The sequence below is a fragment of the Xenopus laevis genome, chromosome 8S (assembly GCF_017654675.1).
Source record: "Xenopus laevis strain J_2021 chromosome 8S, Xenopus_laevis_v10.1, whole genome shotgun sequence".
NCBI classification, from domain to species: domain Eukaryota; kingdom Metazoa; phylum Chordata; class Amphibia; order Anura; family Pipidae; genus Xenopus; species Xenopus laevis.
In genome coordinates, this window is record NC_054386.1 from 51208722 (window position 1) to 51497079 (window position 288358).

Genomic DNA, 288358 nt, shown 5'->3' on the forward strand with positions numbered 1-288358 from the left:
TGTGTACAACAGGTGGGAGATCATTAATTCAGACTCACAACTACCTTTTTTGGATAAAAAGAGACCATTATTAGCATACCGGAGGGGTCAGAATTTAAGTGACTTGTTGGTAGTAAAGGATGTACTGGCAGAACCCAAAGGGGGTAACACATGGCTGGACAGGCCACTTAAGCCAGGTTGTTTTAAGTGTTCAAATTGTCTCACATGCGGTGGTATGCTGCAGGGTACATACATTATACACCCAAGGACTGGTCATAAGCACTCTATTAAATACAGGTTAACATGCACAACAGACCACGTAGTCTATATGGCCTGGTGCCCATGTGGCCTATACTATGTCGGCAAGGCCTCCACCACTGAAGTGCAATACAAATGGCTTAAGCCTCTGGAAAGGTGGATCAACCAGTAGTGAAACACTGGTTGAAGTGTAAACATTGCCCCAATTTAGACATATGCTTATAGACAATGTGCCAGCTCTATGTAGGGGTGTAAATAGGGATCAACTACTATTAAAGAAAGAATCCATGTGGATATACAAACTGGATACCCTTGCCCCCAAAGGTTTGAATGAGACCCTCCCTATGTCCCAGTTTTGGTCTTAGAAGGAAAATGACCAGAGGAAGAGGAGATTAGTGAAGCGACTACATCATTTAGGAAAAGGAAACACTATGTGACAATGTTGCAAAGCAACATATGTTGCAGAAGAGGAGATATTTCTAATTATGTTTCAGCAGTAAACGCTCTGACACAGGCCCCTTGATCTTTGGTTAAAAACGTCCTCAGCTGACCTTTTGAATATTATTGCGTGCTGTTTTGCAGTTTTTTCGTTTTGTTTTTTTGTTTCTTTTGTGTTTTTTGTTCTATTTTTGTGGCCATGGAATTAAGCAAAATTGGATGCATTTAATGCTAATAGCTACAATCTCCCTTAAGAACCTGCCATGTTCAAGTTTCCTTCAGGACCATTGACCTAGATATACACCGTTCTTAGCAAATTGCCGGAAAATGTATATTATATGTGGAGAGTGTTAAGCATAATGTGTTAATTTCTATTTCTCCCCACTCTTTCAGGATAACACTATACCCCATCAAGAGGTGATTTGGCGATGACTGTAGGAAATGGCCCACACAGGGAGATGGGTAATGTGCGGCAAGACCAGTAAGGTACTATAATGGCGATGTTTGAATGTCAGTGACCTTTTATGGGTTCTTCAGGCAGCGGCTCCACATACACTGGCATAATGGCAATATTGTCTAAGCGGGCAAAGACGGTCTCAGTGAACAAAGACTAGATTGAACAACTAGGGTTCCATCTGAACTCTGTAGGGACATGCTGTGAGACAGCGGTGACCGCAAAGCACGGGAGCATGAGTTCCTTAAGCAAGAAGGAGGTTCCAGTTAGTCAGTTGCGCATACACAGATGTGCTTTAATGTGTCTCGATCACGCAACAAGGTTTTGCAGTGTGACAGTATTTGCCGGTGTAAGAGGGAGGAAGTGGCTAGCCAAACTAAGAAATGTATATATGGTTAAGCTGCAGATGTCATTACCACGTACCTGGATTGTGGCTACAAGGGGAACAGGTATGTCACAGCTGAATGACCCGATTGGTGGGGTATACTCCGGTTTGCTCAGAACAGAGAGCCCCGGGGTTTTCTTTTATATCACAAGCACGATTAGATCTTGCTGGCTTATTTTTTAATTTTGATCACTACACTGAGTAATATATATCTAATGGGTTACTGGAGGAATATGTAATGAATTATACGTGAAAGAGATATATGTGTAAACACGCCCACTTTTCACGTCACTGGAGTTTTTGGCGCTTTAAATTGCCTTGTTTGTATGCACTGCCTTCACTTCCTGAAGATGGCTCGCGATGTAGAGCCGAAATGTTGAATGGAAGAGTGCAGTTTGTTTTTCTTGGAAGCTCACACTCACAGGTCTTAAAGTGAAAAAAAGAGGTTTTATTTCAACAAAAATATGACTAAGGTTTTGGCTAGGTCCCTAGCCTTTCTCAAAGTGACCAGAACAAACAACAGCAACCATTTTAGGAGGAATGAAGCCCAATTAGGGCTGACATGGGGTTAGGCGAGGCCCCCCTTCCTCCCAGGTGTAGCCTACTCTCTCATTCCCCAGCCCCCTGGTAAGAACAATGGAGGGGCCTAACAGTGGAGGAGAAAAGAGGGACAGGCTAGGGGAGGAGGCAAGGGGAGGAGTGCTGGTTTAGAAGGGTTTTTAATGGGATGTACAGTAAAATAATTCAGACTTACTTGTGTTTGGTTTTTTTGTTGTTTCAGGTACTGACTGTGGGATGGAGCTAAGCCAGCCTAGAAGGATAGCGGGTCACTCAAAGAAATTTAGGGATGAATCAACATCCCAGCAGCACTACAGAGGATGAAGCGGCATGCAGCATGTTCCAAGCCCTGGTCCCAAGTCTGTTCGCCGGACCCCACTACTTCTAGCCACCCATGCAGCCAGTCAGGATGTCGAGCCACCCACCAGCCAAGTCACCCGACCTCTCCCACCTTTGGGCCAGCAGATCCCTAACCCCAGCCCAGCATTCCTTGTCACAAAGGCAGCCACAAGCAGAAGGACCAGAGTGACCACTTCGGATCCAGATGCCATTTTGGAATGGCCAAACCCTTGAGGGATACAAGATGGAGGCCGAGATGTTGATTGGAGAGGATGCCACCACGAGGCTTCTCGAAGCTTTACTGGAGGAAGGGGCTCCCCTGCATGCTGGCCCAACTACAGCCCGGGAACAAAGGGAAAGGAGGCATGGCAGCAGGATTAGGAGGCACTGGGGCAGCAGACATCACTCCAGGCACTGCTCTGAATCATTTGGCAGCACAGGCTTCGCAGTGGGATCACGGGAGTGCTCCCCCCACGGGCATCAGTACAGTGAGTACAAGAGGTCCAGAGGCAGGAGCCCCAGCAGGGGGGCAGAAGGGGAGCAGCAAGGGAAAACCCACCCTCACACAACTTTAGGGCTAGTGCCAGCATCCCCCATAGTACCAGCAGTATGCACTGTACACACGACTGCTCCCAGACACATAGCCACCCTAGAAGCCCTAGACCACGCAGCCTAGCATAGGGCCCCCAGCAGCCACTTTAGCAGGCCCCATAGCAGAGCCAGGGGCAGGTCACCAGAGGGTTTAGGCAGGATATGGTTAACGGCCCCCAGTATGCTTGTCTAATTGCAGGTGAAGCCGGCAACAGAGAATTGAGATATAAGGACAAGATTTGAACTGCAGCAAAGGCTTGGCACTCTCACAATGGGATCAAGGATGGCAGACGGAGAGAATAAAGGAGATAGCAAGACAAAGGGAGTAATGGAATCAACAATACAGGCCATGTGTGACCAGAGATTGCAAAACTACATCAACAGGATCAGGTGTGGACAGAAAGCAAACAGAGCACAGAGGAGCCAGTTCATAAGGGCAAATGGGATTACCTGATTAACAAGGCAACGATGGCATCATAGCCAGTCACAGCAGAAGCCGAGAGAGGAGTCAGCATCTGAGGTGCATGGCCAAAAGGAGGCAGGGAATACATCAAAGGGTGAGTACATCAAAAATTGCTTTAGATTCTGATACAGATTCACCTGAGTCTGATGGGAATGGTACATACAAATCGCTTAAGAAATACTTGAGGTTGAAAGCTAAAGAATTTAGGAAAGAGCTTAAAGGGATCCTGTCATCGGAAAACATGTTTTTTTCAAAACGCATCAATTAATAGTGCTACTCCAGCACAATTCTGCACTGAAATCCAATTCTCAAAAGAGCAAACCGATTTTTTTATATTCAATTTTGAAATCTGACATGGGGCTAGACATTTTGTCAATTTCCCAGCTGCCCCTAGTCATGTGACTTGTGCCTGCACTTTTGGAGAGAAATGCTTTCTGGCAGGCTGCTGTTTTTCCTTCTCAATGTAACTGAATGTGTCTCAGTGGGACATGGGTTTTTACTATTGAGTGTTGTTCTTAGATCTACCAGGCAGCTGTTATCTTGTGTTAGGGAGCTGTTATCTGGTTACCTTCCCATTGTTCTTTTGTTTGGCTGCTGGGGGAAAAAGGGAGGGGGTGATATCACTCTAACTTGCAGTACAGCAGTAAAGAGTGATTGAAGTTTATCAGAGCACAAGTCACATGACCAGGGGCAGCTAGGAAATTGACAAAATGTCAATTCTCTCTAAATTTTTTTAAGAGAAAATTTAGAGAGAAGCTGGAGGACAACAATTCTTTGAGTTTTGGGCAGAAAGACATGGAGATCTGGATGGAATGGGCAGCAATTAAAATTGGCAAATTAATCCCCTGGTTAAACATTCATCCAGATAGAACAAATTAATCCCCTGGTTAAACATTCATCCAGATAGAACAAAGTCTGAATGTATTAAAAAAAATTTATTTAAAAAATGTAAGTGCGGATTAGGGGTGGGAAGGGGAAAACATTTTTTTACTTCCTTGTTTTCTGACAAAAAGTCATGCATTTCCCTTCCCGCCCCTGGTTTGCATGTGCGGGTTGGAATTCGGATTCGGTTCGGCCGGGCAGAAGGATTAGGCCAAATCGGAATCCTGCTGAAAAAGTCAGAATCATGACTTGGGGCAGCTAGGAAGTTGACAATATGTCTAGCACCGATGTCAGATTTCAAAATTGAATATAAAAAAAATCTGTTTGCTCTTTTGAGAAATGGATTTCAGTGCAGAATTCTTGACAGTATCCCTTTAAGAAAAGCAAAGCAACCACATCATAAGATAAGATTAACAAAAGCAGCTGAGGCAGAGTTGGCATCAGACTCACCCCTGGTTAAAGGTATTTAGTGTTAATCTGCATGAGACATATCTCATTCAAAGCCCATCATGTCCCAGATGTGGAGAGCAACATAACAAATGCCTTGTCTAGGGAGAGAAGGGAGCTTTCTTTAAGCTTGTGCCTAATGAATCAAACAACAGCTCATACATGTCCTGATAATTTATGGTAGCTGGTGAACCCCTCTCAGAAGAACTGTACAAAAGGTCTGTATTTCAAGAAAAAAACAAAAAACTTTCCATCTACAAAAGGACGTGGAAAAGATGGCAGCTATTTTGCGAGTAACGGCAACATAAAAGATTTGTTGTCATTTTGACAGTACTTTACGAGGAGGGTAAATTAAAAGCGGGAGTTAGTGCCACATTAGCGGCTATTTTACATTTCTCCATAGCAGAGGGAAAACCAGATTTAACACACAACCCAGTAATTAAAATTTAATAAGAGGATGCGATAGAGTTTGAGGGCCCCAAAGTGCTTAAAAGAGAACCAATAGTGAAAGATAGGGTACAGTTGATATTAGGGGCATTAAAAAGGTATGTTTGACCATTTTGAATGTCTACTGTTTAGAGCAGTTTCCGCACCCCATCTAATAAGAAAGTAGGAAAAGGTTTAATAGCCAAACACGGGCAGGTACAAGATAGGAAAGTGTTACTTTAGGTTAGCAAATTAAAAAAAAAAAAAGGAAAGGGGTTATGGTACAAACATGTGTTGATACAAGAAGGGAAATTGTTGATTTATATTAGTAGTTCTAAAATGGATCAGATAGGTAAAGGGAAATGGGTAAATATACGGGAAACAGGGGAGTGTCATGCCCCGTTAGGTTAGTAAGGGAATATATGATGGTGTGTCCATCTGGAGGGCTGCTATTGTTATTGCATGAAGATGGAACCCATCTTGCATTCAGCCTTTCAGTTTAGGCAGGTACTGAACAAGGAGGGGATAGATAATGAGGGGGATCCAGAGAGGTTTGGATCACATTCTTTCAGAATAGGTGAGGCAACTGAGGTAGCAATGGGTGGGGAAAGTAGCGAAAGGATAAAATCACTGGGAAGAGGGAAGTCAAAGGTATACGGGAGATAAATAAGGCCCATAATTGATGTAGGAGAGGAATCAACTCATGTTCTGTCTTTATCACAGCAGGAGGTGCAACAAATTGCAACATTTTGATATTAGGGCATTTATTTATTCTCTGGGTGATGAAGCATGCAGGGGCTGCAGGTCAGCAGATGGGTTTGCTGAAGGAACACATGAATATCTCTTGGCGGGGTAAAAGAGGTATGAGATGGGAACAGCAGAGGTATGTTTTTTGAGGCATTATGCTGGAATCCCATAAATTTGAATAACCTTACGTCACATAAGAAGACCCCAGCACTTTATTGAGGCCATAGGGGCCAACTTACCAGATATGTTAAGGAGCGGAAGAGTCAGGTGTATAGCATCGACAAATATAATACAAAGGAGCAATTGGCGGGGGGCCATTTCCGCCTAGGGCATAGAGAAGGCCAGGAAGAAAGTTAACAGGGCCATGCAGAAATTCATGTGTTCCTCTGGTGTGGGTGTGATAAAGCATAACATATAAAATGTAAGTAGACACAGCTGTATAGGGAAGTCGGAGTGCATTTATCAGAGGGAGGTTTGGGTTTGTTCATTGGGAACATCAAGGTGTTCTTTAAAGATTTGTGGAGGTCACGGGCCAGGTAGATGGGCCATTGGAAAAGGATAGGTGTCTCCCTCCCTTTTTCCATTGGGTGGCGTCAGTGTGGCTCTAGGAGTACGAGTTGGTCATGGTGCAGGCCTACCTTTATGGGGACAGGGGGAGGACAGGCTAGGGGAGGAGGCAAGGGGAGGAGTGCTGGTTTGGAAGGGTTTTTAAGGGGATGTACAGTAAAATAATTCAGACTTACTTGTGCTCCAGGGTGTTTTACGACCGATAGCCTGGATGGGGTCAGGAAGGAATTTTTCTTGTAGCGCTAATTGGCTGAAAAGCGCTAGAGTTTTTGCCATCCTCTGGAGTACCATTATCTGTGGTGGTCAACAGTACTTGCTTGGGGCAGCTGCGGCTCAAGGAAGGTCAAAGAGGTATTGAGCCATTGTGCTTCAGTGCGGCTCTAGGAGTACGAGTTGGTCATGGTGCAGGCCTACCTTTATGGAGTCGCAAGTGTGCATCAGATTTGGACTGCAAGGTCTTGTCTGATGCATGCAAGAGACTGGGTTAGCACCATTTATGAACAATGAGGGAGCAGGGGGATGGGCTAAAAAGCTTTCACGGAGGCCGCTCGGCCCCCATGATCCCTGCTTCATGTTTGACCAACTTTTGGGCAGTGAGTCCACGTTTTTTGAGAATAAAATTTTTTGGGCAGTGAGCCAACGTTTGGAGAATAAGAGCCGCAGCTGGGGTCAGGGTGTACCTAATCCTTGATGCTTAAACTGTTAAATAAAGCCTGTGACCACCACAGATTTTTGCCAAAATACATCTCTGTGTTTTAATTGAATGGTAGGGTTACATCCTGGGGGTATAGGGGGTTACTTAGCCTAAAGCTTTTATGTCTCCTGTCTCACTGCTTACTACACCATACTTTTCTTACTTTACCCTTTTCTACAACGATCTCCACGGACCATACACTGTGGCTGGCATTACCAACACCACGGGGCCATTTAACTTTTCACCTCTATTCTTTATTCTGTAACGTGGGATAGCCCATATACTTGCCATAACATGGCTGATAACCACACTGACGGGTCCAACTAAAATATATACAATTTTTTTTATTGTTTAGACTGATGTGCATGTTTTTGGACTGGTGGATATTTGATTTGTTGCTGTATATGATCTACAGACCTATAACTCTTGTCCCCTATATAGAGCTGGACACTGTCACACAACACCCACACTCAATTGGATGGACCTAGTGCAAATATTACCCTTACCATTTGCAGGTGGTTTGCCTAGTCTAGTATCCAGTGCGGCCACCCTCTAAGGGTCTCCTCCAACACCTCTGGCCAGGGGCGGATTAATGCCTAGGCTACCCTAGGCTATAGCCTAGGGGCCCATTGGTGGTAGGGGCCCATGGGTTTTTCACTAAAAAAAATCTTTTTTTTTAAATTTTAAAAATTCACTGGGTCCGGGTCCAGGTCGGGCCCCCCCCGGGCCCCCCTGCTTGCTGCCTGCCTGGGACTGGGAGAGTAGAAGAAGGTGTGCAGCGTGTGTGCGTGATGATGACAGTGCGTCTCTGCGTGTGATGCAACCAATCCTTGAGCCTGTATGGAAGGCGCTCACCAGTGACGTCACTGGTGTGCGCCGAAGGCTTAAAAGAGTTGAGCGTGGCGCACTTTTGCACACACGCGGTCAGAGACTCAGGCAGAGCAGACACGTAGTCTGACTCTGTCGGCCTTCTTCATCGTTGAAGAGTTGCTTTTGATTAGCTGCCTGCCTGTTTGCAGCTTACTTACTCTGAACTCCTTTACATATAATATTAATCTCCAAATTTGTCTTAGACAGTCAGTCAGACTCACTCAGTCCCAGGCCAGGCAGCTAGCTAGAGCAAGGCACGGGGGCCCAACGGGCCACGGGGCCAGGCCAGCCAGCGTAGTAGACTAGTAGTGGACTGTGGACAGACTAGCAGCTGCAGTAGCAGTAGCACCAGGTCCTGCAAGACTCAGTGGCACTGTGCAGTGGGCAGAGCCGAATTTTGTGTTTTTTTTTAATTAAAAACTTCAGGTGAGCCTGGGGTTGGGTCAGCCAACAGCAGGGAGGGTGCAGGGGGGCACCCGGCTGGGCCCAGTAACATTTCTGCAGACACATTGAAATAATTTTTGTAGCCTGCAAACAGTGAAATAATTTCTGCAGACACAGTCAAATATTTTTTGTAGCCTGCAGACAGTGAAATAATTTCTGCAGACAGTTAAATAATTTTTGTAGCCTGCAGAACGTGAAATAATTTCTGTAGACAGTAAAATAATTTTTGTAGCCTGCAAACAGTGAAATAATTTCTGCAAACACAGTGAAATAATTTTTGTAGCCTGCAAACAGTGAAATCATTTCTGCAGACAGTGAAATAATTTCTACAGACAGTAAACTAATTTTTGTAGCCTGCAGACAGTGAAATTATTTCTGCAGACAGTAAAATAATTTTTGTAGCCTGCAGACAGTGAAATAATTTCTGCAGACACAGTGAAATAATTTTTGTAGCCTGCAGACAGTGAAATAATTTCTGCAGACAGTTAAAAAAATTTTGTAGCCTGCAGAACGTGAAATAATTTCTGCAGACAGTAAAATAATTTTTGTAACCTGCAGACAGAAAAATAATTTTTGTAGCCTGCAAATAGTGAAATAATTTCTGCAGACACAGTAAAATAATTTTTGTAGCCTGCAAACAGTGAAATCATTTCTGCAGACACAGTGAAATAATTTTTGTAGCCTGCAAACAGTGAAATCATTTCTGCAGACAGTGAAATCATTTTTGTAGCCTGCAAACAGTGAAATCATTTCTGCAGACAGTGAAATCATTTCTACAGACAGTAAACTAATTTTTGTAGCCTGCAGACAGTGAAATTATATCTGAAGACAGTTAAATAATTTCTGCAGACAGTAAAATACTTTTTGTAGCCTGCAGACAGTTAAATAATTTCTGTAGACTGTTAATATACACGGCGGGTGGTGTTTTTCCTTAAAAAAGAGTGGCGCATACCGCGACGATATAAAGCCCTGCCCTAGAAGGGGGCCCTGTTGAAAGTGTAGCCTAGGGGCCTCACATGTCCTTAATCCGCCACTGCCTCTGGCTAGTATTTCTGAGGTCTTACATCTGGCACATTGGACCTTCTTCTAGTACGGGCGTTTTTTATTTTACCAGCCCTGAGGGGTGTCTTGATATTGTCGGACACACACTAACCCTCTACACTGTAGCCTCTTTTGTGAGAGGTCTCAACGGTTTCGATTTCACATACCCTATCAAAAGTGGTTTTATTTTTTTTTTATTCTATTATACTACTGGCCAAATGTAAGCCCAGACACAGTTGGTCATATTCCCATCTCCTCTCCACTTCTAGATCCTATCTTTTACCCCTACACATGCAGCCTGCTCTACTCTATACTTGCCTCTCTTCTCTGGGTCGTCTGTAACTGTTCTATACCTCTGATTGCCAGTTACCATCGCTTACCAGTTGCCTTGTCCAGTTCCCCTAGTTACCTGCCTGCTCCCTGCACATGCACTCTATGGCGCCCTCTATTGGCCTTACCAACACCACGGGGCCATTTAACTTTTCACCTCTATTCTTTATTCTGTAACGTGGGATAGCCCATATAGTTGCCATAACATGGCTGATAACCATCTAAAATATATACAATTTTTTTATTGTTTAGACTGATGTGCATGTTTTTGGACTGGTGGATATTTGATTTGTTGTTGTATATGATCTACAGACCTATAACTCTTGTCCCCTATATAGAGCTAGACACTGTCACACAACACCCACACTCAATTGGATGGACCTAGTGCAAATATTACCCTTACCATTTGCAGGTGGTTTGCCTAGTCTAGTATCCAGTGTGGCCACCCTCTAAGGGTCTCCTCCAACACCTCTGGCTAGTATTTCTGAGGTCTTACATCTGGCACATTGGACCTTCTTCTAGTACGGGCGTTTTTTATTTTACCAGCCCTGAGGGGTGTCTTGATATTGTCGGACACACACTTACCCTCCACACTGTAGCCTCTTTTGTGAGAGGTCTCAACGGTTTCGATTTCACATACCCTATCAAAAGTGGTTTTATTTTTTTTTTATTCTATTATACTACTGGCCAAATGTAAGCCCAGACACAGTTGGTCATATTCCCATCTCCTCTCCACCTCCACTTCTAGATCCTATCTTTTACCCCTACACATGCAGCCTGCGCTACTCTATACTTGCCTCTCCTCTCTGGGTCGTCTGTAACTGTTCTATACCTCTGATTGCCAGTTACCATCGCTTACCAGTTGCCTTGTCCAGTTCCCCTAGTTACCTGCCTGCTCCCCGCACATGCACTCTATGGCGCCCTCTATTGGCCTAACAACTGTCTATGGCTGACTGGACTGTGGCCCTATGCTGACATCTCACTACGCCGATTCCCCCAAGCTGAGCAACATCATCATAACTGATACCGGACATTTTGCAACAAGTGGAAGACGCGTCTATCTCCTTCAAGCCACAGGATTTTCTCCCGGTATGTTCGGACTGTCTGCTTCTTATTAACAAGCTCCTTACTAAAAGCATTCCTGTAGTCTATGCTATGATTTATCCCCATATCCTGACGCAAAGTCCTGCGGCTCTCTTTACAACACTGTGTGCCGCATTTTTTCTTACAAGCGTTCCGCATTCATGTTACACAGCACAGATGTTTTATGAACTATAACCACCTCACATTTGAAGCGCTGTATATTATGTTTTGACACATTGTTTGCTCCCAAACTGGACTGACACGTTATATGAGGCTACAAGTGTGTATATATTATCTCCCCATCATTGTTACATTGTAGTCACTTGATTTAATGCATTACTCATGCTATTTGTACAACACTGTTTTTTCGTTATCCTTTTTCTTTTTTTGTAATCCCTTTGCTATTTTTTGTCTGTCATGTTTATGCACATAGCCCTCCCACGACAATGACGCTATTTGACGTCACCCATTCCCGCCACTGGTGCTTTAAAATGGTTGCTATTGTTTGTTCTGGTCACTTTGAGAAAGGCTAGGGACCTAGTAGAAACGTTAGTCGTATTTTTGTTGAAATAAAACCTCTTTTTTTAACTTTAAAGGACCAGTAACATAAAAAAAAAATGTTTAAAAATTCGTTAGTGCACAACAAAAAATAAACACCAAGACAAATAAAACGTTTAAAAAGCAAAGCCTTTATTAAGAAATAACTTACAGAAAATCCACTTCCTGTCCTCTTCAGAAACGGCGAAAAGGCGACCATCCACACTGCAGCAATCGATTTCTCCTTCCTGGCTATTCACTGACAGGCATCCAGCAGCAGCTGTGTCTCTCCTTCCCCGTGGATCGGCTTCCCTCCTTTGATCTCCTCACCTTCCTCTCTGTCTTCCCTCCTCCCCTACTCAGAGATAGAGATGAGGCAAAGACAGCAGCAGCAGCAGCCGCGGGGCACAGAGTGGGTAGTGATTTAGGAGTCGGTGTGAGCGGAGGCAGGGGAAGGAGCACTTGTCTGTGTGTGAAATCCAATCCATCCCTTCACTTCATACAATGGCAGAGCACGGGAGAATGGCAAACAATCCTAGCACTGTGTATTTGATTGTCTGCTTCTTTTGCCCCCTGCAGACCATGGCCGGGCTCTGGGGGTGCAGGCTGCTCCCATTACTGTATAAACCATGCGCCGCTGACCGGGAGCGTTCTGCCCAGGCTGTTCCTGTAGCCGCTGCCGGCGACAAATGGGATTCAGTGTTAGAGTTAGAGGTAGTAATGTAGGAGCCAGTGTGAGCGGAGGCAGGGGACGGAGCTCTATACACATACTGGTAAGTCTTTGCCGGTATTGCTCCCATCCCAGCAGCTCCACGTATCTTTTCCTCACAGCAACGAGCAGGCAACTTAGCTCAGTCTGGGGACTTTGGCAGCCTGTTTTGTATTTCTCTCTGCGGGGAACCTCAATGCGACTAATTGTCCTAGAAGCCCAGGTCTGCAGGGGGCAAAAGAAGCAGACAATCAAATACACAGTGCTAGGATTGTTTGCCGTTCTCCCGTGCTCTGCCATTGTATGAAGCGAAGGGATGGATTGGATTTCACACACAGACAAGTGCTCCGTCCCCTGCCTCCGCTCACACCGACTCCTAAATCACTACCCACTCTGTGCCCCGCGGCTGCTGCTGCTGTCTTTGCCTCATCTCTATCTCTGAGTAGGGGAGGAGGGAAGACAGAGAGGAAGGTGAGGAGATCGAAGGAGGGAAGCCGATCCACGGGGAAGGAGAGACACAGCTGCTGCTGGATGCCTGTCAGTGAATAGCCAGGAAGGAGAAATCGATTGCTGCAGTGTGGATGGTCGCCTTTTCGCCGTTTCTGAAGAGGACAGGAAGTGGATTTTCTGTAAGTTATTTCTTAATAAAGGCTTTGCTTTTTAAAAGTTTTATTTGTCTTGGTGTTTATTTTTCGTTGTGCACTAACGAATTTTTATATATATATATTGTGACAAAGAGCTATGTCCCAATAGGCTGCCTGTATATGATGGGAGGTATATTGCACCCAGCCTGAGGTATTGGCTCCTTTAAATCCTTTGACTGCAACTCAAAAAGAGTGACTGTTTGTAACCACAGCAAGGAATTTTCCTGTCTACTGTAACACTGCAAACCGGTGAGGTTTTCCTTATTATTGACTGTTATAGCACTGAACTTATGCCTGTTTAAGTTGTCCAGTTTGAACAATAAAACCCTAGGCAGGAGCCTGTTTCATTTTTGTTGCAAACCTAAGCCTCCTGTCTCCTCTGTAAGAACTGTTTTACCTGAGCCCTACCCGCTGTTTTTAGCTATTCCTCCACAAATGGTGTTTCAGATGCGGGTAGCAGAGAGACAGTGAGCAAAAAAGGACAGCCATTGTTAAAAGGGCAGTGCTGTCTGCTGCAGACTGTGGGAGTTGTAGTTCAACAACATGGAGGAACTTGTGTTGCAGCTGGCCAAAGTCAATGCTAGTCAGCAGGAGTCAAATGCTGCCCAGCAAGAGACCAATGCCATCCAGAGGCAGAGTATGGCCACCCAGCAAAAGACTAATCGTTTGCTTGCAGCTCAACTGGCAGCATTAGCAAAGGCGGTTGAGGCTGATCGACAACTCCTGACGGATGTGGTACAGCAGATGGCTGCACTGGGGTCCAATGTGTCAAGTGTGGCCCCTAGCACAGATAGCTCCATTAAGGCCAGTCATTTTCTGCAAAAGATGACGCCACATGATGATGTTGAGGCATATCTGCATACCTTTGAAAGGACTGCTGAGAGGGAGTCTTGGCCCAAGTCCCAGTGGGCAGGTCTGGTAGCGCCTTTTCTAACTGGAGATTCCCAAAAGGCATACTTTGATTTGACCATAGCCGATGCCAAAGACTATGACAGGTTAAAAACGGAGATACTCTGCCGTTTGGGTGTCACATCAGCTGTGCGAGCTCAACGGGTGCACAAGTGGTCATACCAGCAGGAGAGGTCTCCCCGTGCCCAGATGTATGACTTAATTCATCTTGTGAAAAAGTGGCTGCAGCCAGAATCCCTGTCAGCTCCTCAAATCATGGAAAGGGTCACTGTGGATCGCTTTCTGAGAGCTCTTCCGCCATCCTTGAGGAGATGGGTGAGTCATGCAGATCCTCAGATAGCCGATCACCTGATGGAAATGATGGAACGATATATTGCCGCTGAGGACAACTTAGGATAGTTTCCGCGCAAGCCAGCCACAAAACATCCCTCCGCAAGGTCCCGAGGAAAAGCCAGTAAGTCATTGTCTCATTATACCGGTGCTGACCAAAAGGCTATAGAATGGTCTAAAGGAGCTGACAAAACCCAGCTGTCCCCTCCAACCAAGGGTCGAGTCCAAGTGCAATGCTGGCAATGTAATGAGTGGGGTCATGTTGCTGGCAGATGCCCACTACCTGCAGAGCCCATGGATTGTCACTCGGCTCAGCAGGTGTCGATGTTTGCTTACCCTGTGAGCACGCAGACACTGACTTGCATATGGCGATGATAAAGGTGGGTGGAAAGTCTGTTCAAGCTCTGTTGGTGACAATGGTGCACGCCAGTTTGGTAAGCCCAGACCAAGGTAATGAACGTAGTCTTGGGGTGCTCTGTATTCATGGAGAGTCTAAAAGTTATCCCACTGCTATAGTGACATTTGAAACGGTTACTGGTACTGTCTGTCATGAAGTGGCTGTTTTCTCTGTTTTGATGCATAGTGTAATTTTGGGATGAGACTTTCCCCTCTTTTGGAAGCTCTGTGGAAAGGAGGGTTCTCCCCAGGGGTCTGAGAAAGGGATTCCTAAGGATGCACCAGGGGTTTGTGAACTTAACTCAGAGGTAGTTACTGAAGGGGAGACCATGCTTGAAGCAGATCATTTTCCCCTAGAGGTACTAGCAGGTGAAACAGAGTTTCCCTTGGAGTCCTCCGAAGCATCTGATATGCCAGATTTGGAGGTCTCTCGGGTTAACTTTGGAACAGCCCAAATGAGGGACCCTACACTGAACAGGGCCTGGGAAAATGTTAAGGTAATTAATGGTGAACCCCAGGAACCTGGTGCTGAGAGTGTCTTCCCTCATTTTTCTGTCTGTCAAGATTTACTGTATCGGGTTGACAAAGTCCAAGGGGGAGTGGTAGAGCAGTTGTTAGTGCCCCAGTCCTATAGGCGAATGGTCTTGAACCTGGTCCACACTCACCCCCTGGGTGGTCACCTACGTCAGAAGAAAACCCAACAGCGAATTTTACAAAGGTTTTATTGGCCCGGTATATTTGCTGAGGTGAAGGGGTATTGTGACTCTTGCCCGGAATGCCAACTGTCTGCCCCGGTACCTCACTTCCGTAGCCCTCTGGTGCTCAATGCCTATCATTGAGGTCCAGCAGAAAATTTGTAGGCCGCGCACTCCTGAACACCAACACGAATCGCTCGTCTCCAAATATTTTAAAAAGGTAAATTCTTTATTAGGACATACGATCAATTAAACAAACAAAAGCGTCTGAGGTCTGACGCGTTTCGTGATGATACACTTCCTCAGAGACCTCACTTCCCGTCACATTACACCGAACTTAAATCCCCCCCAGCACACCTGTACATTAATTAAAACATGAAAAAAGCTTTCTTGATTCGATAAAAAAATCACGTCAGTTATACACAAGAGGAGTACTGGAAATATGAATAATTCCATACATTGACTTTTCAATTGATACAATATGTAAATATTAACATATAATTTATATCATATAGCTTAAAGAATTGCAAAATTTCATTTATGTGACATTCAGTTTGCTTTTGTCATCAGTTCATTATTAAAATGTAATTCAATTTAATATTTGATATTTGGAGACCCATGCATAAAGTATAATAACCATTTTATCTTAACTTATTAACATAGCGATCGTGCAACAATGTATAAATAAATAAGAAATATCCACAGATATACAATGTTGTTATCTAAAATACTTTTCGGATGTTAAAAATAACAACTAATATCAAAGACTGAATTTAACCCTTCCGGTTGTCTAGTATGTAATTGAAATATCCATTTAATTTCTGTTTTCAAAACTTTAGCTTGTAAATCACCACCTCTGGGACCCAAATTCACGCTTTCTATTCCCTGCACCGACAACCATTTTATATTTCCACCACTGCATTCCCTAAAATGTTTCGCCACGGGAGTATTTGCTTTTTCTGATTTAATATCATTGATGTGCTCACGTATTCTATTTTTTAAATTTCTGATTGTGCAGCCGACATACTGTTTGTGGCATTTTGAACAGGTTATTAGATACACTACCGATTTGGTGTTACAATTGATATAGCTCCTAATTTGATATGTTTCCTTTGTTATACTACAGGTAAAAACCTCTGATACTTGAACCACTCCACAGGTGACACATCTTTTCGCTCCACATCTGAACATTCCAACATTATCCAGCCATGTATTTGATCTAATTTCCTTATTAAACATGCTAGGTGCTAGTTTCATTCCCAGTGTCGGAGCTCTCCTTGCCACTACCTGAATACCTGGCTCCAGCAATTGCCTGAACACCGGATCCCCAAATAATATCGGGAGATGTCTATTTATTATGTGTTTAATTCTGTCAAATTGCGTACTATATCTTGTACTTAAGACTATTTTGTTCTTCCCCTCCTTCTTCTGTTTCTTATTTCTCATTTCCTTTCCTTCTTTTTCAGATTGACCCTCTGCAGAGACAGTGTTTAACACTGGACTATATTGATTTATTCTATCCTTACTTTTTATCAGGTCCTTCCTATTCAGTTCAAGTGCCGAAAGGAAGGCCTTCTGTAAGTCCTCATATCTATATCCCTTGCAGAGAAATTTATCTCTTAATATACAAGACTCCTCTATGTACTTCTCCACCGTACTACAGTTTCTGCGTAAACGCAGAAACTGCCCCCTAGGGATTCCATTGTTAAGATGTCGTGGATGACAGGAGTCTGCCCTCAGTAGAGAATTCCCTGCAAAGGATTTGGTATAGACAGTTGTCACAATCCTACCATTTTCCTCACTAATCAGAAGATCAAGATAAGCAATGCTCTTCTTGCTAAATTCGTGCGTAAATTTTAAATTAAGAGTTTCATTATTAAGACTACTAATGAACTCCTTGAACAGGATATCATCCCCTGCCCACACGAACAGTAGGTCGTCTATATAGCGACGATAAGTTACAACATGTCGGAGGAGGGAATCTTCACCTCCAAGGACGTGGGTTTCTTCCCACCAACCCATGTACAGGTTGGCATAAGTCGGTGCGAAACGTGCCCCCATGGCTGTCCCATGTCCCTGGAGGTAAAACACCCCTCCAAACATGAAATAATTGTGTGTAAGAAGGTACCAGAGGGCCTCCAAAATGAAGTGTTTAACCTCCTCTGAGTAATTACTATATTTATTAAGATGGTATTCTATTGCTGCCATGCCCTTTTCATGTGGAATGCTGGAGTACAGGGATTCCTACCCCAGCCATAGGAATGATCCCATTCCAAATTCTCCAGTAATGTAAGTACATCCCTCGTGTCTTTAAGATAGGAATGCAATCGTCTCACCAAGGGCTGGAGCAGTAGATCCAACAACTCAGACAGACCTTCATTAAGTGACGAGACTCCCGATATAATGGGCCTGCCCTTAGGTGGTAATTCGCCTTTGTGCACCTTTGGTAAATGATAGAAGATGGGAATCTGCGGTGTTTTGGGCACCACAGTGTCCCATGTCCCATCTGTGACCAAACCCAATTGTTTTCCAAAATCCGCAATTTTCTCCAATTCTTTTTTGAATTTATTGACTGGATTAAAATTTAAAGGTTGGTACGTGTCAATTTCACTCAACTGTCTTTTTCATAATCAGTTGTATTTAAAACTACAATGAGTCCCCCTTTATCCGCCTGCTTTATGGTAATAGTTTTGTTAGAGCTCAGTTCATTAAGTGCCCTCTTTTGTTCTATTGTGAGGTTCCCTGATATGTTTCCTTGCCTTTTGCTGTTCATACTCAGATTAATAAGTTCCTTCTCTATCACATCCTGAAAGATATCAACCAAATTTCCACGACTATTGACAGGATAAAATTCTGATTTTTTCCCCATTTTCTTATTAATCACCTGTGTGTTTGTTCCCACTAAATCATATGGCACTTCACCACTTTCACGCATCAAGGCCTCAAGATCATAGGCAGCGCGTTGTTCAAAAAATAGTGGCGATTTGTCATAGTCCAATTTGTCTTGATCCACCAAGTGTTCACCTGACTGATTTTCTCTCCCCGTGTGTATTACCTCCTCACTAGTCTCACTCCCCTCCGAGTGTTCTCTCACTTCCCCTGTATTTGATTCCAATTGTAAAAAATATTTACGTAAGACCAATTTCCTTATAAATTTACTTACATCCAATAATGTGTCTAAAATCTCGTAATGTCCGATAGATTTAATACATTACAGTCCGTTTCGCACGTTTCGCACCGACTTATGCCAACCTGTACATGGGTTGGTGGGAAGAAACCCACGTCCTTGGAGGTGAAGATTCCCTCCTCCGACATGTTGTAACTTATCGTCGCTATATAGACGACCTACTGTTCTTGTGGGCAGGGGATGATATCCTGTTCAAGGAGTTCATTAGTAGTCTTAATAATGAAACTCTTAATTTAAAATTTACGCACGAATTTAGCAAGAAGAGCATTGCTTATCTTGATCTTCTGATTAGTGAGGAAAATGGTAGGATTGTGACAACTGTCTATACCAAATCCTTTGCAGGGAATTCTCTACTGAGGGCAGACTCCTGTCATCCACGACATCTTAACAATGGAATCCCTAGGGGGCAGTTTCTGCGTTTACGCAGAAACTGTAGTACGGTGGAGAAGTACATAGAGGAGTCTTGTATATTAAGAGATAAATTTCTCTGCAAGGGATATAGAGATATGAGGACTTACAGAAGGCCTTCCTTTCGGCACTTGAACTGAATAGGATGGACCTGATAAAAAGTAAGGATAGAATAAATCAATATAGTCCAGTGTTAAACACTGTCTCTGCAGAGGGTCAATCTGAAAAAGAAGGAAAGGAAATGAGAAATAAGAAACAGAAGAAGGAGGGGAAGAACAAAATAGTCTTAAGTACAAGATATAGTACGCAATTTGACAGAATTAAACACATAATAAATAGACATCTCCCGATATTATTTGGGGATCCGGTGTTCAGGCAATTGTTGGAGCCAGGTATTCAGGTAGTGGCAAGGAGAGCTCCGACACTGGGTATGAAACTAGCACCCAGGGCCGCCATCAGGGGGGGACAGGGGGGACAAGCGTACCGGGCCCGGGCATGAAGGGGGGCCCCGGCAGCGCTGCATTTTTTTGAAGATCCGGGCCCCCCTTACGAGCGCCCGAGCCGTACGTCTTGCCTCTTCAGTGCCGAATGCGGAAGTGCCGAAAAGCCGAAGCCGATGCGACGAAAAGACCCGAAGTCACGGAAAAAGCCGAAGTCCCGAAGTCACGAAGCGCCGAAAAGACCCGAAGTCACGAAAACAGCCGAAGCCGAAGTCCTGAAGCAGCGCAAAGACCCGAAGTCACGAAAACAGCCGAAGTCCTGAAGCGGTGAAAAGACCCGAAGTCACGAAAGGAGGCGAAGTTGAAGTACTGAAGCCATGAGTTCAATTCTACTGAACACCAGTTTGTGTTTTTTTTTTTTTAATCCCCTGGCCACCAATGTATTATTTTAATATTCTATAGGCCCCTGCCACCAATCTTTTTTTTAAAACTTTTGTTTTTGGGGCCCCAATTTTTTTTTTAACTCGTAAGGGGCCCCTTGCCACCATTGTTTTTTTTTGGGTTTTTTTTTTAAAAAAAATTAATTTTCTTTTTGGTGGCCCCAAATTTTTTTAACTTGTAAGGGGGCCCCTGCCACCAGTTTTTTTTTTTTCAAAAAAAAATTTTTTTTTTTTTAAATTTTTTTTTGGGGCCCCAATTTGTTTTTAACTTGTAAGGGGGCCCCTGCCACCATTTTTTTTTTCAAAAAAATTTTTTTTTCAAAAAATTTTTTTTTTTGGGGCCCCAATTTGTTTTTAACTTATAAGGGGGCCCCTGCCGCCAGTTTTTTTTTTTTCAAAAAAAAATTAATTTTTTTTCAAATTTTTTTTTGGGGCCCCAATTTGTTTTTAATTTATAAGGGGGCCCCTGACGCCAATGTTTTTTTTTTTTCAAAAAAAAATTAATTTTTTTTCAAATTTTTTTTTGGGGCCCCAATTTGTTTTTAACTTAGAAGGGGGGCCCCTGCCACCAATGTTTGTTTATTTTTTTGTTTTTTTTACATTTTTTTTTGTTGGGGCCCCACATTTTTTTTTGGGGCCCCAATTTGTTTTTAACTTAGAAGGGGGCCCCTGCCACCAATGTTTTTTAAAAAAAAAAATTTTAATTTTTTTTTTTTTGGGGCCCCAATTTTTTTATAAGGGGGCCCTGACCATCAATAGCTTTTTACAACTTGTGTGGGGGGGGGTTACTTTTTTAGCGCTGATGTCTGTGTGGTCTTTTAACTGCGATGTGGGCGGGATATGGGGCGGAGCTTGGTCGTCAGTGTGGGCGGGGCCCAGGGGGCCCCAAAAATTTTGTTGTACTGGGCCCCGTGATTTCTAATGGCGGCCCTGCTAGCACCTAGCATGTTTAATAAGGAAATTAGATCAAATACATAGCTGGATAATGTTGGAATGTTCAGATGTGGAGCGAAAAGATGTGTCACCTGTTGAGTGGTTCAAGTATCAGAGGTTTTTACCTGTAGTATAACAAAGGAAACATATCAAATTAGGAGCTATATCAATTGTAACACCAAATCGGTAGTGTATCTAATAACCTGTTCAAAATGCCACAAACAGTATGTCGGCTGCACAATCAGAAATTTACAAAATAGAATACGTGAGCACATTGATGTGCTCACGTATTCTATTTTTTAAATTTCTGATTGTGCAGCCGACATACTGTTTGTTATTAAATCAGATATTAAATCAGAAAAAGCAAATACTCCCGTGGCGAAACATTTTAGGGAATGCAGTGGTGGAAATATAAAATGGTTGTCGGTGCAGGGAATAGAAAGAGTGAATTTAGGTCCCAGAGGTGGTGATTTACAAGCTAAAGTTTTGAAAACAGAAATTAAATGGATATTTCAATTACATACTAGACAACCGGAAGGGTTAAATTCAGTCTTTGATATTAGTTGTTATTTTTAACATCCGAAAAGTATTTTAGATAACAACATTGTATATCTGTGGATATTACTTATTTATTTATACATTGTTGCACGATCGCTATGTTAATAAGTTAAGATAAAATGGTTATTATACTTTATGCATGGGTCTCCAAATATCAAATATTAAATTGAATTACATTTTAATAATGAACTGATGACAAAAGCAAACTGAATGTCACATAAATGAAATTTTGCAATTCTTTAAGCTATATGATATAAATTATATGTTAATATTTACATATTGTATCAATTGAAAAGTCAATGTATGGAATTATTCATATTTCCAGTACTCCTCTTGTGTATAACTGACGTGATTTTTTTAGCGAATCAAGAAAGCTTTTTTCATGTTTTAATTAATGTACAGGTTTGCTGGGGGGATTTAAGTTCGGTGTAATGTGACGGGAAGTGAGGTCTCTGAGGAAGTGTATCATCACGAAACGCGTCAGACCTCAGACGCTTTTGTTTGTTTAATTGATCGTATGTCCTAATAAAGAATTTACCTTTTTAAAATATTTGGAGACGAGCGATTCGTGTTGGTGTTCAGGAGTGCGCGGCCTACAAATTTTCTGCTTGACCTTTGGCGTCCCTTCCTAGTGACGGACTCGGGGCTGGCTGCACCCGGGTCACCTTTCCAGCGGGGTAAGATTCGTAACTTTACGTTTACTGTTCAACTATTTGAATAGCGGAACTGGAAAACCCGACGTTTATATTTAAGAGTGGGGTCCGGGGCATTACGCACCCGGACCAACCTATTTTTACGGTGAGCTGGGTCCAGTCAGCTTTAAGCTAATTAATTAGAATCTATACCCGCATCATTGCTGCTTTTTATTAAGATTAAACAAAGTTACGGAGCCGGATTTGTTTTTCTGTGTATAGCTATTATCATTGAGGTCCCATTTGAAAGAATTGCAATGGACTTGGTAGGGCCACTGGTAAAGTCAGCTCGGGGCCATCAGTATATATGGATTATGCTATGCGGTACCCTAAGGTGGTCCCTTTAAGAAACACAACCTCCAAAAATATTGCTAAAGAGCTGTTCTATATGTTTACCCACACTGGCATTCCTAAAGAAATCCTCACAGACCAGGGTACATCCTTTATGTCTTGAGTTATGAAGGAACTGTGTAAGTTGTTGAAAATTTAACAGTTAAGAACTTCTGTTTATCACCCCCAGACTGATGGGTTGGTAAAGAGCCTTAACATAACCCTGAAAAACATGTTAAAGAAGGTGGTAGATAAGGATGGGAGGGATTGGGACTGTCTCCTGCCATACCTTATGTTCGCCTTTAGAGAGGTGCCCCAGTCATCCACAGGCTTTTCGCCCTTTGAGCTATTGTATGGTCATCACCCCACGGGTCTCTTGGATGTAGCAAAAGAGATCTGGGAGCAAGAGATAACGCCACATAAGAGTCTGGTGGAACATGTTAGCCTCATGCAGGATAGAATTGCTGCAGTCATGCCCATAGTCAGGGAACACATGCAGCAAGCACAGGAGGCCCAGAGTCGGGTATACAACTGTTTTTCTAAGGTTCGAACTTTCAACCCTGGGGACCGAGTGTTGGTTCTTGTCCCAACGGTTGAGAGCAAGTTCCCGGCTAAGTGGCAGGGCCCATATGAAATAATCGAGAAAATAGGTGAGGTGAACTATAAAGTTTACCAACCAAATAAAAGGAAGAAAGAACAGCTTTACCTCCTCACGGCTATAGTTCGACCCCTTCCTCCTACCCAGGAGGGTATACAAAAGGCGGAAATATCTGAAACCTTGTCAGAGCCACAAAAGCAAGAAGTCCTACCACGTTGTACGAATCTGATAAAGCATGATGTCATTACTGATCCTCGGGTTCGGGCCCGCCTTAAATCCTATCAGATCCCAGAGACACATAGACAGGCAATGGACGAGGAAGTGCAAAGGATGCTGGATTTGGGGGTAATTGAGAAGTCTGTAAGTGAGTAGCATAGTCCCATTGTGCTTGTTCCTAAACCGGGTGGGTCTATACGATTTTGCAATGACTTCAGGAACGTAAATGAAGTCTCAAAGTTTGATGCTTACCCTATGCCAAGGGTTGATGAGTTGATAATGACTAGGTCCTATAAGGTACATAACAACTCTTGACCTAACTAGAGGGTATTGGCAGGTACCAATGTCAGAAACAGCTAGGGAGAAAACAGCCTTTTCTACCCCACAATGGCTCTTCCAGTATGTACATATGCCATTCGTGCTCCAGGGAGCCCCAGCCACATTTCAAAGAATGATGGACCAAATTCTTAGACCTCATCAACATTTTGCCTCTGCTTATTTGGATGACGTGGTCATTTTTAGCAGGGGTTGGCAAAGTCCCCTCCCCAGAGTACAGGCCATCCTAAATTCCATTAGAGAGGCAGGCCTGATGGCAAATCCCAAGAATTGTGCCCTAGGTTTGGAAGAAGCCTGTTATCTTGGGTACACTATAGGGAGAGGTGTTATCAAGCCTCAAGTGAACAAGGTGGAGGCAATTAAAGACTGGCCCAGCCGCTCACTAAGAAGCAGGTCCGTACTTTTCTTGGTATGGTGGGCTATTATCGCAGATTCATTCCAAATTTTGCAAGTAGGGCTGCTCCTTTGACCGACCTGACCAAAGGGAAAGGGTCCACAATGGTTAAGTGGGGTCCTGAGGCAGAGGAGGCATTCCAAGATTTGAAAGTGGTTTTATGCCAAGATCCAATGTTGGTCGCACCAGATTTCAAAGAGAAATTTGTTGTGCAAACTGATGCCTCTGGTGTTGGATTAGGTGCTGTACTGTCACAGTTAGTTGGGGGAGAAGAGCATCCAGTGGTCTACTTGAGCAGGAAGTTGATAGTATTGTTGAGCGGGAGTGCTTAGCAATTAAATGGGCACTGGAAGCTTTGCGGTACTATCTTCTGGGCCGCCAGTTTCTGCTCATTACGGACCACTCTCCCTTAACCTGGATGTCACAGGCAAAAGAAAGAAATGCAAGTGTCACATGTTGGTTCCTTTCCTTTCAGAATTTCAATTTTACAATGGAACACAGAGCAGGCAAACTGCAGGGTAATGCAGATGCGTTGTCAAGGGTCCACTGTATGGTGGCTAATGGTGTCAAAATACCTCCCCCCTCGAACAGAGGGGGGAGGTATGTGACAAAGAGCTATGTCCCAATAGGCTGCCTGTATATGATGGGAGGTATATATCACCCAGCCTGAGTTATTGGCTCCTTTAAATCTCCAGGGTAAGACAGGCTAGGACCCTGGAGCAAGGATAGTTCAGTATGCTGCCCAATTAGTCAACAGGTGGGGCTGTTTAAGAGAGCCTGGCGTGGCAGTGGGGGTGTGTTGTACTGGGAGTCAGGGAGAGAATCTCTGAACACAAACTGTGAAGTTATTTGAACAAACTGTGTGTATTTGACTGCAACTCAAAAAGAGTGACCGTTTGTGACCGCAGCAAGGAATTTTCCTGTGTACTGTAACACTGCAAACTGGTGAGAGAGAGAGAGAGATTTTACAACATAAATCGACCAATAATGTTGCAGATATTTCCTTTAAACTTTACCTTCATGTGTTATGATGGTAAAAGGATTCGGGCAAGTGATACTGTTTTTTGAGGGGCAAAAAGAGAATAAGCCACAGTCCCATAAGCCAGCTATGGAACGACAGACAAGCATCTAAATGCAAGAATGTTTCACTCCCCTGTATATCCACAGAAGGAAAATAAGCTAACAGGTATCATATGGGTCTGTTGCAGATAAAAAAGCACAATAAAATAAGTAGATTAGCCAAAATGTATATTATATTACTTGAAGCTTACATAAAATATTAACTTTGTACTGTTATAAGTTTCAAAATAAAAACCCTGTTTTCTATTGAGAGGCCAACCTCAATTTAGCAGGGGGATGCCAACAACCCCTAGATTAAGGCTTTCTACTTAAGGGCAGATTGGATTTAATAGTAAGGCTATGGGCACACAGGCTGTTGTCTCTAGCTGTTTTCAGCCTGTATTTTTGCAAGATGAGAAAACAGATCACCTTAGACTCCGCGAACTGATCAGGTGAAGCTACATCCTTCTCAATTTTATGTCAGTGACATCATATCCTGACTGCCGGAAAGTCATACAAGTTATAAAAAACACTGGCGTTTTTTCATATTTTAAAGTGGGATTGTCTTTAAAAGTCCTAACTATTAAAACATTTAATTTGAAGATTTTTTACCATTTGAGGGGCATGTCTAGGGCATTAGAGGATCTTTTTTGTCTTTATTTTGCTTCTTTGGCCATTTTTAATAAGTGACCACTTCAAGCATTTTGCACCAACATCACTAATAAATACATATATATGACCTATATGGACCTGTCCTATTCAAATTTACCTAAGTCTAAGTGTACTAACGAAGTTTCACTAGGCAGGAAAAAAACATTAGCAAAACAAACAATTTGCTATGAAATGCTTGCCCTGACAAATTTACACTAGCGTAACTTTGCCAGTGTTCTGCTGCAGAGAAGCAACTTCGCATTTGAGTGAATTATTTTAGTAGTTGCGAATTTGAGGCTGACAAAATGGTGTGAAGTGTGGCAAAGCCTTCACAGGCGAAAATCCGCCCTTTAGTGAATTTGCCCAAATCTATAAACTGTGCCTGTACAGTAGTATTAGAGCGGAGAAAAACAGGGGTTAAATGTACATTCATGGTTCTTTACACACTAAAGATGACCACACACTGGCTATCCCTTCGTGGTATATTTGACTGATCAGCCAATGGAATAATAAAAATAGAGAAAGGGTCTCCAAACAGTGGAATGATAACTCACCACATAAGGGAAGAGGCCCAGGTGCACCGCCAATGGGCCAAATGAAAAGATACTGTATACAGATGCACTTCTATTGTTCCTTTTAATTGGGACAACAGCACAAACAATAGGCGCTGCTGCTCTTTACTTGCAGATGCCCCATGCACTCACATCGGCAGATCATCATTTGGCATGCATACCCAGACAGTGGGGCTGTATGGTCAAACTGCCTAATAACAATTGTGTCATGATTTACTCTATTTGCTGATACTGAAAAAACATATAGACCTTAAAGGTAAATAAGAAAAAAATCACTTTTATGTACATAAAGAATATTCACTTTATGGGTCTAACATTAAAACAGACCTATCTGTGCATCAACAAGGCCCCTGGATGAGCATTTGCATTCCTGCAATTGTATTGCTTCATTGCTATGAGAGCCCTGGGCAACATAAATATGTCATTCAACTGATTGTTTCCCAGTCTGCATTCCAGGTTCCTCGATATGCATGTTCTGGGGCAAAAGAGCTGATGCACCCTCAGCCAAAAAGTAGAATGTTGGCTAATGAAAGAAAATGTCATTCCAAGTGACTTCTCAATATACAATGCATTACACATTTTCCATGGTCTGAAGGGTTTTGTAAATGTAATTAGGATTGAAAGCAGTAGCTGTCTGAGCCTTTCTTTTCTCTGCCCTGGTGCAGCTTATTTATACAAACAATAGTAGTGTTTCTAAACCAAATACATCAATTTTACAAGTAGCAGCCAAAACCATAAACACTGGTTTTCTGCCCAACTCCATAAGGGCTCATATGGAGAAGTGCTGTAAGCACTGAACACAGGTTTTTAATGCAGCATGTTGCATTTGGTGCTTACTGTACATGTGCCTGTGTCAGTAAGCGCCCCTTTAAATAAATAAGATGTGTTCCTTCCTGTGATCCCCTGCAGCTAAGCGCTTTCAAACGGAACGCAGGGGGAGCACAGATTTAAGGGCTTGTCAGTACGAACCCTTACCCAATACACTTTATTTTTAAATAAAAATCTTTTCTTGACAATTTTCTGTACAATTTGTTTTTCAGTTACTCACAGTAAAAAGAAATATTCAGTTATGTGATGGCGATAGCTTGGCCAAAGACAAATACTTCCTTTCCTTTCAGGACTGCAGAATACTAAAGCGGAATACAGTGATTAATGCTCTTTCTTTAGTGTATATATGAAGCATGAACAGTAAGGGGGGGGGTGACAGTTCACTGGCTTTAATGTTCTGTGCCAGCCAGCTAGTGCAAGAAAAATCACAATGTCTGTAAGAACACTAGAAGAAAGGACCTGTTTTCAGGGCAGAATATTCGCTGCTGCTTCTTTCAAGGATTTGGGAATCACAGTCTAGCAAAATCAGAACAGAAATCATCACATTCTTCTCCATCAGGTTTATCCCACGGGCAGGATTTCCTTACACACTCCCATTTTTGTTTCACGGGACATAAGGACCAAAGGCCAAATTCCTCAGGTGTTTGGAGAATGGAAAAGCAATCGTTGGGCAGCAAACTTGTGCAGTCATGAATAGGTTCATGGCTGCCCTGCCAACCTTATGCCTCTCCCAAATGGATGGCTCCAAAGAAAGTTGTATGTTTGCTCATATTAATAGATATATCTGCATGCACCATCTTTACTGAGATTTTTTGTTTGGCCTTCAAGAGGCAGACCCCGGCAGTGTAGCAAGTATTGAAGTTAGTCTTTCCAGGCTCAATGCTGCGTGTGCACTGTAGAAAGGGCTTCTCGTCCACTACCACCTCATAACTTGCTAAATCTGTGAAATTTATATAGTAAACCTGTCAAAGAGTGAAAAGAATTACCCTGTTAGTACATCCAAGTGTTTACTTGTAAAAAGAGAGGGAATGTCTATGAAGAATTCCTAACAATCCTAACATTAATCAAGATGGCCCTGAATTTAAAGAAACAGTAACATCAAAAAATTAAAGTGTTTTAAAGAAATTACAATATAATGTACTGTTTCCCTGCACTGGTAAAATGTGTGTGTTTGCTTTAGAACGACTACTATAGTTACTATAAACAAACTGCTGTGTAGCCATAGGGGCAGCCAATCAAGCACAGTATATACAGTAGATAACAGTTAAGTTCTGAAGAATCCAATTAAATACTACAGAGCATACCTGTTATCTGCTGTGTATCCGGTGCATGGCTGACCCCCATGGATAAACAGCAGTTTCTTTACATAAACCATAAAAGAAGCAAACAAACCAGTTGACCCAGTGCGGCATAACAGTATATTATGTTTTTGTTACTTTAAAACACTTTCATTTTTTAATGTTACTCTTCCTGTAAAGATACAATACAAGCAGTTGTCATACTATATGGCAATGGTTATATATGGGGATCATTTTAATTTTCCAGTTGGAGCAATGGAGTATTTACTGTCTAAAGCCAGATTATATGAAGTTACATAAAGAACGCTATTGCTGTGGCCCTAATAATTCATGAGAAGGCTGTATCTGACCAACATGAGTCCTGAATGTTAGGAAGCTGCTGTTTAAGTCCATCTGAGCAGCAGACACATTTCCAACTGGACTGAGTCATCTTATTTCTTTGCCAATATTCTAAGATAACTTTTTCTAACATGAACAAAAGAAAATCCTCATTAAACAGATTACCTGAATGCCAATACTTCATCTAATGAACAAAAATGAACATAAATGGTTATATATGCACCAAAGTTCTAAGTGGACTTTGGCTAAGCAAAAGAAACCTCAATTCTACTCCAACTGCAGGCCCATCTCTTGGTGTTTGTTCAGGGTTAATCGTTGCACAAAGCATGACCCACTGGGTGGCAGGGAGCATTTTTGCACAAGTTTATGCCAGTGCTGCTTGCCATTGCTGGCAATGGGAATTGCCCACCAGTACCCACAGAATGCAAGATATTAAGTAAAACATGCACACATAAATTACCTTGCATGGAGGTGCCTGCTAACAATTGAGTTGCATAAAGATGGAAAATAGGAGGTAGGTCCAAGACCATACTCACTTCTACCTGACTATAGATGAGGTAGGTACCATCCACCAACACCTCCAATTCACCGCTTCTGGCATGCAGCTTAAACACCCTGTGGTTCATGGCAATGCGAGACCAGTCATGAAGGATTCCACCTGAAAGATCTCAGTGTGAGAGAATGGTAGTCACTCAGTACATGTTATCAAAAGCCAGCACAAGCAGCAAAATCAGAGGACATTATACAATTGTACAGTTTGGCTTCAAAGGCTTAAAGGGATCCTGTCATCGGAAAACATGTTTTTTTCAAAACGCATCAGTTAATAGTGCTACTCCAGCAGAATTCTGCACTGAAATCCATTTCTCAAAAGAGCAAAAAGATTTTTTTATATTCAATTTTGAAATCTGACATGGGGCTAGACATTTTGTCAATTTCCCAGCTGCCCCTGGTCATGTGACTTGTGCCTGCACTTTAGGAGAGAAATGCTTTCTGGTAGGCTGCTGTTTTTCCTTCTCAATGTAACTGAATGTGTCTCAGTGAGACATGGGTTTTTACTATTGAGTGCTGTTCTTAGAGCTACCAGGTAGCTGTTATCTTGTGTTAGGGAGCTGTTATCTGGTTACCTTCCCATTGTTCTTTTGTTTGGCTGCTGGGGGGGGAAAGGGAGGGGGTGATATCACTCCAACTTGCAGTACAGCAGTAAAGTTTATCAGAGCACAAGTCACATGACTTGGAGCAGCTGGAAAATTGACAATATGTCTAGCCCCATGTCAGATTTTAAAATTGAATATAAAAAAATCTGTTTGCTCTTTTGAGAAATGATTTTCAGTGCAGAATTCCGGTTGAGCAGCACTATTAACTGATTCATTTTGAAAAAAATGTTTTTTCCCATGACAGTATCCCTTTAAAGTATCGGAAAACAAAAAAGCTCCAATGGCAACAAAATGCAATATATAATACAGCTATATATGCAAAAAAAAAAACAAACAACTGGAAATCATATACAGTAATAATGAATTTTAACATCTATATTTCATCAGTAAAGTAATGGTATGAAGGAAATATGGCTGAAGTTGCCACCATACAAAACATATACAACCCTACCCTGACATTATCAGTATGGGTATGGCTAGCTTTAAAACCAACTGTGCGTGGTTGAGCATCTCCAGTCTGATCAAACACTTCAGAGTAAAAGTAGCTTTGCATGGGCTTTCCAAAACCTGGTTTTATATTTACAGGGATGTTCCACCTTAATATTTAATTTTAGTATATTGACTGCAAGTCATGCACCTGAGATATAAAATATACAAGCCACGTATACTCTTAATGGGACTGCACTATGCAAATCCATTATGGAAAAGGACCTTGGAGTCCTAATGTAGATGATAAACTTGGCTGTAGCAAGCAATGCCAGTCAGCAGCATCAAGGGCAAATAAGGTCTTGAGCTGTATTAAAAGGGGCATTGATTCATGGCAGGAAGCGTTCATTCTTCCACTTTATAGAGCACTGGTAAGGCCACATCTAGAATATGCCATACAGTTTTGGTGTCCATCACTCAAACATGACATTATTGTATTAGAGAGGGTACAGAGAAAGGCAACTAAGCTAGTAAAAGGTATGGAAAATCTTGGCTATGAAGAAAGACTGGCCAAATTGGGGGTGTTCACGGTGGAGAAGGGGTGTTCACGGTGGAGAAGAGGCGTTTAAGGGGTGATATGATAACTATGTTTAAATATGTAAGGGGATCATATAATAATTTCTCTAATGCTTTATTTACCATTAGGTTTTTCCAGCTGACACAAGGTCACCCATTCCGTTTAGAAGAAAAGAGGTTCCGCCTAAATATTCGGAAGGGGTTTTTTATAGTGAGAGCTGTGAAGATGTGGCAAAGTAGCTTTGCATGGGCTTTCCAAAACCTGGTTTTATACTTACAGGGATGTTCCACCTTAATATTGAATTTTAGTGTACTGACTGCAATAATCTAAGGCAACCTGTAATTTGTCTTCTTTTCAAAAAATATTGTAGTAACCATACAGGGTGGTTGTTAATGGTACATTCTGTACTTGGAGTAAGGTTCTTAGTGGGGTCCCTCAAGGCTTGGTATTGGGTCCACTTTTATTTAACTTGTTTATTAATGACTTAGTGGAGTGTATTGTAAGTAATGTATCAGTGTCTGCAGGTGACACAAAAATATCCAGCCCAATAAATTCCATCCAGAATGTGGCATTCTTGCAACAGGATCTTGACAAACTGGCAATCTGGGCAGCTAAATGGCAAATGAGATTCAAAGTTGTTAAATGTGAAGTCATGCACCTGGGAATACAGGGTTATGGAAGATAGCTCATAGTACAAGTTGATCCAATAACTAGTCTGACTAGCCATTTTGGAGTCAGGAAGGATTTTTTCCCCCTCTGAGGCAAATTGGAGAGGCTTCAGATGGGGTTTTTGCCTTCCTCTGGATCAACTGACAGTTGGGTAGGTTAAAAAAGTTAGAAGGTTGAACTTGATGGACGTGTGTCTTTTTTCAACCTAACTTACTATGTTACTATGTAATTCAGAAATCAGTGCACAAGATCAACAGAAGAGGTGTTGCAAAACCTTTCCTATGCAAGTAAGGATGCTGGGAGATAAACTTGTGTTTATAATCAGTGTAACAGTTCTGCCATGAATAGGTATTGAATAAATTTCCACTGAAAACATTGTACCTGAGACTGAAAAGGTAAGTATGTGTTTGGATAAGAGTTAGAATAGATCTGCAAACATATGAAAATATGACATCTGGTTGCAACAACAAATGCATATTTCCCATACAAAAAAACCATTTACTGGATAAAAATAACCAATATGCCAATGCAATTAACAATATTTATAGTTGAAGCCATTAGGAACATCTGTAAGGATGAATTGGATTGCTGACTACATGCCAGGCCTGCTCATCCAACTGTCTGCAAAGAGCCCAGACCTCACCCCAAACGACTGCACACTTCCTCATCATTAATAAGGTACAAATAAGGTTTATTAGCAGTGCTTGAATTGGGTTAGAAAAAGAGGAGGGACGGCGAATGTGCCGCGCGCAGCGCGGCAAAATTTTTGTTAAGGCAACGCCCACAATTAGTGGCCCCACCCCTTTTATTAAGCCCCGCCCACCAACCGTTTTTTGCTGTTTCTATAAATAGATAGAAAGAGATGATAGACAATAGATAGATAATAGACAGCTATAGATAGAAAGAAAGATGATAGATATATAGATAATAGACAAATAGAATCTATCATCTATCTATTTATCTGTCTATTATCTATCATCTCTTTCTCTCTATCTATTTATCTGTCTATAATCTATCTATCATCTATCATCTCTTTCTATCTATTTACCTGTCTATTATCCATCTATCATCTATCTATCTATCTATCTATCTATCTATCTATCTATCTATCTATCTATCTATCTATCTATCTATCTATCTAGTATCTATCTGTGTATCTATCTGTGTATCTATCTAGTATCTCTAGCTATCTATTTATCTATCTAGTATCTTTATCTATCATCTATCTCTTTCTATCTATAGATAGATATCTAGTATACTAGATATCTATAGATAGAAAGAGATAGATGATAGATAAAGATACTAGATAGATAAATAGATAGATATAGATACTAGATAGATAGATAGATAGATAGATACTAGATAGATAAATAGATATATGATAGATGGATAATAGACAGGTAAATAGATAGAAAGAGATGATAGATAGATAAAGGGGCTTGAGGGTTTAAAATCATTGTAACTAGACAGATAAGCATTGGCACTATAACAGTATTAGTAAAGTTCACGGAGAGGACCAGTTGTGTTTGACAGAGCACCAGACCCCGCTGTAGCACTGGGAGAAGCCGCTCCGAGATGCCCCAACCTCCAAATCTCATAATTTTCCCACTCACAGTTCCCTGTAACCTGACAACTGTGCAAGTGCCAGGCTCACCCAGTGCCACTCCCTCAACTACTAAATCGTATCCCCGCGCATAAATGACACATTAGCAAAATAAAAGGGAAGAGCCCTTTGGAAAGGGTTTCAGTGTGCTAGTTATAGAGGCAGACTTTCACTTTACACCTAAATAAAAGAAAATCTGTATGGTGTGATACTTTCAATAGAAATTGGTTATTTGTGGAAAGTAATTTACTCACAAGGGAGACAAGTTATTGTGCCTATATAATCATGGATGGTTCACTGCAGTCTCTTCAACACGATCCCTTGCAGTTCTACTATCTAACGGAGCCCTGCAATTGTTATGCCATTGCAGGCAGCTAAGCAGATTCATGGAAGCAATGGCATGGTGGGATTTGTATAGCAGCCGGTAGCAGTGCACTGCGGTACAAGCTGTATCAGTGAGAGAATCAAGGAGGGGGCACCATTGCACTCGAGAGAGAAATGATTTAAGGGAACTGCCCCCACAGACGGCCTTTGCAGGAGAGAGGATCGGCAGGAAGCTGAGCTCAGCACAACACACGTGCAACTGCCCTACGGCTGTGTGGAACGCCGCAGGCAGGTGAATTGCGCGGAGCTTCTACTGCTATCACCTTGTCAGTGTATTCCCCTCCCTGCCAGACCCCCATTGCAGCATTGCATTCATTGATGGTTCACTGCAGTCTCTTCAACACAATCCTTGTTCCACTATCTATAAATAAAACGGACCCCTGCAATTGTCCCTACTTACAAGACCAAGGATTTGGCGATCTCATCTATTAGGAAATAGTGTTAGCGGTTCACCGGTTCTGCGGCTCTTAGTCCTCACTGTGCACATGGCCGATCTCAACAGGGCTTGAGGTGCAGTTGGCGGTCTTCGTGGATCTCATCTATTAGGAAATAGTGTTAGCGGTTCTCCGGTTCTGCGGCTCTTAGTCCTCACTGTGCACATTGCTGATCTCAACAGGGCTTGAGGTGCAGTTGGCGGTCTTCGTGAACCACGCTAATAGTTGTTACAAATTTGTAAGCATGCTCCACGAAGACCGCCAACTGCACCTCAAGCCCTGTTGAGATCGGCCATGTGCACAGTGAGGACTAAGAGCCGCAGAACCGGAGAACCGCTAACACTATTTCCTAATAGATGAGATCCACGAAGACCGCCAACTGCACCTCAAGCCCTGTTGAGATCGGCCATGTGCACAGTGAGGACTAAGAGCCGTAGAACCGGAGAACCGCTAACACTATTACCTAATAGATGAGATCGCCAAATCCTTGGTCTTGTAAGTAGGGACAATTGCAGGGCTCCGTTTTATTTATAGATAGTGGTAGTGGAACAGGGATCGTGTTGAAGAGACTGCAGTAAACCATCCTTGATTATACACAGTACACACAATAACTTGCCTCCCTTGTGAGTAAACTACTTTCTGCAAATAAATAAATGTTTTGTGCAATTTTCTGAAAGGGAGGTGAAAAATGAAAATAGAAGGAGGGTGTGTCTGCTCCGCGATGAAACAAGTAGTAGCAAGGGCAGCAAAATATAACTTACAGTTATCTTTTCTTCGGCACGCCAGGCCTGCCCAGGTCCAGCCCTCACACTCCATCTGCTGCACACGACTGCCTTCCTACGCACTAACTGAGGCGCTATTTGTTAATATTTAAGACCCGCCCAGCCAATAGGCTGTTGTTTCAGTTGGCACTCTCTAAATAATTGGACAGAGCATGTGTCACTCATTAAAAAGAGCGCAAAAAAAAAAAAAAGGTTCCGGTATTATTAATCTTACCATCCCGCCCAACGGGATGGATACTAGCAATATAAAAAAAGTAACGGGATTCCATCCCGCCGCATCCCGCCCCAATTCAAGCACTGTTTATTAGTTTTCATAATAATGTGCAGTCATATGAAAACGTTTGGGAACCCCTCTTAATTCTTTGGAGTTGTGTTTATCATTGGCTAAGCTTTCAAAGTAGCAACTTCCTTTTAATATATTACATGCCTTATGGAAACAGTAGTATTTCAGCAGTGACATAAAGTTTATTGGATTCACAGAAAATATGCATCATAACAAAATCAGAAAGGTGCATAAATATGGACACCCCAACAGATATATTACATAGATGTATTACATAGTACTTAGTTGAGCCTCCTTTTGCAAATGTAACCTCTAGACGCCTCCTATAGCCTTTGAGTGTCTGGATGTTTTTGACCATTCATCCATATAAAATCTCTCCAGTTCAGTTAAATTTCATGGCTTCCAAGCATGGACAGCCTGCATCAAATCATCCCATACATTTTCAATGATATTCAAGTTGGGCGACTGTGATGGCCATTCGAGAATTTTGTACTTCTCCCTCTGCATAAATGCAGACTGTTTGAGGCGTGAGTGCAGAAAGGGCTTCTTTCTCATCACCCTGTCATACAGATGTTCTTTGTGCAAATTGCGCTGAATTGTAGAACAATGTACAGATAGACCATCTGCAGCAAGATGTTCTTGCAGGTCTTTGGAGGTGATCTTTGGGTTGTCTGTAACCGTTCTCACAATCCTCCGCATATGCCGCTCCTGTATTTTTCTTGGTCTGCCAGACCTGGGTTTTACAGCAACTGTGCCTTCCATTTCCTGATTCAATTCCTTACAGTTGAAACTGTCAGTTTAACCCTTTAAGTGCCACAGATCGTAGAATCTACGTTCTGTGGATCAAAGGACCAAAGTGCTACAGATCGTAGATTCTACGTTCTGCAGCACTTCCGGGTTTGAGAGCAGAGGAGCCGGCTGTTAGAGCCGCTCGCTCCGTTCCTCCTCGATCCCCTGCCACTAGGCAATGAGCAGAGCAGGGGAACGAGTGGCCCCTGGGGCGCGATCGCCCAGGGGCCCCAAAGCAGTAGCAGGCACGTGTTACTTACGTGTCCTGCTGCTGCAGCCTGCACTGCGCCGTCCAGCTCCACCCCCACAGCACAGGAACAGGCAGATCATTGCAGAGCTCTTCCTGGGACCCCTCCACATCGTGTGCAACACTCTTCAGCGACTTTTTCAGGTTAGTGCAACAATTACACACACAAACACACCAACACACACTTATTACAGTTATACACACTTAGATTCACACTTACACACACTTACACATACATTTTTGGGGATCAGGGGGGTCACTCACACTCCCTGCACTCACACACACGTGCACACGCACACACGCGCACATAACATGTAATTTACCAATTGTACACACGCACATACATGGCTTTGTGGCTTTTTTTTTTTTTTTCTTATCGCATCGTCTCTTTTTTGTCTGAAAAAATGTTTTATTGCCATTACGAATAGTGTATTCGCTAACCGTACTGTGCAATGCCTTTTGTATTTTATTTTGGTGATTATACTGCAATTTTGGGAATTTTGGTACATTTTTAGCCATTTTATTGAATTTTTAGCCATTTTATTGCATTTTCAGCTGTGCATATGTTGTGTTCACTTGTTTCTGTCCGTATAACCTATTTGGCCCAGCTAAAATATTCAAACTGTGATTCTGACGGCCGATTACACTAGTCTGGAAAAAAAAACCGTTGATTTTTGTGGTTTTATTGGATTTATTTGCGTTTCACTCTTTTCTGTCTTATTTTGTTTTGCCTTGTAAATTTTATCTACTATATATCCATTTGAGCGTCTCCGTGTGCCACATAGTTTGGTATATCTATGCATATTGGGCATCAAAGTGTTCAGTAGACCCCTGCCGTTCATATTTAGGATGTTTTATGCTGATACGTTACGAAATGTGGGGCATATAATTGGGTAAAATTCAAGCTTTGTGACGATTTTCAGAAATTTAATAAAAACCCTTTACGTTCAGCATTGCTTTGCAGTTTGGCAGTTTGCAGTAGAAACACATATTTACCCATATTGGATTTGTCAGAATGTGTACTTTCTGAAAATATATGGTTTTCTAAGGTCTCTGTACTGTTAGGGGGTCTTATGTCGCGTAATACATATACCAGGTGCTTATATTGCAGCAGCCAGTGCGTCAGTCGTGAAAATGTATATACACTATTGTCTTTTGGGCGTCTCTGTGCGCCACATAGTTTGGTATATCTATGCATATTAGGCATCAAAGTGTTCAGTAGACCCCTGCCGTTCATATTTAGGATGTTTTATGCTGATATGTTACAAACTGTGGGGTATATAATGGGGTAAAATTCAAGCTTTGTGACAATTTTCAGAAATTTGATAAAAACCGTTACATTCAGCATTGCTTAACAGTTTGGCAGTTTGCAGTAGAAACACATATTTACCCATATTTGATTCGTCAGAATGTGTACTTTCTGAAAATATATGGTTTTCTAGGGTCTCTGTACTGTTAGGGGGGTCTAATGTAGCATAATACACATACCAGGTGCTTCTATTGCAGCAGCCAGCGCGTCAGCAGTGAAAATGTATATACACTATTGTCATTTGGGGGTCTCAGTGCGCCACATAGTTTGGTTTATCTATGCATATTGGGCATCAAAGTGTTCAGTAGACCCCTGGCGCTCATATTTAGGATGTTTCATGCTGATACTTTATGAAATGTGGGGAATATAATGCGGTAAATTTCAAGCTTTGTGACAATTTTCAGAAATTTGATAAAAACCGCTACGTTCAGCATTGCTTTACAGTTTGGCAGTTTGCAGTACAAACACATATTTACACATATTGGATTCGTCAGAATGTGTACTTTCTGAAAATATATGGTTTTCTAGGGTCTCTGTACTGTTAGGGGGTCTTATGTCTCATAATACACATACCTGGGTGCTTATATTGCAGCAGCCAGTGCGTCAGTCGTGAAAATGTATATACACGATTGTCATTTGGGCCTCTCCGTGTGCCACATAGTTTGGTATATCTATGCATATTGGTCATCATGGTGTTCAGTAGATCCCTGGCGCTCATATTTAGGATGTTTCATGCTGATACTTTACGAAATGTGGGGAATATAATGGGGTAAAATTCAAGCTTTGTGACAATTTTCAGAAATTTGATAAAAACCGTTACATTCAGCATTGCTTTACAGTTTGGCAGTTTGCAGTACAAACACATATTTACACATATTGGATTCGTCAGAATGTGTACTTTCTGAAAATATATGGTTTTCTAGGGTCTCTGTACTGTTAGGGGGTCTTATGTCACATAATACACATACCAGGTGCTTAAATTGAGGTAGCCAGAGTGACATTCAAGAAAATTCATTTGCACTATTTGTACTTGGGGGTCTCTGTATGCCACCTAGTTTGGTAAATCTATGCATTTTGCGCATCAAACTGTTTAGTAGACTCCCATGCTCCTATTTAGGATGCTTTATGCTGGTAATGATACATGGACATTACGATGCTGGAAAGTTGAAGCTTTGAGGCAATTTTCAAATATTTCACCAAAACCGAAAATTTTGAGAAAGCCTTGCGACTCAGTAGTTTGGAGCAGAAAGGCATGGGTACCCATTTTAGATTCAGTAGAATGTGTACTTTCCAAAAATATTTGGTTTTGGGGGGTAAACCTATATGTTTGCATTTTTACCCCACAAAAAATGCAGTCAATGTGTTGATTTTTCATTCACTGAAGTTACCCACAGGACTATTTGTATGCGCTAACTTCATTTTGGGACCTCTAAATGCCAGATACTTTGGTAAACCTATACACAATGGGCACCGAACTGTTTGGAGGACCCCTGGCAACCATATTTAGGGTGCTTTTTCTTGGTATGTAGTGATACACATGCAATATAATGCTGGAAAGTTAAAGCTTTGAGGCAATTTTCAGATATTTCACCAAAACCGCGAAATTTGAGAAAGCCTTGCGACTCAGTAGTTTGGAGCAGAAAGGTATGGGGACCCATTTTAGATTCGGTAGAATGTGTACTTTCTAAAAATATATGGTTTTGGGGGGGGTAAACCTATATTTCTGTGTTTTTCCCCAGAAAAAATGCAGTCAATGTGTTGATTTTTCATTAGCTGAAGTTACCCACAGGACTATTTGTATGCGCTAACTTCATTTTGGGGCCTCTAAAAGCCAGATTCTTTGGTAAACCTTTGCACAATGGGCACCAAACTATTTGGAGGACCCCTGGCAACCATATTTAGGGTGCTTTTTCTTGGTATGTAGTGATACACATGCGATATAATGCTGGAAAGTTGAAGCTTTGAGGCAATTTTCAGATATTTCACCAAAACCGCCAATTTTGAGAAAGCTTTGCGACTCAGTAGTTTGGAGCAGAAAGGCATGGGTACCCACTTTAGATTCGGTAGGATGTGTACTTTCCAAAATATATGGTTTTGGGGGGTAAACCTATATTTTTGCATTATTACCCCAAAAAAAAAGCAGTCAATGTGTTGATTTTTCATTAGCTGAAGTTACCCACAGGACTATTTGTATGCGCTAACTTCATTTTGGGGCCTCTAAATGCCAGATACTTTGGTAAACCTATACACAGTGGGCACCACACTGTTTGGAGGACCCCTGGCAACCATATTTAGGGTGCTTTGTCTTGGTATGTAGTGATACACATGCAATATACTGCTGGAAAGTTGAAGCTTTGAGGCAATTTTCAGATATTTCACCAAAACTGCCAATTTTGAAAAAGCCTTGCGACTCAGTAGTTTGGAGCAGAAAGGCATGGGTACCCATTTTAGATTCGGTAGAATGTGTACTTTCTAAAAATATATGGTTTTGGGGGGGTAAACCTATATTTCTGTGTTTTACCCCACAAAAAAATGCAGTCAATGTGTTGATTTTTCATTAGCTGAAGTTACCCACAGGACTATTTGTATGCGCTAACTTCATTTTGGGGCCTGTAAATGCCAGATACTTTGGAAAACCTATGCACAATGGGCACCAAACTGTTTGGAGGACCCCTGGCAACCATATTTAGGGTGCTTTTTCTAGGTATGTAGTGATACACGGGCGTATAATGCTGGAAAGTTGAAGCTTTGAGGCAATTTTCATATATTTTTACCAAAACCGCCAATTTTGAGAAAGCCTTGCGACTCAGTAGTTTGGAGCAGAAAGGCATGGGTAACCATTTTAGATTTGGTAGAATGTGTACTTTCTAAAAATATATGGTTTTGGGAGGTAAACCTATATTTCTGTGTTTTTACCCCACAAAAAAAGCAGTCAATGTGTTGATTTTTCATTAGCTGAAGTTACCCACAAGACTATTTGTATGCGCTAACTTCATTTTGGAGCCTCTAAATGCCAGATATTTTGGTAAACCCATGCACAATGGGCATCCAACTGTTCAGTGGACTCCTGGCAATCATATTCAGGGTGCTTTTTCTTGGTACCTCATACAGTGTGGAATATGCGGAGCAGCAAAATAAATCCTTTGAAGTGATTTTTCAAAATTTTTAATTTTTTTTATAAAAACCGCTACATTCAGACAAGCTTTGCTGTTTTATAGTTAGGAGTAGAGAGACATAGTTACCCATTTTGGAATCAGTAGAATGTGTACTTTTCAAAAATATATGGTTTTCTGGGGTCAACCTAATGTTTCAGGATTTTTTGGCCTTGGAATCTAAATTATGCTGTTTTCTGCCTTGTTGCTTTCAAAATTCGGTAATATACTGCCGGGAGTTTTTGCTGTACAGAAGTTCTAAATCTCCCTAAAACTATACATATCTGGTATTGGCTTGTTCGAGAGACATGAGGCTTTCCAAATCAGTTGGATTTTCATGTGTAAAATGAAACATTTTTCTGGTATAAATACATATATTGTGAAAAATAGAAATTTTTCATTTATTTTTGTATTTAGAGCTATAAATCTTTTTGCAGAGGTGGAAATACATGAAAACTCAGGCAGATTTAGAAAGCTCAGTTTCTCCTGAAAAAAACAATGTATAGTTGTAAACTATAGGTTTCCCCTCAGAAAATGCCCCTAAATTGAGAGAGCACAAATGTTTCAAAAACGGCTGGCATTTCGCGTAACCAAAATGTGAAATTCTGCTGGCACTTAAAGGGTTAAACCTTTGAGATAGCTTTTTGTAGCCTTCCCCTAAACCATGATACTGAACAATCTTTGTTTTCAGATCTTTTGAGAGTTGCTTTGAGGATCTCATGCTGTCACTGTTCAGAGGAGAGTCAAACAGAAGCACAACTTGCAATTGGCCACCTTACTGTAAATACTGTACCTTTTCTTATGATTGAACACACCTGCCTGTGAAGTTCAAGGCTTAACAACCAATTTGGTGTTGCCAGTAATCAGTATTGAGCAGTTAGATGCATTCAAATTAACAAAATTACAAGGGTACAGAAATTTTTGCACAAGCAGTTTTCACATTTGATTTAATCTCGTACAGCTGAATACTGCTTCACTACAGTACAAAGTACAAAGTACTCAGATGTTCCTGGGAAATGAAAGATACACCACTGTTATATTTTTTGTTGAAAGTGGAGTAAATTATTATGCAGGCTGAGAGGGGTTCACAAACTTTTTCATATGACTGTAATTACAATAATGTGTTTACTTTGGCCGAGTGTCCAAATATGTGCATCTCTCAGCTACCAGTTAGTCAGGATTCAAAACCTACCAACTTTTATTCTGCCACAAATTGCTAGATGTAATGTCACAACAGTCACTTAGTTTGCACCAGGACTACTGTCCCATAGCAACTAGTCAGTAAGTAACATTTACTGGTCACCTGTTGTTAGACAACAGATAATGTGACCTATCAAAGCATCTTGCAAATTGCTATATATATATATATAGTGGATAATGTACCCCCTACTGTAATTTATAAAGATATTATAAGTCACCGAGGAGTTATGTGACCATATAAAAGCACGAGGCCGCAGGCCGAGTGCTTTTATACAGGTCACATAACTCCAAGGTGACTTCTAATATCTTTATAAATTTAAGTTGGGGGTACATTATGCATTATAATCTACAATTTCTGTGTGCAGTGGTTTATTTCCTAAATAGCTGACTTTACTACATATCTAGCTTAACGTTCTATACAGTTGTAAATTTTAGTCTGTAATTGTTCCCTTTGCTGACTTCAGTTTTTGGTTTACCCTGTTTCCCTTATTTAGGACTAAGTACCTGCATCTGTACTCCTTAGTTAGTTCTTTTGATGTGGCCTGCTATGGGTGACGTCATCCGCTGAGGAGAGGGAAAGGAAGAGAGATTGAAACTGGTACCGTATAGTGGAGGGGAGCGACACTGGAGAGGGGCCTTGTGAGGGGAAGCCAGACAGAGCAGACTGTCACTTGACGTCTGCGAAGCAGAGGAACCGAAACTTGAGATGGTGGGAGGGAGGGGGAGCCAGACTGCAGACGGAGCGTGCGAGGGGGGAGCTGGGAACGTCATCACGTGAGGCACTAGACGGAGCCGACACGGAGGGGCAAGGAGAGAAGAAAGTAAAGACTGGATGACTTGCGAGTATGTTAGCAGGAGCGCGTTAGCTGGTCTAGGAAATTAGACGGAAGGGGGGGCAGAGTGGAGTAACAACTACAGGGAGAGCAGTGGCAAGTGCTCTCTGTCTTATAATCGGCGCGTTCTGACGCAAGAACGCGCCGTTTATAAGGATATAATTTACAGTCTGGTCCCATAGGGAAATGACCAGACTGTAGATTATATATATATATATATATATATATATATATATATATATATATATATATATATATATATATATATATATATATATATATATATATATATATATACAGTAAATATGTTTTACATATTTTCATTTAGCCAATAATCCTCTAACAGGAAGACCTGTAACAGCTTTGTCCATTCATTAGCAAGTATGTGTTTGTGAGCTCATATGAGCCAAAAGAACATACTTTAGTGCAATTAAAATGGAAGTATCAAAATCAGGGCCAGAACAAGGGATATAGTAAGAGGAATGAGCCTAGGGTGCAATTGTTGGGGGGGCACAAGGGACATACCTCTCTCGTCTCGTAACCCTAGTTTGGGCCATTGCCTCCCCCCCCCACTGGTTCTGGCTGTTTAGTGCTCCCCATATTCAGCAGGTGAGCCCTGGCGGGGGGCACATCACAAGACCCTAGCCTGGCCTAGCACTGTTTCATGTATATGTTGTATGACATTGCTTTATTTTAAGAGGTATTTTAAATGTGCACTGTTTTAAGTTATGTTGTAACTACTTCGCCACCTGTTGGTCAGTTTGTATGTTTTGATGTTCTACTCAGGAAAGAGATGGGAAGGTCTTCTGAGGTTGCTTTTCTCCTTCCTGAGGAGAGAAACATCAGAACAGTTCTCTTTCTTCTGAATGTATCTCTCTCAAACTGTACAGTCACAGGAGTTGCTCAGCAGGTGGTCATTATATTGTCAATTATTATAGACTTAAATAGCTCTGAAACAAACAAAAAAAAAACAAGTTTTAAAAGTTCTTAGAAAAAAACCCCAACACAAGTTTTACCTTCCTGCTTAAATGATGGAATGTTATTTTCTGATACCCGTGTACCTAAAAAGCCCCCCTTTTATTTATGGCAGATATTCTAAATATTCACTAACGTTCTGAGCCAGTGTCCCTACATCACTTTTAAGATGTGATATTTTAGAAATAATAGATACACTTAGGAAGGAAATGTGGCCAGAACAGATACACTTAGGAAGGGAAATGTGGCCAGAACAAATAAGGATGTATTACAAAAATCAAAAGGAACATTTTTGGCCAAGCCCAAATCTGGGGGAGAACTGATAACCTACAGTCATATTAAAAAGTTTTGGAACCCCTCTCAGCCTGCATAATAATTTACTCCACTTTCAACAAAAAAGAGAACAGTGTTATTTCTTTCATTTCCCAGGAAATAACCCATACAGGCAGCTTCTTTTAAAAGGAAGCGGTCCATACTATGACCTCAAAGCTGAATTACAACATCCATCACTCTTAAGCTAACCATATACATTTAAGATGACCCTGCCATAAACCCCATCTGAAATGCTGCCATGGATATTGGTTTCCATTGGTTGCAGTTCTGACATTTTCCCCAAGCCTACACATTTTAGTTTGCTTTGCTGGATTATGACATTGAGCAAGAGTATTTAGAAAAGCACTAGCACGAAACGACTCCAGATCAGAACATGAGGAGCCAAGGCTCTGCCAATAGTTTTTTTCTATGCCCCACAAAGACAAAAACTTACAAAAGAATACAGACTATGAGTGATATGCAATACTTAACAGTCCATGGATTCTTACCATTTTTAACTTGTATTGCAGAACCTTGCCCTTGCAGATGCACAACAGCTGGCTGGAAGACACCAAAAAGGAAAAATATACATAAAGACATGATAGAATACAAACAAATATTGTGGTATTTTTGTCTAAGGAAGGGGTACTATGGAGGCTCATATGGCTTTGCAATTCTAAAACAGTCATAGTGGCACAGGTATCTTACTCTTGACACAGGAATAAAGGACATTTGAATCTTGTTTCCTTCAGTCTGGGAATTCAAAATTATAACAAGCAGGCAGCAGCCATTTTGTGGACACTGTTATTAAGACAAGCCTTGCATCATCTCAGAATTTTGTTTGTGCACCAGAATGGGGGACCTGATGTCCATCCCCATGCCCTGGCCACACAGTTATATGGTAAAGAGAACTGGGGAAATGTGTGGGGAGCAGTGACATCTAAGAAGTGCTGAATTGAAAGTGAAAGTAATTGTCTGCCCTGCCTCTATGCCACGGGCATAGAGGAGGGGCAGACAATATTTGATTGACAGCTGAGATTTTTAAATAAGCTTTCAACAGCTATGAATGCTTAAATAAAAAATAGAAATTGGATTTCATGTTTAATTTGAAAAGGACTTTTATTATACAGATTTTTGTGTCTGGGTGACAGGTCCACTTTAAAGGCCAGAATATGATAAATCTTAAAATTCAAATCAAAACCCCAATTGAGTTTGGATAACTTATAGTTCGAATTTAGGAGTTTTGACTAAAAAAAATCTGAAAATTAAAATTAGAATTTTTACTTCGACCCTTAATAAATCTGCCCCTAAATGTGTCAGGATACATCCCCGTTTGCACACTACTTCGAAGATGCGAATCACAAGCTAGAGTGAATGAGCTCTGCTCGCATATGTGACCTATTTATACTTCATACTTGTAGCTTGTTAGTTGAGGGCCCTGTCGGAAAATCTATAAAGAAACATCTTACACACAGTACTGAAGACCGATGCTAAAAAAGTTCATTAAAGCCAGAAGGAACAGTTAAAACTAAGTAAGCCTTATCAGAAAGGCCCACCTAAATATACCAGTAAACCCTCAAAGTAGTGCTTCTCCGAGTCATCTGTCAAAAGAAACACTGCATTTCTTTCCTTCTATTGTGTACACATGGGCTTCTGTATCAGACTTCCTGCATTCAGCTTAAACCTCCTTGCCCCCGGGCGTGAGCATGCTCAGTTTGCTCCTCTTCTCCCCCCCTTCTCTGCTGTAATCTGAGCCCAGAGCTATAAGTGAGCAGGGAGATACTCAGGCAGGAAGTGATCTCACACCAAGCGAATACTGCAGCTGCTATCCTAAACAAACAGAGAGCTTCTAGAGCTTTTTACCCAGGTATGGTAAAACATTCTACAGAATAAATATAACATTCTATCTTGCACTATTGCAGCTCATCTATTGGCATGAAAATCCCTACGTAGCTTTCCTTCTCCCTTAAGGGATACAACAGCTTTATTAGTTCCATGTGTCAGTCATGCCCTATTAAAGGAGAAGGAAAGGTTAAAACTAAGTAAGCCTTATCAGAAAGGTCCATCTAAATATACCAGTAAACCCCCAAAGTAATGTTGCTCTGAGTCCCCTGTCAAAAGAAACACTGCATTTCTTTCCTTCTATTGTGTACACATGGGCTTCTGTATCAGACTTCCTGCCTTCAGCTTAAACCTCATTGCCCTGGGCAAGAGCATGCTCAGTTTGCTCCTCTCCCCCCAACCCTCCCTTCTCTTCTGTAATCTGAGCCCAGAGCAGGGAGAGACTCACGCAGGAAGTGATGTCACACCACATTAATACTGCAGCTCATATTCTAAACAAACAGAGAGTTTCTAGAGCTTTTTACTCAGGCATGGTAAAACATTCTACAGAATAAATATAGCATTCTAGCTTGCACTATTGCAGCTAATCTATTGGCAATAAAATGCCTCCGTAGCTTTCCTTCTCCTTTAAATCCATTTACGGTTATGCAATTGAACATTTTCTTACATTACTTAAACACAGCTTCTGAAATAATTGAAAATCAAAGGCAAGTAAATACATCCCCCCCCCCCCTTTGTTCTTGCATTTCTTCTTAAGATTTAGGGTGATATTATGCTCTTGTTGCTTACAGTTTTCCTTTTTGTGGTCTTGGCTAGTAAAGGTGACATGTTCCCTAGCTACAAATCTGAAACATGCTTCCGAAGGTTTATAGTCACCTGCCAGCACAGGGAATAATTTGTCCCCTACAATAAATTATAGGGATATTAGTTGGTACAGAGACTAAAACCAGCTATAGACCCCTTCAGTCACATAATATAATTTTTAGTGTAGGTACGTCTAGCAGCTCCAGTTTCCCCTGCTAAAGGACTACAACAACAATGCATCCCTTTCAAATATATAAACTGAATATGGAGCAAACATTGTAATTAAGAAATGTGTTTAAAAACACATCCAGGGGGTGTGTGGATGCATCCGATGTGCTTGTTACAGCCAAAGGGGCCAAGGTGCGCGTTATGGCCTAATAGCATCTTCAGACCAGGGGCCGGATATGGAGCAACCTGTGGCAAAGCCCAACTGGAGCTGCAGATCCGTCCAGACCCGACTACAGTGGCAGCAGGGCTGGATTTACATAGTGGGCTCCCATAGGCCCACTGCTGTTCATCACCCCTCAGCTTTTTCATCATCAGGACCAGAGCAAAACATTTTTTAAAAAAATTGTACTTCCCATGCATCCCCAGTGTTTTTGAACCAATGTGGGTGTGGTTGGGCAACATGTCGCCCCTAAAGTCCTGACACCCAGCAGGCTAACTCAGTGCCCACAGACCCACAGACAGCTAATAAATGCCACAGTACTGTCATCAGGTCATACTTCCCCTGCCCAAATCAAACTAAGTGGGGCACCAAGCTGCAGACAGGAAACCTACAGCACTGGGTGGAACCACGAAACACACACACCCCAGACTGTGCTGGCTGACTAGTGATCACCCAGGCAACACAGAGAGCACACAGTGAGGTCAAGCTGCAGCAGCCTTCCCATCAACAACACACTGAATATTTAACCCTGTAACTACTGTGTATCAGTTCTGCACGCAAACACACAACCGAGTTTGAAACCCTCAGACTGTCCTAATTCTTGCAAGACTCATACAACATCTAACTTAAAGGGTCAAGTACAGTAGTCCCCTGTGAAGCTGTTTCCCTGGAAGAAATTGGCAATATATCTGAGTCAACTCCGAATTTAATCCCCAGACAGAACTAAAATCCCCACAGAACCGTTCCCAGTGGGCTATCACGTCAAGCAGGCACTGCAACTGACTCTGCTTGAGAACCCTATAAATTCTAATGTACAATATAACCCCAGGGCACTCAATACCAACGATACCCATTGGCAAATACGGTCCTAAACAAAAGAGAGAGGCTGCGTCCCGCTTGGAACGCTACGCACACAGCTCGCAACAGGTACCAGAAAGAGGCAGCAGCCAAGATTCACCTCCACTCTCAACACAACCCAACTCCGGCAGAACCAACACTAACTGAAACTAATGGGACCAATATTGGAAAATCGCACAACCGCCACTGCTCAATTCAAAGCTCTTAAAGGGATACTGTCATGGGAAAAAAAAATTTTTTCAAAATGAATCAGTTAATAGTGCTGTTCCAGCAGAATTCTGCGCTGAAATCCATTTCTCAAAAGAGCAAAAAGATTTTTTTATATTTAATTTTAAAATCTGACATGGGGCTAGACATTTTGTCAATTTCCCAGCTGCCCCAAGTCATGTGACATGTGCCTGCACTTCAGGAGAGAAATGCTTTCTGGCAGGCTGCTGTTTTTCCTTCTCAATGTAACTGAATGTGTCTCAGTGGGACATGGGTTTTTACTATTGAGTGTTGTTCTTAGATCTACCAGGCAGCTGTTATCTTGTGTTAGGGAGCTGCTATCTGGTTACCTTCCCATTGTTCTTTTGTTTGGCTGCTGGGGGGAAAAAGGGAGGGGGGTGATATCACTCCAACTTGCAGTACAGCAGTAAAGAGTGATTGAAGTTTATCAGAGCACAAGTCATATGACTTGGGGCAGCTGGGAAATTGACAATATGTCTAGCCCCATGTCAGATTTCAAAATTGAATATAAAAAAATCTGTTTACTCTTTTGAGAAATGGATTTCAGTGCAGAATTCTGCTGGATCAGCACTATTAACTGATTAATTTTGAAAAAATTTTCCCATGACAGTATCCCTTTAAAGTGGATATATAATTGTTGTGACAAGATTTACAAAAACGTAATGGAGAGGACAACGGAGGTTGAAAACAGAATCTCCACACTGGAGAATCAAGTGTCCCCCTTACACAACACTATGCAACTTTAATCCGCCCTAGAGAAAATTGATGACCTAGAAAACAGGCAAAATAATATAAGGATTGTCGAGCTGCCAGAAAAAAACTGAGGGACTGTTCGGCACAGACACTTTTTTCAGCTAGCTTTGTTCTGGAAAGGGCTCATAGAGTCCCAGGCAAAGCACCCCCATCAGGGGCACCATCAAGACCCTTCCTGTTTAAGGTCCTCAATTATAGGGATACAGACGCTATTCTTAAAGGAAAACTATACCCCCCAAACAATGTAGGTCTCTATAAAAAGATATTGTATAAAACAGCTCATATGTAAAATCCTGCTTCATGTAAATAAACCATTTTCATAATAATATACTTTTCTAGTAGTATGTGCCATTGGGTAATCATAAATAGAAAATTGCCATTTTACAAAATAAGGGCCGCCCCCTGGGATCGTAGGATTCACTGTACTCACAAACATACCAACAAACCATACATGTTAGGTCACATGAGCTAATTAACAGACAGAGTTGTGTCTTTTGCTTCCACACTTCTTCCTGTTACAGTTAGAGTTGTAGTATTTCTGGTCAGGTGATCTCTGAGACAGCACACAGACCATCACGAAATGGTGGCTCAAGGCAAGAGATGTAAAAGGGCAATATTTACTTAAATATATATTCCAGTTTGGTAAGATTCTTTAATATGCCACTTAATATGATATGAACTATCTGTTGCTTAAGTGTTCATTTTGGGGGTATAGTTTTCCTTTAAAGCAGCCTGGCAAATGGATGAAATACAACACGGCTCAAGGATCTTATTCTACCGAGACTTCTCAGCGGCAGTGCAGAGTCAAAGAGCTAGCTGCCAGGGAGTCAAAAAGCATCTGAGGAATGCACAGCTCCAATATAGTATGCTGTTCCCAGCCAGACTGCGTATTATTGATGGGGGACAGGAGCATATCTTTACACCTCCACCAAAAGCAGCTGCCTGGCTTGATGCAAAGGCACAGGCCCCCAAGACGCCCCCTAGACGTGACTAAATTCACTAGTCACAAGCTTCCTCAAACAAACTATCCTCTCTCCCCACCAACTACATGTGAAGACTAGGGAACCAAGACATTCGTCATATTATAGAAAGACTCACACTGAAGCCTATGGACCATGACACTAACCTGCTGCAAATCCACAAACGTGGACAACGCCAATACCCAAAGTCAGGTATTAGGGATGAGACATCTAATAATGAAACAGGATATCTCATTAACACCTAATTACAGGGAAGCGTGGAAATAGGACAAAGGGCTGGATCAATATCCTTAGAGACCACTAGATCACAGTACTGCTCGGTCGGATGGGGATTTAAAACATATATCTCAAAGTTAATTACTCTCTTATTTTAATGGGCACGCACCCAACTACTGACTAAGTGGTTAAGTGTCTTTTGTTATGGGTACTAGATCCACCCAAGTTGGGGGGGGGGGGGAGTGGGAACAGTGAAAATGTTGGAATGCTTCTCCGACACCATTGTGTCACTGAGTTCACCTACTATACAAGTAACAAGACCCATACTACACTTCCATGAATGCTCCCAATACTGTGGCAGTCCATAACATTATATCATGGAATATTAGGGGTCTCAACTCCAAATTTAAGCACAGTCTTATGCATAACTATATTAAGAAACACAAGCCCTCAATTCTCCTTCTACAAGAAACACTCTTACAGGGCAAAAGGTCCTCTCCCAGGAACGACCCCGGGTCTGGTGGTCTTACCACTCCACCCTCTCTACACATGCACGAGGGGTATCTATATTGATTAAGAAAAACACTTTATTCTCGTTGGTACAGGTCGTGACTGACCACTATGGTCGATATATAATACTACACTGTACCCTCTATAACAAACCTATTACAATAATTAACGTCTACATGCCCCCACCTTACTCGGGATCACTACTAGACTAAATTACTGACAATTATTAGTAGTAGATTAGTAGCAGCTTAACAACCTTCTCAAGAATGGACCCCTGAACAAGACAAAAGTCCCACTAAAAAAAAAGGCCCTTGAGATGGAAGCACCCAGATTGATAGAGTACTCCTGTCACTCGATCACACACAAGGATTGATTTGGCTTTGTAACTACAGACATCCTACACCTCATTGACAAAGTGCAGTTCCTCCCACAAATCCTTTCTGACTACTCCCCATTGCTACTCTCTCTCCATTCCACAACTTCAAGTTTGTGCAGATGAAGCCCCCTTTGGCTGGCCAATGACTTAGTTCAATAAGCCAATTCTGAGGGATATGCCAATTACTGGGAAACGAATACAGAGTTGGCCTCCCAGGCAATCCTATGGGATGCATCTAAAGCTGGCCATAGATGTAAAGATTTTTAAAAGATCCAACTGTGAGACCACAATTATCTCGAAATGATCGTTTAAATATATAATATGTCCATCAACTAAAAAGACCATTTCAGACGATACTGCCAGCAAAACTGAAGAGTAGCTGCCTGCTTGACCCTGCAAACATAGATAGATTGCACTGGGACTGATAAAGATTTTTAAACCTGGCCGATCAATTTTCTGACAGATGTCGGCTGAAAAATCGTAAGATGTACAATTGTTCGAATCCCACTAACCGCACGATAATTTGACGGATTGGTCGAACTGCACTGAAATCGGTCGTTCACCAAAGAAGAATCGTTGCGTCTATGGGGACCTTAAGGCAGTAATGCGGGGGGTTCTAGCTGGAGCAATATGGCTAGCCTGCTGCCAAGCAGGGGAAAAGGTAGAACAAGCAGAAGCCCTGGAGGCAGAAACTGACCACACCTCTAACCCAACACTAGCGTCATAAGATGGCCATAGAGAATTTTTAAAAGATCTTTTCGTTATCGTTATCGTTAGACCAAGCTTATGTTGGAACGATCATTTAAATGTATGATTTCAAGCAATGTTGTCTAGTTGAAGCCAGGAAAACTGAGGGTAGCTGCCTGCTTGGCCCTACAAACACATTGGACAATAGATAGATTTTCACTGTGACCAATGAAAATTTTCTAACCTGGCCGATGTTGGATGAAAAATCGTTCGATTCCCACTAATCTCGATAATTTGAAAATTATAATCAATAGAAAAATCTTTGTGTCTATGGGGGCCTATACACACTCCTACTAGAGAGATGCAGCACCTTGGAATGACATAATACACTTCTAACAAAGAAAGCTCTTTTATACAAATCACAGAGATACTTTGAAATGGGAGACAGGGCGTTAAGTAGCATATTGCGCAAAAATACAGAACTCCACTACTGCAGTACTGCCCATAAATCGGACTGATGGGGAAGTAATTACTGACCCAAAACTTATAGTGGAGGGATTTGCGATCTACTACAGAAGCCTCTACAAATCCACCATACCCCACTACACGCCCCATTTCTGGTCAGTATTCACACCCCGGCTCTCCATCCAGCTGACAAGGCCATTCTTAACCAACCTATAACTGTGGAAGAGGTTAAAACCGCCATAGCTTCTCTCCCATCTAGCAAAACACCAGAGCTAGACTGTTTTCCAGCTAACTGGTATAAGATACTATTTGATCAACTGGCCCCCACCTACTCACAACCCTCCAAGCTTCCTTTGAAGCAGGGTCTCTCCCCCCTTCATTCTGTGAAGCCCTCATCGTAGTGGTGCCAAAACTGGGCAAAGATCCCGATCAGTGCAGCTCATACCGACCAATCTCCCTCATAAATACTGATGCCAAAATACTGACAAAAATTCTAGCCACACGACTCCAACACTACATTATTGATCATTATTGATTCATCCAGACCCAATCAGGATTCATGCCAGGCAGATCCACTGCATACCAATGTATAAAAATAGCACAACCAGGTGGGAACCAGGGTAGTGGCCTTGTTAGACTCCGCCAAAGCCTTTGATTCAATAGAATGGCCCTATCTCTGGGAGACTCTGTGCAGGTTCAATCTAGGGGAACAATTTATCAAATGGCTGCAACTGCTATATCATCGGCCAACTGCAAGGGTCAGAGTTAATGGATTGATATCCGCCCCATTCCATCTAAGATGTGGCACCGCCGGGGTTGTCTGCTATCACCCTTTCTGTTCGCGTTGGCTATTAAACCCCTGGCCATAGCTATACGTGAATCTGAGCAAATTGCTGGGCTGTCTCTTGGCCCACTCACAGAAAAAATCTCTCTGTATGCCGATGATCTGTTAATATACCTAGCAGACACTCAAGACACTCTGACCACTCTCCTCAATATAGTAGAGCAATTCAGATTATTCTCAGGCCTAAAGATAAATTGGAACAAATCCTTGCTATTCCCCATAGATAACCAGGCCCCCCCCCTATCCTCACTAAAGTGGGTCCATGAGTTCAAATACCTTTGGCTCAACATACAAGCAAACCTATCTCAGTTCGTAAAGAACAATCTTAGCCCTATAATTTCAAAACTAGAATCTGTCCTCCAAATTTGGCCCAATCTCCCCCATGCAAGGTGGGGGAGAATTAATCTCATTAAGATGGTGTATATACTATCTGCACTGGTGGTACCACCCTGATCCATATAATCCAAATATGGCACTGCAAGCCAACATAGTAGGATCCTTAGAAGGCCTAAATAACCTTTCCTATCGCAAACTCTCAGATCTAGGCAAAATACCATCTACCATTACTATACCCCATATGGCCTGGTATCAAGGATTGAAAACACTTAAAAAAGGACATATTGGTCTGAACCCCTCCTTGCCACTACCTCCCTCACTTCCTATATTGGCCACAAAAGGGAATCAAATGCTTGGGTGACCTCCTGCAGAACAACACATTCATCTCATAGCCTGTGCTTAAAGCTAAATGTGCTCCGGAAAGTCTCCTGCGGTTTAGATACTTTCAAATCCACCATATTTTCAGGGCCCGGTTTGGTAAACTCTCCCCAGCCTTGACCACACTGGCAATAGTGGACAGCCTACAAAGTTGGTGTCCAAACTTTACCAAAACTTATTAGCCAGTGTTCCCCCTCTATTTAGTACAGCACAAACTAAATGGCAGGAGCAAATCACTGAGCTCACTCACTCAGCATGAGGCTAAGGGTTAAAGAGATGACACCTGTCCTAGGTGTAGAACCCCAACTGCCAATTTTATACACATGATTTGGACCTGCCCAGTAATGAGCAGATATCAGTCTCAGGTAATGGCCTCGCTTGCAACCACCCTTGACTTCTCACAGGTGCTATCTCCCATTGTCTGTCTACTGGGTGTAGTTGAGCACCAAGTGCTACCTCTCTTGCAAGGCTGAGATTCCGAGCACTATTATTCTATGCCAAGAAATGTATAATCATGCATTGGATGGGATCTACCCCCACTAGAGATTCCTGGATCAATTAAGTTAATTCTGTCATACCTTTGATTAAGCTCACATACGAAGCCAGAGGTACCGCCCGCAAAATTGACAAGGTGTGGAGTCGCTGGTGGGAATCGGTCCCTGGCACTCAACCAATAAACCATATTGTGAATGTATGAGGTAGTCTTCGTGTACGGAAATCATAGTATCATAGTAAGTTAGGTTGAAAAAAGACACACGTCCATCGAGTTCAAACTTTGAACTCTATTTTAACCTGCTCCTGGACGCACTAGTTGCCTCTTGTCCCACAGTCTCGGCGTCCTCTCATCCACTTCCTAGTTCAACCAGGGTCAGATCCTCACGGGATCAGTTAGCGGATAAGAGATGCCTTGTACTGGGGAATTGTACAAGCAACAAGAGGGAAACTCAAATATTTGAATGCCTTTTATTCATAAACATAGTAGTTACTTACACTTCAAAATGCTCTGCCTAATGCGTTTCGTGAATCAATCACTTCCTCAGAGGCTAAAGTTCACTTTACTTGGTCACTCCTTTATAGTCTGCCTAATTGGCATAATTGGTTACCTCCTTTCAATCACCAACAATTAACATTCAGAAAGGATGTAAAAAGGGGATAGATGCTTTAACTTAATGCATTTAAAATTGATACATTTTAAATAATTAAAAATACAAATTCTCGAAATTAAACATTTATATGTATTAAATATTAATATAAATATTAAAAACAATTTACTCAGATAAAACAATTTATATCAAGATCTATATTCAAACCCATTGGTTGTAACGTCTTTAGGGATATTATCCATCTGGTTTCTTCTTGTGATATTATTTGGACATTGTTGCCACCCCTCCAGGTTTTTGTTTTGTGTGCAATTCCCATAAACTTTAACTCACTAGGATCACTATTGTGAAATAAGGAGAAGTGTTCTGAAACACTATGGGGCCGATTCACTAAGCTCGAGTGAAGGATTCGAATGAAAAATACTTTGAATTTCGAAGTATTTTTTGGGTACTTCGACCATCGAATGGGCTACTTCGACCTTCGACTACGACCTTCGACTTCGATTCGAACGAAAAATCATTCGACTATTCGACCATTCGATAGTCGAAGTACTTTCCCTTTAAAAAAAACTTCGACCCCCTACTTCGGCAGATAAAACCTACCGAAGTCAATGTTAGCCTATGGGGAAGGTCCCCATAGGCTTGCTAAACATTTTTTGATCGAAGGATTTCGATCGTTCGATCGAACGAACAATCCTTCGATCGATCGAACGAACGTTTAGCGCTAAATCCTTCGACTTCGATGTTCGAAGTCGAAGGATTTCAATTCGAGGGTCGAATTTCGAAGTATTTTTTACTTCGAAATTCGACCCTTAGTGAATCTGCCCCTATGTGTTTTTAGACCTTTTCTGATGTTCCTTATGTGTTCTGCTATTCTCAGTTTTAATTTCCTAGTAGTTCTTCCAACATACTGTTTTTTGCAGGGGCATTCTAATAGATATACTTATCTTAATAATAATTTTATATTGCTTATTTGTCTGATTCGATTTAAAATCACATACATTTCTCGCATTGTTTTTCAGCGTTTTGCAGGCAATACACTGCATACACTTAAAGAAACCTTTATTTTTACCCAACCAAGTGGGATTACCTATCTCCTTCTTCAGGTAGCTAGGAGCCAATGACTGTCGCAATGTGTTTGGGCGAGTAAATACAATCGATGGTTGTTCCCCAATTTCTCCCCGCAAATCCTTATCCATTTGTAGGATGTGCCAATGTTTTTTAAAAATGTTGGCGAGTTATATCCCCCTTTGCTAAATTTAGTAATAAAGGGTACACATTTTGAATCTTTTTCTTTGGTTTTCGTCCCCAATAACGCTGATCTATCAATTTCATCCACCAATTTCCTTGATTCCTCTATAAGTTTTGGGTCATATCCTTTTTCCAGAAAATCAACTTTCATAAGTTCGCAATTTTGCTGGTAATCGACTGGGTTCGAACAATTTCTCTTGATTCTGCCAAATTGTCCCCTAGGGATATTGTTCAACCATTTCCTATGGTGCCCACTATCATACGGTATATACCCATTACAATCCGTTTCTTTTTTAAACAAGCGTGTTTTCAATCCCTCTTTTGTAGTGTAAACATTAAGATCCAAGAAATTGATAGAAACTTTACTATATTCATGGGTGAATCTTAAATTAAAACTATTATTATTTATATCTTGTATAAAGGTTTTAAGAAGTTCCTCACTGCCTTTCCAGATAATAATACAATCATCGATATAGCGCCTCCAGGTGATTAAATTGTTCTTAGTTTGTAAAATTGGTTCTATCACAATTTTCTCCCAGTACCCCATAAAAAGATTGGCATAACTCGGGGCGAACTTACTTCCCATAGCTGTGCCATTACTCTGGAGATAGTATTCCCCTTCGTACCAAAAATAATTATTTTGAAGTATAAACCGAATGCCTTCTATAATAAATTCTCTTTGAGGGGGTAAAATAAGACTGTCATTCAATAGAAAATGTGTAACGGCTTCTATGCCCTGATCATAATTGATACAGGTGTACAGTGATGAAACATCACAGGTTACAAGGAAATAATCTTCACACCATGTTTGCTTCTCTATAAAATTGATGGTGTCCTTTGTATCTTTGATATAGGACGGTAGGGAACTCACATACTCCTGTAAAAAATTATCAATGTATTTAGATAAATTGCTTGTTAATGACCCAATCCCTGATATAATTGGTCTCCCAGGAGGGTTTTGTAAATCTTTGTGGATTTTTGGTAAAATGTAAATAACGGGAATTTTTGGATATAAAATTTTTAGAAATTCTTTTTCTTTATTGTTAATAATGTCCTGAGAGAATGCAGTATCTATTAGTGTGAATAGTCTCTGTTTTGTGCTTGTAGTCGGATCCGCCTTAAGTTTTTTGTACGTTACTGTATCACTTAGTTGTCGCTCTATTTCTGTCGTATACTGAATCCTATCCATTACCACAATCCCTCCTCCTTTATCTGCAGGTTTAATCACAATATCCTTATTTTCACTTAATTCAGTTAGGACTTCCTTCTCAATTTTACTTAGGTTGTTACAGATGCGTTTATCGTTTAAGTTTTCTAAGTCCTTGATTACTAGCTGTTTAAAAGTTTCCATATTGTTTGAAACACAGTGTACAGGGTTAAACTTCGATTTATTACTCAAAGTGGTGTGAGTGTAGATACTAGTCTTCTTCTCTATATCCAAGTTTCTGTTAACAAAAAACTTCTTAATACTCAATCTTCTGATAAATTTGTGGATATCAATATAGGTTTGTATTTTATCTAATCCCTCAGTCGGGGCGAATTTCAAGCCTTTTTGTAATACACTTAGTTGAGATTCACTTAAAGCTGTTGAACTTATGTTAAATATCTTCGTCCCCCCTATTACTTTATTCTTTAGTTTAGACTTCTCCTTTTTTCCTTTTCCTCTATTTCCTCTCTTCGTTTTCTTTTTAACTGTGGACTTTTGAAATTTTCTACTAAATGTGGACTTCTTTCCCGTAATGGATGAAAAGGGATATTCTCTCGAACTGGTGATCTGCTCCTTATAGGACTTGTTCTGTCTCTATTCCCCTCTATCGATAAAGGTGTATATCTGTTTCTAGTTGGTACATAATGATGCGGTTTTTCAATTTGATTCTTGTTATTATAATTGTTTTCCCTCCTCCAATCACTATTATTATTTCTGTAGTCCCTATGTTGATATTTTGCCCGATAGTCCTTCTTGTGTTCACCATAATAATTCCTCTCCTTTCCTAAATTCAAATCCCTCCTTGGTGTATAGTTGTATTCTCTAGTTTTTTCGGTGTACCCTCCTATCTTTATTATTTTATCCGATTTGACGCGATTAATGTTATTATGATCCTTATATTTTGGCACCATCTGTTCCTCACTACTTTTCGATTGACCCAATTTCATATCCCTCCTAAATTTAGATTTCTTTTTTTGCATTACATCCTGTTCTAATTTTTGTAACCTATATCCTATTCCCGTGGAGACTTCCTTATATATTTCACTATCTTTATATGGTTCAAGTGTTTTCTGTAATTCTTTAATCTCAATTTCCATAGATTCCATTTCTTGCCGGTGATCAAAGATAATTAGGCTCATTAGTTCAAAGGACGCTCTCTTTAAAATCTGGTCCCATTTATCCGCATAAGTATTGCAATTCCCTTTAAAACTGGATGTTTTTTCCAGTGTTAGCCCTTTTGGGACCATATCCAATTCTAAATATTTTAACCTTTTAGGGACGGAATCCCTTTGTACTTTGCGCATCCAGTGTTTTATTTTATTTTTGCGCAAGATCTATACTACTGTATATCTTTTTGTTCTTTTCCCTTTATTTCTTGCTGCATTAATAACTTTACCCTTAGACAATCCTCTAAATTGATATATATAATGGAGCTTTTTAATAATTGGAGAAACAGAATTATAGACATACAGGATATTTTCTCCTCAGAATTGAATAATGAAAAGGATGTACCAGAATTTAATTTACAGGCACATATGCTTAAATTGGAGAAGCTGATGAACAAGGAGGTTAGACTATGGTGGGATATTACTACTTTGGAAAAATATTTAGAATTGGATATGGTCCCAAAAGGGCTAACACTGGAAAAAACATCCAGTTTTAAAGGGAATTGCAATACTTATGCGGATAAATGGGACCAGATTTTAAAGAGAGCGTCCTTTGAACTAATGAGCCTAATTATCTTTGATCACCGGCAAGAAATGGAATCTATGGAAATTGAGATTAAAGAATTACAGAAAACACTTGAACCATATAAAGATAGTGAAATATATAAGGAAGTCTCCACGGGAATAGGATATAGGTTACAAAATTAGAACAGGATGTAATGCAAAAAAAGAAATCTAAATTTAGGAGGGATATGAAATTGGGTCAATCGAAAAGTAGTGAGGAACAGATGGTGCCAAAATATAAGGATCATAATAACATTAATCGCGTCAAATCGGATAAAATAATAAAGATAGGAGGGTACACCGAAAAAACTAGAGAATACAACTATACACCAAGGAGGGATTTGAATTTAGGAAAGGAGAGGAATTATTATGGTGAACACAAGAAGGACTATCGGGCAAAATATCAACATAGGGACTACAGAAATAATAATAGTGATTGGAGGAGGGAAAACAATTATAATAAGAATCAAATTGAAAAACCGCATCATTATGTACCAACTAGAAACAGATATACACCTTTATCGATAGAGGGGAATAGAGACAGAACAAGTCCTATAAGGAGCAGATCACCAGTTCGAGAGAATATCCCTTTTCATCCATTACGGGAAAGAAGTCCACATTTAGTAGAAAATTTCAAAAGTCCACAGTTAAAAAGAAAACGAAGAGAGGAAATAGAGGAAAAGGAAAAAAGGAGAAGTCTAAACTAAAGAATAAAGTAATAGGGGGGACGAAGATATTTAACATAAGTTCAACAGCTTTAAGTGAATCTCAACTAAGTGTATTACAAAAAGGCTTGAAATTCGCCCCGACTGAGGGATTAGATAAAATACAAACCTATATTGATATCCACAAATTTATCAGAAGATTGAGTATTAAGAAGTTTTTTGTTAACAGAAACTTGGATATAGAGAAGAAGACTAGTATCTACACTCACACCACTTTGAGTAATAAATCGAAGTTTAACCCTGTACACTGTGTTTCAAACAATATGGAAACTTTTAAACAGCTAGTAATCAAGGACTTAGAAAACTTAAACGATAAACGCATCTGTAACAACCTAAGTAAAATTGAGAAGGAAGTCCTAACTGAATTAAGTGAAAATAAGGATATTGTGATTAAACCTGCAGATAAAGGAGGAGGGATTGTGGTAATGGATAGGATTCAGTATACGACAGAAATAGAGCGACAACTAAGTGATACAGTAACGTACAAAAAACTTAAGGCGGATCCGACTACAAGCACAAAACAGAGACTATTCACACTAATAGATACTACATTCTCTCAGGACATTATTAACAATAAAGAAAAAGAATTTCTAAAAATTTTATATCCAAAAATTCCCGTTATTTACATTTTACCAAAAATCCACAAAGATTTACAAAACCCTCCTGGGAGACCAATTATATCAGGGATTGGGTCATTAACAAGCAATTTATCTAAATACATTGATAATTTTTTACAGGAGTATGTGAGTTCCCTACCGTCCTATATCAAAGATACAAAGGACACCATCAATTTTATAGAGAAGCAAACATGGTGTGAAGATTATTTCCTTGTAACCTGTGATGTTTCATCACTGTACACCTGTATCAATTATGATCAGGGCATAGAAGCCGTTACACATTTTCTATTGAATGACAGTCTTATTTTACCCCCTCAAAGAGAATTTATTATAGAAGGCATTCGGTTTATACTTCAAAATAATTATTTTTGGTACGAAGGGGAATACTATCTCCAGAGTAATGGCACAGCTATGGGAAGTAAGTTCGCCCCGAGTTATGCCAATCTTTTTATGGGGTACTGGGAGAAAATTGTGATAGAACCAATTTTACAAACTAAGAACAATTTAATCACCTGGAGGCGCTATATCGATGATTGTATTATTATCTGGAAAGGCAGTGAGGAACTTCTTAAAACCTTTATACAAGATATAAATAATAATAGTTTTAATTTAAGATTCACCTATGAATATAGTAAAGCTTCTATCAATTTCTTGGATCTTAATGTTTACACTACAAAAGAGGGATTGAAAACACGCTTGTTTAAAAAAGAAACGGATTGTAATGGGTATATACCGTATGATAGTGGGCATCATAGGAAATGGTTGAACAATATCCCTAGGGGACAATTTGGCAGAATCAAGAGAAATTGTTCGAACCCAGTCGATTACCAGCAAAATTGCGAACTTATGAAAGTTGATTTTCTGGAAAAAGGATATGACCCAAAACTTAAAGAGGAATCAAGGAAATTGGTGGATGAAATTGATAGATCAGCGTTATTGGGGACGAAAACCAAAGAAAAAGATTCAAAATGTGTACCCTTTATTACTAAATTTAGCAAAGGGGGATATAAACTCGCCAACATTTTTAAAAAACATTGGCACATCCTACAAATGGATAAGGATTTGCGGGGAGAAATTGGGGAACAACCATCGATTGTATTTACTCGCCCAAACACATTGCGACAGTCATTGGCTCCTAGCTACCTGAAGAAGGAGATAGGTAATCCCACTTGGTTGGGTAAAAATAAAGGTTTCTTTAAGTGTATGCAGTGTATTGCCTGCAAAACGCTGAAAAACAATGCGAGAAATGTATGTGATTTTAAATCGAATCAGACAAATAAGCAATATAAAATTATTATTAAGATAAGTATATCTATTAGAATGCCCCTGCAAAAAACAGTATGTTGGAAGAACTACTAGGAAATTAAAATTGAGAATAGCAGAACACATAAGGAACATCAGAAAAGGTCTAAAAACACATAGTGTTTCAGAACACTTCTCCTTATTTCACAATAGTGATCCTAGTGAGTTAAAGTTTATGGGAATTGCACACAAAACAAAAACCTGGAGGGGTGGCAACAATGTCCAAATAATATCACAAGAAGAAACCAGATGGATAATATCCCTAAAGACGTTACAACCAATGGGTTTGAATATAGATCTTGATATAAATTGTTTTATCTGAGTAAATTGTTTTTAATATTTATATTAATATTTAATACATATAAATGTCTAATTTCGAGAATTTGTATTTTTAATTATTTAAAATGTATCAATTTTAAATGCATTAAGTTAAAGCATCTATCCCCTTTTTACATCCTTTCTGAATGTTAATTGTTGGTGATTGAAAGGAGGTAACCAATTATGCCAATTAGGCAGACTATAAAGGAGTGACCAAGTAAAGTGAACTTTAGCCTCTGAGGAAGTGATTGATTCACGAAACGCATTAGGCAGAGCATTTTGAAGTGTAAGTAACTACTATGTTTATGAATAAAAGGCATTCAAATATTTGAGTTTCCCTCTTGTTGCTTGTACAATTCCCCAGTACAAGGCATCTCTTATCCGCTAACTTATCCCGTGAGGATCTGACCCTGGTTGAACTAGGAAGTGGATGAGAGGACGCCGAGACTGTGGGACACAAGGCAACTAGTGCGTCCAGGAGCGAGATCGCAAAGATATTGAGCGCAACATATTGTGAAGAGAGCAGCAACACCGCTTGGAGGGACGGGTTGAGCCTTGCTACACTGCGGATCGGTTTCTATCTGTAGCCGTGTCTGGGAAATCCTGTGAGTACTAACTAAGCAGGGCCCTGATACCGGCTCTTACGATATTTCACATTGTTGCGTTTTGTCTTTTCTTTTATTTTAAAGACAAGAAGCGATCGCCAGTTGTGAACGCAATATCGGGACAAATCTTTTGGCTCCGGATTCCTGTAGAATACAGGGAACTTTTGAGACATTTGGGGGACACAAAAGTTGGTGTACTTTATTCTATAAACGGAAGCGCATATCAAACCAATTGTTTTAACCTTTTAGGGACGGAATCCCTTTGTACTTTGCGCATCCAGTGTTTTATTTTATTTTTGCGCAAGATCTATACTACTGTATATCTATTTTAACCTGCGTAACATTATGAGCTATCTTCCATAACCCTGTATTCCCTCACTTGCTAAAAAGCCATCCAATCCCTTTTTAAAACTATCTAATGTATCAGCCTGTTTGACTGATTCAGGGACAGAATTCCACATCTTCACAGCTCTCACTGTAAAAAACTCCTTCCGAATATTAAGGCGGAACCTCTTTTCTTCAAATCGGAATGGATGACCTTGTGTCAGCTGGAAAGACCTACTGGTAAATAAAGCACTAAAGAGATTATTACATGATCCCCTTATATATTTATACATAGTTATCATATCACCCCTTAAGCGCCTCTTCTCCAGCGTGAACATCCCCGATTTTGCCAGTCTTTCCTCATAGCTAAGATTTTCCATACCTCTTACCAGCTTAGTTGCCCTTCTCTGGACCCTCACTAATTCAACAATGTCCTGTTTGAGCACTGGAGACCAAAACTGTACGGTATATTCTAGCTGGGGCATTACCAGTGCTCTATAAAGTGGAAGAATGACCCCGTCCTTCTGTGAATCTATGCCCCTTTTAATACAGCTGAAGTCCTTATTTGCCCTTGATGTTGCTGACTGGCATTGCTTGCTACAGCCAAGTTTATTATCTACAAGGACTCCAAGGTCCTTTTCCATAATGGATTTGCCTAGTGCAGTCCCATTAAGGGTATAAATGGCTTGGATAGTTCTACATCCCAGGTGCATGACTTTACATTTATTAATATTGAATCTCATTTGCCACTTAGCTGCCCAGATTGCCAGTTTGTCAAGATCCTGTTGCAAGGATGCCGCATCCTGGATGGAATTAATTGGGCTGGATAGTTTTGTGTCATCTGAAAACACTTTACATTACTTACAATACCCTCCCCTAAGTCATTAATGAACAAGTTAATTAAAAGTGGACCCAATACTGAGCACTGAGGGACCCCACTGAGAACCTTACTCCAAGCAGAGAATGTACCATTAACAACCACCCTCTGTACCCTAACCTGTAGCCAGTTAACTATCCACGTACAAACGACTTCATTAAGCCCAACAGACCTTAGTTTAGAAAGCAGTCGTTTGTGGGGCACGGTATCAAACACTTTTGCAAAATCCAAATAGATCACATCTACTGCCCCCCACTGTCCTGCATCTTACTTACCTCATCAAATTTGTCTGACAACACCTATCCTTCATAAAGCCATGCTGATTGCTGGTCATAATGTCATTCACTAGGACAACATTTTGAATGTGATCCCTTAACAAGCCTTCAAATAATTTGCCCACCACAGATGTCAAATTTACTGGCCTATAATTGGAGGAGATAGGAGGCTGAGATCGTAATCCTTTTTTAAATATTGGAATGAAATCAGCTTTCCTTCATATCCTGAGTCAGCTGCTGACTAGATTGACCTGAGCCATCAGTGCAGCTATTAAGTGAGCCTGGGAACTCTGACTCCTTTATTGTATACACTCAAGAAAATTTAGCACATTTGACTTTTCTGTATCTGTTACAATCATACTGGTACCATTATTTAAAGGAGCAACACTCTCAATCCGCATCTTTTTACTATTAATATACTTAAAAAAAACTTTTTGGGGTTAGTCAGCCTGTGCCACAATGCACTTTTCATTTCCTATCTTTGCCTTCCGGATTGCTGTTTTACAACATTTATTATAGTGTTTATATTCATTAAATGCAGCTTCTGTCCCAGCAGACTTGTCATTTTTAAAAGCATTCTGTTCTTTCCGATTAACTTCTTTACTTCTATATTAAGCCACATAGGGTGATTCTTAGTGCTTCTTAGTGCTTCTACATTTACTCCTTAAGGGAAGAAATTCAGAACAGTAACAATTTAATATCATTTTAAATGACAACCATTTCTGTTCTGTGTTTTAGCTGAAAACATAATGCACAATCAATGCTCTGAAGGGCAGCAACAATTAGCTTTTCTGAAATTCATGGTTTATGCTGCCCTCAATGTATATTTATTTTTGCACCAGACATTAAATGATACAACATTATGGTCACTATTACCCAGGGGTTCAATGACTTGCATATTCGCTATAAGTTCTGGGTCATTTGTGATTACTAGATACAGAATAGCATTTTTTCTGGTTGGCTCCTCAACAAACTGTGCCATAAAATTGTCATGAAACATGTTTATTAACTTGTTCCCATTAACTGATCTGACAGTACTATCAATATCTGGGTAATTAAAATCCCCCATTATAATTACTTTACCCAAACTAGCAGCCTTTTCTATTTACATCAGGAGCTTAGCCTCCTCCTCACTTACATTTGGGAGAGAATATGGCTAAAGGGTTGGAGGTCTATAGCATACTCCTAAAAATAATTTTTACAATTGGCGAAGAACTCCACCCGTAAGACTTCTGCCCCCTCATTTTCTAACATCACCTCTTCCTTCATATAAACTTTTAAATTCTGCCTAACAAAAAGACATACCCCTCCTCCTTTTCTATTGACTCTGTCCCTCCAAAACAAAGTATAGCCGCTGATATTAACTGCCCAGTCATGCGACTCATTCAGCCATACCATTCACAACATATTTTCCCTCCAGCACCAGCACCTCCAGCTGTCCCATTTTTCCAGTTAGACTCCTTGCATTTGCAAACATACATTTAATACTGGTACCATATTGAACATATGACATATGGTCCTCCCTTTCCTTAACAGTACCTCCAACCAAATCTCCACCATAATTTTCCCTTTCTTAGCACACTATGGGGCAAATTCACTAAGCCGTGAAGCACCGAACGCTAGCGTTAATTCGGTAGCGTTTGGCATTTTCGCTACTGCGCAAATTCACTAACGAACGCCGATGTAGTTTCGCTAGTGTTACTTCGCAACCTTACGCCAGACGAAGTTTCGATAGCGACGAAACTACGCAAATTCACTAACTTGCGCAGTGTACTGAACGCTACCTTTTACGCTAGACTTCCTTCGCCACCTCAGACCTGGCGAAGCGCAATAGAGTAGATAGGGATTGTTTAAAAAAAAAGTCAATTTTTTTTCTAAGTCCCAAAAAACGCTGGCGTGTTTTCTACATGATGGCTGATAGGCTGAAAAAGATCGAAAATTTTTTGGGGCTCCCCTTCCTCCCCCTACATTTCCTGACTCATGGCAACTTACCTAGACAGTGGGCACATGTGTAGGGCAAAATTCAATTTTTATTTGCTTATTTGCTGATTTGACGGTTTTCTAGGCATTTGTAGTGCAGATACGTGTTCCTCCATTGAAATTTGAATTTCGCGCCGTATGCAAATTAGCCTTCGCTAGCGTAACTTCGCTTTATATAGCGAATCAACGCTAGCGCAACTCCGCAACCTTACGCTACCCCTGTGCGCAACTTCGGATTTTAGTGAATTTGCGGAGCCCTGGCGAAACTACGCCTGGCGAAGTGCGGCAAAGTGCGGCGAAGTTGCGCCTGGCGCAACTTCGCATCTTAGTGAATTTGCCCCATTATCTCATCTAACCTGTCTTCCACAGAATCCTTTACTGAACCCACCCCTCCCACGACTAGTTTAAAATCTCCTCCAACCCTTTAGCCAAATTCTCTCCCAAAACAGCTGCACCATCATCATTGAGGTGCAGCCCATCCCTAGCAAAGAGCCTGTAGCCGACTGAAAAATCACCCCAGTTCTCCAAAAACCCCAAAAACCTCCTCCCTACACCAATCTGTCAGCCACACATTAATCTCCCTAAGCTCCTGCTGTATTCTTAGCGTTACTCATGGCACCAGTAATATCTCGCCCTCAACTTTACAGCTAGTTTTTTAAAATTGTTCTTGAGGACTTCACCACCTCCTCTAGCTTTGTCATTGGTACTTATGTGCCCCAAGACCGCTGGGTCTTCCACAGCCCAATATTCTGTCCACTCGTTCCACCAGCCAAACCCTAGCACCAGGCAAGCAGCAGACTGTTTGGCATGAAGGGTCCTTACAGCAGATTACCATATCCACCTTTCTAATAATTGAATCCCCTATAAATAAAACCTGCCTTTCCTTCCTTGCACCCGCCCCCCGCCCACCACCTGTATTAGAGCCACTGCCTCCAAGGGTGCTCTGAGAGTCAGTCTGCTTCATACACGTCACTTCAGAGCATTCCTTCCCAGCATCTTCGCCAAAGTGACAAATCTGTTGTTTTGGACCGGCCCCCCCATGCCTTCTGTCCCCTACTTCCCCTCGTAACGGTAACAAACCTGCCTCCCTTAGCCTCCACTGCTCCTTCTCCTCCCCCCCCCACCCCACTGGCCCCTGCCAGTGGTTGCTCTGTGAGCCACCTGGGGTCAACGGGAGAAGGCCTTTCCATAATTTCAAACTTTCTGGATATCGGGTTTCTGATAATGCATCCCATAACTGTACTTCATAAAGGTGGGCTTTCCAAGTTAATTTAAATCCCTTAGGGTCATGTCTTGGACATCACAACTAGAGCAAGCTGATAAAGACATGATTTTGTTAGTGAACACTTAGGAGTATATTTATTATGCTGTATAAAACACAGCAGGGTAATATGCTAGGCTTTGTTGTGTAAAAAATTACATAATTTTTTTCCTCGTTTTTTATTAGGCTTGAGAAAGGGCAAGATATAATAAATTCAAGTTTTCACTTTTTGCAACAAAGAGGTGCTACAGCAGTATTTTTTTCCTGTATGTCTATGCAAACCCCTGGCGAGGGTTTCCGGACTGCTTTGCACCCAACCTACAAGGTAAAATAAGGTGGTTGAAGCACACACAATATTGTCTATTTTGGACATTTTTTATAAGAGTGACTTCCGCCAGAAGCAATGTAAAATAACAGCATTAAGTCTGGTGTTTGCATGGTGTAAAATGACAAACACCTTGATAAATTCACCATTTATTTTACACAGCTTTTTATACTTTTTTTTGGCAAATTTGGTTTTACACAGTATAGTAGATATGCCCCTAGAAAGAAGTATAGCCATGAAGCTTGCTAAAGTGATGCTGGGATGGAAGTCTGGGTGAACTGGCCTCCTTTTCTGCAGGGTGCAGTTTTAATGAGGGAAATTAAGTATTTATAGAGTTTCCACAGGCAGGAGACTTTCACTGGTGAAACTGCAGAGCTGGCATAATGCAAGGCCAGGTTATGATATACAGTAAATCAGCAATGTATCCAGAAATGGAACAATAGATACACCCAGGTGTCTACAACCCCTGATTGTGGTTATCATAGGCACAATTTAGCATAATTGACAGTCTTAGTGTCCACACAGTGCTAGGTCAAAAATGGCATCAAGACACCGCCGATGCATAGCAATAGGGAAAAAGAGTGGGCCAAAAAGATCTGTAACGCATCTACAGTGCCATCAAACATCATTCAGTTTATACATACATTAAATAAGTGTATTGCCTTCATTGAGTATGTTACATACTTGGGTCTCTCTAGGTCCAGCTCTGTCAATAACACCTGAAAAGAACGAACAACAAAGTTCAATAACAAAGAAGACATTTTTAAACTACCAAACAAATGTCGTTGAGGGAAATAGATACCTGTTGGACCTTGAATTCCAGGGGGCCCTTGTGGCCCTGATGGTCCAGGAGGCCCTGGCTGTCTCATCACTGCTGTCCCTGGTATTCCAGGGATACCTGGGATTCCTGGAGGCCCTGGTGGTCCAGGTGGCCCTGTGGGACCTAGTGGACCTATGGGCCCTGGAGGGCCAATCTTCTTACCTGAGAACAACAAAAGTAATCTGGTTTTTAGAATTCAGATTTGTTTTTTTAAAGATGAATGAAGGAATTGGTTTTCTATATATGAATCATTAGCACATTGCATCAATCCTCTAACTGACCAGCTCCTATACAGCCCACCCAGGAGGATAATGGGACTTGCATTTTAACATTTAAAGGAGCAAATCTATTGCTCCTTTGATAATGACCAGGTGTGCAGTAAATGTAGTTGCTGTGATTTCCTTGACATAGTATTTCCCAATGAACATAGAAGCAGAAAGCACATTGTCTCCTCACAAAGTGTTGATTGGACAGGCAGAGGACACAGATATAAATATTTACTAATATATGGCCTATGATGTTACATCGAATTCTATATCAGTTCTACATAACATTATAAAAAGGATGGAAAGCCTGCATGTTACATTCCGAAAAAAAATTAGCCGTGTTATAATTACCCAAAGACCAAGGTAACCTTTTATTCTCATATAGGCAAGGGAAATCAATAGGACAAAGAGTCTTAAAGATATTTCTATGTAAGGATAAAAAAGTGGTCTGTTGGCACCATTGAGAATAGGTACCTTTGGTTGCAGGGAGGGTGCGCATTGCACAGGGATCATTCGAGGTGACAGTATTGCCCATCCCACCAAAGATAGTTCTGGTGTTATCTATCTAATTAAATTTCCATGCGGATTATCATATGTAGGACAGACATCGAGGAGCATAAAGGTCCGATTAAACGAACATAAGAGTAACATGCGGAACTATTCCCCTGAGAAAGAAAAAGACAGGAAGGAAACAGAAACAAAAGAGTACATGATTGAGTTATCAGTGGCTAAACATTTTTATTATGCTAAACATGCAGTATCCCAAGTAAGATGGGCAATACTAGAACAGATTAACTCAGTGAGAGGTGGTAACCTAAATTAACAATTGCTTAAAAAAGAGTCAGTCTGGATTAAAAGAATGGATTCCCTTTCCCCTCAAGGACTAAACGAAGGTTTCAGTTTAAAATGTTTTTATAGCTACAGTAGAACCCCCATTTTACATCCCCTGATTTTAAGTTTCCCCTCATTTTACATTGTTATTTTGTGGTCCCGCCTAAATATTATGCATAATACATTTCTCTGATTTTACATTTTCCTGGATTTTACACCATTTTTCTGGTCTCCTGAAAAATGTAAAATGGGGGTTCTACTGTATTGCAACTGTTGCAGTTATTTAGTGGATACTTTGTATAGATAGGTTTTAACAATGACATTTTTATTCATTGTTACATTCTTTCAGCTAAAGATACACAAAGAGCAGTATGCATGGGATTTTTATACAATTGTTATACAATTGATTAGCATTAAGCCATTTTTGGACTGTGATTAATTAAGCGGCTAAGATGGGGTCACATGCTTGTACCACATGGGTTGTAAGGTATTTAAACTTGATTTGTGTTCACTGTTGTGCATTTTTTTTAAAGGTTTTTATTTTGCATTTTAAACATAACATAAAACAAAACATGATAAGTGAGGTAAAATAGGCAGTTATTACAGTATATATTGGTCTCGCAGGACCACAGCAGCACATTGTAGCAGACAGACTCTCTGTTTATAAGCAGCATCACATTCTGTATTAAACAATTGTACATATGACCAACACAGGCTCTATTCGGCCATGCAAGTTTAGAATTGCAATAGATCATAGTGGATTCTACGTTATGAAAGGCCGTTATGAAGGCCTTTACTAAGTTACACCATGAGATTCTCTTCAGCATGTGCCTCTAACCATGGTCCCCAAATTTTTTAAAATTTTTGGGGGCAGTGCCTGGCTAAATATGTTAACTTTATTACTGGAAGCTGATCATTAACCAGTTTTTGGGCTGGGGGCTCATCCATTGATAGCAATCTGATAGCAATCTGTTTTTTGGCATAGAACAGGAGGGTACGTAGCAGATATCTGGTTTTTATGAGGGGCGCTAGTTTCTCTACTATTCCCAAAAGACACACCTCTGGTATAAGTATCCAAGGAAGCAGGACCTCATAAGTGAGGTGAGATACTACCTTAGCCCAGAACCTGTTTATCAGGGGGCAAGACCACAACAAGTGAAAGAAATCTATATCTGGTCGTCCACTTTTGGGACACAGTTAGCATGGGGGTTCCTACCCATAGCTTTAAGCCTTAGCGGCGTAATATATGTGCAGTGTATTATCCTAAATTGTACCATTTTGTCTTTACTGGAAATTAAAAAACTTATAGACTTCACTTGTTGCCCCTTCCCATGCTTCATCCTCCAAAGTGGGGATGACAGTGTTCCACTTTACTCTGGCTTTTGTAAATGGGCTTCCAAGGGAAGTTATTAATATTTGATATAAATTAGATACTAGCTTCTGGGAGCTCGGATTCCATAACCTCTCTTCATGTGGCTGTGTAACAGTGTGAATAATTAGGGAGCCAAATTGGGCTGTAACAGCGTGCTGGAGTTGGAAGTATCTATGCCAGGCATAATTTTAATGCCCCAAGTTAGTGGTCAGTTGGGCCTGGGTCAGGAGATTATCGTCTACTAAGAGGTCAGACAAATGCCTCACTCCTAATTTTGGCCAGTAGACAAAATCTTGCAGTTGTCACAGGTGGGGAGTTTCTCCATAAAGGTGCGCATGGGGAAGGCAGAGGGGTAGACTTTGCTCCAGTAGCGAGCGCCCATGCTCTTTGTGGGCAGTTTAGCGTGAGTGGCAGCTCCAGAGTGTCTTTGGCTTTCATATATGGAGCATTCCGGATTGCCTCAAGTGAACCTACCAGGGTGGCATGAAGCGTAGTCAGTGGGTTAAACCAATTATGTATGAAAGCTAGCTTGCTCCGGGGCTCTGGGCCATAAGAGTTAATTTATTAATCCTGGGAGGATTATTTGCCGTGGAGGAGAATTGCGTCAATTTGTTTAAAAACCTGCTGGGGAACCCACATCGGGGCGTTCTGCAGGAAATAAAGAAATTTTGGCAAATATATCATTTTAAAGAGAGTAATCACACGCGGCGATTCGTTTTCCGAAGTCGCCCGAAGTTTCCTCGTGAGGGAAGGCGTTAGGGGAGATTGGTCGCCGCAAAAACAAGGCGATTAGTCACCAGGCAACCAAATCTCCCCAAAATGCCCTGTGTGGCCTGACCCTTAATATAAGTACAATTAGTGCCAAATAGAAGGATTGGGGGAGGGAGCACCTGCGAGGAATATAGTTCCTCAAAATAATCAGAGAAGGTATTGGCTATTTCAGCTGGGTCTGTTACATATGTACCTGCAGGGGTTTTAATTCTAGGGATCAACGTAGATGGCTGAGCTGCTTTAGTTAGGTAGGCTAAGGTTTTACCATTCCTATCCCCCTGGTCAAAGGCTCTTTGTGCTACATATAGTAGCTTTTTCCTGATCACAGTGCTAGTTCCAAATTCCTCTGTGCTGTAATTCGTATTTGGTGATTAGTGTAATCATCTAGATCACAATAAGCTTTTTCAGCTGTTTGAACCTCACCCTCTGCTTCAATGATGGCTTGTTTGGCTACAGTTCGCACTCTGGAAATAGCTGAAATAAGCGTGCCTCTGGCTGAAGCCTTAGATACTTCCCTGATCATATTAGAGTTACTAGTGACTGCGTTGACGTATCAGTAAAGGTTATATTCTGAGCTACATGCCTCTGCCACCTCTGCATTTTCAAGCCATATAGGAGACAGCCTCCAAGTAGAATGTCTTTGCTTGGGGGTGATGCAGAGTTCAAGTAATAGGGGAGCATGGTCAGAGAGAGCTCTGGGAAGAAAACTAATATCATGGATCCCTTTTGTGAAATCTGGGGAGACAATAGCCATATCAATCCGGGATAGGGAATGAGTCCCGGCTGAGTGACAGGAGAACTGCCTATCTAGAGGGTGCCTTCATACATCTATTAGCCCTAAGGCTTCCATCCATTGTTTCAAAGGACCAGTTCTATGAGTTGTTGTGGGAATTCTATCCATCTGTGGGTCCGTTACTAAGGCCTTAGTAAATATCAGATCTAGTGTCTCTTTATTGAAGGGGGGAGGGACATACAGATTGACTATTACTATGTCTTGATTGTCTATCCTACAGGAGGAGGACTATATAGCACCTGTAATGGTCGGATAAATTAAGGGGCTCAAAATGCAAGTTCTTGTGGACCAAGATAGACACTCCCCTCGAGTGAGTAGAGTAGGAGGAGTGGTATGTGTGCACTGTTGTGTATTTGCACCTGAGGAAGGGGTTGGTCCCTGAAAGCTTGTGCCACAATGTCTGCAATAAACAAGATGAAGGCTTAAGCCCGTGTGAATTAGTGTGATTCTTCCCCTTACATAGCTTAAGACATTGACATTTTCATCATAACAACTCTTATATGGAGCGGACAATTCTTGTGTGGCACAATTTTTTGCATTAGTGTACATTTTTGTAATTCAGTTCAATACAAAAGATAACATATGCCATGATGTTAACACAACATTAGGTTCATTTTGTTATTGGAACGTGTTTAATAGGATTTGAAGAGATACGGAGAGAATGCTTCTTATGTAGATGGTCTCACTGCTTGGCTTAGTGTTGCGGACACTGTGGTGCAATGATTTCTAGCTTTAAGATATCTGGAAGCATCTAGGTCTCTTATCTGAGCTCTCCTCACATACACTCAGTCTGAGCCCGAACTGGCCATGGTACAAGGGGCAATTTTACTGCCTTGTTAAAAATGTGGCCTCAAAAACCCCCAATTACCCTCCATGAGAATACACCAAAAAATGTAATCACAGGGATTTGTGCCTCATTTGAGTATGTGGCTGTGTGCGTGTTTGAGTGAGAAATTCATAGATCCCATTTAGACTGTAAACTCTACAGGGCAGGGACCTCCATCCACTTGTCTCTAAGCTCTTAAACTTTATTGTAACTGTACTTTGTATCTCTTATTGTATTGACCCCGTTCTCTTAAAGGAGCAGTAACAGCAAAAAATTAAAGTGTTTTAAAGTAATGAAAATATAATGTAGTGTTGAGCTCAACTGGTACAACTTGTGAATTTGCTTCAGAAAGACTACTATAGTTTATGTAAACAAGCTGTTGTGTAGCCAAGGGGGCAGCCATTCAAAGCTGAAAAATGAGAAAAGGCACAGGATACACAGCAGATAACAGATAAGCTCTATAGTATACAACAGGATTGTTCAGAACGTATATATTGTGTATCCTTTGCTTGAATGTCTGCCCCCATGGCTACATAGAAGCTTGTTTATATAAACTATAGTACTGTTTCTGAAGCAAACACACCAGTTTTACCAGTACAGTACTTTATATTGTTATTCCTTTAAAACAATTAAATTTTTTGCTGTTACTGTTCCTGTATTGTTCTGATGTACAGTGCTGTGTACATAAGTAGCATTATATAAATAAAACTATATAGTAAATTCATATAGTTCTTTTGGTGTTTTTCCCTATTTGGTTAGGGAAAAAAATCTCAGTAAGCAAAAACACCAAAAATCACCCCATGTAGTACTGCCGTATGAAGCCTATAGAGACAATCTGCAAAAATATAGGAAAAAAGACACTAAAGATTTTTCATTAATAGATGGAAAAGACCACATCGGGGTATTTTTATGTGGAGCTGGTAGGCAACCATTAGTCAATTTTAGGTATTTGTTTTGTATAATCATGTCCTTAAATGCTATATCCATCTATTTAAAGCATGGCATCTTTCTTGTATTATAGCGTTGGACTCCTTTCCCGATACAAACTAAAATAATTAGTAGCTGGGTCAGAACTCTTATACATCAACGCTAAGAAAATGATTTCCAGATAGGCAACAGGAAAGACTTCAGAAACTGCATCACCGCATGTGCTTTAGCGCAGGCAACTTTTCATTATATCCTATGGGAAAACACGCTGAGGCAGATCGGGGAGGTTGTCGATCAGAAGACGAGGCGATTAGTCGCCAGGCGACTAATTCGCCCCGAATCTCCTCGTGTGAACTATCCCTAAAAATGTAGCATTACAAAATACTTGTTTGACAGCATGAAAGAGTCAGCATTAACACTACAATGTGAGGCATCTGAGACTTCACAGACTACGGAAGACTATACATGTGCAAATCAGACATAAATTGCAACTGTATTATTGGCCAATTGCGTTTGGAACTGCCCATCTACATTAAAACCAAATCAAAGCAAAACTAAAGCAGGAATGCTGGAACCCCTTGTAATGTGATCATTAAAAGGCACCCATCTACATAGCACATAGTAAGTTAGGTTGAAAAAAGACACACGTCTATTTTAACTTGCCTGCTATGTGATCCAGAGGAAGGCAAAAAAAAACCCATCTGAAGCCTCTCCAATTTGCCTCAGAGGCAAATGGCAATCAGACTAGTCACTGGGTCAACTTGTACTATTAGGTATATTACATAACCCTGTTTTCCCTCACTTGCTAAAAAGCCATCCAACCCATTTTTAAAGCTAACTTCTCTAATACAATAATGTCCTGTTTGAGTGATGGAGACCAAAACTATACGGCATATTCTAGATGGGGCCTTACAAGTGCTCTATAAAGTGGAAGAATGACCACTACCGGCCGTGAATCAATGCCCCTTTTAATACAGATAAAGAACTTATTTGCCCTTGATGCTGCTGACTGGCATTCCTTGCTACAGCCAAGTTTATCATCTACAAGGACTCCAAGGTCCTTTTCAATAATGGATTTGCCTAGTGTGGTCCCTTTAAGGGTATACGTGGCTTGGATATTTTTATATCCCAGGTGCATGACTTTACATTTATCAACATTGGAAATCTGGGTGGCTAAGTGGCAAATGATATTTAGTTTGTCAAGATCCTATTGCAAGGATGCCACATCCTGGATTGAATTAATTGGGCTGGATAGTTTTGTGTCATCTTCAAACACTGATACATTATTTACAATACCCTCCCCTAAGTCATTAATAAACAAGTTAAATAAAAATGGACCCGATACCGAGCCCTGAGGGACCCTACTGAGAACCTTACTCCAAGTAGAGAATGTACCATTAACAACCACCCCCTGTTCCCGATCCTGTAGCCAGTTTCCTATCCATGTGCAAATGACTTCATTAAGCCCAATAGACCTTAGTTTAGAAAGCAGTCGTTTGTGGGGCACAGTATCAAATGCTTTGGCAAAATCCAAATAGATCACATCTACTGCCCCCCCCCAGGGGGGCAGTAATTACCTCATCATAAAAAGCAATCAAATTTGTCTGACAACACCTATCCTTCATAAAGCCATCCTGATTGCTGTTCATAATGGCATGCACTAGGACAAAATTTTGTGATGTGATCCCTTAACAAGCCTTCCAATAATCTTTCTTTGAAAGAAGAGAAAGGCATTTAAAAACTACAAGTCTGTGGGGACAGAATCTGCATTTAATGAATATAAACACTATAATAAATGTTGTACAACAGCAATCCAGAAGGCAAAGAAAGGAAATGAAGAATGCATAGTGGCAGAGGCTAAGACTAACCCAAAAAAGTTTTTGAATATATCTATAATAAAAAGATGCGGGTGTAAGTTTCCAACTTCTGCATTTTATAGGCAGATTTTCTCGCCATATGAATGATGATGTCATGTGTCACACGCTGTCGTTGCACGTTGACGCTGGATGTTTTGACGCGCAGGCGTCATTGACGGCACGCACGTTTTGACGCATTGGTGTCAAAACGTGCCACGTGGAACTCCTGGGCGCCGCCATCATGTCCATGGCGTCGGAGCGGCAGTAAGTATCCCTTACACCAGCATCTTTTTATTATCTATGTACTTTTTCAGGTTAGTCTTAGCCCCTGCCGCTATGCACTCTTCATTTCCTTTCTTTGCCTTCCGAATTGCTGTTTTACAACATTTATTACAGTGTTTATATTCATTAAATGCAGATTCTGTCCCCACAGATTTGTAGTTTTTAAATGCCTTTCTCTTCTTTCCTATTAACTTCTTTACTTCTATAATAAGCCACATAGGGTGATTCTTAGTGCTTCTACATTTACTCCTTAAGGGAATAAAATTGAGAACAGTAATGATTTAATAACATTTTAAATGACAGCCATTTCTGTTCTGTTTTAGCTGAAAACTTGATGCCCCAATCAATGATCTGAAGTGCAGCTTTTTTTGTTGCCCCAGTGTATATTTGTTTTTTGCACTAGACATTAAATGATACACCATTATGGCCACTATTACCCAGGGGTTCAACAAATTGCACATTTGCTATAAGTTCTGGGTCATTTGAGATTACTAGATCCAGAATAGCATTTTTTTGTGGTTGGCTCCTCAACAACATGTGCCATAAAATTGTCATGCAACAAGTTTATAAACTTGTTCCCATTAACTGATCTGGCAGTACTGTTGCTCCAGTCAATATCTGGGTAATTAAAAACCCCAATTATCATTACTTTACCCAAACTAGCAGCCTTTTCTATTTGCATCAAGAGCTTAGCCTCCTCCTCCTCAATTACATTAGGGGGCTTATAGCATACTCCTACAATTAATTTGGTGGACTCTTTACAATTGGTGAAGAACTCCACCCATAAGATTTCTGCCCCCTCATTTTCTAAGATAACCTCCTCCTTTATTTAAGCTTTTAAATCCTGTCTAACAAACAGACATACCCCTCCTCCTTTTATATTGCCTTTGTCCCTCCGAAACAAAGTATAGCAACTGATATTAACTGCCCAGTCATTCAATAAATAACAGCCTGTTATATGAACTAACATATATGGTAACAAGTATGGGCAGCAGGTTCGGGCATTTGCTCGAGGGGCCACTCTGTATTTTCTTAAAGTGGGCCGCTCCTGATCTATAATCTTTATTACAAACTGCCTTTTAATGAATCCTGTGGGCTTTAGGACTGCTCCTCCGTCCTAGCTCCCACTGTGGCTCCGCCCCTCCAACTCGTCTCTGTTCTCATGCTATGCTGTGTGCAGGCTGCCGCCATTAGGGGGGCACAGGGAGGATAGTCTCGGGCCAGGCAGGATTTAGGCTTCAAGGGGGGGCCTGCTGTGCTGCTCTTTCAGGATTAGCCCCCCCTTAAGAGCGTGGACATCACTGATGCTGAAGACCGGAAGCACAAAAGGAACTGGTGTGGTAAGAAGGGGACTACATCCCCAGTAGTCACTGTGCTTCTCAGGAATCTCTCTCTGCACTCTGTCTCGCTCGCTCTGCACTTTATCTCACTCTCTCTGCACTCTGTCTCTCTCTCTTTGCACTTTCTGTGAGTCTTTGTCTCTCTCTCTGCCCCTCTCTCTCTCACACTGCACTCTGCCTCTCTCTGTGAGTCTCTGCCTCTCTCCGTGAGTCTCTGCCTCTCTCTGTGAGTCTCTGCCTCTCTCTGTGAGTCTGTCTCTCTCTGCACTCTGTCTCGCTCCCTCTGCACTCTGTCTCGCTCTCTCTGCCTCTTTCTGCACTCTGCCTCTCTCTCTCTCTCAAATCAAATCAAATGAGCTTTATTGGCAGGACCAAATACATTAAGCATTGCCAAAGCAGGTAGAGGGTGAAATGGGTGGGGTTAGAGGGGGCAGTTTATGGGAATAGGGGAAAGTGGGGTCTCTCTCAGTCTATGACAGTCTCTTACATCTCTCTCTCTGCACTCTGTCTCTCTCTGTGTGTCTCTGTCTCTCTCTGTGAGTCTCTGTCTCTCTCTGTGAGTCTCTGTCTCTCTCTGTGAGTCTCTGTCTCTCTCTGTCTCTCTCTGTACTCTCTGTCTCTATCTGTCCACCAATGAAGTTTTTTTTAACTTTTATGGGGGCCCCTAACCACCAATTGTTTTTTTTTTTAACTTGTATGGGGGTCCCTGGCAACCAATGGGTTTTTAGTGTTTGTTTTAGCACCCATGTTTGTGTGGCTTTTTTTTTTGGTGTTGGGTCTGGGACTGTCTAGATTATGTAGGTACCGAGCAGAATGAAATGTAAAAAAGAACATGTGGCTACATTTAGAATAAACAGTAGCAAGTAAGAAAAAAATTAATTTGAAATCCATTAAAACAAAGTCACTTAATGGCTTCATTTAGGTCTGTGTCAATTTAACAGAACAATTTGAGTTCATTCTGGAATACCTTTACAGCACATGATTAGCTACCTGATCACCAGGGTTAGCTAAATTAGTGTTACCAATAAAAATATACTTTCTATAATATTTTTTTATATTTAGATTATATCCTTCAAACCCTACCCATCTCTTCCCACTACTGAAAGCTTTGGTTGAGCTGCAGAAAGCAAGCATTTGTTTATACATACATATTTGCATTTTTACCCCAATATATGAGAGGACGTGTACAAGTCAGACCATCACGTGTTTACATGTGGGCTGCTTTGATTTTTTTTGCCAGGGCTGCTTTTTACCCCCAGTCCGGCCCTGATGGACAGCTTATTTTGTAAACATTTCTATTGTGATCAGAAGTGTATACATTATGCACCATGAAGCATTAACTTTTTCACTGTCAGCCAATTTGGCCAAGTTGATACTTTTATTGCCAGACCATTTTTGAACATATGGTGCTCTTTCACTTTAGGGGCATTTCCTGGGGGGGTCTTTTATTTTACCCAGGAAAACAAGATATAGTTTTTTTTCAGGACAACCTAAGCTTTCAGAATATGCTAGAATTTTGTTGTAATTCCACTCCTGTAATAAGATATGGGCTTCTAAGTGTATAAAAAAACAAACAGGTTCGCATGATACAAATGCAAATATCAGAAACATAATTTATTTTATGTATGAGAACACAGCAGATTTGGAAAGTTCTGTGTCTCCCGAATGCGCCAATACCAAATATATATAATTTTATGGAGATTTCTCAATTCTATAGATCAAAAACTAGAAGCAGCAAACTACCAAATCTCCACAGCACTGCTCCACAAAACTGCATACATCTGATTTCAAGGCCAAACATTCCACTAACAGTAGGTTTACCCTAAAAAACTGCACATTATTGGAAAGAACAGATTCTAACGAGTTCAAAATGGGTAAATATATATTTGTACTCAAAACTACCAAGATGAAAGCCCGGGGTCCGCTGAACAGTTTGATGCACAATATGCATAGGTACTCCTAAGAATGTGGCGATGACACCCAATACGAGTAATCAGTTCTGTAGTTCCAGAGACTGCAAAATTAGCACATTTACAGCATTTTTCAAGGGGCAAAAGTACAAAAATGTATGTTCACCACAGAAAACCATATATTTTTGGAAAGTACACATTCTGACGAATCTAAAATGGGTATGCATGCCTTTCTAATCCAAAATAATAAGCCGCAAAGCTTTCCTAAATTTGTCAATTGTTTTGACATTTCCGAAAATCACATCAATACTCCAAATCTGAAGCATCGTATCTCCTAAATGTCAATACATACCAAGATAAAGCACCCTACATCTGAAAGCAGGGATCCACTGAACAGTTTGATGCCCAATATGCATAGGCACACCTAAGTATGTGGCGTAAATGTAGAAGCTCTAAGAATCATCCTATGTGGCTTAATATAGAAGTAAAGAAGTTAATAGGGAAGAAGAGAAAGGCATTTAAAAACTACAAATCTGTTGGGACAGAAGCTGCATTTAATGAATATAAACACTGTAATAAATGTTGTAAATCGGCAATCCGGAAAGCAAAGAAAGGAAATGAAGAGTTAATTGCGATGGAGGTGAAAACTAACCCTTAAAAGTTTTTTAAATATATTAATAGTAAAAAGAGGCAGGTTGAGAGTGTTGCTCCATTAAATAATGGTACCAGTATGGTTGTAACAGAAAACAGAAAAGGCTTAGTTCAGTTTTAGACCAGCCCCTATTTCTGATTTTCTCAGATTCGCTTTCATCTGGTATGGTGCCTATGGATTGGAGAAAAGATGATTTCATTCCAATATTTAAAAAGGGATTACAATCTCAGCCTGGCAATTATAGGCCAGTAAACTTGACATCTGTGGTGGGCAAATTATTTGAAGGCTTGTTAAGGGATCACATTCATAATTTTGTCCTAGTCTATGGCATTATGAGCAGCAATCAACATGGCTTTATGAAGGATAGGTCATGTCAGACAAATTTGATTGCTTTTTATGATGAGGTATGTAAGATGCTGGGCAGTGGGAGGGCAGTAGATGTGATCTATTTGGATTTTGCCAAAGTGTTTAATACTGTGCCCCACAAACGACTGCTTTGTAAACTAAGGTCTGTTGGGCTTAATGAAGTCGTTTGCACATGGAAAGGAAACTGGCTACAGGATCGGGTACAGAGGGTGGTTGTTAATGGTACATTCTCTACTTGGAGTAAGGTTCTTAGTGCGGTCCCCCATGGCTCGGTATTAGGTCCACTTTTATTTAACTTGTTCATTAATGACTTAGGGGAGGGTGTTGTAAGTAATATATCAGTGTTTGCAGATGACACAAAACTATCCAGCCCAATTAATTCCATCCAAGATGTGGCATCCTTGCAACACGATCTTGACAAACTGGCAATCTGGGCAGTTAAGTGGCAAATGAGATTCAATGTTGATAAATGTAAAATCCTGCATGTAAAAATATCCAAGCCACTTATACCCTTAATGGTACTGCACTCGGCAAATCCATTATGGAAAAGGACCTTGGAGTCCTTGTAGATGATAAACTTGGCTGTAGCAAGCAATGCCAGTCAGCAGCATCAAGGGCAAATAAGGTCTTGAGCTGTATTAAAAGGGGCATAGAGTCACGGGAGGTGGGGGTCATCCTTCCACTGTATAGAGCACTTGTAAGGCCCCATTTAGAATATGCCGTACAGTTTTGGTCTCCATCACTCAAACAGGACATTATTGTATTAGAGAGGGTACAGAGAAGGGCAACTAAGCTGGTGAAAGGTATGGAAAATCTTAGCTATGAGGAAAGACTGGCAAAATTGGGGATGTTCACGCTGGAGAAGAGGCGCTTAAGGGGTGATATGATAACTATGTATAAATATATTAGGGGATCATATAATAATCTCTCTAATACTTTATTTACCAGTAGGTCTTTCCAGCTGACACGAGGTCACCTATTGCGATTAGAAGAAAAGAGGTTCCGCCTAAATATTCGGAAGGGGTTTTTTACAGTAAGAGCTGTGAAGATGTGGAATTCTCTCTCCCTGAATCAGTTGTACAGGCTGATACATTAGATAGCTTTAAGAAGGGTTTGGATGGCTTTTTAGCAAGTGAGGGAATACAGGGTTATGGGAGATAGCTCATAGTACAAGTTGATCCAGGGACTAGTCCGATTGCTATTTTGTCAAGTCAGGAAGGAATTTTTTCCCCCTCTGAGACAAATTGTTGAGGCTTCAGATTGTTTTTTTTTGCCTTCCTCTGGATCAACTGGCAGTTAGGCAGATATAATAAATGAAAAAATTAAAAAAAAACTTGATGGACGTGTGTCTTTTTTCAACCTTACTTACTATGTTACTATGTATAGGGGCCCCAGAACAAAGATACCCCAAACAAGTTATCAGTTCTGTAATCAATACATACCAAAATAAAACACCCTAAATCTGAAAGCCCGGGGTCCGCTGAACAGTTTGATGCCCAATATGCATATGTACACCTAAGTATGTAACATATAGTGCCCCCAAAATGATTCCAAATACTGCAAAACTGGCACATTTACAACATTTTTCAAGGGGCAAAAGTACAAAAATGTATGTTCACCCCATAAAACCATATATTTTTGGAAAGTACACATTCTGATGAATCCAAAATAGGTAATTATGTCTTTCTACGCAAAACTACCATACTGCAAAGCAACGCTAAAGGCAGTGGTTTTTATGACATTTCTGAAAATTGTCTAAAATATTGCAATTGGCCGCAACAACCTAAATATTGATGCCAAGGGTCTACTGAACAGTTTGATGCCCAATATGCATAGATATAACAACATATCTGGCATGTGAGGACCCCAAAAAAATGAGTGTATTTGAATTTTCTCTGCTGTCTTTTTGCCTTCTGTGAAAATAGACCAGTGACTGTGTATTGCACCACATAACCCCCTAACAGCACAAATACCCCCCAAAACCATATATTTTTGGAAAGTACACATTCTGATGAATCCAAAATAGGTAATTATGTCTTTCTACGCAAAACTACCATACTGCAAAGCAACGCTAAAGGCAGTGGTTTTTATGACATTTCTGAAAATTGACTAAAATATTGCAATTGGCCGCATTTTTCTCACCCAATTTCATACATACAAATGTAAAACACCCTAAATATTGATGCCAAGGGTCTACTGAACAGTTTGATGCCCAATATGCATAGATATACCAACGTATCTGGCATGTGAGGACCCCAAAAAAATTAGTGTATTTGAATTTTCTCTGCTGTCTTTTTGCCTTCTGTGAAAATAGACCAGTGACTGTGTATTGCACCACATAACCCCCTAACAGCACAAATACCCCCTAAAACCATATATTTGTGGAAATTACATATTCTGATGAATCCAAAATAGGTAATTATGTCTTTCTACGCAAAACTACCATACTGCAAAGCAACGCTAAAGGCAGCGGTTTTTATGACATTTCTGAAAATTGTCTACAAATATTGCAATTGGACACATTTATCTCACCTAATTTCGTACATACAATTGTAAAACACCCTAAATATTGATGCCAAGGGTCTATTGAACAGTTTGATGCCCAATATGCATAGATATACCAACGTATCTGGCATGTGAGAACCCCAAAAAAAATTGAGTGTATTTGATTTTTTTCTGTTGTCTTTTTCGCCTTCTGTGAAAATAGACCATTGACTGCGTATTGCACCACAAGACCCCCTAACAGCACACGCCAAACTACCATACTGCAAAGCAATGCTAAAGGCAGCGATTTTTGACATTTCTGAAAGTTGTCAAAAAATATTGCAATTGGCCGCATTTATCTCACCCAATTTCTTACATACAATTGTAAAACACCCTAAATATTGATGCCACGGGTCTACGGAACAGTTTGATGCCCAATATGCATAGATATACCAAAGCATCTGGCATGTGCGGACCCCAAATAAAAATAGTGCATATGAATTTTCTCCGCTGCCGATTCACCTTCTGTGAAAATAGACCCTGGACTAACAGCAGAAAGACCCTCCAAAACCATATATTTTTGTAAAGTACACATTGTGACGAATCCAAAATTGCTAAAAATTTGTTTGTACTCCAAATGATCAAAGTGTAAACGACGCTAGAAAAAACAACAATGCAAATAACGCATAAAATAATAAAAAATCAAAAACAATTAGGCAAATCAATAACATAACAAAATAACTGATCTGACAGTGTGGCTAGCAGTCAGAATGCTTGATCCAATAGTCACGCTGTGAAATAAACAGTTTTTGTTTGTACTCGAAATGATCAAAGTGCAAACGACGCTAGAAAAAACAACAGTGCAAATAACAATGCAAGCATAAAATCATAAAAAATCAAAAACAATTAGGCAAATCAATGACATAACAAAATAACTGATCCGACAGCATGGCTAGCAGTCAGAATGCTTGATCCAATAGTCACGCTGTGAAATAAACAGTTTTTAGCGAAATAACAAGAGGAAAACTGATAAAATGAACAACTAAAAAATATATATATGTGTGTGCTTGTGTATGCATGTGTATACAGCTCTAAAAAGTGTGTAAATGTGTCTATATTTGTATGTAAGTTTGTAAATATGTGCAAAAGTAGGTAAGTGTACAAAAGACAAAAAAATCCAGAAAAGCAAAAAAAAACACCACCTACCTTTAGTTACATGTGTAGTTTGTGTGTACATACTGTACATGTGAGTGTGTAAATGTGTGTAAATCAGTTAAGAAATGCCACTTACCGTTTCTGTGGCTGGGGGAGACCTTGGCAGCATTGGAGGGCCCAGGATCGCTCACAGGAAGTGAGTGGGCGGCGATGGATCGTGTCCCATGAGGTCTGCAACGTGCCTGCGACTCTGCATAATAAGGTAAGAGCCTGAAGTCGGGCCCTGCAATGATCGCGTCGCAGGACCGATGTGGGAACCCCCTTAGCTCGTTGCCTAAGGGGTTGGGGACACCGCAGACTCGCCTACACGGTGGCTAAAGCCGCCAGTGCAGCGAGAGACCCTGAACTGCACAGCACGTAGGTACTACGTGCTTGGCAGTCAGAGCATTTTCCTGCCAGAACGTAGCAGTTGGCAGGTAAAAGGTTAAAGGAGAAAGAAAGAAAGGTTAAAACTAAGTAAGTCTGATCAGAAAGATCCACCTAGATATACCAGTAAACCCTCAAAGTAGTGCAGCTCTGAGTCCTCTGTCAAAAGAAACACTGCATTTCCTTCCTTCTATTGTGTACACACGGGCTTCTGTATCAGACTTCCTGCTTTCAGCTTAACCGCTTAAGTGCCAGCAGAATTGACCATTTTGGTTACGCAAAATGCCAGACGTTTTTGAAACATTCTGTGCTCTCTCACTTTAGGGGCATTTTCTGAGGGGAAACCTATAGTTCATCTAGGAAAACTATACATTGTTTTTTTCGGGAGAAACTGAGCTTTCTAAATCTGCCTGAGTTTTCATGTATTTCCACCTCTGCAAAAAGATTTATAGTGCTAAATACAAAAAAAATGAAAAATTCCTATTTTCCACAATATATGAACTTATACCTGAAAAAATATTTCATTTTACGCATGAAAATCCAACTGATTTGGAAAGCCTCATGTCTCTCAAACGTGCCAATACCAAATATGTATAGTTTTAGGCAGATTTAGGACATCTGTACAGCAAAAACTCCCAGCAATATATTACCGAATTTTGAAAGCAGAAGGCAGAAAACGGCATACTTTTGATTCCAAGGCCACAAAATCCTGAAACAGTATGTTTACCCCAGAAAACCATATATTTTTGGAAAGTACACATTCTCCAAAATGGGTAACTGTGTCTCTCTACTCCTAACTACCAAACATCAAAGCTTGTCTGAAAGTAGCATTTTTTATCAAAATTTAACAAAATGTTGAAAAATCACTTCAAAGGTTTTATTTTGCTGCTCCGCATATCACACACTATATTAGATACCAAGAAAAAGCACCCTGAATATGATTACCAGGGGTCCACTGAACAGTTTGATCCCCATTGTGCATAGGATTACCAAAGTACCTGGCATTTAGAGACCCCAATATGAAGTTAGCACATCCAAATTGTCCAGGACTTTACTTCAGCTACTGAAAAATCAACACATTGACTGCATTTTTTGTGGGGTAAAAACACAGAAATATACGTTTACCCCCCAAAACCATATATTTTTGGAAAGTACACGTTCTACCGAATCTAAAATGGGTACCCATACCTTTCTGCTCCAAACTACTGAGTCGCAAGGCCTTCCCAAAATTGTCGGTTTTGGTAAAATATTTGAAAATTGCCTCAAAGCTTCAAATTCCCAGCACCATATCACCCATGTATCCTTACGCATCAAGGAAAAGCACCCTAAATATGATTGCCAGGGTTCCTACAAACAGTTTGGTGGCCATTGTTCATAGGTTTACCAAAGAATCTGGCATTTAGAGGCCCCAAAATGAAGTTAGCGCATATAAATAGTCCTGTGGGTAACTTCAGCTAATGAAAATTCAACACATTGACAGCATTTTTTGTGGGGTAAAAACACAGAAATATATGTTTACCCCCCAAAACCATATATTTTTGGAAAGGACACATTCTACCGAATCTAAAATGGGTACCCATGCCTTTCTGCTCCAAACTACTGAGTCGCAAGGCCTTCCCAAAATTGACGGTTTTGGTGAAATATCTGGAAATTTCCTAAAAGCTTCAACTTCCTATCACCATATCACCCATGTATCATTACGTACCAAGAAAAAGCACCCTAAATATGATTGCCAGGGTTCCTCCAAACAGTTTGGTGGCCATTGTTCATAGGTTTACCAAAGTATCTGGCATTTAGAGGCCCCAAAATGAAGTTAGCGCATACAAATAGTCCTGTAGGTAACTTCAGCTAATGAAAAATCAACACATTGACTGCATTTTTGTGGGGTAAAAACACAGAAATATATGTTTACCTCCCAAAACCATATATTTTTGGAAAGGACACGTTCTACCGAATCTAAAATGAGTATCCATGTCTTTCTGCTCCAAACTACTGAGTCGCAAGGCCTTCCCAAAATTGACGGTTTTGGTGAAATATCTGAAAATTGCCTCAAAGCTTCAACTTTCCAGCATTGTATCGTTCAAGTATCATTACCAGCATAAAGCATCCTAAATATGAATGCCAGGGGTCTACTAAACAGTTTGATACCCAATAAACATAGATTTACCAAACTATGTGGCATACAGAGACCCCCAAATCCAAATAGGGCATATGAATTTTCAAGTATGACACTGGCTACTACAACAAAAGCACCCAATGAGACCCCCTAACAGTATGGAGACCCTAGAAAACTATATAGTTTCTGAAATAACACATTCAGGCGAATCTAAAGCAGGTAATTACTGCAAACTACCAAACCGCAAAGCTATGCTAAGCATAAGGCTTTTTTCAATTTTCTGAAAATAGTCACAAAGCTTGCATTTTACCCCATTATATACCCCACATTTTGTAACGTACCAACAAAAGTCATCCTAAATATGAACACCAGGGGTGTACTGAACAGTTTGATGCCTGATATGAAAAGATTTACCGAACTAGGTGGCATACAGAGACGCCCAAATGAAAATAGTACATATGAAATTTCACATTTGACACTCTGACTGCTACAATACAAGCACCTGGTATGTGCATTATGCACCATAAGACCCCCTAACAGTATGGACACCCTAGAAAACCATATAGTTTCTGAAAGTACATATTCAGACGAATCTAAAGCAGGTAATTACATCTTTCTACTGCAAACTACTAAACCGCAAAGCTATGCTAAACACAAGTCTTTTTTTTTTAAGTTTCTGAAAATAGTCACAAAGCTTGCATTTTACCCCATTATATACCCCACATTTTGTAACGTACCAGCAAAAGTCATCCTAAATATGAAAGCCAGGAGTGTACTGAACAGTTTGATGACTGATATGAAAAGATTTACCAAACTAGGTGGCAAACAGACACCCCAATGAAAATAGTACATATGAATTTTCACATATGACACTCTGACTGCTACAACACAAGCACCTGGTATGTGCATTATGCACCATAAAGCCCCCTAACAGTATGGAGACCCTAGAAACCCATATATTTTTCAAAAGTACACATTTAGACAAATCTAAAGCAGGGAATTACAATTTTCTACTGCAAACTACCAAACTGCAAAGCAATGCTAAACATAACGATTTTTATGGAAATTCTGAAAATAGTCACAAAGCTTGCATTTTACCCCATTATATACCCCACATTTTGTAATGTACCAGCAAAAGTCATCCTAAATATGAACACCAGGGGTGTACTGAACAGTTTGATGCCTGATATGAAAAGATTTACCAAACTATTTTGTACACAGAGACCTCCAAATGGTTATATAGCAGACAAAATTTCCAAGGTCAAAATGAAGTAACAAAAATCACTAAAATCCAACAAAACCGCAAAATTCAATGCTTTTTTTTTTCCGCCTACTGTAATCAGCAGTCAGAATCAATTTTTGATTATTTTAGCATGGCCAAATAGGTTTTACAGACAGAAAAAAGGAAACAACACCTTTGCAAAGCTGAAAATGTAATAAAATGGCAAAACATGCAATAAAATGTCTAAAAATGCACCAAAATCACCAAAATTGCAGTATAATCACCAAAATAACATACAAAAGGTATTGCGCAGTGCAATTAGCGAATACGCTATTCGCAATGGCAATAAAACAGTTTTTTCAGGCAAAAAAAACAGACGATGCGATAAGAAAAAAAAAAGTAACTAAAATATAATTCTTATTGGAGGCAAACCAATCCTATTGGGTTTAATTCATTTTTAAATAGAATACAAAAACAAACAAGTCATGTCAGTAAATCAGTGATGCCCACAGCTCCTTGCCTGTGCAGTGGGTAAGGGAATAATTGTGTCTAAAGCACTGTGTACTGCAATACAGATCGTTTGCTATGATGAAAAATGACAGATAGCAATCTATAATATTCCTTTCAGTAGGCGTCACGTATGGAAGTCTATTGAAAACTAAATTATTAGAACTTACCTTTTTTCTTATTTTTGGCTGGACCCAGACCTGGAAAATGAAGGGAAATGCATTAATTATGAAATTATGCAAGCTAAATATTTAATTTGTTAAAAGGAATCTCTGATTCTCTGCTAAATCTGCCCCTATAAAAGACGGGGCTTACTGAAAATGGTCTTTTCTAATGTGAGAATCTAAAACAAATCTGCATGGCTTTAATGAGAACCCCCCCCCCCCCACATACTTCAATAGGTCTTAAAATGTCCCTAAAATATTTCTCACCTAACAGTGCAGAGTAAGCACAGCTGAGCTTGTGGGCACCGTTTTCCAGATCGCCAGTCTTCATCTGTAATAGAGCACCACACTGGTGCATGTGCAGTTGGAGCGGTCTTTCAGTTCACAGTGTCTGCACATGCGCCAAAGTGCCAGAAATTGCTGAAGAGGACCCGAAGAAATCTGAAAATCTGGAAGATGTTGCCCGCAAGTTCCGCTGTGCTTACTCTGCACTGTTAGGTGAGAAATATTTTAGGGACATTTTCAGACCTATTGAAGTATGCAGAGAGGAGGGGCTATCTTGCTTATTACGTAGGGACTTTACTTAATTGTGCGGTTGAATTTTCCTTTAAGTTACTTAAATTTAGCTGGAAGTGCCAATTAAATACTGGAAGAAGTTGCCCTTTCCCAAAGGCAAGATGATGTGCAAATCATTTAAACCTTATATTTAACTGCAGATATTTAATTGCAAAGACATGTCAAATGTTGAAACTGAAAAATATTTTCTTAAAAATATATGCTCATTTTGGATTGGATGCCAGCTACATGTTTCAAAAACGTTGCCCAAGGGGCATGTTTCCTATTGTGCTGCATCAACTCTTCTTTTAACAACACTCTGTAACCACTTGGGAATAGTAGTTTTGAATGAGAAATGTTGTCCCATTCTTGTCTGGTATAGAATTTCAGCAGCTCAACATTTCGGGGTATTTATCCTTTCATAATACAAATGTTTTAAATGGGCAACAGGTCAGGACTGCAGTTAGGCACCCTGACTCTTTTACGATGGAGTCATGCTGTGGCAATATGGTTAGTATGGGGTTTGCGGTTGTCTTGCTGAAATAAGAAAAGCTTTTCCTTGATACAGATGTCTGGATAGCATATATTGCTCCAAATCCTGTATCACAGATGCTGGCTTTAGAACAGTGATAAGTAGACTTTCCTCTTTAGCCTGGATGAAGTCTATGATTTCCAAAAATAATTAAAAGTTTTGTCTGACCACAGCACAGTTTTCAACTTTGCTTAATTTTTAACGAGCTTGGGCCCATGGTGTTTCTGGATCTTGTTTATATATAGTTTCTTTTTCATATGGTTTTTAGAAAACAGTAACATTTCTCAGTTTTAACATTTGATATGGTGTCTTTACAAAGATGGGTTTAAAAGTCTTGCAGGCCATCCCAATCTCTTTTTATTTACACTTTACACAGTGTCCCAAATTTTCTTTGAGACCAGGGTTTTAATTCCTACGTGTTAATGTTATTAGTATGATGTATCTTATCTGTTAATTACTCAATGTATGCTGCCCTAAACCAGTCTTTTGTGGTGACCCCTTCTATTGCTGATGTGTTAACATATGGCCCCAAATCCTGTCTCTATATGCTTTACAGAATTTAGCTAATAATGCCCACCTCAGCTGTATGTTACTAATAATAACTGTATAACCCATGTGGTGCACCCACTGTAGAACCTACAGTGCCATAATAGAGGTACCACAGTGCCAACCACGTAGATTCTGCAGTTGCACATGCCACTCTAAATACTTACTGGCAAAATGTAGCATTGTAATATCAAAGAATACTGGCACATAAAGCACTAGATCAATGCATGGAATAACAATAATTATAGCACTTGTTTAAGAGTAAAACAACCCTAGTTTCAGACCTATATTTATAGTGCAGACTTTAATCCCACTTTGAGGTCCAGCATTTGGTACAGGTCCCCCTTGCTTCATAACAAGGTTAAAGATATATGAAAATACTGCTGTTTTGGCAATTTGGCCATAGCTCCATATCTTACTACTAGGGTAGTAAATAGGCCAAGCCAACAGTTAAAGAACTAGTGGCTTAAGGTATGACACTTGTGGATCAGAGGTATGAGATGGTCTCCAAAGTCTATTCCTGATTTATACAAACACCACATTATGCCAGGTACAACCATTAAGATGATTACTTTGACCAGAGAATACTACCTGCGGAATGACTGCTATGAGTTTCTACACCTGGGCAAACTTTGTACCTTTTTTTGTACCTTTTTTTGTACCTTTTATTACATTCCCCCCTTAGCCACATGTTGTTTAGACCTTTCTCTCCAATTTACAGACTTTTTTTTTTGAAAAGTAAATTTTAATTTATTTTCAAAACAAACAAAATTATATTAATAACAAAAAACAATTAAAACAAAACAACATACTCAAAGCAGTTATCGAAAGAAGGTCACATGTGCAAATAAGCTATTACCCCTTAGCCACATGTTGTTTAGACCTTTCTCTCCAATTTACAGACTTTTTTTTTTGAAAAGTAAATTTTAATTTATTTTCAAAACAAACAAAATTATATTAATAACAAAAAACAATTAAAACAAAACAACATACTCAAAGCAGTTATCGAAAGAAGGTCACATGTGCAAATAAGCTATTACCTAACTCAGTTTTTACTTCTAGGGGCTGATTCATTAAGGGTCGAATATCGAGGGTTAATTAACCCTCGATATTCGACTAGGAATTGAAATCCTTCGACTTCGAATATCGAAGTCGAAGGATTTAGCGCAAATTCTGCGATCGTACGATCGAAGGATTATTCCTTCGATCGAACGATAAAATCCTTCGAATCGAACGATTCGAAGGATTTTAATCCAACGATCGAAGGAATATCCTTCGATCAAAAAAACTTAGGAAAGCCTATGGGGAAGGTCCCCATAGGCTAACATTGACTTCGGTAGCTTTTAGCTGCTGAACTAGGGGGTCGAAGTTTTTTTTAAAGAGACAGTACTTCGACTATCGAATGGTCGAATAGTCGAACGATTTTTAGTTCGAATCCTTCGATTAGAAGTCATAGTCGAAGGTCGAAGTAGCCCATTCGATGGTCGAAGTAGCCCAAAAAATACTTCGAAATTCAAAGTTTTTTTACTTCGAATCCTTCACTCGAATTTAGTGAATCGGCCCCCTAATGTTATATAGTATCAAGTCATCTGCTTGCTTCTTTCCCGTGTTGGGAAATGAAAATGTGGTGTATCGCATAGGAATTTGCTGTGCCCTATCTTAAATTATTATTATTATTATTAAACTATTCAGTATGGGGTGGAAAGTGTAGGCGGTAGTAAGGGAACATCCTTGGCATGTCGGTAGGGAAAGTTACGTAGGTCCTCCAAGTATGCTAGAATTGATGCCTGGAGGGGGGTATTGGGGTTATAGGCATCCGGAACAAAGAACCAGCGTAAATAGTGTATTTGCGAAGCCAAATAGTAGAGCTGGAGGAGAGGAAGTGCTACGCCCCCTTCGGACAGAGGGGCAGTGGGTTTTTTCCAGGCTACCCTCTGTGGTTTGTTGTTCCATATAAAGGGGATTAAACTTTCATTAATCTGTTTAAAAAGGTAGTTGGGGGCGTGGCCTAGATGCGTGTGGCAGGCCTACGGAGTGAATGCCATGTTCCACACAAAATGGCACTAAGACACCAAGAGATGACCGGGAGGCCTCACCGGAGCCAGGTACCAATTCACAGTTGGCACACTCTGAGTATTATGACACAGCAACGCTTAAGCAAATTTGCCAGAGACCCTGTGGCACAGGCTGCCAATAGTCCCCATGTACCAGACATGCAGGAGGCAAAACAAATCACTAACGCTGAAACACCAAGTGTACCAGACCCCACCCTGCGAGAAATATTGTGGTTACTGCCGCAGAACCATACCACTGTACTGGATGAGATGAGTTAAAGATTGACTTTAATCCAGATAATGTTCACATAATTGGTTTACCAGAAAGAGCAGAGGGAAGACAAGTGGAAACATTCTGAGAGCACTGGCTGCACAAACTCTTTCAACCAAACATGTTCTCAGTCAACGTTGTTATAGTGTGGGCACATAAGAGTCCCTGGTAAGCCACCTCCACCGGGTGCGCTACCACAGCCTATCATTGCTCGCTTGCTAAACTACAGATATATAGACAAAATTATCCAAGAAGCAAGGAAACTGGGAAACATTATGTTCTAGAACCAAAGAATATCCTTCTACCCGGATTTTTCCGTAGAGGTCCAGAAACAAAGAACAAAATTCACCTTGGTTAAGGAGACCCTGCGCAAATGCCACATCCCTTATTCTATGATATTCCCGGCCCGTGTTAGAGTCATGGCAACCAACCGCACTTATTTTTGCGCTATACCAGAGGAGGCACATTCTTGGATGGAGAATATTTAAGAGAATAGCACAAAGCCATGTATGTTGCAGGTGGGGAGCTTACCCCTTTAATTTAAAGTGACCACCTGTGCATCAACTTTTCAGGGGGGGATTAATCCTCCCCTGACTAAGGGAGGGCTAATCCCCCAGAAATGTTGATGCACAGGTGGTCACTTTAAATAAAAGGGGTAAGCTCCCCTCCTGCAACATACATGGCGTTGTGCTATTCTCTTAAATATTCTACATTGTACTGACACGTGCTGACCGTCTAGAGAGATCTGCACCACCAGGGCAGGAAACATTGTGGGAAGGGTGAGAGGTGCGGTTCATCTACACACAGAATATTCTTGGATGGAGGCACTACCGGCAGATACAGCACGGCAACCGCCTCAACCACCACGCTCTCCACGACAAAAACTAATACCAGACTGATCTACGAAGACAAGGGGTTATCTGACCCATTTTGCCAATTGGTAAGTGGAGCTACACTACATGCTTTATCTTCCACTTCGAGGTTTATTTCAGAGAACTGAATTGAAAGCCTTTGGATTCCACCCCCACTTGATATTCAGAGCAACTACAGCCCATCAGTTTGGGAGATTGACTCTTTCTCAGGTTGGGGGTAGAGCGAGCAGGGAGGGAAAGTTGATTGGGGTTTTTATGTTGCTGTCTTTCCTTATCCCCTTTGTTAGGGACTATGTACAAGCTGTGGAAAGTACTCGAAAGATATTTTGTGAACTTACTCTGCTCATATACCCTACAGGCCTACTTGGTCGGCCTCTAAGACCTACATCATCAAAGCAGCTGGAGCCACTAATTACAGAGCCACTGTGTCACTGGAACAGATAGTTGGGCCACTCAGCCCCCACACTTTTTCCCATTTACAATAAACATTATATCCTGGAACGTTAGTGTTCAGGGTAGCCCAATCAAGAGAGGGCTGGTATTTCAAATGCGTAAAAATGCCAAACCCCACATAATTTTTTTTTACAGAAAACCCATCCGGATGGCTTAAAACTGCTTTCCCTGAGAATTGGATAGCTTCAATATATCATTCCACATATTCTAGCTATGCTAGAGGGTTTTTTTATATTGGTATCAAAATTGTATATTTTTACGCTGCATAGATTAATAACTGATAGGGAGGGCAGATATATTGTTATGTATTGTTCTTTATTCTACAAACCATATCTGATAATTAACATATATGCTCCCCCATCATTTAAGGAGGAATGGATGTCTCACATTATGGGAAGGGTGGCTACTTTTCCAGTACTACCATTGCTGTTAATGGGGGATTTTAATACAGTGTTGTCAGAAAAGGCCACAGCCCTTGGCTGCTTGGGCCTCCACCTTTCAATTAAATGATCTCTGGAGACAAACACCTGGAATAAAAATCACATGTTATTCGGCATCTCACAATACTACTGTATGTCTAGGATTAATCAGGCACTAGGTTCACCTGAGATAGTCAAAAGCTTGGTGTCTGCAGTAATACTGCCTAAAGTCATTTTGGATCATTGCCCATTATCGATCTAGCAACAAATGTTAACCCATCGGATTCCATCTGGAGGCTTAGCAGCTTTTGGGTCAAATTTGACTCCATATCAGAACCTATAGAGGCAGAATTAGACTCCTATATTAAAATTATCTCTCCTCAGACGGAATGGGATGCCCTCAAAGCTTACTCCAGGGGTCTCTATAGACTTAACATGCATATTCACACTCTTATATTCCCAGATCAAACAGGATTCATTCCAGGCCGCTCCACAGACATTAATCTAAGAAGGCTTTTCACGAATATTTCAATAAAGCATGAGACCCCATGCCTAAGAAATGTGATTACCCTTGATAAAGAAAAGGCCTTTGACTCTGTGGAGTGGAACTTTCTTAAAGCAGTACTGGATGTAATGGGACTTGGGAAAAATATCAAGAAATGGATTAACGCACTATATAACCAACCTAAAGCCAGAGTTAGAATCAATCACAACACCACCAAACCCTTTGATCTCTCTTATGGTACCTGACATGATTGCCCCCTCTCGCTGTTGCCGTTTGCTTTGGCCGTGGAGCCTTTGGAAATGCTTCTGAAAGGGATACTGTCATGGGAAAAAACTTTTTTTTCAAAATGAATCAGTTAATAGTGCTACTCTAGCAGAATTCTGCACTGAAATCCATTTCTCAAAAGAGCAAACAGATTTTTTAATATTCAATTTTGAAATCTGACATGGGGCTAGACATATAGTCAATTTCCCAGCTGCCCCAAGTCATGTGACTTGTACTCTGATAAACTTCAATCATTCTTTACTGCTGTACTGCAAGTTGGAGTGATATCACCCCCTCCCTTTTTCCCCCCAGCAGCCAAACAAAAGAACAATGGGAAGGTAACCAGATAGCAGCTCCCTAACACAAGCTGCCTGGTAGATCTAATAACAACACTCAATAGTAAAAACCCATGTCCCACTGGGACACATTCAGTTACATTGAGAAGGAAAAACAGCAGCCTGCCAGAAAGCATTTCTCTCCTAAAGTGCAGGCACAAGTCACATGACCAGGGGCAGCTGGGAAATTGACAAAATGTCTAGCCCCATGTCAGATTTCAAAATTAAATATAAAAAAATCTGTTTGCTCTTTTGAGAAATGGATTTCAGTGCAGAATTCTGCTGGAGCAGCACTATTAACTGATTGATTTTGAAAAAAAAATTTTTTTCCCATGACAGTATCCCTTTAAGGAAAACCCAGAAAGCACAGAAAAAGTTGCAATGTATGCAGACGATACACTATTGTTTTTAAAAAATCCATATGAAGCATTTGGGTCTGCGCTTGAACTAATAAACCGTCACACTCTATTCACGGGACTGATAATAAACTGGAGCAAGTCAGCAATGTTTCTCATAGATGACTTCATAGTAGATCTACAGAAACTTCAATTCAATACAGGTAGCCTCATTCAAATATTTAGGAATAGTGGTGCACAAAGATTTAGAAAAATTCCAAGAACTCAACTTAAATCCTCATATGTAATCTGGAATTTAAAATTTCCAATTTGGGCCACACTCCCGTTGACCGTTTAGGGTGCATTAATCTGTCTAACTACCTCTAACATTACCATCTACTTTTTTTTCGGAACTCTCTGTATTGGGCTGACAAAACACCTAGAGTTGCCCTATCTACACAACACCTACCCATTGACACAGGAGGTCTGGCTGCCCCAAATCTAAACTTATATTATCTTGCAGCTAAGGTGGTGCACAGGCTTGGTGGGCAACCCTGTCACAGGGTAATGCTGCTACTAACTTAAAGGCTCCTTGGTAGGCTCTAATGAGGCTTTAAAAAAACTTGTTATACAGAGGTATTGAGCAAAATACTGGGGTTGCCACTCTCAAAAGCCCGTCTCTTCTTGGAGGTAGGCTCTCAATAGATTTCCCAAGAACCACAGTCAGTGCTCCCAACATACGCCATTATGGTTTTACCCAAATATTAGGGATGCACCGAATCCAAGATTCGGTTCTGAATTCTGCCTTTTACAGCAGGATTCGGATTCGGGTGAATCCTTCTGTCCGGCCGAACCGAATCCTAATTTGCATATGCAATTTAGGGGTTAAGAGGGAAATCGCATGACTTTTTGTCACAAAACAAGGAAGTAAAAAATGTTTTCCCCTTCCTACCCTTTATTTGCATATGCAAATTAGGATTCATTTCGGTATTCGGCCGAATCCTTCCTGAAGGATTGGGGGGGTTCGGCCTAATCCAAAATAGTGGATTTGGTGCATCACTACCAAATATACCTCAATTGAAAAGTATACCCGATCCTAAGATATGGGCCTCCTGGGGAATCAAATATTTAGGAGATGTCATAGATCAGGGTAGGCTTCTTGCCTTCACAGCTTTGCAATATAAATTCACTCTTCCACATAATATGTTCTTCAGGTACCTGCAACTGAGGCATGCCAACCAAACACAATTCGGTGATGCAGTGATAGACACTATGCCTAACCAAATAGGAAAAAAAATGTTACACCGACCCACCTTAGACAGTTATCGCTCTTTTATGGTATACTTCTTAAAGCAAATGTTAGTAAGACAAAACAGAGGCGCCAAAAAGGATAAAAATAGCTAAAAGCACTTAAAAACCCAATGGGTGATTCAGAGGTCTGGAACCAAGATGCTGCTCAATTTCTGATGGATTTGGGGTCTTTGTCTTGTTGAAACACCCATTTCAAGGGCATTTGCTCTTCGGCATAAGGCAACATGACCTCTTCAAGTATTTTGATGTATTGAAAATGATCCATGGTAGGCCCAACCCCATAGTATGAGAAACATCCCCATATGATGATGCTTGTGCCACCATGCTTCACTGTCTTCACAGTGTACTGTGGCTTGAATTTAGTGTTTGGGTCATCTGAAAAACAGTCATTTCTCTTTAGGCCAATCCATGTGTTCTTTGGCAAATTGTAACCTCTTCAGCACGTCTTTTTGTTCAACAATTGGACTTTGCGGGGAATTCTTGCAGATAGCTTGGCTTCACATAGGCATCTTCTAATTGTAACAGTACTAACAGGTAACTTTACAACTTCTTTTCCATTTTTCCCCATGTCTTTTAGGATTTGATTGCCATTTTAAAGCATTTGAGATCATTTTAGCTGAGCAACCTATCATTTTCTGCACGTCTTTATATGTTTTTCCCTCTCCAATCAACTTTTAAATCAAAGTAAGCTGTTCTGAAAAATGTCTGGAATGACCCATTATACTCTGACAGAAATGCACTATAACCAGCAAGCACAACATTAGCTGCCTTCCTACCTTAAATAAGGGCTGTAATTGACACCTGTTGTTTCACAGAATGAATGACCTCACTAATTGAACTCCACAATGCAATAACAAGCTATTATATTGAACACTTTTAACAAACCTTAATTCATGATTCAATTACACAGAATCAGCAACATGCTATCAGTAAATTTTCCCTGTAGAAATAGAATTTCAATCAAAAACACTGACATCAGGTTAGTGATGTCGGACTGCTATTATTCTGAACACAACTGTATGTTATGTTTTTTTGCAGTGAGCCAGGCTAAATCTTTAGAAGAAAATGGTAAATTATAATGCACAGGACAGATTTTGGATGCCAACTTGGTCAGTCCTGTTCTGATAGGACTTTAGCCTATGGGCTCTGAACTGTCCAGTGTCTGTAAGCAGCGACATGAGCAGTGAGATGTTTAACAGGCATATAGTATTTTTTGAAGTAATATATTATAAAAATGGAGCAAAAAATAGAAAAGCTGAAAAATGCATATATTTGGGTAGAATACATACGAAAACAATTTGCTTAAAAGGTGAACCACCCCTTCAACCGTCTCCCTAAGGGCTCTTACACACAGGCGGGTTTTTCCTGCGCTACCCTGCTTTGTGCTTTCTTCTGTTCAGCCGCAGGGGAGCACAGGAGTAGACACACTCAATTATTGTGAAGGGGGCTGTACTCACACAGATGTATGTATGCACCAAACACAGGTGAAAAGATAAAATGCAACATGCTGCCTCCCACCTGCTTTTGGCATTCGTTGCGTCTGCATGCGTCTGCATGCGTCTGTGTGAGTACAGCCTCCTTCACAATAATTGATGTAACACCTTTTTAAGTCCTCTCTTGGGGCTGCGAGTTGAAGGAGGCACAGTGCTGTACTCCTTTCATCATGCTATACATTGCCCGAAATATGACTGCATCTTTTAAAAGGCACCTATAAATACTGCTTGTAAAAGATGAAATAATATCAGCATCTTGCCTTAATTTGTGATGTCAACTGGTATTTTACCCCAAAGCATCTGACTTTACTCTGTCCCCAAAAAAAGCTTCATTTCCAATCTTCAGAACAAAGAGAACGTCAGAATTAATGTTGCACACTTCCCATCAAGCCATGCGCCTTTCATTATTAGAGCGTTCTGCTATGCCTGTTTAAGGTTGGCCACTGAAAACATACATGGGATTTTCTTTTGCTTTTAGTAATTATTTGCCACATACTGCATGAGAAATCATTTTCACAACAATGTCCCCTACATGAGCAATAAGGAATACTATATTCAATATATTTAGCAACAAAGAGCACATCTAAAGCCTAAGCTACCCGACAAGGGAATTGCAAGATTTGTAGTTACATTTACATATCCATTTCTCCCTGAAATTTAGCATTTCATGCATGTCACAAATTATTCAGGAAATGGCTCAATTTTATTTTTAAACAGATAAAGAGTATAGTATAGAGTATAAGTATATGTGTGTATGAAATGTATTACCTGGAATAGAAGATTTTTCCTATAAGAGATCTTTCCATAATTTAAAGCAACTTAAAGTAACAGTAACACCAAAAAATTTAAAGTGATTAAAATATAAAAGTGCTGTTGCCCTGCACTGGAAAAATTAAAGTGTTTGCCTCAGAAACACAACTTTTTATATAACTAGTTTATATAAACAATCTGTTGTGTAGCCATGGGGCAGCTATTCAAGCACAGGATACACAGTAGATAACATAAGTTCTGAAGAATCCCATTGTATACTACAGATCTTATCGATTATCTGCATTTCTAAAGCAAACACACCCGTTATACCAGTGCAAAGCAACGGTACATTATTATATTTTCCTTACTTTAAAAGACTTTCATTTTTTGGTATTACTGTTCCTTTAAGGTTGTTAAAAGCACTGAAACGTTAAAAGACATAACAAGTAAAAGTTTCTGTTTTATTATTTCAGTGAAAGTCAAATTTGTCAAACCACATTCTTAAATATGCTATGGAAATGGCATTGTATTTTGTGTTTTGCAGCTTTCAGTATGATAGGTTTCCAGATAATAGATCCAATACCTGCTTATTATGTATTCAGTTGTGGGATGGCATGGACTGTGGTGCATGGGCAATATTAACATTTTTACTTATCTATATGGTTATTTACTTATCCCTGGGGCGCAAGTGCAGGAGCGCTTTGCATATTAAGTGGGGCATTGTAAAATAACCCCTTTTAAATTATTTTAATAAGGCCTAGCATGGTGAAGGCAGGACAGTTTATTTGCAGTTAAAAGTGAATTAATTCCATGTGACCTTTGGGAAGTCTTAATTCTCTGTACCTTATACATCAAACTTGCCTTGTAAGCGCCTTGTATATAATATACTTTATATAATACACAGCAGTCATTCTGGGTTCAGTCAGTAGCATGCCTCTCTATACAGAGAAGGTTGTCATGTCCAAGAGGATTATTCAAAAATGCTCTTCTAACAAGGAAAAATGGTATTTAAATAAACAAAAAATTTTGGTAGGGAATTATACGATACCAGTATCATATAATATGACTAGGAAAAAAAGACATACTTTCATTTGGAAAAGCTCCCCATCCTATTCACATCATTTTCTTGAATAGGCTGCCAAAACTTTGATTAAAAATATCCTCAAATATTGTGTCTATTTGATTATGAATTAATTTTCTTGTATTGTATTTCTTGTATTGTCTTGTGTTGTATGAAAAAATCTCAGTTAACTTGAGACAGCTTGACTATTGACTATAGGAAGTGTTCTAGTAATCATTTTAGTTGACTGCAAAATTTTGGTGCAATTACTATTTTCAATTACCTGAAATGAAATAAAGTGTTCATTAGCTTCATGTTTGTCAATTATGTGTGCTGCAATAGCTGAAGATGTATCCTTCCTATTGATACATGCTAGATGTTCTAGAATTATGGGATAGATTCCTAGTGAGAGGATATGATACTAATACGATCAAGAGAGCATGTGATAAAGCGGTGTTGAGCAAGAGAGAGGATATAGACAAAAAAAAGGTACTCAAAAGAAACAAACAGATAATAATAAAATTAGATTTATTACTACACACACTTTGGAAACTGAAAAGATACAGCGAATAATTAATGACCACTGGCAGATTTTGAGGTCGTACCCGGTGCTTTCGCAACTTAACCTTGGGAAGCCACAGTTTGTCTACAGGCGAGGTTACAATCTGAGGGACAGAGTGTCACCAAGTATGTTAACTGATAAAAGAGAGAATAGAAATTGGTTACGTACCACTGGGACTTACATATATGGTGCCAACTGAACCTATGCCAACTGTCAGACTCTGAATGTCATTTATCTCGCTACTTGTCGATGTAATGCACAATATGTTGGTAAAACAACTAGGAAACTTAAAGACAGAGTCTAGCATGTATCAATATGAAGGATACATCTTCAGCTATTGCAGCACACATAATTGACAAACATGAAGCTAATGAACACTTTGTTTCACTTCAGGTAATTGAAACTGTGAGATTGGGAAAGAGGAAAGGAGACATTGATAAGTTATTATCTAAAAAAAAGAGGTCAAGTGGATGTCCTTATTGGAGACAGTTACACCACAGGGGCTAAATAAGGAATGTGATATAAAATTTTACATGGATTAAATAAGTATCCAACTATGACAAGAAATAGATTTAATCATAGAAACATATGTGTACAGCAAAATAACTGTGATATACTGAATAAAATAAATTGAGAATATTATACTTATAAATCAATTACAGAACAATTATAATCTATACCCCTTTAAATATTTATTTAAATAACTATTCGAGCAACGTGTAAAAGGATACGGTGCTAATTTTTGGTGTCATTTAAAAACTGATCCAGGTTATATATACAGAGAAAATTATTTTATATTAAATTTCTGATGGTTTTTACATTTTATCTATATATTAAATATACTTTAATATTGACACAATTAATTTATGGTTCACCTAATCACGTTTTTAGATGTATTTTCCTCTCTACACTTGTGGTCTAAAATAAGTAAACACAAATATGATGTTTTATTTTTATCAGAAGCATCTTATAAATTAATTGATTCTGCTTGTAATTCAATGATTTAATCTAAATGCCTTTATCACTACGGTTTGTTTATTTATTGTTAAAATGACACTTTGATAATAATGATTGACACTTTGATAATAATGATTGACACGTGTATGCCACTCTATTTAAACATGTCTACACGTAATGCCCATTGAACTCTAAAGGAAGTGCCCGGTCACGAGGGCACGAAATGCGTTAGTTTGCACACCCACCACTGTTTGTATCACCACTGAGTATGTTGAAATAAAGCCGCATTGATATTATCTCCATTGCCTCCCGTGGATATGTTGGACTGCGCTGCAGGCAGGTAATGTTTAATGTTTCTATCTATTATGCTGTATAAAATTAAATTCACCATAAAAACAGTGTAAAAAGCTGGGTAAAATAAATGGCAAACTAAATAAGGTGTGTGATCTTTTACGCCATGTGAAGGCCAGATTTTCTGCCTTTATTTTACACTGATTCAGACCTTTGTAAGTAAGTTCTGGTGGAAGTTGCTTAAAGAGATTCTGTCATTTTTATGGTGTTGTTTTTATTTCTAAATTACACTGTTTACATTGAAAAAACATCACCCTACCAAAATTTCATTCCTAACCCAACAAGTGTTTTTTTTTTTAGTTGTAATTTTGGTGTGTAGGCAGCCATCTCAGGTCATTTTGCCTGGTCATGTGCATTCAGAAAGAGCCAGCGCTTCAGGATAGAATTGCTTTCAGGAAGGTTATTGTTTCTCCTACTCAATGTAACTGAAGGAGTCACAGTGGGACAAGGATTTTTGCTATTCTTATATCTACCGGGGAGCCCTTATCTGGTTACCTCCCCACTGTTCTATTGTTAGACTGCTGGGGGGTGGGGGGGGTTGTGATATCACTCCAGTGATATCACAGTGCAGCAGTAAAGAGAAGAAATTCCAGTGGCACACTGAATGCTGAAAAAAGTGTTAAGTTTATTCACCCAAATACATACAGACAAGGGCTTGTCTGTATGTATTTGGGTGAATAAACTTAACACTTTTTTCAGCATTCAGTGTGCCACTGGAATTTCTTCTATGTACCTACATGACCCGCATGGCAGGAGTGGGTTCTCCGGTGTAGCACCTGGTAACACAAAGGGTACATGATCAGGGGTGGAAGCACTCTACCATACTGTAGTGCAGCAGTAAAGAGTGACCAAAGTTTATCAGAGCACAAGTCACATGACTGGTGGAACCTGGGAAACTGACACTGTATCTAGTCCCATGTCAGATTTCATGCAAGACTCTTGTAGGAGGGGTCCTTCAGACCGGTTCTCTATCTCAAAGCATTAAACAAGTTTCTGGTCATACCCAACTTCAAGATGGAATCTCTCAGATCAGTGATAGCCAATGTTCAAAGGGAGATTTTTTAACTAGCGTCGATCTGCGAGACGCTTACTTACATGTAGCCATTCACAAGGAGCATCAGAAGTTTCTCAGGTTTGCATCAGCGGGTCAACAATATTAGTTCCAAGCCCTACCTTTCAGCCTAGCCACAGCGCCTCGGGTGTTCACAAAACTGAGGTCGGTCTTGATGGCTTACATCCGGCAACAAGAAATATTCATCCTCCCTTATCTGGACGACCTACTCTTAAGATCCCCTACCTACGATCTGGCAGTAGCTCATACCAGTTCTTGTTTAGCGATCCTGGAGTCTCATGGCTGGAAGTTTTACCACACAAAGAGCTCTTTGGTACCCGCGCAATCTATAATTTTCTTGGGAGTCAAATTAGACTCCACGCAACACAAGATGAGTAAAACAAAGAAAGCTCACAAGCGCAGCCACAAAGGCCGCTGCTATCAAACACATGACTACCAGATTCTGCATGCATCTTTTAGGCCTCATGAACATGGCCATAGAGGTAGTTCCCTTTGCCCAAGTCCACATGCGCCCCCTGCAATTGGAATTTCTTCACAAGTGGGCCAAGGTTCACCACAGTCCCGCAGCCCACATCACAATCTCCCACCATACAGCAGAGTCGTTGAGATTGTGGCAACAACCACACAATCTGCTCAAAGGCGAAAATTGTTCCATGACCGATTGGGCCATAGTCACAACAGACACCAGTTTCCAAGGCTGGGGAGGAGTGTTTGATCACAGCTCAGTTCAGGGCATAAGGCACCACCAGAAACAAAACTACATATAAACATTCTAGAACTTCTAACAGTCTATTTATCCAATTTAATTCCTCCAGGGCCGTCCAGTAAAGGTGCAATCCAACAACGCCACCACAGTAGCATACATAAATCACCAAGGCGGCACCCAGAGCAAAATGGCCTGGAGAGAAGTATCAGCCGCTGGGGTTTTCCCCCGATCATAACTGCCACAATGCTCCAAGCCCGCAAGGGCGTCACAGCAAACTCTTATCACCGTATATGGAAAAACTTATCTTAATTGATGTAAGGAAAGCCACAAAGATTCATCCACTCTACACATACCAACTCTGCTAGTTTTCTTACAGAATGGACTGGACAAAGGCTTGGCGATCAGTTCTTTGAAGGTTCAAATCTCAGCTCTCAGTTTTTCCAACACCAGTTGGCCCTCCATCCAGATATTAAAACATTTATCCAAGCAGCAGCACACATAAGACCACCGTATAAACACCCAGTTCCCCCATGGGATCTGAATTTTGAGGGCCCTCCAAATGACACCATTTTAGCTTCCATCAACATTAAAGGGGACCCGTCACCCAAAGAAATTATTCAAAATCCTATTTTATCACATTAGTCAAGCAAAATGAACTTTAATTACACTGTATAAATGATTTGAATCTTGTTTCCTTCAGTCTGGGATTTCAAAATTATAGCAAGCAGGCAGCAGCCATTTTGTGGACACTGTTATTAAGACAAGCCTTGTGTCATCTCAGAATCTTGTTTGTGCACCAGAATGGGGGACCCAATGTCCATTTCCATGCCCTGGTTACACAATTAAATGGTTAAGAGAATGGGGGAATGTGGGGAGAGCAGTGACATCTAGGAAGTGCTGAATGGAAAGTGAAAGTAATTGTTTGCCCCGCCTCTATGCCACTGGCATAGAGGAGGGGCAGACAATATTTGATTGACAGCTGAGATTTTTAAATGAGCTTACAACAGCTATAAATGCTTTAATAAAAAATAGAAATTGGATTTCATGTTTACTTTGAAAAGGACTTTCATTATACAGATTTTTGTGTCTGGGTGACAGGTCCACTTTAAGTTACTTACCTCGAAAGGTGGTCTTCATAGTTGCCATTTTCTCTGCACGACGAGTATCTGAATTGGAGGCTCTAAGCCATACGTGCCCCTTTAAAGCAGTACATAAGGTATACTGCATATATACAGTAAAGCAATTTCTCTGTTTTGTGATCCTGGGTTCATTAATGTTCAAAACCAAACTTTGGAAATGAACAATCAGTTTATGTGCAAGAAGTGAATTAAACATTCAGCCATTCGATGGGTGTCTGAGACCACAATGATTCAGCTCAATGGCAGCATACCTCCTGGTGGCCTCGATCCATGAACCAGATTGCTTAACAATCAGGCCAGCAACCTGACCGCCATATGAAGCTGCACAACATGGAATCGGCCTCTTCTCTTTCATTTACCTTTGTCAGAAACGTAACTAGATGTGGACAGGCCCTGGCACAGGACGCGCAGCCGGGCCCCCGCCCCCCTCCGTACACCCAGAACTGGCCGGGAATATGACTGTCGGGGGGCCCTGAGGGGTGCGGGCCCTGGCCCGCTCACACCCCCTGCTCCCCTGGTAGTTCCGCCACTGACCTTTGTGATGAACAGCATATTGATGAACATCAAAAAGTGGGAAATTCCACTTCCAACTGAAGCTTAATTGAACCACCCACAGTATTTGATAAAAATTTTTTTTTACTGCTGCGGGCTAGAAATCAATCAGTTTAGTCAGGCCTGGAAAAAGATATTTAGGCATTTCAGACATTTGCTAGGTATATTGTGGCTTGTACATGAGTGGGCTTTGAGGCAGAAACATTTGGAGGACAAGTGTAAAAAAAACACCAATATAGTATACTGCATTTAATTTATGATAATAATAAAGCATATCACACAGAAGACATAACAAAACTCTGCTTCTCTGTCGGCCCCATATGCACCAACTTGAGGCATTTCCAAAGAATCTTTATAAAGGCCAGATCATCCTCTTATCATCATATATTAAAGGGATCCTGTCATCGGAAAACATGTTTTTTTCAAAATGCACCAGTTAATAGTGTTACTCCAGCAGACTTCTGCACTGAAATCCATTTCTCAAAAGAGCAAACAGATTTTTTTTATTCAATTTTGAAATCTGACATGGGGCTAGACATTTTGTCAATTTCCCAGCTGCCCCTGGTCATGTGACTTGTGCCTGAACTTTAGGAGAGAAATGCTTTCTGGCAGGCTGCTGTTTTGTCTTCTCAATGTAACTGAAGGAGTCTCAGTGGGACATGGGTTTTTACTATTGGGTGTTGTTCTTAGATCTGCCAGGCATCTGTTATCTTGTGTTAGGGAGCTGTTATCTAGTTACCTAGTGGGGGGGGGGAGGGGGTGATATCACTCCAACTTGCAGTACAGCAGTAAAGAGTGATTGAAGTTTATCAGAGCACAAGTCACATGACTTGGGTCAGTTGGGAAATTGACAATATGTCTAGCCCCATGTCAGATTTCAAAACTGAATATAAAAAAAATCTGTTTGCTCTTTTGAGAGATGGATTTCAGTGCAGAATACTGCTGGAGCAGCACTATTAACTGATTCATTTTGGGAAAAAAAAATTTCCCATGACAATATCCCTTTAACCTAAAAGAATCCAGTCATCTAACTGGCAAAAGAAAAATAAAAAGGGGTTGTTCACCTTTAGTTGAAATGTATACATTTAGTTGATACATTTCTTTTCTTTGTCCCTGCTGAGCAGATTCTCTGGGTTTCATTACAGGCAGCTGTTAGAATTGATACAATAGTTGCTAATACTTCACAGATACTGCTGAGAAATCTATCAACTAAATGCTGCAAAATTGTAACAGTTTAGAACCTGAATTTCCTATTCTTAACCTCCCGTTATTGTTAAAGCACTGAGATGTACAAAAATTGGACCAAATTTTAAGCAACTTTATTTGGCATAGTAAAAAACCTAAAATATCTTTATCTAAACTTAGGAAATCCAAATTTTTAGGTGGTCTTAATGCTCCGGATTTTAGGAAATTTAATGTAGCTGCTAACACAAGATACATTGTTGAGTGGATATCTGGTAAAGAGAAATTTACTAATCTAGATCTTGAAGTATTTTTTACTTCTAAGGAACATATTATTTCCGCTTTACATAAAAATTGGTCTGAGCAGCATATTGATATTAAAAGAAACCCAATTTATAGGGACACAATTAGTACTTGGAAGATTGTATGCAAACAAAACCATCTAAACTTTAATATTTCACCGTTCCTTTCTCCATTCTATTTGGGAGGTTTCCCTAAGAAACAGAGGATTACATTTTCTTATAAGTGGAGAAAATTTGGTATATATCAGGTCAGTCATATTATTGATCAGAATTCGGGAGATCCCTTTCCATGGAATGTAATAAAGGAAAAATATGGTCTTTCAGAAAAAGAGAGATTGAGTTATTTGCAGATCAGACATGATTTTCAACTAATTGGTAATGAAACAAAGTCACAACTAAAACATCATCAGTTTTATAATTCAATATTACAATTAGTTGAAGATCCTCAGCTAAATTGTATTTCATGGATTTCATCTCATCTATTTTATTCATTGTTTAATGATTTCGATCCACTTGAGAATCCAAGTAAAAAATGGTCTTTATTCTTAGGGGTTAATATCTCTTCCAAGGATCTCCTAAATTCTTTTCTAAAGTTTAAAACTAATATAGTTTCTGAGAGTTGGAGAGATCAACAATTTCGATTTATTCATTTGGGTTATGGATTACTATTCCAGAGTACTATAGATTCTAAGAATGTTTCTTTCTGTCCAAAGTATAAAGAACAGCATATTGATTTTTTCCACTATATTTGGGAGTGCCCATTTATTAAAAATTTATGGGAAAAAATTATTGGTTTTATCAAAAAAAAATCCATTTGGATTTAAAATTGAACCCACAGTTTGCATTGCTAGATATGAAAGGTTACTTTCAACAGTCCTATATTAGACCTTCGATAGTTGTCACTGATGAAATATTGTCTTTTTGTTGGTTAGTTATGGCAGCTACTAGAAAATCAATATTTTTTTGCTGGATTAGGGAGAATCCCCCAACTCTTAAAGATGTGCTTTCATATTTATTTAATTTATGCACTCAGGAGGTAATTAGATTTAGAATGGAAAACCTACTTCAAAGGAATAGAATTAAATGTAGATGGTCCCTTTATATTTCATCCTTGGAGACTAATAAAAAGGAGTTTATTCTTAAACTTATGGGGTAAAATGAGATTATGAATGAATAAGGTAACCTTGTAAAGTCTAAGTCATTCACACATGTCACTGTTTTGGCCACATTGTATTTATTTTGAAACGAGAATAACAGGTCAATTTGTTTATAATTTGTTTTGTTTTTATTATTTTCATGAAGAAATCTTTGGAATTTCATCATTTGTAAAAAAAAATTTCATTTGGAAACATATGTATTTTATCTTGTTAAGTCATTGTATTTTATTGAAAATTTAATAAAAAGAATTTTAAAAGAAAAGAAAAGAACCTGAATTACTAAGCAGCCAGACTGAAACACCAGAGATAGGAACATTCAACTTTTGGAAAAACTGTAAAAAATAAATAATGGAAAGTAATTGAAAAAAGTCTTTACTGGGGAACAATCTGAAAACAACTGAACTGAAAAAAGTGTTTGGAAGGTGAACAACCCCTTTAAGATAATCTTACCTGAAGCAAAAAGCATCCTTAAAGGGGTGGTTCATTATTTTTTTTTATAGTTTTACAGTTATTTGCCTTTTTCTGCTGACTCTTTGTAGCTTTCAAATGGGTCTCTGACTCGCTTTTAAAAAAAATGCTCTGTAAGGCTACAAATGTATTGTTATTGCTACTTTTTATAACTGATACTTCTATTCAGGCCCTCACCAATTCATATTCCAGTCTATTCAAATCAATGCATGGTTTCTAGGGTAATTTGGACCCTAGTTACCAAATTGCTTAAGATGCAAATTGGAGAGCTGCTGAATAAAAAGCTAAATAACTCAAAAAACACAAATAAAAACCAACTGCAAATTGTCTCAGAATATCACTCTCTACATCATACTAAACGTTATCTCAAAGGTGAACAACCCCTTTAAAATCATGCACTTTCCTTTTTATCCCTTAAACACATAAAACTAAAGAAGATCAAGTCACATGTACCCAGTTGAATGAACTGGGATTATAAATGCCCTGGAGTAAAAGCAACACTTACTCTCAGAGAGTTCGCTGCCTTTGTTCCTTTTTGTCCTCCGTAAATGCCTGCTTTCTTCTTCTTTCAGATCTGATTTCACATCAGCTCTCAAGCTATTTAGTAGCGCTACCTGCAAGGGAAAAGGTTAAGGACCATAGTTTAATGTGGACCAGAGACAAAAGGGAAAAAAAGGCAAAAGTACAATGATGGCACCAATGGTAGGGCATATAGCTATTGCTATTATAAACACTAACTAAAGCTGTGCATACACATATATACAGTCATATGAAAAATTTTGGGAACCCCTCTCAGCCTACATAATAATTTACTGCACTTTCGCCAAAAAAGATAACAGTGGTATGTCTTTCATTTCCCAGGAACATCTGAGTACTGGGGTGTTTTAAACAAACAAAGATTTTTAGTGAAGCAGTATTCAGTTGTATGAAATTAAATCAAATGTGAAAAACTGTCAAAAATATGGGTACCCTTGTAATTTTGCTAATTTCAATGCATGTAACTGCTCAATACTGATTACTGGCAATATCAAATTGGTTGAATTAGCTCGTTATGCCTTGAACTTCATAGGCAGGTGTGTCCAATCATGAGAAAAGGTATAGTATTTAAGGTGGCCAATTGCAAGTTGTACTTCTGTTTGACTCTCCTCTGAAGAGTGACAGCATGAGTTCTTCAAAGCAACTCTCAAAAGATCTGAAAACAAAGATTGTTCAGTATCATGGTTTAGGGGAAGGCTACAAAAAGCTATCTCAAAGGTTTAAACTGTCAGTGTCAACTGTAAGGAATGTAATCTGGAAATGGAAGGCCACAGGCACAGTTGCTGTAAAACCCAGGTATGGCAGGCCAAGAAAAATACAGGAGCGGCATATGTGAGAATGGTTAAAGACAACCCAAAGACCTGCAAGAACTTCTTGCTGCAGATGGTGTTTCTGTACATCGTTCTACAACTCAGTGCAATTTGTGCAAAGAACATCTGTATGGCAGGGTGATGAGAAAGAAGCCCTTTCTGCACTCACTCCACAAACAGAGTCGCTTGTATGCAAAAGCTCATTTAGACAAGCCACAGTCATTTTGAAACAAAGTGCTTTGGACTGACGAGACAAAAATTTAGTAATTAGGTCATAACAAAAAGAGCTTTGCATGGCGGAAGAAGAACACTGCATTCCAAGAAAAACACCTGCTACCTACTGTCAACTTTGGTGGAGGTTCCATCGTGCTGTGGGGCTGTGTGGCTAACAAGGGCCCCAGTCCCTGAACTAAATTTTAGGGCCTGATAAATTCAATCCAATGTCAACTAATTCTTCAAGATAATGTTCATGCATCAGTCACAAAGTTGAAGTTACGCAGGGGTTGGATATTCCAACAAGACAATGACCCTAAACACACTTCGAAATCTACAAAGGCATTTATGCAGAGGGAGAAGTACAATATTCTGGAATGGCCATTACAGTCCCCCAACTTGAATATCATCGAAAATCTATGGGATGATTTGAAGCAGGCTGTCTATGCTCGGCAGCCATGAAATTTAACTGAACTGGAGAGATTTTGTACGGACAAATGGTCAGGAATACCGCCATCCAGACACTCATCAAAGGCTATATGAGGCATCTAGAGGCTGTTACTTTTGCAAAAGGAAGCTCAACTAATTATTGATGTAATATCTCTGTTGGGGTGCCCAAATTTATGCACCTGTTTAATTTTGTTGTGATGCATATTGCATATTTTCTGTTAATCCAATAAACTTTATGTCACTGCTGAAATACTACTGTTTCCATAAGGCATGTTATATTTTAAAAGGAAGTTGCTATTTGAAAGCTCAGCCAATGATAAACAAAACTCCAAAGAATTAAGAGAGGTTCCCAAACTTTTTCATATGACTGTATGGTACATTCATAAAGTTCTGTTGCTATTTTTATACACAAATGAATGCAAAATGTGATAACAGAAATAATCCATTTCCACTACATTTGATTTTTTTTTTACTCCATTCTCCTTCTGTATTGATCAACCACCTTACAGTTTCCCTTACTTCCTTCTTTTCATAACCCTCTTTTCTGCCTCTCTTTGTGCTTGTTAGCAACATGGACTGAGGTCAAATCCCTTTTTGAGGGATAATTGTGAAGTCACAAACACAGACTTTATATTAATGCAAACTTGTTCCACAGTAGACCTAATATAGAGTAGACCCATATACAGTGAAAGCTCCGTTTTGCATCCCCTGATTTTAAAGGAGAACTAACGTTAAAATACAAATACAGCTCAAAGTATTAGCCAGTATGTTGAGATCTGCTTACCAGAAGCTTTTCTACAAGTGAGCTTGCTTGTGAAATTATTCTGAAATTAAATTCCAAATAATTCTGAATTCTGAAATAAAGTAGATTGAAAGAATATCACATCCTACTCTTAAAAATCCACATCTCAGGGCATGCACATGCGCACCACCATTCCTCTGTGCCCTGGGCATGTGCTGTTACATTGAATGCTTTCCCTGTGCAGGGTCCAGGGCCGGAACTAGGGGTAGGCAGAGTAGGCACGTGCCTAGGGCACAAAGCTGGGTGGGCGCCAGGCACGTACCTGCTCTGACGCCTACCCCATTGTCCGGTCCATCTCTCCCCGACTGGCACACGCATGTGCGCATGCACACTCGAGCGCACGTACTTTCGCGCATGCGCGCTCAAACGGACTTTCGCGCATGCGCGCTTGTACGGACTTTTGCGCATGCGCGCTCGAATGCACTTTCGAGCATGCGCACCCAAGCACACAAGCAGCCGGCGCCATGACCGGCCAGGTTGCCTAGGGCGCCTGGCTGGGTTGGCCCGGCACTGGCAGGGTCACATGACATCCAAACATCATCACTATCAATACTACCTCCGTTCTATTTAAACTTTATGCTTGAAAAATCTTTGGTTAATCACATGAATAAATGCAATACTGATTACAGACCTCAGTTGGACAAAACACGCAGCCTTTCCTCCCCCTTCCTCCCCTGTTCGCAACACTATCTTGTAAGCATAGCATGAGAGCTTCTATTACCATAGTGATGTGTAATGCTGTTCTAAACTCCTGCTCCGCTTATAAGGTAGTGTTGCGAACAGGAAGGGGGAGGAGAAAAATCGGCCAGATATCAATCGGACATGTTTGATGTTCTCCCCCGATCAAGGACTGCATTGGCTAGTTGATGCAGCCCTCGTCCTGTCGGCACCTATTCCCATCGGTGCAGGGCCGGACTGGGAGGAAAAAGCAGCCCTGGCAAAAGTATCAAAGCAGCCCATGTTTTCTCGCCAATGCAAAGCATGATATATATATTTTCAACCCCAAGGACTAGGGTGAACTAGAACTAGTGTTTATTAATAAATATTTTAAGAGCTCTATTTCTTGTACCAAGCAGGGTCCATTATCATATAATCACCAGCATTATTGTACACCCTAAATGCTTAAACTGACCCTTGCAACAAATATCTCACCCCAGTTTCTATCACAGCTATTCTGTGGATTGGATTCGTGGCCTAAGAGAGCTTGATCACCATGTGTCACAGTCCAAAATATTATGTTTATATATTATCATCTAATTGTCTCTTAGATTGTTCCTGTGGCTACTCCCATTCCCCCATAAGTAATAAAAAAGCACTACGTTTTCCCCCAGGAATAGTTACCAATAAACATAAACATGTCCTCACAGAACCCATACACACTTCCCACAGTAAATGCTGCCATACTGCATGCCTGGCTGGAGCCCAACTGCCTGCAATTACCTGAGAAGTGTGGCAGATCTTATGCCAATGCCTATCTTTGGGTGCAAACAGACACATTCGTTCGGTTCTATATTAACACAACTGGAAAAGCTTACTGGCCTTCTTCTGTGACCTTTCATACCCGTATATGCACTTCCCCTACACTTCCACTAGATGGCGAGGCATTAGAACAGTGATTAGCATATCTCCAGTCTCTCCACCTCTTATGCCACTCTGTTCAAAGCAGGCTGTTTGTTCTATTATCCGGTTTGTTGATTGCTGAAGGTGTTAACTCTGTTGTGGGAACAGTTCATTTACATATTAAAGGCGGGCCTAATTAGCATTTTTCGTCAAGCGGCCCATTTACATTTCAAAGCAAACGGCCCGTCGGGCATTTGCCCGAACCAGTAAATGGCCAGTCCGGGCCTGCATCGGTGTAATCAGATTAGTCCGATAACGCTGTGCCTTTGGTGGGCATAGTGAGGTCACCAAACGAGTGAATCTAACAGTGAATGGCCACCTGTAGCTAATTCCAGTAATTAAACAAGGTGTCCACATTCTTTGGCCAAATAGTTTATATAGGCCGGTTCGTGTTTTTCCCCCAGACCATTTACTTTGTCATATGCATCATTAATATAAGAAATTTTAAAAAAAAAAAGCATTATGCCTCTGTAAACAATAGAAATGCATATATGAATATAACCCAATTGAGCATGTCATTGTCATGGGTGGAACACATGTATGAAATAAATATATTGTATTATCTGAAGTCAGCAACTGCTTTATAACCAATCTTTGTGTATAAAACAAAAACACACAAAACACCACTATAACATCAATAAATTGTTGAGCACAAAAAGAAAAGGGCTGTTCATTCCTTTCTAGCACTTCTCTGATACTGTTGGTGTTGCTGAAACTACATACTCAGCAAGATGCTGTGAAATATTAGGGGTCCTTCACCCAAAATGTTTTTTACATCATAATTGTTTTACAAATATTGTAAATGTAACTGCTATTAAAAGCACTATCTGCTTGGCTGTATAATGTATAGATACCACAGTGAGTGCTTTAGAGTCCAACTGTACAGGGAGAAAAAAACCCCCTCTGATAATTGTATTAGTTACAAATATAAATATGATAGCAATTATGATAGCAAATAAAGAGTACTCATTGTCTATGTGTTTGTATATACATCAAACGTGCCAAGTGCTTCAAAAAACATTTACTCTGCAGCTGGGCTTTTGATCACTGACCAATATTTTCACACATTATACAGGTTTTTTTTTTTTTCACAAATGTTTTTATTTGTTTTTCCAGAATACAAATAAAAGAAATTAAAACAAAATCATGACCAAAGAAAAAAAAAAAAGGTAAATAAAATAACAATATTTTGTCAAGGGTAGAACAAAGGAGTAGAAAGCAAGAGCCATAGTAAGCATTCCCTGCCGTTGTCAAGTGACCAGGAAAGAATGGACCAGAGAAATATATTGCCATCTATATGTGGTGAAGAACGACCCAGCACATCATTAATTACCAACAGTAGGGAGAAGTAGGAAAAGGTCCGTACTCACAGAGAGCCTGTTAATAGTCGATTAAGGGAGTGGCTCCTGGGGGGTCCCATTAAAGTTGATTGTTGTTGATCATCTCTATGCATCAGCTGTTGGTCCGCCTCACAGACCAGATCGGACCCTAGCAGTAGCTCCCGGTCATACCATGTAGTATATTGAAAAGATTGAACGGTCAGCAGTTTAGTGTGCGGTGGAAGTGTGTTAATATGCGTCAGCCAGGTATCAAAAAATGTGTCCGTGTGGCTTTCCTTATTCGTTAAGGTTTCTATCCAATCTAAGTGAAATATATATTGCAGTTTCTGAAGTACCAAGGACATTGGTGGAGGAAGATGAGACAACCAGGTATCTAAAATGGCTTTCCTGGCCGCTGCAGCCAGCCTTTCAGCCAAAGCCCGTTCTGGTTTGGAAATATAGGAGGTAAGCTCTAGTTTGCTAAAGATGGCCCAAGTAGCGTGAATGGTTAGAGTTTTCCCCGACAGAGTTTTCCAATAACTGGCGACTTCCCTCCAGAACTGTTGCATGAGTGGGCATGACCAAAGGCAGTGTATTATATCGGCTCTCGAGTCCCCGCATTTTAAACAATTATCTGAGACCGCCGTGCCAATATGGAATCTCTTCAAAGGAGTCAAATAGGTGTGATGCAATATTTGTAGGGACATTTCTTGGTATGTGCTAGCCGGTAGTAGTTTCATCACTCGGGTGTGATAACGAAGAATATCTACGTTATCTGAATGTGGGATGACTGTTTTCCATCTCGTAAAGCTTGTGGTGGTGTTGTCCACATCAATGGTCGTCCTGATTAGATTGTAGATATGTGCAGTTGATCTAATTGTGTCATGTTTTGGCCATATCGAGTCAATTGGGTTGGTCTTATCTACATCTGTTAATTTAGCGAATTGAGTCGCGAGGAAGTGCGTAAGTTGTAATAAGGAGAATAGGTGAAGTTGCAAAAAGGGGTATGTTTGGACCAGGGTCGCGGTTGGTTGGAGTATGTTGGCAGTTGTAAGCATATCCTTCATGTTTTTTAGACCTTTCGTCTGCCATGATGTAAAAGGAATACTGTTTAGGCCGGGGGGGAACGCTTTGTTATTTAACCACGTAAGATTTATCGAATTAAAGGAGGAAAGGTTAGCTTTTTTGCGGATGGAGTGCCAGGTTCTGTATGTGTGAATAAATAAAGGATTATCCTGTGTGTCTTTAGGAACGTCCTGAAGTGGCGTATGCAAAAGTGAATTAAGTGAATTCCCCTCTGTTAAAGTTTCGTCGAAAAGGGCCGTGGTCCACCATCCTGCTTTTGCAGGTGAAGGGTTGCGACTCCTATTCTTGGACGTTTTTTGTTCCAGATAAAGGTTCTGAAAATGTGTTGCAGTCGCTTATTGTCTGCGGAGGATATGCGATATGGTAACATTTGTAATTTGTAAAGCAATTTGGGGAAAATCACCATTTTAATAAAGTGAATCCTACCTGAAAATGTAAGATTTGTATTTATCCATTTGCGGGTATCTTGTTCAATTTGATCTATGGTAAGTCTAATGTTGGACTTATACATGTCTTTGTGATGTTGTGTCAGTCGGATTCCGATAAATTTTATATGTGTTGTGGCTTTCTGAAAGGGAAATGGGTTCGCCCAATCTGATGGGGAGGTGTGCTGTAGACGCAGGGCCTCAGATTTTCCTAGATTGATTATAAATCCTGCTATCTTCCCGAAAGTCTCTATTTTGTGTAGGATTGCGGGGAGTTCTGTTCGAGGTTTGTTTATAAAAAGGAGAATGTCATCTGCATATGCTACTAGCTTGACCTGTTGTGTGCCAACTCGGATACCTGCAAAGGTGTCATCGTTAAGTAAATGACGTAGTAAAGGATCCAAAGCAAGATTAAAAAGTAGTGGTGAAAAAGGACATCCTTGTCTCGTGCCTCTCTGTATCAAAAATCTAGGGGAGTTCAGTCCGTTAGCCGTAACATGGGTGTAAGAATGGGAGTATAGGGTCCGAAATAAGTTGAGCATCTGTATGCCAAAGTGTTGAAATTTAAGTAGTCTTTTTATGTGAGTATGTGTTATTCTGTCAAAGGCTTTATCAGCGTCCAAGTTAATTAATATACCGTGTTTTCTTTTCTCCAGATTGCATTGATACAGGGTAGCCATTGCCGTCTGGAGGGCCTGGACCGGGTAGCGTCCCTTGAGGAACCCCACCTGGTGAGTTGTAAGTATATGTGGGAGAACGAGTTGTAACCTGTCTGCCACAATTTTGGTTAATAATTTCAGGTCTTGATTTAGAAGAGAAATCGGTCTGTAGGAGGAGGGGAGGGTGGGGTCCTTCCCCTCTTTAGGGATTAATATAATTCTCGCCTCGTTCGTTTCACACCACAAGGGAAAGCCCTGTAGAACATCATTAAAAAGCGTGGTGAGTAGTGGGACGAGGTCCGAGAGAAGGATTTTGTAATATTCTGCACTTAAGCCATCGGGGCCAGGGGATTTCCCATTCTTCAAATGTTTTATAGTCGATGTTAATTCCTGTTCTGTAATAGGTGCATCTAAGACCTCTCTGTCCTGTACTGAAAGTTTGGATAAGTGGGCATTACGTAAGAAAGAGAGGCCTTCTTCTGGATGATCCTGATTCCCTTCGTAAAAGCGTTTAAAATATGTCTCAAGTTCAGCTACAATGGCTGCAGTGTCCCGAGCCCATCCCTCCTCCGTTTTTAATTTCTTAATGAAATGTTGTGTCGTGTGGGGTTTGGTTATTTTGGCAAGGAGTCTCCCCGATTTATTCCCCCACCTGTAAAACTTATTTTTCATATGAGAAATTTTGTACTGGGCGCTGTCGTGTAATAAAGAATTAAACAAAGCCTTTGTGTCCATGTAGTTTATTTTATCTGCCTCAGAGTTTGTAAGCTTGAATGCCTTGTAACGTTTCGTGAGTTCCTTTTGTAGGGAGGTATATTTATCATGAAAAGTTTTTTTCTGTCGTATTATATAGGCTGTAATGTGCCCCCTCAGAACAGGTTTAGAAGCTGCCCACAGTAAGTTCTGGTCATCCCAGTGTTGCATATTATCGTCAAGATAGTTAGCCCATTGTTGCTGAAGGTAATGGTGGAAGTCCGTGTTATTATTCAGATAGGAGGGAAATCGCCAGTTATATGAGGCAGTCCTAGAAACAAGTTGTTTCAAAGTCAGGGAAACTGGTGCGTGATCAGTAACACTTATATTGCCAATTGTGGAGGTCAATATGTTAGCAAGCTGAGAGTCAGCAAGAAAAAAGTAATCTAACCTGGAGTGTATTCTATGTGCCCCGGAGTAAAATGTATAATCTTTGGTGTCGGGGTGTGTAAACCTAAAGGTATCATGTAGGCTCAAAAACTCACATAGTGTGTGTAGCGGGGTGATCCTACTGATCGGGTATCTAGATGCTGTGTCCGATCTGTCCATGAAGCGGTCCCACACTGTGTTCATGTCGCCACCAATGATGAGATTAGCGGGTCCCCAGGAGTCAATCCTTTGCATTAGTTCTGTAAAGAAAAAATTGTTGTCATCATTCGGAGCATATACATTCACCACAGTATACTTAGCGTCCGGTGTTTCTATATCTATAATCAAATACCGGCCATTCTTGTCTCTATGTGTTTTTGTCACGGAACCATGCAAAGATTTATTTAATAAGATCGCCACACCTCTAGACTTGGTGTTGCATGATGCCGTGATTTGTTCCTGTATCCAGGAATCTTTCAACACCGTAGTGTCAGTGTTTTTCCAATGGGTTTCTTGTAATAAAACAATATGGGCATGTTCTTTTTTTAAAAAGTCTAGGATTTTTCATCTCTTAACCGGGGTATTTAAACCATCTACATTCCATGAAAGCAGCTTAAGGTTTTTAGGCTGAGCAGCAGGAGGTAAGCTTTGTGTGGAATCACCCATTGAGACCATATTAACCTATTCCCGCTTTGGGAGTCGTGAGGATGGGCAATTGTAACCTGGGGATGAACACTCTGTCCCAGCGAGCAGAAGTCATCCCGAGACAGCCGATAGCACGGCTGCAAAAAGGGGGTGTGGGTAGTTCTACCTTGGTCACTTGACAAAATAAAAACAATAAAACTATATACAATAGCAAAAGAAAATTTCTTTGTTCAGCAATATCAACCATTTGTTGCATGAGACATCCTTACTGGGTATAGAAAAAAACAAAAGAAAACAGGTAACAGAAAGCAAAAGTTCAACTAATTATTCTAGCAGTAGTATGATAGACAAGCTAGAGAACAGAAAGGAGGGAAAGCGCAGAGACAGACATAGAATCAATAAAATTCAATGTCCTGCAGAAAAGTTAACAAACTTTTGTAACCAGTGAAAGCCCATGTTGGTGGGACTGGAGCAGTTCAGCAGGGTCAAATCAGGCGTCTCAGTCCAGGATCCCGGAGCAAGTCGAAACGGGTTAAGCCGAATGGGCTCCAGGGTTCGCTCGGAAGTCCCCATTGGGTCAAGTGTATGGGTCAAGTCGGGTGTGCGTTACCGCTAGGTGGGGGAAAGGCATATCCAAGGAGCGAAATTGTAACAGAGTCAGTTGACAATACCAGGAGTAAGAGTCCCACAAGGGGTTATTCAGTAGAAGTCCAAGTTTTCGGGACACAGTCTGTCAAACTACGTGATGAGAGCTGGCAACGTTCCTAAGTTGGCAGTTGGGACATGAGGTAAGTGGATGCTTGTTTGGGGTCTTCAAAGATTTGTGTCTTATTAGTGTCCTTTTCGACTATCTTCAGTTTCGCTGGAAACATAAGGGAAAATTTGTATCCCGAGTCATAGAGTTTCCTGCACACAGGAGCGAATTCCCTACGCTTTGCCGTCACAGATGCAGAATAGTCCTGGAAGAGTAAGAGTGGGTGTCCATCATAGGTGAGATTCCGGTTCAGCCTGTAAGCCTCCAGTATTCTGGTCTTATCAGTAAAGTTCAGTAGCTTGAATATAACTTGCCTCGGGCGTTGTGCGTCTTGAGCAGGCGGTGGTCCAATTCTATGGAACCTTTAGACTAGGAATGGGAGATGTCGGTCATCAATGTTGAGGGCTTTAGGTAACCATTCATGAATGAGTTTGTCAAAGTCTTTCGCCTTGACTGTTTCAGGAACTCCCACCAACCGCAGATTGTTTCTCCTACTACGATTCTCCAGGTCCTCCACCTTGTCTGATAAAATCGAAATTTCTTTTTGTTGCAGATCAATAGTAGATTGTGCTGCGGCCATGTTGTCATCTAGCGTGGATATCCTGTCTTCCGCTTGGGATAATCTTTGGGATTGGTTAGTCATCTGTTGCAAGATTTCAGAAACAGATTCTTTAATACTCGCCAGTTTTTGGTCAAGCAGAGGGCCTAGAACTTGGACCATATCTTCGACTTGTGAAGAAGGGGGATCAAGTTGGGCACCCGGTTCTGAGTCACTTTCCGCTTGGGCGACTTCTTGTGTCTGTTTCTTATCTTTTGATTTAGTTATTGTTCTGCGAGAAGTCATGGTAGGAGGTTGGCCCAGATATTTTTCCATAACTTTGTGGGAGTTCCGGAGATATGTAGCGCGTGGCCTGTATGAGGCAAGTAGCTATTAGTTGAACATAATTCCAGTAGATGTATCACTCTTTGCGTTTATGTCATGTTGGCTAAGTTGTGCAATGGCGACATGTTATCATCCGTACGATTACATTGCCTCAATAGTCACTCAGAAAAAGCAGTGGGGGGTGGCTGTTATCACGTAGCTAGCCAGATACGACTTGTAGCCGAAATACTATTTGAAAAGTGGACCGTAGGCGGTCTACTGTAGTGGAGAAAAGTATATAGGTGCCTGACTAGCCAGATGGGTTATCCCAGGGCGTTTTGTAGCATGAGAGGGTCTATGGTCAGTTGGTGCAGCAAGATTGTGCGCTGTAGGTAAGGCCCGTATCAACACCTCTCGTTATGGTGGGCAGAAGGATCCAATTAAGGGTCTCAGCCTTAATCACGCTCTCCAGAGAAGATCAAGGGGGCACTATAAAGTTATAAGCCCACAGGAACAAATAAAGTCCAACAAGCGCTTGTGGCAATGGACCAGAAAAGATATTAGGCGTGGTGAATGTTGCCAAGGAAGGGCCTTGTGACGCAGTAGGTCTATTGGCTCTAATACCCCGCTGTGCGGGGATAGCAGTTATGTGGCAGTCCGGATATATAGTGTGCACCCTCCCCAGGGCCGGTGTACTTAGCTGTGGAAGAGCAGGTAAACTTGCGTCCCACTGGGGTCGGGTGTCGCTGGGCTGCAGAGAGGCGCGAGTGGTGTGAGGATCAGCCGATCCGGTCCGCACCCAAGTGTGAAGTGCGCCGACTTCCGGGGCCGCAAGAAGGAGGAGAGAGTCGGGAGATAATGGATCCCAGTTTGCCTCCAGGTATTCCGCAATACTATCCGTGCCTTGTTGTGCGATCTCAGCGAGTTAGACAGGCCGTTGCGCAGAAAATTAGGCAAGGTGGAGCGGAGCTCTGCTAAAACGCGGCCATCAGCTTTGGCACGCCCCCCGGAAGTCCATTATACAGGTTTATAAGATAGATGACATTTAATTTTTCCATCTGGAGGAGAACGAACTTTACATGTGTCAAAACCAGAGAACAGAAAGGCATAACAAATACTGCTTTATTCAGACTTAGGAAGACTATCAATTAATATCTTTCAATGATAAAGTTGGTTAGACCTTAGTGAAGAAAGTAATGAAAGTGAAAATAGCTATATGGACAAAATAGCCGTTTGTTTAAGGAATTTTTCACCGTACACTAAAGTCTACCATAAAGCAACCAGCAAAATACAGTATAATGGAAACTGGGTGTAAATAGATGTTAGTACTATTCCCACCTTGGGTGTATATAGATGTTAGTGCTATTCCCACTATTGGATTTCAATGACAGAATACAGGCAGTTGGAGTGAGGACAGTATCAATGATGAATGATGTGGTCCTCAATCCGACAGGATTTTTAAACCTTATTGTTATCGATGTGGGAAGCCTGTCAGAGGGCCCCATCCACAGGCCAATAAGCAGCCAGCATCCTGTTACATAACCTATAAAGGAGAAACAAACCCTTAATAAAAAAAAAAACACTACCCTCCTAGCCTACATAGCTTCAGTAATCTTCAGAATGATGCTGGCGTTTAGGCTTTTTGCAGTTGGAGCAATTTTCTGTTTTGCAACAACTGCGCATGCACCAAAACTCACAAAGGCTGAAGATGGCGCCTATGAACTCTGCTGGACAGAATCTGCACAGAGGGGTAAGTAAAGAGTTAGGGGCATTTGTCCGGGTAGCAGCTAGGCTAAGGGGAGTCTATGTAGGGTACGGTTTTTTTTCTGCTGCCAGGTCTAAATAAGAGATGAGCCAAGCAAGAGTTCTAGACAAGCTATGGGGCACAGTCGTTGTCAAGGTTTTTGGATGGAAGGCATAAATCTTTGGAATAGAAAAAGCGTAGTCAGGCAGGCCGGGGTCAGTGCGGGCAGAGTTCAAGCAAGGTCAGACAGGCAAGGGTCAATACCAGTATAATCGTCAGGCAGGCGTCAGGATTAGCAGAGTTTGGGATAGTTAGGCAGGCAAGGGTCAATATTCAGAGTAATCAGACAGGCAGGGATCAAAACCAGGAATCAAACACAGTACATACACACCCAGGATACTAGCAAGTAGAACCTAACAACGGGCAATAAGTTTGAGCAAGCAGCCCCTTTAAATATTTGAATTTTGCGCCACTCGGCTTGATGACGTCATGCGACCGACGCATAAACCCGCGGCACGCCATAGCATCTCGACGCTTGAGGAGAGAGGACTAGGGCTGTGGGCATCCCCGCCGGGCACTAATCTCCACTAGACCAACAGGGTGAGTCGCCACACTCTAGAGGGGGCCAACAGACCCCTAGGCTTATCCGGAAACCTGCGATGAAATTGCTCTTTAAGCCTATCAGCTCAAACATCAGAAGCAGGAGTCCAAGATCTCTCCGCTAGACCATAACCTTCCCAGTGCACTAGGTACTGTAATTTACCCCTGATAAACCGAGAATCAACTATTTTCTCAACTAAAAATTCAGGTTGTTCCTCAACCAATACTGGAGGAGGAGTAGACGATTGTTGACCCTGTACAGCTGGTTTTAAACGAGAAATGCGTTAGCAATTTTGAAATTATTAGGGAGTTTAAGACGAATAGTACAAGGATTTATTATTGCAAGAATAGGATATGGAGCAATAAACCTAGGACGCAACTTAAACGAAGGAACTTTGAGTTTTAGTTTTTTTGTGGAAAGCCAAACCAGATCCGGAACCTGATTTTTGGGTGCTTTCCTATGGAATCTATCAACCACCCTTTTTTTCGAGGAAGCGGCCTTGGTAATAGTATCCTGTACCCCATACCAGATTTTATTAAAATGACCCACAGAAGCATTTACCTCAGGGACAGGTGATAGGTGACCACAATAAGAAAATGATTTCGGATGTAAACCATATACAATGAAAAATGGGGACTGCTCCAGTAGATGCATGAGAAGAATTATTATATGCAAATTCTGCCCATGGAAGCATGTCATCCCACTGGGATTGATTATCATACACATAACATCTCAAAAACTGTTCTAGAGATTGATTTACTCTTTCCATCTAACAATTGGATTGGGGATGTTATGCCGAAGAGAATGATAGGTTAATACCCACCAATGAGCAAAAAGTTGGCCAAAATTTTGAAACAAATTGTACTTGTCTGATACAATATTTTCAGGAAAACCATGAAATTTGAAAATCTTAGAAATAAACAATTCAGCCAGAATTTTAGCTGAAGGAAGAGTTGACTCATTTTGCTGAATCTATCAACCACCACCCAAATCACAGTATTACCCTGAGAAGAAGGCAGATCTACAATAAAGTCCATTGAGATATGAGACCAGGGTCTATTAGGTATATGTTATGACCTCAACAGCCCCTGTGGTAATTTTCTAGAGGACTTGGATCTTTGGCACACAGAAGTACAAAATGTTACACGTCTTTTTTGAATGAAGGCCACCAAACATTTCTAGACAACAAAGAAGTGGTCTTAGTAATACCTGGACCTGCTCCCTTAGATCTTTGGGGACAAATAGTTTCCCAGAGGGCATATTACTAGGAGCCAATGTTTGAGCCTGAGACAGAAGGGTGGCAAGATTTGACCCTAGGGCAGCGACAATTACCTCTTTGGGAATAATAGAAACACAATCAAAAGATTCAACCAGATTTGATTCGAAACTTCTAGAGAGTTCATCTGCCTTAGTATTTTTACTCCCGACTCCCAAAACCCAGAACAGTTGCTATGTTCCCTGGTCTCAGCTCCGCTTCTGCCTATAGCAGCCGCCTTTCCTTTGGGAGGAGCCCTCCGCTAATCAGATGGCACCAGGTCTTAATAAGAGAGGAGCCAAGCAAGAGTTCTGGACAAGCAAAGGGGCACAGCCGTTGTCAAAATTTTTGGACGGAAGGCACAGTTCTTTGGAATAGACAAAGTGTAGTCAGGCAGGCCGGGGTCGGTGGGGGCAGAGTTCAAGCAAGGTCAGACAGGCAAGGGTCAATACCAGTAGAATCGTCAGACAGGCAGGAGTCAGGATTAGCAGAGTTCGGTATAGTCATTGGCAGTATTGTTCTGAGTAATCAGACAGGCAGGGATCAAAACCAGGAATAAAACACAGTACAAACACACCCAGGACACTAGAAAGTAGAACCTATCATCAGGCAATGAGTTTGAGCAAGCAGCCTCTTTAAATATTTGAATTTCGCACCCCTCGGCATGATGATGTCATACGGCCAACACATAAACCCGGAAGAGATCAGCCACCAGCAGCATAGCAACTCTGCTCTTGAGGAGAAAGGACTAGGGCTGCGGGTGTCCTCGCCAGTCCCTAGTCCCCACTAGACCATCAAGGCGAGTTGCTACACAGGCATACTGGCAGCCTACATAGGGGCTACTAAATAGCCTATGCTTATTTGGCACCCCCTGGAACTTATATAAAAAGGCATTGTTTACGTTCCAAACTATTTTTTCAGTTCAGTTGTTTTCAAATTATTCACAATAAACTAAGACCTTTTTTCTTTTGCTTTTCCTTTTATTTTTTGTTTTCCCAAAATTTAAGTTTAAAGGGAAACTTATATCTAAAATAGAATAATGCTAGAAATGCTGCATTTTGTATACTAAACATAAAAATGTACTTAGTACACCAGAAGCCTAATTAAACAAATGATCTATGCTTTCAAAGTTGGCCACAGGGGGTCACCATATTGTATCTTTATTGTACATCGTACCAAGACCATGCACATGCTCAGTGTGGTCTGGGCTGCTGTTGGGAGGCTTAGGGATCATCATAAATTATTAAAACAGCACAAGTCAAATAATATCTGTCAGAAACTCATACAGTAAGACTGATTAATAATCACAATATGCAGATTACACTGGGTCCTGTGTTGTCATGTAATGTAATGTGAATTTTATAGCTTTTGCATTGTTTAATACAAACTTTCTCAAACTCTCCAGGACCAGTGGCTGCAACAAATAATCCTCCAAATAGAATCCCAGTTCATCTGTTTAAATCTGGCTCCATGATCTTTGTCCCTGCAGCTGGAAAAATAGGATGTAAAGGCAAAAATAGTCTTCTTACTTTATTAACTGAAAAAGAAACATATCCCAATAATCAATCTGTATGCAGTAAATTCCCCCTTTATTTACTTGCTCTGACTGCTGCAGATACGAATCTCGACACAGTCACTGGCTGCCAGTGGCGTAACTAGATGTTGCTGGGCCCCACAGCAAATTAATTTTAGGGCCCCCAACATATCCAGTGTTTGCCCTGTTTTACCAATATATGTTCAAATTGCTCATCAATGAGAGCCTCATTGGGCCCCCTGTACCTCCTGGGCCCCCCTGCAGCCGCAGGGTCTGCTTCCTCTGTAGTTACGCCCATGCTGGCTGCTCTACAGTAAAACAAACAAAGCTGCTCATGCTGTTTGAAAGTATGATCCTTTACCTGCAGTTAGGGACCGTCTGAAGTTTTAAATCCACAGCAGTCTGAGCAAGTAAATGAAGGGAGAATTTCACTGCATTAAGTCAGGTTTCTTATAAAAACTGTGCATTTTTTAATTAAAATATTGGAGATTCCCTTTAATGTTACTGTCACATGTTTTAGTCTGGCAACTCAGTGATTCAGAAACATTCTGAACTGTCACAATTTGCTACATTTACTTGATACAATTAGATGCATCGTATCTATGAAATATCATTAACTATTGTATCAATTCTTACAGCTGCCTTTAATGAAACCCAGGGTTTCTACTCAACAGGGACAAAGATAACAAATGTATCAACTAAATGTATCAATTTAGAACATGTGAAACTGAAACTTTAAACTTCCACAATAGAAAAACAGTCACAAATAGAAAGTAATTGGAAAAAGTCTTAAAACTGGAATCATGCATGGGAATAGCTCTGGTGGATTAAAGTCCGGTCTGGGTCATATGTGGGTGGGGGTTAAGAGAACATTTGCTCTATTCAATTCTTTTTTGTCTCTACAACACTTCCTTAAATCCTAAGGGGACGTGGATTTGTGGTTTTTAGGTGTAGTCTAGCCTTTCTACAGATTAGGGCAAGGTAAAATACAAGATCACAGTCCCGATTACCCTGCCTTCTCCAACCTTTAAACAATTGATGTTTTTTTTTAATTAGCTATCAAATGTAATTAACTGGATTAATTCAAATATTTTTTTTATAACTGGTGAAGAATTTGAGGGACACGCCTGAACCTCCAGTTCCCCACAAGAACGATCAGGAGAGGAAAGGAGAGAATCAACCAATACAAGATCCAAAAAGACGAACAATCACCAATTACCATTAAGTTATCCAGTTATATTCTCACCACCTCACACATAAATGTATTAAATAAAGGATTATCCCTTTCACCAACCTTTCAACTATATACTGTATTTTCAAAACAGTTTAAGATCTTAATTTATTTGGCAGAAAACTTCTCCTGAAAAAATATTTTGGGAAAGAGGATTTAGATGGAAAAGAAAAACTTACAGATGTGGAAACAAAGGCTTTGCAAGACTGGAAAAAGAAACTAAAGCTGGCCATAGATGTTGAGATTTTTAAAAGATCAGATCCTGATCGTGAGACCACGATCATCTGAGAACGATCGTACGATTGTACGAATTTACCATCAACTAAAAAGACCAATTTGCCAGGAAAACAAAGGGGAGCTGCCTGCTTGGCCCTGCAAACATAGATAGATTGTACTGGGACCGACAAAGATTTTTTAACCTGGCCGATCGATTTCCTGACAGATGTCGGCCGAAAAATCGTAAGATGTACGATCGTTCGAATCCCACTAACCGCACGATAATTTCGAAGGATCGGTCGGGCTTCCCTAAAATCGGTCGTTCGGCAAGAAGAATCGTCGCGTCTATGGGGAGCTTTAATCCCAGTTCACCCCAGCCACAAATATCTGCCCAAATGTCGGGATTTTTCTAAACTTAGTGATTAAGGATATTCTATCATTTCAATCACGTGTATCAAAATAATATGTCCACTGATGAGTGTAGTGCTATTGAGGACATGGATGGTTATTAAGGATGTGCAAATTAAACCATCTGACAAGGGAGGGAATATGGTTATCTGGCCAAACACCATGTATCTGGAAGAAGCTAATAAACAACTAGCCTCTGTAAGTTATAGGGAAATTTTGTGGGGGGAGCCCACAGAGAATTTTAAACAAATTTATGACAATATGTTGAAGGAGGCCTTCAAAGACAACATTATTTCAAAAAAAGAAAAACAATTCTTAACAGTAGACAGTCCTAGAACTGCTACATTCTATCTACTCCCTAAAATCCATAGGAAAATAGAAAAACCTCCAGGTAGACCGATCGTATCGGGCAATTGCAATCTTACAGAAAAAGCCAGCCAATACCTGGACCTAAGAATTAGACCTATAGTTGAAGGTTTAGAATCATATGCAAGAGACACATTGGATGTCCTATCTCAAATTGAGAATTTGGAAGTGTAATAAAAAGCACTCACCCTGGTGGTCCAGTGGTGCGGCGGGGACGCCCTCCGTGCCATCGGCGGGGACGCCCACCACACTGCTCCTCGTCACCAGCCATCTTGGTTTCTTAGCCTTGCACGTTCTAAGACCTGGCGGCATCTGAGTAGCTGAGGGCTCCTCCCGAGGCCAAAGGCGGCTGCTACAGGCAGAAGCACGAGCCGAGACCAGGGTGCTTGGCATCGGTTCTAGATTTAGGGTGCCAACTGTTACATTATAACGGGCCATTATGGATGAAGAAGGTCATGCTGCTGCTGCCACTCCTTCCACTATGGACGCGCTTCTTGCCACTTTGCTACAGCGCTTGGAAGATCACGAGTGGAAGCAGGATTACTTGGTGCAAGGCTTCCATAATCTGACTCGCCAACTGGACACTTGGGCCCTAAGATTACCCTCCTCTGATCCTGCCCGTTTTTCCCTTGAAACCTTCTCTAACACCATGGCGATACTCTACGATGACCCGGATCGTGCATCATCTGCCGATTCCGCGATTCGTAAATTACGCCAGGGAAAATGGGATGCGGAGGTGTATTGCACCGGTGGGCTGTAGAGACTGGTTGGAATGACATGGCTCTTCGTAGCAAGTTCCGTATAGGGCTCTCAGATCAAAGACAGCCTAGTAAATTATCCTCAATCTACCGACTTGGATGATCTCATGTCTCTTGCCATCCAGGTAGATAGAAGACAGAAGGAGAGAAGGGGTGAGAAGGGCACTTCCTTTCATATAGGGTTTACCAATGCCAAGTCTTCCTTTCCTAATGTGGTTGCCAATGTTAAACTTCAAAGCCGGGAAACTTCCAAGCCTAAATGGAGAAGGGGAGCTCCATTTGGGTCGAGAAGTTTCCTCTCCCCATTTTTCCTCTAGGATTATGTTACCAGTTAAATTAACCTGGCCTACGGGCTTTGTAAAGGTTTCCGCTTTTGTGGATTCTGGGGCGGAGGGGTATTTTTTGGATGTTGCCTTCGCAGTAAGGTTTAATATTCCTTTAAAATCTTTAAATCCTCCTATGAAAATCTTAGTGGTTGACAAAAAACCCTTGGGGTCAGGTCTGGTAACCAAGAAGACTGTGGTCTTGTCCATGTGCTCGTACAACTGGCATTGTGATGACTTGTTCTTTTTTTTATTATTGAGGGAGCTTCTTCTCCTCTAATAGTGGGGTTACCTTGGCTCCAAACTCATAACCCACATATTAACTAGGTAACTGGGGAGATTCTTCAATGGGGTTTAAAATGTGGTGGTTTTTGTATTCCTCAGGTGGTGGCAGTTACCTCATTAGAGGGGTTACTTGCAGCATATGCAGAATATGCAGATGTTTTTTCCGAAAAAGCTGCAGAGACCTTACCCCCACATAGGCAGTATGACTGTCCAATCGACCTCATCCCTGGGTCTACTCTCCCTCATGGTAGAACTTACCCTCTCTCCTTGCCTGAAGCCCAGGCAATGAGAGAATACATCAAGGAAAACCTTGAAAGAGGTTTCATCAGATCCCATAGTTCCCCTGCTGGTGCGGGTTTCTTTTTTGTTGGTAAAAAGGATGGTGGTCTTCGTCCTTGTATAGACTAAAGACATCTTAATAAGATCACCATAAAAAAATGTTACCCCCTTCCTTTGATTTCCGAATTATTTGATCAGGTTAAAAATGCCAATATTTATTCCAAGCTTGATCTTAGAGGTGCATATAACCTCATCCGTATCAGGGAAGGGGACGAGTGGAAAACGGCCTTTAACACCAGGGACGGCCACTATTAATAGGGATTTTAGGGAACAGGTTCTGGGTGAAGCCCACAATTCCAAAATGGCAGGACATCCTGGTTTCTCTAAGACTGTGTTCCCTTTTGTCTCGCAATGTATGGTGGCCTTCCTTTAAGTTAAAAATTTTGTTAACTCTTGCCCTGTATGTCAGAGGTCAAAATCCTCTAGGAATTTGTCACAGGGATTGTTATGACCACACCTATTCCTGACAAACCCTGGTCCCATCTTTCGATGGATTTTATTGTTGATCTTCCCCCTTCCCAGGGGAAAACTGTGATTTGGGTGGTGGTAGACAGGTTCAACAAAATGAGCCACGTCATTTCACTTTAAACAAACACAAATGCTGGCGCTGTAATAGGAGAAATCCCAGTTCACGATCTACAATCAGTAATTCCTGGTATAAACATTTTCTAAGTTTGACTCGCTCACCGTTCAAAAACTGTGGCCCGGGTGCCTCATGCCCCGGACCCCACACTGGTAAATTCGGAGCGGTAGAAACTCCTCTCACATCAGGTTCAACAAAATAGAGTGTCTTACCCAGGAAATGCTGTGACCCAGGTGCTGCCGCCCTGAGTCCGTCACTAAGGAAGACGTATCCACAGCTTGCAGGTTATTACTTGGACAGCGCACTCCAGGGTCCTTTTCAAACAGAATCGCTCGTTTCCAGGTTGTAGTTTAAAACAAATTTCCTTTATTTAATGAAACATCTTCGTACACCATTCACATAGCGCCATGAGGTCTGACGCGTTTCGTGTCACTGCACTTCATCAGAGACCTGCCATGAGGTCTGACGCGTTTCGTGTCACTGCACTTCATCAGAGACCTCAGGTCTCTGATGAAGTGCAGTGACACGAAACGCGTCAGACCTCATGGCGCTATGTGAATGGTGTACCAAGATGTTTCATTAAATAAAGGAAATTTGTTTTAAACTACAACCTGGAAACGAGCGATTCTGTTTGAAAAGGACCCTGGAGTGCGCTGTCCAAGTAATAACCTGCACTTCATTTCCCTCCCACACCTCCCTTCTGCCAAAACTTTGGCTGAGTTATTAATTTCTAATATTTTTAAGTGACATGGTTTTCCGGTCAATATTGTTTCTGATAGAGGGGATCAGTTTGTTTCAAAATTTTGGCGAGTATTCTGCTCTTTGGTTGGAATCAAATTATCATTTTCTACTGCATATCATCCTCAAACAAATGGTCAAACTGAAAGGGTTAATCAATCCCTTGAACAATTTCTGAACTATTACCCTGGGCAGAATTTGCTTACAATAATGCAACTCATTCTTCCACTGGTGAATCTCCATTCTTTATTGTTAATTGTTTACATTACAAAGCATTTTATTTTTCTGGTACATTGTCCCCTGTACCTTCTGTCAATTCTTCTGTCAACGCAGAGGCGTAATGACCGAGGCACGCAATGATGTGAAAATGTAACACTATATAAGACTCATTTGGGCTTTCAGACCTTGCCCGTTATAGGATCTTGTTCCTGTGGTTTTCGTGCTGTTAAGCTTCTGATTCTGTATTACTGATTCCTGTTGTGACCCCTGCCTGGCTATTTGACTATCCTGACTTCTGAATCCTGACCCTTGCCCGATAACCGACTTCGATTCTGCTTAACCCTTTTTATTGACTTCCTGGTTTGACCCTTGCCTGCCTGACTATGTTTATTCTCTGCCTGCCCGACCCGGCCTGATATGAATACTCTATTGCCTAACGCCTTGTACCACAACATTGCCAAAAGACTTTGCCTTACAGTTGTGCCCCTCTGTATGTCTAGAACCCCTCGCCTTGCACCTCGTTATGAGACCTGGCGGCATCTGAGTAGCTGAGGGCTCCTCCCGAGGCCAAAGGCGGCTGCTACAGACAGAAGCATGAGCCGAGACCAGGGTGCTTGGCATCGGTTCTAGATTTAGGGTGCCAACAGTTATAGGAAGTTAATAATACAACGCTCCAAATGACTCTAGATGTAGAGTCTTTGTATACTTCCATTAAGCATGAACTAGTCCTAAAAGCTCTAAGATACTTTTTAACTGACCATCTGAGTGATGGAGATAACACAATGGAATTTCTATGTAAACTTATGATATTTGTTCTATGCTTTAATTACTCAACATTTAACATGAAATTTTACCTACAAACACAAGGAACTGTCAAGGGTACCTCCTGCGCTCCCTCATACGCAACCCTATTTTTAAGGTTTTGAGAACAAACAGTAGTCCAGACTAATTCCATGTCATCAAAATCCTCAAATGGATTGGGTATATCAATGATATCCTATCTGGGAGGGTACACCGGAGGAAGCTCTGGAATTTGTGACCAAACTGAATAACAATAACCTGAATATCAATCTAACCATGGATATCTCCGACAATTCTATCTCCTTCCTAGATCTTCTGATTGAGATAGATACTGAAGGACGTCTTGTGAATAAAAACTATAGAAAATCTACAGCAACCAATTCCCTACTAACCTACTCTAGTTTCGATCCGCACCCAGTAGAATAATCAGTCCCTTAGGGGAATTTCTGAGACTTAAGCACAATTGCCAGTCATTGGACCTGTTCAAAGAACAGGCCAATGAAATTAAGGCAAGGCTTAAGATGAGAGGTTATTCAGAAAAACTAGTGAAAAGAGCATAACAGGGCACTACATACAGAGAGATCAGAGCTGTTGGTGACTAAAGGTAAACCACAAGAAACTAACAGCATGGTACCATGCATCACTACATATAACACAAATATCTCACAGATACAAGAAATTTTAAACAAACATTGGGCAGTATTATTGGAGGATGATACATTAGGGGCATTACTGCATGGAAAAAGCCTCCTTCTGCTACAAGAAAAGTACCAATTTAAAGAATATGCTAACAAGAAGTAATTTCCAAAACTTTAGTTCCAAAACTAATCACACAAATTGGGGGTGTTTTCCCTGTGGTGACTGTAACATGTGTGATAAGATGCTCAGAATCAGCTCAGCTTGGGTAATCAACATAAGGTTAATAACTATATAAACTGTAGAACCCAAGGGGTAATCTACTGCATAGAATGCCCATGTCCGAAAAAGTATGTAGGGATGACAACCCAAATGTTGAAGAATAGATTACAATAGTACTGCAGTTCCATAAGGACTGCAGGAAGTCTGACCAAAACCAATAAAACACTGTCTACAGTTGCTCAACATTTTAAAAGGTTTCATAATATGGATCCAGCGAAGGTGAAATTTTGGGCACTAGACAAAAAATCAACCTAGGGATACATAAAGGGGACATGGAGCAAATCCTTCTTATTATTGGATTTTTAAACTAGATACCATCTCCCCCAAAGGAATCAATGAAAACAATCTGTTTACTGATTTTATTTGATAAAACTTATTATAAATATATTTGATACTGTTTATTTGATACTTAATATTATTTCATTCTTAAATAAATTGTTGAAGGCAGAAACCCATTAATAATTCCCCCTTTTTCTCCTTTTTAATTGATACTATTTCATTATTAATAAATAAATAAATAAATATTGGTGTCTAAAAAGAAATCGAGAATAATAAATATATATACAATTAGTAATCCATTTTAGATAAATATGTACTGTAACTATGTACAATATGTCACAATTCATTTAGGCGCACAATCATCAGGCTGCTATCTGATAACACTGCACAGGTAATATGTAATAAAGGGACCATACGAATGACTAATACTTTAGGCATATACTATAAATAGATTGGCCTCGCTTGGATTGTGGGAAGGATCAGGTGTCTTGTGCTCCCTGACGCAATCACGCTACGTGTAAGTAGTAGGAAGTATAGGTTCCCGGAATGTGCCAATGGAACTCTTTGGAGAAGTTATAGTCCGGTCTGGGTCATATGTAGGTGGGGGTTAAGAGACCATGTGCTCTGTTCAATTCTTTCCGTAGTTTTAAACTACTAACAACCACAGACTAGTTAAAATCACCTTTATGTGACCTTTTGATACTTGATATGTTGGCTACAAGCGGGGTACTTTTCTCTTAAGAAATCCTTTTCAATTAATTTACTCTGACAATAGTCAGACCCCTGCAGTAATTTAACAGAATAATATTATTTATAAATAAGTAAATAAGGGTATTCATCCATTTAATTCAATTTATTGAGGCACAATTAAGTACCTGGTATCTTCAAATGTGCAGTTATTCAAGTATAAAATATGTGCATTGTCTTTTTGCAGGGAAGTCTTTATATACTGGATGACTCTATATTTGCTATCTTCTTAGTACTGTCGTGAAAGTTCACATACCTCGTGTCTGGGGCATGGCACGAGTGCTAATTTTTCCTAAGCGATAATATTTCACAAGTGCTTAGACATGACAGTTATACAAGGCAGTTCCATGAAACTAACTCCTATCTCTTCTCATTCCTACAGGTAATTCTACTTATCCATATACTGCTACATATCTATTGCAACTCCTTATTCGGGTAATTCAGCTTATCCATGTACTGCTACATATCTATTGCAACTGCTTATTCTGGTAATTCTGCTTATCCATGTACTGCTACATATCTATTGCAACTCCTTATTCTGGTAATTCTGCTTATCCATATACTGCTACATATCTATTGCAACTCCTTATTCTGGTAACTCTGCTTATCCATATATTGCTACATATCTATTGCAACTCCTTATTCTGGCCTATTCTGCTTTAGTTCTTCGACAAATATCTCAAGCACACATCTGTGTCCACTTCTCAGTGAACAAGAGATATTTGTTTTGTTTTTTTTGTTTTTTTTCTGGTGTCTGTAAAACTCTTTGCTAGCTGTTTAATTGATGAATTGATTAATTAGGCTCTAGTTTTCCCAATCAGCTACATATAAATTCAGGCCCAGTATTGGGGATGGCACTCGTGTCTGGGCCATGGCAGGAGTGCTAATATTTCACAAGTGCTTAGATATGACAGTTATACAAGGCAGTTCCATGGAAGAAGTCTTAGATATCACTGGTCCATTGTAAAAAGAGAGTTATAGAAAGGAGAAAAGAAAGACTGGAAAAGAAAGCGTGTTGCCCTTATTTTGGTCATACCGTTTATATATATATATATATATGTTGTGCCTGGTGGAGGTACATCGATGACGTGTTCCTCCTATGGCGGGGTGACCTGGACTCCTTGGCTGTCTTCCGTGAGGCAATTAATGGGGCCCATAATGACATTAAATTCACAATGACAGCTGATCTCCAAGTAGTTACTTTCTTAGATGTATTGGTTACACGAACCGAGACAGGGTTTGATACTCGTATCTATACAAAACCCACGGATCGAAATCAACTTCTTTCTTATGACAGCTTCCATCCCCCCTCAGTTAAGAGATCGATTCCTATCAGCCAGTTTACCAGAGTGAGTAGAATTACAAACAATCCAGTGGTCCTGGAACAAGACTTAGAAATAATGTCTAGGAAACTTACAGATAGGGGATACCCGAATCAGCTAATACAAAAAAACCAACAGGCTGCTAAGGAAGGGATTCTTGGATGTACATCAAGAGATCGGCGTACTACAGGTAACAGATTAGCATATGTATCCCAGTATAATTCTGCCAGTTCCAAATATAAATGCATATTAGATAAACATTGGCACTTATTAAAAGATGCATATCCTTCAATTCCAGAGTTTCAACAAGGCCCTATGATGTCCTATCGCAGAGGAGCAACCATAGGGAGTAGATTAGTGAATGCAGACATACGGAAACCACCTAATAAGGCAATGTTTTGGGGTCCCAAGAAAGAGGGCATGTATAGATGTAAGGGTTGTGCCCAGTGTCGATTTGTATTGGTAGGTCCTGATTTTGACCATCCACATAGGGATCAGAAGTATCAAATTAGGGGTTATAATACGTGTGACACTAATTTTGTTGTATACATGCTGGTCTGCCCATGTGGGTTTGTCTATGTTGGAGAAACCACCCAGAAGGTGAAGGATAGGTTTTCTCAACATAGATCAACTATACACTTGGGCAATAGATCATTGCCAGTCTCTAGACATTGTTTAGAACAAGGACATACATCAGAGGAGCTGAAATTCAGAGTTATCCAACACGTCCCACCTCTGAAAAGAGGAGGAGATCGTGTTCTAGCATTAAAAAGAGCAGAAGTTAAATGGATTGACAGGCTAGGGACTCTCAGTCCAAGGGGTCTAAATCGTGATTTTGACTTGCATTTATTTCTGTAAAGTACTCATTTAGGGTGAGTAGTAATATTTCGGGTAACTAATGATATTATTTTGTGTATATTTTTTGAATATTTTCTTTATAAGTATTTTTGTATTTTTTAAAAAAAAAAAAAATTTTTTTTTGCCATTCATCTGTTAACTTTTGCTTTTCATTTTGGCATAATCTGCTTAAACAACTACAATCATCAGATATAGTGAAAAATGCCCATGTAATTTGCTGTTACTGATATATTTCTTTTCTTTGGTAACTATGGACTTTGCATAGTAACGGGAGGGTGGAGATATGTGGTGACTGACGTGCAGATCTGGCCTCCAGGTGAGGAAGCATCATCACAGTTACTTACCACGTATGCCCCGCCTAACGAGGAAGCAGAAAGTGTGTGCAATGGAGTCCTACACGCTACTACACGATACATACGCTTGAGAAAGGGAACGGATGTGTCCCGAAACGTCGCGTGAGTGTGGATGGATATAGCGTTTATGCTGGACTTTTAACAGATAAGTGTCTTGATACAAATGACGCTGCTACTATGTTGTGAAGAATGCCATTTTGTGATACATTTTAACAAGCTAATAAAAGCTATGTTTTAAATATGGAGTGCGATCTGGTTGGACCAATATATATATATATATATATATATATATATATATATATATATATATATATATATATATATATATATATGTCTAGATTCAAAGGTACCTTGTGCCCATACAGCAATAAAGACATCATACAAACATATACACATATGGTATGGGGCATAAGAAAAGTTCATTCAGGCCACGGGGGCTGAGTGTGTCCAGTCGGTGGATCCATTTAAGTTCAGTTTGAAGAAATAAACGTTCACGGTCGCCGCCACGGCGAGCCTGCTTCAAATAATCCCATTCCAGAATATTATGACGGCCATTCCAGAATATTATACTTCTCCCTCTGCATAAATGACTTTGTAGATTTAGAAGCGTGTTTAGGGTCACTGTCTTGTTGGAATATCCAACCCCTGCCTAACTCCAACTTTGTTACTGATACTTGAACTGTTATGCCCCCAGCATTGTTTTATAGTTTGTATTGCATCAGCTTGTCATTCATTTGTATGATTATGCCTTTTCTATAGAAATGTCTTTCTTAGGCCACCATACCCCTTCCATGTGATCCTGTGTAATACCAGGAAATGATCACTGTAGCTGCCATCTTCATAGTGTTCACAGCTAGCTCGTCACTATCTGCAGCAATCCTACCCCATCCAGCCTCGTGGTAGCATCGTTGGTAGGTATTGTTTATAGCCCAAGCCTATATATAAAGGCAAACAGTTATTTACTTGTTTTGTGCATTTATATGTAAGTTTATATCTGTTTATATGCAGCTACCTCATGGCCCTGCTACACAGTATATGTTTGGGTCTTATATTATATTCAGATGCCTCTCTCCCCTTTTAGTTAACATATGCTACACATTGTTTATGCATTTAAATATACAGGTATGGGACCTGTTATCCAGAATGCTTGGGACCTGGGGTTTTCCGGATAACGGATCTTTCCGTAATTTGGGTCTTCATGCCTTAAGTCTACTAGAAATTCATTTAAACATTAAATAAACCCAATAGACTGGTTTTGCTTCCAATAAGGATTAATTATATCTTAGTTGGGATCAAGTACAAGCTACTGTTTTATTATTACAGAGAAAAAGGAAATCATTTTAAAAAATTTGGATAAAATGGAGTCTATGGGAAACAGCCATTCCGTAATTCGGAGCTTTCTGGATATCGGGTTTCCGGATAAGGGATCCTTTACCTGTATTATGTTATAATACACAAAAGCCATGAATATCTTGTAAATTATATCCTTATAAACGGTGAGTAGTGATGTCATCAGTTATAAACGGTGAGTAGTGATGTAATTTCTGTCACATGACTCACTAAAATTTGTGTATTATAATTAATAAAGTACCCCCAGTTGTAAAATATGAGGATATTAGAAGTTACCTCGGAGTTCCATGACCTGTATAAAAACACTCGGCCTTCGGCCTCGTGTTTTTATATGGTCATGAAACTCCTCGGTAACTTATAATATCCTTATATTTTACAAGAGGGGGTACTTTATTCACTATATATTGTACAGCTTACTAAGCACTGTCATTTTCTATCTTCTCTAGTTTTAAACCTTGCCTTTTGTTAATAAACTGAAGCTCAATAACCTGTGTCAGTGGGTTAATGAAGGAGTTTAGCTGCATGTCAAGCTAGTTCTTCATCCATGCAAAACACTTTTTGTTATGACCAAACAACTACATTTTTGTCTCATCAGTCCAAAGCAACTTGTTCCAAAATGATTGTGGCTTGTCTAAATGAGCTTTTGCATACAACTAGCGACTCTGTTTGTGGCGTGAGTGCAGAAAGGGCTTCTTTTTCATCACCCTGACATACTTGTGCAAATTGCGTTGAATTGTAACAATCTGCAGCAACATGTTCTTGCAGGTCTTAGAAGGTGATCTTTGGGTTGTCTGTAACCATTCTCACAATCCTCCACATATGCCACTCATGTATTTTTCTTGGCCTGTCAGACCTTCGTTTTAGAACAACTGCCTGTGGCCTCACATTTCCTGATTACACTCCTTACAGTTGAAATGGACAGTTTAAACCTCTGAGATAACTTTTTGTAGCCTTTCCCTAAACATGATACTGAACAATCTTTGTTTTCAGATCTTTTGAGAGTTGCTTTGAGGATCCCATGCTGTCACTCTTCAGAGGAGAGTCAAACAGAAGCACAACTTGCAATTGGTCACCTTAAATACATTTTCTCATGATTGGACACACCTGCCTATGAAGTGCAAGGCTTAAGAGCTAATCCAACCAATTTGGTGTTGCCAGTAATCAGTATTGAGCAGTTACATTCATTGAAATTAGCAAAGTTACAAGGGTACCCAAATTTTTGCACAGCCAGTTTTTCACATTTTGATTTACTAAATACTGCTTCACTAAAAATCTTTGTTCGAAAACATCCCAGTACTTTTTTTTTTTGTAACTTGAAGTTTTTATTGGATAAAGTCAAAGACACATTATTTGCATGCAAAAGTCAGTAGTCATTGTGGGTACACACAGTGTCCCTTGCGCAATGCTCAATAATGACATGTAGAAAAAGATCACATTATATTATCCATTTTCAAATGTATGTAGCTTACGTTCAATAAACATGAATATAACATAAAACACAACTGGTCTGCCTGCTGCTATCTTTTCTTTAAATGAATTACTCTTGCCTGATCGGGAAATCCTAACAGGTAATGATTCCCTTCCCTTTTGAAACTCCAGGGTGAATCTAAGGTTTTCTACGTAGGGCCCAGACCCTACGTGGGACGTAACTCTTCTCACATTTCTGCAGGCTTCCCTAAAAGCTCATATGGGGCCCAGATGGCCAAAAATTTGGGCGTTTTATTTTGAATGTGTGCTATAGTACTCTCAAAGTTCATGTTCACCATAAGTTTTCTATGTAGTTCTAACATAGTGGGGATTATCGCTGACTTCCATTTTGCTGCTATCATGATACGTGCCACTGTCAATATATGGTTAACCAGCTTTTGTGAGGTGTTTGATATCCCTCGCATGGGTCTTCCCAACAGGTGGGTTACCGGGTCTTTCCCAATTTCAGTACATGTGACTTTAGTTATTAGTTCGTGTACCTCATCCCAATATCTATCTAGTTGTGGGCATGACCAGAGTAAGTGCATTAACGTCCCTGTTGCATCACAACCTCTCCAGCACTTATTCGAGATACTTGGGTTGATTTTGTTCAGTTTTTTAGGAGTCATATACCAATGCATTATTACTTTATATACATTTTCTTTTTGTTTCACACATGTCACTCCCGACTTGGCATTACTCCATATGGCCTCCCAGTCCTCCAGTTCTAAGGGACCTTCCAATTCTTGTTCCCAATATGACATATATTTATGATTCGGAGGTGTGTTAGCTGGCAAGGAGTTTAATATCTTGTAGATATTTGATAGAAGGGCCTTTTGTGGCCAGCCTCCTTTCATAAGACTCTCAAAAGGAGATAAGATTACAGTACGTTTCTGAGCCAGGAAACAGGATATAAAGTGTCGAACCTGAAGGAATTCAAAAAATCTTATTGGGATTTCGGGTGTTTTGGCTTGCAGGTCTCCGAACTGGAGGACATGGGAGGCATCCCTAGTGAGCACATCATACACTTTAAAAAGACCTTTTGCTCCCCAATTTCCATACAGTGAGGCCTGAGTGCCTGGCTTAAATTTAGGATTTTGCAGAAATGGTGTCATCAAAGAGAAGGGTGAAATTAGGCCCTGTTTACTCTTTACACGATACCAAGTTGTAAGGGTAGATTTGGAAGTTTCCAATATGGTCTTAGGAAGTATTGGATAAGGGTCTATATTCCATATTAGTGCTCCCATGTGTGTCTGGTTTAGGAGAGAGTTTTCGATTCTTGCCCAAAGTGGCCCGATTTCATGCTGAGACCAGGCTGATAGCCATCGCAAATGTGCAGCATCATGGTATTTATGTATGGAGGGAACCCCCAAGCCCCCGTGCAATTTGTCACTCGTAAGAACAGTTTTGGAAAGCCTTTGTCGCTTATTTCCCCAAATGAATCTATGGAATGATAGTTGAATATCTGAAAGGATCTTAGAAGGGACCAGAACCGGGAGGGTCTCAAATAAGTATAGAAATTTGGGTAGTATGCTCATTTTCAGCGCCGCTATGCGACCAAACCATGATAGTGTATAGTCTGACCACTTATACAGTAGCTGTTTAGAGTGCTGAATAAGTGGATGGAAGTTCCTTTTGAACAAATCTTTGTAGTGAGGAGTTACTTTTGTGCCTAAATAGGTAAGAAAATCTGTTTTCCATTTATATTTGAAGTTTAGTTTGAAAGTGTTCAGCGAGGCTTCTGAAATACACATTGGGAGGGCTTCCGATTTGTCCCAATTAATCTTATATCCCGAATAGCAGCTATATAAATCCAAGGCCCTATGCAAGGATGGCAAGGATATATGCGGGTTGGTGAGGGATAATAAGACATCGTCTGCAAACAATGCTATTTTAAATTCTGTGCCTGCAGCCTTAACGCCCTTAATATCCGGATGATTTCTGATATAGGCTGCCAGAGGTTCTATACTGATAGCGTATAAAAGGGGCGATAAGGGGCATCCTTGCCTGGTTCCATTGCAGATCTTTATGAGTTTCCCTGTCGCACCCGGGAGCTTCAGTTGTGCCGTTGGCTTGTTATATAGTGCCTGCAGTGCTGTAATAAAAGCTCCCCGAAACCCCAGGTGCGACAGTAAGTCAAATAGAAAAGGCCAGCTTAATCGATCAAATGCCTTTTCCGCGTCGAGTCCTAATAATAAGGCCGGATCACCCTTTTTTTGGATAATTTCAAGTAATGCGGTTGTTCGCCTAGTGTTATCTCCAGCCTGTCTCCCTTTAATGAAGCCGACCTGGTCTTGGTGTATCAAAGTAGGAGCTAAGTTATTCAATCTATTGGCCAAAATTTTAGTGAACAATTTTAAGTCCGAATTAAGACATCCCAGTACTTTTATTTGCACAAGACCTGTTGAGTGCGGTACTTCACTGGACTACGGAGGAAAAGCAGGTACCTGCTGCTCCAGGGACTTTGCCAACAAATTAAGCATGCGACTTCCTGAGCTTAAACATTAAATGAACTAGATTAATTTAGGAGTCTGGGAGAGAACTAGGCACAAGAAATAGGATACAATCACTCTACATATACTATATACAAATATAGATTTAACCATTCAGTGTTTACCTATCAGGGGGTCAATATGTAACAATGGATTATTTCAACTTGAAAGTAACACCCAAACTTTCAGGCCTCTCAAGCAGAACCAAGATGTGACAACTCAACCCCTAGGCCTGCACAAGTGGTTCCTACTCTTGGGTAGTGCACCCAGGACTAAATCCTTATTAAATCAGCTTGGTGGAGCCAAGACTGGGCACTAGCTACCCTACTCCTGTTTACCACGCCTGGAGTGATCTACAATAGAAAATAGCCTAAACTAACTAGCCCTGCAGAGCAGCTAGGGTCCGTATGAAGTTTCCAATCCACAGCAGTCAAAGTAAGTAAAACAAAGGAGGAATTTCACTGCATACAGTAAGGTTTCTTATAAAAACGTTACATATTTTTGTAATTAAAGTATATTGGAAGGAGGTTTCTTTTTCATTAAAGAAAGTAAAAATTGGATTTAATTTTTTTGCCTTTACATCCCCTTTAAGGGATATGCCAGTAATTTTGATCTTACATACTTTATCTGGAAAACCGTAGGTCCTAAGCATTCCAGATAAAAGATCCTATACTTGTATTACCTTCTGTGTGTGCAAGACAATTGCGTGTAAAGAGTCAATTTACCCTTTAATTCGCTTAGCCTTTGAAATTTTCATATTATATCTGCCTATTAGCAATAGTGATAAAACAATCATGTAATATAATACATATTTTTTTCACATTTTTCAATTTAAACATACCTCCCAACATTTTGGAAATAAAAAGAGGGACAAAAAAGTTGTCGCACTTAGGTGCGGGGAAATTTTTAACCATGCCCATTTTTGTGGCCACACCCCCTAATTACCATGTTTATTTTACAAAATTTGGCAGGTTATGAAAGTTTGAACATATTTCTGTGGTTTTTTTTTTAAGTTATTAAAGTTTTGCTAATGAAGGTGAATTGCCCTTAAGGGTAAGGACACACGGGCAGATTCGTCGCCCCTAGAGGGATGGCATTTGCGGCGCTTCATTTTCCAAAGTTGACAGAAGTGGAAACTTCGGGCGACTTCGGAAAACAAAGTTGCCGCGAGTGCCATCCCGCTAGCGATTTTTCATTATAGCCGGCGAGAAGGTAGGGGAAGACAGTTCGGAGAGTTTGTCGCCCCAAAGAAAAGGCAATTTGTCACCCGGGCGACTAATCTACCCGAATCTGCCCGTGTGCCCTTACCGGTTATCTTATATTGTTACAATTACTTATTTGCTTATCTAGAAATTGTTACAAAAGTATCTTATCTGCTGTTGTGGCTGTTCTGGGCTCTCTGCCATAAGCCAATTAAGTTAGCCAGTTTTTCTGGCTGTTCAGTGCAGAGAAAAACGGGACTTTCCAGTACAAATGAGGGACTGTCCCAAACGGGACAGTTGGGAGGTATGATTTAGAAAAAACTGCAGAGACAAATCTGTAAAGTCAGATCATGAAACAGAGTTTGACATTTTGTGTACAGAAAGGTATCAAAATGCACTTTTAATGCAGGATTTATATTCCAACATAAGTTGCCCTTACTTTCAAGGATAAAAGATTTAGAGATGTAGCAGCAAACTATAAAGTATCCTCGGGCAAGGGCCGACAATCCAAAACAAGCAGATTAGCACATAAAACAATAGCAAATGGATAAACATGTAAAGATTACTTACTTCACACACTACAATTAACATACTGAAATCTACTGGAGTGATATTACTAACAGTGCTGTCCTCAGGGCTGACATTTAGCTCAAATGATTTCCAAACCTGGGTGATAAAATAAGTTCAAGTACCTGCAGAACGTGCGTTGCAATTCAGAGGATGTGCCTCACCCTGGGATTAGTTTCTGCCTGAGGAGAGACAAGTAAGGTCAACAGTAGTGTTGAAAGTTGTCGCACCTTGGCAAAAACTATTACATTTACTGTGGTCATGCACTGCATATGTTTAAATAAATATGATAAAAAAAAGATAATACATCACATGCGTATTCAATCTAGTTAATGGAAATTTAAATTTTAACAATATTAAATGGGAAGTTAATCTTTAAACTGACTTTTAAGAGTATATTTGCAAAGTATGTGCTTTATAGGCTAATGAATGCACTCCTGGATCATTAAAGGAAAACTATACCCCCAAAATGAATACTTAAGCAACAGATAGTTTATATCAAATTGAATGACATATTAAAGAATCTTACCAAACTGGAATATATATTTACATAAATATTGCCCTTTTACATCTCTTGCCTTGAACCACCATTTTGTGACTCTATCTGTGCTGCCTCAGAGATTACCTGACCAGAAATACTACAACACTAACTGTAACTGGAAGAAGTGAGGAAGCAAAAGGCAGAACTCTGTCTGTTAATTGGCTCATGTGACCTTACATGTGGTTTGTATGTGTGCACAGTGAATCTTACGATCTCAGGGGGCGGCCCTTATTTTTTAAAATGGCAATTTTCTATTTATGATTACCCAATGGCACATACTACTAAAAAAGTATATTATTATGATAATGGATCATTTACATGAAGCAGGGTTTTACACATGAGCTGTTTTACTCAGTATCTTTTAATAGAGACCTACATTGTTTGGGGGGTATAGTTTTCCTTTAAGAGCCTTAGCAACATTGTTTTTTGTTTTTTTTTTAAATCTTCTATGGGGCCCTGACCACCAATCTTTTTCTTTCTTTTTAATGCTCTATGAAGTCCCTGACCGAATATTTTTTTTAAATCGTTCACGGGGCCCCTGACCACCAGTGTTTATTTTAACTTACAGTGGATGACCACTGTAGGGGTTGGCCAGAAAATTTTGTGTTACAGGGCCCTGTGATTTCTGATGGCGGTCCTAGTGGTTATTTACCACTTATAATGCAGTGTGCAAATAAAAAAAGTCCACAATTAAGACATTTTTGCACTTTTATACTGCCTTTCTAGTACTGCCACAGGTCTCTGCAGAACTTTTCAGAGCACAAAGACCTGCCACATTCCCCACATATAAAGTGTTGAATGTGTTAGTCAGAGATGTACTGGTGAGGCATGGGTGGGGGGGGGTTGTGGCACATTGGGTCCCCTCTTTCCGCCCCCCCTTAACTTACACATCATTGAGATGCACAAATTACAGAGCATCTGGAGGCACAGCCCCACTGGGGTCCTGTTATTACCTGCCAGGTGTGAGCACAGGGCTCAGCTCCCCTTTTGCCACTCCGTTCTGTACATAGTGCCAGATTATTGAGAACATTGTACCCCGTGAAGCAAGTACTTGGTAAGTGAGCATTAAGAGGCATGTTCTAGGTGTTAGTAACTCACGTTATTTTACTGGATAAATTAGGTGCACATAATGTGTAGATAAAAATCTCACAAAATATTCGAACTGGTAATAACTCAATATGGTACTGCATTGATGAGTTGAGAGATGAGATATTACCACCCATTTGATAAAGAATGCCTTATTTCCGATCAACCTTTGTTGAACAGACCACTCAAAATGTTATAGATTGGCCTATTCTAAGAATATTTTTTTTCAGTAGTATCCCTTCTATCCAGCATAATATTCGATGGACTGAAAATGGAGCCTATAGTCACCACCATCAGTCGCCCAAGAAAATGTTAACGGGTCAACCCTTGAGGGATATATAATGTGTTGAGTTACAAACTGTACATAGTTAAATTGAAAAAAGACCATCAAGTTCAACAACTCCAAATGAAAACCCAGCATCCATACACACACCCCTCCATACTGTCACATTAATTATATATATATATATATCCATATCTATACTAACTATAGAGTTTAGTATCACAGTATTTGATATTATGTCTGTCCAAGAAATCATCCAAGCCACTCTTAAAAGCATTAACAGAATCAGCCATTACAACATCACCCAGCAGTGCATTCCACAACCTCGCTGTCCTCACTGAAGAAGCACGTACATGGCTTCAAATGAAAGTTCTTTTTTTCTAGTCTGAAGGGATGGCCTCTGGTGCAGTGATCCTCTTTATGGGTAAAAAGGTCCCCTGCTATTTGTCTATAATGTCCTCTAATGTACTTGTAAAGTGTAATCACGTTCACTCGCAAGCACCTTTTTTCCAGAGAAAACAACCCCAACCTTGACAGTCTACCCTCATAATTGAAGTCTTCTATCCATCTGACCAGTTTAGTTGCACGTCTCTGCACTCTCTCCAGCTCATTTATTTCCCTCTTAAGGACTGGAGTCCAAAACTGCACTGCATACGCCAGGTGATGCCTTACTAGGGACCTATAAAGAAGCATAATTATGTTTTCATCCCTTGAGTTTACGCCCTTTCTTATGCAAGACAGTACTTTATTTGCTTTAGTGGCCACAAAATGACTGTAAGGCGTCCTCGGTGCGTCCAAGATGGCGGCGCCCAGAAGAGGCCATGCGGCCGCCGGACGCCAGCGTGGCGCTGGCGTTTTCACGCAGCGTATTTACGCAGCGTATTAACGCTGGCGCATCCTTAGACGCTGGCGCATATTCTGGCGCATATTCTGACGCACATCCTGTGACGTCACCTAGCGTGTTTTGGCGCGAAAATCCACCTATTTAAGGTCGCCTGAAGGTTCTCTCAGTGCCCGAGTATAGGTTCTTCTATCTAGAGTTCCTGGGTGTTTTTATATGATTGATTCTTGACCTTTGCCTGAAACCTCGACCTTGATTCTTCGCTGCCTGGACTGACCTTTGCCTGAAACCTCGACCACGAAACCTTGCTGCCTGGACCGACCTTTGCCTGAACTAACGATTCTTCTGCCTAATCCATTGTACCGCGAACTGTGTTTGCCTATTGGCTTCCTCCTTGGTCCGCACTCCAAATTGTGCCTACGGCCCTGACAGTATACTCGGGCCATGGACCCTTCTGAGGAAGCTCCGCCTCCTCCGGATTTAGGAAGAGCATTCCGTGGACTGGCTACACGTATGGAATCCTACGAAGCTCAGCAGGTCCATTTTGGTCAAGCGCTGGAGGCCATCTTAGAGAAATTATCTATTAATCCTCCAGCTGCCGCAGCAGCTCCTCTTCCGGTGGTCGGCATTTCTTCTTCTCATGCTTCAGAGCCTAAGGTTCCAGCTCCTCCACTCTACCATGGAGATCCACAGTCCTGTCGTGGGTTTGTCAACCAATGCCAAATCCAGTTTGAGCTTCAGCCTTCGCAATATCCTTCTGAGAGGGCTAAAGTGGGGTTCGTGATTACTCGTCTCCAAGGGAAGGCTTTGGAGTGGGAGTCCCCCTTGTGGGAGAAGAACTCTCCCCTTACTCACAATGTCGAGTTGTTCCTCCAGTCTTTTCACAAGGTCTTTGATGCACCCGGCCGGGTGTCCACCGCTGCTTCCCCGTTTGCTGCAGATTCGCCAAGGGAGTCGCAGCGTCAGCGAGTATGCCATAGACTTTCGCACTTTAGCCGCAGAGACAAATTGGAATAATGATTCCTACCATGCGGTTTTTTACCAGGGTCTCTCTACTCGCCTAAAGGACGACCTGGTATCTCGGGATCTTCCGGAGCAATTGGAAGACCTCATCGCTCTTGCCATCAAAGTTGATACCAGGATGCCCAAACATATGTCCGATAGAGAGAGAGAAGCAAGAAATTTCTTCCTCCCCTGGCTCCCCGATTCCAGAGACCGTTCCTTCCTACTACCCCTGACGCCGCTCCAACTCCTGCTTCTTCTGAGGAGCCCATGCAGATCGGGGGAGCACGCTTATCCGGAGGAGGAAAAGTTACGCAGACGTACTGCCGGCTTATGTCACTACTGCGGTGGCAAAGCTCACTTTGCCTTTAATTGTCCTATGAAGCAGGGAAACTTTCGCGCCTAGGTAAGTTTGGGGAGACTCACCTGGGCGGAATTGATCCTTTCCCTCATCAACCTTCTCGTCGCTTTTTGCTTCCACTACAGCTTCAAGTCTCGGCGAAGCATTTCTGGACTCTGGGGCTGCAGGAAACTTCCTGGACAAGGCGTTTGCTGTTCGGCACAACATTCTTCTACTTCCTTTGACGGCTCCTCTTCGAGTCCTGGCGATAGATGACAGACCATTATCTTCAGCCTTCATCTCACATGCCACACCAGAACTTTCCGTTATGATTGGGGCATTGCATGTGGAGAGACTTTCTTTTCTTTTTTAAATTGCCCTTCTACGCCTGTAGTCCTGGACTTACCTTGGCTCCAACTCCACAATCCCCTTATTGATTGGTCTGCAAATCAGATCTCCCAGTGGAGTCCATATTGTCGAATAAAGTGTTTGCCCCATAATGCAGTCTTGAAATTGTCTTGTTCTTCAATAAATCTTCATTCTTTACCTCAGGCATATCAGGACTTTGGTGATGTATTTTGTAAAAAGTCGGCAGAAATCCTTCCCCCACACCGATCCTAAGACTGCCCCATTGATCTTCTTCCCGGCACCATGCCTCCTCGAGGTAGAACTTACACTCTTTCCCCTTCGGAGACTAAAGCCATGAAGGAATACGTACAAGAAAATCTTCAGCGTGGATTTATACGCCCTTCTTCTTCTCCGGCTGGGGCGGGGTTTTTCTTCGTAGAGAAAAAAGATGGTAGCCTTTGACCTTGTATGGACTACCGGGGCCTAAACAAGATTACAGCCAAGAATCACTACCCTTTACCCCTCATATCAGAACTTTTTGACCAACTCAAAGGAGCTTGTATTTTTTCCAAGTTGGATCTCAGAGGGGCATACAATTTGATTCGAATCCGGGATGGTGACGAATGGAAGACTGCGTTTAATACTCGGGATGGTCATTACGAGTACCTGGTCATGCCTTTTGGACTCTGCAACGCACCCACAGTCTTCCAGGAGTTTGTCAACAATATTTTCAGAGATCTGCTGGGGCTGTATGTAGTGTTTACCTGGACGATATTCTTATTTTCTCAAAACATCTTGATGAGCATAGAATCCATGTTCGGGAGGTTCTGTCTCGTCTAAGGAAGAAAAGCCTTGTTTGCCAAGCTGGAAAAATGTTCTTTTGAGACTCCTAAGATTCCATTTTTGGGCTATATAATTTCTTCTGAAGGCTTTGAGATGGACCCAGCCCAGATTTCTGCTATTCAAGAATGGCCTTTACCCACTAGTATCAAAGCTATACAAAGATTCATTGGCTTTGCCAATTATTATAGACAATTCATTAAAGGATTTTCGTCTAGGATCTCTCCAATTTTGGCTCTCATCCGTAAAGGTGGGAGACCCGATGTATGGACTTCTCAAGCCAAAGAAGCTTTTGAATCCCTGAAAAGTTACTTCTCCTCGGCCTCTGTCCTAAGACATCCAGACCCCCTTCTACCTTTCTTCATTGAAGTCGATGCCTCTGACATAGGTGCTGGAGCCGTTCTCTCTCAACGACAACTCTGTGATGGGAAACTTCATCCATGAGCTTTCTTTTCTAAAAAAATTTCTCCTCCAGAACGCAATTATGACGTTGGCAATCGTGAACTTCTGGCGGTCAAGTTAGCATTAGAAGAATGGAGGCATCTTCTTGAAGGTTCCGCAGTTCCTGTGACCATTTTTACAGACCATAAGAACTTGGAATACATTCAAACCCTTAAACGTCTGAACCCCAGACAGGCTCGTTGGTCCTTGTTCTTTTCACGTTTTAATTTTGTCATTACTTTCCGACCTGGTTCTAGAAACAAAAAAGCGGATGCCTTATCCAGAAGTTTTTCTCCTGTGGACTCTTCTTTGAAGGAAGAAGAACCGATTATTCCGTCGGCAAAGATCGTGGCTGCTTTGTTTCCTTCTATGGGGTCTCAAATCCTGTCTGCTCAAACTTCTGCTCCAGCTGATACACCCCCTGGTGTGGCCTTTGTTCCCCCAGATCTTCGTCAATCTATTCTTCTTCAATCACACAGTTCCAAGCAGGCTGGCCATCCTGGAATCAAGAAGACTACTGAGTTATTATCCCGTCTTGTTTGGTGGCCATCCCTCCGGAAAGACGTTAAAGAATTTGTTTCTTCCTGTTCCATTTGTGCCGCATCTAAAACCTGTCACACCTCCCCCAAGGGATTACTGTTACCATTACCCATTCCTTCTAGGCCTTGGACACATTTGGCCATGGACTTTATTGTGGATCTTCCTCCCTCCTGTGGTTGTAGTCATTTGGATGGTAATTGACAGGTTCAGCAAAATGGCTCACTTCATGCCTCTCCGTAAATTACCTTCTGCCTTGGAACTTTCTAATTTTTTCATTCAACACATTTTTCGCCTTCATGGTTTTTTTTTGGAAATAGTGTCTGACAGAGGTTCACAGTTCATTTCCAAGTTTTGGAGGTCTTTATGCAAATCTCTCAATATTTCATTACATTTTTCCTCCGCCTATCATCCACAGTCCAACGGAGCTTCTGAACGTGTCAACCAAGCTCTTGAACAATTCCTAAGATGCCATATTTCCTTGTGCCAAGATGATTGGGCTGATTTACTTCCCTGGGCCGAATTTGCTCACAATAATTCTCTTCACGCCTCTTCAGACAGATCTCCTTTTTTTTGTGTTTATGGGCAACACCCTTTCGCTTTCCATCAAGATATACTCCTCTCCAATGTACCAGCTGCCAACGACCAAGTTTCCCATATGTCTGCCATTTGGCAAGCCACGAAGATTAACCTTGAGAAGAGTTCTTCCAGTCAAAAGTTTTTTGCTGATAAGAAGCGTTCACCTCCTCCACAGTATGCTCTTGGTGATAAGGTGTGGCTCTCTACTAAGAACATTCGTCTTAAAATTCCTTCTGCTAAATTAGGTCCCAAATTCATTGGCCCTTTCCCCATTATTGAACTCATAAACCCTGTGGCCGTTCGTCTTCAGTTAACCCCAGAGATGAAGATTCCGAATGTCTTTCATGTCTCTCTCCTCAAACCGGCTGTTGTTGGTCATGTTTCTTCTCTGCCAGTTCCTGTATCTGTTGATGGTCATCAGGAGTTTGAAGTGGAAAAAATTTTGGATTCTCGGGTGTCCAGGGGCTCTCTTCAGTATTTGGTGGAATGGAGGGGGTTCGGCCCTGAAGAATGTTCCTGGGTCAAACATTCAGACATTCATGCTCCTCTTCTAATTCGGAGATTTCATAGAAGATTTCCTCTGAAACCCAGCCTTGGTGGTCCGGAGGCCCCCCGTGGAGGAGGGGGTACTGTAAGGCGTCCTCGGCGCGTCCAAGATGGCGGCGCCCAGAAGAGGCCATGCGGCGGCGTAGCGCTGGCATTTTCACGCAGCGTATTTACGCTGGCGTTTTTACGCAGCGTATTTACGCTGGCGTTTTTATGCAGCGTATTAACGCTGGCGCATCCTTAGACGCTGGCACATATTCTGGCGCATATTCTGACGCACATCCTGTGACGTCACCTAGCGGGTTTTGGCGCGAAAATCCAGCTATTTAAGGTCACCTGAAGGTTCTCTCAGTGCCCGAGTATAGGTTCTTCTATCTAGAGTTCCTGGGTGTTTTCATATGATTGTTTCTTGATTCTTGACCTTTGCCTGAAACTTCGACCTTGATTCTTCGCTGCCTGGACTGACCTTTGCCTGAAACCTCGACCACGAAACCTTGCTGCCTGGACTGACCTTTGCCTGAACTGACGATTCTTCTGCCTAATCCATTGTACCGCGAACTGTGTTTGCCTATTGGCTTCCTCCTTGGTCCGCACTCCAAATTGTGCCTACGGGCCCTGACAATGACACTGCCCAGACAACTTGTTACAAAAAACCTTAGATTTTTCTCAGTTTAGGAAACTCCCAATGCACTGCCATTTAGTGTATTGCATTTATATTATTTTTGCCAAAATGCATAACCTTGCATTTATCAACATTGAACCTCATTTTCCAGTTTGCTGCCCAGTTTTCCAACTTAGTCAAGTTGAGTTAAACTTAGGAAAAGGAGATACAGGAACATAAAATGAGTCAGAAAATGAGTCTCCTCGTTATCCAGGAGAAGTTATTCACCAAGCTCAACATGTGTAACATGAACATTGGTGCAGTATATAAAAATGCATACCCATCTATACAGGTAATAAATTGCTACTTCTTATTTCATATCGTAGGCCTCTGTAACTGCAGGGTACTGCACACAGTGTGTGTATATATATATATATATATATATATATATATATATATATATATATATATATATATATATATATATATATATTTGTTTTTTATTTTTTTGACAAAAAAATTTCGTTTTCACTGCATTATGAAGTCCTGGTGTGCATCTTTAATCCACTGTATTAGTTTTATTTGGTTGTGGTTTTTTCAGTGTTTTGGTTACAGATCACCCATTCTTGAGAGTAGTAATTGTCTTCACCAATACAGCATTAGCATTTGGCTCTCTATAAAACAATTTAAGGCATGAAAATTGCAAAATGAACTACCAATTGTGAAGCAGCCATTTTCCAGTGAATATAAGCATGGGCACATCTGTTGTCAATAGATTTTTAAGACGGGGCAATATATGTTAAAATGTATTTTCAAGGATATTTATTGCTAGAGCAAGAATGGAATACAAAATATTAAAGTGATAAAAAGTTATGCTAGCAGATATAAAACTAGTAGATGTTTTTAAAGTAGAAAGCGTACATTAAATTCTGGATAAAATACAGCAATTTATTTATTTTTTAAGTGTGCTTTTTTATTGACCAAAGTAACAGCAACACAGTAAATAGCAATGGGATAGAGAGAGAGAGATATGAATGAGGAGGCAACTGGATTTACGGTATCATTTGTGTCTGTGTGCATACACACTAACACAATAGCAGGAGAGTTTGTAGAAGAGTATTATGGATCTCCAAGACTTCTAATAAGCAATATACTCTCTTACAATTTCAGATTTATTTTTTTTCAGTACAGGTATGGAATCCATTATCGGGAAACCCATTATCCAGATAGTTTCAAATTACAGAAAGGTTGTCTCCCATAGACTCCATTTCATCCAAGTAATCCAAATTTTTAAAAATGATTCCCATTTTTTCTGTAATAATAAAACATGACATTGTACTAAGCTATAATTAATCCTTATTGGAAGCTGAACCAGCCTATTGGGTTTATTTAAAGTGATACTGACACTAAAAAACTACTTTTTAAAATATGAATGTACATTAAAAGTTACCTATAGGTCATGCTGATTTTTTGCTGAGAGGTTTGTTTTAGTAAGTAATTGTTAGTTGAAGTTCCTAAACCTGACTTGTTTTGCCAACCCAACTGCCCCATCTCAGCCTGTCAGTTAAAGTTTCTAATGCTAACAGACTCCTGCTGCACAAATATGGCAGCCCCCTCATAAGCGATCACAGGGAGTCAGATAGGTAATGTAAAAGCAAATACTTTATTGCAAAATTATAAGAACAATTTTATGGTAGATATAAAAAAAGGTTAAATTTCTGGTGTCAGTATCTCTAATGTTCACATGATTTTATAGAAGACTTAAGGAATGAAGATCCAAATTACGGAAAGATCCGTTATCCGCAAAACCACAGGTCTAAAGCATTTTGGATAACAGGTCCCATTTGATTATAAAAATTCAAATTGTTGAAGTTTGTTTGGATGACAAATCACAAATCTGGAGTTTAGAAACCGCAAATTTGGATAAATTTGAATTTAAATTATTTGCTTTAAACCTGCCTTACGTTTAGCTACGACAGAGCTTATCCCTAACTATAATGTAACTATAACGTTGTTTTGTATAGTTAATGCCTAACCGGCTGGCCTGTTTTGAGCAAAACTTGAAAAAAAATAAAAACTACCTTTGAGTCATTTAACCCTACTGCTGCTGTAAAGTTATTTTGTTCACTTGCAAAAGGGTAGGATACCCAATAACACCAACATAAAGTCCTTGTAAAACAAATGAAACTGATTTATAAATAATTACATTTCCAAAATTTCTTTCAGAGAAAACTAAGACTTCTATCCCCAGTGTTTCAATCTAAATATCTTTAAGAAAGAGAAACAAAGAATTCCATTCAAAATTCTTAGAATAGCCTCTGCTTACAATGTGCTCTGCAGCATGTTAAGGCCAATGTTGCAGCCAAATGCACAGGACTTGGCTATGGATCACTATGGAACAAGGCAAATGTGTGACACTTGCTGATGGACACAAAGAAAGCAGAGGGCTATATCGCAGTATAATGTCAATGTAAGACATTAAGAAAAACATAAGCCATTATTTAATTATTGTAGGTCACACCTTAATCTGGCCCAAAAGAGTCATGCAACAGTACTAAACTGCAGGAGATTTTGAGGGATACTACAACTGTTCTGAAAAGATATAACGTCTATCACACTTCATTTGGTTGGATGAAAATACAGCATGCACCTTTCCCTTCTCACATCATGACAAAACAAATGTAAATATATGTATGCGATCTGTTATAAAGAAAATCATTATCCAGAAAGGTCCGAATTGTGGAAAGGCCATCTTACATAGACTCCATTATAATCAAATAATCCAATTTTTTTTAAAAATGTACTTCCCTTTTCTCTGTAATAATAAAACAGTACTTTGTACTTGATACCAATTAAGATATAATTAATCCCATTTTGAAGCAAACCCAGTTTTTTCAGTTTATTTAATGTTTACATGATTTTCTTATAGATTTAAGGTATTGAGATCTGAATTATGGAAAGATCTGTTATCCAGAAAACCCCAGGTCCTGAGTATGCTGGATGACAGGTCCCAGGTGTCGGCATTCAATTATACAAGGAATCTGAAGATACTGAAGACTTTGTCCATGAGCTCCGCTACCCAACATGAATATGTCAACGTCAATGCCAGGGACACTTTTTTCAAGTGAGGTACTATGGAGGGAGAAAGCAGTGAGGGGACCAATAGAGAGAAGGTGGTTTTCACTTTAAGGGTTGTTCACCTTCCAAAACTTTTTTCAGTTCAGTTGGTTTCAGATTGTTCGCCAGAAATAGACTTTTTCCAATTACTTTCTTTTTTCGATGTGTGACCGGTCTTCTAATATTGAAGTGTAAAGTCGAATTTTTCACCTTTTAAAGCAGCTCTGGGAAGAGGATCGCCGACTCTCTAAACAATTCTAAATTGATACATTTACATTTCTTATCTCTGTCCCTATTGTCCAGAATCCCTTTCATAAATGGCAGCTGATATAATTGATACAATAGTACAAACAGGCTGTTTTCAGTGGCTGATCAGCGGCTTTTTTCAGCCTGAGTAATTTTGCAGGCTGAGAGAGCAGATCTGCTCAGTGCCCCTTTTCCGTTGATTTGAATCCGATCAACCTGTGTGCGGTCACACACAGGCTGAGATCAGCCCAAATACGCAGGCTGACAACAGCCACTGAAAACAGCCTGTGTGTCCAGAGCCGAATACTCCAGAGAAGTTGGGGCGGGTTTGGGCCAACCTCGCACTCTTCTTCGTGGGTGGAGGGCGGGTGCAGATTAAGATCTTCTCCTGCTCAACCTGCCCACCAACATCAAATGCTGGCTTCCGGGTTCTTCTTTTATGGACGCTGCGCCTGCTTACCCCACCCCTTTTGTGACGTCATCGGTGGGCGGGTCTCAAAGGAACCTGGAAGTCGGATGCCGACGGGCGGGTTAGAGGAAATCTCGACCCGCACATCACTACTTGAGAAATGCATCAACTAAATGAGGCAAAATTTTAACAGTTAAGGGTCAGGGCATACGCTTAGATTTGGGGAGATTAGTCGCCTGGCGACAAATCTCTTCTTCATTGGGGCGACTAATCTCCCCGAACTGCCTCCCACCAGCTAGAATGTAAATCGCCGGCAAGATAGCACTCAGAGCGTTTCGTTTTCAGAACTCGTCCAAAGTTTCCTTGTGAGGCAAGTGAAAATTCAAAGTAAAAAAATTCCGAGCTATTTTTGTGTACTTTGACTAGGGAATAATCCAAATTCTATTTGAATATGAAAAAAAATGTGAAAATTCAAATATCAAAATTTGTCATGTCTGCACATGAATTACTGAGCTGCCAGACCAAAACACCAGAGACAGGAACATTAAACTTTAAACTTAGATTTTGGAAAAATGGTAAAAAATAGAAAGCAATTGAAAAAAAGTCTTTATTTTGGGGAACAACCTGAAAATAACTGAACTGAAAAAAAAGTGTTTGGAAAATGAACAACCCCTTTAATGGGAGTTTAGTTCTCCTTTAAAGAACCAAATTCCTATAAATACCTGAAGTAACACTTAACCTATCCTTGGATATAAAACTTTCATGAAATATGAAATATTCCAGATAAAGTATTTTTCAAGAACAACAAAAAATACCAGGCAATCAGAGGCTTTATGTTTGACTTAATGTCTATACACATTAATTCTTATTAAATTAATGTATAATGCAGTATTAACCCTTTAAGTGCCAGCAGAATTTCACATTTTTGTTATGCAAAATGCCAGCCGTTTTTTGAAACTTTTGTGCTCTCTCAATTTAGGGGCATTTTCTGAGGGGAAACCTATAGTTTACCTAGGAAAACTATACATTGTTTTTTTCAGGAGAAACTGAGCTTTCTAAATCTGCCAGAGTTTTCATGTATTTCCAACTCTGCAAAAAGATTTATAGCTCTAAATACCAACAAAAAAAAAATTAAAATGTCCTATTTTTCACAATATATGAATTTATACCAGAAAAATATTTCATTTTACGCATGAAAATCCAACTGATTTGGAAAGCTTCATGTCTCTCGAACGTGCCAATACCAGATATGTATAGTTTTAGGGACATTTAGGACTTCTGTACCTCAAAAACTCCTGGCAGTATATTACCGAATTTTGAAAGCACTAAGGCGGAAAACAGCATACTTTAGATAAGAAGGCCAAAAAACCCTGAAAGGGTAGATTTAACCCAGAAAACAAGATATCAAATATTTTTGAAAAGTACACATTACGCTTATTCCAAAATGGGTAACTATGTCTTTTTACTCCAAAATACCACACAGAAAATCTTTTCTGAATGTAGCGGTTTTTATACAAATTTATCAAAATTCTGATAAATCACTTCAAAGGTTTTATTTTGCTGCTCCGTATATCCCACACTGTATTAGGAACCAAGAAAAAGCACCCAGGGGTCCACTGAACAGTTTGATGCCCATTGCGCATAGGTTTACTAAAGTACCTAGCATTTAGAGACCCCAATATGAAGTTAGCACATCCAAATTGTTCAGGACTACTGAAAAATCAACACATTGACTGCATTTTTGGGGGGTAAAAACACAGAAATATAGGTTTACCCCCCAAAATCATATATTTTTGGAAAGTACACATTATACTGAATCGAAAATGGGTACTCATGCCTTTCTGCTCCAAACTACTGAGTCGCAAGGCTTTCCCAAAATTGTCGGTTTTGGTGAAATATCTGAAAATTGCCTCAAAGCTTCAACTTTCCAGCATCGTAACAAATCTAAAACAGGTAATTACATCTTTCTATGCAAACTACCAAACCGCAAAGCTATGCTAAACATAACGATTTTTTTTGAAATTTCTGAAAATAGTCCCAAAGCTTGCATTTTACCCCATTATATACCCCACATTTTGTAACGTACCAGCAAAAGGCATCCTAAATATGAACTGGAGGGGTCTACTAAACAAGTTGATGCCCAATATTCATAGATTTACCAAACTGTTTGTCATAGAGAGACCCCCAAATCCAAATAGTGCATATGAATTTTCACACATTACACACTGTCTACTACAATATAAGCACCTGGTGTGTGTATTATGTGCCATGAGACCCCGTAACAGTATGGAGACCGTAGAAAACCATATATCTTCTGAAAGTACCCATTCTGACGAATCTAAAAAAGGCAATTACATCTTTCTACTGCAAACTACTAAACAGCAAAGCTATGATAAACATAATGTTTTTTTTTTAAATTTAATAAAATCGTCAAAAAGCTTGCATTTTACCCCATCATATAGCCCAGATTTTGTAGTCTACTAGCATAAAGCATCCTAAATATGAACGCCACGGGTCTACTAAACAAGTTGATGCCCAATATGCATAGATTTACCAAACTATGTCGCACACAGAGACCCCAAAATGGATACATAGCAGACAAAATTTTCATGGGCAAAATGAAGTAAATGAAGAATAAAGCTAAAATCCTACAAAACCACAAAAATCAATGATTTTTTTTTTTTTGCACCTAGTTTAATCAGCAGTCAGAATAAAGTTTGAATATTTTAGCATGGCCAAATAGGTTTTATGGACAGAAATAAGCCAACAACACCTACGCAAATCTAAAAATCAAATAAAATGGCTAAACATGCAATAAAATGGCAAACAATGCACCAAAATTACCAGAATTGAAATATAATCACCGAAATAACGTACAAAAGGTATTGCGCAGTGCAATTAGTGAAAACGGTATTTGCAATGGCAATAAAACATTTTTTTCAGGCAAAACAACACAATGCAGTAAGAACAATTTAAAAAGCTATAAAATTGTGTAAGCGTGTATACACTAGGAAAATTGTGTGTTGTGTTCCTGTGTGTGCAACTATGTGTGAGTATTGTGAATGTGTGAAACCCCCCTGATCCCCCAAAAATGTATGTGATTGTGTATAAGTGTAAATGTAAGTGTGTCATAGTGTAAAATGTGTGTATTTGTGTGCATGTATTAAACTAATCTGCAGATCGTGTCCCTGAAGGCTGGAGGGAGTCGACAGATCGCTGATCCGGGTCGTGGGCGTTGCTGGAGGAAGCAGGAAGTAGGTGAGTGTGCATTGCAGGCAACAGGGACACGTGGCCGCTCTTGAGCGATGGCACTCCAGGGGCCACTTTCCAACCCGCTCTGCTTGTTGCCTAGGGCTTCTAAGCGAGTGAGGAGGGGAGAGCAGCTTTAAAAGCCGCTCCTCCACTCACCCTGACGGATATGCTGCAGAACGTAGATTATAACGTAAAATCTACGTTCTGTGGGTAATATTGCTAAAAATGCCACAGAAAGTAGATTCTACGTTATGCAGCACATTCGAGGGGGGAAGTGGAGTAGCGGCTTTTAAAGCCACCCGCTCCTTCACCGCACGCTCAGAAGTCCATAGTCAACAAGCAGAGCGGGCTGGAAAGTGGCCCCTGGGGTGAGATGCCCAGGGGCCCCAAAAGACAAGTAGGCACGTGTGCTTACTTCCTCCAGTTCCTCCAGCATTCTTGGAGTTGTATCTGCAGCTTACACACCCCAGGTTAGTGTTAACACACACTTTTCACACTTACATTTACACTTACACTCTCACATTTTGAAACCCCCCCCCCCAATCAGGGGGGTTTCACACATTCACAACACTCACACATACTTGCGCACACACACAGGCACACAACACACAATTTGCCTAGTGTACATATACACACACAATTTTATAGATTTTTTTTTTTTATATTTCTCACTGCATCATGTGTTGTGCCTAAAAAATGTTTTATTGCCATTGCGAATAGTGTATTTGCTAATCACACTGTGCAATGCCTTTTGTACATTATTTGGGGATTATATTGCAATTTCAGGATTTTGGCACATTTTTTGCCATTTTATAGCATTTTCAGCTTTTTGTAGGTGTTGTTCACATATTTCTGTCCATAAAACCCATTTGGCCATGCTAAAATATTCAAACTGTGATTCTGACTGTGGATTACACTAGGCGAGAAAAAAAAAAAAAGATTGCTTTTTGTGGTTTTGTTGGATTTTAGTGATTTTATTGCATTTCGCTCTGTTCTTTTACTTCGTTTTGCCCATGGAAATTTTGTCTGCTATATATTCATATTGGGGGTCTCTGTTCACGACATAGTTTGGTTTATCTATGCATATTGGGCATTAAGCTGTTCAGTAGACCCCTGGTGTTCATATTTAGGATAACAAGGGATGGAGGGCACACCAATTTAGCAAAATATTAAAAAATAGAGTAACTAAAATACAGGACAATGTATCTAAGGATTCGCACACTCAAATGTATAAAAAAGGCAAGGGTGGTATACATAAAAAAATAGAGTTTTACTTATGCAGAATAGACAACAAGATCAATACAATGTTAAATTAACAGGCGCTGTGTATATACATCATACAACTGAACATGCTATAAACACAACCCAACAATATAATAAGGCAAAAAGACAAACAACAAGGAGCGGATACACCTACCGAGAAAATGAGAATAGCCCCAATGTTTCGGCACTAAGGCCTTTGTCAAGGGGGTTCTCTTCAGCCTTAGTGCTGAAACATTGGGGCTATTCTCATTTTCTCGGTAGGTGTATTATTAAGTTAAGTAGGTGTTATTAAATTGTCTTCAAATACATAAAATTGGTAGGGATGTGTGTGAGGAGACATACTATTGCTTCTCCTCATCACTTACCACCTTCTCCAGCCCTTGGATGTTAGATTTTATGTCACTTTTTTTGTGACTTCCAGTTTTTTGTCAAGCAGAAAGTAGCAGGTCAGGTTGTAGACAAAACTGCTGTGTACTGGGTGGGTCTAAGGGGATAAAAACATGGTTGCAGGTCTGGGTCCACTCAGATACATACTGGTTTCTACTTAAATTCACACACAATCCAGGGACTAGTCCGACTAGACTCCATGTTGGAGTTAGGAAGGAATTTTTCCCCCTCTGAGGCAAATTGGAGAGGCTTCGATGGGTTTTTTTGCCTTCCTCTGGATCAACTTGCAGTTAGGCAGGTTAAAAAAGTTAAAAGGTTGAACTTGATGGAAGGGTATCTTTTTTTCAACCTAACTTACTATGTTACTATGATACAAATTCCAATCTCTAAAGAGTATAAATGACAAACCTTTGACAAATTGGCAAATTATCATCAAAACACAAAAGCCATGAATATACTTAAAGGGCTGTTCACCTTCCAAACACTTCTTTCAGTTCAGTGGTTTTCACCAGAAATAAAGACTTTTTTTTAACTGTTTTATGGTTTCGAAAAAGGTTTGTTTGTGTCTCTGGTGTTTCAGTCTGGCAGCTCAGTGATCCAGGTGCAGATTCTGAACGGTTACAATTTGCTACATTTAGTTGATACAATTAGTTAATACATTTCTCAGCAGTATCTGGGAAATATAAGCAACTCTAATATCAATTCTAACAGCTGCCTTTAATGCAACTCAGGGATTCTGCTCAGCAGGGACAAAGATAACAAGCTGGCCATAGACGTGCAGATATGCCTTCAATATCGGACAAATGATTGTGCAGTGCAATCCCCCGACCTGCCACTAACTATTCAGATAAAAAAAAAAGTAGTAAAAGAACAGATCAGATGATGTTCTGCCCCTGACAGCAATCTGTACGAAAGTTATGTCCTACAAAAACTGGTAAGAGAGTCTCTCACTGATATCGTCAGATCGGCAATACACCCAGTGAAATTATCGGTTGCCATCAGAAATCTTCTATCCTGTCCGATCGACTGATCGCCATGGCACGAAAAATGTCAGGACACTCAATGCACGGTCTGAAAATCATACGAAACGAAGATTCGTACGATTGAATATTTTCGTCTATGGCCAGCTTTAAAGAGTTGGCAACCACCCCAGAGCTGCTTTAGAGGGTGAAAAATAAACCTTTACACTTCAATAGAAGAAAAACATTCACAAACAGAAAGTAACTGGAAAACGTCTTTATTTCTGCTGAACTATCAGAAACCAACTGAAAAAAGTGTTTGATGGTCAACTACCCCTTTAATGGATATCCTTATAAACTTATATAGCAATGTCATCAGTTACAATCAGTGCTTAGTGATGTCCACTAGGAGTTCCATGTCAATAACAAAAGGACTTGGACTTTAGCCTAGTGCTTTTATATGGTCATGGAACTGTGACTTATTCCCAGGACTACAGCAGAAGTTTGGTGTGACAGGCAGTGTCAATATCATCATGGCAGGAGATTTCTGCCTCTCTTTGTCACCATTACCAAATCCAAGTGATATTGTTGGGGATTCTTCTGTGAATTGTACTACTTTAAGGGAATCAGCACCACAGCTCTACCGGACAGAACACACTTCTGTGCTCAGTCATTCACAAATTTATTAGAAATCTATTCTTTATATAAAAAATGGGACTCATATTAAGGGGCACATTTACAAAGCTCGAGTGAAGGATTCGAATTAAAAAAACTTCGAATTTCGAAGTGTTTTTTTGGCTACTTCGACCATCGAATGGGCTAGTTCGACCTTCGACTACTACTTCGACTTCGAATCGAACGATTCGAACTAAAAATCGTTCGACTATTCGACCATTCGATAATCGAAGTACTGTCTCTTTAAGAAAAACTTCGACCCCCTAGTTCGGCAGCTAAAAGCTACCGAACTCAATGTTAGCCTATGGGGAAGGTCCCCATAGGCTTGCCTGCGTTTTTTTGATCGAAGGATATTCCTTCGATCGTTGGATTAAAATCCTTCGATCGCAGGATTTGCGCTAAATCGTTCGATATTCGAAGTCGAACGATTTTAGTTCCTGGTCGAATATCGAGGGTTAATTAACCCTCGATATTCGACCCTTAGTAAATCTGCTCCTAAGTCTTGAAATCTGCTTTGTGAAGCAGAGTTTGGTTTAGAACTGGTTATGTGCGAAGTTTATTGACTCTTTCCTAAGCAAAGTCTCACAGCAGAATTCCTTAAATAAAAAAGGGAGTCTTTTTTGAGAACATTTCATGACTTAGAAAGACAAATAAATTTGCAAAAAAGTATTTCTCTGTATCTTGAAACAAACTTGGCAGACTGTCATGGTTTTTGCATTGGACTGACATGAAAGTACATTTTTCCAACCAAAATTACTGTTACTATGTTGCCCCTGAACAACAAACCAGGCACTGAGAGCGTCTCTTTGAGTTTATCCCAGCAATAAAAGTGCAGCATTTATCACGGTCCCAGTCTGGGCACCTATACACAGGGTGCCTTGTTCAGCATTGTCAGCAAGATTAAATAATTCTTCATCCAAGCACTTCTTCCACTACATGGAACTAAATGTAGCATCTTTTTTTAACCATTATATACATTATTGATGGCATTGATCTACCAACTATTTTGCCAAGCTACCTTTAAATGCTTTCTCCTGAGCAACAGTGTTCCTTTAAAATGTGCATAAAGGGATACCACTGTCATATTATTTCTCCCTCTTCAATACTTAATACTGAATTAGTATAACAGTACCAGTATAACAAATAGATAATTATTTGTGATATAGTACACAGAATTAATTCCCAGACTTCGTGGGGGTCAAAGACAAGTGTCACAGAGCATCCAAAGGGTCTACTCAAATCCCAGTCAGGGCCCCCTTTTTCCAGCACTGATGTGAGTTAATACCCAATGTGTTTCACTTGTCTAAGTCCACTTCCTCAGGAGTGTAAATCATAAACCACAAAAATGGGAAATAGCTTCCAACTGGAGATCAGGAGACCTGGATCTGAGCACACAGGCAAGTGTTGTCAGCCTGGTCAAAAACTGGATTCTAAAACAAATTGAGCTTTACCAGTATGCCAAATGAAACCTATTAAGGTATCAGATTTTACAAATGTTTCCTTCTTGGATATAAAATGGAGAGGTGCAATTAAATAAGCGAGATATAGGGCCATTAAATGCACAGAGCACTCCTCTCAGGATCTGATGTGCAGAAAGTTCATCATCCATTGAGAGAACAAAAAAGTAAGAAGTACCTCTGGGAAAAAATTTGGTCAATGGGCAGACAATTCAAACAAAACCATCAGTAAATGATTAGCACGGCTCACTAACCCACCTCTCCATTTCCAGTATTTATTAAAAACAAACAGGAAAGGAAAGAAATGCAAAAACTGCCAGCATAAGCATAAATGTGCCACAAAACACAAATGGTGCATTCTGATGGAAAAGATTAACATCTGGATGTCATTTTTTCTGTTTATGTAATATTTCAGAGCTGCTAGTAAATTTATAACCAATTTGTGTTCTTTTAATTGGTCGCTCCTCGTTCATAAGATATATGCATCCAATAAATATCCTAGAAAGTGTTCAATAACAAGAATGCAAACTAAGCCAATAAATATTTAAAAATTATATGCAAAATTTGTAAATGTAACCCTTTGGTGCCACAGTAGGTTTGTTCATGTCCCCCACATGGCATAGATCATATCATGTGGGAACTGTTGATTCTGCATTTGAGAAAACTTGGGTAAAGCTTAATAGTAACAAGGGAAGTTAGGTTGAAGAAAAAAAAAAAAAAAGACTACCTTTAAGGCAAAGCCTCTCTAATTTGCCACAGGGTGGGGAAAAAATCCTTTCTGACTCAAATACCTGTCAATTAGACCTGTCCCTGGACCAACTTGTACTAAGAGCTATCTTCAACAACCCTTGCTAAAAAGTCATCCCAACCCCTTCTAGAAGCTACTGTATCCAATGTATCGGCCAGTAAGACTGATTCAGGGAGAAAATTGCACAATGTCACAGCTCTCACTGTAAAAAAAACCCTTTCTGATTATTTAGCTAGAACCTCCTATCTTCTAAATGGAGTGGATGCCCTCATGTCTGCTGGAAGGACCTACTGCTAAATAAAGCATTAGAGAGATTATCATATGATCCCCTTAAATATTTATACATTATCATACATCTCTTTAAGCACCTCTTTCTTAGTATAAACAACCCCAACTTGGCCTGTCTTTCTTCATGGCGGAGACTTTCCATACCTTTTACCAGCTTAGTTGCCCTTCTCTGCACCCACTCCACTTCAATAATATCCTATTTAAACACTGGAGACCAAAACTATCAGGCCCCCATCTCCAGCGAATTGATACCCCTTTTAATCCAGCACTTAATACGCTGGTTATGCTGTAAAACCATCTGATCTTAAAGTTCTTTCTTGAAGTCCCTATGGTTTCCATGGTGAGAAGTGCAGAGATTCCATGAAAGGAAGACTAACGTCAGCGCTCAGAATCTGTCACAAACATGAACAAGGTGAGGGAAGGTTGGATTGACTCTGCCAGCCTAAGTAGCGTGATGAAATGTTCTATACGAGACAAAGGCAGACGATCATGGTTTCCTTTCGTCTGGCCAATTTCTGAATGAAAGTTCAGTGGGTGCCTTTCTCAAATGTTTTTTCAAATGGATTTTCTTCAAACTTACCATAAAATAACTATGTACGGCTTTCCTTCTTTATAAAAGTATGATTCAGTTAATTTGATGGATCTGATTTCACAACTACTTCCACCAATGCTCTCTTCATACGTAGCTAATGCAAAATACATTCACCACCTATTCATCAAATGCCCTATCCAGCCAAAGAAAAAGGCTCATATTGTTTTTCTTGCTGATCAGAAACAAAACCTCCCATGTTTCAGAGCTGCTTGATTCAGAAGCCATTGGCTGCTAAAGCTATTACTCCTTCATTTTTCATCAAAGATGGCCACTCAGGTCACCACCTTATTAGGGTCAATGAGGCAAACCTATTTTAATGAAAAAGGTGAGGCACAAGCCATATAATATGCTTATATTAACTACACATAGCCTCTGAACCAATACCAGTGCAAAGTAACAGCATGTTATATTTAAATATATACAAATCCTTTTATTTTTTTTTTCCTTTTTTTTGGTGTTACTGGTCCTTTATTGATGCGGTTTGAAATGAAGGCTTATTTAATGGTCAAGATGAGCTATCTTTGCATTTTAACTAAAGGTGCCATCCCTATTATGGACCAAAGATACAATAGCATGACTACAAAGAAATACATTTGCTACCAAAATAATACTATCAAACTTAATTTTAATTTGCAAGGTATCATGCACAGGGGTGATCTCGTACATTTTACCTTAATATGCAAGACCTTTCAGCCATACAACTAAAAAGTTTTTTCTATCAGTAGTTTACGCTGAACAGAACAGCAGATTTTAAAAGGGAAAATGAGATGCAGCTCCGTTATCCTTTTAGTGCCCTATATCGTCAATCTAGCTTGCCTGTAAAAAGGTAGAGCTGCATAGATCACAGTGCAAAGCGCATATATATATATATATATATATATATATATATATATATATATATATATATATATATATATATATATATACCAGCATCATCGATTTTTCTATTTCACTTATATGGTTAAACAATCCTTTTTGAATCATCTCCATAAAATAACTTTTTTAAATGGATAACAAAGCAGCAACTTTTTAACGTACAGGTCCATATTTCTCCCAGTTCCCTTTATAGATAGCCCTATCATGTTTATGAGAATGTCAGATTGTAAGCACCACTTATAAGTTCCCTGTCACATTCACACAACACATACTAGGGTCAATTTCTACAGGAGCCAGTTAACCTGCCTGTATGTTTTTGGATCCTGTTGGCTTGTTGCCACATACAAACATTTCACTCTCAATGAGAAGAGGTGTGTAAGTGGAAGAAAAATTAATAGTTTTAATTCAGCTAGGCATAATTAATCTGACTCATATTGGAGCTCTCAGCACATTTCCTATAAAATTGCATTACTCACCACACAACATGCTTATGATAATACTTGCTCACTAATAACAGGAGCTGCAGCAGACTGTTTTGCTTTCCAAGTCAATCAGAACTGCAACTCCCAAAGGGCACAAACTTTCTATGGGACTGCTCTGGATCCTAGCCATAAATGAACGGTAACAGCAGCAGGGTGTAACAGAGGCTTCATGTCAAAGACATCATACAGAATCTGTAATATCTTGAAAACACCTGGCTCATCAACAGTTTCTACCTGTAGGTTTTCAGCACATTGTAGAGAAAAGAATCCCTTTATCCCTCAAGCATTAAAGGGGTTGTTCACCTTAAATGTACAAATCTTATGAAACCACTTACAATGCTCTCAATGTGTTAGAAAAACCATTTTCCATAACAAAAAGTAAAAATGCCATTGTAAAAGCTAATTTTTATACTCATTAACTCAGTCCTTCTCCTGTCTCTCTGACCAGTTTCTGAAGTGATGGGAGTGGCCTATTTTGAACCTGACACACCAAGAACTTCCTATATGATGACATCATCATGCCCAGGCTTTGCCCTTACTTGTTTCCTATTGGATGTTGATACTGCCCTCCTCCTAGTGATTTATTGGGTGCTTGTGAACTGTAACCAGTCACAATTTGAATGGTCATTGGTTGATTACTCAATTGTAATGGCAGAGGTTAACAGACACAGCATATAAACAAAGCTGCCTTGCAGCAAACAATCACACAGCCATGCAGACAAATACTGCAGAAAAGGAAGGAGCAACATTGTTCTCCCAATTCTGGCACTCTTCTGCCTAGACAAACTGAATGGAGTGCCAAAGGGAGGGCAACCTTTTCTGGGAATAAATACTGGCTTTTCTATATTTTTATCTTTTAATACCTTTGGCATTAAGCGTAATTGTACAAAATTGCAACAAAACCAGCACTGACTTGCTTAGAAACGTATGTAACTTACACATCTAGCAGGGACAGTAGGGCTGCCACCTCACCCTTTTAAAACCAAACACATATGAAATCCACAGCCTGCATGACTAATTATCAACTCATTTAGATTCTGCAGACTGAACTGATTTCTGTGCAGCCATGTATCATTCATCTAAATGAATTGCTAATTGCAGAGCAATGTTGAGGGCAGGTAGGTTTTTTGAACATTTTGTGCGCTCTCCCGGGGTCGATACCTTTTTTAAGTGTTCCACTTCTGGAACAAGATTTAGAGCTCTAAATACCAAAAAATTAAAAAGTTATATTTTTCATGATATAGGGATCTATACCAGAAAAATATTTTACTTTATGCACAAAAATTCAACTCATTTGGAAAGCCTCAAGCTCATACAAATAGTCCCGGAAGTCACGTCAGCTGCTGAATAATGATTTTTTTATGAGGTAAATACACAAAATAATACATGGACCCCCCCCCCCCAAAATAATATATTTCTGGAAAGTACAAGTGTCATCTCTCATAGTATCCATTATAATCCAATAATTCAAATTTTTAAAAATGATTTATTTTTTTCTCTGTAATAATAAAACAGTAACTTGTACTTGATCCCAACTAAGATATGATTAATATATAATTAATCCTTATTGGAAGCAAAACCAGCCTATTGGGATTTTTAATGTTTACGTGATTTTCTAGTAGACTTAAGGAATGAAGATCCAAATTATGGAAAGATCTGTTATCCATAAAACAACAGGTCCCCCTCCCTCTCACAAACTTGTAACAGTTTCTCTTCAGTACCTGAATGCTGCTCAAATTCCCCAGCACAGGAAGCAGTGGCAGATTGACAGCAGACATAGCCAATAGGAGTTAAGTTAGCTGCCAGTACAATGTGTGATATAAGGAAGAGGAAGTGAACACTGTAGTGTTTTTGGGGGTCAGTGACCCCTCCCAGCACAAGGTCTGTGTAGAACTGAAGGATTAGTACAGGGACACTGAGGTGAATATCTCTTGAACTGTACTTTTTCTGTTAACTATTTCTATGGAAAGGTTTGTTCTATTCATGTGAACTGTTAGATTTGTCAATTTGTTACAAAGGTGAACAACCCCTTTAAGGTGGTCACACACAGGCCGACTTGGTCCTTCCAGGCTCTATGGTACTGCCAGAATTTGGCCAAAATTGGCCAGTTATCAATGGTTAAGGCTTGATATTCTCATCTCACGGACCACATTGTAGTCCTCAGCTGATGGCACTGTAGGTTCATATGTATGATCCCAGGGACCAACAATCCAACCAGCCCTATTTGGCCAATCGTGTGGGTGGCCATGTCAGACCAAGATCCATTTGTTTGGTGACCTCCCAAACAAGCAGATCTGGAAGTGTATGGCCAGCTTTAGACTAAACCACAATTGGGAGCATTAGACAGCCACAGAAAATTCCAGAAAGAGCCATGGATGAACCTTTTCCTTTTGATCTAAATCAGGAATAGATTGAAACCAAAAGCTAGTAATGTTGAAGGCAAACATTAAAATACTGATGCTTTAATCCCATACAAACACTGGCACTGAAAAAATACAGAACCCTCATCATCTTCACTAACAGGACTGCTCTGAACTAGAGAACCGACTGTAAAACCATGGCAGGAAGTTGAATATAATTGTATATGTGCCTTTCCTCTGTGGTTTCTCTATGCCACATACTTTCTCTCAGTACTCTTCTTTTTCCTCAGCTTCGTTAAAATGAATAAAAACAGATACTTCAAGGACCATCTTGAACATATTTTATGTAGCAGCAATTTCTTTGCTGTCCTTAATTCTTTCAGTCAAACAAGTTTTTCTCTAGGTAATGTATACCACGAGGCACCATGTTTTTAAGGGAAAGGCTGTATTTACTTGGGATGCCAAAAGTTAGGCACCCCCAAGTGATTGTACTTATTTACCTGAATCCCCGGGCCGGTGCGCCTATCAGCAGAAAACTGCACCGGTACAGGTGTCCTTCCAGCAAGCACCACAGACGATCAGCAGATACATGGGTAGCCGACTTCTTAGTTAAAGTCGGCTCTTCGCTCTACTGCGCATGTTCACCCGCGCGTAGAAAGAAGAATGCTCTGCAATAGATTTTACTGAGCTGAATCCAAACTATAATTATGAAACTTTGAGTGAAATCACAAAATTACATCACCTGTAAACAAAATTCTATGGCTTTTATGCGTTCAGAGATTGAAAGCCCGATGACATTGAGGGTTCATATTAGTTTTTTGCCATACATTAATCCAAATCCTGCAAACAGTGCTGGGAATCAGCGTACCCCAAACCAAATTCTGGATTTCGTGCATCCCTACGTAAAAATGGGTTTATTTTTGTTTGCCATTGTTAAGTCACTAGTTATTTGAAGTTTTCTTGCCGTCTAAGCTCATTACAAAAAATTCAAAATCTTTCAGCGAAGTGCTTGCTTTCGCTCATCAATAAATGGGCAAAGGGGAATAGGAGACTGTGCCTGCTTCCTTGTAATGTTAGATGACGTCCCTGATGCAAGGAAAGGAAACCAGTAACAACATTGCAAGTTTATTTAATGGACTGAAGCCAATGAGAAAATTGCAGGTCATTTATTTTCATTGCAATCAAATCAGGTGACTAAATTCAGAATTTAAGTGAACATGAGCAGAAAATATAAAACATTTGCTGACATGTTTAAAATAACAATTCCAAAATCTTAGGACTTTTTTTTAAACTCGCTAACAGTGAAACTGTGGCCTTTTAGCATGTATTTATTTATTTAACATGTATTTATTTATTTTTCCACATAGTACAGTTCATTTCCATTATGCAGAGTAAATAAAGAATATAAATTCTTAACAATTTTCCAACAATATATATTAACATTTTAAACTTTTAGCTCAAAGGAGGTATAAGTAAAAGACCCTATACGGAATTTTGTGACTATGTAGCCAACAATCTATTCATTTGATAACTTCTGGGGGGGTGCATAGTCTAGTCTTTCTTATTCCTGTTGCCAGGTATAAAGGTATTGGGATGACTTCATGATGAGTGGGTGTTCTTTTATAGTTTCTTCATCGTACCATGTCTTTTGTCTAAACATATAGACTGTAAGGGTTCTGGTGTGATGTGGGAGCGATGTTATGTATGAGAATTTTGTTGTGTTTTGTTCTTTTCTTATAATTGCTTCCAACCAATCCATATAAAAGATATGGTGTCGTTTTTGTTTGACTAGTTGTATGGATGGGGATTCAGGAGTTAACCATTGTTATAATATAGTTTTCCAAGCTGCTGCTGCTAGTCTCCCAATCATATTTTTCCCCTCCTTTGGTATTTGGGTGTATGTTGTGGTGTTGCTGAATAATGCCCATTCTATTTGCATTTAAAAAGATTTCCCAATTACCTGTTCACCATATGAGGTTACTTTGTGCCAAAAGGTTTGTAGTGTTGGATATGACCAGAGGTTATGTATTAGATTAGCTCCTGGGGAGCAGAGGACAAATTTCCCATTTTATGTTTTCTAATTGAAGTAAGGTACAAATTGTGTAGAATTTGGAGGGCCATCTCTTGGTATATGCTTGCTGGAAGTAGTTTCATTATGTTTGTATGATGTTTTAAGATGTCCGCTTCCGTCGAATTATGGATGTCTGTTGTCCATTTAAAATTGGACTTTTCTTCCTCTCTTAATTTTATTAATGTTCTGACGATTTGATATATTTGTGAAGTTGTTTGTTTGGTTTCTTTGTTTCTTCATATTTGATTTAAGGGGTTATCTTTGTCTCTGTCTGTTAGTTATGTAACTGTGTGAGTTGCAAAGTAAATGATTTGGAGTCTAAGGAATACATGTGGTGTTGTAATAGGAAATTTTTCCATGAGTCTGGTTTGAGAGATTACAGAATTTTTGTCATCTAGTATATCATTAAGGTTTTGTAGTCCTTCGTTCTTCCACTGTAGAAGTACAGGGTTTCGCATGCCTATTGGGAATTTTTTGTTTCCTATCCATGATAGGTATGGGGAGACATGTGGTGATAAGTTTTGTTTTTTCCTGGTTAGTTGCCATGCTTTATATGTATCTGTAAATAAAGGTTTATCATATAGGTGTAGTGGAATCTCGTTTGGAGATTTGTGTAGTAAATAGTTGAGAGAATAGTCTTTGGATAGATGTTGGTCTAGTGATATAGTCGTGTATTGATCCCTATTAAGAAGCCAGTCTCCTGCGTATCTGAGTAGTGCTGCTGTGTTGTATTCTTTAAAATTGGGGAGAAATCTTCATATTCTGCATACTATTTGTTATCATATTGATTTTTATGGTTTATTGTGAAAACCAAATAAAATATGTCAAACCTAAAATTGGGGAGGTTGGTTCTTCACAAAGCTTTGGGTTGTTCTAGTTTAAATAGACTGATTCTTGGGCGTTTTTATTCCAAATAAATGTTCTAAAAATATGATTTATTCTTTTAATGTCTGTTGGTTTAATATAGTAGGGTAACATTTGTAATAGATATAAAATTTTAGGGAATAGGACCATTTTGATAAGATGAATTCTGCTCATGAATGTCACATTGTGTTTCCACTGTTGTGTTTCGTGTTGTATGGCATCTATGGTTTTCCTTATGTTTAGTTCATACAGTTTGTTGTGGTGTGCGGGTATTTTGATTCATAGATATTTTATATGTTGTGTGTTTTTTTTTTTTAATGGAAAATGTTTTAGCCAATCTGTAGGTTCTGAATTGTGGTGTTGAAGTGCTTCTGATTTGTTCATGTTAATCGAAATCCTGCTATGTTCCCAAATCTGTGTATGATATGTAATAATATAGGAATATCTGTCTTGGGCTGACCTAGAAACAAGAAAACATCATCAGCAAAGGCTGTTACTTTTAAATTTGTTTGTCCAATTTGTATCCCTTTTAGATTTGTGTTTTGAATGATATGTTTTATCAGTGGGTTTATATCCTGGTTTAAGAGTAATATTGGTCTGTATAAGGCTGGGTCCGTTGGGTCTTTGTTTTCTTTGGAAATTAGTATTATCCTAGCCACATTTGCCTCATGTCATAATGGCTTACCTTGTAAGGTGTCGTTATATATTTTGACTAGAGTTGGTGTTATTTCTGTTGAGAGTTGCTTGTAAAATTCTGCCGAGAGAGCGTCTGGTCCTGGTGATTTCCCATCTTTTAATGATTTAATTGTGTCTAATATTTATTTTTCTGTTACAGGTTCATCTAGTATTTCCCTATCTTGGACTGATAATTTTCGGAGATTGACTTCTCTCAAAAATTGCAGGCCATTCTGTGGATCATATCTAGGGTATCATAAAATTCCCTAAAATATTTGGTTAATTCAGTTATGATTTGTTTGGTGTTATGTGTCCATCCCTCTAGTGTCTTAATTTTTTGTATAAATATGTTACGGGTTTGTTTCTTGGCTAATTGTGCTAATAATTTGCCTGTTTTATTGCCATATATATAAAATGTATTTGTTGTGTGGCTTATTGTTTTGTATGCTTTTTCAGTTAATAAAGTGTCAAAAAGTAACTTTGTCTCTTTGTATTTTTCCTTGTCTTCTTGTGTATTTGTTTTTTTTTAAAGTTATGCAATGATTAGTTAATTGTGTTTGTAGGGTGTTATATATTTCGTTGTAGCTCTTTTTTGTTTGATTAAGCATGAGGTTATCTGTCCTCTTATTACCGGTTTTGCTGCTGCCCATAATAATTGGGGGTTATCCCAATGGTCAATGTTGTCATCTATGTAGTTCGCCCAACTTGCTTTTAACAATAATTGAAAATCCTCAATCCGCATTCAGATTGGGAATCTCCAATTGTATGATTTAAATTGTGTTATCTTTAGTTTTAGGCTAGCTAGGATTGGGGCATGATCGGAAATGTCAATATTGCCAATTTTGGCAGAGGATAAAGTTGGTAGCAATGTCTGTGAGACAAATATATAGTCAATTCTTGAGTGTATGTAGTGTACACCTGAATAGAAGGTGAAATTGGTTGTTATGGGATGCATGTGTCTGTATGTATGTATGTATGTATATTTTTATTTGTAAAGCGCTCCTTGAGGGCAAAGCACTGTACAACAAAACAATAAATTAGTAGTAACAAACAAGGGGTCAGAATAAAAGTAACAATAAGTGCATTATTAGAATACAATTCACATAAATATAAAATATAATTACAATGCAGATTAAGTGCTCAGTGTCAAGGAAACAAAAGGCTAAAGGACCCTACCCTGTAGGGCTTACAGTCTAAATGGGAGGGTAACATACAGACACAATTCAGAGGGGTATTAAGGTGCTGTGGGTTACAGTTTGTTACACTGTTATATAAGTGCCAGTTCAGGTGTTATCCAGGTGCTCCCAGAGGTAGTCTTTGAGTTTTGTTTTAAAAACATTGAGGGAGGATTCTCTCCTGAGAGATTCAGGAATGGCTTTCCAAATATAAGGAGTCGCAAGAGAGAAGGGTTTGATACGGGAAACAGCAGTAGTAGTGGGGGGTACAACCAAGCGGTTGCTCTGAGAGGAGCGGAGGTTTCGAGCAGGAACATATAGAGAGACAAGAGATGAGATGTAGTTAGGTGCAGAGGAATGAAGGGCTTTGAAGGTTATAAGGAGGAGTTTATAAGTTATTCTTTGTTTTATAGGAAGCCATGATAAGGACTTTAGCAGCGGAGGGACCTGTACCCTTTTGGATGAGAGGAGGATAATTCTTGCAGCAGTGTTTAATACAGACTGTAGAGGGGAGAGATGGGAGTTAGGCAGGCCAGTTAGTAGAAGGTTACAGTAATCTAGTCGGGATAGGATGAGAGAATGCATGAGCGTCTTGGATGTATCAGGTGAAAGGAAGGGACGGATTTTATTGCGTAAGAAAAAGTGACAGGTTTTGACAGTGGTGTTAATATGATCAGAGAAGGAGAGAGAGGAGTCAAAGATTACCCCCAGACAGTGAGCTGAGTTGACAGGATTAATGAACATGCCATCAATAGAGATAGTAAATAGGGGAGTAGGACCAGGCTTAAGTGGAAAGATGATAAGTTCAGTTTTTGTTAGGTTGAGTTTGAAGTGGCGCTGGTTCATCCAATTTGAGATAGCCAGGAGGCAGTTAGAGATCTGAGCCTCTGTTTCAGCTGTTAATGAAGGGGTGGATAAATATATTTGGGTATCATCAGCATACAGATTATAATTGAAGCCAAATGAATGGATGAGATCTCCCAAAGACAGAGTGTACAGGGAGAACAACAGCGGACCAAGTACGGAGCCTTGCGGCACCCCCACATTAAGTGGAACTGGAGATGAGGTTTTGTTATCATAGGAGACAGTGAATGATTGGTTAGAAAGGTAAGAAGAGAGCCAAGATGCAGCCTGGTTACGGATGCCAAGCGAATAGAGAATCTGCATCAGGAGAGAGTGATCAACTGTATCAAATGCAGATGATAGGTCAAGGAGGAGAAGGATGGAGAAGTGACTTTTGGCTTTGGCAACCTGAAGATCATTTGTAACTCTGCACAAAGCAGTCTCAGTAGAGTGACCAGGCCGGAAACCAGATTGCAGAGGGTCCAACAGATCATGAGTGTGTAGAAAGTTAGTAATACGGGAGAACACAATACGCTCTAGGAGTTTAGAGGCAAGTGGTAAAAGGGAGACAGGATGGTAATTTGATAGACAGGCTGGGTTAAGCGTGGCCTTTTTAAGAATAGGCTTTACACAGGCCTGTTTGAAAGGAGAAGGGAAGGTTCCAGAAGCTAGAGAAGAATTGAAGATGTGAGTAAGTAGTGGGGTAAGCTCTGCAACACAGTGTTTGAGCAGAGAAGAAGGCATAGGGTCAAGGGGGCAAGTTGTGAGCGGGGAGGACAAAAGAAGCTTGGAGACTTCAGACATTGTTACTGGAGGGAAGGAATTAAGACATGCAGAAGGGGGCTTAGGAAGGAGGAACTGGTTTACATTAGTAGAGGTAGGGATCTGATTGCGGATGGACTCTACTTTGTCTTTAAAGAAATCAGCAAAGTCCACAGGAGAGTGTGTCTGGTTGACTGATACTGTTGATGAGGGATGGAGAAGAGTATTGAATAGAGAAAACAGGCGTCGTGGTTTGGATTTGTGATTGTTTATAAGGGTACTGTAGTACTCTTGTTTGGCTTTTGACAAGGCAGAATTGAGGCAGGACAATAGAAATTTATAGTGAATAAAGTCTGCTTGTGTACGGGATTTTTTCCACATACGTTCAGCAGATCTCGTGCAGGAGCGTAAGTATCTGGTTTGTGAATTCAACCAGGGTCGTGGGTTCAGAGCTTGTGAACGCTTAGCCTGTAAAGGGGCAAATGAGTCAATGGTTGAGGATAGTATGTGATTATACTCACTTACCAGGATATCAGGATCAGACGTTTCCTTAAGGGAAATGAGACTGGTCCTGAAAGACTGAGCTAAGGCTGGAAGGTCAATGTCACGTGTATCCCGGACTAAGACAGTGGGGGAAGAAGCAGGTGGGCACGGAGAGTGAGATATGGTAATGTAACCAAATTGTGATCGGAAAGGGGGAAGGGTTCACTGTTAAAACCAGAGAGAGAGAGTTTTTTAGTAAACACTAGATCCAGAAAGTGGCCATCCTTATGAGTAGGGGTGTTTGTCCACTGCTGGAGCTCAAAGGAGGAGGTTAGGTGGAGAAAACGAGAGGGCCAGGGTTGTGAAGAATCATCAATGTGGAAGTTGAAATCCCCAAGAATGATTGCAGGGCTGTCAGTGTATGTGTCGTATATTTGTAAAATTTCATATATGTAGTGGTTTTGCTCTGTTTTGTGAGTGTGTGGTTGATTTGCCTGATTTATCTATGGAGTCACCCCAAACCACGCTGGCATCTCTTCCTAGTATGAGGTTCTCAGCCCCCAGGAGTTTATCCATTGTAACACACCTGTGAAGAAATATTTATCATCATTTGGAGCATAAATATTAACAATTGTGTATACAGTTCCATAAATGTCTAGATTTATTATTAGAAATCTCCCATTTTTATCTTTGTAAGTTTTTAACTTTACGGATTAGTATTGCTACCCGTCTTGATTTGGTTTTATATATTTTACTATCTTTCAGTATTTGATTGTCTTTTTTACGCCAGTGGGTTTCCTGTAAAATAATTATTTGGGCTTTTTCTCCTTTTAGTTTATTGAGCACTTTTCTCCTTCTTATCGGAGAGTTTAAGCCCCCCACATTCCAGGAAAGTATCTGGAGATGGTCAGTGGGTTCCATTATAATAACTGCCATATTTACATTTGACATTTTTATAATTTATCCCACTCCCTGTCTGGGTTGATGGGTAATGTATAATTTGGTATATCGGAAGGCCACCCTGTCCCAGCGAGCAGGCTGGGTCTTCTGGATATAATCTCCATGGGGTTTTAGGTCAGTTAGGATGCTTTTGGGTACTAGGTACCTTTGAGCTATAATCAACAATATTAATAGTAACATAATAATTGTAATTAAAATTTCAACAGTTTAGTAAAAGAGAGAAAATCAGATAAAAGAGTAAATTAAAGAAAAGAAGGCAAAAGTCTATAACCACTTCTCTTTCTGCACTGCCTATTAAGTTCGACTGGGGTGATTTAGTTGTGCGGGGTGTTAGAAAGTCAATAGGTTATGTTTGGAATTCACATTAGTTGTCACAATTACTAAGGTGAGGAAAAATCAATGGTGACTTATTATATCCCTATGTACGATCTTCAGCTATATGCAAATTCTTTGTGGTATTCCATGGTATTCCATGGCATGTTTAGGATTTTCAAAGAATAAGGGTTTCCCAATGTCTTTATCGATGATTTTTAGTCTTGCCAGGAACAACAAGAATAATTTGTATCCTGAGGTGAAAAGAGTCGTACAGATTGATGAAAATTATTTTCTCTTTGAAGTGACTGATGCTGAAAAGTCTTGGAAGATTAGAATGCGGTTGTCTTCATATTGTATTGTTTTTGTTTTCCTGTACGCAGTTAGGATGTTAACTTTGTATTGTCTGTGTAGTTAAGCAGTTTGAATATTCCTTGTCTTTGTCTTGCTGAGTCTGTTGTTGTTGGAGGGCCAATTCTGTGAAATCTTTCTATTACAATATGGATTGTGAATCAATAATTTTGTAGTTTGGTGGTTAGTAATAATTCCAGTTCAGTTCCTTTTACTGATTCTGGGATACCAACTATCGTCTGCTTCGATAGTTATTTCCCTTTGCTGTGTATCTACAGTTTTTTGCGTTTGTTTCAATTCGTCTTCCAGTGTGCCAATTCTTTGTTCAGCATCTGTCAGTCTTTGCGTTTGGGTGGTAATTTGTTGAAGATTTTCAGTTATAGATTCTTGGTGATTTAGAGATTTGGGCGAATTAGAGAGTTCCGATTCAGATTCCATTGGATTGTAGTCTTGTGCCCCCTTTTTTTCTTTAGGCTTTTGTTTCAGCTGTTGTTGTGGTTTTGTGGCCGACCGGCCTAAGTATTTATCCATGGTTGATAGTTAGAATCTTTGGAAATTTATTTGTAGAGGTTTGTATTTAGGTTTTTACTACTGTCTTTCCTGAGTATTTAACTAAGTAAAATGTCCTTGTTTCCAAGTTAAATGTGTTTATTTCCTTAATTATTGTGATAAACAGATGTTTGGTTTTAATGATAGCCTTAGAAGATACAATTACATATCTGTCTCTTTAAGGGTTTAAGCACACAGGCAGATTCGGGGAGACTTAGTCGCCTGACAACTAATCGCCTCTTCTGTGGGGCAACAATCTCCCTGAACTGCCTTCCCCCTACCTGCCACCTGCTATAACGACAAAACGCCAGCGCCAATGCACTCGCGGCACTTTGATTTCCAAAGTTGCCTCAGGAGGAAACTTCGGGCGACTTTAGAAATCGAAGCGAAGCGAGTGTATTTATTGTTACATCAGTGGAGGAGCTTTATGTCCGTCTCTAAGTGGTAAGAGAAGGAGCAGATCTCCCGGCGCGTCTTACAGTACCCCCCCCCCTTCAGGAGTAACCTCCAGGGACTCCCAAAACTTCTCTGGAAATTTCCTGTGAAAAGCCTTGATCAGTTGAGGAGCATGAGTATCTGCAGCTCTCACCCAAGACCTTTCTTCTGGTCCAAACCCCCTCCACTGAACCAAATATTGGACCTTGCCGCTCAGTTTCCTAGAATCCAAAATCTCTTGAACCTCGAACTCCTGATGACCCTGGAGAATAATGGGAGCAGGAGGAGGTTGATCAAACAAAAAATAATTTCTAACAAAAGGCTTGAGTAAAGACACTTGAAAGGAATTGGAGATGTTCATGGTAGCAGGAAGTTCCAAAGGACTGGACACAGGATTAATTACCTCCTTAATCCTGAAGGGTCCCACATAACGAGGTCCAACCTTGGGAGTGGGTAAGCGAAGCTTGACATGTTTCGTGGGAAGCCAAAAAATCTCAGATTTGATAGGGAGTATTAGCACGACGGTGCTTATCGGCAACAAGTTTCTGAGAAGGAGAGGCCTTGAGGAGCGATTGAAGAGAACATCAGATGGAAGAGCAGAAGGGTTATAGACAAACAGAGAGAAAAAAGGAGAGCAACCCAGAGAGTCGTGTTGTAGGTTATTATGAGCAAACTTAGCCCAGGGAAGGAGTTGAACCCAATTGTCTTGATTCAGAGAAATAAAACGTAAGAACTGTTCTAGGATCTGATGGGTCCTCTCTGTCTGACCATTGCTTTGCGGATGATAAGCTGAAGAAAAATTTAACTTAATTCCTAGATGTTTTGAAAAAGCTCGCCAAAATCTGGAAACAAACTGCACCCCCCAATCAGACACTATAGATCAGGGGTCCCCAACCTTTTTTTACCCGTGAGCCACATTCAAATGTAAAAAGAGATGGAGAGCAACACAAGCATAAAATAGTCCCTTGGGGTGCCAAATAAGGGCTGTGATTGGCCATTTGGTTGCCCCTATGTGGACTGGAAGCCTAAAAGAGGCTCTACTTGGTACTATACTTAATTTTTATGCAATTAAAACTTGCTTCAAAGCCAGGAATTCAAAAATAAGCATCTGCTCTGAGGACACAGAGAGCAACATTCAAGGGGTTTGAGAGCAACATGTTGCTCGTGAGCTACTGGTTGGGGATCACTGCTATAGATTGAGGAACACCATGTTAACGAAAAATCTCTGCAGGCCAAGACAAAAAGCTTAACATCTTTTGGCATAGAAGACCACCAACAATATCTTGAAATTAAGTTGTGAGTCTTCTTGATGCAGGGATGTCCGGAAACTTTAGAAGAATGGGCCCATTCAAGGACTTGGGCAACCCTTTGCTGGAGTAAAAAAAATCTTGCCAGGAGGGCACTCAGGAGGATCACCATTAGACAGATCTGACCATGAAAAATAAGTAGGTTCCACCACTAAGTCAGGGGAGATAATAGGAGTGGGAGGGATTGAATTACCTTCTCTCTGAACCAGACATCTGGACAAAGCATCCGTCTTCGTGTTTTTCGAACCAGGACGATAGGAAATAAAAGAGTTGAATCTGGAGAAAAACAAAGCCCAACGGGCCTGATGAGGATTGAGTCTTCTGGCAGAAGAAATATATTCAAGCTTCTTATGGTCAGTCAAAATGGTAATAGGCTCTTTAGCCCCTTCTAGCAGATGGCACCAATCCTCCAGTTCAAGCTTAACAGCCAAAAGTTTGCGGTTACCCACATCATAATTACTCTCAGCAGGAGACAGTCTGTGAGAAAAATAATCACAGGGATGAGGAGTCCCTTGAAACACTGCACGTTGAGACAAGACGGCCCCCACTCCCACCACCGAAGCATCGACCTCCAGAATAAAAGGCAGTATCAGGATGAAGAAGAATTGGAGCAGAACTAAATTTCTTAAGAGTCAAAAACGCCTCCTGTGCTTGTGGGGTCCAAGAAGTTTTTAAAGGTTTTTTCATGAGTGTCCTAATAGGGGCCACCGTTTGAGAAAAATTCATGAACTTGCGGTAAAAGTTGTCAAATCCCCAAAAACGTTGGATGGCTTTCAGACCCGTGGGAACAGGTCAATCTAGCACAGCAGAAACTTTAGCAGGACCCATCTCAAATCCGGAGAGAGAAATCACATATCCCAAAAAGGAGATTGTGGACTTGTGAAACTCACACTTTTGAAGCTTGGCATAAAAGCAATTCTCCCTTAATTTGAGAAGAACTGGTTTTACTTGGAAAAGATGATTAGATATTGAGGAAGAGTAAACTAGAATATCCTCCAAATAGACTATGACACAAGTTTGCTCACAAAGGACATCATTGATGAAATCTTGAAAGACAATGGGAGCATTGCACAAGCCGAACGGCATGACCAAATACTCATAATGGCCCTCCCGGGTGTTGAAGGCCGTCTTCCACTAATCCCATTGACAGATACGAATAAGGTTGTATGCACCTCGTAAGTCTAACTTAGTGAAGACTTTAGCTCCTCTTAGTGTGTCAAATAATTCTGGAATTAGAGGTAAGGTATATCGATTCTTTATCGTTATCTTATTCAAGGCACGGTAGTCAATGCACGGTCTAATAGTACCATCCTTTTTCTGAACAAAAAAGAAACCAGCTCCAGCTGGAGGCGTAGATTTCCTGATGAAACATTTAGACAGATTCTCCAGAATATATTCTTTCATGGCCTGGGTCTCTGGCACGGATAATATGTTCTTCCCCTAGGAGGAATGGAGCCGGGAATTAGGTCAACAAGACAATCATAGGGAACGATGAGGAGGCAAGACTTCAGCATTCTATGTAGGCGTCAGGAAGAAGAGGATTAGATGCTGGAAGCAGAGATGAGGCGGCCACTGGAATAACTGAAGAAGAACAACAATTGGAATGGCAAAACGGACTCCAGGCCGTAAGATCCACGGAAGAACAGACAATAGAAGGGTTGTGAAGTCGAAGCCAAGAAAATACCAAAATGATGGGAATTTCAGGACAATCAATGAGCAAGAAGGAGATCTCCTCTTCATGATGACTGGAGCAGTAGCAGAGATAAGAACACCTGGTGAAATTGGTCTGCCACCCACAACCCAGGTAGAAAGAGGAATCTTAAAAGGTACAGGACTTAGACCACAGGACCTGGCAAAGGATTTATCAAAAATCTCCAGCTGCTCCGGAATCCACAAAAGCTTGGCAGGAAACGTACCAGACAAGGTAGAGAGGGAAGCGGGAAGAAACATACGAGAACTGCAAGAAGGTGGGAGTGCAGAAATCCTGACTAGGGGAGACTCCCCCCTCACACCTAGGCTGCAGAGTTTCCCATACGCCGAGGTCTTGTAGGACAGGTTCTAACCAGATGTCCAGGCCACAATACATACAAAGACCGGCAGTTCTCCTTACGGGTTTACGGGTACGAAACTTAAGTGAAGATTTCTCTCTCATTTGGGAATCAAGTTAAGACTTCTCTCTCATTTGGGAATCTATCTTGATAATGAAGACACCTAATTCATCAAAAGAAGTAGGTAGATCCCGAGTAACCAGCTCATCCTTAAGATACTCATGAATTCCCCTTCAGAAAGCTGCAATAAGTGCCTCATTGTTCCAAGAAACCTCCGCAGCCAAAGTCCAGAAGTTAATGCCGTATTTGGAGGCCGTATTGGATCCTTGATAGATTTTCATGAGCCGATCTGAAGCATTCAATTTCCCATCCAGATTTGACAAAAAGTGTTGGAGAGAAAAGCAGTGGAGTCATGTACCAGAGGATCGTCTCTATCAAGTAATGGAGAAGCCCAAGCAAGGGCCTTCCCCTGTAGAAGAGCAATAATATACGCAACCTTTGATCTCTCAGTCGCAAATTGATCTGGAGCCACTTCAAACTGGATTTTGCACTGCATCAGGAATCCTCGACAAGCATCCGCATCACCTCCAAAGCAAACAGGAGCAGGAATCTTGGGGAACTTTGGAGGCGCAGGCTATGAAAAATTAGGCCCTTCAAAGAAATTTGAAGGGCCTCTAAACGAGAGGTGATGTGCTGCAAGGCTTGAGCCAGATGAGCCTGTTGAGCCTGTTGGCTGTCCAGACATTTCATCATTACATCAAAGTATCCCTCCAAGGTCAAGGAAGCAGAAGCCTGGGAAGGTTCCATCTTAGGCCCAAGCTTACTGTAACGTACTAGTTAGTTGGAACCTTTGGTGATTGCGGGTACACACAGATACACAGGGCACCCCTGGGGTTCCGGTGTTCACCGACGCCCTTTTTGGGCCCCGGGCTTTCTGCTGTGGAACTGAACAAGGGGTTGTGCAAAATAGAAACAAGTCCAGAGCAAGGTACTGGCAAGGATTAGGCAAAAGTGTAGTTGAAGTTCAGGCAAAGGGGTCAAGGCAGGCGGCAGGAATCGTAGTCAAGAAGTCAGGTAGAAGTCAATAACCAGGAATACAAACACGAATATAACCCTTCGGCAGGATTAGAAAACTGAAGCCAGCTTGAGCACTATCAAAATGATGGGCTTTTAAAGATGATTTGGCGCCCACTGGTGACGTCACGACGTTCGGCATCAAGACGTTCAGTGTCAAGTGCCAGCATCACAGGGCCCCAAACCCAGAAGTGCGTGCCTGCACACCCAAACACGCAGAGAGATGCGCCGGGAGGTAAGATCTGCCTGTGCATCTTACATGGCCTCTAATGCAAGACACTTTAGCAAAAATTTCAACTTAAACTATACAATAGCCATATTTTTCTACTATTTACTTCAACAATGCAATAAGACAAACAATAAAAGTTGGCTATATACAGGTCGATATCTGCATTATTCTATTATGAGGACTGAATGGGTACCTGTGACTTCAGAAACATATTGAGAGAAGCAAGGAGAAGCATGGCAACAGAATTTCATCTATATTGTATATGACTATGAACATTTTCATTCATCCAGGTCATGGTATATCTAGTATAGGTTAATCTAAAACAACTGGACTTGCTGAGTAATCATTGAAGACATTTCACTACTCATCTAAGCAGCTTCTTCAGTTCGATTTACTGGTGTGGGAAGTTCTCGTCATATAAACTCTTCCACTAATCCAATCACAATGGCACATTGTAACTCTTCAAAGAAGTGACATTTTACATTTACAGAGGTGATAATTCTGTGTAGTTACGTGATAGGATTACCCAATGTGTCATGCAACTCCTAGAAACAGATGTTGCATGAATGGATGTGTAAACTGTGTTTACCAGAATGTGGTGCATATCACAATGGAGAAGTCACCATGTTTAACAACTGTCAACAGATACTGATGATAAAGGCACCCTTGGCCTTCTACAAACCGCAACACGACCCGCATCTATACCCGCACCCGAAAATGCTACTCTCATCCCACAGGGTTCCCGACCCGCTACAGGACTCTAGTTCCTGTCTCTGGTGTTTCATTCTGGTAGGTCAGTAATCCAGGTGCAGGATGTGAACAGTTTTTTTGCAACATTAGTTGATACATTTCTCAGCAGCATCTGTTGAATATTAGAAACTATTGTATCAAGTATAACATCTGCCTTTAGTAAAACCCAGGGATACTGCTCAGCAGGGCCAAAAATTAAAGGGGACATTTCATATAACCTTCATATTCAGATATACTACTCATCCTTCTTCAAAACATGTAATGATGCAGAAAGAAAAACGTTTTTAAAGCATTTTACCTCCTAAAACTGTCATTATATCAGAGCTGCAGATTGAACCTCTCTGCTCAGTGTCTAGGCTGAAATGAAGAGTGGGAGTGTCTGTCCATTCTCTCACAGGAAATGGTCACAGCACTGACTGACAGGCTGAACTCTGGAGCTATAGCAGCCAACCCCCTCCCAACCTCTGTCCTGTGTGTTTCCAGCTTGCACATACCTGTCTTATGCTGCTGCCTGATCATTCACTTATAACTATATAGCTTAAATGCTCAACATAAATCAATAGATGTGAAGGTTAATACAAACTGTAATAGTAATGTAATAGTAATGTAATAGTAGTATTTCCTTTTATTTAAAGTACAACTGTATGCTCCTGTGTTCCACAGCAAATAGGCATCAGTCACAAATGTACCTGCCCAACTGGACATAATCTATAGTCCATAATATATTGTTATACATTATGCAACTCCCTGCCTTTATTGCATTATAAAAGTTATACAAACAGTGTACATTCATATTTACTGTTATGATATTCCAGAACAGCAGCTGTAGGTTTGTTTTCCTTCATATTGATATATGATCAGGTGTAGGGAGTTGCAAGGGAATAAATGCAGCACTTCTGGTACAATTTATGATCAGGTGCAGGGAGTTGCAAGGGGAAATGCAGCTTTTCTGGAAAAATGTATGATCAGGTGCAGGGAGTTGCAAGGGGAAATGCAGCTTTTCTGGAAAAATGTATGATCAGGTGCAGGGAGTTGCAAGGGGACTGCAGCTGTTCTGGAACAATTTATGATCAGGTACAGGGAGTTGCAAGGTAAAATGCAGCTGTTGTGGTACAATTTATGATCAGGTGCAGGGAGCTGTAAGGGAATAAATGCAGTTGTACTGAGATAATTTATGATCAGGAGCAGGGAATTGTAAGGGGAAATGCAGCTGTTGTGGAACAGTTTATGGTCAGGTGCAGGGAGTTGCAATGGGATTAAATACAGTTGTTCTGGGATAATTTATGATCAGGTGCAGGGAGTTGCAAGGGGAAATGCAGCTGTTATGGAACAATATAAAGGGAGGTGCAGGGAGTTGCAAGGGGAAATGCAGCTGTTCCAGAATAATTTACAAGTGCAGGGAGTTGCAAGATAAAATGCAGCTGTTGTGGAACAATTTATGATCGGGTGCAGGGAGTTGCAAGGTAAAATGCAGCTGTTGTGAAACAATTTATGATCAGGTGCAGGGAGTTGTAAGGGAATAAATGCAGTTGTTCTGGGATATTTTAAGATCAGGTGCAGGGAGTTGTAAGGGGAAATGCAGCTGTTGTGGAATAGTTTATAGTCAGGTGCAGGGTGTTGAAAGGGGAAATGCAGTTGTTCTGGGATAATTTATGATCAGGTACAGGGAGTTGCGAGGTAAAATGCAGCTGTTATGGAGCAATTTATAGGGAGATGCAGGGAGTTGCAATGGAATAAATGCAGCTGGTGTTCTGGAATTGTATACCATATAATAACAGATGTGGGGACTTTACAAAGGAAAACCCAAAAGATGTTGATTGCTTTTTGTATACAACATAATACTGTGTAGAAAATGACTATGGTACTTACACTAACTGCTCATACACATTGCCCCCAGAAAAGAATAAAATACTTTCAGCAGCAGATTATGTATTATTTATACAGAAGTTTGCTTTTCTTTATTTTCCACAATTATTGTAGGGCCACGAGAAAGGAACAAGCAGTGAAGGGAGGGGGAGGAAAACGAAAAGGCAGAGAGGGGGTTAAATAAATAGGACAGGGAGGGAGAGAAAGGAGCAGGGAAGGGAAACCCAGCAGTAAGGGTTAACAGATGTCTGCAGGGAAGGACTGAGAGTGACATCACAGACACACCCACTCCCCCTCACTGACTGGTTGCTGCCTTGTAGCTTATACGGAAAGTGCCATCGGCTGCAGCTCAGATAGTGAAGAGTCTGGGACAGGAAGTTGCAAAGGGGGAGGGCTGAGAACAGTTTTCAAGCTAATATAGATGTTTTTTGATCCAAAGGGTATTAAAATAAAATCGATGTCTTCTATTTTACATGGTTTGATGCATTGTGAAAATGTATGCTATTTGTCCCCTTTAAGAACATTTAGATGAAAACAACTCAACTGAAAAAAGTGTTGCAAGGTGAAAAACCCTACAAAATGCCCGTCTAAGCTGAGAGATATTGAGCCAATCCAACAGCAATTGGTACAAGGATTGAATAAAGTCTTTGACCTGGTGGGAAAATCAAACCTGTCCCATTGACATTTGCCCAATTTTCAGATATCACTAGGGTGGGTCCATTAGAGGCCCATTACACAAGCAGAAAATCTGCCGAATCAATCTGAATGGGCAGCTTATACACTGCCTTGCAAAAGTATTCACCTCCTTTGCTTTTTACCTATTTTGTTACATTCCAACCTGTAATTTAAATGTTTCTTAATCTTATTTTATGTGATGGATCTGCACAAAGTTTGTGAAGTGAAATGAAAAAAAAAAATTTAAAATTATAAATATAAAATTTAAAAAAAATAAAAAACTGAAAATTGGCATGTGCATATGTATTCACCCCCTTTGCCATGAAGCCCTAAAAAATCCTTGTGCAACCAATTACCTCGCATAATTAGTGAAATGAAGTCTACCTGGGTGCAATCTAAGTGTCACATGACCTGTCAGCATAAACACACCTTTTCTGACATGGACAGAGTGGCCAGAAAAAGCCATTATGTAAAGTTAAAATTTAGAAGGCACGTTTTGAGTTTGCTAAAAGTCATGTGGGTGACTCCCCAAATGTATGGAGGAAGGTGCTCTGGTCAGATGAGACTAAAATTTAACTTTTCAGCCACCAAGGAAAATTCTATGTCTGGCGCAAACCCAACACATCCCATCACCCCATAAACACCATCGCCACAGTGAAACATGGTGGTGGCATCATGCGGTGAGGATGTTTTTCAGCAGCAGGGACAGGGAAACTGGTCCGAGTTGAGGGAAAGATAGATGGTGCTAAATAAAGGGATATTCTTGAGCAAAACCTGTGTCAGTCTGCCTGTGATTTGAGACTGGACGGAGGTTCACCTTCCAGCAGGACAATGTCCCGAAGCATACTGCTAAAGCAACACTCGAGTGGTTTAAGGGGAACCATTTAAATGTGTTGGAATGGCTAAGTCAAAGTTCAGACCTCAATCCAATTGAGAATCTGTGGTCAGACTTGAAGACTGCTATTCACAATCGAAAATCATCTAACATGAAGGAGCTGGAGCAGTTTTGCCTTGAGGAATTGGTAAGAATCCCAGTGGCAAGATGTGGCAAGCTCATAGAGACTTATCCAAAGTGACCTGCAGCTGTAATTGCAGCAAAAGGTGGCTCTACAAAGTACTGACTTGGGGGGGGGGGGGGTGAACAGTTATGCACGCTGAAGATTTCTGTTATTTTGTCCTATTTGTTGTTTGCTTCACAATAATAATAATATATATATATATATATATATATATATATATATCTCTTCAAAGTTGTAGGCATGTTCTGTAAATGAAATGGTGTAAACTCTCAAAAAATACATTTTAACCCTTTGCCTGCCAAGCACGTACGCTGTACGTTCTGGCAGGCAAGGGCTTTAACTTCCAAGAACATACCTCTGCAGAGACTTAGCAGTGCTGACAGCCCCCTGGGCAACAAGGCTGGGGGGCAGTCATGTCGGTCCTGCAACAGGATTGTTGCAGGGCCGACCTAAAATCGCAGGAAGAAGCAACTTACCAGCTCCTCCGTCTTTCTTCTTTTCTCTCATCAGCACACACGCTGCTGAAAGTCTCTAGAGCATCAGACTATCCCTCCTGCTCCAGCAATGGTAAGTGGCCTTTATTTTATAAATTACACACTACACACACAATACACACACACACACTACACTACATTGTATAGATCTATACACAGTTACACAATCATTTTAGTAAAGATATTTATATTTTTTTTTTTCGTAAAGTTATGTACACTTATTTCACACTTATATACACACTGTCACACCACTTTTAGAAGTGTATACACATGTATACACAAAAAACTCACAAAGAGGGCTTTTTTTTTTACTTTTTCATTTTACTAATTTGTGTTTTTTTACCCCTAAAAAACATTTGTTTTGGCAGCATGACTATTGGGTAATCGATTTTGGCCAATTATGCTGTTGGATCAGTCATTTTGTTATTTCATTGATTTACACAATTTTTGTGGTTTTATTGCAATTTTATCCCTGCATTATTTTTCCTTATGCATCTTTAGTATAGTTTTGCTCTTTGGTGCTTTGGTATAGAAAGATATATTTTACTTTGTTTGATCCGTCAGAATATGTACTTTCTAAAAATATATGGTGTTCTGGGGGCTTTTTACAGTTTGGATGTCTTAAAACACATAACGCAAAGTCGGGGTACTGTTTTCAGCAGCTTAGTTGGCTAGTGTGAAAATTCATATGCATGTTTTTCATTTGGGGTCCGTACACACCACATACGTTGGTAAATCTAAAACATATGGTTTTGGGGGGTCTTTGCTGTTAGGAGGGTCTTGAGGCACATAATATGAAGTCAATGGTCTATGTTCACAGAAGGCGAATCGGCAGCGGTGAAAACTTATATGCACTATTTTTATTTGGGGTCCGCACATACCAGTTGCCTTGGTATATCTATGCATATCGGGCATCAAACTGTTCAGTAGTGCCTTGGCATCAATATTTATGTTATTTTACAATTGTATGTAAGAAATTGGGTGCGATAAATACGGCCAATTGCAATATTTTTAGGCGATTTTCAAAAATGTAAAAACCGTTGCTTTTATCGCCAAATTTAGGAAATACAAGGATATGCATACCCAATTTGGGTTTGCGGGAATGTGTACTTTCCGAAAATATATGGTTTTCTGGGGCGAACTTACTTTTTTCTACCTTTGACACCCCCCCCCAAACGATGTAAATGTGTGTTGATTTTGCAGTACCTGAAATGACAGATCATATGGGGCCCCTATATGCCACATGCTTAGGTACACCTATACATATTGGGCATCAAACTGTTCAGAGGACCCTAGGCTTTCATATTTGGGCTGATTTCTCTTGATACCTTAAAGTATGTGGGAAATACGATGCTGCAGGCAGTGTCGGAACTACCGGGGGAGCAAGGGGTGCGAGCGGGCCAGGGCCCGCACCCCCTCGGGGCCCCCCGGCAGTCTGCGCGCCGCTGATCGGCGCACATTACAGGGCAGTTTTCGGGTGTACGGAGGGGGGGCAGGGGCCCGGCTGCGCGTCCTCCGCCAGGGCCCGTCCCCCTCTAGTTTCGCTTCTGGCTGCAGGGTAGAAATTTTGAGTTGATTTTTGAAAATGTCACCAAAATCACCAAATTTAGGAATGGTTTGTGGCTTGGTACTTTGTAGTACAAAGACATGCATACCCAATTTAGATTTGTAGGAATGTGTACTTTCCGAAAATATATGGTTTTCTGGGGTGAACTTACCCTTTTCTACTTCCCCCGCCCAAACAATGTAAATGTGTTGGTTTTGCAGTACCTGAAATGACAGACCATATGGGGGTCTTCCTTTTGGGGCCCTTATATGCCACATGCTTGGGTACACCTATACATATTGGACATCAAACTGTTCAGTGGACCCCAGGCTTTCATATTTAGGGTGATTTCTCTTGATACCTAAAAGTATGTGGGTAATACTATGCTCCAGGGTAGAAATTTTGAGGTGACTTTTGGAAATTGTCACCAAAATCACCAAATTTAGGAATGGTTTGCGGCTTGGTACTTTGTAGTACAAAGACATGCATACCCAATTTAGATTTGTGGGAATGTGTACTTTCCGAAAATATATGGTTTTCTAGGGTGAACTTACCTTTTTCTACTTTTGCCCCCCGCAAAACTATGTAAATGTCTTGATTTTGCAGTACCTGAAATGACAGACCATATGGGGGTCTTCCTTTTGGGGCCCCTATATGCCACGTGCTTGGGTACACCTATACATATTGGGCATCAAACTGTTCAGAGGACCCCAGGCTTTCATATTTAGGGTGATTTCTCTTGATACCTAAAAGTATGTGGGTAATACTATGCTCCAGGGTAGAAATTGTGAGGTGACTTTTGGAAATTGTCACCAAAATCACCAAATTTAGGAATGGTTTGCGGCTTGGTACTTTGTAGTACAAAGACATGCATACCCATTTTAGATCCGTGGGAATGTGTACTTTACAAAAATATATGGTTTTCTGGGGTGAACGTACTTTTTTCTAACTTTGCCCCCCCCCCCCAAACTATGTAAATGTGTTGATTTTGCAGTATCTGGAATTACAGAACTGATAGCTCAAATGAGGTGTCTACATTTTAGGACCCCTATATACCACATGCTTGGGTACACCTATACATATTGGGCATCAAACTGTTCAGTGGATCCCAGGCTTTCATATTCGGGGTGTTTTACATTGATACCTAATGAGGTGTGGGAGATATGATGCTGTAAAAAAAAAAAATTCACCAATTTCTATAAAACATTATAACTTTAGGAAACAATTGCAACTTGGTAGTTTGGAGTACAAAGATATATTTACACAAACAGATGAACAGCACTCCGGTAAAAAACAGGTTTTTTATTGCTGGGCACTGTAGAAATACATAGGCCTTACGCGTTTATCATAGGCTTACAAAATGAATCGAGGAATTGCTTTATATACAATAGATCTCTAGCGACCTCTATTGGTTGTCTGGATTATGACGGCTAAAAATACATATTTGCGGCCATTAAGGAGCAGCTGGAGCGGCAATAACGGCATTTCCAGCACCAGTACGGAGCGGGTTCCCCCTGCACGGATCCGGCGCATGCTGACAGGCGCACTATAGGAGCACGCTGCGGGAGACAGCAGAGGACGCGTCTCTTCACGGCAGAGCCGCCGCTTGTAATCTCCCATCGCTATGTGAAAGCCGACCCTGCCAGCGCTACATACACGCTGACAAAGTCATCGCTCATAAGCCCTTTGCACCACGTGAAACACTGGCCCACAAGCGCTGCATGGATACAGCACATACAGAAGCACACTACAGGGACCTGGGGTCTGCAAAGTAAGGATTCTTACAACACGGTGGATCCGGTAATGTGCCATTTTCTACCTATGGTTTAAAGCTTATGTGAATGCTTTACTGTATATGTTTACTGTATATGCCCAGCTGCCCTGCTTCTTTCTACACATATAATATATCCTACATACCTGGCTTGTCCAGGAGTCTGTAGGATTGCCATAGAATGTGTTTTTACCAACAAGCTAAAGACCACTTTTTAAACTTTCTTATACTATAATATTATGCTCCATTTTTATGGCAATCAGCCATCTTTCTAAACAGCTGCTTCCCAAATACGGGTTAAAACAACAATTTTTTCTGCATAATAATTCTAGCAGAGTTTTAACCCAATCATGGCAGGATGTGGGACTGTAGAATCTGGGGAAGGTGCTGGACTATGTGCGTTGGAAACTTTGGAGGATCGTGTGCACAGATTCAATAGATATGAAATTATGCTAGGGGATATGGAGGCCGATGAAGATGGGACTAATATGGTGTTCAATCTATTTAAAACCCTGGAGAAACAGATGTCGTATGAACTATTAACATGTTGGGACATTTTATCCCTTGAAAAGTACATCATCATCATCATCATTTATTTATATAGCGCTGTCAAGATACGCAGTGCTTTACTGCAGTTATAGCAAACAGGGAATAAATGGTGGATAACAGACAAGGATTACAGAATACAATAGGGTTTACAAACTAAAAGGTTAGGGTACAATTAAGACATTAGGATTGTATAAACACTTTTTCATTTTTGATACAGCAATGATTAATTAAGGTGCATCGAATAGGCCTCTTTAAACAGATGGGTCTTTAAGGAGCGCTTGAAAGTTTGGAAGGAAGGAGAAAGTCTGACAGCTTGTGGCAGAGAGTTCCAGAGAAAAGCAGAAGCCCGAGAGAAGTCTTGTAGAAGAGAATGGGCAGAAGTGACCAGAGGAGAAGTGAGGCGAAGATCAGAAGCAGAGCGTAGGTTTCGTGAAGGAGAGTATTTGGAAATTAGAGATGAAATATAGGGAGGGGTTTCATTATTAAGGGCCTTGAATGTGAGTGTAAGTAATTTGAATTTGATTCTAGAAGAGATTGGGAGCCAGTGAAGGGACATACATATGGGAGCAGCTGATGTTGAGCGGCGAGCTAGATGAATGAGTCTAGCGGCCGCGTTTAGAACAGATTGGAGTTGTGAAAGGTGACTTGTTGGAATACCTGTGAGGAGTAAGTTGCAGTAATCAAGGCGGGAGATGATGAGAGACTGAATCAGTGTTTTAGTTGATTCTGAACTGAGATAGGGTCGTATTCGAGCAATGTTGCGCAGTTGAATACGGCAAGATTTTGCAAGTGTTTGAATGTGTGGTGAAAAAGACAGATGAGAGTCTAAGATGACTCCTAGTCAGCGTGCCTGTGTGGTGGAATGAAAGGTTGTGTTGTTTACGGTGAGTGATATCTGAGGGACAGGGGAAGATCTTGGAGGAAATATAATGAGTTCTGTTTTAGAAAGGTTCAGTTTCAGGTGGCGCTGTGACATCCAGGAGGAGACAGCAGAGAGACAGTCTGTGACTTGGGAAAGGACAGAATTAGAAAGATCAGGAGTAGACAAGTAGAGTTGGGTGTCAGAACAGCAGGAGGCCAAGAACAGAGCCTTGAGGAACTCCAACAGAGAGTGGGAAAGTAGTAGAAGTAGAGATAGAGAAGGAAACTTTAAAGGAACGGTCAGACAGATAAGATGTAAACCATGAAAGAGCAGTGTCCCGAATGCCAAATGAGTGTAGAATGTCAAGGAGGAGTGTGTGGTCAACTGGGTCAAAGGCTGCAGAGAGATCTAGAAGGATTAGAATGGAATAATGACCTTTAGACTTTGCCAATAGAAGATCATTGGTTACTTTGGTGAGTGCAGTTTCAGTCGAGTGTGATGGGCGGAAGCCAGATTGCAAGGGGTCGAGGAGGGAGTTGTGAGTGAGATGCTGGATCAGGCGTTTGTAAACAAGCCTTTCTAGTAATTTGGAGGCAAATGGAAGAAGGGAGACCGGTCGATAGTTAGTGGGAGAGCTGGGATCAAGGGAAGGTTTTTTTGAGGATAGGAGTGATTAGTGCTTGTTTGTATAATGATGGAAAGGTACCAGTAGAGAGTGAAAGATTGAATAGGTGGGTAAGTGCAGGAGAGAGTGTATCAGAGATTGGGTGGAGAAGGCGAGAGGGTATGGGGTCAAGGGAGCAGGTGGTGGGTTTTGAGCTGGCTAGAAGTTTGCTAACTTCATCTAGAGTTGCAGGGGTGAAGGAGTGCAAAGTAGATGTGAGTGGACTGCACGTTGGTCTGAGATTGTTGTCGGACGGTATGCTCAGCCTAATGAGATCGATTTTTTCATTAAAGAAATGAGCAAGGTCTTGGGCAGTAACATTAATAGGTGGAGGAGGTGGAGGGGGGCATAGGAGTGAGTTAAATGTGGCAAACAGCTGCTGTGGTTTGGAGGACATAGTAGATATTCGATAAGAGAAGTATTGTTCTTTGGCTAATGATAGAGCTCGGTTATAGCAGGAGAGCATGAATTTGAAGTGGATGAAATCAGGATCAGTTCGTGACTTTCTCCACCGTCGCTCAGCTGATCTACTACATCTTCTTAGGTACCGTGTTACATTAGTGTGCCAGGGTTGGGGTTTAGCTGGCCGGCTGTGACGGGTGGTAGAAGGTGCAAGGGAGTCAAGTGCTGTTGAAAGGGCATCGTTGTAAAGAGAAGCTGCCATATTGGGACAGGAGAGAGTATTAATATGAGATATGGATTATGCTGATACTGTTGATAATTGTTGTGGTTCAAAGGCATTAAGGTTTCTGTACGTATGGGTAGAGAGAGATGGTTGTGAAGGTGCAGGTGAAAGCAGTATCTGAAAGGAGAGTAGATGATGGTCAGACAGAGGGTAGGGAGAGTTAATTAAGTTGGATGGGCAGCATGAGTGGCAGAATATAAGGTCAAGAGCATGACCCTCGATGTGGGTAGGTGAGTCGGTCCACTGAGAGAGACCAAATGAAGCTGTTAGAGAGAGAAGTTTAGAGGTGGCAGCAGAAGCAGAGTTGTCAATGGGGATGTTGAAGTCCCCTAAAATGAGAGCAGGTGTCTCACTGGAGAGAAAGTATGGAAGCCAGGCAGCAAAGTGATCCAAGAAGGAGGAGTAGGGACCTGGGGGGCGATATATGACAGCAACACGCAGAGAGATTGGAGAAAACAAACGTATGCTGTGGACTTCAAAAGAAGTGAAGGAGAGAGAAGTTGGTGTAGTTAGATTTTGAAACCTACATTTGGGGGAGAGAAGAAATCCCACCCCACCGCCATGACGGCCATCCGGTCTAGGAGTGTGAGTAAGTGAGAAGCCTCCATAGCAGAGGGCAGCAGCTGAAGCGGTGTCTGAGGGGGAGAGCCATGTTTCAGTGATTGCAAGAAGGTGAAGGGATTTAGCTATAAAGAGGTCATGGACTGCTGTTAGTTTATTGCAGATTGACCGTGCATTCCAGAGGGCACATGAGAAAGGCAGGGAGGGTGCTGGTTTTATGTGAATTAGGTTTGCAATATTAGAAGTGCGTAAAGTCTGAGAGACTGGAAAAGACCTTGTTGAATGCCTGAGAGTAGGAATAAGTGAGGGTACAATTGAGTGAGTTGGACCAGGGTTTGGGGAGATATCCCCAGCTGCAAGTAACAGTAATAATGAGAGTGAGACAAGGTGTGACCTAGATTTGACCGTGCGAGCAGTGTATTGTTTGATGGGATGAGAGGGGATAATAGATTAAACAATACAAGATAGTGTGCTTAGATTGAGAGAGGGTGATGGGAGCAGTGAAGAGGAGATTTCAATTTCCGGATAGTTTGATGGATGTTGGAGTGCAGAGGATATATGCAGAAGTATAGAGGAGAGAGAGAAAAAGAAGGCAATCAAATTAAACATAGTTAGACAGTATAATCCGTCTTATCTTGTTGATAGAAGAATTGATGAGCAGTGATGTCCAATGTTTGCTTGGAGAGTCCAATTCAACTCTGATCCAACTGCTGTCTAACTCTATATGTTGTACTTAAACTTTCTGTACTTTAACTTGATGGACTTAAGTTGTTAAATCTGCCATGGTTCTCCTGCCATGCTCACCCCTGCTATGCTTCCCCTAGAATGAATGTCCTGATATACAGCAAGAGGGTCACATGGGTGAGGGCCAGCAATTGATTAATTAAGACAAGTTAAAGACAGAAGAATCTGTCATCTAACAGACATCAATAGCAATAAAATGGACATACCAAACTATTCACTAAAGGAAGCAACAAATTGCTAGATAAATGTAAACTGATGTATTTTAACACCTACCTCACAATTGAATAATTGGCAATGGTAATACAAAGATTTGCAGCAGAGTTGGATGGTGAGATGCAGAAAGCTAGGAGCAGTAAGTTCAATTAGCAGGAATTAGACATACCCCACAATTGAATAATTGGCAATGGTAATACAAAGATTTGCAGCAGAGTTGGATGGTGAGATGCAGAAAGCTAGGAGCAGTAAGTTCAATTAGCAGGAATTAGACATACCCCACAATTGAATAATTGGCAATGGTAATACAAAGATTTGCAGCAGAGTTGGATGGTGAGATGCAGAAAGCTAGGAGCAGTAAGTTCAATTAGCAGGAATTAGACATACCCCACAATTGAATAATTGGCAATGGTAATACAAAGATTTGCAGCAGAGTTGGATGGTGAGATGCAGAAAGCTAGGAGCAGTAAGTTCAATTAGCAGGAATTAGACATACCCCACAATTGAATAATTGGCAATGGTAATACAAAGATTTGCAGCAGAGTTGGATGGTGAGATGCAGAAAGCTAGGAGCAGTAAGTTCAATTAGCAGAAATTAGACATACCCCACAATTGAATAATTGGCAATGGTAATACAAAGATTTGCAGCAGAGTTGGATGGTGAGATGCAGAAAGCTAGGAGCAGTAAGTTCAATTAGCAGGAATTAGACATACCCCACAATTGAATAATTGGCAATGGTAATACAAAGATTTGCAGCAGAGTTGGATGGTGAGATGCAGAAAGCTAGGAGCAGTAAGTTCAATTAGCAGGAATTAGACATACCCCACAATTGAATAATTGGCAATGGTAATACAAAGATTTGCAGCAGAGTTGGATGGTGAGATGCAGAAAGCTAGGAGCAGAAAGCTACATCTCCCTAAAATGGGTACCCAGGGGACTAAGATTGAGAAAATATCCCACATTTGCCAGGGGGGGATCAGGACTTTGCCAATAAGTGGAATGAGGCGTTATCTAAATGCTCTATGGAACTGATGGGTCTTATAATTGACTATAAACGACAGGAACTCTCTAATATCAGAGATGGGATTAAAGAATCACAAATACAGCTAACATCCCTTGAAAAATCTCCTGATTTTGATAGATTAGACACGAAATTGCAGGAACATCTTTCCAAATTGGAAACTTCAGTTAGTACCCGTAAGAAACGTAAATTGAATAGGGACAAAAGAGATTATGATAACGAAATGGTCTATTTGTGGAATAAATCGAAGTCTATTCTAAGGAAAAAGCAGGATAAGTATAACCACAAAAAGTGAGGATCCTTTTCGAGCACACCCAGTGACTCAGGAGAGGAATCCTCCTTTTGTACCGAGGATGTTGAGCCCACTTCTTTACATACCACCAGGGCTAATCCGACTGAACTGGATCTAGAGGATTTCGATACATCAGAGATACCAAAAAAGGCAAAAAACTACCATGGCCAGGACACGTTTCCGAAACGCAAGAAAACGGACAAGAAAGATTGGCCCAGACAGAACCATCAGGCAGAAAGAAGACAAGAAGAGGAAGAGGAGGAAGACTTCTGAGGGGGACAATATCGGTTGAGGACAAATTTGAAAAAGAAGAACAGGACTCATTGAATGTGGTTAACATTTCCTCAATGCCCCTGACCCCAATCCAAGAGAGAGTCCTCAGTAATGGGCTGTCGTTTGCACCCACACATCATTTTAGTCTGTTCAACACTTTATTAGACGTAAATAAGTTTATCAGAAAATTAACCCTACGTAGACATTTTGGTTTATGTGGAATAGGGATAGATAGTGACAACACCCAACAGGTAGAGGCTAATAGCGTACCTACTGGGGTTAAACAAAATGGGTCTCCAAATTTTAATTCCTTTCAGGAATACTGCTGCCTTACAGATCTAAGTTCTTTACAAAGGGAAGGTACAACAGAGTCCCAAAGTCAAAAGAATACCATAGGTCATATCTTTTTGTCTAAGAAATTGCCCTCTAGCTTTAATCCCCTACAATCTAGATGCCCCTCTATGGACACTTTTCAAGATCTTGTTGAGGGCGACCTAACCAAATTAAGTCTAGATAGGCCTAGGAAGACCCCCGAGAACATCTCTAGTGAAGAAAGAGTAGCTATAAAATTCTTGAGAGATAATGCAGCCCTCACAATCAGACAAGCGGACAAGGGAGGATGTGTTGTGGTCATGAACACCACGGATTATATATCCGAAGCTGAAAGACAGTTTAACGATCCCGATACCTATCAAAAATTACACTCTAATCCGCAAAGTGAATATATGACCATTATTGAGCAACTGGTTTCCTATGGGGTGTCGTTGGGGTTGGTGGATCCTCGGGACAAGGAATATCTGGTGAGAACACAACCTATAGTCCCGATTTTCCACCACCTCCCTAAGATACACAAATCATTGTTGTCCCCAGAAGGTAGGCCCATTGTGGCCAGCATAGGGTCTGTTAATGAAGGCCTTTCAGATTGGGTGGATACTTGCCTGAACCCCTTGGTACCTCAATTGGATTCTTTTATTTGGGATTCAAGTCACTTGTTGGATAAGTTGTCTACCGTGAAATGGTTAGAAACGTACACATGGGTCACAATGGATGTGAAGTCATTGTATTCAATGATACCACATACATTGGGCGTCACTGGCCTTCACAAAGATATTGAGGGATGCACAACAATATACTGAAGATTTCATTCACTTCACACTTTTAGTTTTAGAATATTTGCTAACACACAATTTTTTTTTACTTTGATGGGGGTTTTTACCTCCAAAGACGGGGGACCGCTATGGGGGCTTCCTTTGCCCCTTCCTACGCCAACCTCTATATGGGGTGGTGGGAGCAGTCCCGTGTCTATGGAACAGAAAACCCCTTCCGCCAACACATAATATGGTATGGCCGCTATATAGACGACCTACTGTTTATATGGGGCGGTACCACAATTGGTGATTTCCACACATATCTAAACGACAATCAGCACAATTTAATTTTTTCACTAGAGCACAATCATCTGGAAATTAATTTTCTGGATCTTAATTTAAGAGGTAATCACTTGAGGGGAGGCATTGAGTCCAATATATTTAGGAAACCGACGGCAGGCAACACAATACTAAAAGCCAATAGTTGTCATCCTAAGCACACTATACGCAGTATCCCTTATAGCCTGTTTGTCAGGTATAGAAGGAATTGCAGGCAAGACGATACTTTCAACGAACAATCCCTATTGCTGGGAGAGAGGCTCCGTAGGCGGGGCTACTCAAAAGAGATTGTAAGGACATCACTTGATAAAGCAGGGAGTTTAACAAAGAAAAATGGTTCCCGTTTGCACTCTTATCCCAAGACTAGGACACATGCCACTAAAGGGGAGAATCAAGTTTATTTTATAACAGAATACAGTGAAGAGTATAATAAAATTTGCGGCATCATCAGGAAACATATTCCAGTATTATATAATGATACCAGGTTAGCAGAGACTCTGAAGTCGATGGATATCAGATATGTCTCAAGGAAAGCCCCTACGCTAGGAAAGATTTTGGCACCTAGCTTGGTGACTAAAGTTTCAACCAATTCCAACAGTACCTGGCTTTCGGTTAGAGGTACATATAGATGTGGGACAATGCCATGCAAGACATGCACGGTTATCTTCACAGGACCCAATTTCAAATCTAATGCAACCGGGAGGACTTTTTAAAAACTATGGCTTCTATAACTGCAATACTAAGAGAGTTATATATCTACTGGAATGTAAATGTTGTGGGATACAATATGTGGGATGCACAACCCGCTGCCTAAAGGAAAGGGTTAGGGAGCATATTAGGGCGATTGACAAAAAAAAATGAGGGCTCTCCTGTGGGCAAACATTTTGCTCTATGTTCTTCAAAAGGTGTCCAGGACTTGGCTGTTAAAGTCATTGAACAGGTAAAGGTACCATTCAGAGGGGGTGACCCACTACACTCCATTAATTTAAGGGAAGCCTTCTGGATCTTAAAACTTGAAACTAGAACACCAAAAGGCTTGAATACAAGACATGATATTACTTACCTATACTGATATATGTGGAATATATGTTACGTCATTTGAATATATATATATATATATATATATATATATATATATATATATATATATATATATATATATATATATACATATACATATACATATCTATTGATCCAGGTTGAGATACAGGACAACCCATTAGGACATTTGGGTTTGTCCATGTAACAATCATATAAACTAATGGAAGACCAATCCATTGTCTTCATTAGAATCTGACTATGTCAATCCTCACCCTCTATATATGCATATATGTGTGCACACACCTACTTATATAAGTACTAATATAAGACGTAGATGAATAGATAAAGGAAAAACCAAAGTAACAAGATATTAAATAAATGAAAAAGAGTTGACTTGCCCTAAGGGAAACAAAACAGCAAGCACTTAAGATATCATGACAATGCTATATGCTAACTTGAACAGATAATTGTATGTAATATCCAAGGCAGAAAGTCCCCCCCTTCTCCCCCTCTTTTGTTTTATACATTTTAGCAGAGCGTGGTTGGTTTTATTAACATAAAAAGTATAATAAAGTATTAGAAAATATGTATTTTTAGCCGTAATAATTCAGACAACCAATAGAGGTCGCTAGAGATCTATTGTATATAAAGCAATTCCTCGATTCATTTTGTAAGCCTATGATTAAGGGAAGGTGTTCCCGAAACGCGTAAGGCCTATGTATTTCTACAGTGCCCAGCAATAAAAAACCTGTTTTTTACCGGAGTGCCGTTCATCTGTTTGTGTATATACTGTTGGCAGTGGGGACACTGCGGACTGAGCACCCGGAACCACAGGGAAGCAGCTAAGCGGTGGTGAGTTGAAGCGTTCCTAATTGGTGTTGCAAAGATATATTTACCCATTTTTGATTCACCAGAATCTGTTCTTTCTAATAATGGGTAGTTTTCTAGGGTAAACCTACTGTTAGTGGAATGTTTGGCCTTGAAATCAGAAGTATGCCGTTTGGGGAGCGGTGCTTTAGAAATTTGGTAGTGTACTGCTTGTAGATTTTGAGCTATACAAGTGAGAAATCTCTATAAAACTCTTTATATTTGGTATTGCCGCGTTCAGGAGACATAGACCTTTCCAAATCGGCTGTGTTCTCGTACATAAAATAAATGATCTTTCTGATATATGTGATTGGGTTTTGTGAAACATGATTTTTTTCATTTTATTAGACACTTAGAAGCCTATATTTTTTTTTACAGAATTACACCAAAATTCTTGCATATTTTGAAAGTTCAGGTTGTCCTGAAAAAAACAATATATTGTTTTCCTGGGTAAACTAAAAGACCGCCCCAGGAAAGGCCCTTAAAGTGAAAGAGTGCAAAATATCTAAAAACTGCTTGGCAGTAGATGTTTGCATCTAGGACAAAACAGCTGGCAGGGAAAGGGTTAATTCCAGGTTGTTAGGCAACAAAACATGAAAAATGCCAAGGGGGGTGAAGACTTTTGCGAGGCACTGTGTGTGCCCGTGTATGGCCATCTTTAGAATGCAGAACTACTATTTCCCCTGCATTACCATAAAGCTGTTGGCACATAGGACATTTTGTTGGTGGCATTTGTAGCATCAGTGCCAGAATTGCCAATATACACTGACACCAATTTTTGACACTTTGTCACACGTACTGGAGGTGATAAAGACAACAAATGCCATCAGTGCAAGGGACAAGAGGACACCTGTTGATACCGAAAAAGAGGAAAGAATTTCTTCACTGTAAGGGCAATCAGGTGATGGAATTCCTTCTAAAGAGATGAATTCATGAGTAATGTATGGAGTTCAAAAACAAGTTGGGAGACATTTCTGGCAAGAAAAGAAAATATTTGAACAACAAGCAAAAGCTAGACATAAAATATCTTTTGCATAAGGCAATGCTTTATACCTTTGACTAGGGGCTGTTATCAAACGTACAGCACGTTTGGTAAATGGATTGTAAAATGAAAGTGTCATAAAAACAAGTCTATGCAGTAACGTAACTAGAGGGGGCGGGCCCTGGTGCGTGACGCGCAGCTGGGCCCCCCTCCGTACGCGATTTTTAGGCCGTATTACAGTGGCGCGCAAGCTGCCGGGGGGCCCTGAGGGGGTGCGGGCCCTGGCCCGCTCACACCCCCTGCTCCCCCGGTAGTTCCGCCACTGAGTCGCACACGCACACTAATAAATTATTATTCAAAATATTAATGTACATCAAACGTTAACTACAGCTCATGTTGATCGTTTTTCACCGATAGGGCTGCTTTTGTAAGTAATTGTTACTTTAAATTCCTAAACCTGACTGTTCTGCTAATCTGACTATCCCTTCTCAACATGTCAGAGTTTCTAATGCTAACAGACTGCTGAAGCTCAAATATGGTAGCACCCTCAGAGAGGAACATGGGGGATCAGATGGGTAATGTAAAGCATCTGTAAATACTTTTATGGCAAAATTATAGATAGCATGCGAACACAATATTATGATAGATGTAAAAAAAAAAGGTATTTCTGGTGTTAGTATCTCTTTAAGTCCACAGAAACCAATGAGGTAGGTAAGGCCCACAGCTCTGAACTTGTCTCTATTAGTTACTAAACTTTGATGCCTGGTTCTTTGCCCTGTACCTAAGGCATAGTAACCTAATCTGCAGTCCAAGCTAATAATGCATGGAACAGTGGGCCTTTTTTTTTTTATATCTTTTTTTAGTTAATACCTATCTTAAATAAAGCAGCCAATGACCAATGACAGTGTGAAAGGAGGCTGCACTTCCAACCTGAAGAAATCCAACCAAGATCAAGTATGAAGCTACCGAGGACAACTTTATACAGGTAGTTAGGAATTTTCATTTTACCTCTTGGAAGGTACAATAAGCCCACAGCAAAGTGGATGTACACATTCCCTATGGTGTTGCACAGAGACTTAATATAATGAAGGCTTCAGTCAGGACAGATTACATTATTTTTATGTGCATCTGTTTTCTTAACCTTGATATATTTGAGTACCCAGTAAAGATGCATTCCTTTTTAGAGAAACAGAGAAAATAAGCAAGTTCTAGTATGCAAACTTGCTGTATTTGGGTTACTGGAAGTCTATACAAAAATGTTTGTTGCTCTGCACATAAAAACATTATTATTATTAATATGTATTTATATAGCGCCAACATATTGCGTAGTTTGTTCTTTATCCTCTTCATTTTTTAGAATTGTAGACGTTTTAGAAAGGAAAAAAGGAGATTAATTAAAGAGTATCTGTTATTTGAGTATTTAATTGTCCATTGTAGGAAAGATAAATGGAAGAGCCCCTAGGGAAAATCCATTCCTTTAATTGCCCGCTTACACTTAAAGCTACAGTTATAAATTGTTTTAAAGCCATTATAGCCACCATTTGTTAATAACCTTCTTCCACACACAGCGAGCTCATGCATGAACAATAAAACTAGTGCCATTTTAACTGTGAGAACATATTCTGATCTTGTTTTTGTAGTACAAAAAAACACAATGAACACAAAAACACATCTAATTAGGTCTTGTGGGAAAGGTCAAAGTACACAGAATTAAATGCTTAACACATGCTTTATGCCTGAAACATAAAATTCATTTTTGTAGCATTTACAAAGGTGGTATTAAAACATTCCCACCTTATTAGGGATGGGTGAATTTGACTCATTTCGTTTCGTCAAAAATTCGCCCATTAAAGTCTATGGGCGTCAAAACATTTTTTCACGCGCATCTTTTTTTTTTGACGCACAACCTCATACAAGTCTATGGGCATCATTTTTGAGGCAAAACAAGGTGAACCCATCCCTACACTTTATAGAAGACACTTTGCAGTCTGTGCATTATTTATTTTCAATTCAGCTGCAGTTTAAATGCTATTGGGGGGGTTAAAAATTCAGTGAACCCTGCAAGTTTAAAGCAGAATAACAGCGAGACCTGTATTGGGTCAGGTATTCGCTGAATATCAGCAAAGCAGTCCCTGAACTTATGGAATGGCTTCTGGAGAGAGAACAACTATCTTGCTTAAACTGGCCACATGTAGGACAATTCCCATGGGGTGAATGATCAGGCTGAATGTGATGCAACCCAACAGATTGCCCTGATTTGGGTCTGCCAGCACTGGGTGAAACCACTACTGCTTCTTGTGGGCCAGTGGCTGACCACAACACCAGATAGGGGTGGGCAGACTGCATGCCATCACAAGAAAGTCAACTGCAAAATCTAATAACATCAGTCACTCTGAATTGTTGGCAAAAGCAATGAACAGATAATTTCATTCCATAGTCCAAGGAAATTCACCTGCATTCAACAGAACTATGGAGTAATCAATAAGAGAATAGGATACCTGCCAAATACACAGTAATCATCATCTGTGCATCAACACCCCAGGGGCAATTTATTTCATTCCAGCAGAAAACGTCTAAATAGCCGGGTCAGCTGTTAAGCTCTGGTTCAATAAGAGTTTATTTTTTTAACTGCATTATATGGCAGTTGCACAAAACAATTAAGGAAAGAAGTTTCATTAGTTAAAAAACAGCTAGACATATCACACTATTTTGCCATGGTATGCAATGTAAAGCAAGGAAAAAATCCTCCAAATCTGGTGTGTATATGGATCCGGTTTGCTTAGATACAGTCTTTATAGTTCTGTTTATCAAGCTTGCAACTAAGCAAATCACACCATTGCCAAATCAGGCTGAATGTGATGCATGTAACCCTTGTGGGCCATGAACAATAAACTAAGAGAGAGCTGTGACTCCTGTACAGAATTCTGGGTATTACTTAAAATAACACAGAGGAGTTGAATACAATGCCCATGTAGCTGGGATGAGCAAATGGTTTACCAAGAACTGCAAATTCACACGAGTCATTGGCAGCCACACAGAAATAATTGTGAGACACGCGGGTTCAGTGATTCTAGCATGGCTACCTAAGGGTCAGTTCAAACGGTGACCACAAAAGGTGGAGGATTAGGTCATTAGTTGGTTATACAAAAATTTAGTTATGCTATTTAGTCTTAAGGCCTACCAGGCAGATGTTATGCAACTCATGTGGATGGTCCATTTGTTTGGTAGAGCTGCAGTCTGGTGATGTACAGGCTGACCCGAAACCCATGGGGACCCGCAGGTATACTGCCATTTGGGTGGGTTCTGGTGGAAATCTGAACAAACTTTGCAGGTAAGGGTTAAATGTAGGTCAGACTGAGGAAGCACACTACTCCCATAGTCTCAACGATTACCTGTCTTTTAACCAGAAGCTTGTGCAGTAGTAGCGTACAGAGTGAGAAGGCGTAGGTTCTACAATGGCAACAATTTGTGGGTTAGGATTTGTGCCGGTTACATTAATACTGCAGTCCGTCTCCCTTTCAAATCTGTATTCCTTATCACGTACAAAACTGCCACATCTGTTCATTATGAACAACCATCACATTTGCAGAACAAACCATTTGCAATTTAATACAACAGTAGGACATGTTCTTACCATCTTTCCAGCTGTCCAGACAAGCACAGCTGGTAAAATCCCCAAATGACTGCACTGCAAACAAACCCAAATGAATGTAAGAACCAAGGTGATACCCTCACAGCAACAGGGTACCATTAATTCACTGCCAGCAAACAGCCTTAGAAGTAAAAGGGTCCATCAAAAATACTGTAATATAACATTTATATTAGCAAGGATTGACAAATTACAAGAAGAATGACTTGCTGTAATGCCATGAAGTGTGTTTCATTTAGATACAAAAACTAAGTTTGCATTCTACAAGACAAAATCCAGTACCAAGTGAAGATTGTTCTTTCCATTACAACAGTATACTGTTGCTATACTTTTATATTCTGTTCTATGCAAATACATAAATTAGCTTGCCATCGATGCATACCATACATAGGAACAACTCAGAAGAATGCATGTTTTACTGGTACCATCTGATACTGGAGCTAATGGGAACAAAAACCCAAAAATAGTATTCTACCTCACAAAATAAATTGTAATTATAAGTAAGACTCCATTAAAGATTTATTACAATGGTTTCAATTGTACTCATAAATGTAAAGTCTTTAGAATTGTGGACAAATAGGAACATAAAACCGCAAATGTTGTGCTGCAAGGCTTTTATTTTTCACATGTTTCAACTTACATTAGGTCTAGGCAAGATCTGTACAGACCTTTATCAGAAAAATACAGACCGAAATAATCTATTGAATGCAACGAGCTTTCACAACCCAAAATGTATTAGGGCTATCCCAAAGTGCCAATTCTTGAGAGCTAGACGAATAACATCAAAAGAAAGTGGGTACAAGAAAGCAGCAGGAGATTTAATCGAACGGTTCTCAGAGAAAGGCTATAGAAAAGAAAGGTTAGTATCCCTTGCGTGGGAGGTTGAAAACATTCCACGAGAAACACTATTGATAGAGAAGCCTTAGAAAACAGCATCCCCCTAGTGAGTAATTATGGGAGACACAGTAACAAAGTAGAAAAAATAGTGAAAAAATTCTGGCCAATCTTACAGAAGGACAAAACTATAAGTAAAACGGTTACTGATGTGCCATTATTCTGTTATAAATGGGGCCATACAGTGAGAGACATACTATGCCCAGAAGAACCTAAACAAAATAGAATGCAAAAAATATTCAAGGGAAAACCAACAGAAGGAACATACCCTTGTTTTAATCGTGTGTGTTGTTTTTCTATCATAAAAGGAGATAAGGTATTCTATCCAACAAAGGGTAATAATATTCAACTACATAGTTATGCCACCGGTGTATCAGAGTACATGGTATATATGTTAAAATGCCCATGTGGCATGGTGTATGTGGGACAAACCACACGAAAAGTGAAAGAAAGGATAAAAGAACACAAGGGAGATATCCGCAATTTTAAAAAAGAAACAACAACGGACACCCCAGTCTAATGTTATTTTACTGTACATAACCATCATGTGTCCCAACTAAAATGTTTAGTATTAGAAGTAGTTGAACTACCACATAGAGGAGGCGACATCAGAAAAATATTGCTACAGAAAGAGGCATTGTGGATTAAGAAACTTGACAGTTTGACCCTAAAAGGTATGAATGACCAGTGGAGTGTAGGATGCTTCTTGTAATCTTCGTATAATGCTGATCCAAACTTTAATCTATTCTATTTTAACCTGTTATTATGTTCCTTTTCAGTGAGAAAGATGTGGCTGCCCCATAGTTTAAAATATAATAGAAACAAGATTTCGTACAGTATCAGATCCTCTGAGTGGTAAGATAAATTGGGCAGTTCCGCCACATTGTTACATAATTGGAACATCGTTATACAATGCAACACGGTCAAAGAAAGAAAAATAGTTGTAACTTTTATGTAATACAATTCTGTTACTTAAGTAATATGATGTTCATGTAATTGAAAACAGTAGAATTTGCAACAGTAGAATTTGCAACAAACGGGACTATTTTTGTAGGCAAAAAAGCAGTACAGGGGGTAAAGTGTAACCTACCATTATCTATGGTTGTTTGGATTTTTCACTACACTGGACTCTAAGTACCACAGTTACACTGATCACAATATATGATATGAGGCCAGGCTAACAAATCCCCAATGCAGTGACCTTGTTGAGTTAATGTATTTAGTAACCTATCACGCCAAGGGGGTGGATTTTATATGGATTTAAAAACCTGTTTGTAATGTGCACTGATTAACACTTGAAAAAGAGCCACTTTAGCTCGAAACATGTTGTGAAAAATAAAAGCCTTGCAGCACAGCATCTGTGTTTTTATATTCCTGTTTGTCCACAATTCTAAAGACTTGGCATTTGCATTGCTTCTATTTGGGACAGAAGCTGTGGCGCAGGAGCCCTATCGTGATACTGGTACAAACTACTTCCTTTTTCAGTTATTCATAAATGTAATTGCTGTAGGTGCCGATCTCCTTTTATCCTCTGTGCTGGTGGGCCCATCTGATTAACAGACCCTGCCAAGAGGCATGCAGAAGATTGACTGTGGCTACAGTTCAGAAAATTACTGTAAATTGCATGTACAAAATTTGTATGTACAAATAACATTACACAAATTAAATTTGCAATTAATTTTTACTGGGAATTTTCTTAGAATGACATTTTCTTCATCCTGCTACTGTCAATGGATGCCAGAGGTACAGGAAGTTGCAGTTATCCCCTGAAAGATATACAGGCATGGGACAGTTTATACAGAATGCTTGGGACCTGGGGTTTTCCGGATAACGAATATTTCCATAGTGTAGACCTTTAAACATGCAAATATTAAATACAACCAAATAGGCTGGTTTTGCTTCCAATAAGGATTAATTATATCTTAGTTTGGTAAAAGGTACTGTTTTATTATAACAGAGAAAAAGGAAAGTTTGGTTTATTAGATTATAATACACAAAAGCTATGAATATCTTTAAATTATATCCTTATAAACGGTGAGTTCTGATGTCATCAGTTGTAAACAGCGAGTTCTGATGCCTTCGGCCTCGTGTTTTTATATGGTCATGAAACTCCTCGGTAACTTATAATATCCTTATATTTTACAATAGGGGGTACTTTATTCACTATATAATGGAGTCTATGGGGCAAATTCACTAAGCGCCGAAGCGCCTAATGCTAGCGTGAATTCGCCAGCATTGGGCATTTTCGTTACTTTGCCGATTCACTAACGGACGCTGGCGTAACTTAGCTAGTGTTACTTCGCACCCTTACGCCTGCCGAATTTGAGCAGCGGACGTAACTACGCAAATTCACTAACGCGCGCATTGTTCTGAACGCTACCTTTTACGCCAGACTTCCTTCGCCACCTCAGACCAGGCGAAACGCAATAGAGTAGATAGGGATTGCTTCAAAAAAAGTTACAATTTTTTCTAAGTCCCAAAAAATGCGTTTTTTCTTTATTATGGGTGATAGGCTGAAAAAGATCGAAAACATTTTTGGGGCTCCCCTCCTTCCCCCCAACATTTCCTAACTCATGGCAACTTAACTATACAGTGGGCACATGTGTAGGGCAAAATAAAAATTTTATTTGCTGTTTTGAAGGTTTCCCAGGCTTATGAAGTTCTGCTACATATACCTCCATTGTAACTTGAATTTGGCGCCGTATGCAAATTAACCATCGCTAGTGTAACTTCGCTTTCCTTGGCGAATTAACGCTAGCGCAACTTCGCAACCTTACGCTACCCCTGAGCGCAACTTTGGATTTTAGTGAATTTGCAGAGCGCTGGCGAAAATACGCCTGGCGAAGTGCGGCGAAGCGCAACTATGAATCTTAGTGAATGTCCCACTATGAGATACAGCCAGTCTCAGCTGTCACTCAGTGCATCCATACTAATCCATTTACAGAGGCAGTTTTAGGAAAGCACCTCCATCACAGTGGTCCCCCATGCATGTCCCAAAGGGAACGAGATGGGCAGGCTTCTTCCCGGGCATCCTCATCACAGGAAATCCCTGATACTCCTGACATGGATCTAAACTGATCATGATATCAATTGAATCGCCAGTAGCACCCTCTGGCAGCAGCATTCATGCAACAGCTGGAGAGCGACAGGTTGCTGTAGATCTCTAAACACATCCCAAAACAACTTAAGGAATATCTCTCCCTGAGGGCCTGCTACCCCTGTGCAACTACAACTCCCAAAACTGGAGGAGGAGGGGGTTGAAAGATGTAAATTCTGTGAATGCTACTTAATGAGTTCCCCCTGATTGAAAGAGTAGACGGGTACCTGTCGCTGGTCGGAGTGCCGCTGCATGTCAGCCAGTCGCAAAGCAGTACTCCACTGCTGCAAAGTCCCTCCAGGAGCTTCACTAGTCCCCGAACCCCTAGACAGCTCCCTGAGTTCCGAGCGCAGCTCCAGATAGTAGCAGATGGTCATCAGGTGTAAAGACAATGACAGGGCGAAAAAACCCAGAAAAAACCGGCAGCTCCCGCAACGTTTCGGACAGACGCACGCAGGCTGCTGCAAGGGCAAATCAGGAGAGTCCATTCCGCGCTTGTCCGAGGAACTCCGCGGTGCCATGGCAATGGAGTGTAGGGAGCGGCCCCGAAGGCGCACGGGAATTTAGGGAATGAACTGCAGCCACTAACGCGCCATGAGTGGCGGCCGAGGCGAGTCCTACAGATGCTAGCGGTGGGGAGGAGAAACGTGACAGTAGACGAACTGCCCAGAACTACCACAAACACGCCTCCAGGAGTGAAAGCTACCGCCCCCGAAGTCAGCATTCTACACTGAACCACGCCTACTCGACCCGCCCACAACTAAGCAAAGCTGGGAACTATTTTCTAGATAAAAGTGCGCCTTATCCCAAAATGCACTGCGTCTCATCTGAGCGACTCCTCCTCAAGTGCCTGGTGCCATCTGTCGGAGCCACACGGAACTTAAAGGCGACATATAGCATACATTTTCACAATACATCAAACCATGTAAAATAGAAGAAATAGCTTTTATTTTAATACCTTTTGGAGCTTGGAAACTGTTCTCAGCCCTCCCCCTTTGCAACTTCCTGTCCCAGACTTCAGTATCTGAACTGCAGCCTCCGGCTCTTTCTGTATAAGCTCTTTCTGAATAAGCCGCAGCTATTGAGGTAGGAGTGGGCGTTTCTGTGATGTCTCTCTCAGTCCTTCCCTGCAGACATCTGTTAACCCTTACTGCTGGTTTTTACTGAACTGAACTGCTCCTTTTTCTCCCTTTCTGTCCTATTTATTTCCCCCCTCTCTGCCCTGCTCCTTTTCCTCCCCCTCCCTTCACTGCTTGTTCCTTTCTCTTGCCCTGCAATAATTGTGGAAAAGAAAGAAAAGCAAACTTCTGTATAAATAATACATAATCTTCTTATAACAGTATTTTATTCTTTTCTGGGGGGCAATGTGTATGAGCAGTTAGTGTAAGTACCATAGTCATTTTCTACACAGTAATATGTTGTATACAAAAAGCAATCAACGTCTTTTGGGTTTTCCTTTGTAAAGTCCCCACATCTGTTATTATATGTTATACATCAGCTGCATTTATTCCATTGCAACTCCCTGCACCTCCCTATAAATTGTTCCACAACAGTTGCATTTCCCTTTGCAAATCTCTGCACCTCCCTATAAATTGTTTCTCAACAGCTGCATTTCCCCTTGCAACTCCCTGCACCTCTCTATAAATTTTTCCACAACAGCTGCATTTCCCCTTGCAACTCCCTGCACCTCTGTATAAATTGTTCCACAACAGCTGCATTTCCCCTTGCAACTCCCTCCACCTCCCTATAAATTGTTCCACAACAGCTGCATTTCCCCTTGCAACTCCCTCCACCTCCCTATAAATTGTTCCACAACAGCTGCATTTCCCCTAGCAACTCCCTGCACCTCCCGATAAATTGTTCCATAACAGCTGCATTTCCCCATGTAACTCCCTGCACCTCCCTATAAATTGTTCCACATCAGCTGCATTTCCCCTTGCAACTCCCTGCACCTGATCATAAAATATAGCAGAACAACTGTATTTATTCCCTTACAACTCCCTGCACCTGATCATAAATTGTTCCACAACAGCTGCATTTTACCTTGCAACTCCCTGCACCTGATCATAAATTGTTCCACAACAGCTGTGTTTTCCCTTAGAACTCCCTGCACCCGATCATAAATTGTTCCACAACAGCTGCATTTTACCTTGCAACTCCCTGCACTTGATCATAAATTATTCCGGAACAGCTTAATTTCCCCTAGCAACTCCCTGCACCTCCCTATAAATTGTTCCACAACAGCGGCATTTCCCCTTGCAACTCCCTGCACCTGATCATAAATTGTTCCACAACAGCTGTATTTCCCCTTACAACTCCCTGTACCCGATCATAAATTGTTCCACAACAGCTGCATTTTACCTTGCAACTCCCTGCACCTGATCATAAATTATTCCACAACAGCTGCATTTTACCTTCCAACTCCCTGCACTTGATCATAAATTATTCTGGAACAGCTGCATTTCCCTTTACAACTCCCTGCACCTGATCATAAAATATCCCAGAACAACTGCATTTATTCCCTTACAACTCCCTGCACCTGATCATACATTGTTCCACAACAGCTGCATTTCCCCTTGCAACTCCCTGCACTTCCCTATAAATTGTTCCATAACAGCTGCATTTCCCCTTGCAACTTCCTGCACCTCCCAATAAATTGTTCTATAACAGCTGCATTTCCCCTTGCAACTCCCTGCACCTGATCATAGATTATCCCAGAACAACTGCATTTATTCCCTTGCAACTCCCTGCACCTGACCATAAACTGTTCCACAACAGCTACATTTCCCCTTACAACTCCCTGCACCTGATCATAAATTGTTCCAGAACAGCTGCATTTATTCCCTTGCAACTCCCTGCACCTGATCATAAACTGTTCCACAACAGCTGCCGTCCCCTTGTAACTCCCTGCACCCGATCATAAATTGTTCCAGTCCAGCTGCATTTCCCCTTGTAACTCCCTGCACCTGATCATAAATTTTTCCAGAACAGCTTTCCCCTTGCAACTCCCTGTACCTGATCATAAATTGTTCCAGAACAGCTGCATTTATTCCCTTGCAACTCCCTGCACCTGATCATAAACTGTTCCACAACAGCTGTAGTCCCTTTGCAACTCCCTGCACCTGATCATAAATTGTTCCAGAACAGCTGCATTTAACCTTGTAACTCCCTGCACCTGATCATATATTCATATGAAGGAAAACAAACCTACAGCTGTTGTTCTGGAATATCCTAACAGTAAATACTAATGTACACTGTTTGTATAACTTTTATAATGCAATAAAGGCAGGGAGTTGCATTGTGTATAACAATATATTATGGACTATAGATTATGTCCAGGTACATGTATGACTGATGCCTATTTGCTGTGGAACACAGGAGCTGTACTGTTATACTTTAAATAAAAGAAAATACAACTATTACATTATTATTACAGTTTGTATTCACATCTATAGATTTCTGTTGAGCATTTAAGATATATAGTTATAAGTGAATGATAAGGCAGGAGTATAAGACAGTTATGTGCAGGCTGGGGACACACAGGACAGTGGGTGGGAGGGGAGGAGTTTTGCTGCTACAGCTCCAGAGTTCAGCCTGTCAGTCAGTGCTGTGACCACTTCCTCTGAGAGAATGAACAGACACTCCCACTCTTCATTTCAGCCTAGACACGGAGCAGAGAGGTTCTCTCTGCAGCTCTGATATAATGACAGTTCTAGGAGGTAAAATGCTTTCAAAACATTTTCTTTCTGCATCATTACATGTTTTGAGGAAGGATGAGTAATATATCTGAATATGAAGGTTATATGAAATATCCCCTTTAAGCGCCCTGTGGTGAAAAATATGTTTGACATCTTGAGTGATAGCTATGAAATATGACAGTAAGCGCCATGGGCTGTGTTTCTGAAGCAAACAGTTTTACCAGTGCAGGGGCAACATTTATTTCTGTTACTGTTCATTTAAGTTGATTGTGTATAACTATCCATTTTCTATTTTGTCAACCAGGTGGTGGCAATCCAGGAGCCCTGTTTAGAAGAAAACATCTTATTGGCTGCTATGGGTACCTAGGCAAATGTTATGCTTTTTTATTATATATGGGGATATGTCTGCTGGCTGCAGTTTGGTAAAATGAACAGACATAACCAAGCGTTTATATTTTAAATAATTCTAATACAACATCACTGCTGTTAAGCAAAGCAGAGCCAGGCCAAGGTAGTTTGGCACCCTAGGCACGGACTTCAATCGTTGCCCCCCCCCCAGTTCTGCAGGACCATTTCCCACCTAATCACTTACAGTTTTTTTTAATAAAGAAGCCTTACAACACATTAATGAATGAAGAGAAAAGTGCAATATCGGTCTAACTGAAACCTGCTCAGTGATGAAGTAGCTCTTCACTGCCAGCATACCCATTTTTGAGGTAGCTTGATATGTTGCTGCAGAAATTTCAACCAATCCTTCTGCCGCTATTTATACATTGAACTGTACAAACATGAAAAGTGCTCATGTGGCTGTGGCAAAAACAGCAAAAATATTTAACATACAGTTGTAAACACATTCAATCTTCAAGTAAAAAAGATAATAAATACAGTCAAATATTGAGAAGTAAATTAAAGTGCAATTTTTCTTCCTTTTATGGCAGCAAAATGATCCATAACATCATCAAAGTCTATTTTCTTTGCAATATCATGCTCAATTGAAAGGATGCTTACGGTAGGTTTGAAAGCCTCTCTTGTCCCATACAAATGTGTATACTTCCAGGAAAATATGCACAAGGGATCAGCGCCTGTGGCAACAGAAATAAGGAACTCCCATAGCGTAATACGTTCAATGTAGATGGTAAATGTCACCATGTGCTTTTAATTTACTTATTCTATAAGTGCTCCCCTTTTTTTGGGTTTAACTTTAATCAATAAGTACTCCAATTTCTCTTATATGTAACTGGTTATAGGGGACAGGTGTTGGGGGGGTGCACAGTAAAAGCGATAGCAATTTTCTTCAGTGCAGCGATGGATCAACACAGTTTAAAACCACACCTCCACCGTTTGGAAGAATTGCCTACTTACAAACCACTCTCGTGGTCAAGCGTGTTCATTAACTCCTCCTGAGCGGTCTTAATTTAACCTCGCATCCTCCATGGGTTCCAGGGGAGGGATAGAAAAACTGGAAATAGTATAATAACGTTTTAAATCTAGTCTATTTTCTTTGCAATATCATGCTCAATTGAAAGGATGCTTACGGTAGGTTTGAAAGCCTCTCTTGTCCCATAGTTGAACGTAAATAAGTTTTAATATTATTTAGCTTGCTAAAACTTCTTTCCCATGAAGCTAAAGATTACAGGTAAAGTCAGAAATATGCGAAGAGCCGTATCGGTGTTTGGATAGCAGTCTGCAAGTGAATAGTCCTGTATCATCTGACATAGGTCCAGTCTAAGACAAACAATATGACCTGTAAAGGAAAGAATCAAAGAACACAAGTCTGACATTAGAAATTATAAAATAAACACCCCGACAGACATATCTGTATCCAGACATTTCTCTGTCAATAATCACAATCAGTCACAACTCAAGTGGCTAGTCCTCGAGGTTTTATATGAACCACAGAGAGGGGGTGACATGAAGAAATTGCTCCTCCAATGAGAGGCAGTATGGATTAAGAGACTAAAAAGTCTGGTTCCCTTCGGCTTAAATGAATATTGGAGCATTGCACCATTTTTGTGTTTTTTTATATCTTGTTCCTCTTTTTCAGATAAAATAAACAGAAAATTCTGCTGCCGTTTCTAACGATTAATGAAAACCCACAGTGCAATAAGACATACTAGTAACATAATTGTTAGGCAGATAAAATATTTAGACAATAATTTTCATAATGTTGTATTTGATGCAGACTTGTGCTTAATGATGGATTTATTACAGCAATTGATCCTTTAGATAGGCCAGAATGGCAGTACCTGGGAGTTGTTCATTTAAAGACTTTGAAAATATGGACTTTAAACTATGGACTTTAAACTATGGACTTTATTCTATGGACTTTATGGATTTATTTACTCCAACATCTTGGTGGTCACTTTTTCTAAAAATAGTTTTTCTATAAATGGTTTAATAATTGTACACTGTATGATTGTAACTAATTTGAGCCCAAAATAACTTTTTACAAATTTTTTTACTATTAATTAAGGGCTAGGCTCATCATGTTACTCCCCACAGCAGTGGCCCTTCCCATGTAATTACACTAGAGGGTGTCGTTGACTCTTTTTATTGTATGCTTGTTTGCATTGTGGATAGCACTTGATAAAGGGCTTTTGCCCGAAACATTGCCGTGAAATAAAACTTTTTGCAGTAAATCTGCAAGTGCCTGGCTCCACTTAACGTATACTAATATTTCATCAGCACTGATGCCTCACATCTCTTGGAATGTTCTTCTTAGGCCATCGGGAAGTAAACGAGTTGCACTCGCACACCCTGGCCTTCAATTAGGATAATCCCTGGTGCACAGCAATGGAGGAATCGGCGTCCCACCTTGTAACAACGAATCGGAAGAAAATTCACTGGCACACAGGTACTGCTAGCAGGGTAAACCCTTGCTGATTTAGTAAATGGTTTGCAGAATGCAACGTTTCGGGGTAACCCCCTTTATCAAGCATACAGACACATTATGCACATACCAATTTAAAGCGTGAGGAGGTAACGTGACCTAAAGTGAGGGCGTGGTTAACATTAGTCGATTAATTAATTAATAATTCGTTAGGGCACAAATAGCGTGAATGTTCATCAGATAAAATATTAATTAAAACATTATTATGAACAAAGTCCAATAGAAAAAAGTCCAATAGAAAAAGTCTTTTTGGAGAAATCCCCTTTAGAAAAATCCATTAGAAAAATCCATTAGAAAAATCCATTTAGAAAAATCCATTAGAAAAAGGACCATCCTATAAAAAAAATAGCTTTGATATAAGAGATTTAGTTAATGTAAACATACAGGAGAGGAAATAAAAGGTTTCTTTATTATAAGCATTCAGGAGAGGAAATATCACAAAAGTATCCAGTATCCAAGAGAGGAAATATCCTTAAAAAAGGAAATTTATTAATGCAATTACAAAAAACAGGCCATATTGAACTCTTCGTTTAACCCCTTAGGGTGACGTGATTGAAGCACCCAGTTGGCAAACTCTGTTGGCAACACATTTTTTACACAAGGACATCAATTGTCTCAATTGAGATGGCAGATTTTGGAAAAAGTTAATTTCAAATTAGGAATGGATAGGAAAAAACAATTATTACAAAGGAAATGTTTTTGGATCTGGGTGCTTCAATCACATCACCCTAAGGGGTTAAACGAAGAGTTCAATATGGCCTGTTTTTTGTAATTGCATTAATAAATTTCCTTTTTCTATTTTAGATGAGTAGTTGCTGGAGCTGAATCAGGGACAGAACCCCTTCCCGTTTAGGGTAAGATAGTGATCTAGATCAATTACCCATATTGTTACATTTATTTGTAAAATGTTTCTACTTAAAGGGGACCCGTCACCCAAAAAAAATATTCAAAATCCTATTTTATCACATTAGTCAAGCAAAATGAACTTTAATTACACTATATAAATTATTTGAATCTTGTTTCCATCAGTCTGGGAATTCATAATTATAACAAGCAGGCAGGAGCCATTTTGTGGACACTGTTATTAAGACAAGTCTTGTATCATCTCAGAATCTTGTTTGTGCACCAGAATGGGGGACCTGATGTCCATCCACATGCTCTGGTTACACAATTAAATGGTGAAGAGATTGGGGGAATGTGGGGAGAGCAGTGACATCTAGGAAGTGCTGAATGGAAAGTGAAAGTAATTGTCTGCCCCGCCTCTATGCCACGGGCATAGAGGAGGGGCAGACAATATTTGATTGACAGCTGAGATGTTTAGATGAGCTTATAACAGCTATGAATGCTTTAATAAAAAATAGAAATTGAATTTTATGTTTAATTTGAAAAGGACTTTTATTATACAGATTTTTGTGTCTGGATGACAGGTCCCCTTTAAATGTTATCTGTTCTCCTTGATACTTTATTTAAATGTTATCTGCTCTCCTGGATACTTTATTTAAGTGATATTTCCTCTCCTGGATACTGGATACTTTTGTGATATTTCCTCTCCTGGATGCTTATAATAAAGAAACCTTTTTTCTTCTACGTCCCTCCATGTCAGTACACATGGGCATTGCCCCTCCCAGACCTGGAGGTAGGACCTATAACATAGCCAATCAAAATGAATCATGACCTATAAGACCACATGACTTCCTCCTCACCACAGTTATTTTTTGTCCTACTGGACAGGGAGGTAGGATCTCCCTCCTCACTTTTTATTTTTTGTTGAATTTTGAGAGAAATCAAACACAGTTTTTGTTTTTTGTTTTTCTTTTGTATTTTCTTTTTGTTTATTTATTTATTTTTTTTTACCTCTGTGTAGACACAGAGGGATGATTCCCAGGTAATGGAGAAGATTTTTACCTGATGCCTCAAGACGCATAATCTGTAAATTATCGCTTATTGGGAAGAAGTGCAGGTGTGGGCATATCCATGGTCCTAGCCCTGTGCTAAAATAGCCCCCCTGCTATATGCCCAGCGAGGCACAAGATTCAATCTAGTGCTTTTTGGGAAGAGACACAGTTGTGGGCTTCCCACATTATTGTCTGTGAGCCTTTTGTTTTTTCTTCTGTATTTTTATTTATTTATTTATTTATTTTTGCTTATTTTTTACCTCTGTGTGGACACAGAGGGATGATTCCCAGGTAATGGAGAAGAATTTACCTGATGCCTCAAGACGCATAATCTGTAAATTATCGCTTATTGGGAAGAAGTGCAGGTGTGGGCATATCCATGGTCCTAGCCCTGTGCTAAAACAGCCCCCCTGCTATATGCCCAGCGAGGCACAAGATTCAATCTAGTGCTTTTTTGGGAACAGACACAGGTGTGGGCTTCCCACATTGTTACCTGTGAGCTTTTTGGACTCCCCTTTTCTTTTGAGTTATGTGAGACTTTACAGAACTCTACAGAACTTCTGCAAAAGGGCCGTGGGTATGCATATGGGCTAGTTATAACTGCCTGAAGCTGGTGAGTATGATTCTCCATTATCTACTGTGTGTAGTGCACTGGGAAGTCTAATTGGCTAATTATGTCCCTCAGCTGAGAGCTATTGGGGCTTTGGCTGGAGTTCCATCCAGCTAATTAGCCACTCTGATAAGGTGCAGGTGTGCCTTTGCCCCGTTGCTATTGCTGTTTAATATTTTAAGCCTTGTATGAGTGAACCTGCATCCTCTCTGCAGACACAGAAGTTATATTGGCTCATGTTACTAAGGCACCTCCAGGAAGGGCTAGAGGTTGCACTGATCAAGCAATATGGCACCTCCTTCCTTCTTATGAGTCTGCTCTTAACAAGCAGTGTTCCACCTGGATATTCCTGCTGACAAGCCTGAGCTATCTGGTAAGGTGCCTGTGTTCCCCTGACTTCTTGTATTATCTGAAGTCTTATGTCGTGAGCTGGCGTCCTCTGTGCAAAATACAGTATTGGCTCTTGCTACACTTTAAGTACTGGCTGGTGAATCCCTCTGCCTAAACAGTGTGGTACCTGAATCCAGAGATTTTGATTTCTCAGTATCCATTTTGTATTTGAAACATTAATTTCACTGGGAAGTCTGCATGTTAATATGCTTAATATGTCCCTCAGCTGAAAGCTATCAGGGCTTTGGCTGGAGTTTCCATCAAGCTAACTAGTCACTATCTGGTAAGGTGCAGGTGTTCCTTTGGCCCCTTTGCTATTGCTGTTTAATATTTTAAGTTTTGTATGGGTGAACCTGCATCCTCTTGGCTGACACAGTGGTTATATTGGCTCATGTGCTCAAGCAGTATGGCACCTCCTTCCTTTCTTATGAGTCTGCTCTTAACAAGCAGTGTTCCACTGGACTGGATATTCCTGCTGACAAGTCTGAGCTATCTGGTAAGCTGCCTGTGTTCCTTCTTATATTATATGAAGTCGTATGTTGTGAGCTGGAGTCCTCTGTGCATAATGCAGTTACACAAGGTACTAAGTCTGCATGTTAATAAGCTAATTATGTCCCTCCGCTGAAACCTATCCGAGTTCAAGTTTCCAACCTGCAGACTTTTCATTGCTATCAGTTAATGTGCAGATACTCCTCAGTTTGCTACTGTTGTTTCTATTGTCCTCTGTGCAGAAACAGAGGTTATATTTGCCTTTTATTACACTGGGTGCTTGCAGGGTTGGCTGGAGGCTTGCACTGCTGAAGCAGTATGGTAGCCCCTTCCTTCCTTACATTGAGTCTGCTCAGTGCTGTAACCTGATGTCATTGGGCCCCACAGCAAATTCATTTTAGGGCCCCTAACATATCCAGAGGTTGTGCTTTTTTACCAATACGTATTGAAATTGCTCTTTATTTGGGCCTCATGGGTCCCTATACCTTTTGGGCCCACCTGCAGCCGCAGGGTTTGCTTCCTCTTTAGTTACGCCCCTGAGTCTGCTCCTTAGAAGCAGTCTGCCACCAAGGATCTGTCTGGATTATTCCTACTGTCTAGCGCATATTATCTGGTTAGGTGCCTGTATTCCTCTGACTTCTTGTATAGTTGTCATCTGAGGTCTTAGGTTTGTGAGCCCAAATTCTCTGCGCAGACACAGTAGGGAAGTGTGCTCTTATTACACCTGGTATTTCCAGGACCGGCTAGGGGTTTGTTCTGCTGTCGCAGCATTGTGCCCCATTTTTTCCTATGATGTTTCCACACTTAACAGGCAGTGTTCCGAGTTATATGGTGTCTTTTTGGGTGATGTAGGCCTTCTCTTAGATATTCTATTCCCATCTGGTGGCTTTTGTTGGGAGCTCAGTTGTAGTTATACTACATCTACTGAGTTTTTGTGACTGTAGGTTTCCCTTCTTTAATTGTTGGTAGATTAAAGGGCACTTACTGTTATGTCTATTGGCACCTTAACATGCTTGAAGCCAGCTTGTAGTCTATGGCCCTTTGTGTGGCCTCGGGCATCTCGCCAGGGAGCTGGGTTTGTGTGGCCTCTGGCTTTCATTATGGCCCTTGGCTTGGGTTAGAGCCCTTGTTTTGGTCCATGGCTTTTTACCATGGTCCTCGGCTCCTGGGTCTGCTGGCCTTTTACAAGGGCCCTTGTTCTGCTGGCCTGTTGCATGAGCCTTTGGCTCATGTGGTCTTTTACCCGTGGCACATTTGTTTGGTTGTCCTTTTACCTGGGTTATTATGGCTGCGGGCCTGTTTTCATGGCCCTTAACTTAGGTGCTTGCTTGCCTTTTACCAGGGTTCTTGGGCTGTTGGCCTTTTCTGTGGCCCCTGGCTAAGGTGGCTGCTAGTTTTTATTATAGTCCTTGTGGGCTTGTGGCTGCCAGTCTTGGCTGTGACCTATGGTGCATAGGTCACCAGCCAGGCAGTGGCGGCTGATAGGCATGGTTACTATTCTTGCTGTGGCCCTTGGTGGGCATGTCTGTTTGCCTTGCGGCAATCCTTGGCAAGACAACAGCCATTGGTTTTGTCTTGTCTGCAATCCTTGCAGGTATGGTTCTGGTTACACCAGCAGTAGGCATGATTGACTATTTGGTTGGATCTAGCATGGGTTGTACCATCAGCTGGTGTTTGCTCTGAGTTCCACAGCCCATAGCTAATTTTGTTGCTGATTGGTATTCAGCAGCTGATGTTGGTCATATGTTGGCTTACAGCTAACCTTTTCTTCTGCCTTACATGCATTGTTTTTGGTCTTGTATGCCACTGCTTATTATCAATAAGGCTGGCTTGTGGACCAGGGTTTTGCAAGTTCAACAACTGATGTGCTCCGTTGTTGCATGTATGGAAATTGACTTTTGTGTCAGGTGCCAGTGCAGTTGGTTACCTTGTCCCTAAGGGTGGCATTCACAATAGCTGGCTTATTTACTATTGCTTGTGTATTCGAATTCCACTCTGGTTTTTTGCAAACACTTCAGCTGACGGGCATCTTGGCCTGCTAGTGTGACAATGGCCTTGCACATCTATGTTGGAATACATAATATGGTGGCTGGCTCTCTGCCAGTGGATTGTGCATCATTGCTCGTTGGTACCAGTTTTTCTAGGCTATAAGCTTCTGGCATGCCTGATTTTGGATTGTGATCCCAGCTGTTGGCTGGTTCAGTAGTTTCTATGTATGGTCACAGGTTTGGTTCAGTTTTTGCATAAACTGTAGCATTGTGCAGCTTGAGCTGTAGTGGCCTCGGCTTTTGTGGGTATTTTCTAGAACTGTAATTGGCTTGGGTCCCATTGCTTGCTTGTGTAGCAGTTGGCTGGGGCAACAGCATAGGTTACTGGTAGATGGCTTTAAGTCACATTGGTTGGTTCAGCAGCTTATCCTTGTGCTGTTGTATACCCAGTTTAGATTTGGTGGTTGGTGGAGCTACTGGGCTGTACCAGCATGGCTCTACAATGGTTACAATGATATGCTGATTTATGATAACCCAGAGTTGGTGTTCATTTAGTTAAGTCTTCATTAGGTATTATTAGCATGGAGTTAGTGGATCTTGGACTGATCTCTGGTGTAGAGGTGACTCCGGTCAGCACTGGTTTGAGCTGCTTCCATTAAGATGCAGGACCAGGCTAATGTGGGCCAAGTCTTTTTAGGGCCACTTGCTATTGCTGAGGATCGTGTATTTCTCCAGCACTGGTGATAGATGCATTCAAGTTGTGTTTAGTTTCTGATCTGATTGATTTCCTGGTGGTTTCTAGGGTGTTTTAGTTCTGAGATGGCTATTGCCATCATTCTGGTTTTGCCCTAAGGCACCTTTTTTGTTTTAACAGTTGCAGGATTTTTGTTCTTCCCCAGGTGGGGTTTTGTCAGATAACCATATTGCAGGTATCCCTCTAGTCACTGAGGGAACCCTTTTAAACAGAATATGTTTATTCTTAATCTGCAATGCTTGATCCTCAAGTACCGGTCTCTGTAATTTTGTGGTTGATTTTGTAGCTTTTGTTAATCGTTTACCATGTCCTAGGACATGTTCTTGTGCCTTTTATCTACCCTTTTCAGGAGATATACATTTTATCAGCTCCCCTGTTGGATGGATGTGATGCTGGCCTTTTCTCAGGGCCTCCTTAGCATCAGTTTGGTTTTTGCATTATGTTGGTTATTCCCACCCCTTGTTTTTGGTGCATGGCTTGGTAGATCCCATGTGTACTGACATGGAGGGACGTAGAAGAAATAGAGAATTTTACTTACCTACTTGACGTAAATTCCTTTTCTTCTAGTCCCGACATGTCAGTACAGGGTTTCCCATCCCAATTATTTATTTTGGTTACTGTACTGCTATGGCAAAAGTATAACTGTGGTGAGGAGGAAGTCATGTGGTCTTGTAGGTCATGATTCATTTTGATTGGCTATGTTATAGGTCCTACCTCCAGGTCTGGGAGGGGCAATGCCCATGTGTACTGACATGTCGGGACTAGAAGAAAAGGAATTTACGTCAAGTAGGTAAGTAAAATTCTCTATATTTCCTCTCCTGGATGTTTACATTAACTAAATCTCTTACATCAAAGCTATTTTTTTATAGGATGGTCCTTTTTCTAAATGGATTTTTCTAAATGGATTTTTCTAATGGATTTTTCTAAAGGGGATTTCTCCAAAAATACTTTTTCTATTGGACTTTGTTCATAATAATGTTTTAATTAATATTTTATCTGATGGACATTCACTTTTTTCACAAACTAATTTTTATTCACAAATGTATTTATGAAAACAAATTTTCATACTGAGATATTCCACTTATTAAGATATTTTACTATTAATATATGTATTTATTGGCTAATGCACTTTCGTTTAGATTATTTGTACCCTAATGAATTATTAATTAATTAATCGACTAATGTTAACCACGCCCTCACTTTAGGTCACGTTACCTCCTCACGCTTTAAATTGGTATGTACATAATGTGTCTGTAGGCTTGATAAATGGGGTTACCCCGAAACGTTGCATGCTGCAAACCATTTAATAAGGCCATCGATCATTTTTGAAGCATCAAGGATGGATATGCCTTTGGCTTGCAACGATTGGTTAACTCTAGCAACTTTGCCTAAAATTTTATTCCATACAAATAAAGTGCAGAGAAAATGATAGTCAACTTGCAAAAGAAGAGATTGTGCCATAGACACAGAATCAGAGTTTGAAGAATTTTCTCTGATATCTGACAATGCCTTGCACACATTCATGACCTCAGCAAACAGTGCTTTCACAGCACTTGCCCTTGAGGCCCATCGGGTGTCTTTGTGCCCTTTGAGAGTTGTTTTCAGTGTATTTTTTAGTATTTCCCAGCGACTGGTAGATGAGGTAAAAAATGTGAATAGTCGTTGAACTGTACCAAAAAAGGTTTTTATTTCAGCATTTACAGAGGCTGCATGCACACCTGCCAGGTTGAGACTATGTGCTGCACAAGGAACATATTTTGCATACTCATTTTCTTGCAAAATTCTTGCCTGGACTATACTTCCCGACCATATTTGCTGCATTATCATAGCCTTGGCCTCTTGCATCCTTGAGATCAATGCCATCTGTAAGTAACTTGTTTAAAATCTCTGAAGCCAAGCCACTTCCAGTTTTCCAGTGGATGAAGTCTATAAAACTTTCTTCAATTGTCACCTTTCCCTCAACCACACATAATGTAGGACTTCAATAATTTGCTCTTAATGGGAAACATCTGGTCAAAGAGCAATGAGTAGTATTTAGCTTCTTTTATTTTACCAATAATCTCAGATCACACTCATTTCCCTAGGATGCTGATAAACTCATTTTGAATCTTAAGAGAGAAATAATTGGTGGAATCTTTTTGGTGAGTTTCTATCTTTTCTTTTCGTGCTATGTTATGGTGGCCCATTACTTATATATTACTATAATATCTAGAAATATGCCAGCATGTGGGCTACCAATAAAATCCGTTGAGCCTCTTAATGCCAAGTTGTTCCTTGTACAGAATAAGATGACATCTAAAATGCACTTTAAAACATTACGCCACTTCTGCTTTTCAGTCATAATAATTTTTTCTAGTTCTCTATCAATGAACTTTCCTTCCTTCATCCTTTTTCCATGAGTTTTCACTTTGAATGGTTTTCACGATGATCTGCAGAATTTTCATGAGCTGGAATGCGAGGGTTGAAATTCTTCCAGTCAGAAAAACCCTTTTTTGGTTTTGTCAGTGAAAAGGTGTGTTTGCCAAACAAAATACATGGAAAACAAAACAATGCATTTGATGTGTTGGAGTATATTAACCATGTCCTTTCAATCTTTCTACCACTGAGTATTTGTTTGGTGAATTACTTAGGGTTAAAGGTGCGCTCCTCATGTGACTGAGACTTTCCAAAATCTCCATCTTTACCTTGATGAGGGCCCTGCTGCACAAAATACCTTCTGATTTTATCAGTTATTTCTGGCTATGAGGGTGGATCATTTAGATTTATCTCTATGTTAGGACTGTCTTCAGTCTGAATATCTTCTGATATTGTGTCAAACATTTTCTGGCAAAATGTGAGCAGGTGCCATGTATTCCAGTGACACTTTCCTCATTGTCTGATTCTGCACAGCTTTTACTTTTTGCTTTTTCTGGCATTAGTTCTAAATCTTGGTCAGATTTCTGGAGCTGTTTCTATGATGCTGGTGCCCTGACCAGTTAAATCAATGCCACGGTGCATTCTTCTGAAGTTGAAGGTGTTTCTGCTTCTGTACTTTTGCTTGGTTTTATCCATTTTTGAAACTGCTGTGATAGTTTACTTGCTTCATCTTCCCTTATCTTTCTTCTTTTTCTGAATTCTGCACCGGAAGGTTTTTTGGATGACATTCCTTACAATAAATTAAGTTGAGGCCATTTAGATCATGCATAATGCACAATCACCTATCACCTATATATCAGTGCTGTCCAACTTCTATGGTACCAAGGGCCGGAATTTTTCTAATCTACATGATGAAGGGCCGATAACAGAAGCTAGTTGGCCACTCCCAAATGGCTGGTGGTCACTGTAGGGATCAGGGCTGGAACTAGGGGTAGGCAGAGTAGGTGGCTGTCTAGGGCATCATCATTGAGGGGCGCACTTTTAAAGGAAAACTATACCCCCCAAACAATGTAGGTCTCTATTAAAAGATACTTAGTAAAACAGCTCATGTGTAAAACCCTGCTTCATGTAAATTAACCATTATCATAATAATATACTTTTTTAGTAGTATATGCCATTGGGTAATCATAAATAGAAAATTGCCATTTTAAAAAATAAGGGCCGCCCCCTGAGATCATAAGATTCACTGTACACACATACAAACCACATGTAAGGTCACATGAGCCAATTAACAGACAGAGTTCTGCCTTTTGCTTCCTCACTTCTTCCTGTTACAGTTAGAGTTGTAGTGTTTCTGGTCAGGTGATCTCTGAGGCAGCACAGATAGAGTCACGAAATGGTGGCTCAAGGCAAGAGATGTAAAAAGGCAATATTTATGTAAATATATATTCCAGTTTGGTAAGATTCTTTGATATGTCATTCAATTTGATATAAACTATCTGTTGCTTAAGTATTCATTTTGGGGGTATAGTTTTCCTTTAAGGGGATTTTTTTTTGGTTTTTAATTTTTTAATTTTTTCCATCTCCTTCACCTTCTCCCTTTTACCGGCAAGTAATAGCTCCTTCTGTGCGGTGCAGCGCGACGTGCGTACAAGCGTCAATTACATCACTGATGTGTTGGGTGACAGAGAGAGAGCAGAGAGCTGGTGGCCTGCATGGTGTGGCTCGCTCTCGCTGCTCTCAGCCTTGCACAGTTGAACTGAACTTGAACCAGGTACAGATGTGGGGGCCATATGTTTGCTGTTGCTGCTGGGTGCTGGTACAGGTACATAAATACTTGGGGGCAATATGATGTGATCAGATATATTTTTGGCTGCTGCTGACACAGGTAAAGATTGGGGGCAATATGATGGCTGCAAGGAGGGCTGTATGATAATTGGCTGCTGAGCTTACTTGCACAGGTATGGGTGGGGTGTATTATGGATGGCTGCTGGGCTTGCTGGTACAGGTATGGGGAGCAGTAATATAAATGAAAAAATGTTGTACACTTTCTTGCTCTCTTTATTTAAAAACCATCATGGTAAGGTGGGAAATGGTAATACAGGACAGGGGGGCACTGATTGAAGCTCTTGCCTAGGGTGCCAAACTACCTTGTGTCTGCCCTGGCAGGGATGTCACTAGGGTTGCCACCTTTTGCCAAAAAAAATTCCGGCGGGTACAAAAAGGGGGCGTGACGTCAAAGGGGCGGGCCACGGCGCGGCCAGGACAAGAACCGAAGGACAAGGTAGGTTTACAGGGGATTGGGGACTGGCCGAGGGGGTCTTTTTAAGGGTATTACAAATTTACCGGCAGCTACATTGCCGGTAAATTTGTAATACCGGCCTTGGCAGGTTTTTTACCGGCTAGGCCGGTAAAATACCGGCCGGGTGGCAACCCTAGATGTCACTCATATGTGAAAAAATTTAAGTCATATTAAGACATACCCAAAAATCCATATGCCTCCTCCTCCCCTGTGTATAATACAGTACCCCAAAATATAATTAAACACCTTAGGGGCCACTAACAATAATTTTCAATTGCTAACAAACCCTCAGAACAAATACCAAAGTATGACACAAACAGGGAGCATAGGGAAGACAGAACAGAGCAGGAGACTGGAATCAGGACCAGTCTAAAATGTACTGCATACAGTGACACAGTGCTGGTGCCCCATTAGCATTTTGTATAAAGTGTGAACAGGTGAACAATGTGGACAGTTTCAGTCTGGGTCTCAGGTGTGAACAGTACAGGGCTTTAGGGGAGTGAACAATAGAGGTGTCACAAGTGTGAACAATACAGGGGGATCACAGGTGTGAACAATACAGGGGATTGCAGTGTGAATTTGAGGTTTAAACAATGCAGGGGCCAGTTAACCTCTCTAGTGATGCCTTTAAAATTTTAAATATGGTAAACAGACACAGCAGGCAGACTTTGATGTTGTCAGGCTTATTATGATAGATAACATACAGTCACATAAACCGTAACCGAAATATAAAAATTAAAATTTCCTGGAAAATTATAATAGGAGGAAATCTTATTATCATATGCCCGATTAAGTTCAGTATTATTGAGTTTTCTCCAAGCTACTGATACAAAGAGTGAAAAATCACGACAACAAATTCAAATAATTAATTTGTTATAAATATATAAAGTTGTTAGAAGAATAAAATCACAAAACCCTTTTTGATATAAGCTGACATAAATTCAGAGCAAAGTTGAACACAGTTGAAAACTATCAATCGCAATAAGCTGTGCAACATGGCATACATTTACTTTCAGCAAGGCTTGGTTATGATACACAGGCTATTTTAAAAACAAAGTGGATATAAAAATGATCTAATTTGTCTAGCCTCTCCAATGGATAATCACAAGAATAGCCCACAATACATTTGACTATAAAACTTTAATCATATAACAACACCATTGGAAAACAAAGGAAGGAATATGAAAATTGGACCTGATCTGTTAACGAAACTTTTATATTAACCAATCTCTTTCCTTATTAAGTTACACGCTTGGACATCGGAACACATATATTAATAATATCTTGGGAAAAGTATGGACCCACAATAAACACATGTGTCAATGTTTTGCAACTCCATTGAAGTTAGTGTCTATTAGAGTCTGACTATATGATATATATATGGAATCAACAAATATCCAAGCGTATAGCTCAATGTGCTTTAATATAATTGAAATTTATAATTACCAAGTATAGGATTCTGTTGGTGTACGATGTTATCCCAATTGTCCTTTCTATCCTTGCAGCTGTCTGATCTGGCAGAGTGCCTAGCAATAGTTTTTAAGTATGAGAGTACGTATGTGGGATCTGAATCCTGTCTTCTAAAAAATTTTAGAGTCCTTTCCCCAATGTCCTTATTATCCCTGTGTTTCCCATTATATCCTGTTCTTATCTATCATCCAGTCCCTAAAGGATTAGCTACTACCCAATCGGAAATGATGGGGAAGTCACTGGGTAAAATATTACTCAGTGAATCTCCATAAATCAATATATACATTGTCCATTTTTTTTAATTATGTGTAACATTTTCCAGCAGGGGGCACTATTGTCTTACATATATTTTATTCAAAATCTCCCCAAATAAACTTTGACCTGCCGGCTTTTCAATAGACAATATGTTTACATTTCATTGGTCAGTAATCTCTTAATACCGTCCAATACTTGGGAATACACAACTGGATAAAGTCAGTTATTCTGGCAAACAGTTGGTCATCTGGGTCAATATAGTTGTGTCTCTGTGTGTCTGGCTAGCACAGGAGAGCTTATTAATAACCCTTTTAACAAACATGCAGCTCCCTCTGTCTTCTGTAAGAACAGACCTTTTAAAACTCTATAGATATGTACCTGTGATCAATATGGAACAGTTCCATTTTATTTCTACTATCTATATATATTTGGATTGATATTTTACTCCTAACGTTACCTTATATGTGATATATCCTATGAATAAAGATATCTATATATATATAAATGAAAACTCATATAGATTTCTTATGTCTCTACAGTTTTGAGCTGATTCCTAACTTCAGATCATTTCTACTCTTTGGACTCAGTAAACAGAGATACTTGGAATCATTCAGACAGAAACACTTGGACAAATATTGGTCCTATTCTAAAGGTTGTGTCAATACCTGTCTCAGCATTCTGTCACTAGCTAAAAATAAAGAACCTCTCTGAATTTCTTCCTAAATTCAGATTTTTCAATATTAAATTGTATAAAAACGGGAATAAAATACCAATTTCTTTTATAATCATGTGACCAATTACGCCTATATGAATATCAAAACCCGCTTACTAATATCTATAACAAACTATATAATCTTGAGGTTATATTCTATAAGGATAATAACATTTTATATCATTTTATTCAATCATAAATGTATTAATTAATCTCTTGATTTGGAAACCCGACAATGTGGAGGGCCATATCAGGGGGGGTCGTCCGTTGGACAGCCCTGACCTATATCATTCAAGTTTTCTCTGCTGGTGAACATAGAAAAAGGCAATTTTCTCTAAAAAAAACTATCAAAAAAACCCCCACATTTTAACATATGCACAACATTTCATCGCACACACATAAAGGGGTCAGAAGGCAATGGAACTCAGTGAGTCTAAAATGTTATTGTTACTTTTGTTCCCAAATTCATCTTCAGTCTCTCACTCAAAAAACTACCAGTTTGCTAGGTAAAATTGATCCCTATCAAACATATATCTGCTGGAATGTTTGGAGAGATGCTAAACAAAAAATAACTGGAAAAACCACAAAGAACATGAACTGCAAATTGTCTCAGAATTTTACAAAATCTATTTCATACTAACTTAATTTAATGTAGAGTATCACTTTAATGTAGGGTGAACTGATCACTTAAAAATTCAGGGACACGTCTGATACTTGTTGTAGGGAAGCACTGGTTGCAGTTCTGCCTTGCTCTTTGTATTTTTTAAACTTGTCCCTGAATTTTCAAGTGATCTGGTCTCCCTACTTTAATGCATCACAATAAAACAATCTGAATGGTAGACATATTATAACACATAAGGCAGGACAGGCATAACATGTTGATATTCAGGGACCACAAGGTAGCAACATATTTATATAAGGCACATATATTATATTGATAAGCAACAAGGAGTGAGGTTTGAGGGCCAGTCTGAGGACAAATTGAGGACAGCCTGATGATGTACAGTTAAGGCACACTGAATTCTTATTAACAGCCCTTATTTAGTAAAGAAATGTAGCTCTATACATTATAAACATCAAAACACTTATCATTAAATCCAGGCAAATCTAGCATTTTTCTGCATTTTAAAGTATTATATTTTTATAATAAATCACACAAAGTTACAGGCAGCACATCAGCCCAAACTTACAACCAAATAATCACAGCGCACATTAAACAGCAGCCTCCACTCCCAATAACAGCACACATAACACTAATCAGTTCCAGTTGTACAACAGCCCGCCCCCAGTCACACATGTCGCCCCACATGAGGTCCAGATAGTCAGATAGGATTAATAAATGTGCCAGCTGCTATGAGCTGGCACATTGGTTTTTCCCCATTTACCAGTGCCAGCAACCATCATTTTACTCCCATGTACCTGTGCCAGCATCCATCATGTGGCTAAGGTCACCACCTGGCCTGTATTTTACCGGCCTGGCCTGTAAAAAACTTATGGTTGATCCCAAAGTTATTTATAGGGAAAAATATAAATATATAGGAAGGCCGGTAATTTTTTCTGGAAAAGGTGGCAACCCTACATGTGGCTATACTGTATATACCTGTGCCAACAGCAGCCAATCCTTCATATTAACCCCAAGTCCCCAATCTGTACCTTTGCCAGAAGCATTCGAAATATCATATTATTGCCCCAATCTATATCTCTGCTAAAAATCTATAAATTATCTGTCTACCTATGCAAGCAGCAGCCAAGATATAGTCCTCAGTTTTCTACCTGTGCCAACAGCACACAAAATCTGTAGCAGTGCCAACCAGCAGCACCCAAAATATTGCCCCAAGCTGTACCTGTGCCAGCCAGCAGCACCCAAAATATTGCCCCCAATCAGTACCTGTGCCAGCCAGCAGCACCCAAAATATTGCCCCAATCTGTACCTGTGCCAACCAGCAGCACCTTAAATATTGCCCCCAATCTGTACCTGTGCCAGCCAGCAGCACCCAAAATATTGCCCCAATCTGTACCTGTGCCAGCCAGCAGCACCCAAAATATTGCCCCCAATCTGTACCTGTACCAGCCAGCAGCACCCAAAATATTGCCCCAATCTGTACCTGTGCCAGCCAGCAGCACCCAAAATATTGCCCCCAATCTGTACCTGTGCCAGCCAGCAGCACCCAAAATATTGCCCCCAATCTGTACCTGTGCCAGCCAGCAGCACCCAAAATATTGCCCCCAATCTGTACCTATGCCAGCCAGCAGCACCCAAAATATTGCCCCAATTTGTACCTGTGCCAGCCAGCAGCACCCAAAATATTGCCCCCAATCTGTACCTGTGCCAGCCAGCAGCACCCAAAATATTGCCCCAAATCTGTACCTGTGCCAGCCAGCAGCACCCAAAATATTGCCCCCAATCTGTATCCGTGCCAGCCAGCAGCACCCAAAAAAGAAATATTGCCCCCAGTCTGTACCTGTGCCAGCCAGCAACACCCAAAATATTGCCCCCAATCTGTACCTGTCCAGCCAGCAGCACCCAAAATATTGCCCAATCTGTACCTGCAGCAGCAGCACCCAAAATTTGCCCAATCTGTACCTGTGCCAGCCAGCAGCACCCAAAATATTGCCAATCTGTACCTGTCCAGCCAGCAGCACCCAAAATATTCCCATCTGTACCTGTCCAGCCAGCAGCACCAAAATATTGCCCAATCTTACTGTGCAGCAGCAGCACCAAAATATTGCCCCAATCTGTACCTGTGCCACCAGCAGCACCCAAATATTGCCCAATCTGTACCTGTGCCAGCGCAGCACCAAAATATTGCCCCAATCTGTACCTTGCCAGCCAGCAGCACCAATATTGCCCCCAATCTGTACCTGTGCCAGCAGCAGCACCCAAAATATTGCCAATCTGTACCTGTCCAGCCAGCAGCACCAAATATTCCCAATCTGACTTGCCAGCCAGCAGCCCAAAATATTGCCCAATCTACCTGTCCAGCCAGCAGCACCCAAAATATTGCCCCAATCTGTACCTGTGCCAGCCAGCAGCACCCAAAATATTGCCCCCAATCTGTACCTGTCCAGCCAGCAGCACCCAAAATATTGCCCAATTACCTGTCCAGCCAGCAGCACCCAAATATTGCCCCAATCTGTACCGTGCCAGCAGCAGCACCCAAAATATTGCCCCAATCTGTACCTGTCCAGCCAGCAGCACCCAAAATATTGCCCCCAATCTGTACCTGTGCCAGCCAGCAGCAACCAAAATATTGCCCCCAATCTGTACCTGTGCCAGCCAGCAGCACCCAAAATATTGCCCCCAATCTGTACCTGTGCCAGCCAGCAGCACCCAAAATATTGCCCCAATCTGTACCTGTGCCAGCTAGCAGCAACCAAAATATTGCCCCCAATCTACCTGTACCAGCCAGCAGCACCCAAAATATTGCCCCCAATCTGTACCTGTGCCAGCCAGCAGCAACCAAAATATTGCCCCCAATCTGTACCTGTTGCAGCCAGCAGCACCCAAAATATTGCCCCCAATCTGTACCTGTGCCAGCTAGCAGCACCCAAAATATTGCCCCCAATCTGTACCTGTACCAGCCAACAGCACCCAAAATATTGCCCCAATCTGTACCTGTACCAGCCAGCAGCACCCAAAATATTGCCCCCAACCTGTGCCAGCCAGCAGCAACCGAAATATTGCCCCCAATCTGTACCTCTGCCAGCCAGCAGCACAAAAAATGTTGCCCCAATCTGTACCTGTGCATGCCAGCAGCACCTAAAATATTGCCCCCAATCTGTACCTGTGCCAGCCAGCAGCACCCAAAATATTGCCCCCAATCTGTACCTGTGCCAGCCAGCAGCACCCAAAATATTGCCCCCAATATCTACCTGTGCCAGGCAGCAGCACCCAAAATATTGCCCCAAATCTGTACCTGTGCCAGCCAGCAGCACCCAAAATATTGCCCCCATTCTGTATCCGTGCCAGCCAGCAGCACCCAAAATATTGCCCCCAATCTGTACCTGTGCCAGCCAGCAGCACCTAAAATATTGTCCCCAATCTGTACCTGTGCCAGCGAGCAACACCCAAAATATTGCCCCAATCTGTACCTGTGCCAGCCAGCAGCATCCAACAGTGGCGTAACTACCGGGGGAGCAGGGGGTGCGATTGGGCCAGGGCCCGCACCCCCTCAGGGCCCCCCGGTACCTCGCGTGCCACTGACTCCGCCGGCAGAAAGTGACGTACGGAGGGGGGTGAGGGCCCGGCTGCACGTCCCACACCCGGGCCCGTCCCCCTCTAGTTACGTCACTGGCATCCAACATATTTCCCCAATCTGTACCTGTGCCAGCCAGCAGCACCCAAAATATTGCCCCCAATCTGTACCTGTGCCAGCCAGCAGCACCCAAAATATTGCACCCAATCTGTACCTGTGCCAGCCAGCAGCACCTAAAATATTGCCCCAATCTGTACCTGTGCCAGCTAGCAGCACCCAACATATTTCCACAATCTGCACCTGTGCCAGCCAGCAGCACCCAAAATATTGCCCCCAAGCTGTACCTGTGCCAGCCAGCCAGCACCCAAAATATTGCCCTCAATCTGTACCTGTTCCAGCCAGCAGCACCCAAAATATTGCCCCCAATCTGTACCTGTGCCAGCCAGCAGCAACCAAAATATTGCCCCCAATCTACCTGTACCAGCCAGCAGCACCCAAAATATTGCCCCCAATCTGTATCTGTGCCAGCCAGCAGCACCTAAAATATTGTCCCCAATCTGTACCTGTGCCAGCGAGCAACACCCAAAATATTGCCCCAATCTGTACCTGTGCCAGCCAGCAGCATCCAACATATTTCCCCAATCTGTACCTGTGCCAGCCAGCAGCACCCAAAATATTGCCCCCAATCTGTACCTGTGCCAGCCAGCAGCACCTAAAATATTGCCCCTATCTGTACCTGTGCCAGCTAGCAGCACCCAACATATTTCCACAATCTGCACCTGTGCCAGCCAGCAGCACCCAAAATATTGCCCCCAAGCTGTACCTGTGCCAGCCAGCCAGCACCCAAAATATTGCCCTCAATCTGTACCTGTTCCAGCCAGCAGCACCCAAAATATTGCCCCCAATCTGTACCTGTGCCAGCCAGCAGCAACCAAAATATTGCCCCCAATCTACCTGTACCAGCCAGCAGCACCCAAAATATTGCCCCCAATCTGTACCTGTGCCAGCCAGCAGCAACCAAAATATTGCCCCCAATCTGTACCTGTTGCAGCCAGCAGCACCCAAAATATTGCCCCCAATCTGTACCTGTGCCAGCCAGCAGCACCCAAAATATTGCCCCCAATCTGTACCTGTGCAAGCCAGCAGCACCTAAAATATTGCCCCCAATCTGTACCTGTGCAAGCCAGCAGCACCTAAAATATTGCCCCCTATCTGTACCTGTGCCAGCCAGCAGCAACCAAAATATTGCCCCCAATCTGTACCTGTGCCAGCCAGCAGCACCCAAAATATTGCGCCCAATCTGTACCTGTGCCAGCCAGTAGCACCCAAAATATTGCCCCCAATCTGTAACTGTGCCAGCCAGCAGCACCCAAAATATTGCCCCCAATCTGTACCTGTACCAGCCAGCAGCACCCAAAATATTGCCCCCAATCTGTACCTCTGTCAGCCAGTAGCACCCAAAATATTGCCCCCAATCTGTTCCTGTGCAAGCCAGCAGCACCCAAAATATTGCCCCCAATCTGTACCTGTACCAGCCAGCAGCACCCAAAATATTGCCCCCAATCTGTACCTGTGCCAGCCAGCAGCACCCAAAATATTGCCCCAATCTGTACCTGTGCCAGCCAGCAGCACCCAAAATATTGCCCCCAATCTGTACCTGTGCCAGCCAGTAGCACCCAAAATATTGCCCCCATTCTGTACCTGTGCCAGCCAGCAGCACCCAAAATATTGCCCCCAATCTACCTGTACCAGCCAGCAGCACCCAAAATATTGCCCCCAATCTGTACCTCTGCCAGCCAGTAGCACCCAAAACATTGCCCCCAATCTGTTCCTGTGCAAGCCAAAATATTGCCCCCAATATGTACCTGTACCAGCCAGCAGCACCCAAAATATTGCCCCCAATCTGTACCTCTGCCAGCCAGCAGCAACCAAAATATTGCCCCCAATCTGTACCTGTGCCAGCCAGCAGCACCCAAAATATTGCCACCAATCTGTACCTGTACCAGCCAGCAGCACCCAAAATATTGCCCCCAATCTGTACCTGTACCAGCCAGCAGCACCCAAAATATTGCCCCAATCTGTACCTGTGCCAGCCAGCAGCACCCAAAATATTGCCCCCAACCTGTACCTGTGCAAGCCAGCAGCACCTAAAATATTGCCCCCAATCTGTACCTGTACCAGCCAGCAGCACCTAAAATATTGCCCCCAATCTGTACCTGTGCAAGCCAGCAGCACCCAAAATATTGCCCCCAATCTGTACCTGTGCCAGCCAGCAGCACCCAAAATATTGCCCCCAATCTGTACCTGTGCCAGCCAGCAGCACCCAAAATATTGCCACAATCTGTACCTGTGCCAGCCAGCAGCACTCAAAATATTGTCCCCAATCTGTACCTGTTGTGCTAAACAATGCATTGCCCTCCCCGCCCCCCCCAAATCTGTACCTGTTGTGCCAAACAATGCATTGTCCCCTCCAAGTCTGTACCTGTTGTGCCAAACAATGCATTGCCCCCACCCCAAGTCTGTACCTGTTGTGCCAAACAGCCCAGATCAGTGTGTACCTGACCTCTCTCTTTGTTCTCCAATAACACCAGCGCCACCACACAGTTTCAGAACAAAGAATGCCGCCCGGACTTGTTATGCCTCACCCGCACTGCCTGAGGGCTCTCTCCAACGCGCCAGACCAGCACAGGCGCACAGCTCCCTCCCTGAGTGACGTCACCACGCCGGCGCTGCTTATTACAGCGTATGGAAGCGCAATTGCACATTTGTCTACTTACACTCATCTTAAGGCAGATCCAGCCAGAGCAAGTAAGAGGGAGGTGGGAAGCAGAGCGGAACTCAGATGGGGCAGCTGCATTTGAGAACGAACCTGCCATTAGCAATGGCGGAAATTGAAAAAGGTTATACGGCACAGGTTTAGGGTTGCCCACCTGCCCAGGATTTTACCAACCTGGCAGATAAAAATGCCAGTTGATCCCAATGTTATTAATAGGGAAAAAAGATAAATGTATAGGAAGGCCGGTATTTTTTTCCAGAAAAGGTGCCAACCCTACACAGGTTAAGTAGAGTGGATAACAGATAACACCATTATGTTCTACAGAGCTTAGCTTCTATCTGCTGTGTAACTTGAACATTTCTCCTTAGAATGGCTACCCCCATTGCTACACAGCAGCTTATTTATATAAATAATAGTAGTGTTTCTGAAGCTGGCCCATGCCCTCTTCCCTAATCTGCCGAGCCCCAAGAACATAGAAAATTCAATTTAGGGCCCCACAACATTGGTAAGTTCAATGTGGGACTGGGGGAGGGGGTCTGAGGCCACCAGCCTTTGGCATCAGGGTCCTCCACACCTCCCTGGGCCCCCTTCTCAGCCACAACACCCCTCTGGCACCTCCACATTGCACACCTTTTCTTCTTGCGGCCACAATCAGGGCAGGGGGTGAAGGTAAGAAGGAAGTCTGATCTCAGGCAGGTAGCGGGTATGGGTTGACCATGAGGGCCAGGGCCCACTGTGTTTTTTTCCAGTCTGACCCTAGGTAAATTGGTCTATCCTATACACATATAGGCTTGCCACCTGGCCGGTATGTTACAGGCCAGGCCGGTAAAAATGATGCTTGAGCCCAATGTTATTAATAGTGAAAATACTGTAGATAAATATATAGGAAGGCCGGTATTTTTTTCCAGAAAAGGTGGCAACCCTATGCACATATATTGAACATTTCTCACTATTTAGGGTCTTACTGTGCCATCTACACATCTACTTCCTCTGCAGTTATGCCCCTGTCAACACAAACACAAAGCTGATATAACTGTAAATCAGATTGGCTGTGAGGTTATAGGCGTATCCTAAGGTGGTTGTCAGGGTCACCAAATCCAGCAACTAATATCTATCAAGTGACAGGGTTCTATTTTATTGTGTAATTTTCTTTTAATTTCGTTTTCATTCTGACTTCCAAATACTGTCTGGTGTGTAAGGTAATCAGAGACATACATACATATATTAAATGTATAGATTGCCTTTTCTCCATGGAATTTTATCCCTGTCATATTACGAGCAGCAATATTAACCCTCCTTATCGCAGGTGGTGCACATGTCCTTTATTTTATTTTTATTTGTCATCCCTAGTTGTTAACTGCATGTTGGACTTCAAACCCTCCAAACCAGGGTTTACTTTATAGATTCACTCTATGTAGTGCAAATGTAAATGTTACACAATAAATAGTTTCTCCAGATCGTTCAGACGGGGCTATAGTTAGTTCTCAACCTTTTCCATCCTGCCTGGCTTCCCCTCTTTTTCCTGAAGCCTCATTTGCCTTCAACACCTTCCACCAACATCCATTAGTCTAAAAGCATGACTAGTTTCCAACCTTCGGAGAACTCACTTGGTGTAACAAACTACACTTGGTATTCCTGAGTCATCAGGGATCTTCTACACCTCCTACAGGGCATGTCTATACCAGGAAGGGAAAACATCCACTCATGCATCTGACAGACCCAACTCACATCTTGGGTGGTACCTAACAGGGAAGGTTAAATCTCTACTCCCCTGTGTGAAAATTGCACAGTACAAGACATTTTTAAGACAATCACAGTCATCGCAGAACTGGACTAGCCACATTAAATGGCAAATTGCGGATCAATATGCAAAGTTTATAACCAGTTGAAACATATGGTCTGTGTAAAAGGGTTATAAAGCACTCCTTGATATATCCCAAGAAGCCACAAAACCTTGTGAGCCTGACTTAAGGGAGACATATTCAGGGGAATGTAATTAAAGTCGCAAAGAGCAAAACAATTTGCACCAATAAGACTAAAAATCCACATCTCACAATGCAATATTGTTCCTTAAACTGTTATTGCATTGTGAATTACAATTGCGCATTGCGAATTTTAATTGCGCACTCTTAAGAAGTGCTTGAAGGTGTTGTAAACTTTTGGAGCAAACATAATGACTTTTTCAGTAAGAAGTTTTATTACATTGACTGCACATTGGCGCAAACTATAAAATTCACAAACGGTCTTCCACTGTCGGAAGTGGTCGCTAAACAGTTTCTGAGTTCACAAAAGCTAAATTAAATTCGCGCAAAGCAAAATTTGTTTGCGCAAAGGCATAACTTAATGCCTTTACCCCAAACCTTACTTGCCCCACCCATATGTTCTACTTCCTGCTGACTGGATTTGCTGCATGCGCAGGGGTTCCGGCGGCACTCAGTACAGTGCACTTTAGGAACTAATCAGAAGCTAGGCTGACCTGTTAGAGAACTAAAGCTTGTCTTTGATTGTGTGATTGTGGTTGGCTAAATTAATGATCAATTTTAGTCCAAAATGAAACCATTACTATATATGTTTACAAGATTAGAGTGAATTTCACTTATACTATATGTCTCATTTAAGAGTAGGCAAAACAACCACCCTCTTACCAAAAGGATTGGGATTAGTGGAGTGGTTGAAAATTCAGATATTGATTTCCATGAAGGTCTGTATTGTATAGAGGCAGGGCAGCTGATATTTGTTGATATTAGACATATGTAAGTAACCTAAATCAGTAGGCACGAGGAGAGGATCCTTAAAAAAAACATGAGACTCAATAAATGTAGTTACACGTTGTGTCCTAAGGTTCTGAATAAATAGAATGATGTTTCTGTGTTTCTAAAAGGGCCCTATTGTTTGTTTAGTTATTTTTATACTTGTCCCCTTTTTCATAATGATTGTATGCAAACAAGGTGTGGAGTTAGCATAGAGACAGAAATTGGAACTGTGAGGTATATATGGCATAATGTGGCCATTGTGTGTTCTGCTCATCCATCCCATGTGGCTGTTATGTCATCCTCCAGACCTGCAATACTGAGGGAGGGTTTTTTCAAGGCATAAATGTATTTCTTTATTTATGTGTCATTCTTTAAATGCTATCCTTTTTTGTCATCTAAAGCATTAGTGATAGGGATTTTTTAATTAATAGTCTTTGTCTAAGATGCCTATGTGACATTTCCTATAGTAACAACAAAAAAGGTTTGCCTTTATAGGCCTTGTGTCAAGTTCTCAGCTGACTGATGTAATAGCACTTCCAAGAACAGCTGTTGGCATAATGCAGTTTGCTATGTATTGTATGCAATTCATTTAAAGTGTTTGACCTACTAACAATACGTGATAATATGAAAGTAAGGACTACCTTAACCACTCCATTCTAAAGAATGAGGCAAGTTTTCTCTTGAATTCACGTCACCGAGGTACATACAGAGGTGTGTATTGACTCTTTGTCAAATAGGAAATGTTCCTAGATAGACACTTGCAGCTTACGTGTATTATTAATCAGTAACACAAATACAGTTTTCTCTGAAAAGCACACACAAAAGTTTGGACAGTATATCAACATTATTAATTGGAATTATCAGGGTAAGCAGAACCCACAGTGGGAGGGTGGGGTAGGCTGTGGCGGAGAGGGAAACCCAGTAAAGGTTCATTAGCGTAATCCAATCTAAGTGGGTGGGCAAACGATCATGGTCAGTTCAGAGAGGGGAGGGTGGGAGATGGGGAGTTTCCCTAGTAATGCAGTGAAGAGGGAGACCCTAAAAGTTTCTTTTTTGGGGGGTCCAGTGGGAAAAGTTATACCACTGATACAGAAACGTCATCTTATGGATAAAGGGTCTTTCATGAATTTTGAGTACTATGCCATAAGGCTACTAAATAGCATTTATATGAAAAAAAACTAAGAGGATTAATTTGCCATTATAATGGATTCAAGCTATTTTATATATAAAATAAGTTAAAGCTACTGCCTTATTAATACCAAGAAAAGACAAATCAGTATAAATTGAGACATTGTTTACATAAGTCACTATGAAAATCGATGTTGCCATATTTCATTGGTATCTGGAGGATAGACTTTTGGAGCTACAAATCTGCCCTAGGCTCCTATAACACCAGCCTTTCCAAGCCAAACAAACATACTTTACTTCACTCATTAACTCCCTTTTTAAAAACCGACTTTTCTCTACCTTTAACACTCTTCTATCCCCTTCTCCACCCTCTCCATGCCCATCTGTCTCTGCTCAAGATATTGCCGAACACTTCAAAAACAAAATTGACACTATCAGAAGTGACATTACACTATTCAACCCCCCTAGACTTCCATCACCCTCCCTCCACACTCCCCAGTCTCTCCTGTGCTCCTTCACCCCTGTCACTGATGAGGAAGTCTCAAAACTGTTGGCCTCTTTTCACCTTACCACCTGCCTGCTTGATCCTATTCCTTCAAAACTTCTCCACAATTCCAATCCATGTCTAATCAAAGCCTTAACTCATCTATTTAATCTCTTGTTCTCAATGGGAATCTTTCCTATTCAACTAAAACATGTTCTTGTCACCCCCATACTGAAAAAACCCTCTCTTGATACCTCCAATCTTGATAACCTCCAGCCTATCTCTCTGCTACCTTTCATCTCTAAACTACTTGAGTGCCTAGTCTACAACCAACTAAGTGCGTTCTCTGACTATAACCTGCTGGACCCCATACAATCTGGTTTTAGTCAACAACACTCCACTGAAACTGCCCTAACCCAACTAACTAACAACCTTTTAACAGCAAAAGCCAACAATCACTTCTTACTACTAATACTGCTTAATCTCTTCGCTGCATTTGACACTGTGGACCATCCTCTTCTTCTCCAGTCCCTCCATTCACTTGGCCTTCGTGACATGGCCCTGTCCTGGTTCTCTTCTTACCTCACTAATCGTTCCTTCAGTGTCTCCTACAATGGAGTAACATCTTCTCCCCTTCCTCTTTCTGTTGGGGTTCCTCAAGGCTCTGTCCTGGGCCCCCTTATTATTCTCCCTCTATACTTCCTCCCTCGGCAAAATAATCAACTCGTATGGTTTCCACTATCACCTCTATGCTGATGACACTCAGATCTATCTCGCCTCTCCTGATCTCAACCCAGAACTCCTAACTCATGTCTCCTCCTGCCTGTCTGCTATCTATACTTGGATGTCACAACACTACCTTATATTAAACCTCTCTAAAACAGAAATGGTTCTCTTCCCTCCAACTAACACCATTAACATCCCTAAGTATCCATCATAGCTAACAATTCCACTATCACCCCATCTCCCAAGGCACGGTGCCTTGGGGTTATCCTAGATTCTGCCCTGTCCTTCACGCCTCATGTCCAGTCACTTATGAAATCGTGTCACTTCCACCTAAGGAACATATCCAAAATACGATCATTTATCAAAGATGCTGCCAAAATTCTTATTCACTCTCTCGTCATATCATGTCTCGACTACTGTAACTCTCTTTTAATTGGGCTTCCCCTCCAGAGACTGTCACCTCTCCAATCCATAATGAAAACTGCTGCGAAGCTCATAAACCTCGGCAACCGCTCCTCCTTTGCCACGCCACTCTGTTATTCCCTGCACTGGCTTCCGCTACCTTTCAGAATAAAATTCAAATTAATGACCCTGACATTCAAAGCACTTCATAACTCTGCCCCACCCTACATCTCTGAACTCATCTCTATATACTCACCCAACAGCTTACTACGCTCCTCTACTGACCTGCTCAACTCTCCTTTCATTACCTCCTCACATGCTCGCATTCAAGACTTTGCAAGGGCTGCACCCCTCCTCTGGAATGCTCTCCCACGGTCTGTCTGACTTTCTCCCAACCTTTCTGCTTTCAAAAGATCTCTTAAAATGCACATTTTTAGAGAAGCCTACCCTCACTCTGCTTAACTACCAAATGCAATACTACATACAGTACTACATCTCCCACTCACTTAATTCTGATCCTGTCCACTCCCACACCTTGTGTCTTATTCCCTTCCCTTTAGATTGTAAGCTGCTTTTCACAGGGCCTTCCTCACCTTTTGTACCGGTATTGGTTGTGATGTATGTAACTCCATATGTTCTATATACAGTATGTAATTAATGTGATTTAGTAGTATAAACACATTTACTTTACAGCGCTGCAAAATATGCTGGCGATATATAAATAAATGTTAATAATAATAATAATAACAGGTTTCAAGATTATGGTTCCCCTACCTGTCACTGTAATGCAGCAGTTTTGAGGTATTTTCAATTCAAGTCCACCTTGGATTTTCAGTCTTTGTTGAGAGCCCCCCTCAAACAAAGACAATATTGCTATATCAGGTATTCAGAAAGTCAAAATATTTTTATCCAAAATGTCACAGATCTATAAGCTTGGCTTTCTGGTGTACAGAGGAGAGAAAATAGACAGTGTCCCTAGTTTCCCCCATAATTGGCCTTTAGGATGAGCCCTCACCACTGATCCAGCCCCCACAAGAGGGCCATACCAGCAATCTACTATCAATAGTCGAGTTGTTCATATTGATGATCTGTGAACAGAAACCCCCAGTCTGATTATGTGACTTCAGTATATCAGTAAAGAAAAGAGGGTGCTTCAAAACAGAGGATTAATCAGGTTCTGGTGTATATTGCCCCTTTAATATACTTAAATATTTACTTCCTGATTTTGTAGACTGTAGTATGTAGTTAGTATAGGAAAAGCTTAAGTGCAAACACCATCAGAAGTATCAGAGCATATTTAATAAATGTATTCACATTTTTTAAACCAGAAAATTACTGCAGGGATATTAATAGGAAAGCTTAGTTGAAATTTATTAGTCTGATTACCCAGAGCAAGTGTTTAGACAGATTCTAAATGGAAACAACAGATATCAATTTAGATCATATTGAAAATGAAGCCAGAAGCAAGGATCAACAGAATGCTTACAGTATATTTTCTTCCTTTCCTTGCCATTTTTCACAGGGTATCATTTGCACAACAAAAACATAAAAGTTGTAAATTTATTAAAATAATATTTTTCTTTTATTTTCCAAGCACAAAGTTTCTGCATGGAAAATAAAAATATTATAACAGGCATTCTTGCCAAATCTCACCCTAACTGCTCTTCATGATGAATACCTCCAACCACTTATCTATGACCCCCACAGTGGCTTTGGAAATCACTGATCTAATTAATGCTCTGGAGGTGTGAAAGTATCTGTACTATTTTTTCAAAGTGTGTATATTTCTATCTAAAAAAAAAGACTTCTGTAGCATTTATTGAAGCCTTTGCCAGCAAGTAAATCAACTTAGGATGCACTGAATTTTGACAGATCTGATCCTTTTTTTCAGAAATTAGTTGAATTCAAGAGCCTGGCCGAACCAAATCTTAATCCTTAAATCATATGACTTTGCAAAAGTAGAAATTATTTTTGGATTTGGTTCAGGATTTGGCCAAATCTTTTCTGAAATAACAACAGTATTTATTGCTTTTCTTGTGCCAGAGAGGCAATGGGATAACTACCAGGGATGTGGGGTGCCCACCAGACTCTTATGCCAACAAGCGCGAATCCAGGGATGTGGGGTGCCCACCAGACTCTTATGCCAACAAGCACGAACCCAGAGGAGCGGCTGCCCGGGTGTGCTAGTTACGTTACTGCAGAGAGGGTCAACATACTTTATCTTGGACATCCATGTAGATATGCAATGTTACCTGTATATATGGTACAAATCCATTTGTTATGTGTACATACTGAAAGCATGAACCATATTTTTTTGTGGGAATTGTTAAGAATGCATAACCATGTAATCCTTTACTGAAGATTTTAAATCCACCTGTTTGCAGTTTTGGACTGGTCTTTTCCACACACTTACCTCCCTCCCCCACAGTTATTAGTGTTATCTTATCCAACACAACCTATGTATTTCTTTACACTAGTGAAATGTGAAGTTTTTCCGTTTTGTGGTCTGTGCTCGGGGAACCATTGCTTCGTGCACCTAAATACAAATCCCTTCTATTGCTGCTGCTAAACACAAATCCTTTCTGTTAAGTGCTGAGGTAACATATTCTGTAGCACCATACAATAAAATGGGTATGTAAATACTGGATTGTGTTTATGTAGATGAACCTACTAAATAATAGTATATAGTATAGTTGTGAGCGTGCGATGCTGGGCTCCCCTGGATGACGTCACAGCCGACACGTTTCCTCTCACAAGACTTTCTCAAGGCTTCAGAATATCTATTGTGCAGAGTGGCCTTTTCACACGAGTGGTGTCCATGGTAGCGTCTTTTACTTCCTGTTTACTTCCTGTTTTCAGACTACACGTGTTTCCATGGCAACCTGTTTCTTTTACACAGTGTATTACATTTAAACCCTTAGGTACAGATGTTTCTAACCTATGTATCCATTTGCTTTCATAATGTAACTTTTTTTTTTTTTTAATCAACAAATTTTTTCAGTACAGTGATCACATTTCAAATAACATATAAGACAATCAAGATAGAGTTAGTCCGGGGGCGTGGCCGAATGCCGAAGTAACAGGTCGCACAGCGGTGAGCTCCGTGGGCACATTGATCCTGACTCTACCCTGACCGAATAATTTTTTGTGACTTCACACTTATTTGTCACTTTGCCACGCTTGGCATTCATGGGTGGCTCCAAAGGTCCAAAAAAACCTACTGATACGTCGCAAAAGATGGATCCATACGTGAGACGACCCGCCCAAGATGGCGCCGAAGGCCCTTCACCACCTGTGTCGTCGGAGGAGCCGGTGCCTGATACAACTATAGCTCCAGTTTTGGCCGCAATTGCAGCCTGTCAGGCAACTTTAACAGCCCAGATCGAGGAGGTAAAGATTGATTTATCTCTCATTAAGGTCGACCTACAAAATATACAGTAAGAGAACGTACGGCGGCAGTTGAGACCAGAGTAAGCAACCTGGAAGACTCCTGTACTCCGCTCCCGGAGCGAATGGACGCATACAATACCAACTCAAACAACAAGCTGCACAACTTGATGATTATGAAAATCGTCAGCGGAGGAATAATGTTCGAGTGGTGGGTCTCCCAGAAGGCTCGGAAGGTGAGCATGCGGTTGACTTTGCCGAATCTTGGCTTAAGAACCTTTTGCCACAGGCAACCTTCACAACGCACTTCACAGTGGAGAGAGCGCACCATGTTCCAGGGAGGCCTAGACCACCAGGGGCCCCACCACGCCCCCCACCACGCCCGTTCCTTATCCGACTACTACATTTTCGGGACAGGGACACTGCACTGACTGCAGCTCGGTCAATGGGGAAACTCGAGTTTAATGGCGCTACGATCTCCCTGTACCCTGATTATTCGACACATTTACAGAAACTGCGCAGCACTTTCGCAGAAGTAAAGAAAAGACTGCATGACCGGAATCTCATCTATTCCATGTTGTATCCTGCGCGGCTTAAAGTCGTAGAGGGCAACAAAGCTCATTTCTTTACCGTTCCGGAAGACGCCCTGGAATCGCTAGAAGCAAGGCCCAGGAGAAGCCCCAGACCGTGACCCGCAATGCTGTTTCACGGACCCTTGCTTACTTGGATCCGTACCGGGCTGCTACTGTTTCACGGCGGCCTTACTCCAATGATTTGGATCTGCCGCCCGAGATCGACATGGCTACTGTTAGCCTAAAGGTACTTATATGTTGTGTCATTTACTGGCTATTATACCGTTGGCTTTTTTCTCTTACCTCTCACACGGACGCTATGCAGGTTCATATTATGTGTGATTGTTGGCCATCCTCAGTTTTCCGTTACTGTTCCTTGTTTATGGGCGACTATACCTGGCCTACGCTTATGTACCTTGGACGCTTCAATCTCTGCTGGGTTCTCCCCACTTCGTGCTGATGATCGTGGTTATGTGCACCGAATTATGCCAGAGACTGAATATTTTGTACGTTTGCCACTAAAGTGTTACCTAAGGGATTACCCTAAACCCGATACACGGCCTGCACTGTCGATTGTTGTCTTGTTCCTGTCCTCCATGGACACCCGCACTGGGGCCAACATTGGAGCAAGCCTACTGCGAAGTACCATGGTGCTGTCTCCTCATTACGAGCACTAGTCACTCTCCGTCCATGATTGCTTTACAGTTTGGTGCCTCCTTACGTTACCTGTCTTTATCGTGGCTACTTACCTTACTTGTCTGGATGTCCTACAATATTGTGTTGACGCTTTGTTTTGGTCCTACTGTCTTACAGCCCACGGCACAATTTCACAGATCTCTCAGCTGGTTGCGACTGAGCTATGGGCAACCACTTTCTCGGGTTTCTATGATGTTTGGGTTATTAAGCCCGCCAGACTTTCAGGACTGGGCAGGGTGGGGGGCGATATTTGGGGATTTATGGGTTTATGTTATGTTTTTTCCTCTTCTTTTCTCTCTGTCCTTCTGTCTTATTCCTTTTTTTTTTGGCTGGAAGAACCGCTCTCACTTTGACCAGAGGATCTGGGTGTCACCTGGGTACCATGGAGTCGTATTGGAGATTGTGAGTATATATTGTCTCTATGCAGTAGAATGTCTATAGTGACTATGGTGTCATGGAATGTGAGGGGTTTGAACGACAAGGTTAAACATGCGTTAGTTTTTAATTATATTAAATCGTACAACCCTCACATTTTCCTGCTTCAAGAAACCCATTTGACTAGGAATAAGGTTCTTGCATTACGCAGACCCTGGGCTTCCCATATATACGACTCAACGCTCTCTTCCTATGCTAGGGGCACGTCTCTTATAATTCGTAAGGGCTTACCATTAGACTTCCTTGATATTCGCTCTGACAGGTTGGGTCGATACCAGATATTGGCATGCGCCATAGCTGGAAATCCTCTTTTGTTGGTGAATGTATATATTCCTCCCCCTTTCACTGATGTGGTGCTCCAGGAAATATATCAGGGTATAGTACAATTACCCCCTGCCCCCATATGCCTTATGGGAGACTTTAACGCGTGCTTTAATCCTGCTATAGATAGACTATCCACAGTGGCACCAGCCACTTCGAAACTTGCCGAGTGGGCGATGGCTTATAGCTTGACTGATGTATGGTGGTGGAAGTTTCCTGAGACGCAGGAATTCTCCTGCTATTCTGCCACTCATCATTCTTTGTCCAGAATAGTCCTAGCATTACTCTCCTCCGACCTTTTACCTAAAGTGCGTGAGGTCAAATATCTACCCAGAGCAATCTCTGACCATGCTCCCTTATTACTCTCCCTGCAATTACTTCCAAACCCCTCCTCTAGACAATGGAGACTTGGTCCCTTCTGGTTAAAGAATGAGACTGTCGTATCCAATTCCACAACTGCCATTAAACATTACTGGCAGGAAAACCGGCAGTCTGCTTCCCCCCAAATAACGCGGGATGCCTTCAAGGCTGTTATAAGAGGTAACTTAATAGCGTCTATAGCAACGGTGAGAGCACATGGTAAAGATAATTTAAGGTCTTTGGAAATGGCTGTGAGGGACACTGAATCTGCTTACATACTTGACCCCTCCTTGGACAACCATACCGAATTTGCTTATTCCAAAACCGGGGAAAGATGAATTACTATGCTCCTCCTATCGCCCAATCTCATTACTAAATATGGAGGTTAAAATCCTAGCCAAAGTATTAGCTAAAAGGTTGTACAGGGTAGTCTCGACTTTGGTGGAACCTGACCAATCTGGATTCATGCCTGCCAAATCCACCTTGTTTAACCTTAGAAGGCTATTCCTCAATTTACAATTGTCTCATGAGAATGTAGGATCCAGATTGGTGGTTTCACTTGATACGGCCAAAGCCTTTGATTCTATTGAATGGCCCTATCTCTGGGAAGTTTTGATTAGAATGGGATTTGGCCCTACATTTATTAAATGGGTCCAGTTACTGTACAGTGAACCCAAAGCAGCCATTAAGGTTAATGGGATTATTTCTCCCGCTTTTCAACTGTCACGGGGCACCCGGCAGGGCTGTCCACTTTCCCCGCTCCTTTTTGCCCTGGCCATTGAGCCTATGGCCATTGAGATTCGGCATTCTCCCCTAGTGAGAGGACTTCTCTACAAAACAGTTGAGGAAAAAATTTCAATGTATGCGGACGATACACTACTCTATTTTGCAGACCACCGCACACCTCTTTGCAGTCATCACTGGGTATTGTCAAACGATTTGGGAATTTTTCAGGCCTCCAAATTAATTGGGACAAATCCGTAATTTTTCCTTAGATGATCTGACCCCAGATATGCTAGACCCTCAATGTAAACTGAAAATTGTCAACTCTTTCAAATACTTAGGCTTACACATTCATAGACATCCGTCCACATTTCTCTTACACAATCTCCAGCCGCTTTTAAACAAATTTAAATTGACCGTAGATCATTGGACGAACCTACCTCTCACTCTCATCGGTAGAATTAATATCTGCAAAATGGTTTTCCTGACGAAATTTTTGTATATTCTAAGCAACACACCATGCCATATTCCAAAAAAAAAACTTTACTGGATATCGACCGTATCCAACCGCATTCATATGGGGTAACAAAACCCCGACACTCTCCCGTGCTACTTTGAATGCCTCGCCGGAACATCTAGGCCTAGCATCCCCTAACTATGAGTTATATTACTTAGCTTCGCAGAGCTTTCACGTAGCTAACTGGTGGTGCTTTGACACTGAAAATCCTGCATCAACTCTGGAAGCACTTTACCTCACCTCCATAGAAAGTCTTAAGAATGCCTTATATAGGAGCAGGAAGGATGTAATCCCTCTACCACCGATACTTGACGCCACTAAGAGATCTTGGGATGCCATGTTACACTTAACAGTTAAGACAGGGTGCATTTCTCCGGATATGCCATTGTGGGGCAATAGCAACCTATTGCATTTTTCTACATTTACGGAGGCAGGGACATGGGCTAAACTTGGGGTAAAATGTATTAAACACCTGTACACCAACAATGCTTTGCATACTCTTCCACTCCTACAACAGGTTACCTCCCACCCCAACCTGTCTGAGTTTCGGTACCTGCAGATAGCACATTTATGTTCTACCCAATTCCCCACGCCCCCACTTGTGCAGAGTCCTGACATAGAGAACCTGATATCTCGCCCGGTTAGGACTTAGCTCCTTTCAAAAACATACAAATTGCTACTGACTAGGAAATATGACCCACGACCTAGGGTTAAATATAAGTGGGAAGCCAGTGGGATTCAGCTAGATCAGGATGACTGGGACGAAATTATTAAATCTTTGTACAAACCTCTTGTCAGCACTAGGGATAAACTTATTCAGTTTAAAATTTTATGCATCAGACATACCTTACCCCACAAAAATTGCATGTCATGGGTAAGCATGATCTACCACAATGTCCGAGATGTAGTGAACAGCTAGCCGACTTTATTCATATGATGTGGAACTGCCCCATTGTGCAAAGGTTCTGGCAACAGGTCACTCAATTTATGGGAACGGAACTAGCCTTACCCCAGGTACTCAACCCTGCCACATGTATGCTGGGATTAGTAGATTCCATGGTACCCAGAGTTCGAACCAGGCACTTAATGAGACTGCTCTTGTTCTATGGGAAAAAGACTATTGCTCTAAACTGGATGGGACCATCACCCCCAACTTTGCGGAACTGGATTGCTCTTGTTAACTCTCAACTGGAACTTTACAAACTAACTTATGTGGCAAGAGGATGTCCAGGGAAATTCGAGGACCTCTGGTCTCCATGGACTGAATCTCTCGCGACATTGTTATAATTGTCTCTTATTCCTCCAGCCACCTTATTGCTGTCTATTGTTTTCTTTCCTTTCTTTTCCTTTTCTATAATTTTTTTGTTGTTGAAAATCAATAAAAAGCATTCTTTAAAAAAAAAAAAGATAGAGTTAGTCCAGCAGATCATACATTAATTCAATACCACAGTATGATAATAGCACCCAAGCTAGATCATCAATTCCAATTGTACTTATAATTATATAAGCTCTGGGATCCAACATGTGCTAAAGTAAAGTAGAACCAAAAATAAAATCATATATATATGGAAAACAAAGAAAAAATAGCACACGCAAAAAACAATTTTTCACAAAGGAAAAATACATCTTTCTCTACATTACCATCAGCTTCCATACTCTCTTAATAGTATAGCCAGTCATCAACAAGCTTTATAATACAATGATTAAACTGTTCAATGTTCCTCCAGTAGGGGAATACACCTGCCAAAGATGCCATATATCATATATATTGTTTGTACTTCCCCAAGGATTGAGCCGTTAATTTCTCGTAAAGATATACTCTCATCAACCATTCTTTAACTTTGTTAATTTGTAAATATGGAGACTTGCAAGCTGCTGCAATCGTTTGTTTTGTTGCATTAAATATATAAGTAATTAAGTGCATCTCTTTTTTTGGGATACCTTCAATCTGTTTATGTAGCAATGCCTCCCATGGATTTTTGGGGGGAGTCACACCTAGAATACTATCTACCATGGCATATACTCTATACCACAATCACCTAGCCTTGTGGCAAGTCCACAAAATATGTGCCATTGTACCAGTATCCTGACACCCCCAAAAGCAATTTGCATTATAAGATGGAACTCATTTTGCAATACATGTAGGAACTAAATACCATCTAGTCAAAACTTTTAGTGAGGTTTCCTGAATATCCTGAGTATCAGATCATCTGCATACAAGGTGCATTTATACTCTATGGCCCCAATGGAAATGCCAGATATATCTAACGAGGCTCTCATTAAAGCCGCAAGTGGTTCTATAGCCAATAGGAATAGAGTGGGGGAAAACGGGCACCCCTGGCGTGTGCCCCTATGAATACTGAATGGTTGATAGTCCCAATCTATGGAGACGAACGCTTTCTCATGATCCAAGGATTGGATCCAAGGATTGGATCATTGAGGAGGCGTTCGGTCGGGAAGCTAACCAAATAACATTAATCAGTTTTCTAACATTGTCGTATGTATGCTTTCCTGGAACAAAACCAGATTGGTCTATGTCAATTAGTGAGTGAATAAACCTATTTAAGCGTAAAACTAGAACCTTCGCTAAAATTTATACATCCAAGTTAAGTATTGTGATTGGCCTAAAATTACCACATTGAGCTGTATCTTTACCCGGTTTAGGCAACAAGGCTATATAAGCCGATAAAGTCTCAGGCGATAGCTGTTGCCCATTAGCAAGATTGACAAAAGATGAGAGTAGCAGAGGAGCCAAGATATTCTTGAATTTTTTGTAATATGCTCCGGTGAGTCCATCCGGACCAGGAGCTTTAGCTGGTTTTAAAACTTTAATTGCATCCAGAATTTCTTGGAGTGTAATAGGGTCAGACAACTTTTTTTTGTTGGTCAGGTGTTAATTTGAAGAAAATTGTGTCTTTTTGGGATATAGCTCCTGAAAGAATTTAGTAAACTCAGATATAATAGTACAGGTATTAGCAGTAAGTATATTATTTGCAACTCTAAGTTTAGTCTCAGGCGATAGCTGTTGCCCATTAGCAAGATTGACAAAAGATGAGAGTAGCAGAGGAGCCAAGATATTCTTGAATTTTTTGTAATATGCTCTGGTGAGTCCATCCGGACCAGGAGCTTTAGCTGGTTTTAAAACTTTAATTGCATCCAGAATTTCTTGGAGTGTAATAGGGTCAGACAACTTTTTTTTGTTGGTCAGGTGTTAATTTGAAGAAAATTGTGTCTTTTTGGGATATAGCTCCTGAAAGAATTTAGTAAACTCAGATATAATAGTACAGGTATTAGCAGTAAGTATTTTATTTGCAACTCTAAGTTTAGTATAGGGGCTTTTTAAAAAGTTATTGTTCAGTTTTCGTGCTATTAGTGCATCAGCCATGTTGCCTATATGGTAATATTTTTTGCCCGACCATCTAAGTGACCACTCGGCTCTCTGTTGAAATAAATTATGTAAAGATTCTCTCATTTTAGTAATCTCAGCATAATTGATAAGTGTCGGGTTGGTTTTATGAATGAGTTCTGCAGATTCCAGTTGCGTGGTTAGGGTATTAATAGCCATCAGTCTGGCTTTCTTTTTTCGGGACGCAGCTTGGATAAGAAGCCCCCTAACATAGGCCTTATGGGCATCCCAGGTAAAATGTGCAGTAACATCGGGGGCACATTTACTAAGGGTCGAATATTGAGGGTTAATAAACTCTCAAAGTAAAATCCTTTGAATTCGAATGATTTTAGTGCAAATCCTACGATCAAATAAAAACAGTTCGATCGAACGATAAAATCCTTCAAATCGAACGATTTGAACGATTTTAAGCGATCGATCGAAGGATTTTTATTTGATCAAAAAAAGCATAGAAAAGTGATGGGGAAGGTCCCCATAGGCTAACATTGAACCTCGGTAGGTTTTAAACTGCCAAAGTATGTAGTCAAAATATTTTTTAAAGAGACAGTACTTCAACTATCGAATGGTCGAATAGCCGAACGATTTTTACTTAGAATCGTTCGAATCGAAGTCAAAGTCAAAGGTCGTAGTAGCCTATTCGATGGTCGAAGTACCCAAAAAAACTACTTCATTCGATTCCTTCACTCGATCTTAGTAAATGTGTCCCCAGGTGTGCAATTCAGTTTAAAATATTCAATAAGAATCGAGGAGATCTGTTCCGATATCTGTGGATCAAGTAACAGAGAATTATTTAGCTTCCATTTAAATTGACGTAAACTGTGAAAGGTAAGTTGGAGCCGAGTGATTACCATAGAATGATCAGACCAAACTGAGGAGTGAATATTAGAGGACCCCATAGATGGAATAAGGTAACAAGAAATAAACATCATATCAATACGTGAGTAAGACTTGTGCGGTATTGAATAAAAAGTAAAATCCTTTTTACCCACATTATTTTCTCTCCACGCATCTATCAATGAGTGTTCTAGTACATGTTTTGATAACTTACGCGAACAACCTCTAGAAACTGACTGAGCAGTCCTCTGAGAGGACATTCTATCCCAATATGCATTAAAATTCCCTCCAATGATTACCAAACCCTTATGATGCATGTTCAGTGTCTGGAAAAATTATTTAAAAAACAAATCCTGCTTTTCATTAGGGGCATATAAGGAGGCCAAAGTAATTTCTTGATTTTGAAGATGACCGTAACAATAATGTAGCGACCCTCCGTATCTCTGACCTCTGACAGCAAATTAAAGTTCAGATTTTTATGCAAACATATCGCTACTCCACATGTTTTAGAATCCGCATTACTCAAAAAAAAAGATAATGTAAATGTTTAGGCAGTGAGGTATTAGAAAAATGAGTCTCCTGTAAAAATAAAATATCTGCATGTTTAGCCTTGTAATCCCGAAATGCTATTGAATGCTTAGTTGGAATATTAAAGCCCACGTTGTGAGTGAGAAGTGTCAATGTCATAATGAAATTAACAAAGTCAGATGCAGACATATGCTTCTCTGCATATATATTGCTGTAGAAAATGGAAACCTTGTGGGGGGGGATTCCCACCAGCTGAGCCATAGGCAAAGATATTGGGGCAAATTCACTAAGGCGCGAAGCGCCGAACGCTAGCGTTAATTCGCTAGCGTTTGGCATTTTCGCTACTGCGCAAATTCACTAACGAACGCTGGCGTAGTTTCGCTAGTGTTACTTCGCAACCTTACGCCAGGCGAATCTTCGCTAGCGACGAAACTACGCAAATTCACTAACTTGCGCAGTGTAGCGAACGCTACCTTTTACGCTAGACTTCCTTCGCCACCTCAGACCTGGCGAAGCGCAATAGAGTAGATAGGGATTGTTTCAAAAAAAGTCAAAATTTTTTCTAAGTCCCAAAAAAACGCTGGCGTGTTTTCTACATGATGGCTGATAGGCTGAAAAAGATCGAAAATTTTTTGGGGCTCCCCTTCCTCCCCCCTACTTTTCCTGACTCATGGCAACTTACCTAGACAGTGGGCACATGTGTAGGGCAAAATAAAATTTTTATTTCCAGATTTGAAGGTTTTCTAGGCATTTGTAGTGCAGATACGTGTTCCTCCATTGAAATTTGAATTTCGCGCCGTATGCAAATTAGCCTTCGCTAGCGCAACTTCGCTTTATATAGCGAAACAACGCTAGCGCAACTCCGCAACCTTACGCTACCCCTGTGCGCAACTTCGGATTTTAGTGAATTTGCGAACCGCTGCCGAAACTACGCCTGGCGAAGTGCGGCGAAGTGCCGCCACGTCCATCATCGGCCAATGGACCTACATCTCCACCTAGGCGTCATTTACCACATTTTCCAATTTGGCAGAAATCTACTCGACAGGCGTCACCATGGATCCCGTGAAGGCCGTAAAAGTCAATGGGGCAAATTCACTAAGATGCGAAGTTCCTTCCGCTCGCTGTCCTAGGGCCCTATGAACCCTATCCAGCTCCATTCTTTCCGATGGAATATTGGGGACCAGGAGTGAAAAGAGAGCAGGAACTTCTACATGTAGGTCCTTGATATCGTCAGGAAGTCAGTGAATCCAAATATTATTTTGGCGGGAACGATTTTCTGCGTCTTCAACCTTATCCTGCAAATCCGTAAATTGTGCGGTTAGCGAGGAGATTAGGTTGAGAAGTGGAGGTATCTATCAAATCATCCACCTTGGATTCCAGCAAGTCTGTATGCTGACCCAGCTCTTGGATGTCCAAGGAGAGTTGAGAAGTAATTTTGTGTGTAGTTATATTAAGCTCCCTTTGGAGTAGTTCCTTAAATTTGCCTATTAATATAGTGTCCCCTGAGTATTTAGGCGGTGTTTGCATATGCTGCAGAGTGAAGGTGAATCTAGGCTGTTGTGGGGAGACTGCATCAGCTGGGATCACGGTGATGCAGCAGGCCCCGCAGCCATCTTGTATTCCAGATCCGAAACTTCAGCATTAGTAAAATAATCTTTAACAGAGCTTTTGCGTAGATTTCTTTTTAGCTTTACCGGATCTTGTCATCCTCCCCCTCAATAGCGTGTAATTTAGGAAGCGCAGGCAGTAAAAGTGTGCTTAATAGAAGCTTTTAGGTTCAGCCAGGCCGGAGCCAACAAGAAACAGGTCTGCTCAAGTTGGCATCACGCTATGCCCTCCTTGTAACGTTTTTTTAATAAAATCTCCCCCTCTCCATTTGTTCTATACCCCAATACGTCAAACCTGTGGGATTCATTTTATGGAACTCTTTGGAGGCACTGTGGTTTTCCTTACCCTTTTTGATATTACTCACATGTTCCCGAATGCGTTCTCTTAATGTTTGTTTTGCCTACATATTGTAGGCCACATGGGCATTGTAGGCAGTATATAACGTTCTCTGTTTTACAATTAATATTGTGTTTGATTTTAAATTCGATTTGGTTCACTGTTGAAGTAAATGTTTTTTTTTCTTAGTGCCACATTGACATGCCTTACACAAAGAACAAAGGTAAAAACCCGCCCACACACATTCTTTTGTCTCAGTTCTAGTTCTTTTGTTGACACAATCGTTTTTCGTCAATCTCTGTTGTAAATTATTGGCCCATTTAAATACCACTTTTGGTTGTTCTGGGAGGGTATTTTTTAGGTTTACATCATATTGTAGTATGTCCCAATGCTTTATTATAATTTTGCCAATCTCCTTAGCTAGAGGGTTGTAAGTGGTTGAAAATGTTATTTATTGTTCTCCTTCCCCTTTATATTCTTTTTTCTTTAAAAGATTGGTTCTTTCTGTATTATTTATTTTTTCTCTTGATTGTTTAATCATAGTTTCATTATACCCTCTCTCTCTGAATCTCTTGCTCATAAAAATCTAGTTGTCTGTTTATTTCTCCTTTCTCACTACACTTTTCTTTATTCTATACATTTGACTGTAGGGGATGCTCCTTATCCATCGAGGATGGTGGTTACTACTCGGAATTACAAAATTATTTGCATCCACATCTTTGAAATGTGTTTTAAATTGTATTTGACAATTTCTTACATAGATTTCGAGATCCAAAAAGTTATTTTTTTTCTGAACTATGAGTTAAAGTAAATTCCAAATTTAGATCATTTAAATTGAGGATATTGGCAAATTCTTTTAGAGTGTTTTCGGGGCCTTTCCAGATTAATATAATGGCATCTATATAGACGCGCCATAGGAACAGGTTCGTGCCCTTCTGTAGCATGGATGCAATATAAAGTTCCTCCCAGTACCCTTGGTATAAATTGGCATAGCTGGGCGTGAACCTCATTCCCATGGCAGTCCCACAGGTTTGGAGGTGGTATTTATCTTGGAACCAAAAGAAATTGTGTTCCAATATAAACTCAATTCCCTTAAGAATAAATTATTTCTGGATATCTGTTATTAAATTGTCATTCTCCAAAAAATGTGCAGTTGCTTTCATACCTTGGGTATGTCTCATCGAAGTATACAAGGATTTAACATCCAGTGTTGCCAGTATCATCTCAGGTTCCCATTGAACATCTTGTAAAATCTGAATAACTTCAGTTGAATCTCTCAAATATGCTGGGAGAGAAGTTACATATTTTTGTAACATTCTATCTGTATATTGGGATAGGTTGCTTGTAGGAGACCCTATCTCAGATATGATTGGTCTTCTGGGAGGATTTGTAAGGTCTTTATGATTTTTTGGAAGACAATATAGAACCGGAACTACTGGATGTTCTACCCTAAAATACTTCCATTCTGCTTCATTTAGAATCTCATTGTTTCTGGCTCCATCTGACATATGTCTTAGTTTCATATTGAATACTTCCATAGGACTTATTTTCGATTCTTTATAGGTGTTTATATCAGATTTTGACATATTTGCAGATATTTCTGCTTATCCATAACGACTAAACCCACTCCCTTATCTGCAGCTTTTGTTACTATATTGTCATCTCTTTCTAATGTTTTTATAGCTGCTTTTTCATTTTTTTGTGAGGTTTGAATGGGTGTGTCTTTTATTTTTTGTTTTATATTTCTCTTGTGCTATTTCAAGGTCTTTTTTTATTATTAGTTCTTCATACATTTTTATGTAATTCCCTTTGTCTTTTGATGGGATATAATCAGATTTCTTTTTTTAGTAAAGTATGTAAGATTGAGTCTTTTTTCCCATTTGTACATGTTAAGTGATTTTTTCAATATAGTCTGTTTTTTAGCGAATGCTTTTTTAACATAATTTTACGAATACATTTTTCTGTGTCTATATATATACATCTCAAATTTATTTGGTTTATTTGTTGGTGCAAATGTTAGTCCTTTTTTTAGGATTTTATCTTCATCCTGTGTAAGTGCTATACTACTTAAGATGAAAATGCCATTTTTTGTTAACGTTTTTACTTTGTGCTTCTTTCTGGCCGGTGTTCCCCTTCTTGTGCATTGTGCATTGTGTTCCAAGGTATGTGATGTCTTCTCTCTCTCTGGGAGAAAAAATCTCCATTGACCTTTGACGTCAAAGCATTCTTCAGGCATTCTGAACTGTGTTTGATGCCACGGGTCGGGTCCCTAATGCCTCTTCTCAGCTCCTGCAAATCCAGCAGGGAGACTGCAGTGCCAGTGAGAATGCTATTGACTTTAGAACTTTAATGGCAGAGACTAATTGGAATGATGAGGCATACAAGCCTGTCTTTTACCAAGGCCTTTCCACTCGACTGAAAGACGATCTTGTCTCCAGAGAACTTCCTAATTTGCTGGAAGATTTAATTGCACTCACCATTAAGGTGGACACACGTCTCAGAGAGCATCAATTTACCAAGGAACGCAGCCAGAGATTCCAGCCAATACTGGCCCCAAGTTTTCAACAACCTCTCTAACCTGTTACACCCCAGCAACGTCCAGTCATTTCTAAACCTATGCAGATTGGAAGGGCACATCTCTCCGTGCAGGAAAAGCTCCTCAGACATTCAGCTGGCCTGTGCCTATACTGTGTGGCCAGGCTCACTTTGCCAATACCTGCCCGTTGAAGCCTGGAAGTTCCTCTCTCCATCACATGTCATCTGTTCCCCAAAAGATTCTCACAGCTTTCTCCTACCTCTACAGATCCATCTGCCTACTAAGACTCATACAATTGTCCCGTTGAACTTCTCCCTGGTACCATGCCCCCCAGGGGACCTGCCTACCCCTTGTCTGCAGAGACTTCAGCAATGAAGTAGTATATCCCAGATAACCTCAAGCGAGGATTCATTAGACCCTCCTCTTCTCCTGCCAGGGCGGGATTATTCTTCGTGGAAAATAAGGATGGTGGTCTGTGCCCCTGCATTGACTACAGGGGTCTCAATAAGATCATGGTAAAGAACCGATATCCGCTATCTCTCATCTCTGAGCTCTTTGACCAACTCAGAGGGGCGAAAATCTTCACTAAGTTGGATCTCCGTGGAGCGTTCAACTTAATTCATACGAGAAGGGGACGAATGGAAGACGGCATTCAAAACCAGAGATGGGCATTATGAGTACCTGGTAATGCCCTTCGGCCTTTGCAACGCCCCGTCGTCTTCCAAGAATTTGTGAATGACATCTTCAGAGATCATTTGGGGCAATCAGTAGTCCTGTACCTGGACGACATTCTAATCTTCTCCAAAGACATGGAAAAACATGCTCTCTCGTCTGAGACGAAACTCCCTTTTTGCCAAGTTGGAGAAGTGTGTCTTCGAGGTTCCCAAGATTCTGTTCCTGGGGTACATTATCTTTCATGGGGGGGTTCGAGATGGATCCTTCCAAGGTCACGGCAATCCAAGACTGGCCTCTCCCCACAATACCAAGGCCATCCAAAGATTTGTCAGTTTTGAGCCAATTGTTCCTCCCACAAAAATCATTGCTTCCCTATTTCCACAACTGGCCAGCCAGATCTGTTTCTGTCCAGTCATCTGCTTCTGCTGATACCTCCAAACTCAACATACCTATTCTTCAGCAAAGCCACTGCTCCAAGCGAGCTGGACATCCAGGTACTCCAAAGACCTTTGAGCTTGTCAGTCGTCTCCTCTGGTGGCCTTCTCTGCAGAAGGATGTGAAAGACTTTGTGGCAACTTGTGCCACCTCTGCCTCATCTAAACCCAGTCACTCTCGCCCTAGTGGGTTGTTACAACCTCTACCCATTCCTTCTCGTCCTTGGACTCATTTGGCTATGGACTTCATTGTCGAATTACCACTTTCCAAGGGGAATACCGTGATATGGGTGGTTATTGACCGCTTCAGCAAGATGGCGCACTTTATCCCTCTTCGCAAACTTCCCTCTGCCATTGAGCTCTCACAGTTGTTCATTCAATTCATCTTCCGACTCCATGGCTTCCCAGCAGAGATTGTGTCGGAAAGAGGTTCCCAGTTTGTGTCTAAGTTCTGGCGCTCTTTGTATAAAAACCTGGGCATCACCCTTCAATTCTCCTCTGCCTATCACCCTCAATCCAATGGGGCAGCTGAGAGAATAAACCAAGCGCTGGAACAATTCCTGAGAAGTCAGGTATCCCTCTGCCAGGATGATTGGGCTGATCTTCTTCCTTCAGCGGAATTGACACACAACGCCTCCACTGGAAGATCATCTTTCTTGACCGCGTATGGACAACATCCTGATCACATAGCCCACATGTCAGCCATTTGATTGGCCAACTTGGAGAAAAGTTCAGATTCAGATTATGCTGATCTGAGACGGAAGTCTTGTCCTTTACATAAAGTTGGGCATAAGGTGTGCTTTCAACAAGGAATATTCGTCTCAAGATTCCTTCCCCCAAATTGGGTCCAAAATTTGTAGGTCCATTTTCAATTGTGGAGATTGTTAATCCCGTGGTTGTCAGACTTCAGCTTCCCCCTGAGATGCGAATCCCCAACGTGTTCCACGGATCCCTGGTGAAAACGGCAGTCGCTAATCGATTCTCTTCAGAACAATCTCCTCCTGCTTCTTTCTCTATGGATGGCCAACAAGAATACGAAGTGGAAAAGATCCTAGACTCAAGAATCTCCATAGGGTCTCTACAAATCCTGATCCAATGGAAGGGCTTTGGTCCAGAGGAGTGCTCCTGGATAAAACAGTCTGATGTTCACGCTCCTCGACTGGTGAGGGAATTCTTCAAGCAGTTTCCAAAAAAGCCACGAGGTGGTGGTCTAGTGGCCCTCCCTGGGGGAGGGGGTACTGTCAGGAGCACCCGTTGGCACTCCCGTCTCCGGCAGCATCCAAAGCAAGATGGCGGAGCCCATGACCCACGGGGGCTGACGCTGGCATGATGACATCATGCGCCTGGTGTGAACCTTGAAATAAAAAGACTTCCGGGTCACGGGTTCGATGCCCGAATATAGGAATTCCTGCTTTGTGTTCCTGGGTTCTCTAAATTCCTATTCTACAGTTTCCTGGTTTCCTGACTCCTGCTTGACCTTGTTTCTGATCCTTGCTGCCTGCCTGATTGATTACTTTGCCTGTACCTGACTACGATTTTGGTCCTGACTACTCCCTGGTGGGAGCCGATAGGCCCCTGACAAATATATAGATAGAATGTTACAAAAATATGTAACTTCTCTTCCAGCATAGTTGAGAGATTCAACTGAAGTTATTCAGATTTTACAAGATGTTCAATGGGAACCTGAGATGATACTGGCAACACTGGATGTTAAATCCTTGTATACTTCGATAAGACATACCCAAGGTATGAAAGCAACTGCACATTTTTTGGAGAATGACAATTTAATACCAGATATCCAGAAATAATTTATTCTTAAGGGAATTGAGTTTATATTGGAACACAATTTCTTTTGGTTCCAAGATAAATTGTCAGGGCTCAGCAGAACAGCTCCGGGTTGAGCTGACGTCACCTCGTGAATCGGCCGGTGTCTCTGCGCCAGCGCCTGATGTTGGTGCGGGCGCGTGTGCTTATGCGCGCGCGTTTTAATGCCTGCGCACGTTCTGGCGTGTGCACGCGTACTGGCACACGCGCGCGTCATGACGCAGGGACCGTCCTGTACCAACCCTCAGGGCGCAGCTCAGTGGGAAGCGTGGGGGAGGCTTATACCTTCAGACTCGCCCTGATACCTGACAGTATCACCTCGCCATGGAGTCTGAGGAACCAGCCCCTTCCCCTTTGGAAATCGTTGCCCAACAATTGGTTGGCCTCACCCGGGCTGTTCAAGATTTACAGGGAGGTTATCAATAATTGCAGGCCCAAATGCAAGATATGACTGTTGCTGCTGCTCTTCCTCCTGGGCCCCCAGTTTTTCCAGCCTCATCTGTTTCAGCATCCACTTCCACACATCTGACACCCGAGCCCAAGATGCCACTTCCTGAACGTTTTTCTGGAGATAGAGCAAAGTTTCGAGCTTTCGAAAAATGACTGCCGACTTATGTTTTCTCTGAACGTTCAATCCTATTCTACAGAACAAATCAGGGTGGGAGTGGTTATGTCATTATTGTCTGGGGAACCCAAGACTTAGGCTCATCATTTATTTGAAACTCAAAGTCCATTACTGGCTAGTGTGGATACTTTCTTTGCGGCTATGGCTCAGATCTACGATGACCCTAAGAGGTCTGATAACGCTGAAACGATGATCAGGACTCTTTTTCAGGGTAAACGCCCAGTGGAAGATTATGTGACGGATTTCCGTACATACGCCACCGACACCGAGTGGAATGACAAGGTTCTTAGGCATCAATTCCATTTGGGTTTGAGTCCCACTCTGAAAGACGAATTAGCCAGAATAGGAATACCTGACTCATTGGAATCATTGATTGATCTTTGTGTACAGATTGACCGACGTCTAAGGGAAAGAAGTGCAGAGAGAGCTACAACATCCTCTCTTGGAGCATCCTGGGTTCTACCTAAAGCCCCTCTATCTCCACATGTCTCTACAACTTCCTCACTTATCTCGTTTTCTGCTTCTACGGCAAGTGTCCCAGAACCCATGCAGATTGGACTTATTAGAGCAGCTATCTCAGCTCAAGAAAGGACTCGGAGAAGAGAAAATAACCTATGCCTATACTGCGGGCTTTCTGGACATTTTTTGAGAGACTGTCCTACCCAGCCAGGGGGTAAGCATGTTCACCCAATTAGTCTTCCATCCTCATCTTCCGTCATTCGAGATTTGCCTTTGCTTATTGTTCCTATTTCCTTACAGTGGCCCCAAGGGTTCCTCGAAAGTAAGGTCGTCATAGATTCAGGAGCCTATGGGTGCTTTGTGGATACGGAATTCATTAAGACTCACAATATTCCAACTCGGCCCAAGACACAGCCGTTTCTTGTAAGAACTGCAGATGGCTCTCAACTCTCCTCTGGACCAGTGATGCTGGAGACTATACCACTGTCTGTTGTTATGGACTCTAATCATATTGAGACTTTGTCATTTGATGTGGTGTCTTCTCCTCTTTTCCCTTTGATTCTTGGTTTCCCTTGGTTGAAAACACACAATCCCTCAATAAATTGGAACACTGGGTTAATGCAATTTTTGTCCGCAGCCTGTAATTCTCATTCTGTTTCGCTCAGAACCAATTCCAAATTATTAGCCTTGTGTTTGCCCCAAGATCCTTGTTTCCAGGCTATTCCAACCTTCCTTCATGATTTATGGACGTCTTCGATCAAAAGGGAGCTGACACTTTACCTCCTCATCGAATCTATGATTGTTCTGTGGACTTGCTTCCTGGGGCTCCTATTCCTTTTGGACGCATCTACCCTCTGTCTGAGCCGGAACTGTTGGTCCTGAAAGAATATATCCATGAGAATTTGAAGAAAGGATTCATTCGTCCTTCTACTTCTCCTGCAGGGGCGGGTATTTTCTTTGTAGAAAAAAAGATCATTCCTTACGTCCTTGCATTGATTACAGACACTTGAATCAAATTACAGTGAAGATTCGTTATCCGTTACCCCTTATACCTGAGTTGTTTCAGAACCTTCGTGGGGCCAAGATTTTTTCAAAATTAGATTAACGGGGAGCATACAACCTGGTAAGAATTCGACAAGGAGATGAGTGGAAGACAGCTTTCCGTACAAGTTTTGGACATTATGAATATCTCGTTATGCCATTTGGCTTATGTAATGCTCCCGCTACTTTTCAGCATTTTGTTAATGACATTTTCAGAGATTTTTTGGATCAATTTTTGATTGTCTATCTGGATGATATTCTAATTTTTTCTTCTTCAGAACAGGATCATGAGATACAACTAAGGAAGGTTTTCAACCGTTTGCGGACTCATCGGTTGTATGCTAAATTGGAGAAATGCGAATTCTGCAAGTCTTCAGTGGATTTCTTGGGGTTTGTAATATCATCCCATGCAGTCTGCATGGATAAGAAGAAGGTGTCCACTATTCTTGACTGGCCTGTTCCTTCTTCCCGAAAAGCAGTGCAAAGTTTTGTTGGATTTGCTAATTTCTATAGGAAATTTATTAAAGATTTTTTGAAGATTATTGCTCCTATCACAGATTTAACCAGTTCCACTAGACGTTTTCAGTGGTCTACCCAAGCACAGGAGGCTTTCGATCAGCTAAAACTTCTTTTTACGTCTGCTGCTATTTTGAAACATCCTAATCCTGTGTTGCCGTATATTTTAGAAGTTGATGCTTCTGAGACTGCTATAGGAGCCATTTTATTTCAAAGAACCGGCAATAATAACGCCCTTCATCCTGTGGCTTTCTTCTCAAAGAAACTTTCAATTTCGGAGAAGAATTATGATGTTTTTGACAGGGAACTCTTGGCCATTAAATCAGCTTTTGAAGAATGGCGTCATTTGTTGGAAGGAGCTTTACATCCAATCATTATCTTCTCTGACCATAAGAATTTAGAATATTTACGGACCGCCAAACGCCTTAAGCCAAGACAAGCCAGATGGGCATTATTTTTCTCTCGTTTTAATTTTCATATTACTTACAGGCCTGGCTCTAAGAACAAGAAAGCAGATGTTCTTTCACGATTGCACGCTCAGGAAGAGAATCCTTTGCTGTCGGATACAATATTACGCCCCCAAAATTTTTTTCTTTTACAGACTGAACTTATGTCAAAGATCAAGGAAGCATCCTCTTCTTTATCTCCGCACAGGGATTTGCAAATTTGTGATGGATTATATTTTTTGAAGGATAAAGTCTTTATTCCAGAAGCTCTTCGATTGGAGACCCTTAAGTTACTCCATGATCACCCGTTGGCAGGTCACATGGGATATGTCAAAACTCTGGATCTTGCTCAGAGATTTTTTTTCTGGCCCCATATGGCTAAAGACTGTAAGGATTACATAGCCTCATGTGAGACGTGTGCTCGTTTTAAGGATTCACGTGTGAAACCTCTAGGTCTGCTACATCCCTTGCCAGTTCCTACTCGGTTGTGGGGTTCCATTTCTGTTGATTTCATCGTGGAGCTTCCTTCCTCACAAGGTTACAATACGATTTTTGTAATTGTGGATCGACTCTCCAAGATGGCACATTTTATCCCTCTTTCCAGAGTGCCTTCTGCAGCCTCTACGGCGGAGGTATTTATTAGAGAGATTGTCAGGCTCCATGGAGTTCCGGATGAGATTGTGTCGGATCGGGGAGTGCAGTTCACTTCTAAATTTTGGAGAGCACTATGCAAGGCTTTAAAGATTAAGTTGGCCTTTTCCACAGCATTTCATCCACAGTCCAATGGACAGACAGAGAGGACTAATCAGACATTGGAACAATATCTTTGTTGTTTTTCGTCTTTTCTTCAGGACAATTGAAGTGAACTTTTACCATTGGCGGAGTTCTCCTATAATAATGCTCTTCATTCCTCTACCAAGCAAACTCCTTTCTTTGCTAATTATGGTTTTCACCCTCACGTTCTTCCTAACCTTCCGAAGTGAATAGAAGTGCCAGCAGTACAGGAGAGACTTTCTTTTCTTCTTTAGAATACTCAGAGAATCCATCAAACGATGTCTCAAGCACAGAATAATTTTAAAGTCTTTGCTGATCGCAAGAGGAGGAAGGATCCAGAGTTTCAAGTTGGAGACCTGGTGTGGTTGTCTACTCGGCATATCAAACTTCCGTGTCCTTCCAAGTAGTTGGGTCAACGCTTTTTGGGTCCTTTTTCCATTATTCAGCGTGTGAACGAGGTAACGTTTAAACTTAAATTGCCAGCTACTTACAAAATTCATCCTGTTTTTCATGCAGCTTTGCTAAAACCAGTGGTGAAGAACACCTTTTCAGAAAGAGATCACAATCCTCCAGCTCCTGTGTCTATTGCAGGTGTTGATGAATTTGAAGTGGAGGCTGTTTTGGATTCTAGATTCCGGCGAGGTCAACTTCAATATTTGATCCAGTGGAAAGGCTTTCCTCCCGAAGAAAATTCATGGGAACCCGTGAGTAATGTACATGCTCCTCAACTTATTGAATTGTTTCATAAGTCACACCCTGAAAAGCCAGATCCTACATGCACCCGGAGGTTGCATATTGAGGGGGGGGCAATGTCAGTGCTCAGCAGAACAGCTCCGGGTTGAGCTGACGTCACCTCGTGAATCGGCCGTTGTCTCTGCGCCAGCGCCTGTTGTTGGCGCGGGCGCGTGTGCTGATGCACGTGCGTTTTAACGCCTGCGCGTGTTCTGGCGTACGCGCGTACCGGCGCACGCGCGCGTTCTGACGCAGGCGCGCGTCATGACGCAGGCGCGCGTCATGACGCAGGCGCATGTCCTGACGTTTAACCCTTAAAGAGATACTGACACCAGAAATTAAACCATTTTTACATCTATCATAGTATTGGTTTTGTTTGCTACTTATAATTTTGCCATAAAGTATTTGCTCAAAGCTTTTACATTACCCATCTGACTCCCTGTGCTTTTCTATGAGGGGCTGCCATATTTGTGAAGCAGGAGTATGTTGGCATTATAAATTTTTTTGGAAAAGTAGTCAGCACAACGATTATCTCTCCTGTAGAGACTTGGTGCACGTTCCTCAGTGGCCAATTTCCATTGATATCACGACAGCCTTTGTATGTAGAACAGCACCAGACTGTGAAACTTTAGTGTTTAAAAAGCCTTTATTTCAGCTTTGGGCATCACCGCAACGTTTCAGGCCATGCGGCCTTTTGTCAAGCTTACTGACACTCCATTAAACATGCTTTTTATACTCTCCAACACCATCTAGTGGTCATTTACAAAAATAAAACTATAACTCTCATAACAATCAGAGTAGTGTAACAATACCAAATGAACACAATGTCCATATAAATATTATAAGTAGGTGCTCAAACCTTAAGGTGAATATTCGACAGCATGTGTATATAACAAACATCTGTAAAACATAAGTGAATAAAAACACATTAAAAAGATTTTTTATGTTAAAATACAGGTTATTATCTTTTTGACAAAAACAAATAAGGTAAATATATTTATCTAAAAATAGGGCTCAAGTCATATTCTTTGTTGAGACCCCATGGCTCCAGGGTCTCCAATTTGCAGATCCAGTATGCCTCTCTATACAATTCCTTTAATTTATTACCTCCGCGTTGTTTAGTTTCCATAGTCTCAATTATCTGAAATTTAAGTTGGTTTACTCTATGTGCACATTCAATAAAATGCCCCACCTGTATTAATAGCTGATTTATGTTCCCTGATACGCTCACGGACCGTCCACTTGGTTTGCCCCACATACGCTAATCCACATGGGCATTTAATGGTGTAAACCGCGTATGTGGAACAACACGTGTATTGACCTCTAATTTTTATGGGGTAACCCTTCTTAGGGTGAAAAATACTATCCCCTTGTTGCACATTGGAGCAACAATTACAATTGTAACAGGGAAAGGTCCCCATTTTTCCTTTTCTTCCTTTCCTCGGATCTGTATTTTGTCTTATATCTGAGTGTACCAGCATGGATCCCAATGATTTACCTTTCTTATAAGCTATAACAGGTGGTCTAGCAAACAATGTAATTTGGGGTAGGTTCTCTTTTAATAGGGGCCAATGCCTCCGTAAGATGTTTGCGATTTGTTTACTTAACGTATTGTATTGTGTCACAAATGTGACCTTACTTTCTCCCCCTTTTGGTTTCCCCTTTAGCATTTCTGCCCTATCTTGTTTTTGTATTTTCCGTAAAAAACAGGAGTGAGAGGATACTGTTGCTGTAGAAAAGAAGCCAATTTACCATCTATAATATTCAATTGTATAGCTTCATCCAAAATTACTTTTATTTTAGCTTGGATCCCCATTAGGGGATTCACTTTCAATTTACAATAGGTGGTATTATCATTTAATTAGCGTAATATCTCAGCAACATATCCTCTCTGTTAATTATCACCAACCCCCTCCCTTGTCAGCTGCTTTTATAATTATTGTGGGGTTCGCCCTTAGATCCTGCAAAGCTTGATATTCAATTTTATTTAAGTTGTTGGGGAGCAGGTGAATATCACATTTTTGATACTTTTCCTCCAACAGCTTAATCTCCCTGGTTACATGTTTGACATAAGCCTCTATAAACACATTGTCATTTTTTGGCATATAGGTGCTTAAAGTGGACCCGTCACCCAGACATAAAAATCTGTATAATAAAAGTCCTTTTTAAATTAAATATGAAAGCCAAGTTCTTTTTTTTATTAAAGCATTCATAGCTGTTGTAAACTCATTTAAAAGTATCAGCTGTCAATCAAATATTGCCTACCCCGCCTCTATGCCTAGGCATAGAGGCGGGGAAAACAATTACTTTCACTTTCCATTCAGCACTTCCTAGATGTCACTGCTCTCTCCACATTCCCCCAGCTCTCTTAACGATTTAATTGTGTAACCAGGGCATAGGGATGGACATTGGGTCCCTGTCCCCTAGTGCATAAACAAGATTCTGAGATGATACAAGACTTGCCTTAATAACAGTGTCCACAAAATGGCTCCTTCCTGGTTAATATAATTATGAGTTCCCAGACTGATGGAAACAATATTCAAATAATTTATACAGTGTAATTAAAGTTCCTTTTGCTTGACTAACATGATAAAATAGGATTTGGAAAAATTTTGTTTGGGTGACGGGTCCCCTTTAATGGTTTTAAATCCAAGGCATTCCCACAAAAGGTATTAATTGGATAGGCTACTTCTCCCCCATTTTCTTTATTCTCAAACTGCACCTTAAGTCTTAATGTCCTGAAAAGCCTAAACAATTCAAGATCCAACTATAAAAAAGTCTGGTTTATTAACAAGACAATACGATAAGCCTTTTTGTAATACCTGCTGTTCAATGTCCGAAAGTATAACTTTAGAAATGTTCACCACCACATCCGACGGCGCTTGTTTTCTCTCAGCCGTTTCTTTTTTGTGGTGTTTTCGCCCTCCTCGTTTGAATCTTCTTGGTCGAGTGCAATTGAACCCTGCGATCCACCTTAAAAAGAAAAGTATCCTGCGAGTCTGAGGCTTCAGTGGAGACTCGCGATCGTTGGAACTGCCGTTGTTGCTTAGAGGAGCCCCAATGCTTTCCTGTTGCTGCACCGCTCCGTTCATTCCTCAAAGCCAACCAGCGGTATACGGGGGCCTTCCTCATAATCAGTAGCATCACGCTGGAATTTGCTGCGTTTGCGGGTTTGTATCTCCATGCGGAAGTGCTGTAGATGGTCCGCTAGCTTTCTCTTCCCCTCTGCAAACACATTTGGTTAAGCATGGTTCCGCAACTTTGTTTCCATTTCTTCGCTACTTTGTGTTATTTCAGGTAGTTCTTTATGGATCTCTTCAATTATAGCTACCATCAGATCTATGGCACATTTATTGAGAATTGCTTCCCATTTCTGGCAGAATTGATCATTATTGGCAAACATGGTAGGTCTCATGTGGGAGCGTAGACCTCGTGGAATCCGCTTGCATTTAACATATTCTCCCAGTGTCTGTGCATGTAATTCAAAAGCAATTTGCTTCCGTTTGAGTTTTTCCAAATCTCTAAATTCAATAATTGCATCTGGCTGGTTCAGGAAATTATCTGATTGTCCAATCATGCCAGTAATCCGTGTGATGTCCGCCTCAGTATATGCAAAAGTCATATTGAAATCAATTTAATTGTGCACGACTTACGTGGAATGCAGAATCTTGGAAAAGTAGTCAGCACAACGATTATCTCTCCTGTAGATATGCAGATTAGGGGGACGGCGATGAGGTCCAACGTGGCCCCCGCATACGCAAACATCTTCATGAACCAATTCGAAACTAAATTTGTGTATGCTAATGAATTATTTAAAACACATTGTAAGAAATGGATGAGATACATGACGTGTTTGCGTGGGGGGGCCTCGTTGGACTCTAAAACTGTTTGTTAAGGAGATTAACAATGCTTTACCCTTTATAAAGTTTTCCCTGAATGCACATTTGGAAGAGATTCCATTTTTGGACACAAATGTGTATAAATCTACAAAGGGTCTTCTAACAGATCTGTATGTTAAACCCACAGACCGAAATCTGCTACTTCATTTTAAATCTTTTCATCCGCCACAACTTAAAAAAGCATTACCCAAATCTCAATTGAGTAGGGTTAAACGGATAGTGGCATCGAATGAAGTAGCAGACAAGAGACTGGTGGAGATGTGTGAAAAATTCCGTGAGAGGGAATATCCTGATCATCTATTACAGACACAGATGAAGGAAATACAAAAACAAAATAGGGCAGAAATGCTAAAGGAGAAACCGAAAGGGGGAGAAAGTAAGGTCACATTTGTGACACAATACAATACAGATGGAGCCAGAATGGATGGTACATCTGGCGCGCTGTAACGTTAGATAAGCAGCAGTAAGTGCATTGTGCTGCATTTCCACATTGCATTCATCACGTTTACCAGCATGTAATACAAGTATGTGGCCACTAGATGTCACCAAGCACTATCCATACCTGACTATGGGGGGGTTGTGGATGCACACCTGAGGCCAATTTCAAAAAGTATAAAGCCCTGTCTAAGTAATTCAAGTAAATATGCAAGTGCATGTAATTTTGAAACAGGGTTTTTTTGTTACAAAGTTATGATCATAATATTGATAAGCCACCATACCATGTCAAGGTAAAACCCCACATGGTGGTCCCTAACTTATTTATCTTTAGTCATAGTAAAAAAGGAATATTACCTCTCTGTAGTAACAATTCTTTATGTAAACATCTCCTGTGCTTTGGTTTCAAACTCTGTGCTAAATCCTCCCCCGCCAACTGCTGAGCGGCTTTTAAGACAGAGAGACTGCCTTAACCAACGCCCATTTTAGAAAAGTAGAAGTCAGGTGTTGTAATTAAAAACAAAGTAGAGTGATATGTGCAGTTGCACAATAGTGTGTATACATGTGTAAGTGAAATGTGAAGGTGTGTATGGTAGTGATAAGGGAAAGTGTATGTGTATTTGGGAGTATGTATGTAAGTAAACATAGAATGAAAGAGTGTAAAGGAGAACTAAATGAATGACACAATAAGTGTGTGTGTACATAGAGAAGTGTCTAATGGGACGTTGGTTTTTTCACGGCTAGCTCCTCCCATGCCGCTAGCATTTATGGCTTTTAAGAGAGAGCGATTGCACAAACCAAGGCACAACAAGTGAGGGGGACCACCAAAAATATAAAGGGGTGGATATGAGGGTGCAATAACCACATGAGCTTAGCCAAAGCTTCCGGCAAATACATAACTATGGGGGGGTTGTGGATGCACACCTGAGGCCAATTTCAAAAAGTATAAAGCCCTGTCTAAGTAATTCAAGTAAATATGCAAGTGCATGTAATTTTGAAACAGGGTTTTTTTGTTACAAAGTTATGATCATAATATTGATAAGCCACCATACCTGCACACTTTATATGTGGTGGTTTAGTGGATTAAGACCCTGCCTTTGACCAGTGGGTTTAGTGTTCAATCCCCAAAGTATGGTTTTTTTTTTTTGTTCCCTCTAATTTATGTTCAAAAGTAAAAATTTCAATGTAACAGAACCTTAACTAAATCCTATTAAAACACACAAGGATTGATAAGACATAGTGGCACCCTTAATTTACACTATCAGGGTATAGATGGAGCCAGAATGGATTGTCCGTCTGGCGCGCTGTAACAAGCTAAATTCTCTCATCACGTTGAGTGCAGGGAACCGCGATGTCCCTACGTTAAGAAAAGCTAGAATCGAAATAACTAATAAGTGAATGGGCATTGTGGTCATTGTTCTAGGCTTTGGTAATCTGCAAAGTACTGCATTAAAATACTTGGTTGAGTACTTTCCCCCAATAAAAACAAATAAATAATTATTTTTAAAAAAAATGCATACATCTATTTAGGTTTGTATAGAACCCCTGGCAATATCCTGAACACAGCAGTGATTTTTTTTTTTACTTATTACGTATTACGACTATGTTTATACTACTTTATAGCCTTGTGGTTAAGTGAATGAAGTTTGGAGCTGAAGGGCAGGGGTTCAAATCCTGTATTTTCTTTTCCCCCTTATAATTCACAATCATGATTTTTTTTGGGTGGGACACTGCCAAATCAATGGACATAGATAAATGGGCATTGTGCTCATAATTCTGGGCTTTAGTAATCTGCAAAGTATTGCATTAAAATACTTGGTTGAGTACTTTCCCCCCATAAAAACAAATAAATAATAATTTAAAAAAAAATGCATACATCTATGTAAGGTTTTATAGAACCCCTGGCATCAGCCTAAATATAGCAATGATTTTTTATTTTATTTTACTATTAGCATTAAAGAAAAGTTTTCAGCAGGTCCCAACACCAAAAGGCTTCATATCATTGTGGTTAGGTGACTGACCTTTGAAGGACAAGGTCATGGGTTCAAGTTCTGAATTTTTTAAAATAATTTTTAAACTTCATACTGTTAAAGGTTGCACAGTGTTTGCATGAAAGATTCTAACGGTTGATTTATTCGTATTAAAAATAATAGTATTTAGTCGGATCGCGGCCGCATCTGTTCGTTGATGCGGTTCTGCGATCCGACCCCCATTCCCATTTGTTAGGATCCAATCGTTGGGCCCTAGGGCCCACGATCGGATCAGCCCGATATTGACCACCTCAGGGTGGGCATATCGGAGAGAGATCCGCTCGTTTGGCGACATTGCCAAACGAGCGGATCTCTCTGTGTATGGCCACCTTAACATGTGCCTGACTGAAAGCACTCTGACCAAAGCTGCTGGGGCCACCTATTGTTGGACTCAGTACACCCTGGATGATAAATATCCTGACACCTGGGTCTGTGTTAAGAGGGGGGTTTCTCTGCAGCTCCACATAAGCCCCTGACTGCTGGTTTATGTTTTTGATATTTTCACCGCCTTTGCCAATCACCAGACTGCATTTGCCGGCCGGCACAGTGTATGTGATCTCTTGCTTCCTGGTGTACTGAGATTACAATATCCACCACTCTGTCCCCTTCCCCATGCTAAGGAGAGACCTCTAAATCCATCCCATTCCCCCTCCCCCTAGAATTCATATTCACATACTCATTGATTTTTTTCGGGGGGGGGGGGACACAGCCATATCACTGGAAGTAAATGTAAATGTTGCATATTTTAGCACGCCATTGAAACTAATAGCAGGTTGCGGCCTACCAGGAACAGGACGGGGATCGACTGGTAGACTGCGATTGATGTCCTGGGCATTCTTGCCATAGACACTCACTATTAAGTCTACTGCTAGGGGGCTGTTTGGGCCTCTGTTTACTTAAAATTTCAGGGCCTATATTAAATCACAGTCTGGACATGGAATTTTCTTCTCCTTTAACAGACCTTCCCCCCAACAAAAGTCCTACATATGTAAACACTGTAATATAAACAAACCATTGTGCTTTTTAAATGCAAATGAGCTGAGGGCATTTAATGGTCAGTACTGCTTAGATATAATTGGTACCAAACAATAGGGTCCAAACAACAAGGAAGGAGTGGGGGTTGTGTGTGCTATACTATGCCATGTGCTAAGTACGGAAGTGTCAGACCATTCAAATTAATTTACAAGGCCTTCAATTCTTTGGGCAGAGATTCATCTAAGATCACTAAGGGCTCATACAGACAAGCAGGTTCTAGCTATCTGTATAACAGAGCATTCTGTCCCAGTGGCTGCACAGATCCTCTCTGATCCCCAGTGAAAGCAGACGTGTATCAGAGAGCTCTCAGAGAACCAGAGGAATGGAGAGTGTCAGCCCAGGCCATGCAAGGCCTGGGTGGGCAAACCCCCAGCGTGAGGCCCAGGCCTTGGGGCCTACACTGGAAGGTGTGAGATCCACCAGGACGGTGCAGACAAGGAGTAAAGCAGCAGGGAGTGAAAGGAAAGGAGCAGCAAGAAGGTCGAGATCGGTTTCCTTGGGAAGGATTTCTTCCACAGACATGGAGGATTTGGGAAAGGCAGCTGCCAGTGCTGTGAAAACGCCTGACAGGGAAGTAAAGTGTGTGATGAGTGAGAGGGAGGGAAGGAAGGAGATTGTTGGTAAAGAAAGACAAATGGAAAGTAAAGCAGAAATTGTATCTGTGACAAACATGGAGGGTTGTGTGCAAAATGTCAGTTCTGATATTTGTGTCTTAAAACATAAAATGGAAACCAGTCAGCATTTTATTTCTCCTGATCTCTTTGCCTCTATGAAATCTGTGTCAGGGGAAGACTGTGAGTTTGCGGGTGGAGAGGCAGCACAGAGCAAACCCAGCAAACAATCAGGGGCTGAATATGCAGCAGCTGCTTTGCACCATGCGGCCGACATGCAGTCTCCAGTGGCTGATTGTGGGGGAGGAATGGCTGCTTCTAAAACTTCCCCTGAGAGGCATCAAGCACCCCATGCTCTGTTAACAAAAACTGCCTCATGTGCAGGGGTGCGGGTGGTGTCTGGAGCTGGTGTGGAGTCAGGGGAGGCAGTGGGAACAAACTCCAGCAGCCATATTGCTACTCCCTCTGTAGAGATGTATAAGAGTCTCACAGGGAACAGCCATCTTGGTACTCCCACATCAGAGGGAAACAATTGTTCTGATATAAATGAACAACCCCAAGTAGAAAGCCTCTTAAAGGGACAGTAAGCTGTTTCAAGTCACAACCAGGATCAAACACCTACCACTGATGAACTGGTTGAATTAATAAAACTGGCAAATGAGCAGGAGCTGCAGCGAAAAAAATTTAAAGTTGAGTTGCAAAAAGCATTTTATAACTATTCAACTGCTGATGTGGAGAAGCAAGACTTTTATTTAGCAAAAGTCAACAAAATAAATGAAGAGTTCAGAACCTTAGAAAAACAGATTTTGCAGAATTATAAAAAAAATTGGTCCCCTTTCTGAAGTCTATACAAACAGGAGAAGGTTTGAGGACTCTCGGCAAGCTCTTAAACAGCCGGCTAAATACAGGTCCATGAGGCAAATTGCATCTGCTTCATCTACTTCTGATAGTGACAAGGAGACTAGAAGGATTGGCCAACTGAAACCAAAGAAATCAGTTGTTGCTCAGATACATGCGCCCAATTTTATCTTCAGCTTGGATGAGGCAAATAATATAGAAGATAAAATGGGAAAGAGAAGCCAATCTGCTCATAAGGAAGAGGAAAGCTTTGTTTTCTCAGAACAGGATTTTCCCTCCCTTCCCTCTACTTCCCAGAATGACTGTGTCCATCAGCCCTCAGCATCCAAGGAGACCTTCACTCAACCATCAGCCAATAATACAGAGACTTCTGCAGTGTGCCCCAATGTCCTTGGCACTGGGGCATGGGAAGCTGAGTGAGCAGGAATTGACGGCAGCTGCTGGTGTGGGAGAGTCTAGGAAGGATGGAGTGGAGGCTGGAGCAGACTGTGTGAATGCAAGTGATGATATGGAGTGCGGTGGTGGAGACATCAGTGAAAGTGTTGCAAGGCAGTGTGTGGAATCTGTGCTTGGTGATGCTAATTCATTGGCCGATGTGATACAACCTGTTCCTTGTACCACCCCTTTAAGTACTGCTGCTTTAATTTCTATTTCATCTTCTTCTGCTGTACTCACCACCTCTTCTATGGCCTCAACCTTTTCCCCAGCCCTTACAGTTTCTCCAATAACAACTTCCCCTTTAACTACTCCAGCTGTTTCTCAGAATCCTCTGCTTACAGTGCCCTCCGCACAGCCAAGTTCTGTTTCTGCACCTGTTTCTTCCTCTGTAAGAAGACCAAATGGTCAGCAGTCAATTCCTTCAGAAAGTGCAGGCAGGAGAAATGTGGCCCCACCACCTCCACAAAACGCTTGGAATAGACCACTGAATAGGGTGAGGGTGCCTGGAGTGCAAAACAATATCACTGGGCTGGTTTTCAAGCAAAAAAATGTGATTAGGCTCAGGGGGCAGGGTGATAAGGAACAAATGCCTTCTAGGGATGTGATAGCCAAGGAGATGCTGCTTAAGCAAAGTACTTTAACACCTGCAGGCGTCAGGGCTTATATAAAGTTTTCTGACACAGAATATGACATTGTGTTCAAAACATCACAAGCCCTAGAATTTTTTTGGCAGGATTATGACAGCTTTAAACATGCAGGCCTGTGGGAAAGCTTTAGAGTCATCTCAATAACTAAACCTGAGACAAAGAAAGTCACCATTTTGTTTAAGAATGATTGTGTCCCACCCGAGGATATTCTAATATGGCTTAGACGTCATTGTAAGGTGCTTACCCCTTTGAAGAAAGACATTGATAATAATGGATATTGGTCAGGTGGGTGGTGTACTAATGTGGAATTGTACATGAGGTATAATGTGCCGCAGCATCTTCCAAACTCTGTCTTCATTGGTAGTGAGCGAGGGGTGTTTTTTTTTATCCTGGTCAGCCAAGGGCCTGTTTCAAATGTGGTTCTTACCGACATCGTGCAAGTGCCTGTGCAGTGGTCAAGTGTTCACTATGTGGTGATGTAGGACACACCGGGAAAGATTGCAATGATGTGAAATGTAACTTGTGTGGAAGCTATGGCCACTCACATAGGGCTTGTCCAGAGGCTCTTCATAACATAATGGAGAGCTGCCCTCAGTTAGAGGAAGAGATGGCAAAGGATATGTTGGAAGAGATAAGGGATGAGATGGATTATTTTCAGTCTGATTCACAACCATTGGTCATTCCCCCATCTCAGCCTCATGATACAGTAAAAGATCAGTCAGCTGTGGCAAGAGATGCAGGAGATTCTGTTCTCCTTACTGTTTCCTCTTTGTCTCAGGGAGCAAATAATGAGTTGCCAGTTTCTTTAACAGAGGCCCCCATCTTTCAGCCTTTGGGAATACAGCCTCTTCCCCAGAGACAGAAACCTATTGCACAGTCTGGAAAGGGAAATTGTGAACCAGCAGATAAGGCAATTCCACCAGTAAGACTAAGTAAGTCCCCTTCCTCACAAGACTGGACAATAATAAAGAACAAAGACCTTTCAGGAAAGCAGTCCCCTCCAAAATACATTCCACCTATGCAAATCAGCCTAGAAAACAAATTTGAACTTTTGGCAGAGAAAAAATCTTGGGCAGATGCTTTGGAAGAGCAAGATGAATTGGAAAGGATAGATATGGAAGACAAACAAAGTGTGAAACCATGTCATGGTCAGGCTGATGTGGGTACAGATAGTGGTGCTGAAGGCGATACTGACAGTAAGGGAAAGGAGGAAGTTGTTTCAGGGTCTGAAATGAAATGTAACAAATTGCAAGTCCGCAGGAAAATTGTCTCGGTTGAATTCAGGGAAGGTGATAAGACTTTATCTGATGATGCAAGTGAGATGATATCGTTAGGAGATGATGATCCAATCCCATCTGGTACACAGATTAAAAGATTTGGTGATCAAGATGATAGTCAGGATGAGAGAAGGAGTAGAAGGAGGAGGAGGCACAAGAAAATTAATAACATTTAACTATGGCTTCTTGCCCCCTCAGGTTTATTTCAACAAATGTTGCAAGCATTAAAGTGGCCAGTACAAGATATCAAGCCTTTGAAGCCTTAAGCCACACCTCAGCTGACATCATCTTCTTGCAAGAGACCAGACTGACCACCACTGCAGATATCAAGAAAGCATCAAAAGATTGGCTTTGGGGTCCAGCTTTTTTTTCAATTGCTGCAGAACCTGGGGGCGGTGTTGGTATTTTGTTTAAAGGCTTTTCTGGAATATTTGTGCACCGCCTTATAGAGGTGGAAGTAGGCAGGTGTCTTCTATTAGATGTCTCTGTTGCAGGACGCAGACTGAGACTTATTAATTTTTATGGGCCTCAGTCTGGGCATGGGAGAAAAAACCTTTTGAGGGAAATTCAGCCATATCTCCATACCTCCACTTCAGTCATCATGGCTGGTGACTTCAACCAGGTCCTTAGAGCAGAAGATAGATCAAGGCTTTCCTTTGACAAATATGAAAGTAATTTTCTCAAAAACATACTTGAGCAAGCAGACTTGGTTGATGTCTTTACCCATGGTGGTCGGATGTCAATGCATACTTACCATTGTGCAGGTCGAAGCAGCAGGATTGACATGGCTTTTGTTCGGAGGGGGGAGATCTTTACACAGACTGAGGAAATCTTGGTTGATTACTCTGACCACCTTGCCTTATCTTTTTTGCTGGGTGTCTCCTCGGTTCCAACAAAAGGTAGGGGGTTATGGAGATTGAGTTCAGATACCCTGGAGAGTGAATCAGTGCAGCACTCCTTTGAGGCACTCCTTCAGTGTGAGTTGACAAAGATTGTGTTTTTCGACTCAATGTCGCAGTGGTGGGAGGAGGCCAAGAAGTCATTCCGCACCTTCTTCCGCAGACTATCTGTTACAAGGGAGGGAAACAAGTATAAAAAGTACCTTGCCCTACGAAGAAAGCTTGAATCCTTAATTTCGGACAGGGTGGTTGGGGAGAAAGTTTCCAGACTAAAGCTTCAGATCAAACGACATCAGTATAGTCGTTTCAGGTCCTTGGTTCTGGAGAGGGATTATGGGGGATTCCATTGCCCAGATCCCTTTCGGAATTGCAGGGAAGCTGTGACAAGGAAGTTGATTGTTGGTTTGAAGGACTCTCAGGGTATAGTTCAGAAATCTAAGGGTGGGATCCTGCGAGTTGTTCAGACCTACTATGCTAGTTTGTTTGGAAGTAAGGTTTTGGATAGGGGAAGGATGAAAGCTTTTCTGGAGGGAACCCCAGGTCCAGACCTGAAAAATTTGGATTTTTCACCCTTGATTGAAGACATCACAGAGGAAGAGGTCAAAAAGGCAATTGAGCAGCTAAAATTTAAGAAAGCCCCAGGTCCAGATGGCCTAACAGCCGAATTCTATAGAACTTTTAAGAACCTTTTGACCCCGATTCTTGTGGAGGTCTTTAAAGACTGCCTGGGAAGAGGCATTTTGCCTCCCTCCATGAGAATCTCCTCTTTGGTGTTATTATCCAAGGGCAAGGATCCTACAGATGTCAAGAACTGGAGGCCAATTGCCCTCTTGAACACAGATAGGAAGCTTTTGGCAAAGGTTTTTTTTTTCTAGGCTTGTTTTATTTTCAGGCACGTTATTGTCCCGTGAGCAGTTCTGCACGGTGAAAGGGCGGAGCATCTTTGGGGCTTGTATGTACGAGAAGTGCTTGAAACATGTAAAGCCCAAAATAAGGGGAAGTATGTGGTAGGTCTTGACCAAGCTAAGGCTTTTGATAGGGTGGATCATGATTATCTGTGGGCGACCTTGCGTAAGTATGGCATCCCGGACCAATTTGTTGATTGGCTTTCTGTTTTGTATAAGGGGGAAAGCTTCCCACTTGTCAATGGGTGGTGTGGTGAAACCTTCGGGGTTGAGGCTGGGGTACGCCAGGGTTGCCCTCTTAGCCCACTGCTTTATGTCTTTGCGATTGACCCATTTCTTCGTGGAGTTCAGGCTTTGGATTTGGAGGGCTTCCAGGTCCCCTGTTACCTGCCCCTGAAGTTGGTAGCCTACGCGGACGATGTCTCGGTTGTCATCTCCCGTCCTGAAGAAGTTGGGATGTTGGCCGGGGTTATCGAAAGTTACTCAGAGGCCTCAGGCTCTCTGGTCAACGCTGATAAGTCAGAAGCTTTCTGGACCTTGGATGGTGAGCCGGATTTTCCGCTCCCTGATTTACAGCATGCCTCCAGTGAAATAAAGATTCTAGGGGTCAAATTCGGGAGGGGTGATAATGCTGTCGACTTAAGGATACAGCGATGGAAAAACTGGAAGCTGTCCTACAGAGAAAGAGTGAAGCTCATCAAAGCTTACCTGGTTCCTATCCTCCTGTATGTGTCTTACGTTTACCCTTTGCCAAAAGCTTTCTATGTAAGGATCCACAGCTTGTTCTTTCAGCTCCTTTGGGGGAACAAGCTGAATCATGTCAAAAGAGGGATCACTTACCTGCGGACTAAAGAGGGTGGGCTGGGCATGTTATGTCCTCTGGCCTTCTTTGGCACAATTTTCTTGAAATTTAATTTTGGGAATCTGGGCCAAAGAACTGATGTTCCGTGGGAAAACAGTGTCAGGGCCTGGGCATCCCCTTTTATAGGGCAATGGTTACAAGGCGATAGGGTGAACTTGGTGCGGGTGCGACATGGTCAACTCCCACTGCATTTTGTTGCCGCACTCAAGCTTTTAAGAGTTTGGGACATTAGGATAGGTGAACTTGGCACAGCCTCCAGACGTGATCTTTATAAGAGGGTGTTGAGTGTCTATTTTGCTGTTCCAATGGCCTTGAAGGACTGTGTAGGGGGAACTCTTGCGGAGAGTCTGCGTTACCTAAACAGTAAGAGATTACCCCCAAAGTTTTTTGATCTGGCATGGCTCTCTCTTCAGGGAAGGCTCTTTGTTAGGGGGAATGTGAAATACCTGTCTGCAGTAGATAAAAATTGTCCCTGGGGGTGTGGTGTGGAGGAGACCCAGGAGCATTTTCTTTTGCAGTGTCCCATGGCAAGCAAGGTCCTTCATCAAGTTTCCCAGGCCATATGTGCCCCATCTTTAAGTTCCCTTAACTATGCTGAACTTGCATATGGTGTTTTGGCAAGAGACCTTTCATATCAAACTGAGACGGAGTACCTCATTATTACTGCCTACAAATATCATCTTTGGCAGGGTCGTTGCAAATACACTTTTGGGATGGATATGAGTGCAGAGAGGATAGTGTCCTTTATACTCAGAGAGTTATGTTTTATAAGACAGATGGAAAGATCAAAATCCTCATCCAATATTTCTTCATGGAGGGATTTCATATTCTAATGTTTAGTTTGAGCCTGACGTTTTGTTCAATGTTTTTTATTTTATTATGTACACCTTGGAGGAAAATTACTGCCTGCTTTGTTTTTTCCCTAGGTGGTCCTTTGTTTTGGGTGGGGGACGGTGTTAGGGTGGAGGGAGTGTGTTACGAGGACATTTCAAGCAGACTCTGGACTTGAATATGAATGTCCTTTATTATAGGGAGGGGAGGATGTCAGTATGGACAGAGTTTGGACAATGGATTCTGACTATCCTCTGGAGGGTGGATTGGGTGGTTTGGTGTCACATATTACATGAACTGCCACAAATGGACTCTCATTAATTAGAGTTTTGCCTCATGCTAGTAATTTGAAGGTGTGCATTATTTTGTAAAAGGGTTTTTATAATCTATGTAAATAAAAAAAAATCCTATCTGATCCCCATTGTAAGCAGCAGTCCTGTCCTGCTTTATGGCAGCTGAGATTCTAGCTATCTGTATAACAGAGCATTCTGTCCCAGTGGCTGCACAGATCCTATCTGATCCTCGAAGGGAGCAGACGTGTTTGGAGAGAGCTCGTGATTTTGAGAGAGAACTTGTGATTTTGACTTACCCAGGCCCTTCTGGGTCTGGGGAGGTTGATTTCTCAGTTGTTTTTGTGGCTTTATAGCCTTTACTTTTCTTTTTTGTTTTTGATTATTTATTATTTATTTATTTTTGGAAATGGGTAAGAAGTTGCCCCCAACAGAGGAAGCAGGGGCAATGAATACCCGAGCAAGGCTGGGATCCAGCAGGCGTGCAGTAAGCCAGAAAGCTGTAGTTGGTGCAGAAAAGAAAATGGCTGCTACTGTAAAGAAATTGAACAAGAAAGGGAAAGTTTTGCCAAAGGAGGAGGAGGTGGAAGAGGTGTCTGTGGAGAGTGAGGAGGAAGAAAAGCTGGATGAGGTCCCTGAGTCAAGTCTGTCTGGGTTTGCGGCATCTGAGCCCCCTGTGCAACATGTTGCAGAACTACATCTGGAGCTTCAGCAAAGGTTGGTGAATCCCAAGCTACCTGTGTCCCAGAGAGCACCCCCCAAGGAACAAGCAGGTCCCCCATAGCTATGGAGGAGGAAAGTCCTGTGGCCAGCGCAGCCTGGAGCCCCTGGTCTGGTATTTGCATCAGTCAGGGAGCAGAGGGGAGCGGTGCTTTGCCTGGGGAAAAGGAAGGTACAAGCGGCTGTACTGACACACAAGCAGCTTTACAGGTGCTGGAGGAGAAATCTGCAGGTAACAAACAAACTGACTTTTCCTTAATTGCCTGTGTGGGGGAGGGGGTTTCCACTAATGAGACTGTTGCTGCTACAGACTGTGTCTCTAAAGACTTTTCTGGGGTCTCCACCTCTAAAGACTCTGTAAATCAGGAGGAAATTGTTAAAGCTTTAAAGACTATGGAGTTTTTGCAGCAGAAGAAAAAAGAACTAAATAATGTGATTGCAAAAGAACTTAGTTTGGCTGCCAAAGCGACTGGAGAGTTAAGAGGGCAGAGAATAAGAAAGACTGCTATATACAATAAAGAGTTGGAGGAACTGGAGGAAGAAATTAAAAAGACTTTCCTTATAATTAAACCATGGGAATAGATTTATAAGAACCGGGAAAGGTTTGAGCAGATGGAAAAAGGGAAATGTTTTTCTTGTAATGTTTCCTCTAATATCCCTCCTAATTTTGTTGTGCAGCCAGAGTGTGTGAGTGTGAGTGCAGGTGTGAGTGGGGCAAGTGGTGAGAGAGAGGCTGTGAGTGAGGGGGTACATGGGGGTGAGAATGCTGGTGTGGGGGGGATGGGAGAGGGGACTGTGGGGGGCAGTAATGCTGCTCCAGAGGTTGGGCAAGAGAGAAGCCAAGCACCTGTGAATGTGTGGGAAAGGAGGAGGCTGTTTGCTAACTAATCTGGGCTAAATAGATCCTTTGATGGGCCAGTGTTTAAGAGGCGCAATGTGGTGAGAATTAAATGGGAGGGGGAGCAAGACAAATTCCCAGGTTGGAGATATGTGGCACGTAACCTGGTGAAAGAGTCTATGGGTTTCACTACCAATGATGTCAATGCTTTTCTAGATATCTCTGTTACTGAATATGATCTCAGCTTTAAACTGTCCCAGGGGATGGAGAGGTTTTGGGCTCTTTATGACCAAAAGAAAAGCACAAAAGAGTGGGAAAATTTTAAGGCAATCCCAATCTCACATCCTGAAACCAAAAATGTAACCATAATTTTCAAACATGAATCAGTCCCCCCTGAGGATATCCTTGTTTGGTTAAAGAGACAGTGCATTGTACTAACCCCTCTCACCAAGATCTATAATGAGGAAGGTTTTTGGGTGGGAGGATGGAAAGCCCAAGTGAAACTAGAGGTTCAACACAATGTCCCCAGGCACCTCCCTAACTCATTTTTCATAGGAAGAGAACGGAGGGTTTGTTTTTACCCAGGCCAGCCACGTCAATGCTTTAAGTGTGGGTCAAACAGACACTTGGCCATTAACTGTGAAACCAAGGTGTGTGCTCTGTGTGGTGCTAAAGGCCATACCAGCAAGGAATGTAATGAGGTCAGGTGCAACCTATGTAATGCTCTGGGTCATACACACAGGGACTGCCCCAATGCTTGGCATAACAGAGATTGCCCTAATTTGGAGCGGGAATTTCAGGAGGAGGAGGGGAGGGAGCATGAGGAAGAAATGGAGTTGGAGACCAGGGTGGAAGGAGTTGTGGAGCCTGCAGTCCCTCAGGAAACTAGGGGGAAGGAAAGGAAGGAGAAAGGGACAGAGAAGGAGGGCTGGACTGTGGTAGGAGCAAAGGGGAATAAACAACAGGGAAAGATGTTTGTTAAGGCAGGTGTGAGCACATCAAACAGATTTACCCTCCCAGGTGGGAAGAGTTGGGGGGAGATGGCGGAGGAGAAGGAGGAGGAAGAAGAAGTAAGGCAGATAGAGAAGGAAGAAAGGGACAGAGAGGAGAAGAAAAAGAAAAGGCGAAAAACAAAAGAAGGAAGAATTTCCCCACAACCAGATGCAGGCCAGACTTTAAACCCAGAAGTTCTAGAAGTTACTGGGGAAGAGCAGGGGAAAAAGAGGAAGGAGAGAGACTCTAGGGAGGGAGTTTCCTTTGAGGAGGAGTTTCTGGTTTTTGTAGAAGGGGATGAATCTCAGGGGATGCAAGTTAAGAGATGTGGGGAAGGAGGGGAAGAGTCTTCAGCAAAACTCCCTAAAACATGATGGGTTCCCCAATTTTTTTTTGAACCCTTAATGTGAGAAGCATTGGGTCTCCCAAGGCACGATTGGTAGCATTTGAGTTTTTATTTTCCTTGGTGGTAGATATCATTTTTGTTCAGGAGACTTGCCTAACTAATAGATACGATATCTACAATGCAAAGAGAGACTGGCAGAAAGGGCCCTCATTTTGGTCCATAGCAGAGGAACAGGCGGAAGGAGTGGGGATTCTGTTTAATGGTGACAGGCACATTGAAGTTAAGAGGTTAGTGGAGGTTAAAATGGGCAGGTGTTTGTTACTTGATATTAAGATAGAAGGGGAAGATCTAAGATTAATTAATATGTATGGGCCCCAATCAGTGGTGGAGAGGAAGGAACTCATAAGAGAAATGAGACAATATTTGCACACCTCAATGCCAGTCATCCTAGCCTGGGATTTCAACCAAGTGACAGGGCCAGGGGATAGATCTGGTATGTATAGGAAATATGAGGGTGCATTTCTCAATGAGGTGGTTCAAACAGCAGGGTTGGTGGATGTGGCTACTGAAGGGGGTAGGAAGGCCAAGCACACGTATTTTTGTGGCTCCCGCAGTAGTAGAATTGACCAGATTTATATTAAAGCTGGTGCTCCTTTTTCAGGGGTTAAGGAGATTGAAGTGGGGTTTTCTGACCACTTGGTCCTTTTTTTTGAATATGGGGTATCAGATAGTCTGGGGGTTGGTAAAGGTCTGTGGAGGTTAGGTTCAGAAATACTAAAGGATGAGGAACAAAAACCCTTTTGTGAGTTTGTTGTACAAAATATTCTGTCGAAAATGATTTTTTATGATTCACCAACACAGTGGTGGGAAGAGGCCAAGAGGTCATTTCGGGCTTTCTTCAAGTCCCTATCTGTTAAAAGGGAGAGAAATAGACAATGGCAGTATCAGTCCTTGAGAAAGAAGCTGGAGTCCTATATTTCGGATGGGGTGGTGTGGGAAAAAGTGACCCAGTTAAAGAACCAAATGAAGCAGTATCAATACAGCCGCCAGAGGTCTCTAGTTCTTGAGAGGGATTCTGGGATGAAAATTTCCCCAGATCCTTTTAGGAACTGTAAAGAGAGTCAGTTAAAAGGAAACTGGTGAGGGGTCTCATTGACTTCCAGGGTAAAGAGCAAAAGACAAGGGAGGGAATACTGGAGGTCGTGAGATCCTACTATGCTGCTTTGTTTGGGGAGAGAACTTTGGAGAGGGAAAGGATGACAGCTTTCTTAGAGACGACCCCAGGACCTGACACAAATAATTTGGATTTTTCCCCCTTGACAGCTAAAGTCACAGAGGAGGAGGTAAAGTTGGCGATAGAGAGTCTGCAGAATAAGAAAGCTCCAGGTCCGGATGGCTTAACATCAGAATTCTATAAGTCCTTTAAAGATCTGTTAGCTCCAGCACTTGTTGAGGTGTTTAACTGTTGCTTAGAGGAAGGAGACCTCCCGCCATCTATGCAGTTTTCCTCTTTGATTTTGCTGTCAAAAGGTAAGGACGAGAAGCATATTGATAACTGGAGGCCAATTGCTCTGCTCAATACAGATAGAAAGATTCTCGCAAAGGTTATTTTCTTTCGTTTAAGTTTATTTTCAAGCACTTTATTGTCTGACTGTCAGTTCTGCACGGTGAAGGGGCGGAGCATTTTTGGAGCTGTCTTTACTATTAGAGAGGCTCTGGAATTATGCAAAGCTCAAAGGTGGGGGAAATACTTTCTGTGTTTAGATCAGTCAAAAGCCTTTGATAGGGTGAATCACCAGTACCTATGGGCTGTTTTGTCTAAATACGGTATCCCGGGGCAATTTATTAGTTGGATAAAAGTTTTGTACAAATGGGCGAGAAGCTTCCCACTAATTAACGGTTGGCAGGGTGAAGACTTCCAGGTTGGGACAGGAGTAAGACAGGGGTGCCCTCTGAGTCCTTTGCGTTAGATCCATTTCTTAGGTCACTGCAGGGAGGTAACTTGGAGGGTATCTGTGCACCCAGTGGTCAGCGCCTGAGGTTGGTGGCCTACGTGGATGATGTGACAGTGGTTATCTCAAAGCCTGAAGAGGTGGAGAGAGTCTCCTGTTGCATCAGAAGCTACTCAGAGGCCTCAGGGTCTCTGGTCAATAGTGAAAAGTCGGAAGCTTTATGGAGTTTGGAGGATGACCCCAGTTTTGAGTTAAGAACCTTCCCTGTTGCCTCCTCTCAAGTTAAAATACTAGGGGTTAAATTTGCAAGGGAAGATAATGCCAGGCTAAATTGGGAAGAGAAGTTGGATACCGGTTTGGCAAAAGTTCAGCGTTGGAAAGGGTGGAAGCTGACCTATAGGGAAAGAGTTAACCTTATCAAGACTTTTCTGATCCCGTTGTTTTTGTATGTGTCCTGTGTGTTCCCTTTGCCAGAATCTTTCTATGCTCAAGTCTATAGCTTATTCTTCCAGATGATCTGGGGGAATAGGCTAAACCCAGTCAAAAGAGGGGTAATGTTCCTGCAGAGGAAAGAGGGAGGTTTGGGGATGGTCTGTCCTGTGACCTTCTTTGGTGTCATGTTCCTAAAGTTTAACTTTGGGGGTCTGACTCAAGGAACAAGCTCCCTGTGGGAAAGTTGTATCAGGTCTTGGGCATCGTCTTTTATCGTGGACTGGCTGCAGGGCGGTAGGGCGAAAGAGGTCCGTGTAAGACAGAGCTATTTCCCACCACACATTGCCCATGCCCTTAAGCTGATAAAGAGGTGGGGCATTGGGGCAACAGAAATAACATCAACCCCAAGGAAGCAAATCTATGCCAGGGTACTAACATCCTTCTTTACTGTCCCACTGGCTATAAGAGACTGTACCAGCAAAACCCTGGAGGAGATACTAAAGTATTTAAACAGCATGAGACTCCACCCAAAACTGTTTGATAACTCCTGGCTGACACTGCAGGGCAAGTTGTATGTGCGGGGCAACATGAAATATCTGAGTCATGTAAGAAAAGAGTGTCCCTGGGGGTGTGGGGTGGAGGAGAGTCAAGAGCACTTTTTGGTGGATTGTTCGGTGTCAAACAGTTTATATGAGGGTGTGCTGAAGGTGTTGGGTATTTATAATATATGTGCTAATGACTATGCAGAAAGAGCCTATGGGATCATTCATAGGAAGCACCGCTATAACCAAGAGACTGTATTTATTATACTGTCTGTCATTCGATATCATCTGTGGTCTATCCGATGTATGAAAACCTTTGGGAAAGACAATCAATCAATAGACCAAACAATAAGTAAAATATTAAGGGAAATTGTGTTTATGAAAGTCAATGAGATTCTGAAAAAAAGCTTGAATGAAAAAAATTGGTTGAACGTTGATTTCTCTTGGTCAAATTCTTTGTAAATAATGTACATATTGTAATATAATATAATTTTGATAAACTTTGATTTTGTTATGCTTTGCATTGTTTTTTATTTTAAATAAAAATCCCTATCTGATCCCCATTGTAAGCAGCAGTCCTGCCAAATTTGTGTTCTAGCCTATGGGTGACCTCCTACAATCAATTTGAAGTAGTTTGGTGGACTTTTGAAAAAATTTTTTAAAAAAAAAAAAAGTTTTTCATTTTTTTGTGAAAGATTTGAATCATATTTAATTTGAATTCGATTAAAATTTGCAAGTCTATCCTATGCACTCGAACTTACAAATTCAAATTCACCAGGCGACTAAATTTCCCTGAATCTGCCGTGTGCCCCTACCCTAAGGATTCATTATATCTTAGTTGGGATGAAGTACAAGCTACTGTTTTATTATTACACAGAAAAAGGAAATCATTCATTAAAAATTTGGATTATTTGGAGTCTATAGGAGGTTTTCTGTAATTCAGAGCTCCATTGCTGAGACTCCTCACATGCTTGTCTGAAGCTGTAACTTGAGATCACCTTGCTCTAAACCATCCCCCACTCCTCTCACAGGCAATCCCAACAATCAGAAAGCTAGCTGCTACTATTTGTTTCCTTCTTAACATATGCTAATTACAGTTTACACTTCCCAGCAGGACACTGAGACATGGTGTAGAGGGGGTGGGCAGGTAACATCAAAAGGGCACTAAGGGCAGCAGCACATAAATTTGGATTTGTGGGATGCCCAATACATATAAGTGTACCCCAAGCACGTGGCATATACAGGCCCCAAAATGAAGACCCCCCCATATGGTTGGTCTTTTCAAGTACTGCAAAATCAACACATTTACATCACTGGGGGGGCAAAAGTAGAAAAAAGTGAGCTCACCCCAAAAAAACATATTTTTGGAAAGTACACATTCCTGCAAATCCAAATTGGGTATGCATGTCTTTGTACTCCAAAGCACCAAGTCACAAGCCTTTCCTAAATTTGGTGATTTTGGTGACATTTAAGTACTACTTGAAAGATCAAAAGTGGAATGTCATATATTGGGTTTAGTTCCCCTTTAAAAATTGTGATCTCATATATTGGGTTTTGTTGCCCTTTAAAAAGTGGGATGTCATATATTGGGCTTAGTTCCCCTTTAAAAAGTGTGATCTCGTATATTGGGCTTAGTTGCTCTTTAAAAAGTGGGATGTCATATATTGGGTTTAGTTGCCCTTTAAAAAGTGGGATTTCATATATTAGGTTTAGTTCCTCTTTAAAAAGTGGGATGTCATATATTGGGTTCAGTTCCCCTTTAAAAAGTGGGATGTCCTATATTGGGTTTAGTTCCCCTTTAAACTGTGTCATCTCATATATTGGGCTTAGTTGCCCTTTAAAAAGTGGGATGTCAGATATTGGGCTTAGTTCCCCTAAAAAAAATTGTGATTTCGTATATTGGGCTTAGTTGCCCTTTAAAATGTGGGATGTCAGATATTGGGTTTAGTTGCCCTTAATAAAAAAAGTGGGATTTCATATATTGGGTTTAATTGCCCTTTAAAAAGTGGGATGTTATATATTGGACTTAGTTGCCCTTTAAAAAGTGTGATCTCGTATATTAGGCTTAGTTGCCCTTTAAAATGTGGGATGTCAGATATTGGCTTTAGTTGCCCTTTAAAAAGTGGGATTTCATATATTGGGCTTAGTTCCCCTTTAAAAAGTGTGATCTTGTATATTGGGCTTAGTTGCCCTTTAAAATATGGGATGTCAGATATTGGGTTTAGTTGCCCTTTAAAAAGTGGGATTTCATATATTGGGCTTAGTTCCCCTTTAAAAAGTGTGATCTTGTATATTGGGCTTAGTTGCCCTTTAAAATGTGGGATGTCAGATATTGGGTTTAGTTGCCCTTTAAAAAGTGGGATTTCATATATTGGGTTTAGTTGCCCTTTAAAAAGTGGGATGTTATATATTGGGCTTAGTTGCCCTTTAAAAAGTGTGATCTCGTTTATTGGGCTTAGTTGCCCTTTAAAAAGTGGGATGTCAGATATTGGGTTTAGTTGCCCTTTAAAAAGTGGGATGTCATATATTGGGCTTAGTTCCCCTTTAAAAAGTGTGATCTTGTATATTGGGCTTAGTTGCCCTTTAAAAAGTGGGATGTCATATATTTGGATTAGTTCCCCTTTAAAAAGTGGATTGTCCTATATTGGGTTAAGTTACCCTTTAAAAAGTGGGATGTCCTATATTGGGTTGAGTTCCCCTTTAAAAATTGTGATCTCATATATTGGGTTTAGTTCCCCTTTAAAAAGTGTGAGCTCGTATTTTGGGTTTAGTTCCCCTTTAAAAAGTGGCTTGTCATATATTGGGCTTAGTTGCCCTTTACAAAACGTTAATTAAAAAAAGTAGATGTTACAGGTTTTGAAATCAGGACCTGCAGCTTTCAAGTCACGCACCTTAACCATTAGGCTACAATGGAGCTCAGTGCTATATGTGAGAAGTTTGCACACCAGAAGGATCTCTCTCTGCAATACGTTCTTTCCTATGAAGTAAGTGTTCCATGCACCACCTGGTGTCTGTTTAAAGAATTGCAGTTCAAGGAAATGAAGTGGAAATCTTTCTGCTTCGTCAAGGCAGCGCGAGGATCTTCATTCAGCGCGAATAGCGCGCCTATCCAGCTTAGTTACAGCGCGCCAAATGTACAAACCAGGCTGGCTGCATCTGTACATTAAGTAAACAAATCGCAAACATCTTACGGAGGCATTGGCCCCTATTAAAATTACATCGTTTGCTAGACCACCTATTATAGCTTATAAGAAAGGTAAATCATTGGGATCCATGCTGGTACACTCAGATATACTGTAAGACAAAATACAGATCCAAGGAAAGGAAGAAAAGGAAAAATGGGGACCTTTCCCTGTTACAATTGTAATTGTTGCTCCAATGTGCAACAAGGGGATAGTATTTTTCACCCTAAGAAGGGTTACCCCATAAAAATTAGAGGTCAATACACGTGTTGTTCCACATACGCGGTTTACATCATTAAATGCCCATGTGGGTTAGCGTACAGTCCGTGAGCGTATCAGGGAACATAAATCAGCTATTAATACAGGT

General features: G+C 40.9%; 1 protein-coding gene and 1 long non-coding RNA gene across 5 annotated transcripts; one reads left to right on the plus strand and one right to left on the minus strand.

Moving 5' to 3' along the window:
• Window positions 1-2054: 2054 nt before the first annotated feature.
• LOC108700066 lies at window positions 2055-11649 on the plus strand. Its single transcript, XR_001932939.2, has 3 exons — window positions 2055-2899; window positions 3202-3559; window positions 10789-11649. It is a non-coding gene; the product is annotated as an uncharacterized LOC108700066 (long non-coding RNA).
• A 14642-nt stretch (window positions 11650-26291) lies between these two features.
• On the minus strand, window positions 26292-208738 carry LOC108700067 (ectodysplasin-A). Of its 4 annotated transcripts, none has more exons than XM_018232933.2 (8): window positions 208139-208738; window positions 108981-109089; window positions 88279-88308; window positions 67989-68168; window positions 67871-67905; window positions 44134-44185; window positions 29038-29153; window positions 26292-27820 (listed from the first exon to the last, which is right to left on the minus strand). In XM_018232933.2, the coding sequence occupies exons 1-8, from the start codon at window positions 208430-208432 to the stop codon at window positions 27578-27580; spliced, it is 1059 nt and encodes a 352-aa protein (XP_018088422.1). In that variant the 5' UTR covers window positions 208433-208738; the 3' UTR covers window positions 26292-27577. The 4 variants fall into 4 exon arrangements, with proteins under 4 accessions (XP_018088422.1, XP_018088421.1, XP_018088420.1 ...); XM_018232932.2 differs by having other exon boundaries at window positions 29032-29153; XM_018232931.2 differs by having other exon boundaries at window positions 29038-29162.
• Between the last annotated feature and the right edge of the window lie 79620 nt (window positions 208739-288358).

What these genes read in the sequence shown, in the direction of transcription:
- LOC108700067 (XM_018232930.2), bottom strand. Translation starts at nt 208,432, where the DNA reads ATGGCACCGCGGAGTTCCTCGGACAAGCGCGGAATGGACTCTCCTGAT. An exon ending in AGCCAAAAATAAGAAAAAAG is followed by an intron (nt 68,169 to 88,278) that starts GTAAGTTCTAAT and finishes TGTTGTTCTCAG; the next exon opens with GTAAGAAGATTGGCCCTCCA. An exon ending in TCATCTATAGTCAGGTAGAA is followed by an intron (nt 27,821 to 29,031) that starts GTGAGTATGGTC and finishes ACTCTTTGACAG; the next exon opens with GTTTACTATATAAATTTCAC.